Source organism: Lacerta agilis, chromosome 5 (assembly GCF_009819535.1).
Source record: "Lacerta agilis isolate rLacAgi1 chromosome 5, rLacAgi1.pri, whole genome shotgun sequence".
Taxonomy (NCBI): Eukaryota; Metazoa; Chordata; class Lepidosauria; order Squamata; family Lacertidae; genus Lacerta; species Lacerta agilis.
This window is the reverse complement of record NC_046316.1, coordinates 245,633-533,990: the sequence shown is the minus strand read 5'-3', so window position 1 is coordinate 533,990 and position 288,358 is coordinate 245,633. Positions and strand designations below refer to the sequence as shown.

At 42.9% G+C, this 288,358-nt stretch overlaps 1 protein-coding gene and 1 non-coding gene across 2 annotated transcripts; one reads left to right on the top strand and one right to left on the bottom strand.

Annotated features, from left to right (window-relative positions):
- The first annotated feature begins 64,491 nt into the window (after window positions 1-64,491).
- On the top strand, window positions 64,492-181,077 carry CCDC91 (coiled-coil domain containing 91). Its single transcript, XM_033148222.1, is given in 15 exon segments — window positions 64,492-64,635; window positions 65,699-65,839; window positions 68,481-68,514; window positions 75,848-75,891; window positions 76,392-76,470; window positions 86,713-86,814; window positions 88,319-88,510; window positions 89,015-89,119; window positions 109,084-109,161; window positions 128,448-128,555; window positions 134,103-134,195; window positions 136,623-136,691; window positions 137,677-137,857; window positions 156,420-156,529; window positions 180,757-181,077. Coding segments are annotated over 15 exon segments (1,611 nt in total). The 5' UTR covers window position 64,492; the 3' UTR covers window positions 180,889-181,077.
- LOC117047638 lies at window positions 104,387-104,492 on the bottom strand. The gene has a single exon (XR_004426708.1). It is a non-coding gene; the product is annotated as a U6 spliceosomal RNA (small nuclear RNA).
- Window positions 181,078-288,358: the final 107,281 nt, after the last annotated feature.

Genomic DNA, 288,358 nt, shown 5'->3' with positions numbered 1-288,358 from the left:
ATCTTCCTTGTTTCACCAGCTTGGCTGGGAAATTCCACTACTAATTACCATAGTTAACACACAGCATCTAGGCATTCCTAAATTCTCAGAACCTGAGACAATTCTACAGAAGTTAGCACTGAACTGACTTATGAAGTTCCACACTAAGGATTATTAGAAAGAACAATTCCAGTATCATGATGGCCTTATACAAATCTATGGGGTAGCCACAACTCAGATACGGTAGACAGTTTTGGTTGCCTCACCTCAAAAATCATACTATAGAGCTGGAAAAGGTGCAGCCAATGGAAAACAAAATGATCAGTGGGCTGGAGCTGCGAGGAAAGGCTAAATATGTCAAATACATTGTTGAGATGCTGAGCTTTCTGCCTGTTTTAAGGTTTTGAGACTGTGCAGTACTTGGTGATAAATGCATGTTTATGGTTTTGCTGATTCAGTATGGAAGGCACAACATCTGGTGCTCTTCAAGCTTTGAACACTCTATTTAAGGAGTTCAAATATGACTCAGCAGCAAAATCAGATATTGCTACATTGGACCACATGCTAATTCTTTGAGGCAACATTTACTATTTTATTATGCGTTGGGAAGCCAAACTCTGAGAAACATGGACAAATATATAATTCTCAGGGTATATAGCAGCAAAGCAATATGTGGCTTTTGCTGCAAATGGCAGGGCAAAATGTAGCTGTCACTTGGAAATTATGGGCAAAACTATCCCACTATGAACAGAACCTGTGTTGATGACTGAGCTAAGATGAGAGTTTCTAAAACCACAGAATGCTTTATTGCAAGTACATCTCTATAATGGCTGTTTTTGTTTCAACCCTAATGGAGCTTAAATACTTTTGAAATATTTGTACTGTATGTCTATAGCCGAAGCCTGGGATTTGCTTAACACCCACTGTCAGCATCTAACAATTAGATACTAATGAGTTTGATTTATGTCCTGCTAGCCAGAGCTAGGACAGATCCTGAAGTTGAGGCTCCAGTAGTTTGGCCACCTCATGAGAAGAAAAGACTCCCTAGAAAAGACCCTGGTGTTGGGAAAGATGGAGGGCACAAGGAGAAGGGGACAGCAGAGGATGAGATGGTTGGACAGTGTTCTTGAAGTGACTGGCATGAGTTTGGCCAAACTGCGGGAGGCAGTGAAAGATAGGCGTGCCTGGCGTGCTCTGGTCTATGGGGTCACAAAGAGTCGGACATGACTGAACGACTGAACAACAACAACAACAACAGCAACAACAAGCCAGAGCACTGTCAAAATGACATACAGAAAAATATTAAGGAAACTTGAAATTTCAGCAGCAGGAACCAGGCACTTGATTGTTGCTGCCACCATGGCAAGTTGCTGGAGGAGTGATCAGCCTACTGGGCTCTCTGCTGAGCTGCATCGGCATCAGTGTGGGTTGCCAAAGGGTGATTTTGCTGCTATCCACTCAGCAGTACTCATGTGACACAAGAATCCCTTAGTGCTCCCACAGGGTCTTATAGAGTTGTCAATTCTGGCTTGGATATGCATTCTGTAGCAAAAACTGAGCTGTTCTGGGACTACCCATCCCTAAGGCCTGCTTGCAGCCTGCTTGCCTCTCGTCCACAGGGAAATAGGAAACTGCCTTGAATCAAGCCAGACCATGGAGGCAACCAGTATTAAAAAGGAATGCATCATTCTGGAGTGGCTGGTGGGGACTGGATCTTGTGGGTCTGTTTGGTCAAGCTGTTCTGGTATTCTCTACATCTCAGTCTCCATCTCGCTTCCTTGCAAAGATACTGTGAAGACTTTAGCATTGCTGTTGTACAGATACTTCAAGGTAAAGGTAAAGGGACCCCTGACCGCTAGGTCCAGTCGCGGATGACTCTGGGGTTGCAGCGCTCATCTCCAGGGACCTACCCAGGATCAAAACTAGGGGGGGGGGAAGCCATGGTCACACCCAGGGCTGTCTTAAGCCTACCTGGCGCCGTGGTTCAATGATCCCTCCAGCGCCCCCCACACGCATGCAGCAGCGCCCCATGGCACAAAGATCCCCCCTCCCCCTCCCCTCCCCTCTCCCCCTGGCAGGTCCCCTCCCCCTTTTAAGTCCTTGGCTCATTTCTCTCTCTTTTTCTTCAGACTCATTTATTTCTCTTTTAAAGCTTGGGAATCTGACTTGAAGAAATAAAATAAAATGCACCAACACCCCACTTTTTTAAAAAAAATATTATTATTCCTTTTGGATGCAGGAAAAGAGGAACACTGCCCTTCTCCTGTTTGCAAATTCTGACTTGTTTGCTCGTGGATTGTTTCTCTCTTCACTGCAGATTCTGCTTTTTCTAGAATTCAGATTGCTGGAATAGAGACGTGATTGCCGTGTGTGTGTGTGTGTGTGTGTGTGTGTGTGAGAGAGAGAGAGAGAGAGAGAGAGAGAGAGAGAGAGAAGCCACAACAAGAGTGGACAGACCCCCTCCCCCATCCGGTTGCAATCCCACCCAGAACTTTTCTCATGTGCAGTTCTCACCAGGAACGTTTCCTCGGGTGTACGCCGGCCCAGTCCACCCACAAGTGGCACAGGTCAGCCGCGCAGGCTGCGCGCCCACATGGTTCTCAAGCCCTTTTCCTGAACGTGTTTCCTCGGAAGTAAAAGACCCCCCCCCTTCGATCTCCAGAGTTCAGCAGAGCCTCCTGTGGTGGAATAATGCCTGGTTCATCATGGGTTAACCTATCACTCCCATGTTAGGTGGGTGTTCCCTGGGAGGCGGAGCTAGTTGGCATTCTAAAAGGAGGGGGAACAACCTGGAAAGGCAGTTGGGGGTTTGGCAGTTGGGTGTGGAGGTTTAGAAAGAGAAACTGCGAGGTTAGGCTTTGGGGAATGGGAGGAAAGGTCATTACCATTGCTAACGGGATGCAGGAAAGATTATAACTGAGCTGAATTATATAAGAAGATTTGTACCAGTAATAACTCAAGACATCCATGTTTTCAAGTTACCTAATAAAGTTAAAAGTGTTTCAACGTTCGTGGACTCTGGCAGTGCGTCAGTGCCTCAAGAGGTGTGGCTGAGGGGAAAAGCACTAAGGGTTTCCTGTGATAGAGGGAACGGGTGGCTTATTTTCCTGGCATACAGAGGGCTGGGCAGGGAAGCCAAAGGTGCCACGCAGTTGCCAAAAAGGGAAGGCAAGCTGCAGTAGTTTGGGAACCCAGGGCGGGAGATCCCAAAGGTGGCAAGAGTTGTTTCGAACGTGAAGCACTGAGGTACCCCAGAGACAACTCCCATATAACCACTGAAGGATTCATCCTAGTGGTCAGTGAAACTTAGGGAGAGTCACGGTTGGGGAAGTATCTACTGGGGAGGGAATAGGATCCCTCATACCTCCTTCCCAGGAAAAGGCTCCTGCACCCTCCACTCTCACCTCGCCACCAGCCGGCGGGCGGCGGCACTGTCCCAGCTACATCCCCGGCGCCCCTCCCCGCCTTCAAGACGGCTTTGTCGGAGGTGCAGCAATCTGCGCCCTGAGGAGCGCACGGGGTCGGGCAGCTGGGCTGGCTGAGCGGGTAGTGTCCTCCCCTCCCTGGCTCACGTGCTCAGCCCTCAGAGCGCAACAGGGTCCTAGCGCCTCCAGAGGGGCGCTGGAGGCGCGAAGGCACCAAGCCCATGCTCCGCCTCACTTACCTCCCCGCTCTCCCCTCCCCGGACTCTGCCTCTAGGGGGGGGCAGCTGCCCCCCTGCCCCCACCTGGGTACGCCCATGCTCATCTCGCTCTATAAGCCGAGGGATCCGGAATTTGTCGCAGACAGCTTCCAGGTCATGTGGTGGCCAGCATGACTAAGCCACTTCTAGCAAACCAGAGCAGCGAACAGAAACGCAATTTACCTTCCCGCCGGAGCGGTACCTATTTATCTACTTGCACTTTGACGTGCTTTCAAAGTGCTAGCTCACCCTGTTGCTCACCCTGTCGCAGGGATTCAAATCGCCAACCTTCTGATTGGCAAGCCATAGACTCTGTGGTTTAGACCACAGCGCCACCCACGTCCCATACAGATACTTAGTACCTAACTAAAATGAAGTGTGTTTTACCATTGTTCCCTGCTGTCACAGAAAATACAGAAATCAAATGCATATTCCCAGCAAGATATAACCACCCCCCAAAAATTTCCATCATACCTGTACATGTGTATCAACAAATTGCCAGACTCACTGCATTCTTTGAGAATTACATTCTCGAAGCACTTTTGATTCCATCATGAGTAAATTGCTGCAGAAATGGCAAACATATTTTAAAGTAATACTTTAAAGTTTTCCCAATTCCCCCATGTTTGATTGTGCAGCCCATCAACAAGGCCTTGCACAATACACATTAAAAGGTTACTTTAGTGAAAATTGTGCGGGTTTGAAAGGCAGTGTGGCAAAGAAGCTGCTGTAGTTCTTGCCAATGTCATAGTGCAAAATAATGTGCCCTAAACTCCTGTGGTGTTTTGATTGTTTACATGGCAACTAAGAGCCTTCTTGGGTGGCTGGATAGGTGAAGTTCTCAAACAACTTTTAACAACTGCATTTGGATTGGAATCCCAGCTAATGTGTTAACCTCTGTCCTTTTGAACCCTAGTTAGCGGTACTCTAAACTCCTTTCTCTGCCCCCAAATAATAAAGGTGACTTAGGCCCTTGCTCCCTTTAATCCTGCGTTCAGTTTAAGTAGTTACTTTACCAGAAGGGGTTACTGCAGCTTATCTTGCTTTCAGTAGTTAAAGCCATTAAGGAGTTTATGGGATTTAAAAGCTTATAGTTTATTTAAGAGTAGAGGTGAGTCAACCTTTTATTCCAGTGGTGATTTTTCTATCTCTTATCTTTTACAAACTTAACTATGGAAGGAGATCAGTAATAGAATATTAGTCAAATCAGAGAAAGGCAAAATGCAGGTAGTAATAACCACAATTGTGATTCATTGCTAAATTGTCCATCTCGAGTGCTTTCTCAGCTTTTGCTCTCAATAAAATAACCACTTTTGGACCACTTAATGCTTGGTAACATGATGCTGGTTCAGAATATTCAAGAGGCGTAGGGCTTTCTTAGCTTTGCACCACCTCTATTTGAGATACCTTCCTTGGATATGTCACAGAACATGAACATTATGAGGAACTGAGCAATAAGAATAATAGAATTGTAGAGTTAGAAGGGACTCTGAGGGTCATCTAGTCCAGCCCCCAGCAATGCAGGAATCTCAACTAAAGCATCAATGACAGACGGCCAAACTTTGCTTTAAAACCTCCAATGAAGGAGAGTCCACAACTTTCTGAGGTTCCAATGCTGAACAGCTCTTACTATTAGAATGTTTTTCCTTATGTTTAGTTGGAATCTCCTTTCTTGTAACTTGAAGCCATTGGTTCAATTCTTACCCTCTGGAGCAGGAGAAAAGAAGGGCTGTTCCATCTTCCATGTGACAGCCTTTAAGATATTTGGGGTTGGATATCTTCTCGCAGTCTTCTCTTTTAAAGGCTAAACATACCCAGCTTCCTTCAACCATTCCTCATAAGGCCTGGTGTCCAGACCCTTGATCAACTTGGTTGTCGTCCTCTGCACACCTTCCAGTTTGTCAATATTCTTCTTAAATTGTGGCACCCAGAACTGGACACAGGACTCCAGGTGTGCTCTGACCAAGCAGATGATCTGGTTCTTTCTCATTTCCTCTGAGTGAGCAGCAATTATTACCTGATATAAGCATTACTTTTCTCATGTTATGGTGACAGGGAAGCACTTGCTCATGCTGATGCTGCACACGGATGGAAACACATTGAAACATCTCCTTGCCCAACATGTGCAGCAACTGGGTTCAGTGCAGGGGCGTACCCAGGATCAAAACTAGGGGGGGGGGCAAGCCATGGTTGTTCAGGTTGTGACATTTCAGCACGGAAAAGGTGAATGAAACCAAAATTTTAAGAAAGTTATATATAATTATAGCAGTGCTTTATTACGGTAGTTATTACAATGATTTGCTTGAAAAAAATTTTTTATTCTAGTTACATGTCTCATACTAATATCATTTTTCTTGGTTTGAAGAAAACTTGCTCAAAACTTTCGTTTCAATCCAGATCCCAACCACATCCATTATTAAAAAAAATAAAGGAAAAACGCACAGATTACCTGAAACAGCTGGCAGCAGGCTAGGGCATGGTTGGCTGCTGCAAATGGCGCTGAGCCAGCTCAGCCTAGCCCTCTTCCTGCTCTCAGCCATGCAGAGCTGCCCGCCCATTGGCCTGTGCCTCAGCGATATTAGCCAATGGCTGCACCGGGAGGAGGGAGGGAGGAGGGAGTATGCAGTGAGGGAGAGGGGGGGGGAAATGGTGCTGAGATGGGGGGGGGAATGCTTCTGGAAAAAAATTAGGGGGGGAAATGCTTTGATAGCCCTGCTGTGTATAGCGTGGGTCCTGTTTGTTCCTATGAATGGGGTCATGGACTTCTGCCCCCAAAGTCCTGCCCTGATGGCACCCCATCCCCCGTTTCCAACAGAGCTGGCCAGATGCCCCGCTTTCCCTCTGTCCCCAGCAGTACCTGAAACTGCCCCTTTCCAAAGAGGCTTCATACATATCCAAACTGCCTTTAGCTACCCCGTGAACCTTGACACGTGCAGGAGAGATGCTGACCCCCCCCCCCCGAAAAAAACATGGGCCGCGTTTCTGCTCGGTCGGTAGAGTGGACATCTCCTCGTCATTCTGAGGCCCTGCCCATGAGGTTTACATTCACACCACCACCACCACCACCACCACCATTTGGGTCTTGCTGTGAACTTACTGCCCAGCGGGAACAGAAATGCACTCTGCACGTGCTCAGAGGTGCCCTGGTTTCTCTTCTTGACTCCCAACGGAGAAGCAGGCAACAGACGGGGACCCAGCCAACGTCTAAGAATATTCCCCCGCCGCCCCGCCGATCCCAGAAGGTTTTGCTGTGGGGGTTGCTGGCGGTTGGGAGGAAGAGGCGCTGGAGCCTCGGTTTCCGTCGCCTCCTGTGGCACACAGAAGCAGTGCTCTACTTACAGACTTTTCGGGGTGCAAACAGCACCCCGGAATGGATTGCATCCGTAAGTAGAGGTACCACTGTATTTAAAATATTTATGCACCTGCCCTTACATTCAAAATTCCCAAGACAGTTTATAAGAACTAATACAAATTACTTTAAAAACAGTAATAGGCAGTACTGAAAATGATGTATGTGCAGGGGGTTAGGCAGAGGTTAATAAAGCCTGGGGAGATAAAAAGGTCTTTAGAAGGAAAAGGATGAATGAGTAAAAGCTTATTTATTTGGCACAGAGAGCATTGCCATATTCAACTGTGAAATAAGCAGTGGTGCTCCTTCCCTGCCTGCTCCACAGAGCTGTGAGTGCCATGCAGCCTGCCCTGTGCCCACTAGGCCAACCTGTTGCAGCGATGGACTCTGTTTTGTTGGCAGTGAAGTTTCATCTGCCAGTCTGGTGGGCCTCTGTAGTGTGGTCTAGTGGTTAGAGGATCAAGATGAGCAGTGTACAAAGCCACTCATAGACCCAGTCTCTTAGCCTAACCCAGGGGTCAGCAAACCTTTTCAGCAGCAAACTGTCCCTCAGACCTTGTGGGGGGCCAGACTATATTTTGAAAATAAAAAAATCAACTAATTCCTATGCCCCACAAATAACCCGGAGATGCATTTTAAATAAAAGCACACATTCTACTTATGTAAAAACAACAGGCAGACCCCCCAAATAACATAGAGATGCATTTTAAATAAAAGGACACATTCTACTCATGTAAAAAAACGCTGATTCTTGGACCGTCCGTGGGCCAGATTTAGAAGGCGATTGGGCCAGATCCAGCCCCTGGGCCTTAGTTTGCCTACCCATGGCCAACCTCTTCTATAGGCCTGTTGCACAGATAATGGGGGAAAGAGAATGAATGGGGAGGGAAAGATGAGATAGAAACCTAACAAATTACTAAATGCATAGGATGGGAAGGGTGAACTCTCATCCTTGGCCTCAGGCAGCAAAATGTCCTGCACTAGCCCTCAGGGGAACAGCTCAGCTGTTAGAGTAGGAGACTTTCAATCTCAGGCTTGTGGGTTTGAGCCCCATGCTGGATAAAAGATTTCTTCGTTGCAGGGGGGTACTTGGACCAACTCTACAATTCCATGAAATGCACAAGCCCCATTGATTGTCACCACCACCCCAGTTTTCGCCAAAGAAAGCTTCCTTACTGCTTTCAGAAAGCAGTAGCCAAGGGAAGTGTCATTGACTGGGTCCCCTCTCTGGGTCTCTGCCTGGGGGCCAAGGGGAAGGGAAAAGGGAATGAAGGGGCAGCAGACGACAGGCTGAAGACAATAAAAGGCGAGAAAGCGAGGAAGGAATGAGGGGAGGGGAGAAAAGAAAAGTTGAGTGAGGAAAATGGCAATGGCACAAGAAAGGAGGTAAAGTATGAAGGGTGGAGTGAAGAAGGCTGAAGGAAATATATCTGGGGCTGGCGTGGGAAAAAATGGAAAGGACGCAAAGAGGAGCAGGAAAGGAGGAAGGGAAAGGGACAGAAAGCGAACGAGAATCAGGAGGAGGCTGAAGGAGACCGGCAGCGCAAAAGGAAGGGAATATGAGGAGTGAGGGGAGAGAAAAAGGGCGAGAAGGGGAAGGGGCAGAGGCACGCAGGCACCTGATGGAGGGGCAACGGGAAGAGAGAGAGAGAGAGAGAGAGAGAGAGAGAGAGAGAGAGAGAGAGAGACGGCCGGGAGAGGAGGGAGGCACGAGAGGGAAGAGTGAAGCCTGATGCAGCAGCGGCAGCACAGTGACCAGAGCCGTCCCCACCGCAGCCCGCCGCTGTGAACGCACAACAGGCGCTCCTCCTTTGCCTCCGGGACAGGAGCTGCCTTGGGCAAGGGGGAGGGCAAAGGGAGAAACTCGGGCGGCGGGGACAGCAGCCTCCTCCTCCTCCACTGCCTCCCCTTTTTCTCCGCTCCTCTCCTCCCGCCCCACTTCTTCCTCAGCATGACGCTGATCATTTTTGCTTCGGGGGGGGGCAGCTGGCTTCTAGGGGGGCAGCTGCCCCCTGCTGCCCCCCTTGGGTACGCCCATGGTTCAGTGCTTTATACACTGGTGCAATATGTGGGCAAAAGGCACTTTTAAATTATATGCAATAGCAGCATGAACAAGGGCCTGAATAGTGCAAGCTGTGTTGCACATAGGGATGTGGGAGTTTGGCTGCATCAGGGGTTGCCAACCGAAAATTCAAGTAATTTGGCACGTCCTGGGATAGAGTCCCCAGGTTCAAGGGGCAGAGCCTTGACTTGGGTCCATAGGTGAACCCAGAATCAAAGCCCTGGCTGGGTCTATGTGTGGAGCTGGGGTGCACAGCCCAATGGTTTTCAGCTGCTTTGGGGGCTAGGGACTATCTCCAAAAGCTGTTTGCCTAAAGCTGCAGTGCACGGCTAGAAAACCTCACCAACCAAAACCAAAGAGGGCTAGCAAAATGGTCGTGGTTTCTCTGGCAACCCACCAGAATATTTAAAGCAAGCAAGCAAACATTAAGAAGATCCGAAGAGCCTGCTGGATCAGGCCAATGACCCACCTAGTCCAGCATTCTGTTCTCACAGCGGCCAAGGAGTGGTCTTTGGGAAACCAGTAAGCAGAACATGAGCCCCAGAGCCCTGTCCCCATCCATGATTTCCTGCAGCTGCTGTTCAAAAGCATTGCTGCATCCAACTGTGGAGGGAGAGCACAGCCACCATGGCAGTAGCCACTGATAGCTCTCCTCTCCTCCATGAATTGAGTGTCTCGTCTTCTTTGAAAGGGATCTAAGTTGATGGCCATCACTGCTTCCTGGAGGAGGGAGTTCCATAATTTGACTATGTGCTGCACAAAGAAGTACTTCTTTTGCCATGCTGGGTGTTTTTCTACTTGGTTGGGAACTCTGGTCTGAAGTTGGGCTGCATTTGAGAGAGAGGAACTTCCGGAAGCTGTCAGGAACAAATATTTATATGTGAAACCTGCCCAACTGAATGTTATAAATAAATATGCCTCCATTTTGAATTAGGATAGAATTACTAAAGTCCATGTATGTTACATTCTTAACATTTACCTACGTTGAGTTGTCTCCTGCATAATAACTGAAGCTTCAGATTGAGAAAAGAGCACAGACGTGGGAAGCGAGTTCAATGTTGTTCTTGCGAGGAAATGTATATGGAAATGTGCTCTCTTACCAAAGTCTCGCCCATCCTAATTGCTTCCTTACACAAGTCTGTTCTTGTCCCATGTAAACAAAGCTTCATCATATGAATAAATGTGTGGGAAAGCCAACTAGCAACCCAGCGGAAGGAATCCAGGAGTGTGATGAAAGGCCCTTTACTGATATCTAATTTATGCTTTTTAACATGAAAGGGAGAAACAAATTACTGTGTAATTTTTTTGGGAACTTGAATGCTGTATTTTCTTTACTATGGAAATTGCAATAATGCCCCTGTTCAACTACTTTATTTCAAGTCAGGAAAAACTCAGGGTTAATTCAGCTAATTATTATGGGGGCATGTGTTCTTTATCAGATGACATGTCCCCATCAGCGTTGAGTTTTCCTGTGAATGGGTGATGATAGGTGGCCTTTTATCTAAACTACAAGTGTTCCCAACATTCAGAGCAATTGATTTGATTTTCTACATAGTGAAACTATATGTGTATCTAGACCCAGTGGTACCTCTTGCTCATGCCAGTGAGTAGTTCAACATGCAGTGCTGACACTTGAACACTCAAGGTTTGGGAGAAATTCTTGCCACAAGAATGTCTAAGTCTAACTGCACACAGGCTTAGACAGCATGGATTATAAATATGCATTATCTGAATGTGTAACTCTGCAACTTTTAAAGGACAGAATTACATATTATGAATGGAATGGGGCTGCTACTGAAAATGGCATCCTTGTTTCAAGTTTCCCGCTTCCATATTATGTAGGAGCACCTATCCCATGTCAACAAGAAGACATTGTGGAATTTTCTGACTCCATCTGTGGTGCCCAATTATGTGGAATAAGGGCAGAGAAATGCATAGCACAGGTAAGGGTGCTACTTATTACCAGTGGAGTGGAAGAAATCAAGAGCATGATGCCATTTTTAAAAATGGCCTTCCCATAATGAGTGAGACTTCTCAACAGTAGTTTGTAGTAGGATAGCAATCAAATAATTTAATACAAAATATAATGAGCATTTAATAGATCAGTTTACTCCTTCAAAATGCTTCTCTACTTGCCATGGATACACTCACTTGTGACCGGGAAACACACAAAAGTTTCACGCAACCTGAAACAAACTAAGCCCTGGGGGTGGCCCATGGTAGCTGCTCAGCATTCATCACTCAGCTGTGGTAAATCAGAAGTATGTTACTCCCGTATTTAAGTCTCTTTTTGATCTTGCTGTTGATGTGATGAACATGCACTTGTGAACTAACCCCAACAGTGTATGTGGCTTAAAGGTAAAGGTAAAGGGACCCCTGACCATCAGGTCCAGTCGTGTCCGACTCTGGGATTGCGGCGCTCATCTCGCTCTATAGGTCGAGGGAGCCGCCGTTTGTCCACAGACAGCTTCCGGGTCATGTGGTCAGCATGACAAAGCCGCTTCTGGCGAATCAGAGCAGCGCACGGAAACGCCGTTTACCTTCCCGCCGGAGCAGTCCCTATTTATCTACTTGCACTTTGACGTGCTTTCAAACTGCTAGGTGGGCAGGAGCTGGGACCGAGCAACGGGAGCTCACCCCGTGGCAGGGATTCGAACCGCCGACTTTCTGATCAGCAAGCCCTAGACTCTGTGGTTTAACCCACAATGCCACCTGGGTCCCTTATGTGGCTTAGATATGCATAAAAGGGGCTTCAACATCTCACCTGTGCTGAATGAGTATTAAAAGCAGAAAATGCAGGAACAAAGAACACTTGAGCTGTGTTTTTTACATCCCTCTGCAAATGAATTATGAACAGGTTCAAAGGTACAAATAATCTTCTGACTAGCTGTGGAGTAAGACTGGAAGTTCCGGTAGATGAGGTGTCCAAATTCATAGAGAAAATTTGTAGACCAAAAAAACGGGTAAATGTAATCCTGGTGAGCTGGCAGTTGTGGCCCAGCACAGCCTGGCCACTCTGGGCCCTTGTTCAGCTCCGCATGGCAGTTGTCAGATATCATCCTCTGCTGGCAGCTGTGTGGGCCCCTGGGACTCTGCCTGTTTGAATTGGCTAATCATAGGCAGTCTAGGGGGTGTGGCCTGGTTGGTGGACCTGGGTTGACTAGTCTTCACTCAGGTCCACTGGCTACCCATATAAAGGGGCTGCGGCTTTGCAGATCAGCTCAGTCGGAACTGGATTCCCTTACCGCCCCTTTTTTTCAGTGTTCACTGGTCTAGTCCAAAAGTGTTCAATGCCTTTCTACTGGGCCAGTCCAGATATTTTGCCTGTCTCACAGCAGGTATCATAGCTTTTGTTGTTTGTGAATAAAGCACTGAGATAGATCCCTAGTCAAATGAGTGGTTGGGGTCTGGGTCCCACCCCCCTGATGGAAAAGGGCTACATTGCTAAAAAGATCTAGGAGTGGGTGCCTGTCCAGAAGCTCAGATGGGTGATTATGGGTCATAGGCACCTCCCCAGAATGGTGATTGTGGATGATTGCCCTGATTTGATGTACATCATAGGATGGCCCTTCAACCAGGGTCGACCGACCAGAATAATCAACCAGCAGCCAGGCTGAGTGATTCAAGATACATATCCAATGCCTACACAAAAACCTACTTACCTCTGTAATCAATAATGCTGCGACATATTTGAACCCAACCTCATTGTCCCATTTACTTGCTTCACTGAGGGCTTCAAGGGCTGCAGGCTCCCTGCCCCTGGGCCTGCAACTAATATTATGGAATACATTCACTTAGTCCCCCTTCAGACATCCTTTTTATTGTGGATTTATGATTATTTGTGCTCATGGTGGTATTGGGGTGATTATAGATGACCCCACCTTCAGTATTGTTTGTACCTGCAGCTTTGGGATAGATACCCTACTTAATTTCCTTTTAATATTACACAACTTCCTGCTGAAATCCTATACATTTTTATACTACAAATGCAGACCCTCCAAGTGTCCCTATTTTCCAGGGATGTCCCTGGTTTAGAGAAGCCATCCCGGTTTTTGATTTGATTACAGAATGTGCCACTTTTTCTTAGGATGTCCCTATTTTCTGTGGGATGTAAACACAGAGCAGCCAAACACAACACTCCTAGAGAGGACATGAAAGGTAACTCAGTCCTCCAGGCTTAACTTCCTGTTTACCTGGACTGAGTTACAGGAACCAGAAGTAGGTGTGGTCTTACCTGGGAACCACATCCCAAAGATCACTGTCCATTTTGCCTCGTCCTTTGAAGAAGCAGCATGCTATCTCTCAGCCTGCAGCTGAGAGAAGCAGGGGTGAAGGCTGTTCCCCTATGGAAGCAGCTTCACTGCATGTAAATACATTTACCTAAGTTTGTCTGCCTCCTTGTAGCCTGTACTGTGACTCTTGGATGTCCGTGAGTAAACTCTATTATATCTAATAATCAGTACTGTATTGTGTCTTTTTGCTTTTAAGAGGGAACAAGGGGAAATATACCAGGAATATAGCTGGCTTAAGCAAGCCTATGCAAACGTTTTCTGCTGTGTTTTAAAAGGGAATGTAAACTGCTAAGTTTGGAGCTTGCTCACACAAGCTGGGATTGAGATATATAAATAATATATACTCATCCACATTCCTAAACATTCCCACAAAGGGTTATGGGCCCAGTATTGCATATTTTTGTGTATTTTTGAAGGATTGCATTGTATTGTGTTTTTGAGTTGAGTTAGATTTTTTTTGAAAGTACTTCCTGGTGACCACATGTTTCTTTGTCTTTGTTCTTTGTGCTGAAAAGGGATTAACCCCCCTCCCCTCCCTCAGAGTTTACAGTACTCAGAGGCAGTGAAGATTTATTTGAGGTTTTTGTATTTTTGAGCATTTTTGAGTTTTTGTTTTTGGAATTTTTGACAAATTTTTGGATTTTTGAATTTTTTTTGAACTTTTTGAATTTTAAGATGGCTAGTGTAGCTTTTGTTAGTGAAGCAAGGCCAAACTATATGCTGCTGAACGACCATAATTTTGTGCACTGGAAGCAACGCTTAATGGTATATCTGAGTGCAAGGAACGTTCTGCAGGCTATAAAAGAGCAAAAGCCTACAGGAGATAAAGAAGAAGATTTAGCCAAAATTGAAGCCTGGGAAAGGAAGAATAGCGAAGCCAAGCACATAATTTTAAGTGCACTTCGCGATGAGCATCTATCCTTAATAAACATTGAGGATGATGCATCCCAGATTTTAAAAGACATTGAGCGGATTTATGGAGCATCTACACAGAACTCCTACAGGCATTTGCTAGATAAATTGCTCAAGTTAAAGATGAACTCCAGAGAGCAGTTCACAGAGCATGTTAAGAGTTTTTCAGAGATTGTGCAAAGAATTGCTCTCACTCCTGAAGCTCTTAATGAAGTGACTAAGGTGACTTTCTTGCTAGCATCGCTAGGACCAGCATTTTCTTCATTTAGAAGCCTAATGGATCACACAAAAGATCTGACTTTTAATGAATTAATCAGCCACTTAAGAGAGGAATGCAGAGAAAGCTTGGATTCTCAAGAACGCAACTCTAGGAGAAGTGACTGTAATTATGCTTCAAAGCAATTTAAAAAGGCCAAAGAAATAACTTGTTTTAACTGCCAGAGGAGAGGTCACATAGCAAAGGACTGTAAATCTCCTAAAGTGAACAAACCCCGCCCCTTTAAGCCAGAAGGGGACAAAAGGGGGAAGCATGAGTGCAACATGCTGCTGCAAGAAAGGAGCTTAGCTGTCCAGAATTATGAAAATGTGCATAATAAGTGGTATTTAGATTCTGGAGCGAGCTCCCATTTTTGTTTTAATGAAAAGTACTTTGATGAACTAAATGATGAAGAATCTGAAATTCAGATACCAGATGGCCGCATTTTGAAGTCGAAAGGTGCAGGTTCTGTGCATTTGGAATTCAATGTAGACAATGAACCATTTAGAACCAGAGTGTCTAATGTTCTGTTTGTACCAGAATTGAACTGCAACTTACTTAGTGTATCCACATTTGAAAAGAAAGGTTTCAAGGTCACATTTGAAAATGGACAATGCAATGTAACCAAGCATGGTGAAGTGTATATCCAAGGAAAGCTAATCAATAATGTTTATGAGGTTGATCTTTCAGAAAGCCAGTCTGCAAAGGTTGACACAAGGAAAACTGTCATTGGCTGTTCCAAGGAGTCAGAATGGACTCAAGAACTTATACACTTTCCTTCTGTAACCCCACAAAGTACTAATCTGCCTTCTAGTGTCATAGCGCCCCCTACAGGTGATGCACCAGAAGACGCAGAGGACCAGAATCCTGGCGGCTCCAGAGACGAAGAGGATCCAGAAGGGGACATGCCAGCGTTGGAGGATGATGAAGAAGCTGATGCGGTTCAGGAACCAGAACCAGAGGTCAGACGCTCATCCAGAACAAACAGAGGTGTTCCACCGGTAAGGTTGTCCTACCTTGCAGGGTCGGCGTCACCACAGGAACCTTCCACATGGGAAGAGATTCAGCGGATGCCAACTGCAGAAGCCAGTCTCTGGAAGAAGGCCGCGCAGGAGGAGATGGATGCACTGCATCAAAATAAGACTTGGACCCTCACAGAACTACCTCCGGGTAAGAAAGCCATTGGCTGCAAGTGGGTTTTCAAGGTTAAGAAGGGGTCAGAAGGGGAAGTGCAACGCTACAAAGCAAGACTAGTAGCACAAGGCTTTTCACAGAAATATGGTGAAGATTATGATGAAACGTTTGCACCAACTGTAAGATACAGTAGCGTGAGAATGCTTTTGAGCATAGCAGCCTCTAAGCAAATGGACGTACGTCACATCGATGTTTCGACTGCGTTTTTGCATGGGGAGATTACAGAACAGATTTATATGAAACAGCCTAAGGGTTTTATAAAACCGAATGAGGCTCATCTAGTCTGCAAATTAGAAAAAGGACTTTATGGATTAAGGCAGGCTGCTAGAGCTTGGAATCAGAAATTGCACAGTATGCTGGTGCAACTTGGATACAAGCAAGGAAACGCTGACAAGTGCTTGTACAGTAAGTCAAATGATGGACAATTTTCTTATATATTGGCTTTCGTTGATGACTTGATTATTGCAACATCTAATAACAGAGACTATGTGCAAAACTGTGGGCACGCGCGCAGTCTCTGTGGGCACGCGCGCAGTCGCCCCAGCAGCTCCTGGCCACTTCTGCGTGGGGGAGGAAGGAGTAGAGGAAGACTCTGCCGCTCTGTCAAACCTGCAGCTCTGCCTCCCTGCGACCAGCTGCTCCGGGGGTGTGAGGGTGGGGGGAGAAGGAGGAGGAGGAGGGCTTGCACTGCCCTCCGTCCAAAGGCTGTGGCACCACAACTAAACCTGACAGCCGCTTCTGGACTGGCTCCGCCTCCCCGCCATCATGTCTGGGTGTGCCCAACCCGCCTTCCTGCTCTGCCCTTGGGCGCGCTTAGAGCCGCATGACACTGGTCTGCGAGCGAGGTGCTGAGCGGGTGTGACTTTTAATGCTCCATGGTTTCTCTTCAGTCTGCTGCTACTTGGGAGTAAGCCACCTGGAGTTCAACAGGACTTACCGTTAACTCCCATGTCAGTCAGTAAGCATATAAAGTTAGCAGCCTAAGAAGGGACTGCTAGGTTTACATGTTCGCTGGGCTTTCCCACTGAAGACAACAAAGAAATTTATTCCATGGAGGCTGCGAATGAACGGCAGCTGAAGAAGCAGTGAAAATAATAATAATAATAATAATAATAATAATAATAATAATAATAATATTTTTTAACCTGCCAATCTGGCTGAGCTTCCCCAGCCACTCTGGGCTGCTTCCAACAGGACATTAAAAACAGGGAGGGGGGACTTCAAACATTAAAAACCTCCCTTCAGATGTCTTCTAAAAGTCTAAACTAAAACCTCAGTATTCAGGTTAAATTGCCATGTCACCGTGTCACATTTATTGTTCAAAAGCCTGCCAAATACAAACTTTTACCTTTCAGTGAAAAGTTGTTTGCATCATTGAAAGCTCTGTTATTGTGATTTTCTTTTAAGATAAAAGGTTACAGGTAGGTAGCCGTGTTGGTCTGCCATAGTCAAAACAAAATAAAATAAAAAATTCCTTCCAGTAGCACAAGAACAAACTTAGTTGGCCTCTAAGGTGCTACTGGAAGGAATTTTTATGTTATTATGTTTTGAAGATAAAAGGTGTTAATCTAGGAGTTGTTTTTCCCAAACTAAAACCTCAGTATTCAGTTAATTGCCGTGTTGGCACTTTGCGATTAATAAGTGGGTTTTGGGTTGCAGTTTGGGCACTTGGTCTCTAAAAGGTTCGCCACCACTGCTATATAGGGAAGTTTTTAATGTTTTTAATGTTTTTATATATGTTGGAAGCTGCCTAGAGTGACCCAGTAAGATGTGTTGGGTATAAATAGTAAAATTATCATTATGGAATGGGATGTCCCTATTTTCATCGGATAAATGTTGGAGGGTATGCAAATGTTCTGGGGTGTTGTTGTTGTCTACTTTTGCTGCACTATAGAAGGCAAGAAGGCAAATATAGTGTGGAATCATTGCAGAACAACTAGCAAAGAGGAATGTGGGCAGTCTAGTATAAATCCAGCACTGATACATTATTGTTGCATCACTGGCATGTTGCAGAATACACCCACAAAAAAACACCAATCTGGAGATGGCCTTAATGATTTGCCAGACTTATCTATAGGACTGGAATGGCAGGCTGTGAAGATGGTCATTAGAGGGATTAAAGAAGCGCCTAAACAAAAGGACAACAGAAAAAGGTGAAGAATCGCTTAACTACAAAAACCCAACAATTATAAGGGCAATGTAACACTAAGAGGGTGAAAAAAAATGTTTAGGCAGGTGCAGGAAGCTCACAAACAACTTGAATTGTTGAGCTTAATAAGGCTCAGAAATCTTTGTAATCTTTAGATAAATCACTGTATGAACTTAGTAATAAGATATTTTGGGTTTGCAAAACAGCTTAAGGTGAAAACTGATTTGAAACAGAATCTTGCAAGTTTACAATGAAGATCATATTCCCTATAAAACTGAAGCTTGTAATCGATTATTTGTACTATATTATAAAAATATACATCAAATAATCCTGAATTTCAAATATGTATCCTATTTAGACGAGTATTACATTCCTTTGTGTATTGCAAAGTATAGGGAACTAGGAAAGGAAATAAACACATGAGACTAAGTCTGTGATCCAAGACTGAAGGTGAATAAAACAACAGGGCTTGGAATAGTGCTGTAAATTACTGAAATATGTTTTAATTGTTAAATAAAAACATTCTCAAAAGAAGTCTTATTTCTGCTAAGTCTTCTCTTTTAAAGGACATACCCAACTCCTTCAATTGTTCTTCATAAGGCTTGGTTTCCAGACCCTTGATCATCTTGGTTGCCTTCCTCTGCACACCTTCCAACTTGACAATATCCTTCTTAAATTGTGGCACCCAGGTCATATTTCCATACTGTATTAAAAGCTCCATATCATCTTGCTTGTTTCCCAAACTGTGCATTTGTGTAGAAACAACTGAAACCACGAGCCATTCCCTCCAGCTACTTCCTTCTTGAAGTTTCTTGCCCTTTAACAGGTTTCTGGAGCGGAGCACCATCTCCTTTCCTGAGCAGCAATGAAGTTATTGTCCCCAGTACCAGGTGTTCTCCTGTCGTCGTCTGTAATGTTGTCTCCCTCCCCCTCAGGATCTAGTTTTACGCTCTCATGATCAGGTTTGCAAGACTTTTAGCAAACACATTCTTGTCAACTGCTGTGAGGTGCAGCCCATGTCTTGCCAGAAGTCCTTCCTCAAGAAAGCAGAGACTGTGGTCAAAGAAACCAAACTTTTCCTGATGACACCACCTTCTGGTATTTTCCTCTTTCTTCCTGGATCACAACCTTCAACACCTCAGTGAGCATGCTGCTGATAATGCCAAGGTTGCAAGTTCTATCCCTGTAAGGGACAGCTGCATATTCCTGTACTGCAGGGGGTTGGACTAGATGATCCTCAGGGTACCTTCCAACTCTACAATTCTATGATTCTATGGTTCTAGGAAGGAGTGATGAAAAGACCATGTGCCCCAAAACCCTTCAGCTTCCTGCCCAGAGTCTCATAGTCCCTTGCTATGGCATTTGGTTTCAATTTTGTAAGGTTATCAAGTGATTGTACCCTTGATTTAAATTGTGCATTTCTGTAATTCTGATTTTGTCTCCTAGAGTTGTGTTGCTGCTTTGCATTTTGTATTAATGTTACGGAAATTACCGGGGGGGGGGGGTCACCCAAGCAAAGTCTCCTCCCGAGTAAAGTCATTGGGGTACGAAGTGCTGCCCTTAAGGGAACCCATCTCTCTGCCATGATCCAGTAGGGTACACAGGGAAATGCCTCAGCAGGTAATCTCTGGGTGCTTCAGGAAACCACTGGGCTAATATCCCTCAACTGGAATCCCATTGTTCTCTCCCAGATAAGTGCTCTAGATATCCTTGCCAATACTTAACACCCATTCACATTGGCCCAGGGCTATCTCCCTGATATTGCTCTGTTTCCCCCAAATGTTAATCTTGTTTTTCCTATATGTTAATCATGTATAACCCTCCCCTTTCGTGATGTAGTGATGATGTTTTAGTGATGTAGTAATGATGTTTCCAAACTGTATTCTGGGATATGGTAGGAGTTTTTAAAAGTTCTTGTAACGCTGCTCTCGGTGTGCAGTTTGACTGTAACCTTATTGTGCAATTAACCCTGTTTTGTCCTTTGCTCCAGTGGCTGGACTTCTTTTATTTAACTCCGCAGAAACCAGTGGGCTTATCCCCAAGGGCCAGGTGCCTGGGCAGTTCCACACCTGGGATTTTCCATTGCAATTAAAGAATAAAATGAGAGCACAGTGCACTTGCTCCATGGGCAGCACAATGAGGATTGGGATTCTCCTATATGCAAATTGTTTCCGCCCAGTGTAAGTTATTTGTGTTTGGAGGAATAGAAACTTGAATGGTTATGTGCGGGGGTGGGGTGGGGTGGGGGGGTGGACACATGATCGGAAAGCAGCTCTCAGTAGGACAGGCAAAATGTAAAGACCCGAGAGACAAAAGAAGGATCAGCACTTTGTGGATATTACATAACTTACTACTGAGCATTGCATTGCATTGGCATAATTTAATTATTTGTTCACACTTTAAAACTTAAGCAGTAGGTATTTGTTTTCCCCACCGATCTCACCCACTGCCCATAATACATGAATTATTTGACACATAACTCAACAGCTCTTCTGGGAACTGGAAGGTCTTTGGTTTTGGTTGTTTAAAGCTTTTCCACACTTGTATAAACCAAGGAGTATCCAGTTAAAAGGCAAGTGTTTCTTGGTGGTCAGGGAAAATCAAAACAGATGCTAGTTCCACTTGCCTATGATAAAATTAACACAGCCTGTCACATTTTCTTAACATCTGCTAAACAAAGGAAATGCCTTCTAATCCACATTGCCCTTAGTTTGTAGGTATAATGAGTCTAGTGGGCACATTATATCTGCTTTTAAAAACTAAAAAAATAGAGAACCGAAGCCATGATTATTAGTGTTACCACAGAAGCAGCTATTGTACCCCAGCTGGTCCAATTCAGTTCTTTATCAGCAGTCCAGTTTCTGGCAATGCGGTGCATGGGGTACTGGGGGCAGGAGTAACATGCTTAGGAGGACAGATATCATACAACCTGCTTTGCCCCACTGCTGCCCAAGAGCCTTCTTTGCGGAACTGACTCGCTGTCCTGTGGCTGCTGCTGCTGCTGCTGCCTTTGGCCAGACATTGGTGGGGCATGCCATGAAAATTCATTCTAGGGCATATTTCTCCTGAGGCACACGTTTCTGCCACAATTTCCCCTAATACAACATGTTTTGCATGTATTTTTCTTTAGTGTACATGTTTCTGCACTCTGTCCTCTAATACATGTTTAGTTTGAAAAACTGCATCACAAAATTTGGTGAAATACATATGTCCAATGAGAGATGTGTTTTGGTTTGCATATTCTTTTAGGAATTAGGTACATTTGCATTATATTGTGAACCAAACCAAATTTCTCCTCTATCTCTAGTTTGAGACCTGACATGTTGAAACAAATGGACTAAATAGCAGCTGGAGTGGGCTCAGTGTGTGAAATATAGATTAATATTAATATATTGCTGTAATTTAAAGGATCTTCAAATAAAGTAATTTCCCCCAGAAAAGCAACACCCACTGGCACCAATGGGAGATTCCCTTCTATGCCAACCAGCAACCTTCTGAGGTTGGTTTTTCTTGAAACTTCTCCCTCCAGACACAGCATGATCCCAGTCCTGCTCCCACCTACCCTGGGTTGATTTTATAAAGACCACTTACTGTTTGCAGCTGAAGCAACAGTTGCAGACGACTGGCATGGCTCTGCGAAAGCCACTCCCCCCCCCCAAAGAAACCCCCTCACGCTCCTGCATGAACAGCTGACCACATCATCAGCCTCAGTTGATCGCAGGCGGAGTCAAGACTTGGCGGCAATTTTAAAATTGAATTGCATTCTTCAAAGATGGACTAGTTGGGTAAAGGAGCCACACTTTATCTGATGACACCTGCCTGCTGACAACTCTGTCTGGTAGCAGATGCCAGGAAATTATTGAAGGTGAGGCTGGCTGGGAGATGGCCTTCAAAAAGGCCATCTGCACATGTGGGGCCAACCCCTTGGAGTTTGCTGCATATTACTTCCACATAGAAGCAGCCACCATGGCCTTATGTTGGGGACTCCCCTCTGCCCACATAAAATCCTTGGGCCGCTGGCATTCATCAGCATACAGGCATTATGTTCGTGGTCTCTTGCTGATTGTTTTTTTCCCAGGTGCAAGCTGCAGGCAGGTGCGGATCTGTGACTGCAGTATTGTGTGCTGGGCTCACGCATATGCAAAAACAAAGGGTTAGTTATATGGTTCATCTAGGTTGTGTGTGCGTAAGCAGAACCCTGCTGTTGATCCAGGCCAAAATCACACCAAGTCCAACAGTTTTCTACAGTGGCCATTTCTGGTGACTTAGCAAGGGACACCCATCCATGCTGGTGCCTTTAGCTTGCATCCATCCAAGTTCTAACAATGCACAGCACTACTTCTTACCAAAGAGCAACATCAACAGAGTATTCTAAGGGCTTCTGTCTTACCAAGAGGCTGCTATATTGTTCTAATCCAGAAATGGACTACTAGAGGATTATGAAAAAATAAATCTTCAGGGGCCTCCTCCATCAATTTGGCATGCATGTGAAACCCATAAAAGTTCTTGACAATTAATACTGCTAGAGGGTTAACTGCTGTTATTTCTGTGCTTGGCAGGAATCCTTCCAGCATTGCACATTATTTAACTCCCAGGATGTGTAAACTGTAAGCTATTGTCAACTGCTAAATCAATTACAACCACACCAGTTAGTTCATGTTAGATCATGAAATCACCTGAGCATGATATCAGATTTAATGTACAACATAAAAATACAATGTGCATAAAAGCTGTCCATCACAATGAGTCATAAGACCAAAGAGAAAAACGCTTGAGAGAAGCTGAAATGGAGTCAAAAGCATGACTACAAGAGGTGTAATTAAAGCTATTGGAGTAAGATAGATGGCTTTGTGGATAAAAGAACTTCAGCCAGATGCTCAACCCTGGTCAAGTCACATTTCTGATATATTCTACTTGAGCCCAACATCTTTTTTAACCAGGCATAATTTGAGTGAAATATTTCTGGCATTAAAAAAATATGCATTTATTTTCTTGTGCTTATTTTAAATGTTCTCAGCCAGGCAAACACCAGCATTTTTGTGTGGATCATCTGCATCTGCACTCACAATGAATATTATGAGGTAGCCTAAGGGCCATTTTCAAATACATTTTTCCTTTTGAAGGAAACAGGTAAGAGCTATGTAGAGTGGCTAGGAAGTGTAGTTCATACCTATAATTTATTTATATGCTTATAGTGAACTACAAAGTGTACTCCCCCCCTTTGTCTGTCTTAGTAGCCAATCAGAGAGAGGCTCCAGCCCTCTGGTGGAAATCTGAGGCACTACATCACCAGACTCTGGTCTGACTCTGCTGTCTGTCACAGGTACGTTATAAATGAACTAAATAAATAAACAAACACTAGAAAGGAAGACAACAGGCACTGGTCGTGGCGGATGTTCTCCTGGAGTCACCTAGTTTGGTCGTCCTAGGGGATTTTAACATCCATGCCGACACGACCTTACAAGGGGCCGCTCGGGACTTCGTGGAAAGCATGGCCTCCATGGGGCTGACCCTGAATAAGTCTGGTCCAACTCATAGCCGAGGACATGCCTTAGACCTGGTATTCACCTCTATGGATGTTGGTGATCTGACATTAAAAAAAAGTGAAACTAAAGAAGTGCCATGGTCAGATCACTTCCTGGTGCAACTGGACTTCTCCGCAACCCTTCCCCTCTGCAGGGAGGTGGGACCAATTCGGATGGTCCGCCCCCGCCACTTAATGGATCCAAATGGTTTCCAGAGAGTGGTAGGGGATACTTTATCCCATGTTGATGGCCTTTCAGCCGATTCCCTGGTGGCCCGCTGGAATGTGGAGCTAACCAGGGCTATTGACTGTTTGGCTCCGAAGCGCCCTCTCCGGTTGCATGGAGCCCGGACAGCCCCGTGGTTTTCCCCAGAGCTGAGGGCGATGAAACAATCGTTGAGACGGCTAGAGCGCCGGTGGCAGAAAACCCATTCTGAATCCGACCGAACACAGGTTAGAGCTCAACGTCGAGCCTACCAAGTGGCGATAGCGATGGCAAAGAAGACTTTCTTCACCGCCTCTATTGCATCTGCGGAAAATAGCAGCAGGAGACTCTTTCAGGTGGTTCGGAATCTATCGGAGCCACCTTCGTCATCGGGGCCTGGTAGGGACCCCAAGATCTCCTGCAATGCGTTTGCAAAGTTTTTAAAATCGCTCAGATTCGGAAAGAGATAGACTCCACCGTGGGAGCAGGGCCAGGGCGGGAGAGTGCCAGAGTCCTGTCTAGTCCAGTTGCGTGGGATCAATTTCAGTCTGTTACCTCCGAGGATGTGGACAGGCTGCTTGGACGAGTGAAACCAACCACCTGTCTCCTTGATCCTTGCCCATCCTGGCTTATAAAAGCTAGCCGGGAGGGGCTGGGCGATGGGCTGCGCGGGGTGGTGAATGCTTCTCTCTGTGAGGGAGCCTTCCCAGCCCCGCTGAAAGAGGCGGTCATTAAACCGCTTCTTAAAAAAACATCTTTAGACCCGGCCAATATGGCCAACTATCGCCCAGTCTCAAATCTACCATTCTTGGGCAAGGTGATTGAGCGAGTGGTTGCTGAACAACTCCAGGCACGCCTGGAAGAAGCGGACCATTTGGATCCCTTCCAATCGGGATTCAGGCCTCACCATGGGACTGAAACCGCCTTGGTCGCGCTGGTCGATGATCTCCGGCGGGCTAGGGACAAAGGTGAGAGCTGTTTCCTAGTTCTACTGGATCTCTCAGCGGCCTTTGACACCATCGACCATAACATCCTTCTAGACCGGCTAGAGGGGTTGGGAGCTGGAGGCACTGTTATACAGTGGTTCCGCTCCTTCCTCCTGGGCCATGTTCAGAAAGTGGTGGTGGGGGATGAGTGTTCAGACCCCTGGGCTCTCACTTGTGGGGTGCCTCAGGGTTCTGTCCTCTCCCCCATGCTTTTTAATATCCAATCAATCAATAACAATTTATTCGACCGTCAGTCAGAACACAATCATCCATACAAATTTTAAAAACCTGAGACAACTCAGAGGGGTTTACACTAAAACATACAGTAAAAGTAAATTATACATAAAAACCCATATCGATACCATCGATTTTGACCTTACGCTGTTTAAGGGCCAAAAAAAGAAATTTGGCCACCTCAAAAGTTGTGGTGCCAGTAAAATTATTCAGCAAAAACGAAACCTGACATTCTCCATCTACCAGGCTAAGGTGGCCTAAGAGTGGAGCTATCAGTTTCTGTCTAAGAGCAACATAAAATGGGCAGGGCAGGAGAATGTGTTCGGTTGATTCAACCTTTCCCGAGGCACAGGGACAGACCCTCAGAGCATATGGGACTCCCTTATATCTTCCCAACAGGACCTCTGTTTCCAGGACGTTTAATCTTGCTGCTGTGAGGAGTCTGCGATATTCTACATATTGGATTTCCACCAGGTAAGGGGCTGGTGAATTCCGGAAGATCTGCTCCCCCAAAAACATCCCTGGTTTCACACAAGCAATGTCCTCTTGTCTTGCAATGTCCCTCAGTCTTTGAGAGATCACAGCTTTGGCATGAGAGAATGTCATGGACTCCAGAAAGAGCTGTGACAGTCCGCAAGTCTGCACTTCGTTTAAAATCTCTTTTTCCCACATAGATTGGAAATCATCCCTTAGTATCAGGGGTGCCATGCCTACCGGGTTAAAACAAAGTTTAAGCCATAACCAAAGCTTGGTCTTTAGGGCCACATATCGAAAGGCTTGCCAACCCACTTCTAATCTCATGACTGCACCCGCTACAGACGGGGGAATCCTGAGAATAGCTCTGAGAAATCGAGTTTGGACAGCTTCCAATCTAAGAAAGTCCCTGCGTGTTCCCAAAGATATGCCCGCCAACATAAGAGGGAGAACTTTCATTTGAAAGAGCCTCAAGGCAACTTTCACAGATTGGGCCTGGTTCTTAGCATATAAAGATCTGATCATCATGGCTGCTTTAGAGGCATTAGCAAATATATACTCTTTATGAGCTACAAAGGACCTATTTGATCGGATCACTTGGCCCAAATATTTAAAGCTGTTAACCTGTTCCAGTGTAACACCATTCATCGACCACGAGAGCAATTTTGGTCGAGCAGAGCAAACCATAACCTTAGTCTTAGCATAATTTAGTTGCAGCTCATGTTGTGCACAGTATTCATGAAGTGCTACTAACATTCTCCTCAACCCAATCGGGGATCTAGCCAAAAGTGCGGCATCATCTGCGTACAGGAGGACATTTAGAGGCCGGCCAGCTAATTTGGGAGGATGGTAAGCATTGTTGGCCATATGGGCCACCAATGAATTAAGATAAAAGTTGAACAGAGCAGGGGCCAAAAGGCAGCCCTGTCTTACTCCCCTGGAGGTGGCAATAGGGTTAGAAACTAAACCCTTGTTATCTATCCTGACTCTCAGGAAGGTGTTCGAGTGGAGATTAATTATCAGAAGGAGAAGACGACGATCAATTGTTGTAGCAGCCAGTTTTGTCCATAGCTTTTTCCTGGAAATCCGATCAAAGGCCTGTTTAAAGTCAATAAAGGCCACATGCAGGGTTTTAGGAGTTTTGTCTGCGTACTTTTCAGCTAGGTGGTTCAATATTAATATCTGGTCAGTTGTGGATCTTCCAGGGCGAAAACCTGCCTGTTCATCAGCAATAATATTGTTACTCTCCATCCAGTTTAAAAGCTTGGTTAGCAGGTATCTAGCATAGATCTTCCCGATGACATTTAACAGGCTAATCGGTCTAAAATTGCTTGGCTCTGTACGTGGTCCTTTCTTATGGATTAATACAATCAAGGCAGAGTTCCAGCTTGGAGGGAATTTTGTTGTGGTGTTTATATATGTAAAGAGGGCCGCTAAGGGTGGAACCCACCAATCTTTGTTAGCTTTAATGGCATCGATAGATATAAGATCGTCTCCAGGAGCCTTGCCCGTTTTAAATTGATCTATGAGGGTTTCAACTTCGGGGCAGGTGACTGGCTCCCAGTCCGGCAAAGGTTCCTGATTCACCATTTCATCACCTTCAGTATGGTCTGCGTATAGATCAAAGAAGTATTTTTCCCAGGTATCTGCAGGGATTTGTGGTTCAATCCTGGCTAATGGCCTGCCCAGGTAACCAGCAATTAGGTGCCAAAAAGCAGATTGGTTTTTATTTTCCGCTGCTACCAACAGTTTACTCCAATTATTCCTTTCAGCTGCGTGTTTCTTTTCTTTTAATAGGTTTTTATATTTCTTCCTAAGGATCAGGAGGTGGTTGTTAGGTACAGGGTCGTTTGATGCTCTATAAGCCAGGTATTCACTGTACAGGTTTTTAATATCTATATGAAGCCGCTGGGAGAGATCATCAGGGGGTTTGGGCTGGGTGTTCATCAGTATGCAGATGATACCCAGCTCTACCTCTCTTTCAAATCAGAACCAGTGAAGGCCGTGAAGGTCCTGTGTGAGTGCCTGGAGGCGGTTGGAGGATGGATGGCGGCTAAAAGATTGAGGTTGAATCCTGACAAGACAGAAGTACTGTTTTTGGGGGACAGGAGGAGGGCAGGTGTGGAGGATTCCCTGGTCCTGAATGGGGTAACTGTGCCCCTGAAGGACCAGGTGCGCAGCCTGGGAGTCATTTTGGACTCACAGCTGTCCATGGAAGCGCAGGTTAATTCTGTATCCAGGGCAGCTGTCTACCAGCTCCACCTGGTACGCAGGCTGAGACCCTACCTGCCCGCGGACTGTCTCACCAAGGTGATGCATGCTCTGGTTATCTCCCACTTGGACTACTGCAATGCGCTCTATGTGGGGCTACCTTTGAAGGTGACCCGGAAACTGCAATTAATCCAAAATGCGGCAGCTAGACTGGTGACTGGGAGTGGCCGCCGGGACCACATAACACCGGTCCTGAGAGATCTGCATTGGCTCCCAGTACGTTTCCGAGCACAATTCAAAGTGTTGGTGCTGACCTTTAAAGCCCTAAACGGCCTCGGTCCTGTATACCTGAAGGAGCGTCTCCACCCCCATCATTCAGCCCGGACACTGAGATCCAGCGCCGAGGGCCTTCTGTCGGTTCCCTCACTGCGAGAAGCAAAACTACAGGGAACCAGGCAGAGGGCCTTCTCGGTAGTGGCGCCCGCCCTGTGGAACGCCCTCCCATCACAGGTCAGGGAAATAAACAACTACCTGACATTCAGAAAAAACCTGAAGGCAGCCCTTTTTAGGGAAGTTTTTAATGTTTGATATTTTTGTATTTGATTTCTGTTGGAAGCCGCCCAGAGTGGCTGGGGAAATCCAGCCAGATGGGCGGGGTACAAATAATAAATATTATTATTATTATTATTACTAGCTAGTGCAGGGACTATGTTCTTTTTTATGATTCACCTGTACCATTTTTAAAAAAGTATGATTGCATCCTTCCGTCTGCTGGCAGTAACCAGCAGAAGACCCCCAAATGTGGCACTCTGGAGGTGGGGAGGAGCTCAGCAGTCTCATGGACACTGTGCAACATTATTGGCCCAATGTGGGCCTGATTGATATGCTAGTTCCAGACTACACAGAAATCTTACTGCCAGCTCCAACCTTCTGCCTGGCTGCCATGAACAGCAGGAGGGAGAGGTGGGGTGGCCCCACTGCTCCATAAAGCCCCACCAGTGGGAAGCGGTTGAGGTATCTAAATTTAGTGCACCATGCAAGGACAATAGTTCGATTACATTGATTGCATTGTGTATGTGCATGCGATTACACTTCTGAGTTTGTTGTAGACGGCTTTGCTATGTCAGAGCAAGACACGCCTGGGGCTACTTCAAATTTCCACTTCATCTATGACTAATATGGGCCAATATGCAGCTGTTCACAATGGTTTCATGTGTTCCATGGATTGGAGCAGAACAGATCCGTTTGTCTCAGGTTTGTTCCATGATGAAATAGCTCTCAATGATTTTAAGCACACGACAAGTAAGGAACTGTAGGAAGGCTTATACTTTGGATTGCACTTAGTACTATGAACAGAACTGTAACACATCAGCATTGATATATTATCCTTTGTCTTAGTCATCAGATTTCCTATATTCTACTGTCATAGCAAAATGGAAACAATGAGACAGCCCTGGTAATAGCGAAGGATGGGCAGGGATACACTCATTATTGCATGGAGAGAATGAATAACTGTCCTTATTTGTTCAACTTTACTAGCCTTTGGCCATGCATTATAAAACTTTCCTGATGCTCTTATGAGAATTAAGGGAGTGCCTGCAAGGAATGTATAGTGCTTTCTTTCTACTGTCTCAGCTGAGAAATATTTCTCCAACAGATTATTTCCAATTAAGATCAGTTTGGGGCTCCCCTCCACCTGGAACTTCTTCATATGCAAGTCTTCTGTTTGCAGCTGTGATGGCAACAAGGGTCTGCATAGTCTTCTCCTCATAAAACATAAGGAATCTAGAAAACATTAGCTGGGTGCCATGGCAGGCAATTATTTCTTACTTGCAATTTGAAAAATTACTTTAATTTTTTTCATTCTTATTATTTAGGTTGCTTTTTTCTTTAGAAATAATTAATTGCTTAAAACCTGATAGAATGTGAAATTTGGTGGGGTTTGAAAACAAAAACATGTTGAGTAGACGGGGGAAAGCAAACCTTGAACCTTGAAATAAGCAATCTCATTCTCAGTCATGCACAATTTTTCTGGTAACAACCTTCAGCTACAGGGAGGATTTCCCCCAGAAGACACCATGTTCCAAAATTTGACAAAGTCCATGCTTGTGCCCTGCTCAAGCTTCCTAGCACTGAGCTCACTTCTCCACATACCTGGGACATAGCCACTGAGACACACATGGAAGTTCCATACTTTTGGCCTCAATTATTTGGTGAAATGAGGGAAGGAATCCAGGTTCTAAGCCATTCAAGCAATAAATTCAGGTTCTTCATGCCTTCATCACAAATTGACATAATGGGTTGCAGCCAGTGGTCATCCCATTCACACAAGGACTTCTGCCTTTGCAACAGAGTTTTCCCTCCCTTTCCCTGCATGCCCCAATCCTCCAGAGCAGATTTGGGGGATGACGTGTGAGAAGAATGGTGGCAGCAGAAGTTCTGTTGTGCCAATAGACACAGATGGGGGGGGGGGACTTCCTTTGATACAATGAAAACAGGCATAGGGTGTGCAAAGTACTGTCTTACTGTATGTTGATTATATTTAGCACATCTGTAGGACTAATGGGCAACCCTGAATGTGTAAATATCCTCTTTAGGTTAGACAATCCTTCTGCAAGGTTAAAAAGAAGTCTAGAAACTAGATCATAATGACAATGTAAGACCATTTGGGTTACGCTCATGCTGTCAAGTGTGGGCATCAACAGAGGGGTGGAGACTGCAACCATGAGGAAAATACAGAATGTGAGCCTCATGTACCAGTAATATAAATAGAATTTTGCCTTTTCTGGGGGGGGGGGGCTTTGAAACTCTAGGACATGTTTCAACTTATAAGTAGTTACATAAGGAATCATCAACATTTCCACATACAGTATGGGATGGTGAAATCAAAATTAATCATCTCTCTTAATACAGTGTTTTGTTAAAGTATTATTCATAAAGTTCTGGAGCATTTGGAAACTCTGATATAACCTAATGACCATTTTGCTTTCAAGCTGAAAAGTGGTTCAATGCAGCTTGGCTTTGTTTCTTAATGACGTGGGTGTCCAGTTGATAAGCAATTTCAATACTGAACAAGCAACATAGGAAAGTATAATTGTAATATATTATTTATTCTATGGGATGTACGGGGTGTTAGGGAAGGGCTAGTACCTCTAGTGATGGACACATCATGGCTCCTCTTCATCCTGGAGAGAAGTGACTAGTGGGGTGCTACAGGGTTCCGTCTTGGGCCCAGTCTTATTCAACATCTTCATCAATGACTTGGATGACAGGCTTGAGGGCATCCTGATCAAGTTTGCAGATGACACCAAATTGGGAGGGGTGGCTAATACCCCAGAGGACAGGATCACACTTCAAAAAGACCTTAATAGATTAGAGAACTGGGCCAAAGCAAACAAGATGAATTTTAACAAGGAGAAATGTAAAGTACTACACTTGGGCAAAAAAGAAAGAAAGCCACAAATACAGGATGGGTGACACCTGGCTTGAGAGCAGTACATGTGAAAAGGATCTAGGAGTCTTGGTAGACCACAAACTTGACATGAGTCAACAGTGTGATGCAGCAGCTAAAAAAGCCAATGCAATTCTGGGCTGCATCAATAGGAGTATAGCATCTAGATCAAGGGAAGTAATAGTACCACTGTATTCTGCTCTGGTCAGACCTCACCTGGAATACTGTGTCTAGTTCTGGACACCACAGTTCAAGAAGGATACTGACAAGCTGGAACGTGTCCAGAAGAGGGCAACCAAAATGGTCAAAGGCCTGGAAACGATGCCTTATGAGGAATGGCTTAGGGAGCTGGGTATGTTTAGCCTGGAGAAGAGAAGGTAAAGGGGTCATATGATAGCCATGTTCAAATATATAAAAGGATGTCATATAGAGGAGGGTGAAAGGTTGTTTTCTGCTGCTCCAGAGAAGCGGACACAGGGCAATGGATTCAAACTACAAGAAAGAAGATTCCACCTAAACATTAGGAAGAACTTCCTGACAGTAAGAGCTGTTCGACAGTGGAATTTGCTGCCAAGGAGTGTGGTGGAGTCCACTACACTGTATTCAGAAGGACTATGTAGGATATAGGCAGGAATCCACCAAGTATCTAGTATCTAATCAAACCCAACCTTAGCAAGTATTTGTTAGTCTTTTTCTGTGCTTGTAAACTCTATTTTCTGATATCTGTGGAAAAATTATCCAGCAACCAAAAGTCTGCACTTAATTAGATTCACACACAAAAACAAGGCAGACAGGAAATCCATTGCCTCAGAATTGCCATGGTTTATGGATTCTGCCCTTAATACTGATTTTCAGCTTTAGCACAAATATTACTGCTTCAAAAACATGAAATTCTTCGTGAGGCAATTCCAGTCAATCACATTTAAGTATGTGGTATTATCATTAACAGGTGAATAGTACCCCAAAGGAGTATGTGTTTTACATGGGGCAAAGTTCTGTTAAAAGTGTTTAAAGTATACCTCCACCTATTTAAAACCTATATATCTGTGTATACATTCCAATACTATAAAACATCTTAAGCTGCCATTGACCTATTTCCAAAAAAGCAAAATGAAACAAAGTTAAGTGCCTGAACCTCTCACCAGTCCAAGTAGTAGGGTAGCATAACTGATGGAAAAAATAATATGGAAAGAAAATATGTAAAGAAATAAAAAGAAATTTAGAAATTTGGGGAGTAATGAATCTATCATTATTAGGAATGATATCAATAATCAAGAAAAACGTACTGCCAAAAATGTTATTTCTGTTTCAATCAATCCCAGTGATAAGCAATGTAAGTTGCTTCAAAGATAGGCAAAATGATATTTCAAGATTTATTTGGTGAGGAAAGAAGCCAGGAATAAAATATAAATTACTAACAGATCTTAAAGACAGAGGGGCTTCTCCTTACCAGATATAAAACTATATTATGGAGCTTCTTGCATATGCTGGATCCAGGATTGGATAGTATTAAAAGTACAGATTTATTAGATTTAGGACATGACAATAGATTTGGTTGGCATGCATACTTGTGGTACTAGAAGGCAAAAGTACATAAAGGCTTCCAGAATCATATAATAAGAAATGTGATTTTTAAAGTTTGGGGAAAATATAAGCATTTATTAGGGGAAAAAACACTATGGTGGCTATCTGTGCTGGAAGCAATATCTGTGAAAAAATTAAATATGAAAACTAATTGAGCAACATATACCTGTTAACGGAAATTGATAATCAAAATTGAAGGAATTTCAAGAAATAAAAGGGAAGGTAATGAGCGTTCCCCACATCAAATGGGGTGCGCATGTTGCGAGGTCGCGAGTAGACCGATTGGATCACGGTGGCAGCTCCTGGCAGTTGGTCTGGCTTCGCCTTCCCCAGGTTGGGATAGCAGTGGACTCCACTTACTCTAGCAGCCACCCAATCCCGGCTGGGGAGGTGTTACCAGGGGGATTGACCAGGTAGAAGGAGGGATTATACAGTATACACAATAGAGCTTGAGTCATACCTGGGAAGCGGCCGTTGGATTCAGAGCTTCCCTGCCCTCCACTCCCTCAATTGACGCTTACTTTGCAGGTTTAACCACCTTTTCCCCCACAGCCACACAGGCACGCAGGCGCTGCTATGACAAGGTTGCTGTTAAAGGGCCAGAAAGGAATTTACCTGCATTGGCAGGGGCGGAATCCTTTAGTCATTTACAGGATTAACAAGGTTGCTGTTAAAGGGCCGGAAAGGAATTTACCTGCATTGGCAGGGGCGGAATCCTTTAGTCATTTACAGGATTGACAAGGTTGCTGTTAAAGGGCCGGAAAGGAATTTACCTGCATTGGCAGGGGCAGAATCCTTTAGTCATTTACAGGATTGGTGGGGGGCGTGGGGCGGTGACCCCCCCCCCCGCCCCATTGCGGTGGCAATAACAGGGTTCCCGTTAAAGGGGTCTCAGGGGGAGGCATTGACCAAACGCCCAGGGTCGTCAGTGACCTCCACTTCCAGCGGCAGCGAACCAAAGGGGGGCGGGCTATCTGCTTGAACATATGTTCTCCAGACTAGCCCATTTCCTGATCATGCTGGATAACCCTGAAGTTACCCAGAACCCCGGCTGGGGGGCTGAGAAGGATAAACGCCCAATGCCTGAGCCAAGGTCTTTCTACATCTGAATATTAATAAAGTTGTGGCCAATTTAATCCCATAGAACGTTGTCATGAGTCGTTATTTCCCTCAGGGGCTGCCCCGGGGTACGGGGGGACTTCGCCTGGCCGCGCAACAGATTGGTTACAATATTTTCAGTTAAATGAAGTATTTAAAAATGATAAAAAGAAAGGATTCACCTATGAAATTTGAAATTTCCAGAGAGAAATTATAGAAAGTGATATTAAATTATTATTAAAAATGTACAATATATTGTTGGAATGGGAAACTAAGGATGAGGAGATCAAGTGTGTTATGATAAAGTGGGCAAAAGACTGTGGGACATAATATTCAGATGACAGATTGGGAAAGTCTATGGAAGAATGATATGAAAGTTAAGGCATGTACCTTACTTAACGAGAACTATATGAAAATGATGTATAGGTGGTATTTAACACCGGTTAAATTGGCAAATATGTATAAAACAAGGGAAAAATAAGTGTTGGAAAGTGGAAGATATGTTTTATCATATGTGGTGGCAATGTAAGGTTATTTTAAAAATGTTAGAAATAACCTTTGTTAGAAAACCAGAAGCTTTCTTACTAGGTATGGATCTACCTAAAGAATACAAGAATTTGTTCATGTATGCAACAACGGCCGCTCGGATATTGCTAGCCCAACACTGGAAAGAAGAAAAAAACCCCACTTAGGAAGATTGGCAAATTTAAGTTAATGGAATATCCCGGCACTAAAAGCTTTTGTTGGAAGAGTGATTCCTCAGATGTTATATGGGGTAGAACTCTGGGGGTGGAATCAGAAGCTGCTAGAATGGCTCGAAATCTTACAAAAATTTTATCTTAAAAGAATCCTAGGCCTCCCTCAAGGAACTCCAGCAGCTTTCCTAAGAGTGGAAGTAGGATTACCTTCTGTGTCTGCCAGGGCCCACTTAAGATTTTTGCGTTTCTTCATCAATCTCACAAATGCCTCGAACACCTTATTGGCTAAACAAGCCTATGCACTTCTTCAATATAACCCTACTTGGCGTCAAAACCTCTTAGATATCCTATCCAGATATACTCTACCCGAGTTTAATATTCTTAAAATGTGGAGCCCTGATAAAGTTCGAGAATGGATCCTTGATAGAGACACCTCTTTAGACATCACAAAGATAAAAAAAATTCTGGGTTGTCCTACTGGTTTCCCCGAGTAAAAGCAGTCAAAATTTGTGCCAACTACCTGGCGGATATCACTGATCCCACCCTTCGGAGAGCTTTTACTATGGCCCGGTTGAAAACATTACCTACTGCATACCTGACTGGCAGATTTGCAAGAACCCCAGTAGAGCACCGCTTGTTCCCTTGCCTCATGAGAACTAAAGAGGATCTCATACATTATCTTTTTCATTGTCCTATTTACTCGGGCTTTAGAGGTGTGATTTTGCAAATCATACCCAATTCAATAAATAACCCTGAAGATCAAGTAAAATTTTGTTAGTTGATGCTAACCCATGGATTTCACACATGGTAGCGGTCTTTGTGATGAAGGCCATGAAAGCCAGAGAAAGATTTCTGGATGACAAAGAAAAGACCTCTTCATCGTCTGCTTAACTCGTTCTTCTTGTACTTTCCTTTCTGTTTTGTGGGATGAGGGTTTTGCTAGGACAGTATGCAATTAATTTTAATATTGTTGTGTAGATATTTGTGTAAAGGCATGGTCCTCACAATAAACTGATATGTTGTTGTTGTTGTTAATGGAATATGCAGAAATGGCTAAACTAACTTGGAAACTTAGATCCAGTTACAGGTGGGTAGCCGTGTTGGTCTGCCATAGTCAAAACAAAATCGAAAATTCTTTCTAGTAGCACCTTAGAGACCAACTGAGTTTGTTCCTGGTATGAGCTTTCGTGTGCATGCACACTTCTTCAGATACACTGAAACAGAAGTCACCAGATCCTTAAATATAGTGGGGGAGTGGGGAGGGGTGTTACTTAGAAACTTAGAAATCAAGATGATAACAAATATAAAAAAGAATGGGAAATGTTTATTGCATATTTGCAAAAATGTAAGCAAGTTAATACATTACCAGGATTTTAAAAATAATGTTATGGATAATGTTTAAATTTGGAGGTAATTAGAGATAAAGACGTTATTGACATGCATGAATGAAGATAATACAAGGGAACCAGGGGAGGGAAGTTCATGTAATCCCACAGTGTGGATTTAATATTGATTGTGTAAAATATACAGTTGTTTTAAATGTATTCTTTTATTTTTTAAATTTTTCTTTAATGTAATGATTTTGTTTATTGTGAAAATTAATAAAATGTTATAAATAATAATAACAATAACAATAATAATAATAACTGTTATTGCTTTAATGATTGCATTTTATTTTTGGCCTATGGCCAAGCTAAACTAGAAAGACCTGTGTCTATCTACTTTTTTACAGTGTAGAACGAGTTGCTTTTAGGTACTATATGTAATGGATGTTTGTTCCAGAACACTGGAAGGAATATACTGTTAGAATGCATGAAACGCTGTCATACCCTCCAACATTTCTCCAATGAAAATAGGGACGTCCCATTCCATAATGATAATTTTACTATTTATACCCAACACATCATACTGGGTTGCCCCATAGCTTCCAACATATATAAAAATGTAATAAAACATTAAACTTTTTTTTTTAAAAAACACTTCACTATACAGGATTGCCTTCAGATGGCTTGGGGGTCGGATAACTCCATACCCTTCAACATTTCTTCAATGAAAATAGGGACATCCTAAGGAAAAGTGGGACATTCTGCAATCAAATCAGAAATCGGGATGAGCTCTAAATCAGGGTTGCCACTGGAACCCTGGAGGATCTGTGCTGTATGAATGAAAAAAGAACCAGCTAGACATAGCAATTGCAATTAATCCTGAATTTATAGAATCATAAAATGGTAAGCGTTGGAACGTACCCTAAGGATCATCTAGTCCAACCGCCTGCAATGCAGGAATCTCAACACACAGCCCTCCCCATCCAATTAGAAACCATACTGGACTCTGCATTGTAACAGTCCATTATTTCCAGTGTTCTGGAATGAACATTTATTGCATACAGTACCCCAAAACAACTTGTCATCTATCTGATCAACTGAAAAATGAATTTTAAACATACACTGTTTTACAAGATAAATATCTATCAGATGTAACCTGGTTGGACACAGAGGAGTGGGAGGTGGAACCAGCTGGGGAACTACCAAGGGAAGAAGGTTCAGAACCTGGGGATTGATGATTGGACAATGATAAGTGGTCAGAAGGAGAAGACTGGGAAGCTGAAGAGGTAACAGCGCTTACTGAGTGGGGGGAGTCTGGGGCAGAGAGAAGTCCAGAATCAGAGGCAAAAGGGGAGGGAGGCCAAGAGGCAGAGATGAGTCCAGCTGGTGAAGACTCATGCTGTGACAAACTCCCCTCCTGGCTGACTTCCAGAACCTGGAGAGGGATGAAATGGGTGGAGCAAAGACAGGCTGGAGACTCTGCATCTTTTTCTCTTGGGTTTCTGTGAGTGATACCTCCAGTCTTGGAACCCCTTTTACATTTCTCCAACAAAGTAAAGTGTACTTGGTCAAATAAACATGACGAAAATTATAAAATATAATCATACATTTGCACAAAATCATAGAGTAAACCCTATCCTTGAGGGATATACACAGGGATTACTCCTAAACCCTCATGCAAGCAGAGCACCTCTCTATGCTTGCAGAAGAAAAATTGCACCAAGGAATACCCTTGGTTCTGTGAGAGACCACCCACAAGGCATTGCTTATCCTTACAGGATTGTACAACTAGAAGAGGGAAACACTAGCTGCAACCAAGATTTGTCTGAGAGAGACAAGCCATGAGTCCAGGTTTGGACATCATGCCAAGTCAAATCCTATCTCAACATTGGGCAGTGTGGCACCAGGAGGACTGAGGGATGAGTATCCTGGTGGTGATCCCCCCCCCCCCGTTAATGCCCCTATGTTCACTCATTCACCTCAGCCATGGTTTCGCTTAGTGATACAGTGTGAAGTGGGCCATTAAGTCTTCGAAGATTCTCCCAAATATTTGTTTTTGGTAGAAAATTGGGATAAAATAGGGCCTACACAGGAAGAACTAAGCATATGGGGATATTTAAATGCAGTGTGAGTGTTTTGGAATATTCCTACTAAACATTTGGATTTTCCAGGCTACCTGTCCAGGACTATCACAGCAGGCTTTTGTTGTTGTTTAGTCGTTTAGTCATGTCCGACTCTTCGTGATCCCATGCACCAGAGCACACCAGGCACTCCTGTCTTCCACTGCCTCCCGCAGTTTGGTCAGATTCATGGTGGTAGCTTCGAGAACACTGTCCAACCATCTCATCCTCTGTTGTCCCCTTCTCCTTGTGCCCTCAATCTTTCCCAACATCAGGGTCTTTTCCAGGGAGTCTTCTCTTCTCATGAGGTGGCCAAAGTACTGGAGCCTCAGCTTCAGGATTTGTCCTTCCAGTGAGCACTTGGGGCTGATTTCCTTAAGAATGGACAGGTTTGATCTTCTTGCAGTCCATGGGATTCTCAAGAGTCTCCTCCAGCACCATAATTCAAAAGCACCAATTCTTCGGCAATCAGCCTTCTTTATGGTCCAGCTCTCACTTCCATACATCACTACTGGGAAAACCATAGCTTGAACTATACAGACCTTTGTCGGCAAGGTGATGTCTCTGCTTTTTAAGATGCTGTCTAGGTTTGTCATTGCTTTTCTCCCAAGAAGCAGGCGTCTTCTAATTTCGTGACTGCTGTCACCATCTGCAGTGATCATGGAACCCAAGAAAGTGAAATCTCTCACTGCCTCCATTTCTTCCCCTTCTATTTGCCAGGAGGTGATGGGACCAGTGGCCATTATCTTAGTTTTTTTGGACGTTGAGCTTCAGACTACCGTATATTCCGGCGTATAAGACAACTGGGCGTATAAGACGACCCCCAACTTTTCCAGTTAAAATGTAGAGTTAGTGATATACAACGCACACCAAATAAAAATTTGAAAAACATCAGATTTGATTTGATCCTCAGACTGCACGTGAAATCCCCCTCTTCAGCGGGCCTTAAGCCTAGGGAAGCTCCAAGATTCCTGTATGAAGCACGTGCAGGCAGTGGAAGGGCTTCAGAGTGGACCAGTGGGTCTCCCTCCTCCTCCCTCCCTCCCTGTGTGTTGTTGTGAGTTGCGTTTCCCCCCCTCCCCTCCCTGTGTGTTGTTGTTTTTTTCCCTCCCCTCCTCCTCCCTCCCTCCCTGTGTGTTGTTGTGAGTTGCGTTTTTTCCCTTCCCCTCCCTCCTCCTCCCTCCCTGTGTGTTGGTGTGAGTTGCGCTCCCCCCCCTCCCCTCAGCCTTTTTTGTAGATCAGCAGGAGCACGTTTGTGGGTCTTTGCTGCTGTTCTTTCCCTTCCCCACCGGCCGAGCACCCAAGCGGCTCAGCCTTTTTTGGAAGACCAGCAGGAGCACGCAAAGAGGAGGACTGGCCGGGTGAGAGCCGTGGGGGCGCCGAAGCGGCTGCCGTTCTGACGGGAGGCTCTCCAACGGCCTCCCCTGTGTCAGAAGCCCCAGAAGAGCTGGGTGAGAGTGGCGCTGCAGATGGGTGAGAGTACCCCGGTTTTAGTATCTGTGATGTTAAAAGGTCTGCCTTGGATTCGTATCGTGATCATTCTATCATTTTTGAGATTGCATCCCAGTACAGCTTTCACCACTCTTTTGTTGACTATGAGGGCCACTCCATTTCTTTTACGAGATTCTTGCCCACAGTAGTAGATATGATGGTCATCTGAACTGAATTCGCCCATTCCTGTCCATTTTAGTTCACTGATGCCCAGTATGTCAATATTTATTCTTGCCATCTCATTTTTGACCACATCCAGCTTACCAAGGTTCATGGTTCTTACATTCCAGGTTCCTATGCAATATTTTTCTTTACAGCATTGGACTTTCCTTTCGCTTCTAGGCATAGCTGCAACTGAGCGACCTTTCAGCTTTGGCCCAGCTGTTTCATCAGCTCTGAATCTACTTGTACTTGTCCTCCGCTCTTCCTCAGTAGCATGTTGGACGCATTCTGACCTGAGGGGCTCATCTTCCAGCGTCATAACTTTTATATGCCTGTTGTCTTTGTCCATTGAGTTTTCTTGGCAGGGATACTGGAGTGGCTTGCCGCTTCCTCCTCCAGGTGAATCACATTTAGTCTAAACTCTCCACTATGACGTGTCCATCTTGACCTGTCCATAGCTTCCCTGAGTAATTCAAGCCCCTTCACCACGACAAGGCAGTGATCCATGAAGCAGACTTACTGTTACATAAACTGACAGAGGCTGGGGTGGGGTGGTGGGCTAACAAAACAGACAAAGAAATAAAAGTGGCCTGTGCTTATCACCTTATTCTCAGACTCTTCTGCAATATTATTGCAGGCTGTTCCAAATTAAATGAATAAGAACAACCCACCCTAATAGTTCTGGGAAAAATGAGAAACACAGAAATATAATCAGTGCAGCTGTGGAAACAAAGCTATTGTTAGAGGATAGTGAAATATACAGCAAGTAAGAAAACTAAGAAGGAAATAGGTGGAGGAGAAACAGTTGCTAAAACATGAAAGCAGTTCCCTTTCCCACACCTCTTGGGGGGAAGCTTCTTCTTGCAAGGGAAGAAGGTCAGGCAGTGGGTGGTGTGCTGCTCAAGGGTATGACATCAGGAAATTTTCTTTGAGCTACTGGATATTTTTTCCCCTTGGCAAGGGATAAGAAAGGAAAAATAACCAGGCAGTCCATTTTGGCAAAGTGGATGTACATTCAGGTGCTGTATCAATCATCTGTCCCATGCTAACAAACAAACAAAGAAGATCAACACTGAGAAATGGATGGTTTAGCGGGTGCCAGTATTTTAAAAAATCCTTTAAGATTTGTGCTTGATGGTTCTTTCCTTTTCATTTAGCTATTTAATATTAATACTCAGCATTCAGAAAAGCCGATTTCAAGTGTCCTTCTCCTCTCTACATAATTTCAGTATTCCTTACAAGAACACCCCATAGGGACGAATATCATTATTTTTGTAGTGAAGATGTAGAGCAACACCTGAGAGTATGGTGACTTGCCTGGGGCCCTTTAAGTCAGTTGGTGGTGTAAATGAGATTTCAGTTGGGAACTTTTTGGCTTATACTTAGCCTGTGCACACGTCAGTTTAAATTAGATCCCATGTAGGCAATACACATGTATTTTTTTTTATAAAATGTTTTATGTAAGTCTGGTCCATTGGAAAGCCTCTCTTTCTCTTTTTAAATGCCAACCACACAGGTAAACACACACCTGTGTTCATGCCCAAGATGTACCTCCAGGTTTTTGGAACACAGGGAGGCTGAACTACTGGTGGGGCCACACACACACACACACACCCCTTAACCCACCATTCTGTGCAAGCCTGGTATATCAGAACATTTGTATCGCATTAAAAAAAAAAAGGCTGCACACACGGCCAAATAAATACCTGTGTACATCTCCACAAAGGATCTCAGGTTTTCAGAACTCAGAGAAGGTGGGGAAGTACTAACTGAGGGGAGGGGACAACACACAGTGCAAATACATGCCCACTAGTGTGGACAGGAAACACTAGAGTTTAATTAAAAGCACTCGTGTGGGTAAATGTGCACAAAACTGCACATGGAAATTGTGGATCTGTGCAACCCACAGGTGCATTAACACAGATATGTGCACAGTTTAGCCATTGCACTGCACAAACTCCCACTTGAGAAATGTTTTTGATATCCCTGTGCTGGTTTGATAGTTCATCTTCCATACTGAATAGTTTACACTCAGAGGCCTGACTGAGGTAGACATCAAGTCCATACCATGGTGTAAGATAAAATCCTCTGAGCATTAATTCACAGAAGCCAAAGTGAACATGGTATGCAAAACATGTGCACTGCAATTCAAAAAGGAATTCAACACAGTGAGTTAACCCACAAAATACAAGAATGTTTTAATTGAAATATGCTCTTGTGTGAAAAATTTTGAAGTGTAGGTGGGTTCCTATGAGGCAAGACACAGTGATAACAGCAATAACCTTTATTGAATTACATAACTGGGAAACAGGAGCAAAGCAACTGCTTATATACATTTCTGAAACCCACTCCCAATGTGATTGGCTGTCTAAACTTTCAAACTGTGAAACAGTAAGAGCTGTTCGACAGTGGAATTTGCTGCCAAGGAGTGTGGTGGAGTCTCCTTCTTTGGAGGTCTTTAAGCGGAGGATTGACAGCCATCTGTCAGGAATGCTATGGTGGTGTTTCCTGCTTGGCAGGGGGTTGGACTGGATGGCCCTTGTGGTCTCTTCCAACTTTATGATTCTAGGATTCTATGACTCAGAGTTCAAGGGCCAATGGCAGAGGCCAAATTCTGAAATGTTCTGTGATCATGTATTGAATCAGAACACAGGAGCTCAGAATCCTTAGTCCAGACTCAAGCTCAGGCAAACACAGACCACTGAATACATAACAAATTTCTCCATTGCTGAAGGTGTGTGGCCACATGTCCTACTTTAAAAAGCACAGTCCTGTATTGTAAGGAGTGCCTTCTCTAAGACTGGTTAATGATATAGAACCATAAGAATGCAGAGTAGGACCCCATCAACTAGATAGCAGACTGAGCAGGTACATAGGTCACCTGGTCTCACTGCAATAATAAAAATTACTACATTTCTATTTAAATTAGAATAATTATTTCAAAATTTGTGTATGCTTATCTGGGTCCTCTCTTTTGGTGTTGCTGGAAGTGGTGACACTATGCTAAGGGGATAACGCAAAACTTATGGCAGCATGGCCTGGAGATGTGGCCTGTGCAGAGCAACCAGCCACAGCATTTTTTCTAAGTCTTTTCCCTACCAGAGGCATCACACCAACAGTCTGGCAGAACTTAAGACTACTGGAGGCTGTTCTCCTTCAGTACACCATTGGACTTTCAAAGGGGAGCTATACACACGCCACCTCCAACACCTAGCAAGTGGCGACTCAAGTGGTGGTGAACACTTCACAGGCCTAGTGACACTCTGAAACTTGGGGTTATATGAAACTAGATGGGTGGGTAGGGTAGCAAGGAGTGGGCTTTCTACACACACACAGCTGTGCTGTTTCTTAGTTGCCAAAGAGTTGTGTCTTTTTGCTTGTCATCACTTTGATTACCTCTGAAAGCAAAGTTTCCAGACAGAGCAGGTAGACAACACAGGTTCTTCATGTGCATCAGACACACCAGAGCTGCAAGTTATTCAGTGTTCAAAGGAATATGAGGGCAACACTTAAAAACCAGTTCATTTTATTGACATGAACATGACTGGCTAAAGGCCAGGCAAAGCATCAGTCCAGTTACTGCCAAACCACTAAAAACAAATAAATCAAATATAGTTTATTAGTGTTCTTGATATTTCTCTGAATTAGATTAAAGTTAATTTTGGAAGTGAGAATTTAGCTGTACTGTAGAAGGCAAGCCAGCTGACATAATTTATTTGGGCTTACATAAGGCCTCTGACAAAGACTCTCACAGGGGTTGTTAAAGAAGTTGAAAAGTCACAGTGAGAAAATTAAATCTCTATCCTGGATCACAAGCTCTTAGAGAAACAGTAGCAATAAAGCAATTTCCTTAAATGCATCTGAAGGATTCACAGTGACCATATTGAAAAAATCTGTAGAATATTTGTTTATTCTTTAAAACCCTCTGTCAATTGCTTGGGAATATTAAAGCAGCAAGATACACTGATATAAAATATTGAGAGAGGAAATTGGTAAAGGTGGGATGTGACATCATTAGTCCTTATGTAGCCATGCCCTGGTCCATCCCAGTAGCCTACTTAGCTTCTTCCTAAGGGGGAACAGGATGACACAGTGGGAGGGGCTGTATGCTCGGTTTGCCCTGTGTAGTAGCATGCCCTGCCCTACCGTAGCAAACTGTCCTCTTGATATAAGCATGCTGTCTTTTGAATACAAAGATTACCACCAGATAGAATAGAAAACATGAAGCTGTCAGTCCATCTATAAATTTAGTCCAGCATCAGGTACACAGCATCAAGAGTAAATGTTATTTGTCAAATATTGACTGAGTGGCTTCTTATACAGGTGAAACTTGAAAAATTAGAATCTCATGGAAAAGTCCATTTATGTAAGCAATTGTTTTCATTAGCTACTGGACTTTAATATGAGATAGACTCATGACATGCAAAGCGAGGTATGCCAAGCCTTTGTTTGTTATAATTGTGATGATTATGGTGTACAGCTGATGAAAACCCCCAAGTTGAAATTGTTAATTTGGGGTTCTCATCAGCTGTATGTCATAATCATCACAATAACAAATAAAGGCTTGACATATCTCGCTTTGCATGTCATGAGTCTATCTCATATATTAGTTTCACCTTTTAAGTTGAATTACTGAAAGAAATTACCAGTAACCTTTCCACGATATTCTAATTTTTCGAGTTTCACCTGTATACAGACATGGCAGAGAGTGCACCACATTTTGGACACTCCAGCTACCACTGGTGTTGTAATTAAAAGCTGCACAGTGAGATCCTCTTAGAAAAGATTAAATCCAAGACAGATCTTGGAGACCATTTTTTTGCCTCCTTTCTTGACACAAAATAGAATGCATTTGGCACTGGCAAGACTCCCAGGGAGCAGTGAGTAGCCATTTATTTTTATTTCATGGAATTTGTAAACAGTTCAATTACAAATAAAATCTCTAAGCAGTTTTAGTGACTCCTCCTGACATGAATAAAGGCTGATTATGAGTCGATATATATTATTAAGAGAAGCAAAGAAGGGAGGTGCTGGGTGTGAATAGAGAGAAATCAAGAAAAAAAGAGAAATCATAGAAATGCAGTTGGAAGGGGCCCTGAAAAATCATCCAGCCCAACCCTCTGCATTGCAAGAATATTCAGCTGCCCCATACAGGATCAAACCTCCAACCTTGGCATTATCAGCACCATGCTCTATCTAATTGAGCTATTCAGGAGGAGGAACCTGAGAGGGGAGAGTGAGGGTAGATTGCTGTTGCAGGCTCTCTCCCTCCTTCCCCAGGCTGCATCCTTGGGTAGTAACTGGGGATACGGACTGCATGTGCATCTGGAATAATTTCAGACCTGCAGGTCAGCAAGATGTCATTCCTGTTATGTTGGAGCCTCTTGGGAAAGGCAGATAAGGAAATGGTGCTCTTGGGCAGTCAGAAGGCAGAACAGAGAATAGGGATTCTGCCTGTGCTGGATGGGTCACACTTCCCCTGAGAACACAGGTTCGCATGCTCCTGGATTCAGCTCTGAGCCTGGTCGCATAGGTCTCTGCATTGGCCAGGGGTACATTTGCACACTTACAGCTAATGTGCCAGCTGCGTCCATTCCTTGAAATGACTGATTTGGCTGCAGTAACCAATGCCTCAACTGGATGAATCCCAAGCCGGAATGAAGATTAAGACACAACCTTGATGGCAAAAAGTGAGGAGAAATTAAAGAACCTTTTAATGAGGGTGAAAGAGGAGAGCGCAAAATATGGTCTGAAGCTCAACATCAAAAAAACTAAGATCATGGCCACTGGTCCCATCACCTCCTGGCAAATAGAAGGGGAAGAAATGGAGGCAGTGAGACACCTGCTTCTTGGGAGGAAAGCAATGACAAACCTAGACAGCATCTTAAAAAGCAGAGAAATCACCTTGCCGATAAAGGTCCGTATAGTTAAAGCTATGGTTTTCCCAGTAGTAATGTATGGAAGTGAGAGCTGAACCATAAAGAAGACTGATCGCCGAAGAATTGATGCTTCTGAATTATGGTGCTGGAGGAGACTCTTGAGTCTCATGGACTGCAAAAAGATCAAACTTATCCATCCTTAAAGAAATCAGCCCTGGGTGCTCACTGGAAGGACAGATCGTTGAGGCTCCAGTACTTTGGCCACCTCATGAGAAGAGAAGACTCCCTAGAAAAGACCTTGATGTTGGGAAAGATGAAGGGCACAAGGAGAAGGGGACGACAGAGGACAAGATGGTTGGACAGTGTTCTCGAAGCGACTAGCATGAGTTTGGCCAAACTGCAGGAGGCAGTGGATAGGGGTGCCTGGCGTGCTCTGGTCCATGGGGTCACAAAGAGTCAGACACGACTGAATGACTGAACAACAACAACCACCAACGTCTCAGTTACATCCCGTTTGGATTAAATACTCTACATGGGGCTGCCTTTGGAAAGGGCTCAGAAACTTCAACTGCCTCAAAGAGCTGCAGCCAGATTGCTGACCGGGGCTGGTTATAGGGAGCAGACAACTCCCTTGTTAGACCACCGCCACTGGCAACCAGTCTATTTGCAGCCACTATTCAAAGTGCAGCTTACCACCTATAAAGCCCCACAAGGCTTAGCTCCAAGCTATCTGCAAGACCATATTCCCTCATATGAACCTGCCTGCATTCTGATAATACTTTATTATATAAATAAAACAAAATAAAACTAATACTTACAGGTGATACTCAAAAAATTAGAATATCGTGGAAAAGTTCATTCATTTCAGGAATTCACCTTAAAAGGTGAAACTAACATATGAGATAGACTCATGACATGCACAGCGAGATGTCAAGCCTTTATTTGTCATAATTGTGATGATTGTGGCATACAGCTGATGAAAATCCCAAATTCACAATCTCAGAAAAATAGAATATTGTGAAAAGGTGCAGTAGCTACTCAATCCATAACACCTGCAAAGGGTTCCTGAGCCTATAAATGATCTCCCAGTCTGGGTCAGTAGGAATCACAATCATGGGGAAGGCTGCTGACCTGAAAGCTGTGCAGAAAACCATCATTGAAACCCTCCATAAGGAGGGAAAGCCTCAAAAGGTAATTGCGGAAGAAGTTGGATGTTCCCAAAGTGCTGTATCAAAGCACATTAATGGAACATTATGCGGAAGGGGGAAATGTGGAAGAAAAAGGTGCACAAGCAGCAGGGATGACCGCAGCCTGGAGAGGATTGTCAGGAAAGGAGCATTCAAACATGTCGGGGACTTTCACAAGGTGTGGACTGAGGCTGGAGCCACCACACACAGACGGATCCTGGAGATGGGCTTCAGATGTCGTATTCCTCGTCAAGCCACTCCTGAACAAGAAACAACGTCAGAAGCGTCTTACCTGGGCTACAGAAAAAAGAACTGGTCTGTTGCTCAGTGGTTTCAAGTCCTCTTTTCTGATGAGAGCAACTTTTGCATCTCATTTGGAAACCAAGGACAGAGTCTGGAGGAAGAATGGGGAGGCACACAATGACAGATGCTTGAAGTCCAGTGTGACGTTTCCACAGTCTGTGTTGATTTGGGGAGCCATGTCATCTGCTGGTGCTGGTCCACTGTGCTTTATTAAGTCCAGGGTCAACGCAGCCATCTACCAGGAGATTTTGGAGCATTTCATGCTTCCTTCCGCAAATGAACTTTATGGGGATGCTGACTTCATTTTCCAGCAGGACTTGGCACCCGCCCACACTGCCAAAAGTACCAAAACCTGGTTCAGTGCCCATGGGATTACTGTGCTTGATTGGCCAGCAAACTCGCCTGACCTGAACCCCATAGAGAATCTATGGGGCATTGTCAAGAAAAAGATGAGAGATATGAGACTGAGCAATGCAGAGCTGAAGGCCGCTATTGAAGCATCCTGGTCTTCCATAACACCTCAGCAGTGCCACAGCCTGATAGTATCCATGCCACGACGCATTGCGGCAGTAATTGATGGGAAAGGGGCCCAAACCAAGTACTGAGTACATACGCATGCTTCTACTTTTCAGAGGTCCACTATTGTTCTATTTGCAATCCTTGATGATTTCATTTATTATTCTAATTTTCTGAAATGGTGAATTTGGGGTTTTCATCAGCTGTACGCCACAATCATCACAATTATGACAAATAAAGGCTTGACATCTCGCTTTGCATGTCACGAGTCTATCTCATATATTAGTTTCACCTTTTAAGTTGAATTCCTGAAACAAATGAACTTTTCCACGATATTCTAATTTGAGTATCACCTGTATAAGTCTGGTATGAGTACTACTGCCTGCCCCTTTCTGACTCTTGTTTCTATGTACTTATTTCTCTGCTCTTGCATCTCCTATGGAAAAGAATGACGAGAATAACAATAAGTTTGGAGAACAGCAGTTTCTTAGGAGTGTGTGTGAGAGAGAGGGGGGAGGGGGAGAGAGATCTATTCCTTCTGTTAGTGGGGAACCTTCAGAACTCTTCATTGTCACAGCTGCCAGAAGTAGGGGCAACAGCAAAGTCTAAGTCTTCAATGCTATACCAACTTACTTAGCAGCAGTAAGTATCATTGAACTCATTGGACTTCTTTTTTTAACAAACATGCATAGGCTTGTACTGTATGTCTAGCAAAAAGTATCAGAACAGGTTCTTCATATTACTATGTTGCTACTGGGGTTGATCCAAATCAGTTTTTAAAAAAGTATTATTGTTTCTTGGCTCCTTACAATGCATATGACACCCACTGCTACTTGTATTGATACTGCTACTTCTGACCCTTGTGTGATTTATTGGACTGACTTTATACAAACTTTGAGATACTATGTTTTGCAAGGGCTGCCATATGTTTGGATTTTCCTGGAGAAAGGCGGAGTTGATGTCCAGGGGGGTGGAGTATATCCAAAAGGCAGTGCTTTGTCCTGGATCTTAGGCAAGTTAATTTTTTTTAAAAAAGGTTTTCTAAAACAACTTTTGGGGTGTCCTGGTTTTTACTTTGTGAAATATGGCAATATGTTTTGCTGCTGTTCTTCATCTTCTGTGTTTGGATGGGGAGTGTCTTTGCTCCTGCAAAACTGGTTTGAAACACTGTTTCTCACTTTTCACATCCCATCTTTGACCTTACAGTGGATCAATGGAAAAGTTTAATCTTCCATTTTATTATCACTGGCTGAGAATTAGTATTAAGTACTGTCAGACTTAAACAAAATATTAATACACTACTTCTCAGGGTTTATAACATGGTATTCCATACAATATGCCAAATGAGCAGCAATTGCATTTGTAAAATAATAATCTAATGCTGCCTACAAAAACAAAAGGCTACAATGTGGATCAAGCCTGGGTTTGTCCTCAAATGAAATTCAAGTTCTGAAGGTTCCTCCACAGGCAAAATTTCTTAGAAATTTTAATAAAATAAATAAATGAAATACATTCATAGAATCATAAAACCTCCAAGGAATAATAGTCCACCACCTTCCAAGGGAGTCTGTTTCACTGTCGAAGAGCTCTTACCATCAGAAAGTTCTACCTGACGTTTAGTCAGAATCTCCTTTCTTGTAACTTGAAGCCATTTGAATGAATCTTTATTTGTGTCGGCCATTGGCCATAGCAACAAAAGAGCAATGCAATATACAAAGAATAGAAATAAAAAGCTGATTATATAAAACACACATTAGGGTCCTGAATCAGCAGTCAAATAGCCATTGGTTTGGGTCCTAGCCTCTTTGGCTACTGGAAGAAGGCTATCATATCTCCTCTGCTCTTATCCAGGCTAACTATACCCAACTCCCTCAAAAGTTCTTCATAAGGCTTCGTTTCCAGTCCCTTTAGTTAAACTATCAGCACTTACTAACTTCTATTATGGGACATGGGTGGCGCTGTGGTCTAAACCACAGAGCCTAGGGCTTGCCGATTGGAAGGTTGGCGGTTCAAATCCCCACAACAGGGTGAGCTCCCGTTTCTCAGTCCCTGTTCCTGCCAACCTAGCAGTTTGAAAGCATGTCAAAGTGCAAGTAGATAAATAGGTACTTCTCTGGCGGGAAGGTAAATGGCGTTTCCGTGTACTGCTCTGGTTTGCCAGAAGCGGCTTGGTCATGCTGGCCACATGATCCGGAAGCTGTCTGCAGACAAATGCCGGCTCCCTTGGCCTATAGAGTGAGATGAGCGCTGCAACCCCAATCGTCCAAGACTGGACCTAATGGTCAGGTGTCCCTTTACCTTTACCTTCTATTAAGTGTATTCATACACTTTCTGTGATAAGATGCAAGACAAAGATCAAAGGTTAAAAAAGTTACCGTCCCATATCCCGAGGCACTGATCCATTTAATAGACTTGTGTGTGTCTCATTGCCTCAACAAGATGCATTACAATGCACATATATTCTTAATACTTTTCTCTTCTTTTTTTTAGACAAACTATCTGCACTTTTGAAAACAAGATTAATTTATGGACATATCCCAATACCTATTTATTGTGACATGTTCATCTGAAATATCTTAATTGAAATGCTAATAATTTCATTGGGACGTGGGTGGCGCTGTGGTCTAAACCACAGAGCCTAGGGCTTGCCGATCATAAGGTTCGAATCCCTGCGACAGGGTGAGCTCCTGTTGCTTGGTCCCTGCTCCTGGCAGCCTAGCAGTTTGAAAGCACGTCAATGTGCAAGTAGATAAATAGTTACCGCTCCAGCGGGAAGGTAAACGGCGTTTCCGTGTGCTGCTCTGGTTCGCCAGAAGCGGCTTAGTCATGCTGGCCACATGATCTGGAAGCTGTCTGCGGACAAACACCGGCTCCCTCGGCAAGTAAAGTGAGATGAGCACTGCAACCCCAGAGTCGTCTGTGACTAGACTTAACGGTCAGGGGTCCCTTTACCTTTAATCATTTTATTAAAAAAAAATTCTTGACAATGGGGCTGTTATTCACTTTTCCTGTTTTCCGAACACTTTTGCATACGGAATACTATTCTGAATGTTACACAACTGTTTGACATTCAGCATTCAGCTTCATGTTACAAGATGAGTGTACAAAATGACATGTTACAAGAGATACGGATCTCAGAATTATGCCTTCTCAAACAGCTGTGCTGACTACCACTACTTGTCTTGTGGACATTGAAAGATGGAATAGTCTTTCAAGGACTACTAAATAACAGCTGACCTTTTAATCTGGCCCGATAGCTGTAGAGTTTTAATTTTCTATGGGAGTTGTAAGGCATGCTTAAATTAAACCTCTTCCATTGAAATCAATGGGGCTTAAAAGCATTTCATTTTTGCTGAATCAGGATTAGATGAGCCTTGTGGTCCTTTCCAATTCTACAAAATCTGAATAAATTAATTTAAAATAAGAGAGGAAAGTTATTCTGCACCTAAAAGATGGTCAGATTTCATAGATCACTGAATCCTTGGTTGTAGCCTTCTGTTAAGTCTCTCTCAGGAGGGTATACTGCCATAGCAATGCTACAAGAGCTAAACTCTTGGCTGTACAACCTGCTAAAAAGTAAACATCCAGAGCAGGGCACCTCCAGAAGTATTTAGGCTATGGGAAATACTAGGGAGAATTTTTATGTGCCTGGTGCATTCCCACCAGAATACACACCCAAATTTATGTTTCCTTACAATCTTAAGTACAAAACATTACTGAAGAGCACCTGCATGTTACTGGAACCATGCCACCTGGTGGCCACTGAACCTGGCTGGGCTGTTTGGCACTTAATGAGGTTACAGAGGTGTGGTCAAGCAGATCAGTGACGTGGCTGTTTTTCTGGTTTTCTCCCTATCTTCCTCCCTAGCAAAGATACTGTGAACACCTAAGCATTGCAGTTGTACAGATACCTGGCACCTAACGGAAGGGTTACAAAGGGCTCCCTGCTGCCACCATATCTAGCATTCAGGAGTACGCCCCAGTGAATTCCATGGGGATTGCACCCTGAACTGGTTGGTCTTAAAGGCAGTGAGAGATTTTACTTTCTTGGGTTCCATGATCACTGCAGATGGTGACAGCAGTCACGAAATTAAGACACCTGCTTCTTGGGAGAAAAGCAGTGACAAACCTAGACAGCATCTTAAAAAGCAGATACAGGTAGGTAGCCGTGTTGGTCTGCCATAGTAAAATAAAAAATAAAAAAAATTCCTTCCAGTAGCACCTTAGAGACCAACTGAAACAGTGTATCTGAAGAAGTGTGCATGCACATGAAAGCTCATACCAAGAACAAACTTAGTTGGTCTCTAAGGTGCTACTGGAATGAATCTTAAAAAAAAAAAAAGCAGACATCATCTTGCCGAGAAAGGTCTGTACAGCTCAAGCTATGGCTTTCCCAGTAGTGATGTATGGAAGTGAGAGCTGGACCATAAAGAAGGCTGATTGCCAAAGAATTGATGCTTTTGAATTATGGTGCTGGAGGAGACCCTTGAGAGTCCCATGGTCTGCAAGATCAAACCTATCCATTCTGAAGGAAATCAGCCCTGGGTGCTCACTGGAAGGACAGATCCTGAAGTTGAGGCTCCAGTACTGTGGCCACCTCATGAGAAGAGAAGACTCCCTAGAAAAGACCCTGATGTTGGGAAAGATGGAGGGCACAAGGAGAAGGGGACGACAGAGGATAAGATGGTTGGACAGTGTTCTCGAAGCTACCACCATGAGTTTGACCAAACTGCGGGAGGCATGGGAAGACAGGAGTGCCTGGCGTGCTCTGGTCCATGAGGTCACGAAGAGTCGGACATGACTAAACGACTGAACAAGAAAGGTGACACAAAGGAGTGTTAACAAGAAACAAGTGGGGAATAAAGATCTACATCAGGATCTGCTGCCGCCGTGGATCCCGCCATCTGAGATGCTCGCCTCAGGATCCCCATCCATGAACCGGCTCTGTTCCCGCAGCCGCGACCCCGCCACTGGCACGCGCCCCCCTCTCTCTACGAGGCACCCAGGCAGGGAGAGGCAGGAGGCCTCCGGCCCGGGTGCCACCAGCTCTGCCGCGCTCGGCCCAACGGAGCTCCCCTCGCCGAGGCTATGGGCAGCGGACAACCCCGCGAGATTCAGCCCACGCGCCGCTTTTGTCGCTCAGGCAGACGCTCACGGCGTGAACGCGTATTGAAGGAAAGCCCCCACAAAGGCCCAACCATATTGGCGCCCCTTTTGGGGACCCCGCTTCCTTCCTTCCTTCCTCCCTTCCCCACCGCCCGCTTCCCGCCTCTTTCCCTCCCCCTCCCGGGCCCCGACAGGCCGCGCGGCGGGAGGCGCCACGGAGCATGCGCGCGCCGGCCAGTGGGCGGGCCGAAGAGGCGGTGTCGGCGACGTCGCGCGGGCAGGTGAGGGGAGCGGCGGTTTCGGCGAGGAGGGGAAGGAGGTCTCTGTTTCTCTTTGCCGGAGGGGGGGGGGGCTGGCTGGCTGTTTGCGTCTCCACTCAGCTTCCGAGCCTTAGCGTGATCTGTTTGGATCCCCGTTTGCTACCCTTGAGGCGGCGAGGCCAGACTTATGCTCCTCTTCTCCTCCCCCCCCCGCCACGTGGGTTCCCTCAGGGTCCCCCCCCCGGCTCTCTTTCCCGCCCCCGAGGTTAAGTGTCTCTCCTCGGCCCCCTCTCAAAGGCTGCCTTCCTCTACGCCCAAGACTCAAACGCCATTCATTTCCTATACATGGGAGAATATCCAGGTGGGATGGACAATTGCGCAGTGACGACCATAAGGCCATAACCCTTAGAGCATGTGCAAGATGAAAGTCACATGCTATAAATATAGAGCAGGTGGAAATGGACATGTAGAAATGTGGGTTGTAAACAAACGAGGCTTACATAATAAGTCCACGCCTGGTTATCACTTGCACAAATTAGAGTGTAAGAAAATGGTTAGCAACATGATGGAAAACATCCATGGCATCACAGCTGCAGGCGATAGTACATTTTAAACCAGTGTTTTTCAACCTTTTTTGGGCAAAGGCACACTTGTTTCATGAAAAAAATCACGAGGCACACCACCATTAGAAAATGTTTTTAAAAAGTAACTCTGTGCCTATATTGACTATATATAAAGTAATTTTTCAATTTTTCCCACGGCACACCAGGCAACATCTTGCGGCACACTAGTGTGCCGCGGAACAGTGGTTGAAAAACACTGTTTTAAACAATCATTGAAACAGGTGCACCTTGCTGTATTGCATTTTGTTTTGTGGCCATGTGTTTTGGGCAGGGAATGGACACAGGAGGGAACCTTGTCTTGATGTCGCTTCTCTTTCAGGCAGAGGTATGTGGAGGAATGGAGGGACACGGGTGGCGCTGTGGTTTAAACCACACAGCCTAGAGCTTGCCAATCAGAAGGTTGGCGGTTCGAATTCGACGGGGTGAGCTCCCGTTGCTGGGTCCCTGCTCCTGCCAACCTAGCAGTTTGAAAGCACGTTAAAGTGCAAGTAGATAAATAGATACCACTCCGGCGGGAAGGTAAACGGCATTTTCGTGTGCTGCTCTGGTTCGCCAGAAGCAGCTTAGTCATGCTGGCCACATGACCCGGAAGCTGTATGCTGGCTCCCTCGGCTTACAGAGCGAGATGAGCGCAGTAACCCCAGAGTCATCTGCAACTAGAGCTAATGGTCAGGAGTCCCTTTACCTTTATGTACAGGAATAACACCATGGTTTATTTGTATTCTGCCTTTCCATGTCAATGGGCATTTGATTTGCTTGTACCTGGATCTTTGCCTGCTGATTAGAATGTGCAACAGGAAGCTGAACACCATATAATTGTGGAGTTGGAAGGTACCCCAAGGGCCATCTAGTCCAGTGTTTTTCAACCTTTTTTGGGCAAAGGCACACTTGTTTCATGAAAAAAATCACGAGGCACACCACCATTAGAAAATGTTAAAAAATTTAACTCTGTGCCTATATTGACTATATATAAAGTAATTTTCCAATTTTTCCCACGGCACACCAGGCAACATCTCTAGTGTGCTGCGGAACAGTGGTTGAAAAACACTGATCTAGTCTAACCCCCTGCAATGCAGGATCGTTTGTTGGAGGCCACATATGCACATTCTTCTTGCTTTTGGTAAATATTTGTAGCGTGGCATTCTTCTTCTTTGGGGAACTGTATATGTGACCCACTATGTCTTGGGGACTGAGTAACACCCATCCCCTCCAGTACCACTGACAAGGTAGGGCTGTTTCAAAAATATCTTCCAGCAGAACTTTTCTATGGCCATTGAGAATTGCATCTTGTTAACAAGCAAGTTGTTGTTTACAGAGCAATGACAGAGACCATCCATGTTTCAGTTGCTTTTGTGGTCAGGGACTGCAGCAACAGAAACATAATATCTTTGTTTGTGGAGATGACTACAACTAGTTCATAACCTCTTTCAGCCACCTCACAAGGATGAAAGTGTGCTGGCTTCCTCAAGACTTCCCTGAAAACTGGAGAAGTCTCTTCTTAATTGCCACCAGCAGACACCAACTCATCTTGCACCTTTATCCCTCTTGTCCTAATGACACCAGAGAGAAAGCATGGCAATGAAATGACTGCACATCAGGCCCAAAAGTGAAAGTTTGTTTCTGTTCAGCAGCAATGCTCAAATATGACAGTAAAAAAATGGATTTGGCACTGCAGAGTAGAAAATATATCAGTATTATGGCCAACATTTCTGAGGTTCTGCATAACTTGATAGTCATTCATAGATAAGTATTTTCAAATCTAAATATGGGACTTCATGTAGACTAGAGCATCCACATCATTACTATTGGAGTGGATAAAGTGTTCATCTGTCCTCCAGCTTTTGTAAGCATCTGAGCCATAGGACATTCAACATCTATATCACTGGGCTAGCACCTGTGGCATTAAGCACTTGTAAAATTAAGCAGTCTCTAGATGTGCTTACCATCACCTTGATCATTTTCTTTATGTTCTGCTGATGTGGCAATGTTTGAATTTTATGATGCAGCAAATTTTCAAGTTTTTTTCAGTGGATCATGAAATTGGAGTTGCATTGTTTAATCTTTACTTTAATCTTATTACTCACTGCAATTTGTATTCCTCTGTCATTAGCAACCAGCAAATCTTTGGTCACATCATCCATAGCTATATCACTTGTCAGGGAGATGAAAGTTACATTGTTATTATCAGGCTCTGATTTCTATAGGTACTATATTGAACACATCAAATTTCAGCAGATCAGCTGCATCATATGTTTGTCATACAAATGCAACTTTCTCACCATCATATTCTAGGCTGAATAGGTGTTTCAGATCCAATGAGGTGCATCATCAGTTAGACCTTGTCCTAGAAAATGTATTCCTGATGTTTTGTTGTTGTTTTAGTCGTGTCCACCTCTTTGTGACCCCATTGACCAGAGCACGCCAAACTGCCTCCCGCAGTTTGGCCACACTCATGTTGGTAGCTTCAAGAACACTGTTCCTGATGTTTAGTCGGAATGTATTCCTTGCTTTGCCATTCTGTGTGATGCTAATGTCTTATGCATCTTGCTGCTCTTGTTTATCCAGTCTCTAGGACAGTTTTTCACTTTTGTGTAGAGCTCATGGTGATTGGTTGTCAGCTAATCCAAGCCACTGTACCATCACTATTCTGCGTATGTCATATGTGGAGGGCAAAACAGCACAATAACATGTTTTGTCCTCCATCCTACGTATTTAAGACCCTTGATTGATTATTTACTGAATTTATATTCTGTTGATTTATTCAATTTATAACCTGTCCTTCCGCCTGAAGGATCCCAGGATAGCAGTGGTCTATCTAGACTATGACTAACATTGTATAACGGCCTATGATTTTTTAAACAATTAAACAGGAAATTAAATAATTTTTAAAATTATTTTTATACTTTTGCTGTATAATAGTATTCAATGGTTTTTTGTGCATTGCTTAAAAAGCAATTTGTGGGTGCATTGTGTGAAGCATTCCATCCAGTAGGCACCACTACAGAGAAAGTTGTGATTTTTGTAGGTGCCTACTGGGCCTCACTACTATGTGAAGGGGTAGGAAAAATTGGGAGGGTATCCATAGCAATTTCTTGCTCTCCACAAGAATCGAGTAACAGGTCGTACCTCATAGCAACCCTTCATGCAAACAGTGTTGACCTGATGCCCAGGGCTCACAGCTCCTGAATCACCAGATCTGCCACAAATGGGAGACTAGTTGTTTGATACTCTGTGTATGTACTTTCCCCCCTGCCCAGCCCCCTACGATTCTTGCCTATGACCACTCCTTTCCTACTTGTTGGCAACCTCAGAGAACTCCCAAAAGGTTGATAATGCAGGACTTACCTTTGCAGGACCCATGCTAATTCTTCCCTAGCCCGACTTGTTCTTTTGTTCTTTATAATTCTTTTTTAACAGTTTTTATTTCACCTAGAATAACTTGTCCATAACTTTCAATAATTACAATGGGGTGTAATGGTAACTGGCAGATGGAGACATTCTTAATAACACAGAACCTTTAACGATAGTTCTTTACTCTTTACTCAGTTTCACCAAATGTGAAGGAAGTCTGCTTTATCGTACCAACACCTTCAGTGTTTTGCACTATAGATGTAAAATTTCCAGAAATTTTGAATCTCAGAAAACCCCCCGGTTTTTTTCCGGGGGGAAAATGGAAATTTTCGAAAAAATTCAAAAAGAAGTGCTACATTAGCACTTCTTTTTTCTTTAACAGATTGAAAGTTGTTCTGTTACTTTAGAAACATAAAATATAACTATGGACAATTTTAATGGGCATAAAATTATCACAACTATCATATTAAAAATACAGTGTATCCAAACAATTATTACAAACAGAACTTTTAAAATAATATTTGTTTGTATTTGTAACAAATGGAGCAAGAATCTCCTGAACGGTTTACTAGTTTATGTGGAAAAAAACTCCACAAAACAATTTTTAAAAATACAGAAGTAACAATTATTCCTATTTCCTCTCCACAGTATTAAAAAAAAATTCTCATAAAAAGAAGGAAGTGGGATTAAGTTTCAATGAATGGGCATGAAATTTAATCAGAATCATTTTCTGAGCTGTAATGATCAGATCAGTTTCAGTCTCTGCTTCTGCATCTACTCTGTTGTGTCTGCCATTATCACAGTTATTATGGACTTTTAAAAACAAGGTTTTCTCGGATTGAAACAAGCTTCTCTACCCTTTCACATGTCAGCTTATTTCTTGATTTAGTGTGAGTGTTTCCAAATGGAGACCAGATTCTTTCACATGCTGCAGAAGATGGAGGAATCTGAAGAAGGCGAGAAGCAAGAAGAGTCAGAGGCTGTGGTGCCACCATGTTGCAGGAGGAATATGTTTGACAAAATCCCAGATTGCATTCCTGGATCAAATCCCTGAAGATGTTCTATATTCTGCAACATTTGAAAGTACCTTCCCAACATCAAGTCCTCCTCAATGTGATGCTTGTTTTGTAATCCAGTCAAACGCTATCATCACTTATATTGTCACCTTTGAATCTTGGATCCAGCAGATTTGCAGCAGCATGAATTGGATGGCAACAAAATTCTTCCCTTTTTAAAATAAAATCTTTCACTTTACTTTCTTCTATAGCTGTAAGTGGAGATATTACTGAGATGTTCAAAAACAGTTGTTTTTATCTTTGTCATTAGATAAGGAATTTCTGACAAAAGTGCACTATTTGATTCAGATGCAGTGATTGCTGCAGCAATTGGCTTTAGAATCTTCAGGGAATTTTGCAGCTGAAACCAGAAGACTACCTGATCAAGAACAGTGTTTCTTACACTCCTGCGTACTTTAAGATCTTCAACTATTACTGTTCCTTGAAGAGCTGCTTTGTTTTTTTTAGTAAACTTTCAAAGGAGATCACCACTCCAGCCCACTGAGTTTTACTACAGAGCTTCAGTGTCACTATTTCATTCTTCACATTTTTTTCTACTTGTTTCTTCTTAAAAACTGAAGCTACAATATGAGTACCTTTTACATGTTTTATAACTTCTTTTGTTTGTCTACACAGGTGATACTCAAAAAATTAGAATATCGTGGAAAAGTTCATTTATTTCAGGAATTCAACTTAAAAGGTGAAACTAACATATGAGATAGACTCATGACATGCAAAGTGAGAGATGTCAAGCCTTTATTTGTGAAGATTGTGGCGTACAGCTGATGAAAACCCCAAATTCACCATCTCAGAAAATTAAGACTATTAAATGAAATCATCAAGGATTGCAAATAGAACAATAGTGGACCTCTGAAAAGTAGAAGCATGTGTATGTACTCAGTACTTGGTTTGGGCCCCTTTTCCATCAATTACTGCCGCAATGCGGCGTGGCATGGATGCTATCAGGCTGTGGCACTGCTGAGGTGTTATGGACGAACCGGAATCCTTCAGTAGCGGCCTTCAGCTCTTCTGCATTGCTCGGTCTCATATCTCTCATCTTTCTCTTGACCAGTGTTTTTCAACCTTTTTTGGGCAAAGGCACACTTGTTTCATGAAAAAAATCACGAGGCACACCACCATTAGAAAATGTTAAAAAATTTAACTCTGTGCCTATATTGACTATATATAAAGTAATTTTATATATATTGACTATATATAAAGTAATTTTTCAATTTTACCCACGGCACACCAGGCAACATCTCGCGGCACACTAGTGTGCCGCGGAACAGTGGTTGAAAAACACTGCTCTTGACAATGCCCCATAGATTCTCTATGGGGTTCAGGTCAGGCGAGTTTGCTGGCCAATCAAGCACAGTAATCCCATGGGCACTGAACCAGGTTTTGGTACTTTTGGCAGTGTGGGCGGGTGCCAAGTCCTGCTGTAAAATGAAGTCAGCATCCCCATAAAGTTCATCTGCAGAAGGAAGCATGAAATGCTCCAAAATCTCCTGGTAGACGGCTGCGTTGACCCTGGACTTAATAAAGCACAGTGGACCAGCACCAGCAGATGACATGGCTCCCCAAATCAACACAGACTGTGGAAACTTCACACTGGACTTCAAGCATCTGTCATTGTGTGCCTCCCCATTCTTCCTCCAGACTCTGTCCTTCGTTTCCAAATGAGATGCAAAAGTTGCTCTCATCAGAAAAGAGGACTTGAGACCACTGAGCAACAGACCAGTTCTTTTTTTCTGTAGCCCAGGTAAGACGCTTCTGACGTTGTTTCTTGTTCAGGAGTGGCTTGACGAGGAATACGACATCTGAAGCCCATCTCCAGGATTGCAGGTGTTATGGATTGAGTAGCTACTGCACCTTTTCACAATATTCTATTTTTCTGAGATTGTGAATTTGGGGTTTTCATCAGTTGTACGCCACAATCATCACAATTATGACAAATAAAGGCTTGACATCTCTCGCTTTGCATGTCATGAGTCTATCTCATATGTTAGTTTCACCTTTTAAGTTGAAATAAATGAATTTTTCCATGATATTCTAATTTTTTGAGTATCACCTGTAGATCCTTTGAAGGGTGTCCAGTTTCATAATATCATTAAGAAGCAAGTTTAGCCCATGAGATGCACATTCTGTTGCAGTAATATGTGGATACTTATCCATTATGATCTTCCGTGCTGCTTTCATATTGCTGGCATTGTCAGTCAGCAAAGCAAATACTTTACCATTCCCAATTTTCTGTAGGACTTCACATATTTTACAGCTGATATACTCTGCAGTATGTCTATTCTCTCCTGTTTCAATGCTTGTGTAAAAAACTGGTTGAGGTGTTGTTATAACAAAATTTATAATTCCTTGTCTAACATTTGTCCATCCATCTGTAAGTAGTGCAAGACAAGTGCTTCATTAATTTTTCCTTGCACAGATTCCATTACACGTTCATATTCTGACTCCAAAAGAGGCTTGCTCAAAGGATGTCTGCTGGGCAAATGGTATGATGGTCTTAGTAATTTTAAAGCTTCCTGCCAGTATGTATTTTCAGTTATTGAAAATGGTGTTCCAGAAGAATATATTGCTCTTGCAAGAACTTGATGATTTTTTCCCCCTGATCTTCAGGTGTCATCTTGTCTACAAATGAATTAATTGAATAATTTTTGAATGCAGCTGTCTTCAGTATCTGTTCACTTGAAGATGCTGCTGATGGGACAACATTTTGTGTTGTTGCTGATATTACAGATGGAGTAGAAAGAGGACTTCTTGAACAAGAACGTTGAAAAAAACTATGTGCATTTTCATCATTGTGGTCCTTTTCACTTAGATCCATGAAGAATTTTTTAATATCTACAGGACACTTGTTACATACAAAAATGTGTTTTGTCATCCTGATAGCATTTGGAAATGCATATTTCATCTGACAATATTTGCAAATCACATTTTTCTTCTCGGAGGAACTTGCACAGTAATGTGAAAATGCTTTCCATATGCTAGATGTTGGTCTCACCATTTTCCTGAGCGGAGTAGGAAGAAAGAAAAATAATTTAATGGTTAGTTTGCAAGAAGACACTAATCTATGGTAGTGGGTGGAGGGGAAGTAAAGGACCAGATTGTTGTTGCTGTTCAGTCGTTCAGTCGTGTCCGACTCTTCGTGACCCCATGGACCAGAGCACGCCAGGCACGCCTATCCTTCACTGCCTCTCGTAGTTTGGCCAAACTCATGTTAGTAGCTTCGAGAACACTGTCCAACCATCTTATCCTCTGTCGTCCCCTTCTCCTTGTGCCCTCCATCTTTCCCAACATCAGGGCCTTTTCTAGGGAGTCTTCTCTTCTCATGAGGTGGCCGAAGTTCTGGAGTCTCAACTTCAGGATCTGTCCTTCCAGTGAGCACTCAAGGCTGATTTCTTTGAGAATGGATAGGTTTGATCTTCTTGCAGTCCATGGGACTCTCAAGAGTCTCCTCCAGCACCATAATTCAAAAGCATCAATTCTTCGGCGATCAGCCTTCTTGATGGTCCAGCTCTCACTTCCGTACATTACTACTGGGAAAACCATAGCTTTAACTATACGGACCTTTGTCGGCAAGTTGATGTCTTTGCTTTTTAAGATGCTGTCTAGGTTTGTCATTGCTTTTCTCCCAAGAAGCAGGCGTCTTCTAATTTCGTGACTGCTGTCACCATCTGCAGTGATCATGGAACCCAAGAAGGTGAACTCTCTCACTGCCTCCATTTCTTCCCCTTCTATTTGCCAGGAGGTGATGGGACCAGTGGCCATGATCTTAGTTTTTTTGATGTTGATTTTCAGACCATATTTTGCGCTCTCCTCTTTCACCCTCATTAAAAGGTTCTTTAATTCCTCCTCACTTTCTGCCATCAAGGTAGTATCATCAGCATATCTGAGGTTGTTGATATTTTTTCCGGCAATCTTAATTCCGGTTTGGGATTCATCCAATCCAGCCTTTCGCATGATGAATTCTGCATATAAGTTAAATAAGCAGGGAGACAATATACAGCCTTGTCGTACTCCTTTCCCAATTTTGAACCAATCAGTTGTTCCATATCCAGTTCTAACTGTAGCTTCTTGTCCCACATAGAGATTTCTCAGGAGACAAATGAGGTGATCCGGCACTCCCATTTCTTTAAGAACTTGCCATAGTTTGCTGTGGTCGACACAGTCAAATGCTTTTGCGTAGTCAATGAAGCAGAAGTAGATGTTTTTCTGGAACTCTCTAGCTTTCTCCATAATCCAGCGCATGTTTGCAATTTTGTCTCTGGTTCCTCTGCCCCTTCGAAATCCAGCTTGCACTTCTGGGAGTTCTCGGTCCACATACTGCTTAAGCCTGCCTTGTAGAATTTTAAGCATAACCTTGCTAGCGTGTGAAATGAGTGCAATTGTGCGGTAGTTGGAGTATTCTTTGGCACTGCCCTTCTTTGGGATTGGGATGTAGACTGATCTTCTCCAATCCTCTGGCCACTGCTGAGTTTTCCAAACTTGCTGGCAAATTGAGTGTAGCACCTTAACAGCATCATCTTTTAAAAATTTAAATAGTTCAGCTGGAATATCATCACTTCCACTGGCCTTGTTGTTAGCGAGGCTTTCTAAGGCCCATTTGACTTCACTCTCCAGGATGTCTGGCTCAAGGTCAGCAACCACACTACCTGGGGTGTATGAGACCTCCATATCTTTCTGGTATAATTCCTCTGTGTATTCTTGCCGCCTCTTCTTGATGTCTTCTGCTTCTGTTAGGTCCTTTCCACTTTTGTCCTTAATTGTGGTAATCTTTGTACGAAATGTTCCTTTCATATCTCCAATTTTCTTGAACAAATCTCTGGTTTTTCCCATTCTGTTATTTTCCTCTATTTCTTTGCATTGCTCGTTTAGAAATGCCCTCTTGTCTCTCCTTGCTATTCTTTGGAATTCTGCATTCAATTTTCTGTATCTTTCACGATCTCCCTCGCATTTTGCTTGCCTTCTCTGCCCCGCTATTTGTAAGGCCTCATAGGACAGCCACTTTGCTTTCTTGCATTTCTTTTTCATTGGGATGGTTTTCATTGCTGTCTCCTGTATAATGTTACGAGCCTCCATCCACAGTTCTTCAGGCACTCTATCCACCAAATCTAAATCCTTAAACCTGTTCTTCACTTCAACTGTGTATCCATAAGGAATTTGATTTAGATTGTATCTTACTGGCCCAGTGGTTTTTCCTACTTTCTTCAGTTTAAGCTGGAATTTTGCTATAAGAAGCTGATGATCTGAGCCACATTCAGCTCTAGGTCTTGTTTTTGCTGAGTGTATAGAGCTTCTCCATCTTTGGCTGCAGAGAATATAATCAATCTGATTCCGATGTTGCCCATCTGGTGATGTCCATGTGTAGAGTCATCTCTTGTGTTGTTGGAAAAGAGTGTTTGTGATGACCAGCTTGTTCTCTTGACAGAACTCTATTAGCCTTTGCCCTGCTTCATTTTGAACTCCAAGGCCAAACTTGCCAGTTGTTCCTTTTATCTCTTGACTCCCTACTTTAGCATTCCAATCCCCTATAATGAGAAGAACATCCTTCTTTGGTGTCATTTCTATAAGGTGTTGTAAGTCTTCATAGAATTGGTCAATTTCAGTTTCTTCAGCACTGGTAGTTGGTGCATAAACTTGGATTACTGTGATGTTAAAAGGTCTGCCTTGGATTCGTATCGAGATCATTCTATCATTTTAGAAATTGCATCCCAGTACAGCTTTCGCCACTCTTTTGTTGACTATGAGGGCCACTCCATTTCTTTTACGGGATTCCTGCCCACAGTAGTAGATATGATAGTCATCCGAACTGAATTCGCCCATTCCTGTCCATTTTAGTTCACTGATGCCTAGGATGTCAATGTTTATTCTTGCCATCTCATTTTTTACCACATTAAAAGGACCAGATTAGTAGTAATTAAATTATTATTTATACAAAGGTTATAAACTAATGTAGTTAAATGATTCAGTTTTCTGGAATCAGATAAATGAAAACTTATATTTTTTAAATTAAATATATACTTTCAGGCCCTTTTTGTTGCTCTATATTTTCTTCCAGTGCTTTGAGGCCTAGTGAAGAGGAACAGAACCAATGCATACCACATGCATGCAAAACCAAAACTGAAACCTTTTTCTTTTCTGGTGACAACAGCACCTCCTAAAGGAAGAAATGTATCTTGTTCTTGCATTGGAGAGTTTAGTTTGTAACCTATGACTTGCTTGTCCTCACAGAAATTAGAATAATCTAATACCATACATATTTTTTAGAAATGATTTATAAAATATTTGAACCCCCTATCTTAAAATATTTTATTCATCATGTTAAAATAAAACATTCCATAATCTATTTTTTATTTTTTCAATTTTTCCAATTTTTTGGGAAAAAACTAAAAAGGCTTCAGGAAAAACCCGGGAAAAAACCGGTTCCCCCCCAAAATTTTCCGGTTTCCCCCCTGGGTTTTCACATCTCTATTTTGCACTCATGTTTTACCAATGCTTTCTGAATTGAGGTGCCATTAATATAATATTTTCTCAAGTGAGGTATCATTAATGTAATAGTTTTTTTTAAAAAAATTCGCATTAATTCATGTACCAAGGCTTCTTACTGTGAATATGCACTAATTTCACTATTCCTTACCCAGCATTGCAGCCATCTTTTAAAAGTTACGCAGTTATGTAATCACAGCATCCTTTTCTAAGTGTTCACAGACTGACTGTTTATCTGTTCAAGGACCTTTCCTGGTCCCCCCCCCCCCTTTGAAGATGGTGACAACATTTGCCCACCTCCAGTCCTTTTGTACCTTTTGGTGCAGCTCATCAGGCCCTGGTGATTTGAATTCATTTAAAGTAGCTGGGTGTACACTTACCACATATTTTTTGAATTACATTTCACACAGATTTCTAAGGTATTTTCATATATTTTTTTAAAAGTTTCCTTCCCAGTTACAGATTTCAAGATAATATCAAGTTGATGTCTATGTACTAGATTTTAACTTTTTATGATACTTAAAATCCTTACATTTAAACTTTTTATAGTTATATGTTGTCGTTGCTTTGATGGTATAACAATAGCTTAAGATTGGGTCAATTTTAAGGGTTTAGTGTGGAGGCACCTGGAATTGGAAATTATTACTTGAAATTTTGGGAAGTCTCTCCCCCCCCCCCCATTTCCTTTCCTTTCCTTTCCTTTCCAGGTTCTGTTTACAATTTCATTTAAGATCTTTCTTTTGGACTAAAGGTAGAAAGGCTTTTTTTTGGCTTTATGGTCTAAATCCAGACATTAATATCAAATAATGTAACATTTTTAGTTCTGGCATTGTGACACTTGGAAATATATTAACTATATATTTACTGTACCTGTGTGCTTTGTTGTTCAGTCGTGTCCGACTCTTCGTGACCCCATGGACCAGAGCACGCCAGGCACACCACAGTTTGGCCAAGCTCATGCTAGTTGCTTCGAGAACACTGTCCAACCATCTCATCCTCTGTCGTCCCCTTCTCCTTGTGCCCTCCATCTTTCCCAACATCAGGGTCTTTTCTAGGGAGTCTTCTCATGAGGTGGCCAAAGTACTGTGCTAGGATGATTATTTTAGAGACGGATAACTTGCATGCTACATTTGAACTGGATTAGTTCCTGGTGACATTTAAGATTCCCCAGATAATCAAAATATGCTATAAAATAATTGGCCACCATTCTTGGGGCCTTTTTCAAAGGAACAAAACTATAATCCTGACTACTACACATTCCTCCAAGAAAGAAACCCAGTGAAACCTAAACCCATATTAGGTGAGAAGAATTTGATTGGCTCATCAGTTTTGAGAGTTCACAATTCTACATTATTCCATGACCTAAAAAGGCAACTCTTCAATGTGAAAGGAAACATCCTCATTCTGAATGACCAGTAAATAATAATATTCTGTTGGTGGTTCCACCACTTTCTGAAGATTCCTTCTTTTGCAACTCTATAGGGTCTGCACACACCAGTCTCCAAGTGAGCTTGTATGTCCACAAGATGGTGCCCTTGTGCTGGGAAAAGTCCCATTCCAGGTTGATTCTGGACAAAGCTTGGGAAGATGGAACATCAACTGTTGTTCTGAAACTTCAGGAGGGTATTCCAATGCCTGGACAGATTATGTCCGTGGTAATCCCAACTTCTTTTAAAGATGGAATGGTGACAACTGGAATAGTGGGTAGACATATTGGATAACTGCATTGAAAACCTCCAGACAATGTAGTAATTAATTGCTTTTTGTAGAGTGGGTGTAATTTCTTCTGTGAAAGAAGTGAATTTCAAGATAAGTCCCGAGTAGTATATGACATGCTTCATTCATGAAATGGCGGGCTGATGGTGGTCGTTTGTGCCTTACTAGAATGACGGTTCTGCTTTGTGGAGATTGAAATGGAAACACTTTTTTCAATATTGTGATGATTCTAGTTTATGCTAGGCAAGAAAAGTTAATTGAATAATTTTTGTTCAAGGCTTGTTCTATTTCTGAAATATTTGATACTGATAACTAGAAATGGTGAGTTCATTCATATCCCAGAAGAGGAAAGGGCTGTCTGTTTAGAACTGTGCAACATTGTTATAATTAACTCTGTTATAAATAACTATGGATGAAAATTAGTAACTATGAGTGTCTTGAAGACTGATTAGAGCACATAAGGGGAGTCTCTGACTGCCAACCCACATCAGTCCCAGTTGGCATTAATGATGAGAGTTGTTGTCCAATAACATTTGGAGGGCTGCATGTGCCCTGTTCTTAGGTTGGAGTAAGATACAATGGAACAATAAATATAGTTTCAGCATTGTTAATTTTATCTACAATTATTGTGATATGTAAAGTTTGTTCCTATAAATGTTTACTTAGAAGCCTGTCTCACTGAGTTCAGTGGGGTTATTGCCAATTAAAGTGTGCATCAGTACACCTTTTACTAAAAATAGGAGTTTCTTTTGTTTCTGCATAATTTCTAAGATCTATATACTTTTTAAGTATAGTGTTTAATGGTTTTGTTAGTGGCTTCAACTTTCAACTTCTGCTTAGTTTTTCCTGTTTTTCAAACTGGAAAGTATGTATTAATACTTAACTTTGAGTAAACTCCATTGAGCCCACTAGTTTCCCTCTTAGTAGACACGTGTATATGTACCATAGTTAGGTGCTTCAGTATAAAGCATCTTGCACTGTTCTATCTACCTCTTATATGTGTATACAGGCGACTCTCAACTTACATGAGGGTTATGTTCTGGAGATAGCACCCAAATCCCTTTTTTAATTCTTTTTTTTTTTGCCAAGTGCTTAAAACTGAATGCAACCAAGTTGAATGTACATGAGTTGCGAGTTACCTGTATTTGTAATTTGTAATTATTGTTGGTCCTGAGAGTGTTACTTGTTTAGAACTCCAGAACATGGGCCACTAATAATATTTCTATGGGATCTTGTAGTTTTGTAGCAGTTTGATTAAATTATTTTAAAACACTACTTCAACCATTATTTCACTTATTCTGAAAGAGAAAACATTCATCAGAGGTTTTAATTCCCCCTCTCAGAATTGCCACTTCTTCACTGGGAAAATTTTTATCCCTTTTTTGCCCCATCAATATGATACTGAGAGTACATGTTCATTTAGCCATAGCACTCTACTGCTCTGTGTACACTGAGTTGAGTAGCTTTTAATTTATGTACTGGGAAACTAGAATTCCTTAATGAGAAATCAGTAGTAGCTGGCAGTTTATTCACCATTGCTTAGGAACAAATAAAAAGCAAAACTGGATCAGACTAAAACATCTTCCCTTGAAATGCAGAAATGCAACAGACTGTTGGGGATATTATAAAAGCATATTATAATCATGCAGTATTAAAACCCCAAATACCTCTAAATTCTGTCATGCACTTAATCTGATGCAACTAAAAAAATATCTGGTGAGATATGGCATATTGATGCTGAAGGATAGGACAATTCCATGTCTAGGCTCTGCACCCCCCACCTTCCCTGAGTCTTTGCCTTTTGTTGTCATCGGAGGAGGAAAACTTCTCATATTGTACTGAGTAGCGGCACTCTCAAGAGGGCTAGGGACACCTGTGGAGGTCTGGCCCTAACTCTGCATATGCAAATGTGAGGTGCCATTGGATCATTCATTGTAGGTGGTATTTCTGCTGGATGTGGGCAGTGCTACATAGGATTAAGTGGGGTTTGTTGCTGAAATGTGGCTGTGAGCAGCATCTGCAGTGTAGTCATGCAGGCTTGAAAGTGGGTGGTGCCATGCCTGCCAGTGTAGTTGTACAAGCTGATAGCAGAAAGCTGCCCCAGTTTATCGGATGTGTAGTGCAGATGGCACTATAGTAATGTATTACTGTGCCACAACTTTAGACCCCACACAATTTTTTCTCAAGCTACCTCTGAGATCCTTTATTTACCTGAATGTGGGAAAAATTATGACTTCTTTTCAAGCGAGTACAGTTTTCTTCCTCTTGTTGAATAGTGATTGAAAAATCTTTTTGTTTTTTAAAGGAAAGTGAAATGACTGGTTAATTGAATGTTCATGTTTGAGTAAGGCTCCTGCATGGATATAAGTTTCTTAATAATGTTTAGCTTTTACCATCATTGGAAAATTCTACAGGTATCCTATTCAGCAGTTGCACCTTATCTAAATTCATTAGTAAGGTGAATGCAAAAGTACCATATTTCTTCTTACTAGAAGAGTTTGGATTCTGTCTCCGGAAATAATTAGCTTAATTTCCTACCCTACAGTAGGTCATGTGTTGGCGTAAGTTCAGAAGTTATTAATGGGAGTTTTGTGTAAATTTTCTTAAACTTGGCCTTTCCCAAATATATGTACCATGTACAGAATCCTCATTTTTCCTCTGTCAACTGGTTTTGTGAAGCTGACCTTTTGGAACTCAATACATGTGCTCCAAAATGTAAATGTTAAACAGGATCATGTAATTTTGAACTGCAGAAAGGCTGACGAGTGCCTCTGAAAACTGTTAGAGTGAAGGGCTTATCCACACTTTCCTTTCCTTTGCTCTTTCCAAGCATGGTCTGTGTTTTAAAGCTCCATGTCCAAGAGTGCCATTTTTTTGCTTTGCATATTTCACTGTAAAAATCCACTCTTTAAAGCTCAGTTGGAGTAAACCATAATCATCTGCTCTGATTGAACACTAAAGTAGGTTTTCATGAGGAGAGCTTCAGGACAATAAATAAATAAAAATAATGCAGACACAGCTTTTCAACACTGACCTGTACCTGGAAAGAGCAGGGCAAAGATTCAGTGTGAATAAGCCCTATGTGTCCATCAGTGTAAGAAACTCAGCTAATTGCCAAATGAAACCTTAAGCCTAGATAATGGTTGCCACAACAGAATGTCTAGACACCATTCTGAGTCTGATTCATTTCATTTCTATACTGCTTTATATTTTAAAGAAAAAATCTCAAAGTGGTTTACAACACATTTATACATCAAGTAAAACAAACCAGAATAAAACAAATCATAGAATCATAGAGTTGGAAGAGACCCCAAGGGCCATCCAGTCCAACCCCCTGCCAAGCAGGAAACACCATCAAAGCATTCCTGACAGATGGCTGTCAAGCCTCTGCTTAAAGACCTCCAAAGAAGGAGACTCCACCACACTCCTTGGCAGCAAATTCCACTGCTGAACAGCTCTCACTGTCAGGAAGTTCTTCCTAATGTTTAGGTGGAATCTTCTTTCTTGTAGTTTGAATCCATTGCCCCGTGTCCGCTTCTCTGGAGCAGCAGAAAACAACCTTTCACCCTCCTCTATATGACATCCTTTTATATATTTGAACATGGCTATCATATCCCCCCTTAACCTTCTCTTCTCCAGGCTAAACATACCCAGCTCCCTAAGCCGTTCCTCATAAGGCATCGTTTCCAGGCCTTTGACCATTTTGGTTGCCCTCTTCTGGACACATTCCATCTTGTCAGTATCCTTCTTGAACTGTGGTGCCCAGAACTGGACACAGTATTCCAGGTGAGGTCTGACCAGAGCAGAATATAGTGGTACTATTACCTCCCTTGATCTAGACGCTATACTTGTATTGATGCAACCCAGAATTGCATTGGCTTTTTTTTTTTAGAAGAATTTTATTGGTTTTTTACAAAACAAAGAACAACAAAACACATACATCAACACAAACACAACAATCAAAACATAATAAAAACAAATGCAAATCCCCATTAATACACCAATAATTCTTTTTCTTGTTTAACACACACACACAAAAACTTTTCTTGTTCGAGTCTATACTGGGTGACTTCCCCCGTTTTCTCTCCTTTGGTTCCAATTCTACTTTACTTTAATAACTTCTCATCTCTAAAGTTTAAATCATCCAAAAAATAAACTAAACATACTTCTTAATATTTAATTTTTACTTCAAAATAACCTATCACTTCTTAACTCAAATCATACATCTTATTTCACTTAAACTGCTGCTAATAAAAAGACTTAACATATCTCTTCAATAATTCCAAATCTTAAATTCTTAACACACTGACTTCAGGGTACCATAATAAACCATCCTAATTATATTTTATATATTCTCACCCTATCCCTTTTCTGACCATTTTCCTTCGCCATCTCGGGGTCTCCCCCCAAACATTTCTCCATCTCCCTCCAACACCATTGTCCAGAATGTCTTCTTTTTCTATAAATCCACAGGTCCAGACGCAGTCCATAAATGTCCTTGCAGGGGGCTTCAGGATACACAAATCATCTTCTTCCAGCATCTCCGTTTCAAAGTTCCAATCATCTTCCAGTTGTAGATTCACAAATCTTCCCATCATTTCTGGGCTCTCACCCCAGAAATTGGATATAAATGCATTGGCTTTTTTAGCTGCTGCATCACACTGTTGACTCATGTCAAGTTTGTGGTCTACCAAGACTCCTAGATCCTTTTCACATGTACTGCTCTCAAGCCAGGTGTCACCCATCCTGTATTTATGCCTTTTATTTTTTTTGCCCAAGTGTAGTACTTTGCATTTCTCCCTGTTAAAATTCATCTTGTTTGCTCTGGCCCAGTTCTCTAATCTGTTAAGGTCATTTTGAAGTGTGATCCTGTCCTCTGGGGTATTAGCCACCCCTCCTAATTTGGTGTCATCTGCAAACTTGATCAGGATGCCCTCAAGCCCATCATCCAAGTCATTGATGAAGATGTTGAATAAGACTTCAAGCTTCAAGGAAAATATTTTAGACCCTTCTCTAAGTGAGATTTTTTACCTATTTATATAGCTGCCCCATAGCAGAAGTACTCTAGGAAGACTGTGTAGGTTAAGAGTGTTGGACTAAAACCTGGGAGGTCAGGGTTCAAATTCCCACTTTCCGCGGGTAATATTCACAGCTGAGTGGAAATTGTTGGATGCTCTGCCCACCTTCTCTTCTGTGTCAGCAAGCATTAGGAAACAAAAGAGCAACCTAAAGCAATTGATGAATCACGGTAATCCTCTCAGTTTACTTTTGTCAGCTGCAGGTTAATCAAAATTAATGCCGAGTCTCTTCTAAAAAGGAAGGTAGCTGGTTACCTTCCAGTTTAGTAAAAATCTCACTCACTTGAAAGATTTGTGGAGGGGGCTACTAATTGAAAATTACCTTTAGCTAGCAAGCGCTGTTGTTCTGCATGGTGTGTGTTAAGGTTGTGTGACTGTGTGTTTGGTCCTGCCTACTTCTGGAATTCCCCTTCTCTCCCACTTTCCATGGGAAGATGCAGCCCATCAAAAAAACTTCCCATCCCTGCTTTAGGAAGGATTATTTTTGGTTCAAATACAACTTAACTTTTTAAGGCACTAGTTGAATAGCTTGATCTTATTTATTTTGACTAGATACCAGGGAAGCAGGGAGCCCATGTATGTAATCCACCAACCCCCCACCCCTCTGTGTAATTTTCCATGGTCAACTCATGGCTGAATTTATCTTCATTAGCAGAGTTCATAACTTAGAATTTTTCCAAAGAAGCAAGAGTACTTTAGTTAAAAATATATCTGGCAATAGCCACAAAAGTCATGAGTGTACCAATCAGCTTCCAAAATGTAAATGAACCCTTTTAATGAAACTTAGGGAAGAACGTCTGTGGGGGCAGAAACTCACCACAGTCATGTGTAAAGCTGTAGTTTGTGCTGAACCCACCGGGAAAGCTAAGAGCCAGTGCGAAAAGCAGGAAACATTATTGCAACAAGCTGCTGTGCCAATTTGGAACAGCAACAGAGAATGTAAAAATATTTCCATCCCTGGTGCACAAAACTTAAGATTTCAGAGTAAATATAAATATGAAAATGGACTTTTACTAACATATTTACTACTACTATGCCACAAAATTATTATTTGTTGTTGTTTAGTCATTTAGTCGTGTCCAACTCTTCGTGACCCCATTGACCAGAGCACGCCAGGCACTCCTGTCTTCCGCTGCCTCCTGCAGTTTGGTCAGATTAATGTTGGTAGCTTCGAGAACACTGTCCAACCATCTTGTCATCTGTCATCCCCTTCTCCTTGTGCCCTCCATCTTTCCTACCATCAGGGTCTTTTCTGTTAGAGATTTCAAAGTGCCTACGTGCAGAAAGCCAGCTATCTACCTCTGTCAATTAACTGTTGGCTGAAGGCCAAGATCTATTCTCTCTCCAGATCCTTAGCAACAACCTATGATTGGTTAAGGAGTTCCTAAAGAGATGAGCTCTGTGTGGGAGTTCTCTGTGGTGTTGTGTAGTTTGGTTAATGAAGGTTGAGAGAGAGAGAGAGAGAGAGAGAGAGAGAGAGAGAGAGAGGGGAGAGGTTTTACTTTTTGTTTCCTTTTATTTCCAAAGTCTGTACATAGTAACTTATTTATACTAGTTGCTTCAATAAATACTGTATATAGTTATCCAAGTGAGTTGCTGAGTTCCTGCGTTGTGCTGTCTAGTCAATGCTCTACAGCCAGAAGCTTCCAGAAAACCTGCGTTCACTCTGCTGTGTCCAGGACTGCGTTATTCCTGACACTACATCTTAATATTTCCCAGGGAGTCTTCTCTTCTCATGAGGCAGCCAAAGTTTTGGAGCCTCAGCTTCAGGATCTGTCCTTCCATTGAGCGCACTCAGGGCTGATTTCCTTGAGAATGGATATGTTTGATCTTCTTGCAGTCCATGGGACTCTCAAAGAGTCTCCTCCATCACCATAATTCAAAAGCATCCATTCTTTGGCGATCAGCCTTCTTTATGGTCCAGCTCTCACTTCCATACATCACTACTGGGAAAACCATAGCTTTAACTATATGGACCTTTGTCAGCAAGGTGATGTCTCAGCTTTTTAAGAGACTGTCTAGGTTTGTCATTGCTTTTCTCCCAAGAAGCAGGCGTCTTCTAATTTTGTGACTGCTGTCACCATCTGCAGTGATCATGGAGCCCAAGAAAGTAAAATCTCTCACTGCCTCCATTTCTTCCCCTTCTATTTGCCAGGAGGTTATGGGACCAGTGGCTATGATCTTAGTTTTTTTGATGTTGAGCGTCAGACCATATTTTGCGCTCTCCTCTTTCACCCTCATTAAAAGGTTCTTTACTTTTTCCTCACTTTCTGCTATCAAGGTTGTGTCATCAGCATATTTGAGAGGGTGTTGATATTTCTTCCGGCAATCTTAATTCCAGCTTGGGATTCATCCAGTCCACCCTTTCGCGTGATGAATTCTGTATATAAGTTAAATAAGCAGGGAGACAATATACAGCCTTGTCGTACTCCTTTCCCAATTTTGAACCAATTAGTTATTCCATATCCAGTTCTAACTGTAGCTTCTTGTCCCACATAGAGATTTCTCAGGAGACGGATGAGGTGATTATTATACTTGAGTTTATTTATTAAACAATTCATATATTATACATAGATAAACATGTGTACACATGTGATAATAGTGATATCATGATAGTACAGTCTAATACTTAAATTATTAAGTACTTAACAAGGAAAAACTCCAGTAAGAAATAAATGGTACCCGATATTTAATTTATAAACTTATTATAATTTTTGATATTTGGTTTAACCAATTTATAACAGTCTCTCTATTTTTCAATGAATTGATCACTGAGTCTGCTCTCTCTTCTCTTGACTAAATTCACCAATTTTATCATTTGAACACTCCACCTTCCACCAATACTCTAGATATCCAATCACCCAGTGCGGGAAAACTAGATTTCCCCCCCCAGTTATAAGTGATTACTATACATGAAGGTAAAGGGACCCCTGACCATTAGGTCCAGTCATGTCCGACTTTGGGGTTGCGGCGCTCATCTCGCGTTACTGGCCGAGGGAGCCAGCGTACAGCTTCCGGGTCATGTGGCCAGCATGATTAAGCTGCTTCTGGCGAACCAGAGCAGCACACGGAAACGCCATTTACCTTCCCGCTGAAGCGGTACCTATTTATCTACTTGCACTTTGACATGCTTTCGAACTGCTAGGTTGGCAGGAGCTGGGACTGAGCAACGGGAGCTTACCCTGTCGCGGGGATTCGAACCACCGACCTTCTGATCAGCAAGCCCTAGGCTCTGTGGTTTAACCCACAGCGCCACCTGTGTCCCAGCACCATACATGAAGCTTTTAATAAATGTGTTATCAGTTATCTATCTTTGGCATAACCAGGTTGGATAGCAAGTGAGCTCACTGGCAGGACATCTCCTCTGATTACCTCCATTTCTTTAATTACCGCCATCTAAAAGGTTCTGGTTTTCAGACATGTCCTACATACACCCTTATGCAAATTAATTGAAACAAACAATGTAGTTTATTGTACAAAACTCACATATACATGTACAAAACTCACATATACGTACATTAGTAATGGATATGACCTCCGCTATTTTTAAGCAGCATTTGAACACAGTTTGGCATAGAGTCTACTAGTTTCGAACAGTCACTGTTGATTTTCTGATGCCTGTACCACACTTGAATCAGCGCCTGAATGAGCTCCATAGTCGTATAGTCTACAGCACGGAGGCAACTTTTGCATATAGCCCACAAATTCTCAATGGGATTTACATCCGGGGAATTCCCTGGCCAATCAAGTACCTGTATTTGCTGCTCTGTCAAGAATTTCTTCACCACTTTTGATGTGTGACAGGGGACTAGGTCCTGCTGCAATATCCCAGCACTGTCAGGATACATTTTTTCCAGCTCTGGAATAACTCTCTTTTGTAGTACTTCAATATATTGTGGCGAGCGCAACATTCCTTCTGTTGGCTACAGGCTTCTGACATCATAATGATCAACTGGCTTTTCGTGTTTTGTTTTGAGTACAGGATTACGAATAAGATAGAAAACTTGCTTTGTTTCAATTAATTTGCACAAGGGTGTACCTGAACTTCTGGTGTTCCATCTTCAACATAGATTGTTTGAACTTCTCTGAATAGAGTTGAGTTCTAGGAAGGTTAAATACCAGCAAAGAATTAATCAGTTAACAAAAAACAACTAATGCTGATTGTTTGGTGTGGAACATTTCCCCATAACCGTTTCCAAGTGTGCAGACTTGGTGCATTGATTGTAGTTGTCACCCTCTCACCAGTAGCAGTCCAGCTCAGCTCAGATGCTGGGGTCACCTGCTGGAAGTGCTCCACTGGAGATCTTATTGAGTCCATGAGGTAGACTCCATGAGGCAGCTGCCTTGGGTGGTGGAATTGCATGGGGTGGTGTTCTTCCAGCCCCCGCTGCCATTGCTGGATAACAGAACTGGCAGTGGCTTCCAGCGAGATCAATCCCAGTAAGTGAGGCTTTGCTGGGGGGGGGGGTGGTGGAGGTGAGTGACACCTTCCCGTTTGGCTTCAGACAGCAAAATGGGATTGGCTCCCCTGTGTTTGACTACATGCAAGCAGAGTTGCATACATGCAAGTGGGTGATGTTCTTCTCTATATTTTAACACCTGGGCACATACCAAACCTACCTGTGGATCTTTAGTAAAGTCTGGATCAAAAATACTGGTGTTTGTGAGAGCTCTATACGCCATTCATTGTGGTTTTTTTTATTGTCATTTAGATGTAGACTCAGGAGGGAATTTCAAGGACATTTTTACCACTTAAGTTATTTCAGAGATTAAAGAGAAAGAGGATTATTAATGACCGGTAAGGATTTGTAAATGAACATTTTATATTGTTCTTTAGGTATTTCCAGGAAAATGGATGACGATGACTTTGGAGGTTTTGAGGTATGGAGCTAAGAAATTGTCTGTAAGCATTCAGTTAATGCACTGTTAAACTAACTTATTTATGTTCAATCTTAAATAATTAACTTAAAAGTCTCTTCTTAAATAACTGTTGCTTTCAAGGGCAACCCAGCATAGAATGCACTGCCATAGTCCCAAGGAGCATGGCTACCATGGCACCCATGTAACATTTGTGGACTACAGATCTGAAAGAGGAATCATGTGGAGGTTGCAGCAATAGAGATGTGATATCACAAAGAGCACAGAGTGGGAAATGTCTTCTGTTGTTGCCCATGTGACTGGATTAACATAATGGAACCTCTCATTTGCAGTCCCTTCACATTGAGCCGAGGCGGTGGGGGGATTTCATATCCTCAAGCATATGGCAAAAACATGTTTAAACTAATATGGTATGCAACACTGTACTGTACAAGAAATGTATTCAGGGCATGGTGCTGGAAAGTCCACGTCTTAAACACTAATAATATGCCTTGTATTTTCAGGCAGCAGAAAACTTTAAGGATGGAAATGGTGAACCCCCAGTTACTTCTCCAGCTATTCCTTGGGCAGCATTTCCCACAGGTAGAGAGAACTAGCAAAATCAGCTTTTACTTTACCAGTTTAAATTAGGGCATCTGGAATATGTCCATGAACTCTGAACCCTTTTGCTGTTTTCCATGGCTACTATTGAAGTGACCTTGGAGGCTATTTATAGTGTAATTACTGTAATTTTAAAGCATACTCCTTGATAAATGTACATTTGTAACTTCTCTATTTAGTGCCAGTGTGCAGTTTTGTTACTGAAAAGCAACAGCTGTCATAAGTATTTTTGTGTGGGTCTGGTGCTACTGTGAAAGTCTAAAGTTGAACATAATGTATTCTGTAGCTTAATGCTTCTGAAGTTGATTGTCATTTCATCTTAAATGGATAAAACTTTAAGGAATGGTTTTTTTTAATGTAAACATATACCTACTTGACTTGGTCTTTAGTTTTTAACCATAACCTACAAGAAGAGGCAGTGTTAGCATTTGTACAGGTTTTATGCTGATTTATCATATTTGATACCTTAAGAATCTTTTGCTTTTACTATTGGCATGATTTATGTAATTGGATTTATGTAATTCATTCTAGTATTTCCACTATATATTTCTAATTAATAGGACTATGTTTTCTGGTCCTAGCAATAGTTTAAAACTTCAATTTTATTTGATTTATTGTATTTCTGTGCCACTTTTCATTCAAAGCAGCTTACAAACAATAAGTAACAATAGCATAATAAAACAGAAAATAAATGTAACAATTACAACATAAGTAATATGATTAACAAATCAATATAAAACAATAGTTACAAAATAGCAACTAAAAGCTAAATAAGCTAAGCTAATGCCTATTGTTAAGCTTGTTCAGCCAGATGCTGTGTTGGCTGGGGTCCTCAGGTAGTGGGCCATGGGGGAGACAGTGGGGCTATTGTGCCTACTGCCAGTGATAAGGTGAATGTTGATGCCCAGGTTCTGTTGATGAGGAACTTACCCACATCACTCTCAATAATCAGGAGGTCCGTTCCCACTTGGGGAAGTCCGAGCATGAAGCCTCCACTTCTGAGAGATCCCCACCCTGCTCCTGCTTGCTTGAGCAGGCAGCTCAGCTGAGGAGCGCCTGGCTGCCTTCAGGTGGTGCAGGGGCTTTGATGCAGAGGTGTGGGCTCCTTTAAACTTCTTCCTTGAGCGGAGTGCAGCTGCAAACCCCTCAACGGAAAGTGTGACGGAGCCTGCACCTCCCCAGCTGAGCAGCCCGGATCCAGCTCCTGTTCCCGTGCAAGCAGGAACAGATTGGGGCTCTCTAAACTGGGAAGCAGGAGCTTCGCACTGCCTAACGGAGCAGCCCAATCCCACTCCTACTTGCCTGCAAGCAGGAGCAGGCTGGGGGCACTGTGGTGACATCCCTTGCCTGCTTGCTTGCCGCCCCGGCCCAGCCTTCCCTCACTCAGCGTCAGGGCTGCAGGGCTGCATTCAAAATTAAAACTGAAACTTCCCAGAAAACAACAAAGCTAACAAACTTGCAACTCGTGAAAAAGCACAAACGCAACAAATTGAAAAAAGCAAACCAACCGCAAATGAATCAAAACAACACTGACCCTAACCCAGTCCTAAAATTAGCCCTAACCCTAACCCAGAAGTGGTCTGGTTAGATAGTAAAATTCATGTTAAATTGCTGTTTTAGGGGTTGTTTTTAAAGTCTGGAATGGATTAATCTGTTTTGCATTACTTTCTATGGGAAATTGTCCCTTGGTTTTGGAATGCTCTGGTTTTGGAACAGGCTTCTGGAACCGATTAAGTTTGCGAACCAAGGTACCTCTGTATATCTTTGTTGTCTCTCTTCGTGAAGTATTCTAAGCCAAGATAAAACAGTCCAGTCTCAATTTAATGTGTCTGCTGAGAACTGCACATTTAGTTTAGGCTTCCTCCTGGGAAAGCCACTGCTTTTTAAAAAGGTTATAACTTTTCGTACAATATCCTTGCACTGACAAAGATTGCAAAAAGACACTGTCTTTTCTTTGTTTCAGACAGCATATGTACCTATGTAAGTGAATTTACTTGTGAATAGGAGCAGCAATCATTCTCCCAATTTAAGTATTTTAAAATCTAACTATCTAACAGGACTTTGTATTTCATGCCTAGCTCAACACATTCCTCCTCTTAAAACTATCCTCTCTTCTTCTTTGTCTACCTAAGGAGGCCAGTTTATTAAAACAGCGACCAGTATTTACAATGCTGAACTCACAGCTTGGTTCTTTATAGGTTTGTAATCTGTATCAAGGATCTTTTGATATTCCTTATGATGTTTCCAACTTGCTGATTATCTTAATATCTGTGCTATAAGCAGTGGTGTGGGATGATCCCCCCTCCAAGTTTCCCACAAGTTTTCTCACTGCTTCATTTTCCGTATGGAATATTTTCCATTTCATAATTTAATTAGGATGTGAATGGATATCAACTGAAAATAAATATTGGTTAAGTGTGCCAGTTTCTAAGGTTTTAGCTTTGTTTACCTGCTCAATTAGATCACAGTCTAGGGCATCTGAAAATTAGTCTGTGCACATTACCTTATCGGAAACTCCATAATGCAGCCAATCGCTGTGCAGCTTGCTGTAAGTTCTGGCCAGCTGATTGGTGCTCACCGAAGGCTTTGCTTGCCAAGGAACACTTGGGAGTGCACTTTAAGGCTTCTGCTTGTTCCTTTGCAGCCTTTATTGCAAAGGACTTATTGGATTATCTTTGGGAAGTACGGAAACCAGATGGGCAAAGGCAGGGCTTTCCATGTTGAGCATTAGCATACTCCATGGTTTCCTGTGCCTCATTTGTGGTGTTGCTTCCTGTCACCTTAACAGCATTCTAACCCCCTTGAGCCAGTGTGGTGTAGCGGTTAAGAGCGGTAGACTTATTATCTGGGGAACCGGGTTCGCGTCTCCACTCCTCCACATGCAGCTGCTGGGTGACCTTGGGCTAGTCACACTTCTCTGAAGTCTCTCAGCCCCACTCACCTCACAGAGTGTTTGTTGTGGGGGAGGAAGGGAAAGGAGAATGTTAGCCGCTTTGAGACTCCTTCGGGTAGTGAAAAGCGGGATATCAAATCCAAACTCTTCTTCTTCTTCTTGATCCCTTTTCACTCCTTCCATTCTCATGTCATGCCAGTAGTGGCTGTAAAATATCAAACAGTCTTTGGAATACAGTTCAGAAACAGTACATCTGCGCATATAACCATTAAGAAATAGGATTCCACTGGTGTAGGCTTTGTGGTTTTTGGCATGCAGTGTCTTGCTTGTGCATAATGAGAACCTAAGAGAATAAGACACACCTGTGTCTATTATCCAAATATTGCAACAGACGGGGAGGAGATTCATGCATGTGCTTTGGGGTGCTTTTTGGGTCTGGGAAAAAGCAGCTCAACCATACATTGTGATGAAAAATGTGGGAGGCCAGGTTTTTCTCCATTTCATATATGTGTATAGTAATGAGATATGCTTTAGAATTAATCTAAAAATGAAACCTGTGGTACTTGAAACCTGCTGTTATCAGGGCACAGGTCAAACTCTAATACAGTCATAAGTTGTGTGCAGAGCAGAAGCTTGCTTGATTTATAGAGCCCTGATATCCCTGCTGGTACTTAGACTACAGCTGTCACCCATTTAAAATTTAAACAAGACTTTTAGCAGACTTAAAATCTGCATAAACTATGCTTCTGAAGAGGAAAAAGAGGTAAACTGTGCAGATCTATTGTGGTAATGGGGATAGAATTAGATAATTCTGTGACCATACAAAAGCAGGTATAAGAAACGCACAAGCATAGGAGGAGGTAGGGGTGAGTAACTGGAGGAGTAGGTGTGTATCTCACATATTAGCAGAATAGGGTGGGACCCCACCATGACAGGATTTTCTTATGTGGAGGCCAGTAGCAGTGTTTGCTCTTTAGTTAACATGAATAGATTGAATAGATTTTAGTCTCTTGAGTTAGAGCTCCCAAGGGAAACCTTTTTGCAATGTTGGCTTGGTGGGATTGCATTGCCCAAAGCTATGCACAAGACTTGTGAAATCAAGGGGGCTGGACTGGAAGACCATTGGAGTCCCTTCCAACTCTGTAATTCTGTGGTCACCATCATTGAGATGATCCATGTAACTTTCTTTTTTTGAAATATTTTTTATTGAAATTTTTTAAAAATAAATACAATTTATCAGTACTACAACCTATTACTTTTTACCCCCCTCCTCTCCCTCCCCACCTGTCAGGGACGAGCCAGAGGTTTCTAGTGCGTTGGGAAGCCTCCAAACCTTCCTGCAGATTTTAGATACAATCTTCCTAGACCCAGCACATGAGACCGTCACAACCAGACGGTTGTTACAGCTCAAGCAAGGGAAAGATACGGTTTTCGTTTACTGGTCGAAATTTAGTTTGCTGGTGAAGAAGTTGAAGTGGGATCTTGATTTCCCACCTGTCGCTGCCCTGTTCAGGGAGGGGCTGAATAATGAGATTTTGGACCAACTGGCCCAGATTCCAGAACCAGAGTCACTGGATGCTTTGGTGAAAGTCTGCCTGCAGTTGAGTTTACGTGCGGAGCGCAAGGCCGGGTGCGGAGCGCAAGGCCGGACATTCCTGAGCAGAGAGCTGACAGCCTGCCCTGATGAGAGGGGCCAGAGCCCATGGAGATAGGAGCAGCTAGACACCTCCCAGTCGCTGCAGTTTCCCAGGGGAAGGGGGTAAAGGATGTGGGAGAGACATGAGACGCTGCTTCGTCTGTGGGAAGCCAGATCATCTGGCATGCCAGTGCCACAGCCACAAGGGGTGGGAGTCCCTGTCGGGGACAGATATGGGAGGAGAGGCGACACCCCAGGAGGCACTGCAGGGAAACAAGGGCCCCCGGCTGGAAATGGGAGCCTGCAGCCGGGTGGAGAAGCAATGAACAGCTCTCACGCTGATGCGCCAATCCCAGGACTGATGGTCAAGATGAAGCTGCAACTCCCCAATGGCCGTTGGGTGGAAATCAACGCCCTGTTGGACTCGGGGGTGTCAGCAAATTTTCTAGGCCGGGACCTGGTGCAGGAGCACAGAATAGCATTGTTGCCCTTGAGTTTCCCTTTGATGGTGATGATGATTGATGGCAGACCACTATTGGCAGGAGAAGTGACTCTCGAGATGCTGCCCATGAGGGTGAACATAGCCCACCATTCTGAGACCAGGGCCTTTCATGTGATTAAATTGGCTGGGCACCCCATGGTACTGGGCATGAGTTGGCTGAATTGCCATGACCCGGTGATAGCATGGGGTCAAAGGTCCTTGGTGTTTGGTTCATCCTACTGTATGAAGCACTGTTTGGGAAAAGGTGGAGGGGATCCGGTGGTAGTGATGGGGCAGAGGCATTTTTTGGAGGGAACGTTGCACCAAGTGGTGGTACAAACTGATCATAAGAATTGTGGTGAACTACGGTTTGCACCCCAGGGCATTCCCTGGGCAAGAGGAGCACTTGTCGGTACCAGCAGCTGAACTGATGGTGGAGGAACTGAATTGCCTTCATGAGCTGTTGTGGGAGGACTTGGAAGCATCTAAGGCGTCATACCAAAGGGATGCAGACAAGCATCGACAGGTGGGAGAGGAGATCAAGGTAGGGAGCAAGGTGTGGTTGTCTGCGAAGGGGCTACCACTCAAGGGGAGGTGCCGCAAGTTATTGCCGAGGCATTTGGGGCCGTTCCAAGTAACAGTCCAAATTAATCTGGTCACCTTCAGACTCCAGCTGCTGGAAACCATGAAGATACACCCTGTGTTTCATAGGTCACTACTGTCAGTGTTTATACCGGCTTATAGGTACCAGACCGCGAGAGAGCCACCTCCTTCCCCTGTAATGGAGGATGAGGAGGAAGGGGAGGTGCAGGAGATATTAGATTTGAGGGTGAGCAGGAGGAAGCTGCAATATCTAGTTGCCTGGAAAGGATTGGACGAATCTGAAAATTCTTGGGAACCGGCGGAAAGTATCCGCTTTGCAAAGGGAATTCCACGAACGCTACCCGCATAAGCCCAAACCTTCTGATTGGTGTCTGAGGGAAATAATTGGGCAAAGTAACAGCGAGGATGGGGAATTTTGCCAGTTCTGCATAGTTCTTTCGTTGGAATTTCCTCCTTCCAGCCTTGTGCTAGCAAAACTCTTGTTGCAGTTGTAGCATACATAAGTAAATTCTTTATTTTCTTTGGCAAATCTTTACCTAAAATCCCTAATAAAAATGCTTCTGGCTTTTTAACAAATGTCATGTTAAACATTTTTTTCAGTTCATTATGCTGTATTTTTCGCTCCATAAGATGCACCCGACCATAAGATGCACTTAGTTTTTAGAGGAGGAAAACAAGAAAAAAATATACTGAATCAAATATTGTACTAAACTGGTATTTAATAAACAACCAGTATATAACAACTGGTATTTAATAAACAACCAGTATATTTCAACCATGTAAAGTGAACAGCAGTCAACAGTGGTATTAAGAACCATCATCACTGTCATTAACAAATGAAGAGAGACTTTAAGGCTTGAGTACTCTTCTAGTCTTCTGTGAACCCCAAGAACTCATCAGTGCTAGAGTCAGAATTTAGGAAGCTCAGCTGCTCACAATCACCGTCATCACTTTCCTCACTATCTTCAAATAAGATACCATCTTCGTTTCCATCCAAAGCATTGCTAATGCCACATTTTTTGAATGACTGGACAACGATTTCCTCCTTCCGAGTGCCATGATGTTTTCACCCATTCACAAACTTGAGTGATAGTGGGCCTCTTCATTCGTCCAGTAGGTGTCAGATCATGATTACCAGCAGCCATCCATGTGTTCCACTCCTCTCGCATAAAGACCTTAAATGGCTTGTTGATGGAAATGTCGAGAGGTTGCAACTGGCTGGTAAGACCTCCAGGAATTACAGCTAGATGAGTCTTCAGTTCTTTAAAGCACTTTTTTTGTAGTTTCGCTGATATGTGCTCTAAACTGGTCAAGCACTAATAAGGCAGGTTTTTCCAAAAGTCCTCCAGGACGTTTGGACCACACTTTTTCAACCCATACTCTCATTCCATTTTCGTCCATCTATTCTTCCTCATGAACATGTACAACAACTCCTCTTGGAATCTCTTCTTTTGGAAATGTTTTCCTTTTGAAAATTAACATGGGTGGCAATTTGGTGCCGTCTGCACAGCAAGACAACACAACCGTGTAATGTGTTTTCTCATGTCCAGAAGTTTTCACGGTGATAGTTTTGGCACCTTTCAGATCAACAGTCCTATTAGATGGCACATCAAAGGTTAGCGGGACTTCATCCATATTCCCAATCTGGCCAATTTCAAACCCATTTCTCCTCCTAACATCAGTTACAAATTTATGAAAAGACAGAATCTTAGATTCATATTCTTCTGGTATTTTTGTGCAATTTTGTGCATTGCAAGGCCACATCGCTTCATAAATCTGTAGCACCATGATGGTGAGCCAGTAAAGCTTTAGATTTGGAAAGTCATGTTAACAGATATGGATGGCACGCATATCTTTGGTATAGGAAAGGAAAGGTACATAAAGGATTTTATAATCTTATAATTAGGTGATCATTAACGAGAGTGTGGGAAAGATACAGAGATTTAATAGAGCAAAAAACACCTTGGTGGTTATCACCAATTGAGGCTTCGTTACTCAAACCGCTTGGCAAAAAGGGAAAGTGGCCTACATATAGAGACTTATTGAGAGATCAAGAAGGCAAACGGAAACTTAAAGATTATGAAGAAATAAAAGAGTATGTCCAGAGTTGGTTTACATTATAGACAATTAAATGAGATGTATAAGGAAGACAACAAAAAAGGGTTTAGCTATACATTCTCTAGATTTCAAAAAGAGGTTGTGATAACGGGCATCCTTGCCTGGTTCCTTTTTTATTTTACATTCACTCGATATCACCTGGTTTACAATTAGCTTCACACTTTGTTCTGAATATATTGCTTGTATTCCTCTTAAGAATTTATATCCACAATTAATTTCTTCAAAAACTGATCCATGTAAATATTTTGGCAGCTTTCTCATGATGCTACTGGTCTCCTTGCCTTGAAAAGGAAACCACACTGAAGCCATTTTTAAAAATCATACAGGCAACACTGAAGTAGAGTGTCTCCCAAGCTCTTGTTACTAATGTCCTGCCTATGGTAGGAGCCATCTGTCTGGAAACAGCACTGAGTTTTGTCCCATTATTTGTGACCACCTGTCATGGATGCTGTGGTTGAGATTACTGCATTGCAGGGGTTTGGACCCTTGGGATCCCTTCCAACTCTATAATTCTACGATTCTTTGATTCTGTGTATCTTTCCTAGGTCTGTTTTCTTGTAGACAAATGAATTGACTATGCTTTCAGCAATGTCTAGACTCTGCTTAGCATCCATCTTTCAGGCCAACAGTGTCCTTAACTATTCTCCAGACAGTGGTTCTTTGGTAGCCCTCTCAAAGCTGGCACTTTCAAAGGAAGGAATAGAGAGTGGCTGACATGTCAGCCCCTGGAAGGGAAATGAATGAAACAAATAATAAAATAATTTACATATTTTATTATTCATTTTATTACCTCTTCATAAACAGTATTTTCTTGAGACCTAAGCCTAAGGGCAGAAGATCTTAGTGGTGTGCTAGCAAGAAGGTTGCTATCTCCTGGCATCTTTCTCAATACATTCCTCAGTGGGGCAGAGGCTTTAATCCTTGCCAGCGTGGAAGTGCTGGAGCCTGCAGCAAAGGATTATACAGTCAAGTACTTGAGCTATCTGAGAGATTATTTCACTCCCTTTCCAGATCAAGTAACCCAGGAAAATATTAATGCCTGTCTTGGCAATTTGGCATCTTTTAGAGATGCAGGGCACTTAGGGGCTGGTGTAGACAAGCAGTACCTCTGCAAATGACTTCAACTGATTGCTCACACATAATGGTATGAGTATTGCAGGCATTTTCTAGCCTTCTCATTTTTGAAAGTGCTCTTGGAGGTGTCCTTCATTTGCTTACCATTGGAAGAAATATGTGGACACAAAACCATTCTACATCTCAGGAACCCATGTATGCATAAAAATCAACCACAGTGTACATTAACCTAATGACATTTAGAATGTGAACAAATGAATTTGGCTTTGTATATTGCCAAATCAGTGTTCATCACAATGCCAAGGAAAATGCAGAGCATCCAACATTAATATTACTTTGTAAGTATGCATATTATAAAAACATTAAAAGGCAGGTATTCTCCAGTTGAGAGTCCTTGCTCTTTATGTAATTCATCATCCAATGCTGAACTGGAGCTGTCCATATTGACTAAAACAGTGTCCATAATTTTTGATATGTAGACATTTGTCTTTGATGTCTGGTGACTGGTGAATAGCAGCTGTTTTTCTTTAATTCACATTCTCCGTCTCATATTGAGCTCAACATGTTGTCAGGCTTCGGAGAAACGGCTCCCTCACCTGCTTTGGCCGTGCACCAGCAGAACAAAGCAATTAGAGTCCCTTACCAGTTTAAGAGTGTTTAATGATCAGAGCAAAAGAACAACACAGCCATTCTCGGAATAAAGGTGCTCCCAGTTAAGCTTCCCTCCAAGTTATCTTCATCACTTCCCCCTTCTTGCAACCTGATTTCGCAACCACTCAGCCTTCTGCAAAGCAACCTTATCAGCTCTCCTTGCCCTTGGATATATAGGCTGGACACTTTCTAGCAAAGGAGAGTCAGTTATCTCTCTTCCTGTTCTGCTTCTCCTTGCTGTTCTCCACTCAGCTCTGCCCAGCTGTTTTCCAAACTATGTTCCTCTGCAAACCAATTCTCTAAATCTATGGTATATGCTGCTCCATTGTCCCTGGGCAGCTTCAGAATCCTGGTCAGGAACAGGACGAGGGGGAGGTTTCCACCATTCCTCATCAGAGCTGTAATCCTCAGTCTGGTCTCCGACACATAGTATGACAAATGTGATTTTATGAGTGAAAAGCAACATTTGAAATTCACTGTGTAGTTTCTACCTGGTATCATGTTGTTCTGTCTTGGCAAAATAGTCAAATTTGAAATTGTTTTTTAAGTGTAAAGATAAATAATTGGGGGGGGGGGGAATCATGGTAATACATGTTGTGCGAAGCAGTCTAGCCATACATTTTCTCCACAACATTACCTATTTTTCCATTGGCAACTTGTAAAATTCCTTTCAATAATTACCAAGTTCCTATTTTTGTCATCTCTGTTAGAAGTTGACTTTCAGAAATAAGTGTATATTGAGCTTGCTTTTTCATGTTTCCTATGTAGCACCTGAAATCCATGTACCTCCAACACTTTCTGCTGAGGTTCTTCAGGAGTCATCTTCCACTAATGCCAGCTTTGTCTCTTCTGATCCATTAATTCCTTCAGGTGATGATATGGTGACAGACTGTCAGCCATCAACCAGCAATTTAAATTTAGCTGATCTTAAACAACAGGTAAAACATACGTATTTTTATCCTTTATGCACAAAATTGATATTAATCCACATTTAACTCAATGGGACTTAATTGTAAGTAGAAATGTATAAGGTTGCCATGTAAATCTCTTTGTTATGTGCATAATATTGCCACGAGTAGAGTGGAGAGCTGAATTTTTGTAGGTAAAAGATTTATTTTTACACTAAAATCTTGGCTGCAGTCCACCTGACCAAAATCTCTTTAGCGGCCTATTGAACAGATACATGAACTGCTGGCCTGTGAACTGGTTCTGGTTCTGGCTCTTCAAGCAACTTTATTTGTGCTGTCCATGCAAAATTGATATTATATTAGGTACTTTCCAGTATCGTGATACATCACCAGCTAAGCATTGCGACTCACCAATATATCACGATATCTGAAATAAGGATGGAGCTATGTCAAGGCACTGGCTGACTTCATAGTTTTTCTTGCATTGTGATTTTTTTGCCTGCACCTGCTCTTTTGATTTGCTGCCACCTGCGTGAGGCCAGAGAAAGCTGAGCCGGCAGAGTTAGTTAACAGGAGTTGCAGGAATCGAGAGAAGTATTTGCTGGCTTCACAGATTTCCTCACATTATTTTTGCATAGCACACACAGACAAACACACACTCATAATGATTTGTGATATATTGCCAGGTCAAAAATTATGAAACTTATATAATGATATGGACTTCAGACTGGTTTTGGACGATATATCAGCCAACCCTACTTTCCGATCAATCACATACCTGAGGATCTGAGGGGCAATTGAAATCACTGCTAAAAAGGAGGGGGAAATTTTTTTTAGCAGGGGTTTCAATGTAAACCTCTTCCTGGGCTGAGAGCCACGATGACGAAAAAAGCCCCTGCTTCTCTGCTGATACGGTGAGGGAAATCTTTTTTTGATTGCCTGCAGAGTAAAGAGTTTTTACAGTGAGAGAAAGAAGTATTTGATCCCCTGCTAAATTTGCCTGTTTGCCCTCTGACGAAGAAATGACCAGTCCATAATTTTAATGGTATGTTTATTGTAGCCGTGAGAGACAGAATAATTGTATTTTTTCTTATAGTTATGTAATCCATTAGAATAATTAAAAGAAACCCAGTGGGATTTTTGGCACTTTCCCCCTTCAGCAGCAGACTTCCTGTGCCATGCTGATTTTGAGACTCTTCTCAGTTTCAAAAATGTCTTGCTACGGGGATTGCATTGGGTAAGTTCTGCTGTTTGGGAAACCAAGGTCCAAAGTCACCTTGGACACACACAATTAGTAGCATTGGCTCATAGCGAAAATGCCTCTTATTCAGACAGCCTGAAACTATATATATTTTCATATACCTTTATTAGCTGCATCTCAGGAAGGTATTGCTATGGAAATGGTGTCTCATTGTAATTTTTATCTCTTGTCATTTCTATGCATTTTTGTATCTTCAATGAAATAGGTTCCATTATCAGTTGATCCTTCTTTGAATGTACCAGTTTCCTGTTTGAGTATAACTGAAGATGTTGAAACAGCAAGTGAAAATGATAGGAAACTAGAATTGGATGAAGCAAATAAAACACTTCAGCAAACACTTTCAAGTCTAGAAGTTAAACTTAAAGCGGCTGATGAAGAAAAATGTAGAATAAAAAAGGTATAACTAAAACTCCTCAGCATCTATGGGTAATTTCATTATGGTTGTAGCTGGCAGCATCACCTCTAGTTAGGCTTGTCTAACACTTTCCAGTCCAAGATCCTGTCCTCAGTTGCTGTTTGCTTTGCCCAGATCTAACCCTTTTGGTTTCCTTTCCATGCTGGGTGTCTGACTCAGTTTGACTTATTTGGAAAGTTTCAGGAAAAAAGATGAAGATCCTTCGGAGAACAAGGTGGAAAAATGTTATTTTGCTGATAGTCTAGGAATATGTTGTAGGGACTCTCTCTCTCTCTCTATATATATATAACTTTCTGGTGACTGTCATATTAATAGTGTTAATTCTGCTGAGCTTAAAAAAAAACTTAAATTCAGTGGCTTATCAGTTCCTCTCTTTGCCCAGAAGTTGACTAATATTTAATAGTTTAATATTTTTTGTGGAAAGCCTGGCTTAGAATTTAAAAATAGGTTCAATACTTCTTCATGTTAATCTTAAATCTTTTTTAGGAGTTAGAAGATTTGTTGGAAAAATACAGGATTCTGGAAACAGATTTCCTGAAACACAAGGAGGATAAATTGATTTCTCATGAAGATCAGTACAACAAGCTTCAGGTAACTTGTTTTTCTCTCCCCACTTCCCTGATGCTAAATATGTGGTCCAACGCACACTTTTCTTTTTCAGCGACTAGCATAGTTGCCTGAAAGTTTTAAAAACTTTTTTTTTTCAGAACAGGACTTCAAAAAAGTAGTCAGAAGCTCTCTTGCCACTGAATTTTATAACATAAAGCTATAGGTCCCGTCTTCCCAAGTTTAACTCCCCGCTCAAAACAAAAAAATCCATCCCATCAGCTGTTTCGCATTTTCATAGGCAGTTTTTCAGTGCTTTGGAGAACTTGTAAAAATGACTTCAAAATTTTAATCTTTTTCTTTACTTTGAAAGTATCACATGGTATTTCCCCTTGACGGTGTTTGTCTGGAATGAACGTATACTGTAATTATTTTGCCAAAGGCTGCTCTCCATTATTTGGTGGTAACAAATTCAAAAGAAGCCCAGAGAGGTTGTTTGGTATCTCTGTGTTACGTGCAACTAAATCGTTCCTCGAGTATGCCCATGAATTTAATGGATGAATTGGTTAAGTCCATTGATTTCAGTGGGATTACTTTGAGTATGACTTAGAAGAAGAAGAAGAAGAGTTTGGATTTGATATCCCGCTTTTCACTACCCGAAGGAGTCTCAAAGCGGCTAACATTCTCCTTTCCCTTCCTCCCCCACAACAAACACTCTGTGAGGTGAGTGGGGCTGAGAGACTTCAGAGAAGTGTGACTAGCCCAAGGTCACCCAGCAGCTGCATGTGGAGGAGTGCAGACACGAACCCGGTTCCCCAGATTAAGAGTCTGCCGCTCCTAACCACTACACCAAACTGGGCACATAACTCAAAATTACTGTTTTCACATTTGCTCCATACTAGGCATTAATTTACCCATAAAGGTTGAGTATATAATGTCTTCATTCAGTAAATAAATTGAAAATATTATTTGTGTGGAAGTGATGTCTCAGGTGTTTCAGAGCCACGTGTTACCAGCTTTGACACCTGATGCCCTATGTAAAAAAAGGTAAAGGTAAATGACCCCATAAAGTAATGCTATAAACTTGTGTTTTTTTTAACGGCCTCTGCAGCATTTGTTTGGGGGAATGTTTAATGACTCACAATCAGCCCATGGAGCGATAGGCCACTTGTGAGTGCTCCAGCATGGTAGCCAAGACAACAAAGCAGAGCTGGCAATGGAGGAAACCAATAGAGGTGAAGGTTGCCTTTCATTGTATCTACCTATTATTTCAACCAAATACCTCTCTAAATAGGCACAAGTTATTTAGGCTGAAAGCAATTTGTTGTTGTTCAGTAGTTCAGTCATGTCCGACTCTTCGTGACCCCATTGACCAGAGCACGCCAGGCACGCCTGTCTTTCACTGCCTCCCGTAGTTTGGTCAGACTCATGTTGGTAGCCTCAAGAACACCGTCCAACCATTTGGTGTTCTGTTGTCCCCTTCTCCTTGTGCCTTCAATCTTTCCCAGCATCAGGGTCTTTTCCAGGGAGTCTTCTCTTCTCATGAGATGGCCAAAGTCTTGGAGCCTCAGCTTCAGGATCTGTCCTTCCAGTGAGCACTCAGGGCTGATTTCCTTCAGAATGGATAGGTTTGATCTTCTTGCAGTCCATGGGACTCTCAAGAGTCTCCTCCAGCACCATAATTCAAAAGCATAAATTCTTTGGCCTTCTTTATGGTCCAGCTCTCACTTCCATACATCACTGGAGTGGTGCCCTGGGTTACATACTTAATCCGTTCCGGGTTACAGTACGTAAACCGAAAAGGACGTAACCCGAACAATTTGTTCTGCGCGTGTGCAGACCCATAAAACTGAAAAAACCTGCGAAAAACACACTGTTCTTGCACAAATCACGTGCGCGTCGGGTTGTGTTCGTAACCCGAAAAGTACACAACCCGGAGCGTATGTAACCTGAGGTACAACTGTACTGGGAAAACCATGGTTTTAACTATATGGACTTTTATCGGCGAGGGGATGTCTCTGCTTTTTAAGATGCTGTCTAGGTTTGTCATTGCTTTTCTCCCAAGAAGCAGGCGTCTTCTAATTTTGTGACTGCTGTCACCATCTGCAGTGATCATGGAACCCAAGAAAGTGAAATCTCTCACTGCCTTCATTTCTTCCCCTTCTATTTGCCAGGAGGTGATGGGACCAGTGGCCATGATCTTAGTTTTTTTGATGTTGAGCTTCAGACCATATTTTGCGCTCTCCTCTTTCACCCTCATTAAAAGGTTCTTTAATTCCTCCTCACTTTCTGCCATCAAGGTTGTGTCATCAGCATATCTGAGGTTGTTGATATTTCTTCCGGCAATCTTAATTCCGGTTTGGGATTCATCCAGTCCAGCCATTTGATTTAGATTGTATCTTATTGGCCCAGTGGTTTTTCCTACTTTCTTCAGTTTAAGCTGGAATTTTGCTATAAGAAGCTGATGATCAGAGCCACAGTCAGCTCCAGGTCTTTTTTTTTTTTTTTGCTGACTGTATAGAGCTTCTCCATTTGTGGCCGCAGAGAATGTAATCAATCTGATTTTGATGCTGCCCATCTGGTGATGTCCATGTGTAGAGTCGTCTCTTGTGTTGTTGGAAAAGAGTGTTTGTGATGACCAGCTTGTTCTCTTGACAGAACTCTATTAGCCTTTGCCCTGCTTCGTTTTGAACTCCAAGGCCAAACTTGCCAGTTGTTCCTTTTATCTCTTGACTCCCTACTTTAGCATTCCAATTCCCTATAATGAGAAGAACATCCTTCTTTGGTGTCATTTCTATAAGGTGTTGTAAGTCTTCATAGAATTGGTCAATTTCAGTTTCTTCCGCACCGGTAGTTGGTGCATAAACTTGGATTACTGTGATGTTAAAAGGTCTGCCTTGGATTCGTATTGAGATCATTCTATCATTTTTGAGATTGCATCCCAGTACAGCTTTCGTCACTCTTTTGATTACTATGAGGGCCACTCCATTTCTTTTACGAGATTCTTGCCCACAGTAGTAGATATGATGGTCATCTGAACTGAATTCGCCCATTCCCATCCATTTTTGTTCACTGATGCCCAGGATGTCAATATTTATTCTTGCCATCTCATTTTTGACCATATCCAGCTTACCAAGGTTCATGGTTCTTACATTCCAGGTTCCTATGCAATATTTTTCTTTACAGCATTGGACTTTCCTTTAGCTTCCAGGCATATCCGCAACTGAGCGACCTTTCTGCTTTGGCCTAGCTGCTTCATCAGCTCTGAATCTACTTGTACTTGTCCTCCGCTCTTCTTCAGTAGCATGTTCGACGCCTTCCGACCTGAGGGGCTCATCTTCCAGCATCATAACTTTTATATGCCTGTTGTCTTTGTCTATGGAGTTTTCTTGGCAGGAATACTAGAGTGGCTTGCCAGTTCCTTCTCCAGGTGGATCATGTTTAGTCAAAACTCTCAACTATGACCTGTCCATCTTGGGTGGCTCTGCATGGCATAGCTCATAGCTTCCCTGAGTTATTCAAGCCCCTTCGCCACGACAAGGCAGTGATCCATGAAGGAGTGAAAGCAATTAAGTTGTATTAAAGCTGAAGCTTGGGAAACCCCAAGAATTTCATGTACAAAAAAGTTACAAGCCAGTCTATTTATAAGTCAGTTTATTTTTCAGTCTAAGATTATTAAATGTTATTTGCCATTTAGCAATCAGAGATCTAGGAATAGGGATAGGTAAAAATTGAAACAAGAACAACTTTTATGTAGATAGGCCTATGTGACTGTTAACATTTTTTGATCAGCCAATCATTTTAATGATAACCTTTTTTCTGTTTCTATTGTTGTACATCACAGTGTTCTATTGTATGTATTGGTGGCATATGAATACTTTTATAAGTAACTTAATTTACGCAATTCCGTCATTTTTAGGAATTCAGTTCTTCCTTCAAAATACAGGTTGGATTTAGCTCATCAGGCTATGTCCCTATTAATCTTATTGTTAACCAGGCTATAATTTAAGGCAAATCATTTAGGTTCCCAGGTAAATAAACAACTACATATTGAAGAGAGAGGGAAATCTTAATTCCAGTTAAATGATATGTCACAAGTTGTATGTTGGAGTCAATTTTAAGAAATAAGGATTTAGTTTTATTATAATTTATCCTGTAGCCAGCCAAAATACTAAAGTCTTGGAGGTTAACGATAGCTTTTGGGAGGGAGGTTAACAGATTATATGATAAAACTGCCATATCGCCTGCAAATCAACATAGATGGGGCTTGGTTCCCATTTACAACCCCTTATATATGCATCTATGTAAAGAAACAAAGTGATGGCTGATCTTCCATTTTGGTCATCTTACACCCAGCTGGGATTAGCACCACCTAGTTCTTGAGGCAGGAACTTTAGTCATTTCACAGGATCTTTTTTCTGGTGGTGTTCCTGGAAATGACAGATTCAGTCTTATCTGAATCAGGGCGGGTTGAGGGCAGGTTTTATGAGCAAAATTGGTGTTCAGATGAAAAATGAGAGAGGAATTGCTGAGGTGAGGTCTAAATAGTACTTCAACCAACTTGTGTTTCCCTTTTTGCTCTTCAAATCAGACCTCTCTGCCTTAACCTGCATGTTAATAGGACAGACCTGCTTCCATCACACCTAGTTTGGTCATCAATCAGCCCATGTATTCAGTTCCACCCTTAGTTGAAAACCATGAATTTTTGAAATCAAACTTTAAAATGTAGAACAATGTTGTTTTGTTTAGTGCACATGAATATGAACAGCATGGAAATATATCTTGGAGGTAGGTACGTTCTGTGGCTAAGACTACTAGAAAATGTATGTTTTCTTTTAAAACTAATATGACTTACATCCTGTTAAATACCATCTTCTAACAAAATATTTAGGTTGGTTTTAGGTGCAGACATAGAGGAGACAGAACACTAATAATGAAAAATGGGTGTTTAAAAAGTTACCTATTATACCTGCCACTAAATTTATAGATGAAATTACAGGAACTTTTGCAGGTCATAGAAGAGCTTGAAAATATGGTGCATTGAGGAAAGTAGCAGGAAAAGGGTACTTTATTAGTTTCTAGCCTTGTTTTTGCTAGTTGATTAAACACATTTATGCATATGCCCACTCCTTTTCAGTTTTTCTGCCTGGGCATTGCAATTTATTTTTGGCATGTCTTTGTGCTTTTGAATTCCTTTCCATGTTTTATTCAGTGACATTTCCCCCCAAACCTCTCAGAGCCACAAACTCAATTTATGCAGCCAACTGTGTATTGAACAACGTAGATTAATAAAGAAGCACATAGAAAACAATAGATAAATATAGCACTACCTAATGCTAGAATGTATCTGGAATGACTTTAAATCCTAAAGGGCACAATAACTGGTAGAAAATGTGCTTTTGTTTTTCCAATTTGTGCACTTTCTAATACTACCTGGGCTCCTTTTAGCTAGCATCTTTCAATCCCAGCTATATCCAGCAATGAGTGTGTCAAGCCATCAGATCCATTTCTAGTGATTGCCTCAGAAATGCCAAGCACACATTGCTTTTCCTCCTCTTTTAGGTTTCATTTAAATATAAAGATCTCCTACTAAATATGAAAAAACCCAGAATTATGTTAGGACAAGAGCAATTATTTGATCAACATGATCCATTATGAAAATGCTCACAGAATTCCTGCCTTTAGAGTGGTCAGTTTGTATATTCCGTAGTACTTGAAGTTCTTCATCTTGGAGTATTACTCTTGCTATGTAGAAACCCCTTTTAGGAACATGCAGATAACTTTAGCTCACTTCAGGTGATTTTATAAATCAGGGGTAGCCAATGTAGTGCCCTCCAGGTGTTTGGGAAGTGAAAAAAGCTTTTGCTCCCCCTTCTCAAATGTGTATGGCAGTGATTTTCAATCAGTGTGCCATGGCACCCTGGGGTGCCACGAATAATGGCCACGGGTGCTGTGGGCAACACTGGCCCATGTCCCTTTTCCCTTCCCTCTGTCCTCTCACATCTCTGCCTCCCAAAGGCTTGCACAGCCTCAGAGTAAGCAAGCAAGCAGGCAGGCAGGCAGGCAGGCAAGAGAACCCAGCCATTCAGTCCATGAGCCCTTGCTGTTGGGAATGGACAGACAAGTCCCATGCCCCTGTGGGTCTGTGTGAGGAGGCACCTCTCTTTGGGGCAGGAGTTGGCAGCTCAGAGACCAGGGCAGCAGCAGCGGCTGCCCAGAGGACAGGGGTGCCGCAGAAAGAATGTAGTTGGTTAAGGGAGCCATGAACTCAAAAAGGTTGAAAAGCTGTAGTGTAAGAATAGGAGAGAGGGAGCACGTGAATCTCAGGGCTGCTTGCTGTTCATTAGCATTTCCTGCTCACCCCTTCCCAACAGGTGGGCAGAGTTTGCGGCCCAGAGCAGGGCCACCTGGCTGGGTGCCACCCCCAGGTAACTGTGGGCTTGGCCCACCCCTGGCCTGGCGGGCCAATGGACTGTCGGCGGGGTGGTGGTGCCTGGGAGTAGGTTTATGGGCCGGTTCCTCGTCTTTTTCTCTTCCAGGATCATGTACATCATGGGTTTTTTTAGATCATGCTCTCAAGCCAGGTCATTGCAATTTGCTATCTGTAAACAAACTATGGAGCAGCAGCAATAATATCTAAAGCCAGTGGTGTAGAAATCTATATTGCCACTTCTCAGAATTCGTTATCACTGCCTTAAAGAACAAATGGAATAAACCTTAATGTTTGTTTTCATGTTGTGTAACCTTAAAAAAGTAATGCCTGACTTGTTTTTCTGTTATCTCAATCCCCTTTTTATGTTGTATTGTGTATACTGATAACTTGCATTTTGGCCGGGGTGTGTGTGTTGTTTTTGTTTGTTACTATGTTATATATTTTTTGTGATTTTATATTGTAAACCATGCTGTGATCCTCAGATGAAGGACAGTATAGAAATAAAATAATGTAGGGGTTACATTCTGGGGATTGCACTTATACACAAAAACACTTATTCCCAAACTACCCCCTTGAACCCATTTGGAAACGCCCCCAATCTTATATTCCAAAGCCATCATGCCAAAACAGTCTTGCCCACCAAGCAAAGCAGAGAACTCTTAAGCTTTCTCCCTTGCTCACTGGGCTTTGGGAGGTCCTTGTGAGATCCAAGTTCCATCGAGATTTCATGAGAGCCTCCCAGAACGTAGTAGGGAAGTCTGAGAACTTACAGTGAGGGGAAAAAAGTATTTGATCCCCTGCTAAATTTGCCTGTTTGCCCTCTGACGAAGAAATGACCAGTCCATAATTTTAATGGTAGGTTTATTGTAGCTGTGAGAGACAGAATAACAACAGGAAAACCCCCAGAAACCCAGGAGACAAAAGTCAGAGATTGATGTGCATTATAATGAGTGAAATAAGTATTTGATCCCTTTGCAAAAGATGACTTAGTACTTGGTGGCAAAACCCTTGTTGGCAAGTACAGGGGTCAGACGTTTCTTGTAGGTGGCCACCAGGTTTGCACACATATCAGGAGGTATTTTGTCCCACTCCTCTTTGCAGATCCTCTCCAAGTCAGTAAGATTTCAAGGCTGATGTGTAGGTACTTCAACCTTTATCTCCCTCCACAGATTTTTGGTGGGATTAAGGTTTGGAGACTGGCTAGGGCACTCCAGGACCTTAATGTGCTTCTTCTTGAGCTACTCCTTCGTTGCCTTGGCCGTGTGTTTTGTGTCATTGTCATACTGGAATACCCATCCTCAACCCATTTTCAATGCCCTGGCTGAGGGAAGGAGGTGTTCACCCAAGATTTGACGATGCATGGTCCCGTCCATCGTCCCTTCGATGCGGTGAAGGTGTCCTGTCCCATTAGCAGAAAAACACCCCCACGGTGGGGATGTGTTCTTGGGGTCGTAGGCAGCATTCCTCCTTCTCCAAACATGGCGAGTTGAGTTGATGCCAAAGAGCTCAATTTTGGTCTCATCTGACCACAACACTTTCACCCAGTTCTCCTCTGGGTCATTCAGATGTGCATTGTCACCTTCTCACCAAGCTGCTTGGCAATAATCTTGTAGCCCAGTCCAACCTTGTGCGGGTCTACAATATTGACCCTGACATCCTTGGACAGCTCTTTGGTCTTGGTCATGGTGGCTACTTTGGAATCTGCTGGATTGATTGCTTCTGTCGACAGGTGTCTTTTGTACAAGTACTGTAACAAGCTGGGATTACAGGTAAGACCTCTCCCTTACAGCAGGTGCTTCTAATCTCAGTTTGTTACATACAGTGAAGATACCAGGTAGCCTGACATCTGGCTGGTTGATAGGGGATCAAATACTTATTTCACTCATTATAATGCACATCAATCTCTAACTTTTGTCTTCTGGGTTTCTTGGGGTTTTCCTGTTGTTATTCTGTCTCTCACGGCTACAATAAACATACCATTAAAATTATGGACTGGTCATTTCTTCGTCAGAGGGCAAATGGGCAAATCTGGCAGGGGATCAAATATTTCTTTCTCTCACTGTAAAAACTCTTTACTCTGCAGGAAAGCCCTGCACAAAAAGAGCTTTTAAGCTCTCAGACTTCTGTGCCTTTAATTGGTGTGATTTCAGGTGTCTTGCCTTCAGCTGCATAAAACTGAAATTGTACATGTTAAACGTGCATAAGTTGTGAGTTACTTGTATTAGATTGTAGACTTGTTTGTGGGGGCAATGATATGCAACACCTAGAAAACTTAATGTGAAACTTTGTTAAGCACCTAGAAAACCTTACTTGTGATGATTATGACAGTGAGTATTAGGACTATCTTTTATTTATTCCCTAAAGTGCAATGTGAAATGCCTTTCTTAGTTTAATACTCTAAACTGGTGTAATAATGTACCGTATTTTTCGCTCCATAAGACGCACTTTTTCCTTCCTAAAATGGAAGGGAAAATGTTAGTGTGTCTTATGGAGTGAAGGCTTAGCTCCCGCTGCCTCTCCCCAGCCCCGCCGCGTTTGGCGTGAGGTGGGGGGCGGCAGTGGAGATGTTGCTGGATTCTCCTCGCACCTCTGTTCTGCGAGTGGAGGCTGCGGGAGGATCCAGCAACATCCGCTTCGCTCCCCGCTGCCTCCCCCCACCCCCCACCGAGTTTGGCGGGAGGTGGGGTGGCAGCGGAGATGTTGCTGTATCCTCTGCGCCACCCGCCGATCCCAAAAGAAGGCTTTTGGGATCTGTGGCGGGGTGTGGAGTGGTGGAGAAAGCAGCATCCCCGCTACTTTCTCCACCCCCTCTCCGCCACAGATTGGTGCCGGGCGCGCGATGGAGGAGAAAGTAGCAGGGATGCTGCTGCTTTTGGGATCAGCGGCAGGGTGGAGAAAGCAGCACCCCCACTGCTTTCTCCACCACCCCACGCCCTGTGTGCCGATCCCAAAAGCAGGCTTTTGGGATCGGAGGCAGGGCGTGGGGTGGAGAAAGCAGCATCCCCGCTGCTTTCACCACCCCTCACCCTTTGTGGCGATCCCAGGCTTTTGGGATCGGCGGTGGGGCACGGGGTGGTGGAGAAAGCAGCGGGGAAGCTGCTGCTTTCTCCACCACCCCACGCCCTGTGCTCATCCCGCTTGCTTTGAAGGGAGCTGGGGACAGGGGTGAACGCTCACCCCTCGTCCCCAGCTCCCTTCAAAGCAAGTGGGGATGAGCCCTATGAAGGGATGCGTGGCGCCCCTTCAGAGTGGCTAATCCCCGCTTTTTTAAAAGGGAGAAGGGGTGAGCGTTCACCCCTCGTCCCTAGCTCCTTTCAAAGCAAACAGGGGTGAACCCTCTGAAGGGGTGCGTGGCGCCCCTTCCGTGTGGCTCATCCCCACTTTTTTTTAAGGGAGCCCGGGAGTAGGGATGAGCCTCCTTTGCTCCCCCTCCCAGTCTTTTAGAGTAGGAAAACCAGAAAAAAATATTTTTTTCTGGTTTTCCCCCTTTAAAAATGGTCCGGAGCGTCTTATGGACCGAAAAATACGGTAAATAGCTACCTTTCTACAGTAGGGCATGGGTGTAGCCAGAATTTTTCTTAAGGGGACTGATTTTTATTCCATTTGTTGTTCAGTCGTTCAGTCGTGTCCGACTCTTCGTGACCCCATGGACCAGAGCACGCCAGGCACCCCTATCTTTCACTGCCTCCCGCAGTTTGACCAAACTCATGCTAGTCGCTTCGAGAACACTGTCCAACCATCTCATCCTCTGTCGTCCCCTTCTCCTTGTGCCCTCCATCTTTCCCGATATCATGGTCTTTTCCAGGGAGTCTTCTCTTCTCATGAGGTGGCCAAAGTACTGCAGCCAAAGTATTCCATATCCAGTTCTAACTGTAGCTTCTTGTCCCACATAGAGATTTCTCAGGAGACGGATGAGGTGATCAGGCACTCCCATTTCTTTAAGAACTTGCCATAGTTTGCTGTGGTCAACACAGTCAAATGCTTTTGCATAGTCAATGAAGCGGATGTAGATGTTTTTCTGGAACTCGCTAGCTTTCTCCATAATCCAGCGCATGCTTGCAATTTAGTCTCTGGTTCCTCTGTATTTATGCCTTTCATTTTTTTTGCCCAAGTGTAGTACTTTACATTTCTCCTTGTTAAAATCCATCTTGTTTGCTCTGGCCCAGTTCTCTAATCTGTTAAGGTCATTTTGAAGTGTGATCCTGTCCTCTGGGGTATTAGCCACCCCTCCCAATTTGGTGTCATCTGCAAACTTGATCAGGATGCCCTCAAGCCCATCACCCAAGTCATTGATGAAGCTGTTGAATAAGACTGGGCCCAAGACAGAACCCTGTGGCACCCCACTAGTCACTTCTCTCCAGGATGAAGAGGAGCCATTGATGAGCACCCTTTGGGTTTCGGTCCGTCAGCCAGTTACAAATCCACTGAATGGTAGCATTGTCTAGCCCACATTTTACCAGCTTCTTTACAAGCCTGTGAGCATTTAGAAAAGGATGCTGTGATTACTAAGACCCAGCATGGGTTTCTCAAAAATAAGTTATGCTAGAACAATCTATTTTCTTTTTTTGATGGAATTACAAACTTGGTGGATCAGGGAAATGCTGTGGACATAGTGTATCTTGATTTCAGTAAGGCTTTTGACCAATTCCTCCATGATATTCTCATGAGGAAGCTGGTAAAATGTGGATTGAGGTAACTATTAGTTGGAATTGTAACTGGTTGACTGACCAAACCCAAAGAGTACTCATCAATGGTTCCTTGTCATCCTGGGAAAAAATGACAAGGGGGGTGCTGCACGGTTCTGTCCTGAGAGGTTGCTTATCAAATTTGCAGATGAAAACAAACTGTGAGGGGTAGCTAATGCTGCAGAAGACAAAATCAGATTTATTTATTTATTTATTTACCTGCCGCCCTATACCCGCGGGGGTCTCAGGGTAGTTCACAGAATAAAATCAAGATATAAAACTACAAAATACCTAATAAAAATAAAAACAACAATGCAGTAGCGCCCCCCCCATTTTAAAAGGGCCTAGGAAGTAAATCGTATCAACAAAAGGCCTGGTTAAAAAGGATTTTTTTTGCCTGGCACCTAAAGGTGTATAATGAAGGTGCCAGGCAAACTTTCCTAAGGAGAGCATTGCCACCCTCTGGACCTCTCGAGGAGGGGGCACACAAAGGAGGGCCTCTGAAGATGATCTCAGGGTCTGGGTAGGTGCATATGGAAAGTGGCGGTCCTTGAAGTATTGCAGCCCTGAGCCTTTAGAGGCCCTGAGGCTTTATAGGTCAAAACCAGCATTTTGAATTGGGCCTGAAAACTAATTAGTAGCCAGTGCAATCAGACCAGGATTGCTGTAATATGCTCAAACTGTCTTGCTCCGGTGAGCAACCTGGCCGCTGAATTCTGCACTAGCTGAAGTTTCTGAACTGTCTTCAAAGGCAGCCCTCCGTATATTACACATTGCAGTAATCTAACCTTGAGGTTACCAGAGCAGAGACAACAGTAGTTAGTCAATCCCTGTCAAGATAGGGGCGTAACTGGGCTACCAGCTGAAGCTGATGGAAGGCACTCTGGGCCACTGAGGCAAAGGATCCAGGAGTACCCGCAAGCTACAAACCTCCTTCAGGGCAAGTGTAACCCCATCAAGAGTAGGCGACCTCCCAGCCATCTGGTCTAGGGAACCACCCACTAACAGTGCCTCGGTGTTATCTAGATTGAGCTTCAGACTGTTGGCTCTCATCCAGTCCTTTACCGAGGCAGGACACTGGTCCAGCACTTCCACTGCCTTACTGCAGATGTAAAGGAGAAACAGAGCTGAGTGTCATCAGCATACTGATGACAACGTACTCTGAACCTCCGGATAACCCCACTCAGCAGTTTCATGTAGATGTTAAACAACATGGGGGATAGGATTGAGCCCTGCGGAACCCCACATTGAAGTTTCCATAGGGCTGAATAGCATTCCCCAAGTAATAGAACCACCACAAAGCGGTGCCACCCACCCCTACTTCGGAGAGTCACTCCAGAAGGATACCGTGGTTGATGGTATCAAAGGCCGCTGAGAAGTCGAGAACAATTAACAGGGACATGTTTCCCTTGTGTCTCTCTTGACACAGGGACCAAAGCTGTTTCTGTGCCAAAACCAGACCTAAACCCCAATTGAAAAGGATCCAGAAAATCAGTTTTTTCCAAAATTGTCTAGATCTGGTCTGCGATCACTTGCTCCAGAACCTTGCCTAGGAAAGGGAGATTAGCAACTGGCCAGTAGTTAGGTTTTCTGAATCCAGGAAATGTTTCTTAAGGAGTGGTTTTACCACTGCGTCCTTCAAACAGGCATTCAAAATGACCTTAACAGATTGGAGAACTGGGCCCAAACTAACAAAATGAATTTCATTAGGAACAAATGTAAGGTTCTGCACTTAGGCAGGAAGAAACCGATGCACAAATATAGGATGGGGGACACCTGGCTTACTAGCAGTTTATGTGAAAAGGATCTAGGGGTCTGGGTGGACCACAAGCTTAACATGAGTCAACAGTGTGATGCAGCAGCAAAAAAGGCTAATGCTATTCTAGGCTCTGTAAACAGATCAAGGGAAGTAATAGTACTACTCTATTCTGTATTGGTCAGACCACACTGTGTCCAATTCTGGGCACCAAAATTTAAGATGAATGTTGACAAACTGGAACGTGTGCAGAGGAGGGCAACCAAGATGATCAAGGATCTGGAAACTAAGCCTTAGGAGGAGTGCTTGAAGGAGCTGGGTATGTTTAGCCTGGAAAAGAGGAGACTGAGAGGAGATATGATAGCCATCTTCAAATACCTTGAGGGCTGTCACATGGAGGAGGGAGCATGCTCCGGAGGTTAGGACCTGAACCAATGGCTTCAAGTTGCAAGAAAGAAGATTCCGACTAAACATTCTGACAGTAAGAGCTGTTCAGCAGTGGAACAGACTCCCACGAAAGGGGAGTTTTAAAACAGGTTGGATGGCCATCTGCCATGGATGCTTTAGCTGAGATTCCTGCATTGCAGGACTAGATGACCATTGGGTCCCTTCCAGCTCTAAGATTCTATGATTCTATAATTTCAGGTAAAATTCAGTTTGATATAACTCCCATGTAAGCCATTTTGAGTTCAGTAGAGAGTGTGGAGCTATTTTTGTGGGAAGCATACCGTCTCCAGGTGCTTTGCCATCTGAAGGATGTAATAATCCTCAAATAGTAACGGGGGACCAAAAAGGCAATCATGTGGCTTCCAAGGATAATCTTGGCATGTGATCTAAAGATAGATCCCCAAAGATCTTGCTATAATGCAGAAGCCAGTTACTGGCAGATATCTCTGCATTCATTAGGGGTCTAACTATATGAAACAATATACCTAGAAACAGGATCCAAAAGTTAGATTATTTCCTTTTGGCTGCAGCTTGTCCCAGTTGAGTCAATTTTTGCCCAGCATACTCCCTCTTTCCTCTCTTCAAAAGTGAACTTGACTGTGGGAAGGAGTTAGTAGGTCTGTTTTTGCAGGACTGTTGAGATGGATAATTATGGACTAACAGTAGGTCAGAGGTGCTGAAATATATTTTGTTAGGCTTGCAAAATGTCATAGTTCATTGCCAAGGCTTCCTGACAACGTGTCCAAAGAGTACAGCTTTTGAGTAACCCAACCATAGAAGAGTGTAGGTGTCTTGTCCATGGAATTTGTCTTTCACAAAACTGAGCGGAGTGATTAAGGGATGAATGTCATAGTATTAAATTGGCAGAACCAATGGATAATTATTACTTTTAACCATGTTGCCAACCTCAAAGCTATGAATATCAAATAAAGGAGGAAGAAACAAAAGTATGATTATTTATTATTTATTTATTAGATTTTTACACGCCTTTAATCATGAGATCTTAGGGCGGCTCACATAATAAAATACAGGATAAAATAATAATAAAACTTTATTGCAGCTATAAGCTCATACATAAATAGACACGCAAATCATACCTGCCTTACAATCCATGGAAAATCAGCTAAAATAATTATATTAAAATAGAAATAATAACATAAAATATTTACAATCAGGAGAAATAAATATAAATTCAACCTATGATACTATCAGGAGTTATAGGCCCAAAAGGGGTGGAAAAGAACCATTAGGATTCCTGTAATAGGCCATTTCGCCTCTTATGGTTCAGAACCGAAGTCAGATACCTTGCCACTTGCAAGTTTACCGTTGGGTTAGAATCCTGGAGTAAAAGAGTAAGCTGGATCTCAACTGGAAGTCTAGAGAATTTTTGGACCAATGGGCTCAACAAATTTTTCCTGACATCACTATATAAAGGGCAGATAAAAACAATATGCAGGACGGATTCCCTCGACAAGTCATCACACGAACATAAATCTGATACATGGCCCCTGGAGAGTCTATGTGACATGACCCCGGAAGGAAAGGCATTAAACCTTGCCTTAATAAACGCAAAATGATATTTTGCAGTGGTAAGGGATGAGAAGTAAGATGGGAGATACTGCGTAGATGTAATACCCAAATGCCGAGGGGAACATACTCCCCCACGCAACATATGATTATGCTGCAGTTCGATATCGTCTAGTCTCAAATTGATAAGTTTTTTTTGCAGAAATCAATTCTAAATTCAGGACTTCAGAAGGAGAAATTCCAATATGCAGAAGTTTGGCATGGATCTTGCTGGCCCAAGGACTAACAAATTCATCCCGCCATAGGCATTGGGCTAGATAGTGATCAGGAAGTCTATGCCAGAGTGTTAACCAAAAATTTAGAGTTCGTTTCCATATCAGTGCTTCTATTAAAGAGATTTTCAATTCTAGACGGATCGCCGCGTTACTCACGTAAGGGGGGAGTTTCAGAAGACAGCGCAAAAAATAGTTCTGGAGCGTCTCGATGGGTGTAAATTTGGCCATAGCAGGGGCCATGCTAATCTTCTCTGTATCATTCCAATTTTAGTATATGTGCTGCCGAAGCGAGCACGAGGATAAAATACCATATTTTACGCTCCATAAGACGCACTTTTCCCCTCCTAAAAAGGAAGGGAAAATCCCTGTGCGCCTTATGAAGCGAAGGCTTTGCTCCCACTGCCGCCCCCCATCCTCCGCCGTGTTCGGGGCCTGGAAGCTTCTTTCGACAAACGGAGGTGCTGGCACGATCCAGCAACATCTCCACTGCCTTCCCCCACTTCCCGCCGAACGCGGCGGGGGGGGGAGGCAGCAGGAAGCGAAGGGGATGTTGCTGGATCGTGCCAGCACCTCCGTTCGCCGAAAGAAGTGTTTGGCGGGAGGTGGGGGGAGGCAGCTGTGATGCCTGCTTTTGGGATCGGTGGGCAGCAAGGAGGTTGGTGGAGGATTTCCTCCACCACCCCATGCGCTGCCCGCCAATCCCAAAAGCAGGCTTTTGGGATCGGTGCAAGGCACAGGGTGGTGGAGAAAACAGCGGGGATGCTGCTGCTTTCTCCACCACCCTGTGTCCCGCGCGCCGATGCCAAAAGCAGGCTCATCCCCTCTTGCTTTAAAGGGACATGGGGACGAGGGGAGAAATGGAGCCGCTGTGAAGGGAGAAGGGGCTCCCCCTCCAGCGCCTCCCTCCCTGCCTTTTAGAGGAGGAAAACCAGGAGCGTCTTGTGGTCCGGAGTGCCTTATGGACCGAAAAATACAGTAATCAATGTTACTGGTTCCTTGATAAGAAGAGTAGGTATAGGCTTCTGAAAGTCATATTTACTGCTGTGAAGATGATAAAAGTTGATGAAAGACTTAAAAATTCAAGAAATGTGGAGAATCCAGAGGAAATTAGATGGTGTTTTCAAGGATTTTATAAACAATTGTACAAGGAGGAGAAGATAGACGAATCAGAGATAGACCGATTCTGGAAAAAAATGGATTGCAAAAAGTCCCAGAGGATAAAATAACAATGCTCAACCACCCGATATCGACTCAAGAGATAGAGGAGGCAATTAACAACATGCAGGTAGGGAAGGCCCCAGGACCAGATGGATTGACTGCAAAGTACTATAAGACTTTGAAAGATTGGCTATCACAGCCCCTGAAAGAAGTTTGCAATAAAATACTAGAAGGAGATAGGGCACCAGAGACATGGAAAGAAGCCTTTATCACACTGATACCAAAACCAGAGACAGATAAGACTTTAATGAAAAATTATCGTCCAATTTCACTTCTAAATGTGGATTATAAAATTTTTGCGAACATCATGGCTACAAGATTAAAAAGAGTGCTGAAAGATTATATCCATAAAGACCAAGCTGGTTTTTTACCAGGAAGACAAATAAATAACAATACAAGAATTATTGTGGATATTTTAGAAAAACTGGAAAAAAACATAAATACAGATGCAGCACTAATATACAGATGCAGCACTAATAGATGCGGAAAAAGCCTTTGACAATATCTCTTGGACATTTATGAAGAAGAATTTGGAAAAGATGGCAGTTGGACAAAGATTTTTAAACGGCATTAATGCCATTTATACAGAACAAAAAGCAAAAATTATAATAAACAGTGTGATATCGGAGGAAATTAAAGTTGAGAAAGGAACAAGACAAGGGTGCCCTATCTCCCCTTTATTATTTATAACGGTCCTGGAGGTTCTTCTAAATATGATACGAGCAGAGAGGCAGATCAAAGGAATAAGGGTGGGGGAGAAGGAGTACAAATTATGCGCCTTCGCAGACGATCTGATGTTATCCCTACAAGAACCTGAAAGCAGTGTCCCCAAAGCATTAGAATTAATTGAATCGTTTGGACATGTAGCCGGCTTCAAATTGAATAAACAGAAGACCAAAGTATTGACTAAAAATATGAAACCAGAGCAAATACAAAAACTACAAGAGGGCACTGGCCTCAACTTTGTTAAGAAAGTAAAATATCTAGGGATTAATCTCACAGCAAAAAATCTGAACCTATACAAGGATAATTATGAAAAATTGTGGATGGAGATAAAGAAAGACTTGGAAATATGGACAAGACTGAAACTTTCATTGATGGGCAGAATAGCCGCCATCAAGATGAATGTCTTACCAAGGATGTTGTTTTTATTCCAAGCCATTCCAATTTTGGAGAAACTGGACTGTTTTAAGATATGGCAAAAGGATCTCTCGAAATTTATATGGCAGGGGAAAAAGCCGAGAATTAAATTTAAGATTCTAACAGACTCTAAAGAGAGAGGAGGCTTTTCCCTGCCAGACTTAAAGATTTACTTTGAAGCAGCGGCCTTTTGCTGGTTAAAAGATTGGTTTAAATTAGAAAATACCGATGTATTGGATTTGGAAGGCTTTGACAATATGTTTGGGTGGCATGCTTATCTTTGGTATGACAAGGTGAAAGTCCACAAGACTTTTAAGAATCATATAGTGAGAAAAGCCTTGTATCAGGTTTGGATGAGGTACAAAGACTTGTTAGAGAGAAAGACTCCTAGATGGATTTCACCAGTGGAGGCCAAGGCCTATAAGAGACCAAATATGCCTACAAGATGGTTAAGATATGCTGATATATTGCAGCAAGAAGGCGAATTGTTTAAGTTGAAAAGCTATGACCAAGTGAAAGGCGAAGTCGCCGACTGGCTGCAATATCATCAAATTTATGAGATTTTTAAAGCAGATAAGAAGATTGGTTTTCAAATGGATAAATCAAAACTGGAAACAGAATTGATTGAAGTGAACTCTAAAAACCTTTCCAGGATGTATAACTTGTTGCTAGAGTGGCATACTAAAGATGAACTGGTTAAATCGACAATGATAGATTGGGCGAAAGATGTGGGTTATAATATTATGTTGGATGACTGGGAGAGACTGTGGAAAGAAGGTATCAATGTTACGGCATGCAATAGTTTAAGAGAAAACATTATGAAAATGATTTATAGATGGTATCTGACACCAGTTAAGATAGCTAAAATGAATCCTAAAATGACAAATGTGTGTTGGAAATGTAAATCTATGGAAGGTACCTTTTATCATATGTGGTGGTCATGTCCAGGGGTAAATGCTTTCTGGGACAAGATTTATAATGAACTTAAGAAGGTAATGAAAATTACCTTTAGCAAGAAACCAGAGGCATTTCTTTTGAGCATGACCAATGAAGAGATACCCAGGCAGGATAGAGTGTTTTTTATGTATGCCACACAGCTGCCAGAATACTACTTGCAAGAAACTGGAAAGGTGAAGAGAATCCGTCAGTGGAAGAGTGGCAGACGAAGTTAATGGAATATATGGAACTCGCCGAGCTGACCGTGAGAATCCGAGACCAGAGGGAGGAGAAGGTGTCACAGGATTGGAAGAAATTTAAGGATTATCTAGTAAATAATGTAAAATTGAATATTTGAGCAGAATTAGTTAACAGAATTGGCTTTAGCTTGTTAATGTTAGATAAAATTGTTTAGAAGAAGTTTTGTTGTGAATGATTTAACTGTTTAAGAACATCTTAAGATCTTGAGTTTAAGTGATGATTTATATTTGATTAAGCAAATTAAAGAGTATTAAGAGATACGGTAAATGTTAATGGAAAAAGATATAAAGTTACCCAAAATATACATGATTTTGAATGCAGTGGAGGGAACGGGGGAAGTCCCCAAATAGAGAAGATAGAAACAAGAAAGGTACAAAGATAAGTGTATGTTAAGGTATGTATATGTTTTTTCTGATGTTTATTGTTATTGTCATTATTGTTGATTTTGTTCATTGTTTATTATGTATTGTGTTTTTATTGTGTTTATGTAGTGTTTTTTCTTTGTCTTATTGGAAAATAATAAAAAACTTTATAAAAAAAAAAAGTTCAAGAAATTTCAGACCAGATTTATTTATTATTTTATCCTGCAATCAGGGATGATGGCAGCTTACTCCAGCAAGAGTTAATTTAAATTTTAGAAGATTCTAGAGATGCTCTGTGCAGGTGTAGAACTCAGTTGTATGGTTGCAGGTAGCCTCTTGAACACCAGTTACTGGTAAACAACCTGCTTGTTTTCATTTTAGTATAGGTATTAAGGTCAATATTTAAGACAAGTTGTGTTCACTTCCAGACTAAGAAGAAATAAGGATGTTTGCACGAACCATTGGAGAAGGGTGCATATGTAATAAAAACCCTGGCCTTCATGGTTCAAATGATCTCTGTCCTGCATGCACTACATATGCACGGATCATAGGGTCAACATGGATGGTTGACAGTTAGCTTGACCAAAGGCGTAGTCACAAAGGCGTCGTTCTTTTCTTTCTGTTTCTACATGTGATATTTCTTGGGGCTTCTTTAAGCACTGAGGTTCACACATGGCAATCTTAGAAATACCCTTTCCTACAGCTGATCTTCATTTAAAAGTACCTTACCCTCATGCTCAGTTGTTTTGTGCTGTTAAATGTTCTGCTCTCTGCACCATATGGAAATGGCAGTTTCACCTAAAGTCTAAATTGACTTTTGTATTCCTGCCTTAATAGTAAAACAGTGAAACTTAGAAACGCATAAATGTTATATGTCTCTGATGTCTGTGACACTTTTATGTGTGTGGTGGACTGGATAAAGGGTTGACTAGATGTTGTCATGACTGTATGATTATATATTTCTTACAGGAGAAGCATAAACTTGAGTTGGAAGACTTGAGAAGAGCTGGCCATGAGGCCTTGGCTATTATTGTGGAAGAATTTAAGGTAAATAAATATCTTTATAAAAATGCTACAGTGAGTTGACCCAATCTGCTCTGATTGCTATGGGACTTTCCTGTGGATTTGGTGTAGGAAGCAGAAATGCTCACAGGATGTCTTGAGTTTGTTGTCAAGCCTATTGTCAATGTCTGCTTCAGGGATTTTTGGATGAAGCCAGTTATTTGGATCCATTACTGTCTGGTTTCTGTCCTAGTTTTGAAATGGAAAATGCTTTGGACACCCTGGTGCTGGGAGAGGGAAAGGGGTGCCATTCTGCTGATTCCTGTGAACTTTTCCATTCAGTACCATTGAGTGTGGCTCTGCTTCCTGGAAATTATTGCTCTCTGGAAGCTATACTTCATTGGGAGAAGTTATCTGCAGGTTTGGACTAAGGTGTCATCAGTAATGGAATATATATTTCTCTGTCTCTCATTTCCATCATCAGTCCAGGAAGGCAGTAACTGATGGTCAGAACACATAACTCCATTTGTTTTTCTGTCACACTTTAAAGTGTTGCCCCCACCCATGTTAACCCAAAGACCTTCAATAAAGACCTGACCAAGCCACAGATTCACTAAGATGCCTTCTTCTTGGACCGTGAATAGCACAAGAAACAGGGCCTTTACAGTGATGCTACCACAGCTTGAGATTACATTGTTTTTAATTTAAATTGGTTTGATGCAGGCTAAGTACTATAAATTCCTACTGTAATCTGGGACAATGTAAGCCATGGGTACTTCACCCATTAAACATGGGTCACATTGAATCAACTAACTTGTATTCATCCCAGCGTCAGCATTCATCGCAGTGTTTTTAATATGTTGTTTTTCTGGCTATTATATTGCATTTTATTTGCCATAAGTGCTCTATGAGCAGAATAGTGGAGGCAAGATGGTGCCGTGAAAGGAAGTGCCGCTTTGAGCTCCGCATCAGATGTGCGCCTTTATCAGTTTTAGTATTTTATCTTCAAAATTTTAAGTTCAAAGTTTTAGAGAAAGTTTTAATAATTACCGGTCGGACTCAACTTCCGACTACTTATCAGTAGAAGTTGCTGTTAAACATTCAAATCTTGGAAGGACGTTGAGTTCTCTGACTCACAGCAGCAATTAGCAGTGGCTGCTTCTCCAGGAGTAAGACTTACTTTCCAAAATGTCCAGGGAAAAGAAGAGATTGGCCTCATCTCCACAAGTGAGCCCACAGCCCAAGAGCAAGCAGAGCAAACTGGATGATTTCACAAGAGGTCAGAATTTAGAACCTTCTGCATCAAACAGCTCACTCCCAGGTAGGTGAGGACGCTCTAATGGGAGGAGGCCACCCAAGGGAGAACTCATTGCTGAGCACCCATGAACTATCATCCGAGGGTGCGCCACTTTATGCAGAAATACTCGCGGACCACTGTTTGTTAACAGCAAGAACAGTGGAGAAAATTAACACCAAATTAGAAAAGGTAATGTCTCTCCTGGCCGAGTTGGTGCTGCTGGTGGCTAGAAACAGCCCTCCTGATACTCAAGAGGCTGGCCACAGCATTGCCCCCCCCCAACCCCTGTGTATAGGGGTGTAATCGTCCTGGTGCTGGCATCTGAGAGACTACCAATAGCAAAAACAACGAACGCGAAAGCAGCAAACTGATCCTGCAAAGCACAGAAATAGTTCTTGACATATGTCCTTTTAACGGGCTGCTGCCTTATTGGAAATCAATCACTAGTGTAAAGCGAAATCTCAAGCTAATCACGATAAACTAATCACGATAAACTTGCTTTTGACGGACTCCTAGCACAGTAGACTCATGTTGACATCCGACTCAGCTACCCCTAAATTATTCCTGAAATATAGGGTCCACCTACAGAACTATAATATTGAACGCGAAAGCAGCAAACTGATCCTGCAAAGCACAGAAATAGTTCTTGACATATGTCCTTTTAACGGGCTGCTGCCTTATTGGAAATCAATCACTAGTGTAAAGCGAAATCTCAAGCTAATCACGATAAACTAATCACGATAAACTTGCTTTTGACGGACTCCTAGCACAGTAGACTCATGTTGACATCCGACTCAGCTACCCCTAAATTATTCCTGAAATATAGGGTCCACCTACAGAACTATAATATTGACTTGAGGCGTGTTTTAAAGATAAAGAATGAAAACCTTTACTGTCGAATCTGTTGTACAGCCAGACTGACTCCTGTCAATCAATGCACTTCCAGTCGGCGGGCACTCGTCATAGATTCGAGGTACAATCTCCAGGGCCAATAAGGAGGGCTTTGGGTGGTGCATTTGGCCGAAACATCCCCCTGGATAGGAAATCTTGGGTTCAACGACCGATTACATAAAGAAACCCTGCCCAACCCATCTATGTCAAAGATAGGCTCCTCTGTTAGGCCTGCGGCAGACCCCGAAACTCCACTGGAAACAGATCAGTCATCGCCAGGGAAGTGCAATATTTAGACTGCCAGAGATAGATCTAATCGACTCTGACCCCCTGAATGCCACAACAAACTGGATAACCACCGACGACTGGTAATCTGGACAATTCTGTAACTCAACCCCAGGAAGAACAACACCTTATACATCCTAAGAATGGGTGTATAAGCAGCCTCAATATTATCTCATGGAACATAGCAGGTTGGGCCAACAAACTAGAGGACGAGACATTTTGTGAGTACCAAAGCCAGATTAAATGTATTTCCATCAGAAGTGCTAAATGGCAGGCTGAGAGGCATCCCTTATCTGAATAGGCTCTGTGTATGCTCTCTCGGGGGTTGTCTGTATGAATCTAAATTTTATTCTGAATCTATGTTATGGGTCTTTGGACCGCAGTAGAGATTATATATATAGTGGAATATAAATACATTTAAAAAAACAACAACAACATGTTATTAGTCAAGCTCCCTGCTTTGGATTTTTGTCTACCACATTTTTTGTCTGAAAACCACCAGTTATAGATGTTTGTCAGCGACTGTACTGAAGGGGACGAGATGGAGGAGGAATGGAGATCACCCCCTCTCCCCGCTGTTCTCCTGACGCTGTAGGAGAAGAGGAATGCAGCACTGATTAACAACAGGGGTTTGAGGAAGGTCACAGCTCAGAGACAGATGAACAGAAGAGTTGGGAAGTGTTAGGAGAAGGGGAAGGTGAGGCAGAGCCAGGAGAGACAGAGCAGCCCGCTGACACATCACTGGAGAGTATTTCTGACCCCCCTTCTCCCAGAACTCGGCGTTTGTTAAGAGTGCAGGAACAGAGGACTTGGAGACAGTTGGCCACGAGTGGACACCGTAAAGGGAAATGCTGTTGCTAGGAAGGAGGGGGGAGGAGCTCAGTTGGAGCAACACCATTGTTGAGGCATATGGCATTCTTCTGTCTCTCACTACAGTGGTACCTCGGGTGAAGAACTTAATTCATTCCGGAGGTCCGTCGTTCTTAACCTGAAACTGTTCTTAACCTGAAGCACCACTTTAGCTAATTGGGCCTCCTGCTGCCGCTGCGCCGCCAGAGCACGGTTTCTGTTCTTATCCTGAAGCAAAGTTCTTAAGCTGAAGCGTTATTTCTGGGTTAGCGGAGTTTGTAACCTGAAGCGTATTATGAATGAATGAACTCAATAAAAGGACGCTCAATAAAAGGACGCTTCTTGCTGCCACCGGGGGAGGGATAGAATTCCTGAGCCTGACAATGTACCTGTACCTGATGATCTGTTAATTTTTAATTTCATTAAGTATGAGAATTTCATCCCTTGCCACTTCTACTTGCCACTTTCTTGAGCTCTCCTTGAAAATGTGTTTATCTGTTCTACATGTAGTAATAACATGTACAGAGACTTCGTTCAACTTTTCTGCATCTCCCTATCCCTTTAGCATCCCTTCCACTCCTTTATGTTATCATCTAATGATATTAAATGTCTCTGTGGCCAGATTTCTGCTTCCAATCTACTTAAAGAAATGTTTTATTGTTGGTCTTATTGTGTGTTTTATTCTGTTTTGGTTTGCTTTCTTTATTGTCAACATACAGTTATTTTCTCATGTTTTCTTTCCCTTTTTGTTCTAATTTGGGAAAGACTTCATTTCTCTGAAGGAACTCGTCTTGTTTTTCATAGCAACATTGTTAACCGCACTAGCAGCCTCTTGGACTTGATGGTGCCTTTTCTAATCTGTGGTATCTGTAGCTGGGCTTCTATTATTGTGGTTTTAAATAATCTCCAGCTATTTTGGAGAGAATTGATCCACAACTTCCTCTTTCAACTTCAGTTTAACTCATCCTCTCATTTCCTCTTTTGAAGTCAAATGTGATTGTGTTTAACATTTTGGCAATATATGTATGTTTAATTGACAGCACTGTGGTAGCTGTTCCCAGTTGGTTCAACGGCAGATCTCACGCTTAGTTCTAAGAGTCATTTAGGATTAAGTCCAGGGTCACTTTGCATCTGATTGGTTCCATGACCAACCAATTACTAAAGGACCAATCATTTAGTAATACATCTTTGTTTTGACCCAAACACAGATTTGCCCCATCTTTGCAAATGTAATTGAAGTGGTACAGTACTTTCTCCTTTGGATATCACCCTGATTTCTTTCTCTGTTTCATCGCCCTCCACATTTTGTTCAGGGTGGTGCTAACATGTCTCCTGTTGGGCCTGTTATTGTAGCCATAGTGATTTGTTGGAGGAGTCTGCTCATGTTTACTCATTCATTGGACTCAGTCCTGCCTTTTGCACACAGAGCTACGCCACTCCCAATATGCCCCTCCCTGGCCTTTCTATAATGTTTACATCCAGGGATTGTTTTATATTTATTAAATGTATATCCCACTCTTCCTTCCACTTTGGAGCATAGCTGTCAACTTTTCCCTTTTTTAAAGGGAAATTCCCTTATTCCGAATAGGATTCCCCGCAACAAAAGGAAAACGTTGACAGCTATGGTTTGGAGAGTCTTGGGCAGGCTGCCTCAGGGCACCCCCAGCGCTTGCCAGTGGTTGGTCCCCTGGAAGCAGTCAGCTTCAGCTCCCAGCTGTTCCCTGTTCTCAGGCTTGCTTATCAAGTGGTGGCAGTGGTGCTAACTAACTGCCAACAGCCCAAGTCCATTTTGGTTCAAGTGGAGCATGTTCTTTTCCAGAGTGTCTCATGATGCACAGTAAATTTTTACCCCTCCTCCAGGAGCACTGGTGTTGTGTTGGTTGTTGGCACCTGGGGTGTGCATGTGTGTGCCGGGTGGGGTGGGGGGACAGCACCTGGTGGAGAGGTGTCAACCCTCGCCGCTGCCACAGTAACCCCACCCCCTACTGGAGCAAAGTGGGACTGCACTGAGTTGCCTGCACAGGGTGGACCCCAGCTGGCCAACACGGCCCTTGACTGGCAGAGAGGAGCACCATGTGGTGTGCTGGGGGCGCCTGCGTGGGGGGAGTCTGGTTCATACCCACTCAAAAATTTTGCACCTGGGGCAATGACACCCCTGGCGCGCGTGCACACACATACACACCATGTTAGACACTTCCTCCAGAGACCACTGACTCACCCACACATTGAAGTCTGACTGTCTAGGTGGGCCATGTCTGTGGAATGGGTAGCATTTCTGAGATTTTTTCTTCGGAGGTCCAATATTTTAACATGCAATCCAAAGCCCTACCCCCCCCCCCCTTGACCACATCACTGCATTTTAGTGGTGTCAGCATGCACCAGCACCACTGAATACCCCCCCTTCACACACACACACACAATTTTTTTACCTTCAGCATTTGCACCAAGCAGGCAACATGATGAACACAAACCCATATATATTCCTAATGGCTTCCACTCCTGGGAGCCCACTATTCCTCACCAGCTCAGGTGTAGCCTCAATGTCAGTGTGTATCTATTTGATATAAATGAATACAAATCAGGTTCTGCCCCTCCCAACAAAAATCAGTTCCCTTAACAAACATTCTGGCTACACCCATGCCCTACTGTAGAAAGGTAGCTATTTACCGTATTTTTCGGCCCACAAGGTGCTCCGGACTATAAGACGCACCTCATTTTAAAGAGGGAAAACCAGGGGAATTTTTCTTCTTCTGGTTTTCCTACTCTAAAAGGCTGGGAGGGGGAGCAAAGGAGGCTCGCCCCTTCTCCCGGGCTGCCTTAAAAAAAAAGTGGGGATGAGCCACACGGAGGGAGCGCCACGCACCCCTTCAGAGGGTTCATCCCCGTTTGCTTTGAAGGGAGCTAGGGATGAGGGGTGAACGCTCACCCCTTCTCTCCGGCTCCCTTTTAAAAAAGCGGGGATAAGCCGCTCTGAAGGGGCGCCACGCACCCCTTCAGAGGGCTCATCCCCACTTGCTTTGAAGGGAGCTGGGGACGAGGGGTGAGCGTTCACCCGTCCCCAGTTCCCTTCAAAGCAAGCGGAATGAGCACAGGGCGTGGGGTGGTGGAGAAAGCACCCTGTGCCCTGCCGCCAACCCCAAAAGACACTTAGTTATTTACTAGAGCAGGTCAGCATTACCAGACGACCCCCGCTCGGCTAGGCGCTGGGGTGGATTGCACTCTGCACTGTGAAGAGTCAGACCCATTGTCACCCCACCACCACACTTACCTAACCTGGGGGTTCTGGATAGCAGGCTCTACTGGTCAAAGGGGGAGCCTCAGCAATTGCCCTCTCCCGCCAGAAACAAACCAGAATTGCTCTAAGAAAACACACATGGCAAGAAGAAGTGCTAGGCCCTGGTGGGCTACCCCCTTATCTGCTTGTGATTGGCCAAGCAGATAGCCAGCCAATCAGGATTTTTTTAAAAAAATAGCTATTATTTTCTTCACTTCTCACTTCTGTCTGTGGCCCCTAGCCTCGTGTTGTGGCCCCCCATTTATGTGATTTTCACATGTGGTCCCCTTGAAATATCCTGGGCCCCCCCAAGGTGCCATATGGCCCCCGGTTGGGAAACACTGATCTAGTCCAACCCCCTGCAATGCAAGAATCTCAATTAAAGCATCCAAGATGGATGACCATCCAATCTCTACTTTAAAACTTCCACGGAAGGCTAGTTTACCTCTTCTCGGGGAAGCCTGTTCAATGTCAAACAGCTCTTACCCACTGTATTGAAGCATTGCAGAACATCTCAGTTAATATTTTGTATTAAGAAAGAGCTTGGGGCTTACTCCTTCTCTACTTCCAGCTTTTGATAGTCCTCTCAGATTCAAAGGAGGCTTGCTGTGTGAGATGGGTTGGGGCTGGTGGGCCAAGAAGCATGTGTCCAAAGCCCCCCTTGAGCGCATATAGAAAACGGTGCAGGGTGGGGTTTTTATTTATTAAAAAAAAACTATTTTCACACAAGGCTTTTGTTTCCACCATTAATAATTTTTGAAAAGAATTTTCCAAAGGAAATTCTAGCTGGGCTAATATTTAAAAGTTCAAAGTAACATGACTAAAAGTTTTAAGTCACATGTCAAAGTAAGAGTGGAAAACTTTCTGAAAATTTAAGTGAACATCTTGTTTTTATTTATCTCACAGCCCACTTTACTAAAAATGTCAGCTTGCCTGAACTATTTTGTTCTTTTTAAAAAATATATGCATAACCCTGATGTTTGCTTTCATGTAAGAATCATCTCATTTCCTTCATCAGCAAGAGATGTGGGCCATTTGCTCAGTCTTGCACGCAGAAGTTTTTAGATTCAGTCCCCACCCTCACCAGTTAAAGAATGTCAGGTTATAGGACAGAGAAAGACACGGGCCCTGCCCCACATTGACCAACAAGGGCTTTCCTTGATCAGAGTGATCATCACAGGAATAGGTGGATCAGTCTAATTCAGTGTAAGGCAGATGTTTTCCTGTGTGCCAGAAAAATGTGTCAGAAATTTGGTGAATGTTGCCACTGACAAATAATTCTTAACGTTTAGGAAGTCCTGAAAGAAGTATCAGAAATGTTTCTGGCTGTTGACATTTAAATTTACCAGTAGTATGGTGAATGTTCTTCACTAGGAGATGATGAAAATTAGATTAACAATAATGTTCAGTGGAGGCTTCAGGCTTTACTAGGCGGTATCAGATTTTTTTTGACATTTGCCTGTGCGCCTCTTAAAATGCAAGGAAAAGTCCCTATCAATAAATGTAGATTCTGACATGTATGATATGACTTTAACCAATACTTTGCAGTTTGACCAATTAATGGTTTGCTTGAACTTGATGGTTTGCTAAGAATTTTTATTTGCTCTTCATTTTAAGTATTCAAAACTGAAAGGTAGTGCATATTAATCTATGGTGCATTCTAGACTGGTATAAACATTAATATATTCCAAACCTGACTGCTCAGCTCATACGTTTTGGTATGGTTTTTGTAGCCTTTTTAAAAAAGTAAAAACAAAAGAACAGACTGCTTAGAATCATTTAGTTGTAGAATGTTTAAACAAAATAAAAGAATTAGGCATATTAATTATTTTTAGACATATTACATTCTTTTTATTTTTATTTTTTAGCTTCTTAAAAGCATTGTGGTTTGTGGATAAGCACTTCATGTTCAATCAAATTCAATGGAAAGGATTTAAGCTTAACTCTACTATTGGAATCAAAAAGTACTTGGCACTGGATGGATCATATCCTATATGAAATGTATATTCTGTTCCTCACTTCTTACTGTTTCATATGAACCCCCAAGTACCCCCCCCCCAAGTTTAGGATTGCTCTTGGAATATTGCTTTCAGCAGGGGAGTGGGGGCATAGTAACACAACCCTTAAAAAAAACATTTCCCCCCTGACTCTAAATTAGTACATTCCTTTTAAAAAAGGAGCTTGTGAAATTTCACAATATTGTCATGTTTAAATTCCTCATTTTTTGTTTGTTGTTGTGGCGGCTGAGAGCTTATGTTTCTTGAATCCTTCAAATCTTTAGGAAGCTCACCTGAATGTGGTGTTTCTTGTAATTCTCATGTCTGCCAGGAAGGGAGGGGAATACTTGGACTCTTAAGACAAGAACTTGGTATTATCCACATCAACCCATCTGTGCATCGACCCATAGTTTACACCTAAGAATTGTGGCTATCACCTACACCGATGCCATTTTGACATTGGCTGAACTCTCATTTACTTTCTGAGCCCTAGCTGGCAACTAACACCAGATGGTTTATTTTAAACCTAATGGTCAATGTTCCAGGAGCTGTTGTTTCGTTCGTTTTTTTGTACACCACTTTGCTATTGCACATGAAAGGTGGTGCAACGAACCTCCCTGTCACACTCCCCTCCCCTGTTTCTAAGTTTTTTTATTTTTTGTTTTTTTATTGCTCAGGTGTTCCGGGTCAGACTAATTAGCCACCCCACCTGTCCCTCGGAGGTCTGTCAATGAAGTTGACTCCCTGGTAGTTACAAAACGGGAGTATCTTAGTAACCGGAGTGTCTTTGTCCAGCTGCCGCGGCCGTTTATAGTCCTTGCTCTGGGCTTCAGGGGTTAAACACCTTTTTGCCTACAGCCCCAGGGTCTCTCTCTCTAGATCCCTCACTGTAGCAGTCTGCTAAACCCTTTTAGCAACTCAGTGGCATACACAATGTTTCAGCCCGCTAGCTCCTCCTGAGTGAAACCCCTAAGACACAAACTAACACCCCGCAGGACAGTTTGGACTCTTCCCTGGGTTCACCTCTTCATGAGCAGTTATGACCCGCTGGACCCAAGAATCGACGACGTCTGACTTATAGCAACAAAACTAGTCTTTATTTTTTTAAGAGCATAACGGTTTCAGTGAATCAAATGTTTAAACGTAGTTTCATAACAGCATAAAAGGTTTTCTATTCAGTATAACATACTCAACCTTCGACCTAGCCTAACCTACCCAGCACTATCCTGGTCTCTAACCCTCTCTCCCTCAGTCACCACTCACTCCCTCTTTCTCCCTCCTGACCAACTGCCGTTCCCAAGTCCCACCTCCTGCAAGCGAACTGCCACTCAAACAGACGGAATCTTAACTCTTCACATGCTGGGGTTTCTGACCATACCCTGCCTAAAGGCAGATCCGTTACAGGTGGCATAGATAAATGTTCATAAAATAAATAAAGTCAAATCCATCTTTGCCTTGTATTGCATCGGAAAGTATGAATCTGTGATGTGAGCTTGGATTACCTGTGGAGGTCTTATGAGTTCAAATCCTCAGATAATCCATGTGTGTTGCCAAGATTGGACCCGAGAGTTCACTATCAGCAGATCCGTGGCAGAGCTAATTACTTCAGCATATAAATCTTTGGGTCAACCACCACTCACAGGGGTTATGGCAACCTTTGTACCAACAGCAGCTGCCATGAACATCAACAACTTCTTGGAAAACATGGATGCAGTTCTTTGATGTAGTAGTAGGCTGGATGAGGGCAAATTGGCTGAAACTGAATCCTTAGAGACTTTGTGGGGGTGTGTGTGGGTGTGGATGGGGTTTGTGGGCCTGGGATTTGGACCTGGGATTTTGGCATGTTGCCTTTTCTGGGCAGGGTCACATTCCTCTGAAGGAACAGATACTTTGCCCAGATGTGCTGCTCGATTTATCATGATTGCTGGAGGCACTGGACACAGTGCAGTTTGTAATGGCTCCACTAACCTGTGCCTCCAAATGTAATATTTGCAGGACTGTTGAGTTCATGTGTACAGCTCTGACAAAGGCAGACTATGAGGAAAGAAATAAAATTCATCTCTGATAGTTGTTGGGCTTTTACTTAATATTTTTTTATTAAACATAACTGCATTTTCTCCTTCACTCATAATATTGGCACATTGATCAGAGGGAGACCTTTTTTATTTAACTTGAGCAACAAATCAAACTATCAGTTTCTTTTCCTGATCTATAAACCAGCATGTAGCTATAGATTAAAGTGTGAGATTTAAAACTTGGCAAAATTTTATCTTTGATTAGCCAGCAAAGCTACTGAAGGCTATGCCAAGTTGGAAATTTAAGAGCCTTTTCTAGGGCCAAGTTAAGTCAACCACCATCAGTTTGAACATTAAATCTTCATTTTTCTCAGTCCCCTTCTTGTCCTGCTTATTATGATAAAATGGAGATTAAGTGAATTGGAAGAAGGAAGCATTGGATACAAAACAGGATATAATTCAAACCATTACTCTGGATTATCTACTATTCTGAATTGCAATAATGTTCACAAACATTCTCAAATACTTTATTTAATACTGATTAGTCAGATATTAAGAGTGTATGCTCTAGAGAATTGTCCTATTGTGTATGGAATCATTGGGAATGAGTTAAGAGATTGGTCCATAATTATCTGCTCTATTTTTGGAATCAGAATTGAAGTTGCCATGAAATTAGGATTACACGTCAGAAGGGTGTAACCTAACACACTTGAAATGGAGCCATGTTCCTTAAAAATGGACGCCAACTGTCAGACCCCTGTTATGAACAGAAATACAGGATTTGGCATTACTATTAAACGAAATGGGCACCACTTAGATCTACAGAAATTTTGCTTGATGGGCAGTTGTTTTGTGGCTTAAAATATTACATATATATATTAAAAGCACATGTCTTGAAGTCCTATGGTCTTTTTTTTTTACATTGAAGAATTCTTTACTTTCCCTTGCCGAATTTGTGCTCCTCTGATTTCCTTTTACAGCACCATATTTCCTGAACCACAAGAGAAGCCAATGCATTTCACAGAAATGTTTCTAGAGAATGAAAAATTTAAAATAGCCATGATATGCTGTACAGTAAATTCCAAAAAAAATTGAACCAGGACAATCACTAGAGATGAGAAAACAACACTTTTGAATGCTCAAATTTTATTTTAATAGTGCAGCAACTACAAACCCTGGGTATTCAGCCTTCTAAGTCCCATGTAGAACTTCCACACCTAGAACAGGCTTCCTTCTTCAGAAGTTATGGCCCATCAATACAGTGTCAGGAGGAGATACATGACCTGGGGACGTGGAGAGAGCTGTACATACCACCCTGCTGCCCCTTTCACCACACCTGCATTTTCACACAAGTAAATACTAAAAAAAAATGTAGTTTGCTTCAAAAATAATTTTAGTTGTGTATATTCTTTATACAAATAGAAGGGGGGGGAATGGAAGCAGTGAGAGATTTTACTTTCTTGGGTTCCATGATCACTGCAGATGTTGACAGCAGTCACAAAATTAAAAGATGCCTGCTTCTTGGGAGAAAAGCGATGACAAACCTAGACAGCATCTTAAAAAGCAGAGACATCACCTTGCCGACAAAGGTCCGTATAGTTAAAGCTATGGTTTTCCCAGTAGTGATGTATGGAAGTGAGAGCTGGACTGTAAAGAAGGCTGATTGCCAAAGAATTGATGCTTTTGAATTCTGGTGCTGGAGGAGACTCTTGAGAGTCCCATGGACTGCAAGAAGATCAAACCTTTCCATTCTGAAGGAAATCAGCCCTGAGTGCTCACTGGAAGGACAGATCCTGAAGCTGAGGCTCCAATACTTTGGCCACCTCATGAGAAGAGAAGACTTCCTGGAAAAGAGCCTGATGTTGGGAAAGATTGAGGACACAAGGAGAAGGGGATGACAGGACGAGATGGTTGGACAGTGTTCTTGAAGCTACCAACATGAGTCTGACCAAACTGCGGTAGGCAGTGGAAGACGGGAGTGCCTGGCGTGCTCTGGTCAATGGGGTCACGAAGAATCGGACACGACTAAACGACTAAACAACAACAACAACAGTTTTTTTTCCATGAAATCCCAAGACATATTGTCAAAAGCCTTTTCAACATATATAAACATCATTGCTGCTCCCCCCCATTTTTTACCCCCAGGTATTCTATCACATTTAAAATATTTCTTATATTATCTTTCATTTGTCTACCTGGTAGGAATCCTGCCTGATCTTGATATATATATTCGCCTAAAATTTTCTTCAGTCTGTTTGCTAAAATGTTTGCAAATAACTTAGAATCGTTGTTTAGTAGTGAAATAGGCCTGTGATTTTTAATTTGCATCAAATCAGAATCCTGTTTTGGGATAACTTATATAAGCTTCTTTCCATGTTCCTGGGATTCCACCTGTTTTTAAAATCTCATTCATTACATCCTTCAGCGGATGTACTAATTGTTCACTAAGCTTTTTATAATTTGCTGTTAATCCATCCGGTCCTGGCGACTTGCCATTTTTAGTCCAGCTAATTGCATCTAAAATTTCCTGACATGTTATTTGGTATGCTCACTTTTCTTTGGCCACCTCATGAGAAGAGAAGACTCCCTAGAAAAGACCCGGATGGTGGGAAAGATGGAAGGCACAAGGAGAAGGGGACGACAGAGGATGAGATGGTTGGACAGTGTTTTTGAAGACATGGGACAAGCGGGTGCGCCAGCTGCTGCTGCTGGTGGTCCGGCTGGTGGACCAGTCTCAGGAGGTGGGGGTGCTGTCGCTCCAGACCCTGTTGGTGGTCCGGGCCGAGCTCCCGGCCATGACCAGGGTGCACCACAACAGGGAGCTACTCCGAAGCAAGAGCCGAGGAGCGCACCCATTTCCCCAGTGGCTAGGACTGGGAGACAGTTCAAGCGCAGTAGAACGTCTCCAGAAACTGTCCCAGAGGGAAAGTTCAAGCGCAGCAAGTCCCTAGGAGAGTCTCCTGACGCCAGGGACTCACAGGCGGAATCCAGTACATCTGGGTCAGAGGGGGAATCCGAGACAGAGCTGAGGCGGTCCAAGAGGACCACAATAGGGAAACCTCCTGACAGGTACACAGCCACTAGTGTGTGGGCTTGTATGGCTCAGTGTGAGCCAGAGAGTGAGGAAGTGCAGCAATTGCCTGAAACAGTCAGCCAGGAACTTGAACTAGTGCCTCCATGAAGCTTTGGAAAGCATGGATTTCCAAAGGAGTCTTGCTGACAGTTGTCTTTACCTAGTGCTCTGTTACGTTGCTGATATAATTTGCCTTGCAAAAACAGAGGAACAAGTGCAAAAGTTTGCAGAGGAGCTTAGTAAGCATTTCAAGCTCAAAGAACTAGGTCCAGTAAAGGTTTACCTAGATGTCAAGATTTACAGGACAGAAGATGGAAGTTTCTTGCTGAGTCAGGAAGGCAAGATTGAGCAATTGCTTGAGAAGTTCAGGATGTCTGACTGTGCTAGTGTCAGAACACCCATGGAGACTTGTTTCGTAAAGGACAGTCAGTCCAGGGAACAATCTGAGTTCCAGAGTCCCGAGGTGTTCCAGTCAGCTCTAGGAAGTCTGTTGTATCTCTCCCAGTGGAGCAGACCAGATATAGCCTTTGCTGTAAATCTGCTCAAAAGGGAAGCTGCAAAACCCAGTGTGCATGCCTGGAATGGCATCAAGACAGTGCTTAAGTACTTGCAAGGTTCCAGAGATTGGCGTCTCAAACTGTCAGCAGAAGGCGTGCTGGTCTGACAGAAGCTGGGCCAATCTGCATGACAGGAAGTCAGTGTCTGGACTTGTTGTTAAGTATGGAGAGGCTCTAGTTTGGTGGAGATCCACAAAGCAGAGTCTCCTTGCTCTCTCCTCTACAGAAGCTGAATTAAGTGCGTTGTCAGAAGTCTGTAGAGAGGTGGAGTTTTACAAATGTTTGGTCAAGGAGGTCAATGGAGAGTGTTGCCTACCCATCACTGTTTGGGAGGCGTGCCTGGCGTGCTCTGGTCCATGGGGTCATGAAGAGTCGGACACAGCGGAATGACTGAACAATTCCTGTCACATCTTTGTCAGCTCTAATATTCCTTGCTAAAACCTCCAGGACCAGAATGAACAAGAGCGGTGATAACAGACACCCTTGTCTGGTTCCTTTTTGTATTTTACATTGATTTGTTATTACCAGATTAATAATTAATTTTGCATTCTGTTCTGAATATATAGCTTGGATTCCCGTATTAAATTTTTCTCCAAATTCCATTTCTTCAAGGCCTTTTTTCATAAAGTCCCAAGAAACATTATCAAATGCTTTTTCTGCATCTATAAACATCAATGCAGCTTGCTTTTCATTTCAAACTTCCAGGTATTCTGCTATGTTTAAAACATTCCTAATATTATCTTTCATTTGTCTACCTGGGAGAAATCCTGCTTGATCTTGATGTATATATTCTTCCAAAAAAAAAAATCATTCTCATATATATATATGCAAACAGTTTGTAATCATTATTTAATAATGCCTTGGGCCTATAATTTTTAACTAAAATTATATCTGAATCTTGTTTTAGGATTAATGTTATATACGCCTCTTTCCATGTTTCTGGGACTTCCCCATTTTTTAAAATTCATTCAGCATGTCCTTTAAGGGAACCACAAGCTGTTCACTTAATTTTTTATAATACTTCGCTGAGATTCCATCTGGTCCTGGATATTTACCTGTCTTTGCTTGATCAGTGCTTCTAATGATTCCTGCACTGTTATTTCAGCATTTAATAATGTCAGTTTTTCTTCTTTTATTTTTGGAAGGTTACTACTTTTTATGTATTCTTCCACCAACATCTTCATTTCAGTTCCTTTTTTATATAGACCAGTAAAATATTTAATGAAGGCTTCCCTTATTTCCTTTGGTTTATCTGTGACTTTGCCATTGGATTTTATCTTAGTTTCCCTGGCTTGTTGGCATGTTCAAAGTACTTTTGTTTCATCCTTTTAATTTTCCACCCTATTTCCTCATTAATTGGCATTAAATATTGTGTTTGTAATAATTTAATTGCTCGCTTAACTCTCTCCTTTTTCTTTCTCTACTATTTCATCCAAGATTTCCTCCCCCCCCCCTTTCCCCTTAATTTCTTCTTGGTTGAGTTTTGTTGGATAAACAGTCCCCTCATAACTGCTTTACTGACATCCCATACTGTTTGCAGCTTGGTTCCATTATCAAGATTTAATTCAAAATAATCTCCCAGTGCCTTTTTGCGATTTCAAAAAAATTATTGTTATCTAATAAACCGTTCAATAAACTGTGTATTTTAAAAAGTTGTCCTTTTGTTTGCTATACATTTGGATACCTTAAGACACCTGATCACCTTATAGGTTCTATTCTAGGCGTGTGCTGCTGTTTTGTTTTTTTTTAATTGTACTTGTCTTACTCTGTCCTTCCTTTAATTGGTTCTTGATAGCTACTTTGGAAATTTTAAATCAGAAGATGGGATAAAATGTTTCAATAAATAATAACCGAAATAAAAATAAAATTTTGAGTATCAGCTGCTAAATGTCATGGCAGTTCCCATCATTCCGCTCTTTTTTATTGGTTAGGGTATATACATGTGATAATTTTAATAAAATTCTTGTTGGATAGCACTACCCATGTTTGACTTGGTTTGAAATATATACTGTATAGCTCTGAATTGGCAAAATGAAACACCTCTTAAGAGGTTTACCCTAAGCATGCTCGCTCTGAGAATGCTGATGTTTGAAAAACTAAGTTTAATTTTTACTGAGGAAAAGATGTGCTGCAAGTACCTAGAATTACAGTTGGGCTTTGTAGCCAAGCCTTGGTTTCTACTAGCCAACTATGAAGCCCAGTCCTATCATGATAATGCTACAAAATTATATGCATTTTAATTGTGGATATTGACTGCATGTACATATCATGGCTTTTTGTAAGCACACAGATTGCTCCTGCTTCGTTCCTTTCCACTTCAAACCAGGGATTGTGGTTTACTTAACCACAAAACAAAACAAAACAAAATGGGGGAAAAAACAACCCGCTGTTGGTAAACCAACAACCAACTTTGGCTTTAGATCACAGTTTGTTTAAATCACAAATTGCCATAGTTAAGGACTACCTGGATAGCAAATTGTGGAAGGCTGAGGCTGTGAATGCACTATACCTTTAAAGCACTTTTTTTCTTCTTAACCAACTACAATGCCCAGAATTCTTTCAAGGAGATACATTATATAAATTATAAATTATATTTTATTACATAAAATGTGCTTTAAATGTTCTTTAAAGGTATAGTGGGTAAACAGGCTTACACAATGATGGTTTACAAGCTATAAGGAACACCATTTCAGATAAAACCACAGCGGACTTTGCTAATAAACTCTGTCATTTTGTCCTTACCCACAATAGCTTCAAATTTGGTGAGGATCTGTTCCTCCAGATCAGTGGCACAGCAATGGGCACCTGCATGGCCCCACAGTATGCCAACATCTTCATGGCAGATTTAGAACGTTTCCTAAACTACCCATTCAAACCTCTCTGGTACCTGCAATACATTGACAATATTTTTATTATCTGGACACATGGTCAACAGACCCTGGACACCTTCCACCAGACATTCAATGACTTTCACCCCACCATCAACCTAACAATGAACCAATCTATGCAAGAAATACATTTTTTGGACACTACTATAAAAATACAGGACGGACACATAGACACCACCTTATACCGTAAAACAAGTGACCGACAAACATATCTACATGCTTCCAGCTACCATCCCAAACTTACCAAACAATCCATTGTATATAGCCAGGCCCTATGTTACAGCCGCATCTGTTCCAACTCTACAGGCAGAGACTCTCACCTAAGAGATCTACAGCAAACCTTTTTACAACTAAAATATCCGCCTGATGAAGTTAAACAACAGATCAACAGAGCCAGACTGATACCAAGAGAGAACTTGCTGCAAGACATACCCAAAAAAGAAAATAGCAGAACACCACTAGTAATCACATACAGCTCCCAAGTTAAAACAGTACAACACATCATCAGAGATCTCCAACCTCTCCCAGACAATGACAGTTCTATTTCTCAAGCTCCGGGAGGAAGACCTTTTATCACCTACAGACAGCCACCCAATCTTAAACAACTCCTCACCCACAATAATACAGCAACTAGACTTAACATGGACACTGGCACCAGAGCCTGCAATAAACCCAGATGCCAACTTTGCTGCCACGTACACCTGGACATCACCATTACTGGCCACAACAAATAATAATAATAATAACAACAACAACAACAACAACAACAACAACAATTTATTCTTTATACCCCACCCATCTGGCTGGGTCTCCCATCAAACATACCAATTCAGGACTATTTACAAAGACATTGGATTCTTATCTCATTATACATGACAAAGCTATCTTTAGCCATCTCACCCCTTTGTTTTTTCCTGTAAGACCAATTGCAGTCGTTAACAGTCGTCATCAGGTTTACCACACCTATCAGCCAATCCCCCATTCCCACCACCCTTCTGAGTAATACCCCTCCCCACCCTCTCACTATATATATAAGGGTCTGGTGACTTCTGTTTCAGTGTATCTGAAGAAGTGTGCATGCACACGAAAGCTCATACCAAGAACAAACTTAGTTGGTCTCTAAGGTGCTACTGGAAGGAATTTTTTATTTTTAGTGTGGTTTTTGTTGTTCTAGGCTGTTTGCATATATGCATCAGCTTGCTTAATGCTTTCCACCAAATACATATTTTATTTTTCAAAACCAAAAATCTATTTTAGATTTGGAATGCTGTGCTTGCTTGCCTGGCTGGCTGTGCATGCCAAGTATCTGCTTTGTATAAAATAAGCCTCTTTTAGCAAACAGTTCAGTCAAACTTATTTAAACATTATGTTGCCTATTTAACCATAGTGTTAAAACATCCGTTTTAAAGGAATAATGTAAATAGCATATGGTATTAGAATTTGAATTAGACGGTGCCACTGCAGGAAGGATGAGACAGAGCTAAGACTAGCAATCAACTAAAGGAAATGGGTGGGCATAATATGAGCTTGCTTCTCTTATAACCCTTTTCAAAGGCTGATTCCTTCCCCCTCCCAATAGGAATGCTTTAAAGCTCTGCTTACCTGAGCCAGGTATGGCTCAGATTCTACTTGCATCATGGTGCTGTTTTGGCATGTTGTTGAGGTTTGTTGGAGGGGAACGCTTTCTTACTATTCACAGTTCTGATTTCTGATCTCTTCAAGTTGGAGCGTGAACTATTTTGGGGGCATTGCTTCTATGTTTTCAAATAACTCATAATTTCCATCTGTTTTTACTTGTGGTTGTGAAGATCATGCTTGGCCCATGGGATCTAACAGTGTGTGCTGAGAGGATGTGGAGTTTTGTCAGCCAGGGAAATATGTCTGCCCCCCCCCCCGCCTCGATGGCTCGAATAAGCGTTTCATCTTGTGTGGTCCCACTGAATTGGATCTGTTTAGCAGCACTACTCACCTTCCCTATCTATTACCAGTCTTTTGAATGTAAGATTCTAATAAGGAATATGAGAAGCAAGAATGTAATTCTGTTAGCAGAAATATAAAACTTGCATTAGACTAATATTAACATTTGCCTTAGAAATTCTAGATATCTGTGAGTGTACTTTGATACTGAATTCTATTTGCATGAATTTATAGTCACAGGCTGACTGTCTTCTCCATTTATACCAATCTGCTGTATCTTTGTTTCAGGCCTTACTGCAGTCTACGGTTCAGCAACGCAAAGAAACCATTGAAAAACAGTATGCGTCTGTGATTGAAAAACAGGCACAAAAGTGTGAAGAACTGCTTATTGCTCAAGTAATTGCAGTGTCTCTTTGCAAATGTTTATATAAAAATATATATGTATATCTTGGACAGAATTCAAAGAGCTACTTAGACACATAAGGGCATATTAAATGTCCAGTGGATTTTCTTGCATTTTAAGTATCCATATTGTATCCCAGATATGTTACGAGATTTCAAATATTTCTTCCTGTGCAGTCTAAGTTGCTGCTGTTGGAGAAACTCAAGTCCAAAGCTTCCTTTGGTGTATTGAAATGATGGTGTAATTCTGCACTCTGTTCCTTTGATTATCATAATAATTCTATTATGAACCACCATAGCATATAGTATGGCTATGTTTAGATAAATTGGGTGCAACGATCGCTGCAGTCTTAAAACGCGGCACCGTGGAGCTCCAATGCCGGTCGGGAGGGGGCCGTGGGATCGTGCCCGATGGCGGGCATGATCCCACGGCCCCCTCCCTCCCTCCCGGAGCCGCGGCGCCGTGTTTTAAGACTGAAGCGAGTGAACAGCAGCGCAGCTGTTCGCTCACTGCAGTCTTAAAACGCGGCTTGGCTTGGCTCCGGTGCCGGTTGGTAGGGGCCCCCAGACTTTTTCCCCATAGGAACACATTAATTAAATTTTAATGCATTCCTATGGGAAAAGGTGCCTCGCAAGACGAAATTTTCGCAAGACTGTAGTTTGTGAATGTATGTGTTAAAACTTAAAGAGGAGTTAATGAATGCATAGAATGCCCTTCCTTATATAACTCTTTGTGGCAGGAGATTGAGCAGCTCAGTGAAGCCATGTAATGAATGGTATGTGATGGATTAATTAATGTGGTCAAAGAAAAGCGTTACTTACACATTTTTCCAGAGAAATTGACTTTTCTACATAGTTTTTCTCTGTAATATCAATATTTTTTAGCAACTGTTACTGACTTAGGCATACAGTATGTGGCCTGCTCATTTACACCTTCATGTTTGTAACATTGATTTTAGCAGTTTCTGTACTGCATTTCAGTTCATCTTGTTTTTGATAGATGGGTGTTTTGAAGTAGCTGCGACTATATGCAACTGTTTACCTGCTGTGATTCCTCAGACACAAGCTTAATATAAAAAAGTAACTGCTTATGAACATGATAAAATGACTCACATTCCAGGAAAGAGATTTTTTCCTTTGCCTGGATTTTTTTTTTACCAGGAATCATGAAAAACCACAAGACTGTATTTATATTTGACTCTACATCAAACAGTTTTCATCTGTAGCTGTTGCTTGAAAAACTACTTGCAGAAGAAATGTAGCCTATTTCTGAACTTTTGTTTTGAGCTTCATTTTTACAAAGGTGCAGACAAAAGTTATGTGATCCAAATACAGTTTTGCCTCCCTTTAAGATGAGGTTGAGGAACCTTTACCAGCTTGAGGGTAACATTCTGGGGGCTACATGCCAATGGTGGGTGGTGCCAGAGCCAAAAGTGGGTGGTGCCAAAGCCACCTCTGTTCCACCCCATTAATATATATGCACCATCCTTCCAAATTTTCATTCCAAACATCTGCACATCATCCACACAATCATTTAAACCTTATCTCCCTTTCTCCATCAATTCTTCCCCCACTCCCTGCAGCAAAAAAGGGTTTGCAAAAAGTCCCCATTCACAGGAATGGTACTCCCCCCCCCCCCAAAAAGCATATGCTCCTGTGCAAAAGGATATTTTGGGGGGGGGACAGCAGGAAGAATGTCAAGGGGCCTAGGGAATTGCAACACAGGTAAGCGTCCCCCAACACTAGACTGAGGATGGAGTACATGACATGGAACACTTTTCAGCAACAGTCTCATATTAAGTGTAATTTACAGGGGAATTTTTCAGTTCAGTGGTGGTGTCATCTGGCAAAATGTTCATTTACACTCTGATTATTGAGACATCAAAGTAGCACAGTCCTGCGTTCAGGCATTTTATCCTGGAAGTGACTAATACTTGTCCTGATCCTAAGGCTAACCACTGGTGGTGGTGGTGGTGGTGGTTAAATTTATATGCCACCCATCTGGCTGGGTTGCCTCAGCCACTCTGGGCAGCTTACAACATATATAAAATCCCAACAAAACATCAAACATTAAAAAAAAATCCTATACTAGCAAGAAACAATCAATCAATAGAAACTAATAATAACAATAACAATAATAATCACAACAATAATAAACAGTTTACAGTTATACCCAAATTAAAATAACCACCAACCTCAACTAAACATTTGGCCAACACCATCCTGACAAAAACAAAACAGAGGGACCAAAATTAGAACCGTTTAAAACATTTTAGCTAGTTGCGCCAACCCAAGAGTCTCTCTGGCCTCCCAGGAGCCTCTTAGCGGTTCAGCATAGTGGTAGGATACTGTGTTTGCTTGTGATACTTGAGAAGGAAGCCTTGCTTGTAGCTTCTAGATCACTGGTGAGAATCGCTAGAAATATACAGAATAAGGAGGGTTGTGCAGTCTCGAAACAGCAATGTGGTTTTTTTTAAAAAAATGGAGTGCTTTCTCATTTTTATGAGGGGGGAATTAAAGAACATGAGAGTTAGCAAGCTGAGAGCTCAGCTTCTGAATTAAAGTTCATAAAACGATAGAGGCATGGGGTCGTGACGTTTGTTGATATACTAATGAGTAGATTGAGCAACTTCCCTATGTAGAAAGGTGGCAACGTTCAGGACTTTTGAGTTTAGAGAAAAGGTGAGCAAGAGACGACACATTAGACATTTATAAAATCATGCAAGACATAGAATTATAGAAGATGTTTATAAGATTATTAGTTACAGGTAGGTAGCCGTGTTGGTCTGCCATAGTCAAAACAAACAAACAAATTCCTTCCAGTAGCACCTTAGAGACCAATTAAATTTGTTATTGGTATAACAAATATATTGGTATATATAACAAATATATTGATATAAGATTATTAGACATTTATAAAAGTTTTTCTCCCTCTAACAATAAAACTCATGACCATCCAATGAAGTTGAGCATTGGAAGATTTAGGACGGATAAAATAAAGTCCTTCTTTGTGCAGTTGGATTTTCTGTGAGCTATGACTACCCCTGCTCCCTGCAGATTTCCCTTAATTGCTTCTTTGCTCAGTGACTGGCCTGTTGAAAGAGACCAAACCATTACTCTTAGTTGTGATTCCTTCATTGCGGAAGGTTGGACTAAATGACCCTTGGGGCACCTTCCAAATCTACAGTTCTGAGGCTCTACTATCCCCAGCTATGCCTTGTAATGCACATCACTTCAGCCATTCATCTGTAGATGACGGATGTCTTTAAGTACTTACTTTTATTTAATGCATACATAGGTTTGGTGGTTGATGGTTCTGGATTCCTAGGTAGTAGAGGCCTGGAGAAAGCATGTACGTCTCCTGGACCCTTTTCCTAATAAGGGCCAATTACACAGCCAAATAACTGGCACAACATAAGGTATAATTGTCCTGTCTCCGTTTCTCATTATTAGTTTGGCAGGAAAACCATTGACGTGTAAGCATTGTTAGGTTCCTGAACAAAATAACCACATTTTTAGGATTGAAACTTCACAAACTGCTGTGTCAGAGATACTGTCTTTGTTAATATCTTACTGAGAACAAAGAGAAACTCCTAAATAAAATATTCACGGATGTAAATGAACTGCATTTCCCAAACTCAGTGTAGCAAAATAACAGAAATACAGCAACTGTTTTGCAGTTGACACTAAGCTGAGCTCTTCATTCAGATAGGTATTGATAAGTTTCAAGAAATACTTTTCTAAATCTGTTTTCCAAACCCAGTTGAGCTTACGTGTCTAATTCCTTCCCATTCCGCCCACCACACAAATGTTCTGTAGGAACTGACTGAAATTATTTTAACAAATGTTTCCTGTCTGTACATACCAAACCATTTCCCAAAATATTTTACCTAAACTCCTTAATTTCTCCCTATAGATGCTGAGGTTTTTTTAAGTGTGTTGGTAAAGAATCCTGCTTTTACAGATCAAGGCCAGGGAAGACATCTTGGGAAAGCCAGAGGGGCAAACGCATTGCAGACAGTTACGGTGGTTTATTCAGGCCTTTATCCAAATTTCTGAGCAAAACTTGTTCTTGAATATGATCTCTAAATCTCTTCAGTTAATTTTACATACTTTATACTCAAAACAAAATAAAATATTCCTTCCAGTAGCACCTTAGAGACCAACTAAGTTTGCTCTTGGTATGAGCTTTCTGAAGAAGTGTGCATGCACAAGAAAGCTCATCCCAAGAACAAACTTAGTTGGTCTCTAAGGTGCTACTGGAAGGAATTTTTTATTTTGTTTTGACTATGGCAGACCAACACAGCTACCTACCTGTAACTGATACTTTATACTGAACAACATAGCCAATAATATTTAAAACTTCTTGGGTCACCCTTCTTGTTTAATGGGAAAGGGACACACTTGTGTGCATTTTAGAACTAACTGTTCTTTGTCATCTTTGATATCCATATTCAGAGCCATTGCAGATATTACTTTGAAAAACATCCCCCTTTGCTTTTGTCTTTGTAAATTTACACTTGAAAGCATGGCCACATGGAAGATTGCAGCAGCTACATCAGTGATTAGAAAAAAACTTCAAGTTTTATTATTTTTATATTAATAGATTGTGCAATTTTTCTTAGCACAGTAGCAGCTGCTCTCATATCACATGTGAACCTAAAACAGATGTTGCTCTGGCAACATCTGCTCTGGCTCTCTAGGGACGAGCTAAGGAGGCACAAATGTATGTTCTTGTATCCACTGTTTGCAGATTGGGGGGGTGTTTTATTTTTATTGTAGAAGGGGCATATGGATGAGGGGAGCTGAAAAATGCCCATCTTGTCTTTATCTCCCCGTGCCCTTGCACTTTTGCTTTAGCTCACGTGGTATCAGAGCCAGGCTGGGAGAAAGTGATAAGCATGCACAGTGAAAGTTAGGGGAAGAGACCCCCCTTCCCCATTCCTCAACATTTATCATGAAAATTAGGCACACACACTGCACTTTTCCTCAGGGAAAGCCATTTGGCCCCTTTATTGGCCACCAAACAGTAAATACTTTTTAGTTCCGGTGTGCTTTTAATTACATTTACAATCTTTTATAAAAAGCAGCTCCATATATCATTTATGCTAGCTTCATTTATCATTTTTAAAATTGTGAATGGAAAAGTATAATTTCTGATAATAGGTGGGATATAAATTATTGGAATAAACAATGGTAAAAATCACAGACTAAATCGAAATGTCTTTTTTAAATCCCTATTTTAAATACTTACTAACATCACAAGTGAATTGTCACCATTTTTACTGCATATGCTAGTGGAGTCACTGATCTTGTTTCTATGTACTACAAAAAAATGAAGCTGTGCGCACACAGCAGATGACAAGGTATCAGTATAATTTCATATAACCTGCAATTTCCCTTTACTGCTGCTCTGTACATGCACAGAACCTGTGTCTACATGTGTTATATATTATCTGTAACAACCTGTTCCTTTTACCAGCTCTCATTTGCCACTAATGCAGTTGCAGAGTTGTAGCATATGATCCTCTTGTTTTATAGCATCAAAGGTTGCTTGATATGTTGGACAAAGAGCACAAAGTTTTAGAAGAAAAAACAGAAGAATCTTTGCTGCAGCAATCACAAGAATATAAGGTACATTGTATATACAAACTTTAAAGCTTTTAAAACCCAGGGGTCATCAACATGACTTCCTGCAAATGCCCATAGAAAACTTCCCTGGTGCCCACATCCCCCCCCCAATGAAATTGGCCTGAAGAGAAGCACCCTGTGGCAGGCAATAGAATAGGTTCTGATGTGTGCTTGATTGTGGTGTTTCAGTGCTTTTTGCCCACAATAATTTCTCCAATTTGCAAATGCACACACAAGTCCAAAAATATTGGCAACCCCTGCTTGGTGGTAGTAGAGTGTCATTTGAGGTACATAGAGCTACTGTATTTGCTGAGAACAAATAACATTTATTCAGTGGTTTTGGGGTGCAGGCAATCTTTAGTTTGGGGTGGAAGACTCCTCTTCTTGGCAGCAGGTACAATCTGCATAAAATGAGCTGCGGGAATGCATTTTTCTCAAAAGGGTTTTTTAAGCAATGCTCCTGTATGAGCTAGCATTTTACACTTAAAAGGGACCCCTGACCATCAGGTCCAGTCGTGTCCGACTCTGGGGTTGCGGCGCTCATCTCGCTCTATAGGCCGAGGGAGCCGGTGTTTGTCCGCAGACAGCTTCCGGGTCATGTGGCCAGCATGACTAAGCTGCTTCTGGCGAACCAGGGCAGCGCACGGAAACACCGTTTACCTTCCCGCTGGAGCGGTCCCTATTTATCTACTTGCACTTTGACGTGCTTTCGAACTGCTAGGTGGGCAGGAGCTGGGACCGAGCAACGGGAGCTCACCCCGTGGCAGGGATTCGAACCGCTGACCTTCTGATCAGCAAGCCCTAGGCTCTGTGGTTTAACCCACAGCGCCACCTGGGTCCCCAATTTTTTTTTTTTTTTTTTTTTTTACACTTACTGTCCACTATTTTATCTCTTATTTCAAGTCCTCTCTCTCCTCCCTCCAGTTCTTCTTTCCTTCACTCCATTCTAAGACCCCTTCAGGAATGGAAAATCTCCCCATAAGCTAGGCTATGCCATCCTACGCTTTTGTTTTGTATTTTCTGTTGAGTGAGAGAGAAGGAGGCAGAGGGTTTAAAAGATTATATTTATTTAGCTGATCTTACTGGGGGTGGCGCCGTGGGTTAAGCCACAGAGCCTAGGGCTTGCTGATCAGAAGGTCGGCGGTTCGAATCCCCACGACGGGGCGAACTCCCGTTGCTCGGTCCCTGCTCCTGCCCACCTAGCAGTTTAAAAGCACATCAAAGTGCAAGTAGATAAATAGGTACCACTCCAGCGTTTCCATGCGCTGCTCTGGTTCACCAGAAGCGGCTTAGTCATGCTGGCTGCATGACCCGGAAGCTGTATGCTGGCTCCCTCGGCCAATAAAGCGAGATGAGCGCCACAACCCCAGAGTCGTACGCAACTGGACCTAATGGTCAGGGGTCCCTTTACCTTACTGGGGGGATCCTTTGGGTTTGTTTGTTTTTTAAAATAACTTCTTTCCTGAAATAAAATAAAAATACAAAACAAAAGCCATAGGCTAGGCTTTCCCCCTTAGGCATTTCCCCCTTGCCAACATTTACTGTGCTCCCCAGTCCTCTTTGGGACTGAAAATTGTGCTCTGTGGCCACATCAAAGCTGTAGGAAATTGGAGCTTAGAGGGTAGGGTTATTTCATTTAGTTGTTTATTTAGTAAAAATTATACAACTCTTGATTGTAAAAAACAACAACAACCTCAGAGCAGCTTACAAAAAGATAAGACAATAAAATCACAAAAATAACAACACTACTTTAAAACATACAAAAGTTAAAATACTAAAACAGAATTAAATTATCTCAACCTTCTAAGCATCTGGGTAGGCTTGTCTGAGCAAGAATGTTTTTAGCAGGCACAGGAAAGAGCAGAGCAAAGGCGCCTGCTCTTCTCAGCTCCTGCTTAATCTTGATAGGCAGGGAGTTCCGTATGGCAGGTGCTGCCACACTAAATGATCAAGTTCTTAGAAATGTGGAACCGGTATTATGTGGCACCTGTAGTAATGCCAATTCCGCCAATCGAAGCGGTCTCGTAGGTAAGGTGGTCCCAAGTTGTTGCTTTATATACCAATAGTAACACCTTGAACTTGGCCCGGTAGCAAATAGGCAACCAGTGCAGATCTCTGAGCACAGGTGTTATATGTTGACAGGCTCTCGTTCCTGTCAGCAGTCGTGCTGCAGCATTCTTCACTAACTCCAGCTTCCAGGTCAAATGCGAAAGAAACCCCACACAGTAATGCAGTAATGCAGTCTTAATCCAGTCTAGGTTTATGCTCCTTCAGAACTTGGTGAATATGTATAATAAGTTTTAAAAGTCAACATAAAGTTTACAAAGGAAATGCTCAGTTATTATAAAACAATGAATTTAATAACAAACTAAGCACTTGAAAATACATTTTTTACACTTTAACGTGCTTTACTTTATATTGTGTTTGCAGAACATGCTGGGGAAATGCATGGAGAGCGAGAGGGAAAGCAATAAGGAAGCTTTGGCAGCCTCTGCAAAGGTACCTCAGCTTGCAGAAAGACTTGATGAAATCACCTTTTAAACTGTTTTATGGTTATTCTGTATGGAATATTGTTGGCATGAGAATAAAGTAATTCAAAAGATTTTTTTAAAAAAAGAAACTACACAGTCCTGTGCATATCTACGCAGAAGTGAGAACCATTGAGTATAGGATTGTAGCAGGTGAACAATGTCTGAAATTTGGAATTGCTAGTTATTTTTTCCTCCTGGCCCAGCCCAAAAACCGAATCAGTGACTTGATTAAATTGAGAGTTGTGTCCAAATTTTGAGAGTTAATCTTCTAAAAACAAGAAAGTTACAGTTGTTTTGGTTTCTCAATGCAAGTCAATGCAGTTTCTTAAAAATTGCATTTCCAGATCACAATCCGAATCCTGGGATCCAGTTGGGTTCAGATCATCCTGGGGCTGATCTAAATTGCTAAATAAAGCCACAAATTGGATTTAGGGGTCCATGCACAGCCCAAGGTGTGCATCCTAAAATTTGGGACACCCTGCCATTGAAGGGTGAGAGCCATTGAAGGCTGAGTGTCATAGCCTTATTCTGTAAATTCCGGCATTCCTTATGCTCTGGGCATGTATTTCTCTCTCTCTTCAGAAGGGCTGGTTGAGCCAGTATGTCTACTGGGATTGTATCAGCCTGTTTCTTGGCATGGGGTGCTGTGGCCAGTGCTCCCAGCCTCTGTAGAGGAGGAACAACAGTCTGGCTGAGTGAGAGTGATGCTGACTGTGGTTAGCTGGTGGGCGGACAAGCTTTGTTGGAGTCAGATGGGCAGTTCTACCTCCAACAGTCTTCAAGCTTCGCCACCAGTGGAGATTCCCACCTTTCCTTCTGGCTAGAAGAAAGGTTGGGAGAATATTTATTGTTGGTGCCTAGACTTAGGAATCCTATGCAACATTCTTTATCTGTGTGTGTGTGCTGAATAAATGGTTAAAACTATTTTTAATTTCCCTTTATATGATTTGAAGATTGAGAAAGAAGAGTTGGAAGCTGCCATTATAACAGCAGTAAAAGCAGAAAGAGAAAACATGAAAAAACTCCATGTAGAAGAAAAGGAACTATGGCAAGCAGAGAGAAACAAAGATCAGGAAAGGATTGCTCAAGCAATTGCAGATGCAGTTGAAGAACAGAGACAAAGCAGTCAGGTTAGTTAATTTTACATGCACTTACCTGTTACTGGACTCCAGTGCTATTACTGTGAAAGCAAGAGCACCCTGTTGTAAGCAGTAAAGCACTGGCCAATACATTTTGGTCACATTTTTATTTTTTATCACTATTATTATTACTTATATACTACTACACAGTTGCACCACTATTGTTAACAATCTTAAGTTCGATCATGCCTTTGCTCCTGGGAGAGGCTTTTTATAACTCGTGTTACTTGTCCTTCCCCTGTGTTTTTGTGTGAGTCCTTATGGTTGGATTTGTTGCAGAATTAGGGGGAGCCACTCCTTGCCTGCTGCTGCTGAATCATTGGCTCTTCACACCTGTAGCTTGGAGGAGGCAGCTCCAAGAGCTGCGTGGGCAGTCCTGGCTAGACCAAGGACTTTATAAGACCAGCTGCAGAAGTGCAGCAGGTTAACTGAAGGGATGGCATCAGAGGGCTGAGACAAGGACAAAGACGCTATTTGACTTGTTTTTACTCCAAGAATGGTGCTGTTATGTGGTTGACTATATTATTTTACACCTAAACAGATTTGCTGGTTGTCAGGGCATGAGACTGTTGCAGTCCTGTGGACTTAGTACCTTTGCATGGGGTAATTTGGTTACTTCCCAGATGTGGATTCAGAAGTGAGAACTTAAGATAGAATATAGGGGCAAGAGGCATTGCTACCACCTGCATTTTCTGCAGCTCATATGGACCACAGAGCCCCTGGGCTATGCGAAAACCTGAGACCAGCAGGCACAAGATACTGGTTAGGCCACAAGATCAGTGTGGCCATTTCCATGATTTGGAGGAATAAATGCAAAAAGCAAAACACTGCCTACCACCCAATGATGCAGGGACACATATCAGCCTCCCTGTCATTTCAGAACCACCACTAAAATATAAAAAGGGGAGTGGGTGGCGTTGTAGTCTATGCACCTTGGAACAGAGATTTTTGGAGTAGATGGTTGTCAGGGAACTGCCCGCAGCCCAGGGGGAAGTGTCTTTGATGTATAGAAAGCCCCGACACCTCCTCAGCAGCGAGACCTCTCCAAGCGGCCAGAGCGAGGACTCCTCCGGCGGGGAGGGGCAGAGAACAAGCAGTCTGGAGAGGCAGAGGCTTGGGGATGTTACTGGGAGATGTTCGGTCCCACTGATGACAAGGGGAAGTTCTGGGGTTTCCCACCCACAACGGAGGAGGAAGGGGGGCACAGCTGGACTCGTCAGGGGAAGAGGATGTTTCCTGGCACTTCCCACCTCCCCCGGATGCCCCTGGAGCCTGGGAGGCCGTTTTCTCCCACTGATGAGGACAACACAGACTTTTGGGGGGTTTCTCCTCGTCGGAGACCACTGGTGGTGGGGCAGAGGATGGTGTGCGCACGGTTGGGGATGAAGGGGCAGCACAGCATGACCTGCAGGCTTCTCGCCCTCTTTCCGAGATGGGGACCGGGGTGTGTGTCTTTTTTTTGGGGGGGGGTAATGTCAGGGAACTGCCCTCAGCCCAGTGGGAAGTGTCTTTGATGTATAGAGAGCCCCGACACCTCCTCAGCAGCGAGACCTCTCCAGGCCTCTTGGAATAGGCCCAGATTTCCCATTAGAGGTTCTAACTTCCCAGCCACCAATCCTTCTACTTCCCATTCCTGGCAAGGGAAGCAACAACAATTCTGAATCCAGCCCCCTTTGGTTGCCAGATGCCTACAAGTGTGATGGCCTGGGAGTCAGACTCTGATGCTGAACCTGAGGGATCCCAGCCTGCACAGGATTCCCCGCCTCCAGAACCAGCTGAGCCGGGGCCAGGGCTTGAGCCTGAAGGATCCCCACCTGTGCTGGATCCCCAGGTGCAGGCATCAGCAGAGTCTGCTCTGGCTCCTGATGGGAGGGAGGTCCCATTGCCTGCAGGTGCTCCACTCCCAGCCTCTTCAGAGGAAGCTGAGGCAGCCCCTGGGTCCAGTAACCCACCAGCCTCTCCTGAGCTACAGAGGCTCATGGCAGAGAGGCGAAGGGAGTTAAGTACCTACAGGAGGAGTGCTCGCCTCCAGGCCGGGAGGAGAGGTGAGTCGCTGGAGGATCGGGGCCGCCCTAAGCATAGGGCCAGATAAAAGCCAGCCAGACCCAGCCCAAGTTGTGTGAGCAACTTAGTTGCAAGCGTGTGCTCAACCTGCAACCTTGTGCCTGAACCTGCCTTGGACCTCGACCTGCTCCCTGCCTTGCTCCCCGCCGGACTGACCTCCTTTGGACCCCTAGACCCAGGACTGGACTTGGACCTCGCTTCACGGACAAACCCTTGGGGCCAGCACAACAAGACTTCCTCCCAACATAGTAAACACTAATTGCTGGGCAAACTTGGCCATTCAGCATGGTCACAGGATGGAGCCACACAAAAGGGTCCAACCTCTGGTGTCCTCCTCGGTCACCAAATACTCAATATTCCAAATAGACCACATGCTCAGCTTTAAAGCAATTGAGCCTAGAGCTTTTTAAAATCAGTACATATTGTGGTAAACCATTTTGTGAGGTCCGCCTGAGAAGTGGCATATGAAAACCTGAAATAAATATATAAAGTAATTTTTGATCAAATCAAAAGGGAGCAAAATCATTTAAAATGAAGTATTTAATCTTCATTTTAAATGATTAAGCACTTTTATGTAAATATGTTTATTTGTTTTAATTTATTCATTTAAATAAAAGTATTTCGTTAAATAAATAAATGTCATGAAATGTGTATTTTTATAGTAAATGATTGTAAGTTAAAGGAACCTCCTATATATATTATTACACTGAAATTAATAGTCTTGTAGCCCAACTAAAATCAGGGAAAGCCCCAGGTGAGGATTTAATCCCACCAGAAGCTATTAAAAGCAATTTGGACTTCTAGGCTCCTATACTGGCCTCTCTCTTTACTTGCATCAGTTGATATGGACAGGCTTCCTTGGGTTGGGGGTTGGCAGTCATAGTTCCCATTTTCAAAAAAGGGTTAAATAAACAATCCGGCAAACTACAGACCAATTTGTCTATTTAACACCATTAGCAAGCTCTATGCAAGACACATAGGAAACTCTTGGATTGACTGGAACAAGAGAACATTCTAGCAGACAAAAAAGCTGGTTTTAGGGAAAGGCAATCTACCATTGATTAATGTTTCATATTACATCATTTGATTAAGAAATATTCCTCTAGTAATACAACCTCTCTATATGCCACATTTATAGACTTTGACTCCATATCCCTACCCACCTTGTGGGCGAAAATTGAAGGCATCTTCAACTGATAGAAGGTTACTCTATCTCAGGCGTGTCCAACTTCCAAGAGACTGCGATCTACTCCCACCTTAAAACTGGCAGTTGATCATTTTTGGGGGGAGGATGAGCCAACATTGTTGAGCTTTTTTTAGGGGAGCATCAACTGAAGTTGTTGAGCTTTCGGGGGGGGATCGGGGTCCCAGGATCGACTACAGACACCCCGCAATCGACCGGTAGATCACAATTGACTTGCTCTATCTTAATACAAACGTTATACGAAGGGACTTCTCTTAAAGTACGATATGCTCCCCAGGGTCATCTTACAGCAATATATTCTTACAAAATCGTGTTCAACATAAATCTCCTGTGTCTGGCTGAATGTGTGCCCACAAACAAAGCCACAGGGAAGAAAGTGAATTCCTTTTGGTTCTTCTACCCCCAGAACAACTTTAAGACACCTTGTACAAAAATCATTTGACCTGTTTGTTGAAATTTGGCAGGTTTCTTACTGGGGGCACCTCTCTCCTGTCTGCTGTTTTCAGACCTATTTCCTATAAAACACTGGGAAGATTGCACAATTTTTTCCCCAACCCAACCCAAACTAAAGACGGCTCTTGTGGGCAAACCACTACAACCACCCTTCAGAAATCTTGCAGGATTCCTCCCCTCAGAATTTCACCCGACTGTCAAAAAAGAGGGTTTTTTAAAGAAGAAGAAAAACTTTAAAGATGGCCAACATAAAAAAAAAAACCTGGACAAATTTACCTGTAAGTTTCAGGCCTTATCCACTGGGGGGGCTACTATGCCTGTATATTTCATCCATTTTTGTTAAAATAGTGTGTGTGTCACGGGGCTGCCTGAAGGGAGGCTAGAGCCGAGGGAGAGGGTTGAGCAAGGAGAGGCTGAGCTCTTAGAGAACTGCAGGCAGGAAGGAGGAGAGGCAGGAGACAAAGAGTTAACGGAAGAGAGGTCCCAGATGCTAGCTCTGAGCCTCAACACCACTTGCCTAGTTCCGGCACGGACAGAGAAGGAAGGCCAGTTCCGTCTGCGATGGAAAGGTGGGGATGGAAGCGACGAGAACAGAGAAGGAGGGGGGCTTTTCCCAGGTTACTTGCCTGGAGGAAGAACCGGAAGGGGGCACTCCCAGTATCTGCCAGTGATGAGTCAGACATGTAATGAATTGCTCTGAAATGTACATATGTATATATAATAAATACTGCAAAATCTCGGATGAGCAGCAGTGTTTCTTGCGGGGAGCATCCTAACCCCATCACAGCATACTGGGAGACTTTGAAGCTCTCTGTGAGGAAGCAATAAAGCCCAGACATGCAGAAGACAGGAGCTGTTGTGAAGGCCCCAGTGGACAAGTCGCAAGGAGCGACGGGGGGGGGGGAGCCAACAGAAACAGCCAGAGGCATGTCCATGGAACAGTTGTGGCAGCACAACCTGGTGTTGAACTGACTGGCAGATTGGAAGAACAGAGACTGCTTTTGGAAGCAGGAGGGGGGAGGGCTGGCAAGAGGATACCCATACCTCTCCACAAGTTCAATGGGAACAGCCAGACGTATCGTGGTTTCAAAACTGAGCTAATGTATGCTTTGGGACAGGGACCCAGGTGGCGCTGTGGGTTAAACCACAGAGTCTAGGGCTAGCTGATCAGAAGGTCGGCGGTTCGAATCCCTGCCACGGGGTGAGCTCCCGTTGCTCGGTCCCAGCTCCTGCCCACCTAGCAGTTCGAAAGCACGTCAAAGTGCAAGTAGATAAATAGGGACCGCTCCGGCGGGAAGGTAAACGGCATTTCCGTGCGCTGCTCTGGTTCACCAGAAGCGGCTTTGTCATGCTGGCCACATGACCCGGAAGCTGTCTGCGGACAAACGCCGGCTCCCTCGGCCTATAGAGCGAGATGAGCGCCGCAACCCCAGAGTCGGACACGACTGGACCTGATGGTCAGGGGTCCCTTTACCTTTTATGCTTTGGGACTGCAAAAGAATGACTTCAGGTCTGATTAGGAAAGGGTAGCGTTTATCATTGCGCACTTAGAGGAGTGCATGAGAGTGGGTCCTGCCGCTGATGGGAAAGGAACATGTCGCCCTAAAAGACTTGAAGCAGTTCCTACAAATGATGGACACTGTGTTCCAGAGTTCAGTGCATGTGAAGGTGACGTCCCAAGAGCTGTTGCACCTGAGGCAGGGAGACAAGACGATGAGGCAATACTGGTCGGAGTTTGCCCTGCTAGTGCACAGGCTGGGTTGGGACATGAACTCAGGATCCGTTGAAGTCCTATTTCATCAGGGCTTAAATGCAGGAGTCAAAGACGAACTGGCTAGGGCAGATGAGCCCAACTCCTTTGAGGGCCTGAGCCATACATGTTTGAAAATCGGCTTACGATTGGAGGGAAGGGTGGTCGAAAACAAGGAGCCTTTTGGAAGGCGCAGAGGGGGGAGCAGCATTCCAGAGATTCCTGTGAGCCGAGTTGGCAGAATGCCCAGAAAAAAAGGTGAGGAGCCAATGGAAATCGGATCGGTTGACCCCAAAAGGGTTTTAAACACGGGCGCGCAAAAAAGAGGAGAGGACAAAGGCTGGAAGGAGGCCAGAAAGTGTTTTTTATGCAATAAGCCAGAACACTTTGCCAGGCAGTGCCCGCGTTGGAAAGACTGGGAGTCTTTGGTTGTCCAGAGGAGGGCAACCAAAATGGTCAAAGGCCTGGAAACGATGCCTTATGAGGAACGGCTTAGGGAGCTGGGTATGTTTAGCCTGGGGAAAAGAAGGTTAAGGGGTGATCTGATAGCCATGTTCAAATATATAAAAGGATGTCATATAGAGGAGGGTGAAAGGTTGTTTTCTGCTGCTCGAGAGAAGCGGACACGGAGCAATGGATTCAAACTACAAGAAAGAAGATTCCACCTAAACATTAGGAAGAACTTCCTGACAGTAAGAGCTGTTGGACAGTGGAATTTGCTGCCAAGGAGTGTGGTGGAGTCTCCTTCTTTGGAGGTCTTTAAGCGGAGGCTTGACAGCCATCTGTCAGGAATGCTTTGATGGTGTTTCCTGCTTGGCAGGGGGTTGGACTGGATGGCCCTTGTGGTCTCTTCCAACTCTAGGATTCTATGAACTGCAGTCAAGGAGGCTGAGAATGAGAAGGGACCAGTGCAGGGAAACGAGGGAACCTGGTTGCAGGTGAGGGGCAGCGACCAGGATAGAGATGAAGTGAAGGGGCCCCAGCAGATGCGCCGATACCCGGAATCATATTAACAGTGGAACTACAACTCCCAAATGGATACCCAGTGGAAGTGCCTGCATTAATTGACAGTGGAGCTCTGAGAGATTTCCTTGACCTTGAATTTGCCCTCGAACATCAGCTGGACCTCCGGCCTCTAGATTTTCCTTTGCAGATTAAAACCATCGATGGGAGACCGCTGGTGGGAGGAGAGGTATCGCAGCAGACCCTGCCCATGAGGATGAGAGTGTCGCGGCATGCAGATATGTTAGCCTTCCATGTAACCATGCTTTCGGGCCACCCCATAGTGCTTGGCATGAGTTGGTTGGTGAAACATGACCCTTGATAGCCTGGCACCAGAGGTCGCTTGCCTTCGCCTCAGCACACTGTGTGGAACATTGTCTGGGTGGCAAAAGGGACAAGGAGGTGGGAGCCAAGCGGGCGGAGGTGGTTAAAGGGGAGGGGGCCGAGACAGCAGCAAGGATTCCTCTGCAGTATGCCGCCTATAAGGTTTTCAGCGTGCGGGAGGCTGATAAGCTGCCACCCCATAGACCGTATGACAGTAAGAAAGACCTGATTTTGGGGGCCCAATTACCTCCAGGGAAGCTTTATTCCATGTCTGAGGCAGAGATGCAGGCCCTGAAGGAATTCATAGACAAAAACCTGGAAAGGGGCTTTATCCGAGAAAGTACTGCAGCAGGGGGTTCCCCAGGTTTTTTTGTCGGTAAAAAGAACACAGACCAGCTTAGGCTGGTGGTGGACTACCGATTCCTAAATTCCCTTACCAAACTAGTATCCTACCCCTTGCCACGCATTGATGATTTGTTAAAGTAAAGAAGGACAAAATCTTCACCAAACTGGATTTAAGGGGGGGGCCTATAATTTGATCAGGATTCGGGAGGGGGGGGTGAAACAACCATGTTCATGCTGTTAGGAAGTTATGAATTCAAGGTCATGCCCTTCAGTCTTCAATTGGGCACCGCCCATTTCCAAGCCTTCATGCATCACGTGTTGGGGCCACTGTTGTACAAGAACTGTGTATGTTTTTTGGATGATATTCTTAATTATTCAGAGAAGGAAACAGAGCATATTAGGCATGTACAACAGTTCTTGGAGAAGCTGAAGGAACACAGACTGTATGCCAAATTAGAGAAATGTCACTTTCATGCTAGAAAGGTGGAGTTCTTGGGTTACTGCCTATCAGCACAAGGCATCTCCATGGACAAAAAGAAAGTCCAGAGCATGCTAGATTGGCAGACACCCAAAACTAAGAAGGATGGCTAGAAGTTCATCAGTTTCATTAATTTCTACGGGAACTTCATAAAAAAAATTCAGAGATAACTGGCCCATAACAGATGGTTAAGGGGAAAGAAGGGATTCTGCTGGACCGCAGAAGCGCAAAAGGCATTCGAAAAATTAAAAGAAGCATTTGCCTCTGAAAAACACCTGCTGCACATAGACCCACAGAAACCCACGAGAGTAGAAACAGATGCGTCTGACAGGGTGATAGGAGCTGTTTTGTTACAACAGTGTACAGGGGGAGACTGGGGGCCTTGTGTGTTTTTTTCCAGGAAGCTCAACAAGTCTGAGCAGAACTACACGGTTTTTGACAAGGAGCTCTTAGCAATTTTTGCTGCATTCAAGGCGTGGAAGCATTTTCTAGTAGTAGCTCAACAACAGATCCAGGTGTGTACTGATCATAAAAATTTAGAATATTGGAGGACAGCGAGGCAGTTGAATCAAAGACAGATTATGTGGACAGAATTCTTTGCAGGGTTTAATTTCAAGATATAATAATAATAATAATAATAATAATAATAATAATAATATTTTATTTATACCCCGCCCTTCCCCACCAAACCTGGCTCAGGGTGGCTAATACCAATAAAATCACAACAAAAACATAAAACAATTCATTAAAATACAGATTAAAATACAATTTAAAATTTAATCTAAACTGCAGCCTAATTTTTAAGTAGCCCACCAACCACACCAAAAGAATGAAACATCAGGGTTAAACTGAAACCAACCCAAAGGCTAGGTGGAACAGCTCTGTCTTGCAGGCCCTGCGGAAATATGCCAAATCCCGCAGGGCCCTGGTCTCTTGTGACAGACTGTTCCACCAAGTCGGGGCCAGTACTGAGAAGGCCCTGGCCCTAGTTGAAGCCAACCTCGTATCCTTGTGGCTCAGGACCTCCAAAAAGTTATTATTTGAGGACCTTAAGGTCCTACCCGGGACATACCAGGAGTGCAAAACGTAAATAATATATTCCAGGAGTGCAAAATGTAAGGGCAGATGCATTGTCCACAAAGCCAGAGTACTTGGATGGACAGGGACCCCCAGCAGCAAGGGAAGTGTTCAGACCTGAACAATGGGCTTGCACTGCCATGCTAGTGAGTGACACTGAACTGCGAACTCTGACTGCTACTGTTGAGTTTGTGCTCATAAAGCTGTCAGAGTTAAGACAAAGCAGGAACTAGGAAGGAGGCTTTGAAGAAAAGGGGGCTTTGCTGTATCACAAGGGGGCACTATATGTGTCAGGGGAGGATCTGCGAGCCAAGATTCTTAAGCAGCATCATGATAATCCCACTGCAGGGCACTTTGGAAGGAACAAAACCATGTATCTGGTAACCCAAGAATTTTGGTGGCCTAAGGTTAAAGAAGAAGTAGCAGAGTACGTAAGGGGGTGTGGGGTTTGCCAAAGAGCAAAGGGAGAAAGGAGAGCCCCAGCAAGACTGTTAGAGCCTTTGCCCACACCCAGCAAGCCGTGGGAGGCTATTTCTAGACTTCATCACTGACCTGCCCATGTCACAGAAGAAAACAGCGGTGTTAGTGGTAGTAGATATGCTGACCAAGATGGCACATTTTATAGTGTGTGCCAAGGTACCCTCAGCGGAGGAAACAGCCAGGCTGTTTATGGACCACGTCTTTAAACTGCATGGCATGCCCTTGAGGGTCGTGAGTGATAGAGGTGGTCAGTTTACCTCTCATTTCTGGAGGAAGTTAATGGAATTGCTGCAAGTAGAGGTTAACTTTACCTCAGCCAGGCACCTGCAAACGAATGGGCAAGCTGAGAGGGCAAATGCCATCCTGCAGCAATACTTGAGGTGCTACGTTAACCACCAACAGAATGATTGGGTGCAGAAATTATGCTTGGCAGACTTTGCTTACAATAATTCCAGACACGACTCAACCGGGGTGTCTCCCTTTATGGCCAATTATGGGAGACATCCGAGAGCTTTCCCAGACAGGGAGGAAGTACTGTCTGTACCTGCAGCTGAAGAGTTCGTGGAAGAAATGGAATTTATGCATCGGATGTTGAAGGAGAATTTGGAAAGGGCTAAGGCCACCTACAAGAGGACCACAGATGCGCATAGGCAGCAGGGGAAAGGATCCTGATAGGAGACAAAGTGTGGCTGTACTCTAAAGGACTACCTCTCAGAGATAAATGTAGGAAGCTAGAGCCTCAGAGACTGGGGCCGTTTGAGGTAATACAGCAGATCAACCCGGTCTCTTTTAAGATCAAGCTGCCAGAGAACATGAAAATACACCCGGTGTTTCATAGGTCCTTATTGTCGCCCTATCAGGCAGCACACAGTTATCAGACACCGAGGAAGGTCCCCCACCACCCACACTGGTAGAAAAGGAGCAACAGAATGAGGTAATGGAGATCCTGGGCTCTAGGTGGTGGGAGAATAGGCTGCAGTATGTAATGGCCTGGGAAGACGCCCCTGGAACAGAAAGTTCCTGGGTAGACACTGAGAGAGTACAAGAAACGTATTTAATGGAGGAATTTCACGAGCTGTTTCCCCAAAAGCAAACCCCTCTACTGGGACTTTAAAGAGACTTTCGCACCCATGGACGATTAGGAAGAGTTTGTAGGTTTTCCATCGTCAGAGGAGGGCGAGAGTAACTTCAGGGGGTTGTTTGAATCCACCAATGACGAAGAGGAATACTTCGTAGGTTTCCATTTCTCACCAAACAGCAGGGACGCTTCCGGAGAGGAGAGGGCCTTAGAGAGGGGGGTGGATGTCACAGGGCTGCCCGAAGGGAGGCTAGAGCCGAGGGAGGGGGTTGAGCAAGGAGAGGCTGAGCTTTTAGAGGACTACAGGCAGGAAGGGGGAGAGGCAGGAGACAAAGAGAAAGACCTTTCATCACCTACAGACAGCCACCCAGTCTTAAACAACAACTCACCCACAATAATACAACAACAGGACTCAACATGGACACTGGTATCAGAGCCTGCAATAAAGCCAGATGCCAACTTTGCTGCCACATAAACCCGGACAACACCATTACTGGCCCCAACAACATCGAACATACCATCTCAGGACTATTAATTGCTCATCTTCTAACATTATGTATGCCATCAAATGCCAACAGTGCCCTTGAGCTCTCTATATTGGACAAACAGGCCAAACCCTCCGCCAAAGGATAAATGGACATAAATCTGATATCAGGAATCACAAGACAGAGAAACTACTAGGAGAACACTTCAATCTCCCAGGACATTCTATACAAGATCTCAAAGTAGCGGTCTTACTGCAAAGGAATTTCAGAAATAGACTGGAAAGAGAAGTTGCTGAATTGCAACTAATTGCCAAACTCAAAACCATGGAGAGACCTGGTCTGAACAAAGACATTGGATTCTTATCTCATTATACATGACAAAGCTATCTTTAGCCATATCACCCCTTGCTTTTTCCTTTAGGACTAATTGCAGTCGTTAACAGTCATCAGCAGGTTTTCCACACCCATCAGCCAGTCACCCATTCCCACCACCCTTCTGAGTAATACCCCTCCTCACTCTTTCACCATATATAAGGGTCTGGTGACTTCTATTTCAGTGTATCTGAAGAAGTGTGCATGCACACGAAAGCTCATACCAAGAACAAACTTAGTTGGTCTCTAAGGTGCTACTGAAGGATTTTTTTATTTTTTATTTTGTTTTGACTATGGCAGACCAACACAGCTACCTACCTGTAAGGAGACAAAGAGTTAACAGAAGAGAGGTCTGGGATGCAAGGGATCTGAGCCTCAACACCACTTGCCTAGTTCCAGCATGGACAGAGAAGGAATGCCAGTTCCGTCTGCGATGGAAAGGCAGGAATGGAAGCAACAAGAACAGAGGAGGAGGGGTTTTTTCCCCCCAGGTTACTTTGCTGGAGGAAGAACCGGAAGGGGGCACTCCCAGTATCTGCCAGCGATGAGTCAGACATGTAATGAATTACTCTGAACTGTACATATGTATATATAATAAATACTGCAAAATAAATCTCGGATGAGCAGCAGTTTTTCTTGTGGGGAGCATCCTAACCCCATCACATGTGGGTAGGGGAAAGCAAAATATGAAGTTGGTATAGTAAAAGAAAATATATTTAAGTTACCTTGTTACTTCCAGGATTTGTGAGCACCCTGTCTCTTCAAAATGCCAAACGCATAGAAATCTGGAAAAAATAGAATACCATAGCTTTTTTTAGTGCCTAGAAAAAATCTGGGTCATCACTGTGTAATAGTGATAAACAGTGCTGCTGTCAAGGAGCTATCAATGAGCCAGGACATCCTCAGGGCAGGGCACACAAACAGAAGATATGGAATGCAATTAGCTTTTTATTAGCAAAGAAACAACAATACAACAATGTCCATGGTTCATCTTAATGAAGGTGTTGCTGAAACTAAGCTATAGGCCCACCCTTCCCCTCTAACCACTCATCCTACCAAGCAGACAAAGGCTGCATCAAGGGGGTGAGCTCCTCCTCTGTGACGGTCTGGCGCGTTGCTTATCTACATGCAGAACCCTCCTCAAGCGGAGCCGGGGTGAAGGACAGTCAGCAGAACTGGGACTGTCTGACTCTCAGCTTCTAATCCTGTCCTGGAAGGCCCTTCCTCTCCTGATCCCCTTGATCACTCAGGTCTCCTGCTTCTATCAGCTGCCAGCTCGTCTCTTCTGCTGAGTGCTCCTCAGTGTCTCACCACCAGGCTCTGGTCTCTAAGGTGTCATCTTCAGAGTCCTCCTTTGGGGGGCTCTTGGGCTGGTGGCTCCCACCACTCTTCTTTATCCAGCCAGTCCCTGACAGCTCCTCTCCCCTCCCCTTCTGTGGCACAGCCATGAGGAGGTACAGAGAAGCTTAATCACAGTTTAGCATAGCATCTGATCCCTAAACTATGGTTAATCTAAACAAAGGTTAGATGAAACATGCCACTTTATAAACAATGGTTTGAAAAGTGAACATAGTTCAGATCAATTAAAAATTCTGAATTAAAAAACTGAAGCAAGAGCTTCAGCCATTTCAGGGTGGGGATAGGACAAGCAGGAGAAACCAAAGCTCACTGCACCTCAGTCTTGTAACAGTAAACCATTGTTTATCATTATCTGTACAAGGCCAATGTGTATAAAGCCCCTCCATTAAAGTTCCGAAAATGTTTCAGTTTTCTAACTTTTCCCTATAAAAACAACTTATTTTCTCTACAAACATCTTGAATGTTACCTAAATCCAAGTTTTCCAAGTAACTTAATAAATTGGAAATATTGTTCCTTGTGGAGACATAAATATGACAGTGATAAATGATATTATGTCACCAGGGGAATGCTGAACGTTTTTTACAGTGGTATCTGCAGCAGATGTACAGTATAAGCGAGTCCAAAATATTATTTGTTTCCTTTGAGCAGGGTATGTTGGGATTTCCATTTCAGACATATGCTATCCAGGTGGATAAATGCAAATTATAAAGGAGACTTATTATATTCAAAGAAAGGCTTTGCATAAAACTTCTTAGTTTTTTTTTGGAATGTAATATGCGTGAAAAACATGACTTCCTAAAATAAGTAAAGTTCTGATTACAGTACTGCACTTGGCCTTTCCTCTGCAGCTTTGTGTTCTTTGTAATATCATTGGTGTGGATTTTGCATGGTGTGGTGTGCTGGCAATGTTCCACTGTTTTTGTTCTATCTTTAGCATCTTGCTTATATTTGACATGGTCCTTTTAAAGACCAATTCATATATGGTAACTGTCAGAATAAATCACTGGAGGATTCTTCAGTCAGGTGGGTTTGGGGGGGGGGGCTCTCAACCGTTGGCGTGCCACCAACTGAAAAGGATAAAATTGTACACAAGCTGCAAAATCCACAGTTTTATTTCTGTGAAAATGTTTCTCTCATCTATTGGATGAAAGCAATGGAAATTCAGTGGAGTTTACTCCTTAGTAAATATACTTCAGATTGAAGTGTTGGTCATATATTTATTAAAATAGTTAACATCTTCAGTTTGAAAAATAACAATCTCCAAGGTATAAAAATCTGTATTAAAAAATGATGACCAAAATGAATGAATAAAGTAAAACAAATAATTAAATGATTAAGTAATCAATAGAAAGAAACTGCAGGAGGGGAGAGTGTTCTTGTGCTCTGGTCCTGCTTGTGGGCACTGTGAGAACAGGAGGCTGGACTAGATGGGCCACTGACCTCATCCTGCAGATGCTCTTCTTTCGTTATTGTAGAGCTATGTCTGCCGACAATTCACTACATGTGTCTTTTAATGAATCCTTCATCCAGGTTTGTTCCCAACAAAATAATAATCAGTGATAGTGCAACATTGCTACAAACTGGCTGTTGTGCCTTACACACACACGTCTCTCTCTCTCTCTCTCTCTCTCTCTCTCTCTCTCTCACACACACACACACACACACACGGAGGGAGAGAGAGATAGAGAGAGAGATGTGAGTTTGCTAAAAATAGAATGCAGTGCCTTTCTCTGGGTAACTGATGTGTTGCAGTGAATGTTCATTCTTTTGGTAGTTCTTGATTATTGTAACTCACTCTGAGACTGACCCAGAAACTCCAGCAGGTGCAGAATGCCGCAGCGAGACTCCTTACGGGTTCCTCTCTGCGGGATCACATTCACCCAGTGCTATACCAGCTGCACTGGCTCCCAGTGGAATACAGCAGGCATGTCCAACAGGTAGATCATGATCTACCGGTAGATCACCGGATGTCGCAGTAGATCACTGGTAGATCATTGGCTCTCCCCAAAGAAGCTGAACAATTGTGGCTCCCCTAAAAAAAAGCTCAACATTTTACCTCCTCCCTGGAAAAAAACTCAACAACTTTGGACTGGAACCTCACCAAAATAGGCCTTCCTTCTTCCTAAGAAAAGCTCAACAACTTTGACCTGAACCCCAAAAAGGGGGTAGATCACCGTGAGTTTTTAACTCTGTGGGTAGATCACAGTCTCTTAGGAATTGGCCACCCCTGGAGTACAGGATCAGGTTTAAGGTGCTGGTTTAAACCTTTAAAGCCCTATATGGCCTAGGACCCTCGTACCTATGGGACCACCTCTCCTGGTATGTCCCACGGAGGACCTTACGGTCTTCAAATAAAAACATCTTGGAGATCCCGGGCCACAGGGAGGTTAGGCTGGCCTCAACCAGAGCCAGGGCTTTTTTGGCCGTGGCCCGATCTGGTGGAACGCTCTGTCACAAGAGACTGGGGCCCTGCGGGACTTGACATCTTTCCGCAGGGCCTGCAAGACAGAGCTGTTCCGCCAGGCCTTTGGCCAAGGCAGTGTGACCCCCTCTCTCCTTCTGTAATCCTCATAGAACTCTAGCCCAATGGTTGCCATTAATTTGATTCTGAATTGATTTTAGAATGTATTTTAATTAATTGACTGTGTGATTTTATGTACACTGCTATTTTTACTTGTTAGCTGTTCTGAGCCCAGCTTTGGCTGGGGAGGGCAGGATATAATAAATAAAAAATTATTATTTATTATTAATGTCTCCTCCTGTATTTATGCTCTTCTGTATATTTGTAAATAAGGAACTATTTATAAGAAAGGAGATTCCAACTAAACATCAGGAAGAACTTTCTGATGGTAAGAGCTGTTTGACAGTGGAACAGGCTTCCTTGAGAGGTGGTGGAGGTTCCTTGGAGGTTTTTAAGCAGAGGTTGGATGGCCATCTGTCAGTGATGCTTTAGTTGAGATTCCTGCATTGCAGGCAGGGCTGTAGCTAGGTGATCTTGCACCCCTGGCAGAACCGTCCAGGGACAAATTAGCCCCCTAGCCACAGACAAATTAGCTCTTCTTTCCGCCTCTCCTCCACCCCCCACCCCATTCAATTCCTCCCGCACTTCACCTTGTATTGAATTCTTTCACAAAATCCACTATTTAATTTATTATTTCTTAATAAAAGGTTTCAGCAAAGAAAATGACATTTTGATGTGAGTTGACAGTTTTTTAAAATGTAATCAGTTGTAAAACAATACACAGATAGACCTAAATGAAACGTACAAACAATGCCATACTGATTTGTTCCACAATGATAACTTTACTTTTTTTAAAAAGAATTTATTATTTTCCAAAACAAACATAAACAAGTATACCACCTCATAAAAAGAACAACAAATACAAAGCAGAAGCAAAACAAAAATAAAAGAAAGAAAATACAAACCTACATACCTAACACCTACACCGGAACACAACTTCTTTAATTTAATTATATTCTTGTTTCAATCTAATTAGGGGGACTTCCCCCGTTCTCTCCACTACTTTCAATTCCAAACTACTTTAGTAACTTTCTATCATCTTATTCCTCACTTAAATTCATAATTTCCATCAAATCTTATTTCATTTAACATTAAAATTACAAAGTTATTTACTTCTTAATACAGAACTTTTTACTTCATAATACAAACTTAACTTCTTATAATCTTAACTAACTTTATTCATCATCAATATATCAAAATAATTACAAAATACAACTTCTTAATACCCTAAGGCTGCTGCTAATATTTCTAAATACATCTTATATAATATAAAACTATCCTTCTTTAAAAACAATTCCGACATCTCTTCTCTATAGCAATCAAATTTCCTTTTAACACTCTGATTTCGGGGTCCATGGAGGGCCTTCCTGATTATACATCTAAAATCTTTCACCCCACCCCTCTTCTTACCCTTTTTCTCCCCACTTCGGCCTCTTTCCATCCCTTTCAAACCATGTCCAGAATATCCTCTTTTTCATTGTATCCAAAAACCAGAGCACTGTCCAATAATCTCCTTGCCGAGCTCTTCAGGAAATATGATAAGTCAGCATCCAGCATCTCCAGTTCGAATTTCCAGTTATCTTCTGATTGTGGTTCCCAAAGTTGTTTTTCCCATCATTTCTGGGCTCTCACCCAGAAATCGGATATAATACTTTACATATAATCACCTGCAATGCTCCCACTGCTCACTTCCTACTAATGGTGCTTATATTGCTCCACTGGTGGCCGGCAGCGCAGAGTGGCTGGCAGGCAGGCAGGCAGGCAACAAGGGCAGCGGCTGCGCGGCAGCCAAGCCCTGACGGCTGCCAGCCACTGCCTTCGTGGGTTGCGATGGCAGTAGCTGCGGCGGCAGCAGCAACCCCTCATGCGACGAAAGGAACCTCTGAAGCCTGGCACTGGGCTGTCTCCCTCCATCATCCACCCACTTGGCACACACTCCCCCCCTCCAGAGAGAGAGACGTGTGCCCTCTCGCCTTCCCTCATGTTACGTGCTGCGCCCAACCTCAACTGCCCTCCTTGTCAGGCTGCCGAGAGGGGGGGAGCGTTGGCTTCTCTTTGGGGCAACGCCTCCCTCCACTCTCTCTCTGGGCCGCGTGTGTGCTCCTCCCGCAGCCTCCTCCAGCTCCTCTTCCCACTCAAGTGGCTCTGCTGCTGCTGCTGCTGCTGCTGTGACCGCCTCAAAGTTCGTCCGGCAGCTCTGGCAATAATCAATATTTTAATTTATGGACATATTTTTAGTTGATTTTGCGCTGCCCCCACACCTGTGCCCCTATCGTAACTGGCAAGGCGGCGATGGCAGCGCTTGGTCCTCCTCCCTCAGCGGGGACTGTGGCCGTGGGGGCTCCCAACTCCAGCTCTTTCTCCCCCCCCATGGCAGTTCACCCCCCCTCACAAGGTCTGAGGGACAGTGAACCAGCCCCCTGCTGAAAAGGTTTGAGGACCCCTGGCCTAAACAATCAAATACACTAATAGTGTGTCTCAGGGAGCTGGTTCATATGGGGGGGGAAAGATATTTGTAGCTCTTGGTTGTATATTTGGATAATCCTTAAATTACTTACTGTTATGGTTAATTGTGGATTATGCCAGTAAAGAAAGTGCTACTTTCTAATGTTATTGTAAAGCAACAAGGAACCCTTAAGGCTAGTAATGAAGTAATAACCATGTGTTGCAAAGTAGAGATATTTGTTTATTTTTTCAAAGAGTTTATAACCCACAAGTGACTTAGCTTCAGGCCTTCTTATAAACACTTTGGCAACAGCATTTCTGCTTTACATTGTAGGGGGGGGTTGCAGTGGGATAACAACTGTGGCATAACTAGGTAAAGGGCATGCGTCAAGAGGTTTGGGGCGGTTCACGGGGAGACCTGCCCTGGATGAAAGGCGGGCCTGGATCCTTTATTTGTATCACAGAGTTGTGGGGTCAGTGGAGGCTGCTCCATCTGGGCAAATGGGGCTCTCCTCCAGCCCTCACTGCCTGCCTTTTTACAATCCTAGAGGGGTGCACTGCTTCTTGGTCTCAGTATTGCCCTTGTGGAACACGGCAGAGAGGAAGAAGGGGAGAACATTTGCTCTGCCTGTCCTGGGATCTACACCACTCATTGTTAGCCCCCCTCTTTCCATCCGTCCGACCAGTCAGAATGGGCACTAGCAACCACTGTGGGACCCATCCTGTACAGGTTTCAGTCACCTTTTTGGTGGCACATAAGAAGAGCCTGCTGGATCAGGCCAATGACTCGTCTAGTCCAGCATCCTATTCTCACTGTTGCCAGCCAGGTGCCAGAGTTTCTGGATAGTAACAAAACCCTCTCCTACTGTTAAAAGGGCTTCTAGGGTCCTAGAGGTGCAGGTGCCAGTACCGGATGTGTCCCTGTTGCTCTGCCCACTTACATGCCTCTGCTTCCTGCATCCCTTTTGCAAGAATCGTCAGAGGCTGATGTCCAAAGCATATATGTGCTGAGGCAGGTGTGTGAGAGGAGGGAAATCTCTTTATCTCACTATATGTATATGAGGGTGAATATCTGAAGTAAACTGTATACACACTGTAACACTTATTATTTTATTGTAGTCAATTGTAAAGCAGCCATTTTAGAAGAGCAAGAAAAAGTGAAAAGCTATTGAAAAGCTGTGAAGCAAACAAGAGAAGAGCTGATGGAATATATCAAGGAGCAGAAAAGGGTAAGCAGCAGTCTTAAACAACAGTTGGCATTGATGCTAGAGAGAAATTATTAGCTCTGTGTAATCTTTTGAGAAGATGTACAGTAAATGTTCTGGGAGCTTTGCTGAATGGCATGAATCTGTCTGGAATCATAGAGTGTACTGTGTATCCCTGCCATATGCTATTGATTAGGATTTTTTTTTTTAAAGACTTCTTGTGCAAATGTGACATATCATACTGGTGTAATTACCAAGTTTAAGCAAAGACCACTAGTTCCAACACAAACAATACTAGGATACTACCAGTTGCCTAGTTATGTCATGGATTATTCTCTTCTCAACACACTGACAAATGGAAGTTTATTAATTTCCAACCTTTTCAGTCATATGTTTAGAAAGTGATGTACCAACAATTTTTTTAATAATGTGTTACTAGATTCCATAAACTAGTGGTCACAAACAAGAAGCCATGTTCTTGAAATGTTGTGGAGTGTGCAAGAATGTTTAAAAACATCGGTATTTTTTCTGCTGTCTAGGGAGTGAGCAATTTTACGTGGATTCTTTGTTAATATAGAAATTGGAAGTTAACCTTGACAATAGGAGGATGGTATAGTTATAATTACAGACAAGGGGAGAATGGTGGTTCTAAGAACTGGAAGGGCTTTGTTGTCCAATCACTATAGATCTGAGTTCTTCATAAGAAACAAAGGGAGCCTCCATCATTAAGGTTTAAATTATGGATATACTAGTGGTTTAAGCCCATTAAAATAATGGGCGCTAGAACATATGTGTAGACCCGCGTTGCTTGGGGGGGGGGGCGAGCGAAGAGAAAGGCTGCCGTGTCGAGAGGGTCTGTGAGCCCGCCCTCAGCCCATGCCTGCCTGAGGGGAAGCGGTGTGACGGAGGAGAGACTGGTGGCAAGGCGGCTGGGCCAAAGAGGCCTGCACCGCAGTGTCTCGCAGCCCCAATGGCGTCCGCGCTGGCGGGCGCAAACAGCGGCAGCAGCAGCGTCGGCAGCGTCTCGCGCAGCCTCCTCAAAATGGCCGCCTCTCCTGAGCGACCTGCGGAGGCAGGTCGGTTGCTGTGGGCTTGGCGCTACGGAGGCACCGCTGAGGAGGGTGGCAGCCGGCTGGCGCCCGTTCCCCCTGCGGCGGCGGCCCCGGGCAGACGTTGCGAGCTGCAACACCATGCAACCCAACTCCGCAGCCCTAGCAACAGAAGGTTGCTCCCCCCACGGCCCGGCCCCTTCCTACCCCTGCAGCCCAGTGCGCAGACTGACCGCGCTCAGCTTCTGCCTCCGCCACCCTTCCTTCCTCCCTCCCTCCCACCTTCTCCTCGCGCACCCCCGGATCCACTCCTTTCCTCCCAAGGTAACCCATGGGAGCCCTCTTCCTCCCAACCCCAGCCTGCGCATCCAGCACCGCGTTCAAGTGGGAAGCAGCTCCGAAGATGCGCAGTCCCATCCACGGGAGCTCGTGCTGTAATAAAAGCATCACGCTTTTCAAGATGCCCCCGGTGCGAAGGCTAGTGAGGGTTGGTTTCGGTTCTTTTTTCCCCTTGCTGCAATGAATTAGCTGGGCGAGGAGGACCGGCCTGGCAAGGCCACCCTTCCCTTTCTCAGGAACCGCCCTGGACGCTGCCTGCAGTCGCATTAGCAACCAGGGCCGCTGCTTCCAGCAGCCATGGATCCTTCCTTGCTGCAGGTTTGTCAGAGGCACTTCGGCTCGTCCCTTCCCTCCTATCCCGCGAGCGAGATTTTCCGTTCTTTCCTCCCGCGCCCGCGCCCCTCCCCTTTGGGAAATGCGCCACTCTCAGCGGCTTCTGCGCTCCTCCTTTTCTCCCCCCGACGTTTTGGAAAGCTACCGGAACTCTCTCAAGGGAGCCTTACAGCCCGATCCCCTGCGTGCATCGCCTTTCCTCGAAAATAAATCCAATTTAAGTCCAACGGGACTCCTTTTTAGCCAAGGCAGCCATAAGGAAAGAACTCCGCCCTGCTTTTGGAAAAGCGGAGGAAGCGAAGACTTTTGTCAGGGTCGGGGCACATTAGCTGCGACGCGAAGCTGAGCGCGTTGATGGGGAGGATGAGAAGGGATGCCACGCTACCGCTCCCGGGCCGCTAGTTTCAGCGGTGAGAGCAGCAGCGTAACCTGCCTTCTCACGCCTCCCCTCGTCCTCTGGGGTGCCGACGTTCGGATTCAACTGCCCCGCTTGAACTGCCGATGCTGCTCGCACCCGATCTCTCTCCATCCAATCCCTGTGTCCCTGGGGCACATGCGCAGTAGCGCAACCCAGAGACACACAGACTGGACGCAGAGACACTTGCATTTATATATATAGATTAGTGCACGCTTAATGGACCAGTGCCTGGCGTGCTCTGGTCCATGGGGTCACAAAGAGTCAGACATGACTAAACGACCCTAAACAACAACAAATGGGTGTAAAAGGTAAAGGGACCCTGACCATTAGGTCCAGTCGCGGACGACTCTGGGGTTGTGACGCTCAACTCGCTCAGTAGGCCGAGGAGCCGGCGTTTGTCCGCAGACAGCTTCCAGGTCATGTGGCCAGCATAACTAAGCCGCTTCTGGCGAACCAGAGCAGAGCACCGAAACGCCGTTTACCTTCCCGCCGGAGCGGTACCTATTTATCTACTTCCACTTTGACGTTGCTTTCGAACTGCTAAGTGGGCAGGAGCAAGGACCGAGCAACGGTAGCTCACCCCTTCGCGGGGATTCGAACCGCCAACCTTCTGATCGGCAAGCCCTAGGCTCTGTGGTTTAGACCACAGCGCCACCCCACGTCCCCTTATGGTTGTACACATTTTCTAAAATAAATTCATTTTCTGGTCAACCTGCCATCCCTATCACCAGTTGCTTGATTTGTAAGCAGCTGGAATGACTGTAAATGCATGAGGCACAAACACACAGGAAGCTCTGCTTCCCACTGAAATCAATGGATTGTGATGTTTGTAGAATTATTGTAATAATATTGAATTATTAAAAGTAATTAATTATGTTTCAACAGCGAGTTAATGGCATATCACAGAATACAGTGGTACCTCGGGTTACAAACACCTCGGGTTACAAACACTCAGGTTACAGACTCCGCTAACCCTGAAGTAGTACCTCCGGTTAAGAAACTTTACCTCAGGATGAGAACAGAAATCGCGTGCTGGTAGTGCGGCTGGCAGCAGGAGGCTCCATTAGCTAAAGTGGTACCTCAGGTTAAGAATGGTTTCAGGTTAAGAACGGACCTCCGGAAACAAATTAAGTTCTTAACCAGAGGTACCAGTGTAATGCATACAATATTTTTTTTTCTATGGGTTGTTGCCTGCCCTATCTCGGCATACAAATAAACAACTACTATCCAGATTCTGAAAAGGACATGAATAAAATTCATACTGAAGCACCATATAAAATTAACAATTACTTCATGCTTGCTTAGCAAAGAATCAAATAAAATGCTTTATAGTGCTTCTGGAAAATGTTCAGGCTTTGATTTTGCAAATACTCAGTGTAAGGGAATTTTGTGTTGTTAGGCAGCCACCAATGGTGTTTTTCATCCTGTAGTGACAATATAGGGAATGAGAATCTATTTACCTACATGAAATATTTTCATTTTAAACTATGGTCCTTACCTGCCATGCATCGTAAAAAGTTACAACAGCTAGGCGTTTCTGTGCATTTGTAAGTGTATTGCTTTGCAACTGACCTAGCTGAATATGATTAGTCTTTTTCTGAGTCAGACCATTGGTCAAACCAGCCCATTGTTGCCTGCTTCAGGCTTCCCGTCTACCCTTGCAGAGTTGCACTTGTGATTCTGTGGTGCAGTGTGAATCATTATGAACTAATATAAAACCTTAGAGAACGCATTGTAGAGCATAGTTTTAACTGAAAAGTGTCCACATTTTGCTGGTCCTTGGGGAAGATTCAGCTCCAGCATCAGAAAGGAATTACACTTCCTTGCATAATTTGTTTGTTTTGTTTAGTGGAAGGGTATTATGTTGGTTAGCAGTAACAATTAATCCCTAATTATTGAATTTCTAGAGTAACTTAATAAAAGACATTGGCTTGGATCCTAAGATAACTTAAGTTCAAGGAAGGGAAGCTCCCCCTCCTCCCTCTCCCCCCCCTTGCAGCCATCTGCAACCCTGAAGAGTTTCTCCAGGTGGTCGTGGGGGGAGGCAGGCTCCTGAGCAATGTGGCATGTGGTGCAGGAGGCTGCTGAGGAAGCAGGGGGGAATAAACTTCCTCAAATTAGCATCTCAGGATCCAACTCACTGTTTTGTTTGCAACAATTTAAAGCAAAAAGATGATTTTAGTAATAATGTGTTTGCATTGTCATATTAAAGGACAAGGTACATGTTTGTGGCACATGGCACGCAGCTATAAATATTCTAAGGTATCCAGGCATGAGAAATTTTGGGAACACCTACATTGGTTACAATGAGGATATTCTTTCAACAGCTGGAATGAGCTGTAGAGCTCCATTTCATACAGAACACACGCCTGCAATTCTGATGATTTTGCACATTGATGTGAAGGCATGGGGCATGGGCTCAGATGAATAGCATGAGCAGGAAATTTCATGTGCTCAGTCAATATACATAGGCCAACTCATACAAATACTTAGGTTGCAGATCTTTCGCATGATGGAGAAAGCATGTGTCAGTATCTGATTTGGGACTATTCATAGGACCATCCCACATGTGAAGCATGATGCCTGTGTCCTGCCCCTTCTTAGGTGATGCTGCCAGATATTCAGTGTACTTCACTGGTGACAGGTCTCCTTCCTGTAAGCAACCCTGTCACCTTAGTGTCCCTTCTCCTTGGCCACCTCTACTCTTATATGGCAAGGGGAGGGTAGGGGACTGTCAGGCAGCATGGGGTGGGGCGTGCTGTACCCTGCTTTCTACAATACCATTTTCCTCTTGATTCTGTTCTTGTAAGTTGTCAAGAAATTGACTCAGTAAATGTCAAAACATTGCCTAATCTCAAGGAATATCCCCTTATCTCTCTAGCAATTGGCTATTTAATGCTTCCATTTAAAAATTTTTTCCATATTTAATTTATTTTTTCATTCAAACCCATTTTGTTCTTCGCTTCTAGTTCTCATAGCATAGCTTAAACTCTTTTATGTCAGCATAGATTTTCTTGTTGACTAAGAAGAAATCAGTTTGTCTGTTCTCCACACATTATGGCTTAAGGTCATATCGTAGCCTGGTTTCACCCACTTTATTTGTCATCTGACTGGTGGATGATTAACCAAAATATATAAATTGGGTATTTCCTGACGTAAGTGAAGTCCTGCACTAAACATTATTCTTGAAATATTCTCTAATTTTAATAAATGTGTGTGTAGCCATGCACTTTCTTACCGTCTTTATAGTCCAAAGTGGGCACACCAAAGTTAAAGCAGAACTATTACCAGAGCTGCAGTATCACTACTGAACAGGCCAGTTAAGCAGATTCTTTAAAATGATGAAATGTTCAGAGTAATGGTTGTTTTTTATGATTTCAAAGTTCAAGACCACCCACAGCTAGTCAAGGGTTAAGTTTTCCCTATTGACTGTGAAACCCAGCTTTCTCTAATAAAATTCTTTCTGTTTCCTGACAACTAAATGAATGGATAAACACGAACTGCTCTGATTAATACATGAGCAATTTCTAACAACTTCAGAGAGCTTGGTTTGGCTCTCATATTGAAACAAAATCCACACTTTGTAAAAAATTCCCATATTATTACTTCTTTATATGCACACCCTTGTCACTTAGCTATCCCTCTGCAATTTAATGGCCAAAGCTTGGCTGAAAGATATATCAGTTGTAATCAAGGTTACTGTGTTCATTTGTATTGCATTGTGAATTCCACTTCAGTGTCTCATAGCCTCTACAGGAGAATAAGACTAAACACACCAGATGACCAAACATATAAAATATCACACTGCCTGATTAATATTAGGAAATAACATTGCTACTTTGCTGGTTCGCTATCTCAATATTCATCAATATAAATCAAATTAATCAGTCATGTCTGCATAGTATTTGTTCTTAAACTAAGTTCCAAGCTAATTACAACCAACCTTTAAAAATACTAGTATTTTTTAAGGCTAATAATTTGATATTACCATACCTGCCTTTTGTGTTGTAGCAGCATCTTACAAGATAGAAAACAAATGTGATTTCCTTAATAATTTGGTGTTCAACTTCTGCCAGCCATCACTCATCAGTAGTTTGGGGTTATGCCCATTTTGGCTTTTAGTGCTTAACTGATACAAATCTTGTTGGTAGGTTAAAGATGAAGGACTCCTTGACTGTTAAGTCCAGTCATAGAATTGGAAGAGGCCACAAGGGCCATCCAGTCCAACCCCCTGCCAAGGCAGGAAACACCATCAAAGCATTCCTGACAGATGGCTGTCAAGCCTCCGCTTAAAGACCTCCAACAAGGAGACTCACCACACTCCTTGGCAGCAATTCCACTGTTGAACAGCTCTTACTGTCAGGAAGTTCCTATCTAATGTTTTAGGTGGAATCTTCTTTCTTGTAGTTTGAATCCATTGCCCCATGTTCGCTTCTCTGGAGCAGCAGAAAACACCTTTCTCCCTCCTCTATTGACATCCTTTTATATATTTGAACATGGCTATCAATTACCCCTTAACCTTCTCTTCTCCAGGCTAAACCTACCCAGCTCCCTAGCCGTTCCTCATAAGGCATTGTTTCCAGGCCTTTGACCATTTTGTTGCCCTCTTCTGGACACGTTCCAGCTTGGCAAGTATCCTTGAACTGTGGTGCCCAGAACTGGACACAGTACTCCGGTGAGTCTGACCACAGCGGAATACAGTGGACTATTACTTCCCTTGATCTAGACGCTATACTCCTATTGATGCAGCCCAGAATTGCATTGGCTTTTTTAGCTGCTGCATCACACTGTTGACTCATGTCAAGTTTATGGTCTACCAAGACTCCTAGATCCTTTTCACATGTACTGCTCGCAAGCCAGGTGTCACCCCTCCTGTATTTGTGCCTTTCATATTTTTTTTTGCCCAAGTGTAGTACTTTACATCTCTCCCTGTTAAAATTCATCATGTTTGCTTTGGCCCAGTTCTCTAATCTGTTAAGGTCATTTTGAAGTGTGATCCAGTGTTGTGTAGTGGTTAAGAGTGGTAGACTCGTAATCTGGGGAACCGGGTTCGTGTCTCCACTCCTCCACATGCAGCTGCTGGGTGACCTTGGGCTAGTCACACTTCTTTGAAGTCTCTCAGCCCCACTCACCTCACAGAGTGTTTGTTGTGGGGAGGAAGGGAAAGGAGAATGTTAACCGCTTTGAGACTCCTTCGAGTAGTGAAAAGCGGGATATCAAATCCAAACTCTTCTTCTTCTTCTTCTCTGGGGTCTTAGCCACCCCTCTCAATTTGGTGTCATCTGCAAACTTGATCAGGATGCCCTCAAGCCCATCATCCAAGTCATTGATAAAGATGTTGAATAAGACTGGTCCCAAGACAGAACCCTGTGGCACCCCACTAGTCTTCTCCCCAGGATGAAGATGAGCCATTGATGAGCACCCTTTGGGTTCGGTCAGTCAGCCGGTTACAAATCCACTGAATAGTAGCATTGTCTAGCCCGCATTTTACCAGCTTCTTTACAAGAATATCATGGGGCACCTTGTCAAAGGCCTTGCTGAAATCAAGATAGGCTACATCACAGCGTTCCTTCATCTACAAGGCTTGAAAGTCTGTCAAAAAATGAGATCAGGTTAGTCTGACATGACTTATTTTTCAGAAACCCATGCTGACTTTTAGTGATTACAGTGGTGCCCTGCTAGACGAATGCCTCGCTAGACAAAAAACTCGCTAGACGAAGGCATTCGTCTAGCGGAAGGCTGCCCCGCTAGACGAAAAAGTCTATGGGGCTGCCTTGCAAGACGAAAAATTTTCGTCTTTTTTTTTTTTCATTTTGCGGAGCGCGGCTGTCATTGCCGATCCGCAAAACGAAAAACCCGCTAGACGAAAATTTTCGCAGAATGAATTATTTTCGTCTAGCGGGGCACCACTGTACAGTGTTCCTCTCTAGGTGCTCACAGACCGTTTGCTTAATGATCTGCTCTAGAATCTTTCTTGGTATTGATGTCAGGCTGACTGGGCAGTAATTGTTTGGGTCCTCTCTTTCCCCCTTTTTGAAAATAGGGACAACATTTGCCCTCCTCCAGTCTGTTGGGATTTCATCTGTTCTCCAGGAATTCTCAAAGATTACTGCCAGTGGTTCTGAAATCACCTCTGCCAGTTCTTTTAATACTCTTGGATGTAGTTCATCTGGCCCTGGAGACTTGAATACATCTAAACTAGCCAAGAATTCTTTTACTACCTCCTTACTTATTCTGGGCTGTGTTTCCCCTGCTGAATCATCTGCTCCATATTCTTCAGGTTTTCTTTTTTGGAGAAGACTGAGGCAAAGAAGGCATTGAGGAGTTCTGCCCTTTCTCTGTCCCCTGTTTGCATTTCACCATCTTCTCCTCTAAGTGACCCCACCATTTCCTTGTTCTTCCTTTTGCTACGGACATACCCATAAAAGCCCTTTTTATTGCTTTTAACATCTCTAGCAAGCCTGAGTTCATAGTCAAAGGTGACTATGGGGTTGCAGCGCTCATTTCGTTTTCAGGCCGAGGGAGCTGGCGTTTGTCCGCAGACAGCTTTTCTGGTTCATGTGGCCAGCATGACTAAACCGCTTCTGGCGCAACAGAGCACCATGACAGAAACCAGAGTGCACAAAAATGCTGTTTACCTTCCCACTGCAGCAGTACCTACCTGGTATTTATCTACTTGCACTGGCGTGCTTTCGAACTGCTAAGTTGGCAGAAACTGAGACAGCAATGGGAGCTCACCCTGTCATGCGGATTTGAACCTACCCGGGGCATACCAGGAGAGGCGGTCCCTTGGGTACGAGGGTCCTAAGCTGCATAGGGCTTTAAAGGTCAAAACCAGCACCAAAATAATGGTGGTTTTCTGAAAAACATTGCCATCCAGTGTCATGAAGTGCCTACAAAATAACTCTCATGTAATGACCTATGTTGTTAGGAGTCCTAAAAATTGAGTCCATGATTTAGCAGATTGCAAACTAGTTTTGAAGAGGATAATAGATGAAATAAAAGAATTAGAGACTTCCGGCGAGGACGCCATCACGGGCGGTCGTGGGTTGCTTCGGCAGCGAGGCGACCCAGGCCGGCCCGGGGGTTGGAGCCCGCTACTGCAAAGCGGGCTCCGGTAAACCGCGGGTCGAGCGTCCCGCAGCTAGGGCTCTCTGGCTAGCCCGCTATAGCTCCGAACCTTCCCTCGTTCCCCTGTAAAGGGGAGTGGGGGTGAAGGGACTACGGAGCTGGGCTGAGGAGACATGCCCCAACCGGACCGGCGAAGCGGCGGCCGCCGCTCGTGGTGAGCAATATCGTTCTACCTGGCAAAGTAAGACAGAAGAAGCCCGTTGGCCGTGAGTACTTTAATATCGGATCTATCTTGACATTTGGCGCTCCGGAGAAATGTCGGAAAGGAAGCCTGTTCTTTTTTTTTTAACAGAATTTATTGACATTTTCACAAAATAACACAAACCCAACCCCACACCTACAAATATCAAAACAAATACAAATACACATATGTCAGGATTCTTCTTCTTATCTGTATACCTTACTAAAAAAAAAAATTCCTAATTCCAAATCTTGACGTTTGACTTCCCCCGCCTATACACCTTCGGTTTTAAAACAGTCACTATTTCCTTAACAACTTTTCTCTATAAAGATTAACTTTACTTAAAAAAGAAAAAACACCTTTGTCTTAATCTTTGCATTATAACCTAAACTTAACCAAATATTCTTACAGCTAAACTTGTTTCTTCTATCATTTATCATGCTGCTTTTAACTTAAATTCAATATCTCCTTACTTATTTAAAATAGACTTGTAATTAACAGACTTCACACTCCGATTTCGGATACCATGGCAGACCATCTATATTATACATTAATGGGTTCAACCCACTCCCCTTCTGTCCATTATCTTCTCCTGTCTTTCACCAGAACCGGATCTCCTATTATATTCTTCTGAATGTCCACAGATCCAAGTTGCACCACACCCAACAAACCCACACCACCCTGCATCGAGCTCCAAGATGTCATCCTCTCCATTCTGAGTTTCTCCGTGCCTTTGTACCATACTCTTCTTCTTGTAGAAATCTTAATTCTGTGTCCCTCGACCCCGAACTGCCACCTCGGAGTCTGGATATTAAAAATCTTTTCCGTTCCAGGGCTACTGCCACCCCCCTGAAATCGGCCCCTGTTCCATCGATTTGCTCATCCATCTCAAACCTCCTTCCCACCATCTTCCAGCTCTTTGCAAAGTTCTGTTTCCATTGAATAAAACTTCGAAAAGCCTCCTCTGTGGAAACAAATTCTTTCCATTTATAATCCCACTCAAGGCTCTAATTTTCGATCAAGCAGTTCCAATTGAAAGACAGTAAGCTTTTCCTCATCCTCCCAGTCCTTCATGCCAACATAATCGCAAAGTCCAACATCTTCGGGGGGAGGTGTGGGTATCAAGTTACGTGTCTGTCTTTTCCTTCCTTTGTCCTCAATTTTTTCCTACGCAGTCCCAAGTCGCCGCCCCATTTCTTCCGATGCCGACAAAAGAGAGGAAGCAGGGAGAAAGAGTATACAGACCAAAACTCAAATGGAGATATTTTTTCCTCAGTTAACCCCCAAAAGGAGATCTCAACAGACTCAACTTTCAAATTCCAAATACTTTCAATTGATTGTTGTAGCAGCAGTCACTTAAAGAGTTAATTTCTTTCACCACCCGAAGGGAGAGAGGCGGGCTGCCTTTCTTCTTAATCCCAGAGCTTTCCCGGAATACAAAGAGTCAGTCAATTACTCACAGCTTCTGGTTTCTTAGCAACTCCTTAATGACAGGTAGAACAGAGACGCTCATCACGGACTTTGCCGCCGCATGTAAACATCCCGGTTGGGGCATGTCCCCTAAAGCCCGGCTCCGTAGTCCCTTCACCCCCACTCCCCCTTTACAGGGGGCGCGGGGGAAGGGTTCGGAGCACAACGGGCACAGCCGGGGAGCCCAGGGCACGGGACGCTCTTCCCGCGCCCCAACCGGAGCCCCGCTATGCGGCTGCAGGGCTCCTAACCCCCGGGATGAACTGGGTGCTTCGCAGCCGAAGCAGCCCACGACCATCCATAATGGCGCCAGCCGCCGGAAGTCCCGAAAGGAAGCCTGTTCTGACTCCCTTTGGTGAAAGAGTAAGTAACTGTATCGATGGTGACTGCTGTTACAGCGGTGGATACAAATGTTTCGAACTTTACAAGCTAGATCGGTTAGACCCCTTTTGGGGATCAAAGTTGGTGGAAATATTTCTTTTTAAAATGGATGGAATGTAATCTTTTCGCCCTGACTCCAGGGAAAATGGCTGCGGAGAATTGTGACAGAGATGGAAAAGTACTGTGACTAAGATGGCAAATATTGAAATTTGATACCCTGTGCCTATTCTACCATGTTGGGCTTTGTTTTTAGCCTGGTTTCAGACTCTGGATTGACTCATGAACAAAGGATCATTTTACTGAAACTAGAATTGCTGAACCAGAAATTAACTTTGTTGAATCAGGATGACAACTTATATCTCACAGGAAAGACTATTCAGAACATTGTTAATATGGAAGAGACCCTTGGCAGGGAGCTAAAGGGAATTATCGAAGTACAAAGCATAATGTTTCTGCAACTCCGAAGAGATGAAAAGTCCTGCTGGAGTGAGAGTCCCAGGATCAGAAGACAATTTACCGGTATATCCAATTTCTGGGTGAGAGCCCAGGAATGATGGGGAAAAGATTTATTTGTCTACAATCAAAAGATGAATGGAATTTTGAAGCGGAGATGCTGGAAAATGAAGATCTGTGTACCCTGATGCTCCCTGCAAGGACTGTAATAGACTATGTCTGGATCTGTGGACTTACAAGAAAAGAGGACATTCTGGAAAATGGATGGGGTGTAAGATGGAGGAATATCTGGGGGGAAGCCCCGAGATGGTGTAAGAAAATGGTTAGAAAAGGGATAGGGTGAAATTTATTAAGGATAAAATTAGGATGGTTTATTATGGTACCCTGAAGCCGGCGTGTTAAGATTTTAAGCTTTTGAACTAGAGAAGAGATATTTGAATTTTTATTTGATTAGCAGCAGTCTAAGTGAAAGAAGATGTTGATTTGATTTGATATAAGAAGTAATATGTTATGTTATAAAGTTGTAGTATTAGTTATTACGAAGTAATATTTGGAATAGATTTGATGTAAAATAAGAAGTGATAGATTATTTTGGAGTAAAAATAAGATCTTAAGAAGTATGTTTAGCTTAGATTTTTAAATGATTTAATTTTAGAGATGAGAAGTTACTAAAGTAAATTAGATTCGGAACCAAAGGGGAGAAAACGGGGGAAGTCACTAAGTAGTGATGTGAACAAGAAAAGTTTTTTTTGTGTGTAAACAAGAATAAGAATTTCTGGTGTATTTTGTTTTGTTGTGGTTTGATTGTGGGGTTTGTGTTTGGGTGTGATGTGTATGGGTATGTGTTATATGGTTCTTTGTTTTGAAAAAACCAATAAATTCTTCTTTTAAAAAAAAAGAAATAAAAGAATTAAAGAAGATTAGCTGTCATTTAAACATTAGGAAGTATATAATAAATTATTTACTAAGCATATGAATTAAAACCAAAAACTTTTCTAGCTCGGATCAAGAGTTACTTTGAGTGCCTCTATATGTGCAGACCGGATTTTAATAGCATTGGCGCAGAATTTTGCCACCATGGCGGTGACATTTGGGTTGGAGTCTGAAAGGAGCCATTTTGTATTGAATTCTTCAACTCATCCAGGGAGTCAAGTATCTTTGAAATAAGTTCATTTCGTAGGTCCCCGTAAAAGTGGCAACGGAAGAATATTTTATCAGTAGTCTCAACTTCTCCAGAGTTGCACGGGCATAGTCTGTCATCTAAGAGGACCCGTCTGAACCTCCCATATAATACAGCTGATGGCAAAATGTGGTACCAGGCCAGGGTGAACACCCTTCTGTAGGATGGTGTCTCAAGTTGAATTCGATACTCGGCTGGATGCGACACGACAGGTATCTCCACTCTTCTGAGGTCGGAAAAAGGGAAACCTTATTTACCGGTAGGTCGTTTTGCCTCTCAGTGTCAACTATCCTCTGCTTGACTATGTTCCTAGCAGTATTATAACCGTGGAAAATGAGATAAGTTGGATGGAGGCCTATACCCAACATCTTATTTTCAATGGCCCTGCTCCAAGAGGATTGAAAATTGTATTTCAGTATCATCAGGACTTTTGAATTATGGTGCTGGAGGAGCTTTTGAATTATGGTGCTGGAGGGGACTCTTGAGAGTCCCATGGACTGCAAGAAGATCAAACCTATCCATTCTGAAGGAAATCAGCCCTGAGTGCTCACTGGAAGGACAGATCCTGAAGTTGAGGCTCCAGTACTTTGGCCACCTCATGAGAAGAGAAGACTCCCTAGAAAAGACCCTGATGTTGGGAAAGATGGAGGGCACAAGGAGAAGGGGACGACAGAGGATGAGATGGTTGGACAGTGTTCTTGAAGCTACTAACATGAGTTTGGCCAAACTGCGAGAGGCAGTGAAGGATAGGTGTGCCTGGCGTGCTCTGGTCCATGGGGTCACAAAGAGTCGGACACGACTGAACAACAACAACAATCATCAGGACTAGGCCCTGTGGGTTAAGATGTAATTTCAGCCAAAGGTTACAAGCTTGTATCCAGACTCTGGCCTCCACATGGATCATTCCTGTTTCTAACCACAGAGCGGCATTTCACAAGCAGGGAGGCATCTGGAGAGCTGCTCTGATGAACTTGGTCTGGACCCTTTCAAGTGGGGTTAGATTTGGTGGAGGGGCACAGAGTTGAGCCCCATGGAGCAGTTGAGCCAGTGCCTTCGCCTCATAGAGCTTTAAGGCCGCAGTTATATAGTGGGCACCTTTGGATCTTAAAACGCTTAGAATTGCTGTAGAGGACTTATGGGCTTCAGCCGCTACATGAGTTATATGGGCTTTCCTTAGCCCTTTGTCGTGGAAAACTATACCTAAATATTTGAAACAATGAAGTTGTTCAATTCTTCGTCTGTTTATAATCCATAATCAAATCTTGGGAAGTTTAGCAAAAGACATTACTTTAGTCTTTGGGTACTCTTGGCAGTATTCACCAGCGCCCGAAGCGCCCGTCGTAACCCAACTGGAGTCCTCATATAGAAGTATGGATATTGTCCTATCTGCCAGTGGGTGGAAGTCTGTGGGTGTGGGTGGAAGTCTGATTTCGATAGTTTTGATATAACATCATTGATAAAATAATTGAATACTGAAGGGGCTAATACACATCCTTGCTTGACTCCCCGCTGGGTGGGCACCGAACACGTCAGATGGCCCTGCTGGGAACAACACACCATGAGATTTGTGTTCGTATATAACATTTGTATAAGCTGGAGTAGGTGGGGATCAGTTGATGAGGATACCAACTTTTCCCAGAGCTTAATTCGCGAGATGGAATCAAAAGCAGTTTTTGGGTCTATAAAGGCCGCGAACAGGGAAGATTTATTGGCTGTGTATTTCTCAATTAGATGTTGTAGAACTAGGCAGTGGTCTGTGGTCGCTCTTCCTTTTCAGAATCCTGCCTGTTCATCAGCAATTTGGGACTCCACCTCAAGCCATTCCTGTAATTTATCTTTAAGGTGAAAAGCATACAGTTTACTCACTGTATTAAGTAGGCTTATTGGCCTACTTAATCATCATCTTACTGTTCTCATTGTCTGAAATGATTCCATGATCTAGTTTTAAATTATGAAAGTTCCCAATCTCCTAAATCCATCGGATTTAGGGAAGACTATACAGCTAAAACTATGGGGAAAACTTTGGAAAGAGTGGTGGAGATTTACAGCCTCAGAGGGGATAAAAGAAAATATGATTAAAATGTTTTATAAATGGTATCTTACACCGGTTAAAATACATAAGATGTATAAAACAAAAGATAATTTATGCTGGAAATGTGGAAAAGAAATAGGGATGTTTATATATGTGGTGGCACTGTGGTAAAATTAAAAAAAATGGACTCAAATTTTTGAAGAAATTAAGAAGATATAGAATATAATATTTAAAAAAATCCAGAAGCTTTTTAAAAAGGTATATTAGATGAAGGAATAAGAAAAGAGGATGAAAAATTATTTCTCTGTGGTAGCGGCAGCAAGGATACTGATTGCATCATACCTCAAGACACAAGAACTGCCAAATATACAGGAATGGCAAGAGAAATTATATAGCTACCTGGATCTCGCAAAACTAACAGAATTAGTAAGAGGCGGAAGTAATCAAAAATTTAATCAAAGTTGGGAGAAATTCGGGGTTTATATGAAAAAACAGTTCCCTAATATAAAAACTTGGATCCATTTTTAATTTTCTGTGTCGGTAATAAGGGGGAGGAAAGACAAGAGGTTAATAAATCTACAAGAAGCTTGGTTAAGTGGTTAAGGAAAGCAGCATCGAATAACTTAGTTAAATAACTTGAGAGGAAGGCAAGCAGAAGCCTAAGAAGTTGGCAAAATTGAAAGTCTACAACAGGTATTATGATTTATGATTAATTATGATTTATTTAATGGAAGTAGCGGATATTGATTTGTTACTAATAGAATGAACGAATATGCATGATTTGTTTTTGTTATAATTTATTTAGGATTTATTTGGTGTATTTTGTTATGTTTGCTATTATTAGGTTTAGGTTTTTTCTGTGTTGTCTGTTTTGTTTTGTTTTGCTTTTATTGTATGAATGTTATAATTTTCAATAAAGAATTTATATTAAAGAAAGAAAGTTCCCAATCTCCTGCTCCGTGCTGTTTGTTACTTTAGGAATGCTAAGCTTGGGGCTAATATCTCTTACTTCAACATGCATTATATATATTTTTGATCTCCATGTTTCGTTTGTAAGGTCTGCTGTAAACACTGACAGCATGCAACATGGATTTGGCTATGCCTGTTCAGCAATCCTTTTTATCAGATGCAGATTTGGCAGCAGATATTTTGTACCTCTGTAATCTCAAGACTGTCCATATGGGACTGATCTGGAGAAACTGTTTCTGCTGCTGTCAAAGGTGAGAACGCATCTCCTTTGGGCCCCAGTTATAGTATACAACCAAAGAATGTCATTGCCTCCTATTATCCCCCCCTGCACAGTTCAAGATGCCATTCTTTAAAAAGTTCCACATGGCGTGGGCTCCCAGAATACCTAAAATTCTCATTCTAGACTCTAGGATAGACCAAGGGCAATAACGATATATCCTTTGTCAGATTTAGGCAATAAGGGGAGCCAAGTATGAATTCTCAGCAGAATATTCTGCAGCTGTGAAACTCTCCTTATGGAAACTCACCCAAGGCCAAGCCTGAGCATATTACAGAAACACTACAATTCTTCTTCATTGGGGTTGGCTGTTGTCACTGTGATAAAATGGATTTGTGCATCCTGTTCTACCTGGTGAGAGAATTTCCAGTTAGTTGAAATCTCAAATTACTTGATGTTAGCTAGGAGGGACGACTTCTTTCTTTCTTTTATGCTATCCCATTTACTCATACTGGCAAAGGCTGGTATTTTGCCACCACCCTCCAGAAAGAATATAATGAGCATATTTCAGGAAACACTTCTGCATGTTTCATCACTTCATTAAGAGGCTATGAAGTCTTGTTTTTGGTGAGTTTCTGCTAGCCACTTGGGGCATGATGTATGGAAAATCAGGATAAAAATGGTATAATAATAGTAGAATCATGTAGTTTGAAGGCACCTCAAAGTCCATCTAGTCCAACCCCCGTTGTGACCCATTGCTCTAGCTTCCTCATCTTCAAGTGAAGAGGCTGTGGATACAGAGGACATCCTCAGGACAAATCGTCAAAGCTTCCAGGACTGGAGGAGCATGTGATGCCAGTACTTCTCCAGCCAGAAGCAGTTAAGTTGCCTTCTTCAGGCTCCAGTTCATTGTGGCCCACAGTCTCTCCAACACCTAGAAGAGATGGAGTCCCTTTAAGAGTAAGAACTCCGCCATTAGTGGGGTGGAACCAGCTGCTCAGAGTCTGGGTTTGCTGGCTGTTGAAGCAACATTGATTTGTCTTGCCTGATATCCAGCTTTGGTCATGCGTAGATCTATCCAAGATGCTGTCCACCTTGTGGTTTGCTTTTCTTTTCTTTTCTTTTTCAACCTTCACCTCTGCTTTGCCTGACCTTGCCTTGATGGAACCTGAGTTTTGCTTGACTTACAAGATGCTGAACTGGGGGCTAACAGTATGTGGAACTTGTATCCTTGAAATCAGGGTCCAGGACACTTATCCTAAATCTGGGCCCCCAGTTGGGGGGGCACTGCTTGAGACAGAACACTGTACTGATGCAGAAAATCTGCTGCTCAAGCAATCTCCGATAGGAGGTCATTTTACTGTGGCCAAAACTCTGGCTCCTGGGAGCCCTGCTGAGCGTAAACTAATTACAGCAAGGAAGATGGGATTCCTTCCCCCTCCCATTTAGTCCGTTTTAGTAGTATAACACAACAGGTGTGTTTGGAAATCAAAAATACCACATGCAAGCTGGATTTTTCTTTTTATAGGGTAAAGTAATTTTCTTCTTAAGTCATGTCCATGGATTTGGTTCTGTGAAATTTAGACATCAGTATAGTTCCCCTCTGTGTCTGAGGTCCAAGGGTGTATGGACCTTCCAAAATGTTGCTCTCTGAAACCCCTTCTCCTGACACTTAACTTACATCCAGTTATTTTCCTTGGGAACTCTAGACTCGTGTCTGTTATTCCTTGCTATTGTACATTTGAAAATACATCTATTGTATTCAGGGTTGTATTCAGTGTTAATTCTTCTTAGAGTTGACCCATTGAAATCATGGTCCATTAATTTCAGTTAGCCTACTCTGAGTTGGACTTCATTAGATAGAACCCTGTATGTACTCCTAACTGAAATGATGATCATCTAAATCTAAACAGGGAGATCAGTGCTTACATAGAGTGCAGACAGGAATTGAGGGAACATGCTTAGCATGGAGAAGGTCCCTGATGGCATCTCCAAGTCAGATGATCTGAGGAGCAGTTGACTGGGAACAACCTCTGCTGAGACCCTGGAGGAATACTGTGCTAGAGGAACAATGGTCTGGGGGTGAGTCAGCTTCCTGTGTTACCAAAAACATGAGGAAACGTTCCCACTTACCTGTGGGCAAAATACATTTTGTCACAATTGCCAGTGACCTTGTGCAAAACCATGAGTCATTCAGGTTCTTTAATAATTGTGAAAGTTCATGTTTCAGACAGTCAGAGTTTTGGTTTGTGTTTTTTGGAGAACTGGACTGCTTGTGAATTGTACCCAAGTTATAAAGATGCAAGCCAATAATTGTTGACCTGAGCCCTTTCGTACTTTTGCCAATAAAACAGTTGTGGGAACTAGGCTGCATTCCACACTGACCATGAAACCATATTTATTGCAAAACTTATTGTGTTGAGGTCAGTAATAAAAAGCAGAGAGATTCTCCTCTTCACCCACTCTGTGTGCATTGTTGTTGAGGAAAAGGGTGGAAAGGGTTCATGGTTTTTTTCTTTATCCCTTTCTTCTACAAACATGAAAAAAGAAGTTTCTAAGCAGACAGTTTGGACAATGTGAAAAATAATCCTGTGCGCATGTGTTTGAGTTTAAAATTTGAGTGTTGCTATCTCTTTTCCCATTTCTGTGATTTAATATTACTGAACAACAAAAAGGATCCTTGCTCTTCTTGTTCCTTAGTAGTTGCATTGGCACTGGATGGAGGCCTCAGCTACAGGCTAACATGCCAGCAACTGACTGCGGTGGGCAAACTTGAAGATTTAATTTCAGAAAGTGTGTTTGTATTTCCCAGAGGCACCACGTTAATGATAGTCCTCCAAGCCCTGCATTTACCACCAACACATGTTAACAGACCTGGTTCTTGGTGCTTTTAGAGAGAGTGGTGACACATAGAGTGTTTTTAAATAATTTTTTCACTCATTTGTTTGTTTGAACTTTCTGCATTGTTCTGTTTCTTTCCCACCCTCCCAAATACTTTAAAACCAAAAGCAATAAATAATAATAACACATTGGACTGATGTCACATCCAAATTTGAGAATAGAATTCTATAATCTATCTGCAGTTGGAGAAATGTGTAATCAAAACCCTAGAGCTCAAAGCATTGTAAACACCAGACACCACAGAACACAGATTGGCCCAGCTGATACATACAGAGGAGGTCTACAAGTGAGACGGGGTCGCTCTACTCGTCCTCAGCATGACCTTGTGGCCACCATGCTAGTGCCAAGAGCGACAGTGCAGACAAGGTCACAGAGAGTTCCTGAGCTCAGTTTCCTGCTCATTCAGCTAGGCCTGTTTTGTGGCTTTCATAGGATTAAAGCAACATTACATGGAGCATTTTCATGCTGCTGGCTTACCCTAGCTCAAAAGCAATGTTAACCCAGAAGATTAAATAAGGGATTTGTGAGAGGTTGTAGTGTAAGACGAGTCTGTGCACCTGGCTGTCCTTGAAGAAGTCCAAATGAATCTAAAGAGAAGAGAGAATTGGATTTTTCATACTCAAAAAGTTGAATAGGCATTAGAAATGTCACCTCTGTGGATTGTAATATTAGTGACATGGCCCTTATTGCATACACATGTAGTTCACCCACAGATACACACCATGCCATTTCCCCCAGCTCATTGCTCCTCAAGCAGCACACTTCTTCCCACTCAATAAGGAGGCAGGGTAAAGGCCCTCCCCTCTTTTACATACTAAATATCTTTTCGAAGCAGTAATATTAAGGAAGTTAAATCTCTAGTCTTCTTCTAGTCTACCATCCTGCCTCCTTATTGAGTGGAAAGAAGTTTTGCTGGTCCCATGCCATGGAATACTCTTCCAGCAGAGATGTGGCTGGTTTCCTTGCTTTGACTTTTAGATGGCTCTTGAAGATTTTTTTTTAAATTCCAACAGGCCTAAGTGGTTGTTCAGAATTTCCTTCAGTGGCTAGTCATTTCAATTATTGTTTTGTACTCCTTTTAATGGGTTTTATATTGCGGTACACCACCTTATATTTTATGAGATGGTGGATATATAAATACTAGTATGAATAATTAATGCATTCACTGGATGCCTTGTTCTTTCACTGAAATTATGGGACTACAGGTCATTTCACATGTTACCCTCATGATGAGAGATCAGATATAATAGTCTCCCTTCCCCCTTAACAGCAGCCATCACCCCATACTCTATCAAAACTGCTTTTGAAGCTCCATCCATATTTAAAAATCCATTTGCCTCCCTCTTTTAATGTGTTTTCATTTAAATAAAATAAGGAAGGAATACAATAATGCGGCTTCCAACAGGAGATTAAAAATACATCAAAACATCAGTCATTAAAAAAAAAACTTCCCTAAACAGGGCTGCCTTCAGATGTCTTCTAAACATCAGGTAGTTGTTTATTCCTTTGACATCTGATGGGAGGGCATTCCACAGGTCGGGAGCCACTACCGAGAAGGCCCTCTGCCTGGTTCCCTGTAACTTTACTTCTCACAGTGAGGGAACCGCCAGAAGTGATGAAAGCCATGTTAAAAAAAATGACAGGTAAGACCATCATAAAAACCATCATTTCTGCCCCACCACCATTACACAGCCCCATACAACATTCCTGTTTTGACTGGGACATCCGATTATCAGAAGCTGTCCCAGCTTCTGATCCCAGTCCTGAATATCCTATTTTGGCTCCCTCTGCTGCAAACCACTGACATGCTTCTGGAAGCTGCAGCCACACTTCCAGAAGCTCTGAAAGCGCAGCACCTGCTTCCAGAAGTATGTTGGTGGCAGAAATGGGGTGGGTGGCAGTGGTGGCAGCATGATTGGGCAGGCAGCAGAGGGTGGGCAGTGGCAGGATGGTGGTGACCCAATGGTTGTGTGTGTGTGTGTGTGTGTGTGTGTGTTTGTGTGTGTCCCAATTTGTCCTTCCAAGATGTTGGAGTATATGCAGCCCTAGACAGGTGCAGGGACCCTCAATGTATGGGGGTCTACTGCCCCACCTGAGCAGAGTGGGTGGGTATATTTCATAGAATTGTAGAGTTGGAAGGGGATCTTGAGGGGCATCCAGTCCAACCACTTGCAATGCTGGAATCTCAACTAATGCACCCATGATAGATGGATGAAGCTGCTTCTCTTCCTTTATTCACACTGTCTTCCAGCCATGTAATGACCAGTCAAAAAGGGAACCCCTGTGTTGCAACTCGAACGAGAATAAAAAAACAGAGCAACACGAGACCAAACATGTAACATGAACTCAAAGAGCTTTAGTGATGTCAATGATCAATATAAGCATTCAAAGGGAAATTCATCCTGATAATATGACAAAATATATGCGTGTAAATAGTCTCTGTATGTGGCAACATAAATGTAGTATTCCAGCAAAGCCGAAACGGTGAAGAAAATTAGTGAATGATCTTCCAACGGACAGCGTTTCCGGATAAAGTTCACTGTTTCGATGTTACTTCTTCAGCAGACGTATGATAAATTTAAAGCCCATCTTGTGCATAGAAAGCATGCTAAGGGACAGTGCTCATAATATATGTAGACACTGCTTGTGTTCTTCTTGCTGCCGCATGGGACAATGCATGAATTAGACGTTTGGGTTTAGTAAGTAAATATTTTAAACTTACTTAAGTATGTGATCTGTTCATTGCTGGAGAGGTAAAGAGACCAAACAGGATATGCCAAAGGACACAACAACCATGCTATGCTGCTAGAGGCTCTCTCCTACTGGCATGTGTGCAAAGCCCCATGTTCCGAATCCAGGCACCCAGCTGACTCTTTTGTCAATTACCCACAAGTGGGTCAGATCTAGTTTTCACCTTCCATAGTTATGAGGATAAATAGAAAAGAAGATTCTTGAATGCCACCTTGGAGGAAAATGGAAGGGATATATATGTAATACTACTGTAGAATATTAAGAATAAATAGTCTATATCCAGCTTGCCTATCTCTGATTTGAATTGGGTGTGAAGTCCTGGCGGGGGGGAGGGGGGACTTAAAAAATTAAACAAAAAAGATTATGGGATACAACCAGAATATTGAGGCTTACAAAATGGACTTTGACTGTGGGTCCTTCGAAATCCGTATGTGGTTGCTTGATGGGACAGGCTAGCCTGGGTGGAGTGTTGACGGAGTTCTCTGCAACATCCTACTTTTTCGCAGCCGTTTGGAATCCCACTGATCCATCAGCCTCCGAGGGCGGACCTTCCTAATAGGTCCTCTGCCTCTGTGGGTGGGAAAAGGTGCTGACATCCTAAATCTCAACAGGAAGTGATCTGACCATGACCAGGGACTGATGTCAATGTCCCCCACCTTCAAATGTCCCCCACCTTCTCTTCCTGCCCAGTCGAGAAAACAAGATCCAGAGTGTGGCCTGCCATGTGTATTGGCTATATATGCTCACCATGACTTTGTAACAACTAAAGCCAAACATTCTTCCCCATAATTCATGCAGTATTGCATATGCAAAAAGAGGCACTCCTGGGTATCGGTTGAGGGGTGGGAATTTCCTGTTCAGCCAGAAGAAGCATTAGCTTGTCCCATGATGATCTGGAGGGGGGTGGGTGGGACAGGACAGCTGCTCCAGAGAAAACTATGGGGAAAGGAGGTGGCACCTGACATTAAGGCAGGCCCTATATGCCTCTCCTGTTGTCTTGCCTTTCCTGTGGAACACCACCATCTCATCCTTCCTTCGCAGAAGGAGGTGCATATGAACAGTTTTTCTGACCACCTTGCTTTCAGTAAAACATAATAAGAATTATATTACAGGAACAAGATAAAAAAATTGTGATAGTGTTCTTGTTCCATGAGCAACTTGATCCTTGATCCTGCATGTGCCCGGAGCTGCAGGCAGGCGTTCTCGTGATCCAGCTTGGCCACTTGCTGCTCAGTCTTCTCCTGCAGCTCCTGCTGCATCTTGACAATTTTGTTGAGTTCCTTGAGGTACTCCGCTGCTTTGCTTGGGTTCTCTGCTGGGGTCTTCATGGTCCCAGCCAAAGCACTGAGAAGGCTGGTGACGGCCTTACGCTGAGCTTGACTGCAAGTGCTAAAAAGGGACAGTGCCAAGCTATGCCAAGGCACCAGTCCAACTACACCTTTCCCCCCTTTTCTTCTGCACAGTTGCAAGTCAGCTTCTTTACTAGGGAGCACCGACACAACTGCTCTTACTTTGAGCCACCCTTGCTACAGCTCTCAGCTGGGCTCACTGTGACTGCGCTACACCCAGAGGGTCCAGCTGTTCTGCAGAGCCTCTTAACCTCTTAAGGTTTTGTGAATTGATTCAGTACTTTGTTAAGTTTTGTTTGCTACATTTGGGAAAAAATGAATGTTTCAATAGAGTACCAATCTAGCAGCCTGGTATTAATGGAATATTTGGAGCTACTCCAATGTTGTTACTCATCTTTCTGCTTGCTACACATAACAAGCAACTTAATTTTATAAAACAAAAGCAGAAAACAAATACAATTCCCTGGGAATCACTTAAATTTGATTTATATGCGGTAAAGGGAACAAAAGTGTCATATTTATTCAGAGATCATATTAAAGGAATTCAGTAGCTAAGGAGAATGAAGGAGTGAACCACATGTATTCTAAAATGTCATTTAAAACATATTATTAAAAAATACATAGCTTGCTTCCTAGTTAAGAAATTTGACAACACCATTAGATAAGTGGAAATCCTGTTGATGGTTACTTATCTTCTGACTCAATTTGCAGGAACAGCTAAGATGATCTAAATCAACTGCTTGCCTTGTAATGATGAAATATCTACGTAGGCTCACAGATTTAGGTTTTTTTCTCTCTTGCATATTTGAAGCTGGAAGGAAATCAGCCATTGGTCATGCTTTCTAATATGCAACATACTGAATTCCCACAAACGTCCAGTGGGTTGTATCTAACTAAGTCCTCCATAGAGTGGACCTATAATGGGCCTGAGTTGGTTAAAGCCATTAATTTTATTGGATTTACTCTAAGTAGAACTAGCACTGAGTGTAGAACAGCTGAGTGTCATTTAATAAGGCAAAGTGTTCACTGATTATAGTTGCAATTTTTTTCTTAATACAGATTACTTTTCTAAGTATATTTTTCTTTTGTCCTGACAGATTGATCAAGTTATCCGTCAACGTAGCCTATCAAGTCTGGAACTGTTCCTCTCTTGTGCACAGAAACAACTGAGTTCTTTATTACATGAAGAATCTACATCCGATGCAGAACAAAATAAACTGTCCCTCTAAAATCACAGAAAATTATGTAGTTACTAAACTAAATGCTGCAGATGATCATTCTAAGACACTGAGAATTGAGTTACTGATTCAAGATTAATCAGACGGCCTTATTTGTTTTAGTCTTTGATTTTCACTTTCATGGCCATATGAAATCTAGTCAAAGGATGTCTCCAGCGATAAAGAGTTTTACAATGGCAACTTGTTTTCACAAGAGTTTCATTAATGGCTGAAGAATGCAGTAACTGACAAGTCCCCGTTGAATAACTTTAGTATCACATTCTTTGAGAAAAAGCTCATATGGTTGCTCATTTAGAACTCTATACATGTTATTTATCGCTCTGTTAAATGGATGTAGAATCTTATTTCTCATTCCAAATCCATTTGACTTGAAGCAGGAGGTGGGAAACAGTACCGTTTTCTTCTGGAAACACAAGGGGTCATATCCGAATTAAGTCATACAGAGAGCAGACTCACTGAACCAGTGGACTTGACTAACCTAATTTTATTGATTTCACTGGATGTGCTCTGGTTATGGATTAGTCAGATAGCACCCATTGGATCTTCAGGTCAACGAAATAGTAGAAAATGATCTTAGATGTCTCCCTCATTCTTCAAAGATAGTGCCTAGGATCCAAAGAGCTTGTTTATTATTTATTCCCAAGTTTGGCAGACCTAGTAGGATTTTTTTTTTACACAGAAGAGAGCTTCCTCTGTTTCCAAAGCAGGTGTGGCTTACTCCCTAGTTAAGGTAGTTAGGATTGCTGCCTTAGTGTATTTAGCTAACTATTTTGAAAGTGAAAGAACACATCTAAAGGGTTCTAGATTCTCAAATCAAGTCAAATGAGAAGGTATTGAAGATATCTGTTTGTTTTCACATATGTATAATGTAATAATTCATGAGAAATCATTGCACAGATAATGTTATGTCACTTGTGTATTTTAAACTCTCTTAACTTCATTGCATTTAGTAATAAATAAAGTTTCCAAAAATAAGATAATAATAACTTACATGCTGAAATATTTAATTCCTAGTTTTTCTATGCTTTTTATATTAGAAGTTATTCTCACTTTTCTTTATCATTTTTATAAGTTTTTTCAGAAAAATACTGTTACAAAATTTGTGTCCCTGCCCCTCTCTGCCAAGCAGTGGCAAGAGCCCATGGGGTCCCAGGCACCCGCACAGGATCTGTGTCCCTTTAGAGAATGGAAGACTCAGTGGAGACTGTTGTGCTTTAAGAAATATGGTTTACCTCACCTATTTATACCTTCAGTCTGCATGGAGGGAATCTGTATCTTATGGCATACACATTTCGAGAGGCAGCAGTGCAGGCAACCTTCGGCTGCTTTCCTCAAAGATGGATCTCCGCTCGCTCTCTCCTCCTTCCCAGAAAACCCCTTGCTTGAAAACTCCATTTTCCTGTCCCTTCAAATGTACACCCCATCACTCACACACACACACACACACACACACACACACACACCCCAAGCTAAAGGATTCCTCTCCTCAATGGCCCATCGACACCTTTTGCCATGTTAGGTTTGCTTTTCACTAAGCCAGCCGGGCTGGTTTGCATAAACCAGCCTAGAAATTCCTTTGCCGCTTGCATTCTCCTTTCATATCACAAATAACCAAAACCCAACCTAGCAGTTCAAAAGCATGAAGTGCAAGTAGATAAATAGGTACTGCTCCGGTGGGAAGGTAAACAGCATTTCTGGGCAATGCTCTGGTTTGTCAGAAGCTGCTTAGTCATGCTGGCCTAAGCACATAAAGCACATGACTACAGGTGGGAAGGGGAGAGAGGAGAAAAGGTGCTTTCAACCCACACAGTGTTTGTGCTTGCACCAGTTAAAGCCACCTTCTCCCCATCCCAGTCTTGTCTTCCAGACTGAACTGGCATCTTTGGGGTGGGGAGAGGAGTCACCTGTATCTTCCCTGCTTTCAAGCAGGACAAGGAAAGCGCACCTCCTCGAATGCCACAGTAGGGGAAATGTCCATCAATATGGAGCAGGCCACCCAGTATTACGGTACTATTCATCAATCTTACAGCAAATAAAGAAGCAGGAATCTGGAGTTAATCCTGATAGCTCCCCAATGGTCTGATTTTCAGACTCCACACATCATAGAATAGCAAGGTTGGAAGGGGCCACAAGGGTCATGTAACCCCTTGCAATGCAGTAATCACAGGTAAGTGTCCTGCTAGCAATGTGCTCACACTGGAAACTACCAAGATGAATGGTTCTTACCATTCAGCAGCAGTATTTCAACAGACAGATTTTCCAAACTGTAGTACTTAGATTTTGAACAGGAATGGTTTGAAGGGCTTTGGATACCCTGTAGATATATTTACTGGGTACTTTTCTGGCCTCTTGGTGCCTGGCACTTAGGAAGCCTTCCTGATATAGTTCAAGGATGGCAAAATCTCAGGTAGGTTGCTCAAAAAAATGTTCTGGAAATTTCACAAGAAAGGGTGTTTAACGGCTTTAGTACCAGCACACCCAAGTGTGAGGTGGATGCCTTGAATAGCAATTTGTCACAGATTGGTGGGGATCTTCCTGTTCCCAAAGGGGGCAGCCTTATCCTTCCCACATACACCTACCTATTCACTTAGGTACAGCAGTGGGTTTTTTGTTATTTTGTTTTTTGTCTGGGGGGACGCATACCCCTAAACATTTTGTGAATCTTTGCACTTTGTCTATTTAGTGAATTTATTTTTCCAATTTGAACTATAAATGGTGGTTTTCTTGAGTCAAAATTAGAGTACCCCTAAACAATTTTTTTAGAAAAAAGCACTGGGTACAACCATCCACCTGGTGGAGGATGGGTACCAATGAATCCAGATAAAGCTTACTATCCAACAGAAACACAAGTCATAGAAGAGATAGTAAAAACTGAAACAAGAAAAATGCAAAGAATATGACACAAAATGACAAATAAACCAATTTTCCCCAGTACCAGTATACTTAAACGGGTGGAGTTGGGCAACATTCTGCAGCTATTAATTAGTGGGTTTAATAAGGGGCAAAAGCTGAAGAATTCTTTAGAAGACCTAGAATGGACTGCATACTTACAAAGAAGGAAAGATAGTATGGGATCCAACACAGAGAAAGAACAAAAAAATGAGTTGGGGAAAACAGGTAAGAGGTTTGGAAGGTCATGATTAAGATACTGTGTGCACAAGAAATAAAAAGAGAAGATAATTTTATACTCATCAGTATAAAATTATATTAATGTTAGTTAAATGGATTATAGCTGCCAGAGAGAGAAGATAAATTGAGAAAATGATCCCAAGCCTTAAAATCTGGGGATTAACCACAGCTGAGGGGCAAAAGGGAAAAGAATCCAAACAGAAAAACACCAGCTAAATAAGAACTCTTAAGACACAAGAGTTAAATGTGTTGCCCATAAGGAATGTCCTTACAAGCTATACCAAAATAGCAATCCTGTTTCACTGATTCAATCCATGCTTTTCTGGCAGTACAAAACATCCCACAAATCAATTATAATTTAGGAACCTCTCTCGTTTATGCTCTGCTAACACCAGCCCTAAAGGGGCCATTCCTCTACTGAAGATGACCATAACATCCACACCCACTTCCTCCACCACCAGACTTACAAGTGGAAAAAGAGCACAGATTTTAAGGCAATAGTTTTACGATAAAGATAACTCTTCTGCTGCAGTTACCTTTGCTGTTGGATTTTCATCAAACATATTAATATTCTTCCAATTTTATAAATAGAATGGCTCAATATCACCATTCCAAGTTGGCAAATCTCTGTGTTTTCCGCAAAACAAGCACCCTTGGATCACAGTCTTGAAGCTCCTCAAGCACTGGATCACCCGGGATATGTCAGTAGTTCTCACGGGGCCATGGTCATTCCCCCTCTGGTTTCCTCAGACATACAAGAAGAATATCAGAAGACCCTGGTGGAACAGGCCAAAGGCTGATGGCCCATTACTGTTCTCACAAGGGAAGCCCACAAGCAGAGCTAAGAGGCTAAGCCAGAATCCTTGGGATGGGTGCAACTAAAAATTGCTCAGGAAATTAAAGCTCATGGCAGTGGCATGATTACAGAGTGGCTTCATTATAAAATCATCCTCAAAATATCAGAAGAAATTATACTGAAAATTATTGGTGACTCTGTTGACAAATCTACTCCAGAGAGTGGTACTCTCTACACAGCACTTGTGTTATGAGCAACACAGGACTCCTACTTTCCCCTTCTGCTTTTTAACATTTACACAAAACTGTTGCAGATCTGCTGTGATGTGCCAGCAATATGGCGATTCCAAAATGCATATTAGGGCAATATTTTTGATTAGGCCAATCAAAATACCACAAAATAGTGTAAAAACTTTGTGGCATTTTGGTGGGCATAATAAGATATTTCCCTAATTTGAATTTAATATATTTGCATTAATGTGAAGACACTCAGCTCTCTTTCACTTTTTACCGCACAGTCCAGGTCCTCTTCAGCAGGAATAAGGATCTTGCATTATGTAGGTAGCCTCAGTCATCCATAATGATGCAGTATCTAAAAATGCCCTGGTGGTTTCCTTCGTACAAGGAACAAATTTCCAAGCTTGACATTTTCCACTTACCAGTAACTTATTTGTACACAATTGCTATGGATAAAAGAGCCTTACTTTATAAGGAACTACACCTGAGGGTGCTCATCCATGTGGAAGCAGTCAATGTCATGGGCTTTAGAAAACCTAAATTTGTGTGTTTGCCTGACCTGTGATCATATCTATTCTACAGAGAGCAGTTTACATTCATGGCATCATTTTAAGATGAATCATTTTTAGCAATAAATGGCACTTCCATATTTTTACTGTCTCTCTCTCTCTTTTTTAAAAAGACATTTTAATATGTTCCAATTTCACATTTGTTTACTTAATCTATAATTCTTCAAGTTTCCGACTTCCTTATAAAACCAACATTTTTTACGTTCTTTCCATTGTCCTTCATGACTAATGTGGCACAAGAATTTTGTAAGAATAAACAATTGCGCTAATCCATTTTTCTCTTTCAGTGGTATTTTAAACAGTTTGACAGTTGGCTCTAGTAAAGGTAAAAAGTTGTTCTTAAAACCGGTTCTTAGCAGAGAGTTGTTGATGAATTGCTACATGCCTGAAGTTTGGCCTGTGATCTTAGTGTGAAAGACAAGCAACTAGAGTGTGATCCACTTTCTCTGATGTTTATAGGTAACGCTTTTCACAGTATACTATTTTATCGTTAAGTGGTGTTGTTTGCCCTCCCTCCTCCCTCCCCGGGCTTATGCTAGTTTCATTTAATCAAAAACACTTCAGTGTCTTCAGTTGCCAGCAAACAGCAGAGTTGGTTTCCTTTGGGCCATATGTAGCTGCTGGCACATGCAAGTGGGCGGAAAATTCTGATCAGTGTCTCCTGAGTTACAATGTGGGGTTTCTACTAGTGAAATACACTGAATCCTCATCTTTGTAGACACTTGGGTCACTCAACAGGTGAATAACATTTTGTGTCTCTGGTTCAAAGAAAGATATTTATAAATGCTTCCTCGGTGATCCAAACAAGTACCAGAAGGCCCAGACTGCAACTTCCATCAGCACTACCAACCCCCTCCTAGATTCTGATTGCCGAGTATGGATCATTTGTACTGGAACCACAACCAGTGAGATCCACGTCTATGCATTTTTTTGCTGCTTCAGCAGGTTGTCTTACTCGTTTTTGTTACATTGTTTTTGTTTTATTACAGGTAGGTAGCCGTGTTGGTCTGCCGTAGTCGGAAAAAAAAATCCTTCCAGTAGCACCTTAGAGACCAACTAAGTTTGTTCTTGGTATGAGCTTTCGTGGGCATGCACACTTCTTCAGATACACCTTATGTGACCTCATGTGAAGGAATAAAAGTATCGGAGCAAAGTTGTTGTTGTTGTTGTTGTTATTATTATTATTATTATTATTTTCACTTTCCTCACAAAAGTGACCCAAAGTAACTCAGAAAAACAGTATAAACACTAAAACCAATTATAACAAACATAACCTATAAAAGCCTAAATATCTATACAAACAAAACATAGTTTGCAGATCCCACCCAACTAAAAGAAGCCACAAATAACTATCTACACAACCAAAAATTATTGTTAATACCACTAGCCAAAATGGCTGCATGAACAATGCCTTCCTAATGTTATTCATCTAGGAACCATCCAGCAAGTCACATGCTGAAAAGTCTCTGCTATGTTATTAATTGTAGACTAGAAAAGAACTTAACTAAATCTGACAGATTTTTTTTAATGTACAATTAGTTTCCAAGTCATATTCTAAATTTCTGTTAGAGAGTAAATTGCAAATTTTGCTAGCCATCTTTAAAATTATGAAACATAATAAAATTATGCACACAACTAGATTATTTAGAAGTGTTATTTAATTAAGAAGAAGAAGTCTATGAGGCCTTAAGCTTCAGTACAGACAGAGACTGGCCATGAGTCTTTATTTCTGAAAGTTAAAATAGACAGAATTGCAGAAAACCCAAATAATTATTATTTTGTGTCTGGACATCAGACACAATAACATCAGTTATTTGATACAGAATTATATTAAATATTGATAACTTATTGAGACATAGAAGAAGTCAAGATGGCTGTCCTCATGTGATGACTGCCTTCAAGTTTATAATTTACTTTTGAGTAAATGATTAAAGACTTTTGGTCTTGTTGCCTAATTTGTAATATTTGCAATCAATTTCTGGGGACCAAATGACAACTGCAGGTGGTTGTATGCATGAATTATTACAGTAATTGTGCTTACAGCCAACTACACAGTGTCTGCAGATCAATCTATTAAACCCAAGCAGAATTAGGTCACCCCAAAGCTTAGGCATGATTGTATAGGCCTACTACACTAGGTTTAAATTACTAGAATGACCGTTCCCCACATCAAATGGGGTGCACATTTTGCATGGTCGTGTGTAGCCTCCTGGAATCACAAGGCAGCTCCTGGCAGTTGGGTCTAGCACCACCTTCCCAGGCTGGATACCTGTGGACTCCACCTACTCCAGCAGCCGCCCAATCCTGCCTGGGGAGGTGTTGCCAGGGGGATTGGCCAGGTAGAAGGAGGGAATACACAGTGCACACAATAGAAGTGGGGGGGGCGACGCCCGCCCCCATTGCGGTGGCGATACCAGGGCTCCCGCTAAAGGGGTCTTAGGGGGAGGCATTGGCCATACACCCAGAGGTCGTCATTGCCCTCCCCCTCCAGCGGCGGCAAACAGGGGGGCGGGCTATCTGCTTGAACATATGTTCTCCAGAGCTAGCCCAATCCCCACACATGCTGGATAACCCTGAAATTACCCAGAACCCCAGCTGGGGGGCTGGGAAGGATAAATGCCCAATGCCTGTGCCAAGGTCTCCCTACATCTGAATATTAATAAAGTTGTGGCCAATTTAATCCCATAGAACGTTGTCACGTGTCGTTATTTCCCCCAGGGGCTGCCTGGGGTTCGGGGGACTCCGCCTGGCCACACAAAAGCTCTATCCAGTTTGTAGGACTTAGAAGACAAAGAAAATATGTATTTGTTATATACTGAAGTTCTCACCCTAGGCCACTAGTTGTGTATATAGTTTCACTCTGCCCACCGTGACTGCAGTTCTCACTCAGGTCCACATGCAAATGAAGGATTGAGAGTGCCGTTCACGGATTGGGTAGCTAGAGAGAGTTGTTATTGTTGCATGTTACTGAGTACTATATAAGCAGGCTGGCTGAGCCCTTCAGTCCAGTTCTGTTCCAGCCTGAGAATAAAGAGAGCTGCTTGGAGAATCACTGTGTCATCTGCTATGTCCACCCACTACTTAATACTGGCGACGAAGGTGGGATCTGATGGAAATCAGAGCACAGCCAGACTCGGGCACTCACTGAGCAGAATCACTGAACTGAAACACCACTGAGCTGAAACACTGAGCGAAATCACCGAACAGAACCAATTCAGAGCTGACCGTTCTGGCTAGAGCGCTGTGTTCCATCCATCACCCACCACGTCGGCATCGGAACCATGGCTTCATTCGTGCCTCTAGCGCCATTTGCCCCAGCCTCTGCATCATGGGACTCATACCTCACTCAGTTTGCCTGCTACCTCCAAGCAAACGAGCTGACGGGAGGGTCAGAGGAGTGAAAGCGAGGCGCACGCCATGCATTTTGCCACCGGAACCAGGCAAAGGGGGAGTTGATCAACAGCTACATCGCCATCCTCCGAAAGGCTGCACTGCACTGCAAGTTCCGAGACTTAGACGATGCTCTGATGGATCGAATCGTCTGTGGAGTCCGGGACAACCGCCTGCAACGGCGTCTCCTCGCCTAGTCAGACCTCATGCTGCAGAAGGCCATCGAGGAGGCCGTGGCCTCAGAAGCTGCTGAACCAGGAGATCTGCAAGGCCAGCAGTCCGCATCCTACTTAGAAACCAATTGCAGTACACCACGAGGAGGCTAGCAGTGACGAGGTGTCCTCCAGCAAAGACGATGGTGTGCACCAGACGAAGCGGGAGCGCAGGAAGTTCAAACAGAGGTCCAAGGACCAATCAGAATGTGCTGGCTGTGGAGGCAACCACCCCCATGTCAAGTGTCGTTTCAGAGACATAATCTGCCAGCGATGCTCCAGAAAGGGCCACATCGCTAAGGTCTGCCATCAAAAGACTCGTGCCCAAGCTATCTTAAAAAAAAAAAGTTTAAAATAATCTTTATTAAACATTCAAATTATAACATCAAAGATTAAAATCATTGCATACATACAATAAAAAGAAAAAGTTGACTTCATATTGTTCTTACATTGACTATCTTAAGATATACAGCTTTCTGTGCTTCGTTTCCTTTTACTTATTCCCTTGTACCTTGAGTATTCAGTTAAAGCAGCTCACCAAATCTATTAATATCTTTTCTTTTTTCAAATATATCTCTACATACTTAAATTCTTCCTTCAGCCTCTACTTGGATGTATTTCTGATTGCTCCTGTCATTTTTGCCAAATTTAAAAACTCCACTAATTTAATGTGCCAATCCTTAATTTGGGGTATCTTTTCTCTTTTCCAATTCTGCGCTATAAGAATCCTTGCAGCTGCACAGGCATATAGGAAAATGTTTCTCCTATCGTCTGGCATATTTTTAGGGATTACACTCAACATTAATATCTCCGGTTTTTCCTCAAATGTTTTTTTTAATATCCTTTTCAAACTCTCATATACTGTATTTTTCGCTCCATAGGGTGCACCGGACCATAAGGCACACCTCATTTTTAGAGGAGGAAACAAGAGAAAAAAAATATTTTTCTGGTTTTCCTCCTTTGAAAGCCCTGTTTTTTGAGGATCAGCTAAAAGTTTTGCAGCTTTTTTTGCAAAGGGAAAAGCCCTGTTTTTTTGAGGATCAGCTAAAAGTTTTGCAGCTTTTTTGCAAAGGGGGAAAAGCAAAGCTCCTTTTGCAAAGGGGGAAAAGCAAAGAGGAAAAGCCCCGTTTTTATGGGGTTCAACTCACATTTCTGCAGCTTCTAAAGGAAAAGGAGCCTTTTCTACAGTTTCCAGACAGATAATCTAATCAGCCAGTCACATGTCGCTGGGGAAACAAACACATTCAACAAAAGAGGGCGGGGCTGAAAGGAAGCCGGGACTCTTATCTCTCTCCCGATCTCTTGCTGATCAGCTGCTGAGCAGGTCCTTTCAACACCCCCTTTTCTCTTTGTAAAATAAAAAGCATGATGCTCTTTTGGCCCCTGGGCAATTCAGCTCCAGGGACCACCATTCGCTCCATAAGATGCACAGATATTTCCCCTTACTTTTTAGGAGGAAAAAAGTGTGTCTTATGGAGCGAAAAATACGGTATATCATTCCAGAACTTCTGTATTTTCTTACATCTCCACCAACAATGAAGGTAGGTACCAATTTCTTCTTTGCACTTCCAGCATCTATTATTGTTATTTTTATATATCCTAGCTAATTTATCCGGAGATAAATGCCACCTAAATACCATTTTCATCTTATTTTCTTTAATTTTTGTACATGCTGTGAATTTCATGGTAGATTTCCATAATTTATCCCATTCCTCTCTGTAAATTGGGCATCCTAATTCCTGTGTCCACTTTATCTGGACACTTTTTACCTCCTAATCTTTCAATTCCCATTCCAGTAGGAATTTATATAATTTTGCCAATGGTTTTTTTATATTATCTATTAATAATTCCTGAAGTTTAGATTTATTATCTACAAATCCTATTTCTTTATGCTTTTTAAATAAACTTTGAATTTGGCAATATTGATACCAACTTGTACAATATTGTTCTATTTGTTGGTAAGTTCTTAATAACATTTCCCCTTCCTCCTTTACTATTAGATCTTGGTATGTCAACAATTATTCTCTTTTAGGTTGGGTGTTCATCTCTAGTGGAGACGCCCACCATGGGACCTTAGGCTCAAATAATGCTTTGTAGTGTTCCCAAACTTTAAATAAAGATTTTTTAACAATGTGTTCTGTGAATTCTTTTTTACTTCGTTTTGTTCTCATAATAAATATGAGTGCCATCGTATTTGATTTCTAAACCCTTCCAGATTCAATAATTCTTTATTTTCCAATACTATCCATTCTCTGATCCAACACAGGCATGTTGAGACATAATATAGTTTTAAATCTGGGACTCCCCAGCCCCCTCTTTCTTTACTATCTGTTAAGATTTTATATTGTATTCTAGGTTTTCCCCCCTCCCCAAATAAATTTACTTAAATCCCTCCTCCACGTATTAAATATTTCTTCTGAACCCACAATTGGAAGCATCTGAAATAAAAATAGCATTTTAGGTAATATGGACATTTTAGTTGCTGAGATTCTCCCTGACATGGTTAGATTCTTTCTTAACCTCTTTCCAAAATTTTTTTATAGTTATTATCAAATAGATTAAATTTTTTAGCCATAACTTCTATCCCTAAATATTTAACTTTATTTACTATTTCCCATTCTACCTTCTTTTTTAGCTCTTCCAATTCTCTTTCCCTTATATTTTTAGTAATTATCTTAGTCTTCTTTACATTAATTCTAAACCCTGCTACCTCACCAAAGTGTTTCAAACTCTTTTTAAATTCCATTAGTTTGTCTAAGGGATCGCCCAAGCTATCTAAGAGGGAACTCGACCCACACCGCATACACCTGAGAGACTACCAGGGAAACGACATTCCCACGGTAGGCGTCGGCCAGTTCCGGGTCGCATTCAAGAATTTTTTGGGCCTGCTCCGACTGCTGGTGGTCGAAGGCTTGCACCCTAGCCTCCTAGGGCTAGAATGCTTTGGTGCCCTCGGCCTGGAAGTCACTGGCATCAACTGCATCTGCAACGAAGAGGTTGAGGTCCTAATCAAAGACTTTGCCGAGGTTTTTGATGGCACATTGGGCCAATATACAGGCACACCCATCTCCTTTAGCCTCAATCCGCAAGTCGCCCCTATCAAGCTAAAGCCGCGCCAGGTCCCGTTCGCCCTCAAGGCTAAGGTGGATGAACAACTTGACAAACTAATTGTGCAAGACGTTTTGGAGCCGGTTGACCACGCCGTCGGAAAAACCTGTCAATAATTATAATAATAATAAATTTTTATTTATACCCTGCCCTTCCCAGCCAAAAACCGGGCTCAGGGCGGCTAACACTAATTAAAATCACAGCATAAACATAAAAACAATCAATTTAAAATACAGATTAAAATACAAATTTAAAAATTAGCGGAGCAGATGCTAATGGAAGGCGAGGCTCCACCTACATCAACCTCACAAACTGCGGACATGGAGCTGAGCTGAGCCACTGCAGTGGTTCTGCCTGACTCCCCTGAGACACAGACCACTGCCGTGTCTGACCTTCCACCAAATCCGCTCGTGGCAGTTCCTTCAACAGCAGTGGAGCCAGGGAACTCGGGCTCAACGCCACCATTGGTCGCACCGCAGTTGCAGCAGGACTCGGGCAGCCAACCGGACTCTGATACTGGCCCTTGGCGGTCAGGTAGGGTTTCCAAGCGCCCAGTTTATTTAAAAGACTATGTTACCGACAAATTGCACACGTAATGCTGCATTGTAAACAGAATTAGTTATGCTTGCGAACTGAGAAAATTGAAACTGATATGCTATGTGCCTTACTGAACCAATAAGTGTATTGCTGTATTTAAGGGAACCACTAGGATTGTAACCTAATGCCTTATCTCGGTAGGGAGGGGTGTTATGTATTGAAGTTCTCAGCCTAGGCCACTAGGGGTGTGTGTACATAGTTTCACTCTGCCCACTGTTACTGCAGTTCTCACTCAGGTCCATATACAAATGAAGGATTGAGAGTGCCATTCACAGATTGGGTAGCTAGAGAGAGTTGTTACTGTTGCATGTTACTGAGTACTATATAAGCAGGCTGGCTCAGCCTTTCAGTTGAGTTCTGTTCCAGCCTGAGAATAAAGAGAGCTGCTTGGAGAATCACTGTGTCGTCTAGTATGTGTCCACCCACCACTTAATAGTATTAAAGCAACTTCTTTAAATGTTACTTCTATTGACGATTAACCATTATTACATTATGTTGGAATTTGGTTTACAGTCTTTCATTTGGCTCCTAAACTGTTTGTGTCATAAATGACTTCATTACAGCTGCTTTCAGCATGAGGCTCAGAAATGCTAATTAAAAGAACTTTAAAATAGATTTCTGACATCATCTGCGGTAAAGAGTGGATTCTTAACTAGTAGAGAACTCTTTCCAGTAGCACCTTAGAGACCAACTGAGTTTGTTCTTGGTATGAGCTTTCGTGAAGATACCTGGTATCTGAAGATACCTGGTATCTGAAGAAGTGTGCATGCACACGAAAGCTCATACCAAGAACAAAGTCAGTTGGTCTCTAAGGTGCTACTGGAAAGAATTTCCTATTTTGTTTTGACTATGGCAGACCAACACGGCTACCCACCTGTAGTAGAGAACTGTTCCATATCAGACTGCATAAAATGAAATGGGTTTCCCACAGCACACACATGCACACTGCCATTGAAACAGCCTTTGCAACAGTCTAAATCAATCTCTTGATTTTGTCTTTGGGAAATACTTTGGAAAAGAGTTGATGTGAATTACTAAAATTGTTTGCAGGGTTCAACTCTCTCCCCAGGCTCTTCAGAAGTCTGCTGTCTGAAGAGGCATGGGAGAGGGAATGCTCCTCATCTCTAGCATCCACCTCTGTAAATGTATGCACATGAACACTAAAGCATGAGGGGGGGGGGGCAGCCTGCCATTTCACAGGTCAGTAAAACTCACTTTTTGTTTGTTTTTAATAATTTTAAATTAGATTTTCACATTTTATACACTTTATCTCTAACCAATTCAAACATTGAATCACAAGGACTTCCTTCCCTCCCTCCCATGGGTTCTTATATAAAAAGTTTAAGTTTTTGGCATCTTTTACTGGATCCAACTATTGTATATCCCTAATTATCATAATCAATTTCACATTACAAATGTCATTACAACGCTACCAATGATTTTAACTGTTTACAGTGGTTTTTTAAGTAAACTACAATTTTACTCCAGTCTCTAAATACTTGATCCTCTTGGTTTTTCTCTCACTTTGAACTTTTACCAGCATATTTTTCCCAGAAGTGGAAAAATCATTTTCCCAGATGTTGTTGAACCCCAGCTCCCATAATTGGCCATATTCAGTAATAACTGGAGAGCACAGGCTCCCTAAACCTGCTTCAACCTAAGTGTCAAACATCTTGTAAGCTTTTAAAAGAGCAGGACAAGCTATAAGAGCTACAAGCTATAAACAAATATCGGGTACATCTAGCATACAAATGATGGGCATAGGACCCCTCAGCAATATATGCAGAGGAAAACTGTAAGATAATGGGGAAAATATGGATTATTCCCTATTATTATTTGCAAGAATTTGGAGGGTATCACTTCTTAAAAACAGGTCTATCACAGTTGCCCAAAGTACAGAATAGTACAGTACTAACTGAAAGAAATCAGTCCTATTTTACCTCAGCAGTTCTGCTTTGGGAGCCCCAGCTATTCACTACCAAAGAAGATCATTCCTAGTAATAGTGTCTTAAAATCATTTATCTATCTACAACTTAAGGCAAATTCATGCATTATCTGCTTTGACATGGGAACTGCTCTTTCTACTGTCACAGTAACGGTTGAGGCAGTAAGATGGTGGTAAGCCACAGCCATCCATCCACCAAAATGGTGGCTGACCCACATAGGAGTTTAATATGGATTTGCTCTTCCACATGTCCCATTTCTTTTCACCCTTGTCCACATGACACCTGCACTTTTTCCACAATAAATTCGGGTTTACTCAATCTGAGGGAAATCCAATAAGAGGAGTTAATTCAACATAAAACCAGTTGCTATGTGACTGTGGATGCACTGCAGCACACTTTCTGGGTTTTGGCAGGGGGAAAACAGGTCTCTAAAAATACTCATGAATTTAAGGTTACCAGTTGATGAGTTGGGTCACAGGTTCACAAAGGAGACAAGCAATCCATTTGCCCCATTATATAATCTCATCAGTTGCTATGCCACACACTTTCCATCCCCTTTTGTCTTGGGGGTGTCTGGTATTGCTCAACACCATTAGGCTGTTGATTCTGGACCACAGACTACTACTGGCTAGCAAACCTGGTTTCAGGATGACTTGACTAAGTCAGATCGATGGAATTGTTTCCAATGTACACCTAAGGAGGCCCTCAGCAAAGCAAACATTGATTTTGGAGGCACCTTTTTTAATTTCTCTGTGCCAGAAGGCTGTAAATAGGATCCCTATATTCTCTCATTAATATCAGTCCATTTTGGAGGTCAGAGGTAAGCTGCAAATTAGTGGAACTAGTTAGGAATCTGCCCACATTAGTTAATGCCAGGACAGGCCTAAACTGCTGGTGGCTGTGTACCACTTAGAGTGAGGGAAGGCACCAGAGGCAACACAGACCTCGATGGGTGGCCTGTGACAGCTGACTCACTGGGTTCATTCTCTGCTCAGCAGACCTACTCACTATCATAAATCATATAGCTGTGATTTTCTTCCTGAAGTAACTTGTTTGCTTTATTTATTTGGAAAAATTCAGTAACTACCCTCTCCAGTTGGAGAGGAGGCTTACTCAAAGAATGTTTAGTCTTAACAGCATGCGGTTTCTTCCAGTGACTTATGAACCACACTCTGAAGAGAGACGTGCTGGCACTGAAGGGTGGCAAATGCTAAACATACGCTTTTAGATAACCCATCTCTACCTCAAAAACAGCCCTTTTCATTCATCGAGAAAGTCATGGTCACAGGGGGTCAGGTCCCTTTACTTCCCTCTCGTTCATATTCCCCACTCTTTCTTTCTCAGCCCCAAATGTTAAGCATCTGGGTGCTGGCAAGCTTAGAACAAAAAATAAACTATTTTTAGTGTATCTTACAATTTATTGACAGCTTCACAGCCTTTCCTTTTTTAAAAAAATATTTTTATTCAAAGAAATGCAAACATAATACAACAAACACAAATACAAATACAGACACATAACAAAAAATTTACTTCTCTATTTTTAACATAAGTCCTCTCTCATTTTAAAGGTGACTTCCCTCAATCTCCTCCCTCTGGATTTCATTCTCCTTTTTACTTGGCATTTCCATACAATCTATCACCTCTGTCAGGGATCTTCCCAGGTGCTGCTCATGAGTAACTACTAAGCCTCCTTTGAAGAACTGAAGTTATTTATTAAGCATACAGTGGTGCCTCGCAAGACGAAATTAATTCATTCCGCAAGACTTTTCGTCTTGCGGAAATTTCATCTTGCGAGGCACCGTTTCCCATAGGAACGCATTAAAATTTAATTAATGCGTTCCTATGGGGGGGAAAGTCCGGGGGCCCCTTCCGACCGGCACCGGAGCCACGCGGCGCCGCGTTTTAAGGCTGCAGCGAGCAAACAGCAGCGCTGCTGTTCGCTCGCTGCAGCTTTAAAACGCGGCGCCGCGCGGTCCGGTGCCGGCTTACACTGGTACCTCGCCAGACGAATTCGTCTTGCGAAAAACAGCCATAGACGAATAGTCTCGCGAGTCAACTAAAAACTTGCAAAACCCTTTCATTTTGCGAGTTTTTCGTTGTGCGAGGCATTCGTCTTGCGGGGTACCACTGTAGCTATTTACAAGCGGAGCTAGTAAAAAACATGACCGTTCAGTCACTATCAGAATCCGGAAGTACATTCTTTCTCCTCCCTGTATGTTATAGCATACAGAAAGAAAGTAGCATCCCTTTTGGGGATTTCCCCCCTATAATTCCCAATAGAAAGACTTCTGGTTTCTTAGTAAAAGTGTTTTTCAACACTTTTTTCATTTCATTATAAATCTTTTCCCAGAAGTCCTTTATTTTGAGACACGTCCACCACATATGAAAAAAGGTTCCCTCTTTCTCTCTGCGTTTCCAACATTTGTTATCTGATGTATGATACATTTTAGCAAGTTTCACCAGTGTTAAATACCATCTGTACATCATTTTCATCATATTCTCTCTCAATGCTGTACATGCAAGTAAACTTATAACCATTTTTCCACAACCTTTCCCAGTCTTCCATCATAATATTGATTTAGCCCAATCAATCATCACCGATTTCACTTGTTCATCTTTTGTATGCCATTCTAGCAATAAATTATACATTCTAGAAAGATTTTTGAACTTTGTATCCAACAATTCCATTTCCAATCTGGATTTTTCAAATTGAAAACCAATCTTATTATCCATTTTAAACATTTCATTAATCTGGTGATACTGTAACCAATCATTTAATTAATCTTTAAGTTGATCATAAGGCTTTAACCTTATTTCCTTCTTGCAACAGCAAATCATCATATTTCAACCACTTAGTCTCCATATTTAACTTTTTACGTGCCTTGGCATCTAATGGTGAGAGCCATCTTGGTGTTTTCCTTGCTAGCAAATCCTTATAAACTTTTTTAATTACATGATTTTTAAAACATTTGTGTGACTTTATCTTATCATACTATAAGTAAGTATGCCAACCAAACAAATTATCAAAACCTTCCAGATCCAGCAAATAGGTATTTTCCAGCATGAACCAATCTTCAAACCAGCAAAATACTGCTGCCTCAAAATATAACTTTAGATCCGGCAGGGAGAAGCCACCTCTTTCTTTACTATCTGTCAATAATTTAAATTTAATTCTTGGTTTCTCCCCCCCCCCCCGCCTGATAAATTTGGACAATACCTTTTGCCATTCCTTAAAGCATGTTACATTATCAGTAATAGGCAACACTTGAAATAAAAACAGCATTTTTGGCAATAAATTCATTTTCACAGCAGAAATTCAGCCTAGCAAGGATAGTTTAAGATTTGACAAAATCTCAAGATCTCTCTTAATTTCATTCTATAACTTTTCATAATTGTCTTTATATAAATTTAAATTGCCATAGATAAGTTTCCTTCAGCCTCCCTAATTATTGGCGGTGATTTTAATGCAAGATTAGGCCACTCTGACGAACAGCTGATTAACGAATATGGAATAGGTGGCCAAAATGCAAATGATGAATTCTGGCCTATTTTTAGGCGGTGATCACTAGATCCAGTTGCTAATTTTGCTGGTGCATGCCTTTTTCAAATGGCACTTAAGCTAAACCTCGTCATCTTAAACGGCCTCTCACTGGGAGATTGCCCAGGCCAATTTACTTTTGGTCAGGTTTTAAGCACTCCACCACTGATTATATTCTCATTTCACAAGACCTTTATAACGAACATATTGATGTTATGATAGATATTAGAACGGAAAGTGACCATTTGCCTTTAAACCTTAAAAAGGTTGAACTATCAAGATCCCCCAGATGCTGGCTCAGTCCGCAAATAGCCAAATTCAATGATCCAAAACAAAGAGGTAGATCTAGAATTAAATGGTCCTCTCATGTTAATGATAATTTTAGCCTTTGGACACAAGCAGCAGATGGTCAGCTTCTTCTAGACAACTTGACTTCTAATAATATTAAAATGAATTCCCCAATCGATCAGTATAATCTATTAATTTTAAAGCTTCAGCCTCTGCTTTCGAGACCCAGAACCCCCAATCATGATGGGAGCCCTATTAATAAAAAATGTATGTATCCAAGCATATCCATGAATGTATCCAAGCAAATTTTACTCTCAGAGAATGTTTTAGGGTCTAACCCAACTACTAAATTTGAATTACAACTAAAAAAAAGAGAAAAGAAATATAAAGAGTTGCTAAAAACTAAAAAAAGAGCTGCAGATTCTCTTATATGGCAAGCCCTTATTAAAGTGACTAAAGAAAAAGATAATGTTAATTTTTGGAAGATTATCTCTAACCAAACCAAAGCACACAACACACCTATTACAATTCCTGCAGACATATGGGAAGAGCACTATAGTATATTGTTTAGGGATAAGTGGCAGCCTGCGTCTCTTGTTATCTCATTAGATAACTGCACTGTGGCCCCCAATTTCTGATTCTGAAGTCTCTTCGTTAATATTACAAATGAAATCTGGTAAAGCTCCAGGAAGGGATTTCATTGTTATCAAACTCTTGAAATCGCATATAAATTGGTGGGCTCCGGTCCTTGCAAATCTGTTTTCATATATAGATGCTTCAGCTCAAATCCCTAAGGATTGGGGGCTGGACATAATTGTTCCCATATTTAAAAAGGGCAACCCCTCAGACCCATCTAATTATAGACCAATCAGCCTCTTGAATGTGATCTGTAAATTATATACAAAACATCTGTGCTTGAAATTGTGTGAATGGTTAGACCAAAATGATTTACTTGAGATTGAACAAGCCGGTTTTACACCTGGGCGTTCCACTATTGATCATTGCCTAGTGCTAGACTATTTTATCTACAAATATGTGAAACACTGGAAAAAGACACTGTATGCGGCCTTTGTGGACCTAAAGGCAGCATTTGATTCTGTGTCTAGGGGAAGGCTTTGGACTAAATTGGCCAGCATGGGTATTAACAGAAGGTTATTACTTCTGTTAATTAAACTACATGAAAATAATGTGGGAATGTTTAGGAGTGTGGATGAGTATATATTATTTATATATCTCAATCCCAGCTTGTGTGAGCAAGCTCCAAACTTAGCAGAGTTTACATTCCCTTTTAAAACACAGCGGGAAAACGTTTGCATAGGCTTGCTTAAGCCAGCTATATTCCTGGTATATTCCCCTTGTTCCCTCTTAAAAGTAAAAAGACACAATACAGTACTGATTATTAGATACAAAAGTGTTTACTCACGTACATCCAAGAGTCACAGTACAGGCTACAAGGAGGCAGACAAACTTAGATAAATGTATTTACATGCAGTGAAGCTGCTTCCATAAGGAAAGAAGCTTCACTTCTGCTTCTCTCAGCTGCAGGCTGAGAGAGCATCCTGCTTCTTCAAGAGATGAGGCAAAATGGACAGTCTTCTTTGGGATCTTCCTCCCAGGTAAGACCACACCTACTTCTGGTTCCTGTAACTCAGTCCAGGTAAACAGGAAGTTAAGCCTGGAGGACTGAGTTACCTTCATGTCCTCTCTAGGAGTGTTGTGTTTGGCTGCTCTGTGTTTACATCCCACAAACCCCTTCTCAGACGAACACAACATACAAAAATATACAACTTTATTCAACCACCCAGAGTCCCAGCTTGACACGTAGATTCTGGAAACTCTCTCTTGGGAGGGGCTTCGTCAGGATGTCCGCAGCCATCTCATTGGTGCAGCAGTACGACAGTTCCACAAGTCCATCCTGGACTGCCTGACGTATATAATGGTACCTCACACCTATGTGTTTTGTCCTGGCAAGGAACTTTTCACTCTGTGTCAGTTTTATGCAACTCTGATTGTCCTCCAGCAAACTGACAGGTTCCTTTCTCACCAAACCAAAGTCCTTGATGAGTTCATCGAGCCAGGCAATCTCTCGGCACGCTTCCGATGCAGAAATATATTCAGCTTCTGTGGAAGATAATGCTACACAGTTCTGTTTATAACTGCCCCACACAACAGGTCCATCCCCAAACATAAAAACATGACCACTTGTTGATTTATAGTCAGCATTATCCCCAGCCCAATCTGCATCAGTGTACCCCACCAACTTAGGGTCACTGACAGCTGGCAACCTTAATTTACAGTTCACTGTACCCTTCAGATAACGCACCACCCTCTTCACGCCAGTCCAATCATGCTCAGTGGGAGAACTCACTTTCCTGCTAAGAATCCCCACTGCATTGGCTATGTCAGGTCTACATGTGGTAACTAAATACAAAAGTTTACCAATTACCGACCTATATTCACTGTTATCTGGCAACAGCTTCGAATCCTGCTGATTCTTCAGGAAGTCTGTGGCCATGGGCGTTGCAACTGTGTTTGCATCTTGCAACTGCATGCATTCAATCAGTTCATTTATTTTCTGTCGCTGGCTGAGAAGAAACGATCCGTCTTCTTCTCTTTCCACTTGGATTCCTAGGTAGTACTTGACATCTCCTAGTTCTTTGACTCCCACCTCTTTGCTGAGGTGTTTCACAATTTGCACATAGTCTCTGTTATTAGATGTTGCGATAATCAAGTCATCAACGAAAGCCAATATATAAGAAAATTGTCCATTACTTGACTTACTGTACAAGCACTTGTCAGCGTTTCCTTGCTTGTATCCAAGTTGCACCAGCATACTGTGCAATTTCTGATTCCAAGCTCTAGCAGCCTGCCTTAATCCATAAAGTCCTTTTTCTAATTTGCAGACTAGATGAGCCTCATTCGGTTTTATAAAACCCTTAGGCTGTTTCATATAAATCTGTTCTGTAATCTCCCCATGCAAAAACGCAGTCGAAACATCGATGTGACGTACGTCCATTTGCTTAGAGGCTGCTATGCTCAAAAGCATTCTTACGCTACTGTATCTTACAGTTGGTGCAAACGTTTCATCATAATCTTCACCATATTTCTGTGAAAAGCCTTGTGCTACTAGTCTTGCTTTGTAGCGTTGCACTTCCCCTTCTGACCCCTTCTTAACCTTGAAAACCCACTTGCAGCCAATGGCTTTCTTACCCGGAGGTAGTTCTGTGAGGGTCCAAGTCTTATTTTGATGCAGTGCATCCATCTCCTCCTGCGCGGCCTTCTTCCAGAGACTGGCTTCTGCAGTTGGCATCCGCTGAATCTCTTCCCATGTGGAAGGTTCCTGTGGTGACGCCGACCCTGCAAGGTAGGACAACCTTACCGGTGGAACACCTCTGTTGGTTCTGGATGAGCGTCTGACCTCTGGTTCTGGTTCCTGAACCGCATCAGCTTCTTCATCATCCTCCAACACTGGCATGTCCCCTTCTGGATCCTCTTCGTCTCTGGAGCCGCCAGGATTCTGGTCCTCTGCGTCTTCTGGTGCATCACCTGTAGGGGGCGCTATGACACTAGAAGGCAGATTAGTACTTTGTGGGGTTACAGAAGGAAAGTGTATAAGTTCTTGAGTCCATTCTGACTCCTTGGAACAGTCAATGACAGTTTTCCTTGTGTCAACCTTTGCAGACTGGCTTTCTGAAAGATCAACCTCATAAACATTATTGATTAGCTTTCCTTGGATATACACTTCACCATGCTTGGTTACATTGCATTGTCCATTTTCAAATGTGACCTTGAAACCTTTCTTTTCAAATGTGGATACACTAAGTAAGTTGCAGTTCAATTCTGGTACAAACAGAACATTAGACACTCTGGTTCTAAATGGTTCATTGTCTACATTGAATTCCAAATGCACAGAACCTGCACCTTTTGACTTCAAAATGCGGCCATCTGGTATCTGAATTTCAGATTCTTCATCATTTAGTTCATCAAAGTACTTTTCATTAAAACAAAAATGGGAGCTCGCTCCAGAATCTAAATACCACTTATTATGCACATTTTCATAATTCTGGACAGCTAAGCTCCTTTCTTGCAGCAGCATGTTGCACTCATGCTTCCCCCTTTTGTCCCCTTCTGGCTTAAAGGGGCGGGGTTTGTTCACTTTAGGAGATTTACAGTCCTTTGCCATGTGACCTCTCCTCTGGCAGTTAAAACAAGTTATTTCTTTGGCCTTTTTAAATTGCTTTGAAGCATAATTACAGTCACTTCTCCTAGAGTTGCGTTCTTGAGAATCCAAGCTTTCTCTGCATTCCTCTCTTAAGTGGCTGATTAATTCATTAAAAGTCAGATCTTTTGTGTGATCCATTAGGCTTCTAAATGAAGAAAATGCTGGTCCTAGTGATGCTAGCAAGAAAGTCACCTTAGTCACTTCATTAAGAGCTTCAGGAGTGAGAGCAATTCTTTGCACAATCTCTGAAAAACTCTTAACATGCTCTGTGAACTGCTCTCTGGAGTTCATCTTTAACTTGAGCAATTTATCTAGCAAATGCCTGTAGGAGTTCTGTGTAGATGCTCCATAAATCCGCTCAATGTCTTTTAAAATCTGGGATGCATCATCCTCAATGTTTATTAAGGATAGATGCTCATCGCGAAGTGCACTTAAAATTATGTGCTTGGCTTCGCTATTCTTCCTTTCCCAGGCTTCAATTTTGGCTAAATCTTCTTCTTTATCTCCTGTAGGCTTTTGCTCTTTTATAGCCTGCAGAACGTTCCTTGCACTCAGATATACCATTAAGCGTTGCTTCCAGTGCACAAAATTATGGTCGTTCAGCAGCATATAGTTTGGCCTTGCTTCACTAACAAAAGCTACACTAACCATCTTAAAATTCAAAAAGTTCAAAAAAATATTCAAAAATCCAAAAATTTGTCAAAATTCCAAAAAGCAAAATCTCAAAAATGTTCAAAAATACAAAAAACTCAAATAAATCTTCACTGCCTCTGAGTACTGTAAACTCTGAGGGAGGGGAGGGGGGTTAATCCCTTTTCAGCACAGTAACAAAAGAACAAAGACAAAGAAAACATGTGCTCACCAGGAAGTACTTAAAAAAAAAATCTAACTCAACTCAAAAACACAATCCAATGCAATCCTTCAAAAATACACAAAAATATGCAATACTGGGCCCAATAACCCTTTGTGGGAATGTTTAGGAGTGTGGATGAGTATATATTATTTATATATCTCAATCCCAGCTTGTGTGAGCAAGCTCCAAACTTAGCAGAGTTTACATTCCCTTTTAAAACACAGCGGGAAAACGTTTGCATAGGCTTGCTTAAGCCAGCTATATTCCTGGTATATTCCCCTTGTTCCCTCTTAAAAGTAAAAAGACACAATACAGTACTGATTATTAGATACAAAAGTGTTTACTCACGTACATCCAAGAGTCACAGTACAGGCTACAAGGAGGCAGACAAACTTAGATAAATGTATTTACATGCAGTGAAGCTGCTTCCATAAGGAAAGAAGCTTCACTTCTGCTTCTCTCAGCTGCAGGCTGAGAGAGCATCCTGCTTCTTCAAGAGATGAGGCAAAATGGACAGTCTTCTTTGGGATCTTCCTCCCAGGTAAGACCACACCTACTTCTGGTTCCTGTAACTCAGTCCAGGTAAACAGGAAGTTAAGCCTGGAGGACTGAGTTACCTTCATGTCCTCTCTAGGAGTGTTGTGTTTGGCTGCTCTGTGTTTACATCCCACAAATAATACCCTTCAGATAAGACTTGCACAGGATGGCAGACTTTCCAAAGAAATCCCAGTTCAAAAAGGGGTCAGACAAGGATGTTTATTGGCTCCATTTTTATTTAACATTTATGTCAATTCTCTGATTACAAGCTTCCATGTAATTGATACTCATGTCCCTGTGTTCTCTAGTGGAAGAAAAGTTCCAATTCTAATGTATGCTGAAGATGCTGTACTTCTTTCTCAAACTAAAGTTGGCTTGAAACGAGCTTTAGCGAAATTTAATAACCAATGTAACACCGAATTGTTAACAACTAATTTTTCTAAAACTAAAATTGTTTGTTTTGGTTGTTCTTTCAGGAAATACAATTGGAATATGCAGGGAAATGTCATAGATCAAATTAAGAACTTCCAATATTTAGGCATAACCTTCTCTTACAATGCCAAATTTTCAGCACATCTGACTGCTTCAGCCAATTCAGCAGAGAGAAGCACAAATGGCATCCTTAGATTATTTAGAAGGAAAGGTGCTGGCTTCCTTCCTTTGGCTTTAAAATCAGGCAAAATCTCTGGCCCAACTTTTATATGGCTCACAAATCGGTCTCTCTGCCAATCTTAAGATTCTTGAAACAGTTCAATCAAAATTTCTTAGAGCCTTATTTGGCACTCCTAAGAGTACTTCTAATGTAATATTAAGACAAGAGGCAGGCCTCCCCAGAGTTGAACTAAAAGTCTGGGAACAGGCAATATCCCTCTGGTTGAAAATTCATTATAACCCAAAGGGAATGTTATCTCCTTTCCTGGCTGCAGCCCCTTATCCACCTTGGCTTTCACAAATTGCTAACAAGATCAAACAAATTGGTCTAAACCCTGAAGACCTCTTTAATGGCACCCTGAATAAGGCAAAAACAACAATCACTCAGAGGCTCCTTGACATCGAATTGCAAAAAGAAGATGCTTTACTCCCTGAGAACTACAGGTGTCTAAAATCTTGGCCCAGCTTTTCAGATGCCCCTTATTTATCTAATATTACTTATGAATCTTATAGATGGGCATTCTCCAGAGCCCATTTGAGGCACTACCTTCAGCTGCACTATACGGTAAAATCCTGCGGGTTCTAATTCACAAGAGCTTATGTCCATGCCTGACCAATAAGGTGGAATCTGTTACTCACATTCTCCTATTTTGTGAATTTTACAGTGAAGAACGGTTTGGACTCATATTACCCATTTTATCAAAATTTATACCTCTGCAATATTATTTGGAATTCAGCCCCGAAATTTTACGCAAATTCCTTTTGGAAGACTCTCTGAGCTCAGTATCTTACGCTGTGGCCAAATTTCGCACCTTAGCTATTAAAAAAACGTAAATCTCTTTTAATGAAAAATACATTATAAACTTCTTTTGCGCCATTGATCTTTTGTCCCGGCTCTTGGGATTTTGATTTCTTGTGGGGGTGTTGCTGTTTTTTGTTTTTGTTTTTTTAACTTATGTTGTTTTGTATTGCTGGCTCTTGCTGTAATAAAATTAATTGATTGATATAAATTTAAATTTTTTGATGACAAATTCACGCCAAGGTACTTCACCTGTGGTAGTCTCTAATCTAGACCTGTGGTAGTCTCTAATCTAGAAATCTCTTTTATTGAAAGGTTTTTTAGACAAAACTTTGGTTTTATTCTTATTTAGTTTCAGACCTGCAAACTGACCAAACTCTTGTATCATCTCCAGTGCACTGGTTCCTGGTTCCTGAAGTGTCAGCACTAAATCATCCGCAAAGGCTTTTTAACATACTGTTCCACCCTACTGCAATACCTTTGACCTATTCGTTCTTCCGTAACATATTGAGGAGCACCTCCAGGACCGAAATGAAGAGTAGGGGGGAAAGTGGGCACCCTTGCCTGGTATCTTTTTCAATTTTGAATTCATCTGAAACCACATTATTAACAGTTACAGGTGGGTAGCCGTGTTGGTCTGCCATAGTCGAAACAAAATAGGAAATTCTTTCCAGTAGCACCTTAGAGACCAACTGAGTTTGTTCTTGGTATGAGCTTTCGTGTGCATGCACACTTCTTCAGATACACTGAAACAGAAGTCACCAGATCCTTAAATATAGTGAGGGAGTGGGGAGAGTCGTCAACAGGTTTTCCACACCTATCAGCTGATCACCCATTCCCACCACCCTTCTGAGTAATACCCCTCCCCACTCCCTCACTATATTTAAGGATCTGGTGACTTCTGTTTCAGTGTATCTGAAGAATTGTGCATGCACACGAAAGCTCATACCAAGAACAAACTCAGTTGGTCTCTAAGGTGCTACTGGAAAGAATTTCCTATTTTGTTTCCACATTATTAACAATAATCTTAGCTTTTTGATTAGAATAGATCGCTTCAATACCATTTAAGAAATTTTGGCCAACTTCCATATTTCTCAAGTTCATCTTCATAAAACTCCAAGAGACATTATCAAATGCTTTTTCAGCGTCAATAAACATTAAAACAGCTTTACAGCTCTTTTTAGATACTAGCATTTCTAAAATATCAATAATATTCCTGACATTGTCTTTCATATGTCTTCCAGGTAGAAAACCTGCCTGATCTTTATTTATTAGATCTGCCAAAACTGATTTCAACCTTCTTGCTAGAATATTTGCAAATATTTTGTAATCCACATTTAATAAAGAGATTGGTCAATAATTCTTCACTTGCGATCTATCCATGTCCGGTTTAGGAAACAGAGTAATAAAGGCTACTTTCCAGGTTTCTGGTACCTGGCCCCCCTTTAAAATCTTGTTACAAACCTCCATCAAGGGGTAAATCAACCATTCTTTCAATGTCTTATAGTATTTAGCTGTTAAGCCATCTGGTCCTGGGGCTTTCCCAATTTCCATCTGACTAATGGTCATCTCTACTTCCTGTCTTGTAATCAAATCATTGAGTAAGGTCTTTTTTTCTATAGGAATCTTCTGCAATCCATTAAAATTCAGAAAATGCTGTAATTTAATTTTGTCTTCCTTATCCTTCATATATAACTGCTTATAATATCTTTAAAAGTTTTTCCTAATCTCTACAGGGTTCTCAATGGGTTTCCCTTCCACAGTTATATGTGTAACTGTATTCTCCTGTCTTTTCTTCAGTTGCCATGCTAGCAATTTGCCACATTTGTTTGCAGATTCAAAAGTCATTTGTTTCATTAAAATCTTCCACTCAATCTCTTGATTGATAATTTCTGAATACTGTACTTGCAAATCTTTGATCTATTTTTGAACCTGTTGATTTTTAGGGTTGGCTCTAAGCATTTTCTCTTTCTCCTTCAATTGCGACAGAATAATTTCTTTTTTCTCATTCTGAGCCTTCTTCCAAATTGAATTTTGCTGAATTAGGAAACCTCTCATAACAGCTTTACTTGCGTCCCAAACGACTCTCATATCAGTTGCTGTATTCATATTTAAATCAAAATAGTCCATTAGAGTCTTTTGGGCTTTCTTCACTGTCTGTTCATTCCTAAACAACATGTCACTCATTCTCCATCTGAAGGATCCCTGTAGGATTAGTTTCAATTCCATAGAAACAGCATTGTGGTCTGAACAAGTCTTTGGAAGTATCTCTGCTTTTATCACTTTTGGAGCAAGATTTTTCATAATCCAGATGTAGTCGAGGCAGCTTAACGATTGGCTTGGCTCAGAAAAATATGTAAAGTCTTTTTCTGTTGGATATTTCAGTCTCCAAATATCAACAAGATCCAAATTGTCCGCTAATTCAAAAAAAGTTTTAGGTAATCTTCCATCATTTGAGATCTTTTGTCTCTGAGTTCTGTCCATTAACGTGGAGATGACTCCATTTAAGTCGCCCAACAAAATAATTTTGTAATCCAAATAATCAAAAAGTCTTGTTGAATCCTGATTCTGTCTTGCCGCAGAAGACAGAATCAGGATTCAATATGACCTTAACAGATTGGAGAACTGGATCCAAGCTAACAAAATGATCTTCAGTTGAGACAAATGTCAGGTTCTGCACCAGCTGCAGAAATACAAGACAGGAGACATCTGGTTGACTAGTTGTTCATGTGAAAAGGATCTGGGATCTTAGTGGACCACAAGATTAACATGAGTCAACAATGTGATGCATCAACAAAACAGCTAATGCTATTCTAGGCTGCATCAACAGAAGCATAGTGTCCAAATCAAGGGAAGTCACAGTACCACTGTATTCTGCCTTAGTCAGACCACACCTGGAATTCTGTGTCCAGTTCTGGGTGCTGCAATTTAAGAAGGATATTGACAAGTTGGAACATGTGCAGTGGAGGGCAGTCAAGATGATCAAGGGCCTGGAAACAGTTGAAGGAGCTGGATATGTTTAGCTTAGAAAAGAAGAGATTGAGATAGGCATCTTCAAGTATCTAAAGCACTGCCACATGGAAGATGGAGCAAGTTTGTTTTCTCCTGTTCTGTAGGATAGTACCGGATGGGTGGCCATCTGTCATGAATGCTTTAATTGAGATAGTTGACCCCCATATTCTATGATTCTATGATCATGCAAGGCATGATGGGGCACGGAAGTAGAGGACACTCACTTTCAAGTTCTCCAATTAATTTCCCATTTTTGCCACATCTTTAATAATTAATACAGAAAGTTTGCAAATAGGCCAAGTTAGGCAAAAATATAACATCCTTTGATGTAAATTCTGCTTTTGAAAGCTTTGAACTGTTAGCAGTCAGAAAGGAAAATAAAGTCTGTGGGAATACGTTTTAGTTTCTCCCGCATGCGATAGCTGCTGCACTGATCTTTCTGCGCAGCCGCGCAGAAGGAAAAGAAGATCCGGCCGGAGTTAGAGCCGGGATCCTTCCGCGCTCCCAAAAACGCACCAGGAAGCCTCCTGCTAATGGCTGCAAGGCTGGTTTCCCGTCCGGAAAAGCTCGTTATTGCTAAGTTGTGATTGGTTGATGCTGAGTTGGTGACGCTGTATGATTTATCAATAAATAGCCCCTGCCTCAGTTTGAGGCGACGGAGAGCTTGCTCGCATTCAGTGAGTGCACTTCACGTTGAGACTACAGTCTGATTTATTTTGGCCTCCTTCTGCTTCTTCGGCCGCTCCTTTTGCTATCCTTGCTGCCTATCGCTATCCTCTTCAGACCTTCTGCAACTCCTAAAACTCCTCACGACCTTCAAGAACCCTCATAACCAGTGGGAGCAGGCTTCTCCAGCAACTGGTTATCCCGACAAAGTCTGTGTGGTTTTTAAAAACCGATTTTCACTATGAAGGAATCTAGAACTTTTGACAAGTTTGCATCTTTTAATAAAATTATTAGATGGGAAGTGAAGTCATTTCCCCCTTTAAAGGCTGCTATTTTGGTTTACATACTGAGATGACATTTAGCATTTTTCCACACATCTCTTCCTTTCCAAAAACTCCCCCCCCCTCACCTTTGGTTTGGTTACATTCCATTTTAAATTTAATAGCACATCTAAAGCAACAATTTGTCCCTTTTGTCTAGAGATTTAGAGACCATGCATTTACATTTCTTTAAATAGCTTCTGAAACTTCCAAGAATATAAATGAAACAGCTATTTCCCCCATGTTGTGTCTTGGAAACACTGTGAAGATTTTGTGCAGGTCTGCATCTCCTAGGGTGCTATTCTTCACAGGAAATTAGGATCCAATTTAAAAAGGTAATAGCATTCTCAAAATGTCCCCATAAGCAGCAAAGAAGTCCAGGGCATTTTTTAAAGCATAACACTTCTGGTTGTTTGAACTCTTGGAAGATATGTTGCTGATATATCTCATGGATGCCAATACATTACATAGGTTCCCCATCCATGTTGCAAAAAAATATTCCTTCTTGACTTGCATCAGTGGGATATTCCAAATGTATTGCGCTGTTATTTCTCACATTGCTGAAAAACTCCTGTATGTCTCCTACCTTACAAAAGACATCATGGATGCATCAGTTAAATTCCTTAGAGATGCTCCCTTCAAATTATTGTCCTGGAGGTACTATTGAACATGCTAAGAAGAAATGAGGAAGTGAAAGGTATTGTTGTAGGGTCAAAACAGTATAAGTTAAAGGCCTTTGCTGATGACCTGGTGCTGTCACTGTAGGAGCCAGAATCCAGTGCTAGTAAAGCAATGGATTTGATACAAGAATTTGGACAAATCGCAGGATTTTAATTGAATAAGAGTAAAACTAAAGTTTTGTGTAAAATCTTTCAATGGAGGAGACCAAGATTTTGGAGGAAACCACTGGTTTTAATTTTGTTAAAATGGTGAAGTATCTGGGTGTGAATTTGACTGTTAAAAATTTGAACCTATATAAAGATAACTATGATAAGTTGTGGAATGAAATCAAGAGAGATTTGGATATATGGTCAAACTTAAAATTACCTCTGTTAGGCCGAATTTCTGCTGAAAAAATGAATGTATTGCCAAAGATGTTGTTTTTGTTCCAAGTGATACCGATTATTGATAATATGAAATGCTTCAAAGAGTGGCAAAAAGTACTGTCTAAGTTTATCTGGCAGGGAAAGAAACCCAGAATTAAGTTTAAATTATTGACAGATGTGAAAGAAAGAGGCTGTGGGGTGGACCCAGAACCTCCTCCGCGCTGCAGGCTTTTGGGATCGGCGTGCGGCGCATGGGGTAGTGGAGGAAGTGGCAGCATCCCAGCTGCTTTGCTTCCTCCACCAACCTCCGTGCAGCCCACCGGCGCAGGGAGCTGGGCGGTGGGGAAAGCAGCCGGGATCCCAGTTGCTTCCTCCACCACCCAGCGCCCGAAATCAGGTCTTTTGGATTGGCGCGAGGCACTGGCTGGTGGGGAAAGCAGCCGGGATCCCAGCTGCTTCCTCCACCACCCAGCGTCCCGCACCGATGTAGAAAGCAGGCTTTTTGGATCAGCACTGGGTGCTGGGTGATGGAGGAAGCAGCTGCTTTCGCCACCACCCTACGCCCTGTGCTCATCCCGGGGATGAGCCATTTTGAAGGGGTGCATGGTGCCCCTTCAGAGAGGCTCATCCCTGATTTTTTTAAAGGGAGCCGGGGAGAAGGGGTGAGCGTTCACCCCTCATCCCCAGCTCCCTTCAAAGCAAGTGGGGATGAGCCCTCTGAAGGGGTGAGTGGGGCCCCTTCATGTTGTGATATCAGTACAAGCCGAGCTGCGAAGACGCTGAAGCAGCAAGGTCACTTGACTTGACTAAGAGTCATATTTCACTCTGTGAGAAACACACTGGCCATAGTAGCCCACTCACATGTGATGTCATTGTATTTTACTATTGTACTCTTTACTTTCTGTTTTGCATCGGAGATGCAAGATGCTTTAAGACACAGCTCTGAATTATGAGCTGCTACGCAGAGACATTCTGCTCTTTATCTACAATAAAGTAGATCTTAGCCAAATGGCTATTTTGTGTGTTGTTTTCAAGCTGGGAACAACCGCATATTACAATTGTGCCCCTGGACTCTAGAAGCCAGAGGGCACAGAAGCTTCGTCCGCCTTGGGGGTCAGTCTCTCAACTTGCCCCCGCGGGAAGTTTTCATAACATTGGTAGCAGAGGATGGTTTCCGAACATCAGACCTCTGATGACTTCTGCCTGATGTTTATCTGCCGGCAAAGAAAGCAGCCTCAAACTGCGTGCTTCATTCCGGGGGAGTTTTTCGTGCTGAAGACGGCCGTTTCCCACTGTGAGAAGACGCGTTAATTGACTGTGAGTACCGGACTGATTTACGACGCAATAAACCCCAGAAGGCTAGGTTTGTTTGCTTAATTTGCTTTCTGAAGACAGAGAGTGAAAAGCCTGTTTTTTCGCCACTATGGCAAAGGATAGCAAGCAGAGCAACAGCTCCCTGTGCCCAATGCTCACTGATGAAAATTATCAAACATGGTGTATAAAAATGGAAGCTGTCCTGACCAGGCAGAATTTGCTTGATGTTGTCACTAATGCCCCTCCACTGCTCCCTGGTGCTCGATGGCTAAACAGGGATAATCAGGCGAAGGCAACAATAGTTTTGCATCTTGACCAATCTCAGCTACTTCACGTGAGGGGTTTGGCTCACGCTAATGATTTTTGGAATGTTTTGCAAGAGCAAGATCGTTGTGCTGCTCAATATGAGGCTAATGGAAGGGGGAGTGAAGCGTCCTCTACCCCACCTAGTGGTCCAATAGAGCATGTGCAAGCTCTTAAAGTCATACGCTGCACAAACTGTGGAATGAGAGGACACAGTTTCCAGACCTGCAGAAAGCCCAAGAAAGGATCTACCCAACAAGCAGGTGGATCTACAGGCAAGGCGCAAGCCAAAGTCTACAAAGGGCGCACAGTTGCATTGCTTACACAAGGCATGCAGGAGCAGGACACTGACATTGACATTAACCTAGCGTTTGTTATTGACTCAGCTGCCAGCCACCACATGACCGCTAACAAGCGTTTGTTTAAGACTTTTAAGAAGCTGGAATCCACCGTGTCGCAGGTGAGTGGAACACACCTGAAATCGACTGGAGTTGGAACTGTTTATCTTCAGAGTCTCCAGCTATCTATTAGCAACGTGCTATACGTCCCAGAAATTGCCTACAATCTGCTAAGTGCATCGCAGCTTACCGAGAAGGACTGCGAGCTCAGACTACGCAAAGGACTGTGCACAATTTATAAGGATGGAGAAGTTATCCTTACAGCTCAGAAGAACAAAGATGGACTATTATTACTATCTTTTGATTCTACTGACTGTTGTTATGATGTTGTTGACTCTTATTTTGCAGGTGCTGCTAAGTCCAAGGAGACTACCAAACAGCCACGCAGAGAAAAGGTCACAAGATGTTTCCAGCAGGTCTCTGCTGATGTAATAGGACTTCTGCCACAATCTAGAGGCGGAGCTACCTGTTATTTATTGCTGTCTGATCATTTCTCTAAATTTTCTTGGATTTACACTATGAAAAGTCCACAGCAAGTCTTGGCCAAGTTCACTGAATTTTGTGCTAAGATAGATTTCATGCATGATGGCAAAACTGAATGTTTGTATACTAATCAATTACCAGTGTTTGATTCACAGGAGTTCCAAGAGTTCCTAAGTCAACATTGCATTCGGCACAAAGTTGCCGTCAGCCAATCATCATGGAACAAAGATTTGTGTGTTAAAATTAACACAATACTACGTGAGGGTATGCAGGCGCAATTGCTAAGTGCAAAGCTGTCTGAACAGAATTGGGCTGAAAGCCTATCTGCCTTCACATATGCATGGGTCAGGAGTATTCCAAAAGGAATGGAATGCTCACCTTATGAGATACTGTTTAACAGAAAGCCTTCTGTTAAGCATCTTAAGGTTTTTGGTTCTCAGATGTGGGTGGAATCACTTGAAGGTGCAACCATCCAAGGCATTTTTATGGGCTATGAGAAAGGTCAATACAGAATTCTATTGCCTTCCTCTAACACAGTAATTCTTACTCAGGAGGTAGAACCTACTGTAAAGCCGGAGACACAGGTTCTCCAAAGCTTTCCCATTGATGTCAATACATATGAGGATACTGACACCAGCAGTAGCAGTGCAAGCTCGACCACGGCTAGTTCCGACACAGGTGAAACTGTCATTGAGAGACCTCATGATAGTACCAGGCCATCAACAGATGATGATGTGCTAGGATCTTTAGAGCCACTGTTTACAATTGGTAAAGTTTCTCCAAAAAGTCCTGTTCAGGAGAAACTCAGCAAAGCAGATCTACATCTTGTGCGTAGATCTGAGAGAGTGACAAAGGGTCAGGCGCCCAAACGCTACTCCAAAGAGTTTGCAATCTCAGCTTTTGCAAATGTAGCTGTAGTTTGCACTCAAAACAGAGACACTCAGGCTCATTTCACAGATGTGAAAAGGCCACAGCAACAGGTTGCAAAGTTCAACACTGTTCCTACCAACACAAACAGAGCAAGTGCTCTGGTCCCCTGGAGAGTTGGTTATCAAAGGCTCCAACTGGTTGAACCAGTCTCAGAGAGTTCCAAGGATGGAACAAAGACAACAGATACATACTGTGTATATGATAACTGTTTGTTTGCTTCTCTTAATGATGCCTTACTTTTCGCCGCTCTTTCATTGTCTAATATCGGGGGAGGATGTTGTGATATCAGTACAAGCCGAGCTGCGAAGACGCTGAAGCAGCAAGGTCACTTGACTTGACTAAGAGTCATATTTCACTCTGTGAGAAACACACTGGCCATAGTAGCCCACTCACATGTGATGTCATTGTATTTTACTATTGTACTCTTTACTTTCTGTTTTGCATCGGAGATGCAAGATGCTTTAAGACACAGCTCTGAATTATGAGCTGCTACGCAGAGACATTCTGCTCTTTATCTACAATAAAGTAGATCTTAGCCAAATGGCTGTTTTGTGTGTTGTTTTCAAGCTGGGAACAACCGCATATTACAATTGTGCCCCTGGACTCCAGAAGCCAGAGGGCACAGAAGCTTCGTCCGCCTTGGGGGTCAGTCTCTCAACTTGCCCCCGCGGGAAGTTTTCATAACACTTCCAAGCGGCTCATCTCCGCTTTTTTTTAAAGGGAGCCAGGGAGAAGGGTGAGCGTTCACCCCTTCTCCCCAGCTGTCTTTAAATCTTTAAACCTCCCCAACACCAGCGAAAGTGTATGTGGGGGAAGACAGGAAGCCCTACAGCATCGCTACTGGGCTTCCACTTTCTCCACCCCACTTTTGCTGGTGTCGGCAGGGTGGGAGAGGCAGGGGAGGCCTGTAGCATGTTCCTCTCCCAGTCCCTCCACCGCTGCTGCCTCCTTCGCTCCCCCTTCCAGCCTTTTAGAGGAGGAAAACCAGAAAAATATTTTTCCCTGGTTTTCCCCCTTTAAAAAATAGGTGTGTCTTACGGTCCAGAGCATCTTATGGACCGAAAAATATGGTATATTCTCTGCAGCCAAAGATGGAAAAGCTCTATACAGTCAGCAAAAACAAGACCTGGAGCTGACTGTGGCTCAGACCATCAGCTTCTTATAGCAAAATTCCAGCTTAAACTGAAGAAAGTAGGAAAAACCAATGGGCCAGTAAGATACAATCTAAACCAAATCCCTTATGAATACACAGTGGAAGTGAGGAACAGGTTTAAGGATTTAGATTTGGTGGATAGAGTGCCTGAAGAACTATGGATGGAGGCTCGTAACATCATACAGGAGGCAGCAACAAAAACCATCCCAATGAAAATGAAATGCAAGAAAGCAAAGTGCCTGTCCCATGAGGCCTTACAAATAGCAGTGGAGAGAAGGCAGGCAAAATGCGAGGGAGATCGTGAAAGATACAGGAAACTGAATGCAGATTTCCAAAAGATAGCAAGGAGAGACAAGAAGGCCTTCTTAAATGAGCAATGCAAAGAAATAGAGGAAAACAACAGATTGGGAAAAACCAGAGATCTGTTCAAGAAAATTGGAGATATGAAAGGAGCATTTCATCCAAAGATTACCATAATAAAGGACAAGAGTGGGAAGGACCTAACAGAAGCAGAAGACATCAAGAAGAGGTGGCAAGAATACACAGAGGAATTATACCAGAAAGATATGGAGGTCTCGTACACCCCAGGTAGTGTGGTTGCTGACCTTGAGCCAGACATCCTGGAGAGTGAAGTCAAATGGGCCTTAGAAAGCACTGCTAATATGAAGACCAGTGGAAGTGATGATATCCCAGCTGAATTATTTAAAATTTTAAAGGATGATGCTGTTAAGGTGCTACACTCAATATGCCAGCAAGTTTGGAAAACGCAGTAGTGGCCAGAGGACTGGAGAAGATCAGTCTACATCCCAATCCCAAATAAGGGCAGTGCCAAAGAATGCTCCAACTACCGCACAATTGCGCTCATTTCACACGCTAGCAAGGTTATGTTTAAAATTCTACAAGGCAAGCTTCAGCCTTGACTATGGAAAAGCATTTGACTGTGTCGACCACAGCAAACTATGGCAAGTTCTTAAAGAAATGGGAGTACCAGATCACCTCATCTGTCTCCTGAGAAATCTCTATGTGAGACAAGAAGCTACAGTTAGAACTGGAAATGGAACAACTGATTGGTTCAAAATTGGAAAAGGAGTACGACAAGGCTGTATATTGTCTCCCTGCTTATTTAGCTTATATGCAGAATTCATCATGCGAAAGGGTGGACTGGATGAATCCCAAGCCGGAATTAAGATTGCCGGAAGAAATATCAACAACCTCAGATATGCTGATGACACAACCTTGATGGCAGAAAGTGAGGAAGAATTAAAGAACCTTTTAATGAGGGTGAAAGAGGAGAGCGCAAAATATGGTCTGAAGCTCAACATCAAAAAAACTAAGATCATGGCCACTGTTCCCATCACCTCCTGGCAAATAGAAGGGGAAGAAATGGAGGCAGTGCGAGATTTTACTTTCTTGGGCTCCATGATCACTGCAGATGGTGACAGCAGTCACGAAATTAAAAGACGCCTGCTTCTTGCAAGGAAAGCAATGACAAACCTAGACAGCATCTTAAAAAGCAAATACATCACCTTGCCGACAAAGGTCCATATAGTTAAAGCTATGGTTTTCCCAGTAGTAATGTATGGAAGTGAGAGCTGGACCATAAAGAAGACTGATCGCCGAAGAATTGATGCTTTTGAATTCTGGTGCTGGAGGAGACTCTTGAGAATCCCATGGACTGCAAAAAGATCAAACTTATCCATCCTTAAAGAAATCAGCCCTGAGTGCTCACTGGAAGGGCAGATCATGAAGTTGAGGCTCCAGTACTTTCATGAGAAGAGAAGACTCCCTGGAAAAGACCCTGATGTTGGGAAAGATGGAGGGCACAAGGAGAAGGGGAAGATAGAGGATGAGATGGTTGGACAGTGTTCTCGAAGCGACTGGCATGAGTTTGGCCAAACTGTGGGAGGCAGTAGAGGATAGGGGTGCCTGGCGTGCTCTGGTCCATGGAGTCAAGAAGAGTCGGACACGACTGAACAACAACAACAACAAATGTATAATATATTGTGAGCACTTCCTTGTACAGAACGTTCCATGTCTGTGTTCAGGGAAGGAAGCCAGCCAAAGGAATTGGTTGTTTATTTTTGAGGTAATGTAAAAGTAGACCATAAGCAGACACCACCTGCTGCAAGTGAGACCTGACAAAGATGTCATCTTTGTTGCACATGGCTAAAAAGTTGTCTCCCCCTGCCGATTGGTACTGCTTTTAAAAATAGACTGGGAAATCTGCTATACTCAAAGTATGTTCATTTCCATTTGAAGAATGAAACCACATAGTGAAGGAAGAGAGAAATCAAGAAGGCAGGAAGGTTGACACAAGCTGTGTGTCTGTGTAAAGAAACATGATGACATGGCTGTCTCAGGTGCTGACAACCTTATTCTGGCACCACAAATATACTAACAGATATAGATTGGGAAAAGGCCCTGGTCCACAAGTGGTCTATAATGGTGTTGCCAGTGTTACTTAGGTATATAAGATTACAGAAAATTGCACACAATTCCACTAGATTGTCATGTACAGAATTTATAGATCAAGATATATTTGGTAAATGGAACTTTGCAACAAACACACTTTGTCTCCACAGGTGCACAGAGGCTCATCCTGGGATCATGCTAAAACAACAACAACAACAACAACAACAACAACAATTTTGCCAAGTTCTGTCACATATTTGATTACTCCACAAATTATGTTCAGAGTGTTGGTGCAAAAAAAACAAAAAAGGTATTAAAAATGAGAATTCCCTGGATGATAGGATTCAAGTTTAGGGCAAGTACTGTTTTGTGAGAGAATCCCAGCAGAGATTTAAAATAACAAAATATGCAGCAAAGTAAAGTGTGGAAATATAGGCTTTTAGATTTTTAAACTATGCCCTTGTGAGGTTCCAAAAACTTCCCTCTTCCCATATCCTCCTCCTGACTTTTATAAGCTCTTCCTTGCACACGGGTCATCCATATTCCCATGCCTTTATTATATCATAATAAAGGACAAAAGTCTCCCCTATACACGCAGCACTATCACGTTCCACTGGTTTTTCCTAACTCCTCATTTTCTCAGCTTCCTATTGCACACAGACTAGCCTCATTTCCATGCTTCCTCCCATTCTGAAGCCCCCTTTGTGCACATGCTCCACGCTGATACATTAACATGTATCTTTAAGATGAGCAAGACTTGTTCAGTGGAAGGGTGTTGTACATATATGGGTGTTGAGTTGTTAATAAAATATATCTTCCAAATCACTACACTGAATCTGGAACTTCATGTTGCGACAACACATGGTACCAGGAGTGAAATACATCGTGGGAAGGTACTATAGAGTAGGTATATGAGGGCTCTGCATCATTGGTCTCTCTCACACGAGAAAGCTGGGAAATGGAAGGAAAACTACTGTGATAATAGAATCATAGAATCATAGAGTTGGAAGAGACCCCAAGGGCCATCCAGTCCAACCCCATGCCAAGCAGGAAACACCATCAAAGCATTCCTGACAGATGGCTGTCAAGCCTCTGCTTAAAGACCTCCAAAGAAGGAGACTCCACCACACTCCTTGGTAGCAAATTCCACTGCCAAACAGCTCTCACTGTCAGGAAGTTCTTCCTAATGTTTAGGTGGAATCTTCTTTCTTGTAGTTTGAATCCATTGCTCCGTGTCCGCTTCTCTGGAGCAGCAGAAAACAACCTTTCTCCCTCCTCTAGATGACATCCTTTTATATATTTGAACATGGCTATCATATCACCCCTTAACCTTCTCTTCTCCAGGCTAAACATACCCAGCTCCCTAAGCCATTCCCCATAAGGCATTGTTTCCAGGCCTTTGACCATTTTGGTTGCCCTCTTCTGGACACGTTCCAGCTTGTCAGTATCCTTCTTGAACTGTGGTGCCCAGAACTGGACACAGTATTCCAGGTGAGGTCTGACCAGAGCAGAATATAGTGGTACTATTACTTCCCTTGATCTAGACGCTATACTCCTATTGATGCAGCCCAGAATTGCATTGGCTTTTTATAGCTGCTGCATCACACTGTTGACTCATGTCAAGTTTGTGTTCTACCAAGACTCCTAGATCCTTTTCACATGTACTGCTCTCAAGCCAGGTGTCACCCATCCTGTATTTGTGCCTTTCATTTTTTTTTTGCCCAAGTGTATTACTTTGCATTTCTCCTTGTTAAAATTCATCTTGTTTGCTTTGGCCCAGTTGTCAATCTGTTGAAGTCATTTTGAAGTGTGATCCTGTCCTCTGGGGTATTAGCCACCCCTCCCAATTTGGTGTCATATGCAAACTTGATCATGATGCCCTCAAGCCCATCATCTAAGTCAGTGTTTTTCAACCACTGTTCCGTGGCACACTAGTGTGCCGCGAGAGGTTGCCTGGTGTGCCGTGGGAAAAATTGAAAAATTACTTTATATATAGTCAATATAGGCACAGAGTTAAATTTTTTAACATTTTCTAATGGTGGTGTGCCTCGTGATTTTTTTCATGAAACAAGTGTGCCTTTGCCCAAAAAAGGTTGAAAAACACTGATCTAAGTCATTGATGAAGATGTTGAATAAGACTGGGCCCAAGACAGAACCCTGTGGCACTCCACTAGTCACATCTCTCCAGGATTAAGAGGAGCCATTGATGAGCACCCTTTGGGTTCGGTCAGTCAGCCAGTTACAAATCTACTGAATGGTAGCATTGTCTAGCCCACATTTTACCAGCTTCTTTACAAGAATATCATGGGGCACCCTGTCAAAGGCCTATGTTGCCTGGTTTCAGCCACACCCAGAGAGGGGAAATGTGTTTTTTATTACAGACTAGGCATGTCTCTTAAAGACACAGAAAATACCCACTACAGTATTATTATTATTATTTTTTAAAAAAAATTCATTCCAGTAGCACCTTAGAGACCAACAACGTGCTACTGGAAGGATTTTTTTTTTTGGGGGGGGGACTATGGAGACCAACATGGCTACCTACCTGTAACTGGCACTACAGTATAGTCTGTTATAGAATTCTCCTTTAAATTAGATTATGGACACAAATGAAGAACTGCATGCAAGTCCATCAGATCTCTCTCCTCTTTCAAATCAGATCCATCTTAAGACACCCTTCCATTTTTGCATTCCCACAAACCATTGTGACAGGAAACATATTTTTTTTGTCACATGGTATCAAGTGCCTTGTTCACTCATCAGCTGGCGTTCAGGAGTTGGGCGGAAAGCTAAAGTAAACTGAGGAGCTTTGTAAGTGGGGAAGTCCTGTGAAGTCCTTCTGTGAATGTAGGAGGGCGGGGGGAACACTGGTTGAAATGAAATCCTCTTGGTATGGTTCAGCATTTCTATATAATAGTTAGAAGTTTGGGGAAAGAGCCTTTCTCCTCTGGGTTGTCAGGTCTGTTTTGAAAAGGTGTTAAAAAGGTATCATTATAAATTACTTGGCAGCTGTCAAAAGTATTCTCGAATAATTTGGGTTGGCATCTAAAAGGGAGCGTTTCATTCTGTGTAGGTAAGCATGGAAAAATAAATGAAAAACTTAACCGTGATACCACAGAGTCTATCTCTGAGCCCACATCAGAGTGCTGAGAGAACTGCTAAGGTGGGAGGGGGGAAATCCACCATGGATGTTGCTGACTGTGATTTTTTTGTAATGTGTTTGAATGGCTTAGAGGATATAGAACAAGGCTGCAGTTGTCAGAGTATGAGGTCCTGCTGTTTCAGAGGTGTCAAATTATTGCTCCTCAGCGGGATGAAGCAGGGCTCCCGTGCCAGGAGCCTGTAGCCTTTGGCACATTTCTTATCCACTCCTGGCAGACAGGGCCTGCCTGGTTAGGGGGAGTCTTGTTGTTCTTCTTAAACTTTAAAAAGAGGCAACGTAGTTTTGGTTTCCATAAGAGTATCTTCTCGGTATTCTTATCAAAATGGATAGCTTGATAGCTGTGGAAGGGAGTATCACATAGAGGTATGGTGCCCATAGATCAAGCATCACATAAGCAAAAATCCAAAATGGTGCAAGTCAATATTTATTCCAATTGCTTGGCGTGTTTTGAAACACAACTCTTCACCATAAGCGTAGTTTACAAAAAAGAAATAAATGCTTACTTTAAGATGACTAGTTGGCACTTATACAAATAATATGAACCATTCAATTTGACACAAACTCTAATGATGTGTAGTATTGTCTGCATAAGTTATCTTCTCATTCGTGATAATACTATCCATGTACTTTAATAACACCTTGGCTTAATTAACTTAATTAACAAGCACTTTGTTCCTCTCACCCATTTTTCTCTGTTCATTAAAAATAAGCTTACCGGTAATTCCATTCCTTTAAGAAAACCCAGAGGGTGGGATTCAGTGTCACACTCTTCCAATCCTTCCATCTGTGCAAGCATTGCAGCTGGCCAGGCTGCATATGTACGAGATGATTATACCATGTTGTTGGCAGAGAGCACCATTTTAGTTCCCACATGGTCACAATGACTCAAGACTCCCATTTTGTCTGTAAAGTGACAGTTTCCAGCAAGGTCTAATCAGTTAACATAAACTATATTTGCAGTTCCCACTGTAAAAATGGGAAAGGAAGCACTTCAGTTCTGCATGCTGAAACTTGAACCCCCAAATGTCTTTATTCAAGAAACAACCCAATGTCTGGCTGTACCACCACCTGTGCATTGGGGCTGAAGTTCTGAAGTGGGGGGCCTGCTGTACACACATAGGATACCTGTGTAATCTAGAACCCAGATCATGCAGGGTTCTAGATTGCCCCAAGGGCCCACATGCATACAGTGGGATGCTCATTTTATCCTCACCATGTGGGTGGCATTGAGCTAGTCAATGTAAAACTTCTGTCTAACAATGAGGAATGTGTTAACAACCTGGACAAATGTATTTTACATCCTCCCTTATTCATGCAACAGAACTGTTCTGCAAAACAAGCTAAAACCTGGAACATAAAACCGTGTTGTAAATACCTTTCGTTACAGTTCTTAGAAATAGTCTGGGGGTTTTAACTGGAAAATTACAAGATCCAGAGATACCAAAGCAATGTTTTATTCCTCAAGTTGCTTCAGAGTGCTGCTTTTAAAAAGTGAATGCAGTCAAAGTTACAGAGAGAAGCTTATTAAACTTATGTTTAGACAGTGGAAGATGTAATTTTTTTAATGGAATAAAAGGTGTTTTCACAGCTTGGTTCAGCCCTTGACCATGGTGGTGGTCCATAAAGCAAAAGATATAAATAATCAACATGTCCCTTTAGGTTGCAAAAAATAAGGCCTGCTTTGTGTTATGGCTGTGGGTTTGTGGCCAAGGAGAGAGAGACCCAAACACGGCAGGCCAGTAGCAAGAGCATCTCGGAATGCAGCATCGTCTGCCTGCAAGGGGACTGCCTTTGTTTGCCCTGCCAATCTAGACGAGTTGACTAGTTGAGGGAGAGAAAAGCCTTCCGCAAAGTTTTATGCAGACAGTTTACAACCCATAAACTTTAGCTAGTGAATCGTTTGCACACACAAAAAGGTAATGCTTTCCATGCTCTCAGTAATTCGGTTTTGGAGCATTTTTTACTTTTAATATTTCTCTCTTTGCCAATCTGAATTAGATAGGAGAGATACAAAGCAATAGGTTCTATTATTTAAAGAGTTGTTTCTCTAGAATGATAAAGTCTGCAATTGATACAGCAGCAGCATCAGTGTCTGTGATGCTAGAGCAGAAGGAGACCAGACCCTGCCACTAAAATTGCTCTGACAATGGGGACAAGACAGAATAATGGGAAAGGCAAGGAAAACAAGTGATTTATACAACGTTATGTTGTATAAATTGCATTCAAGAGACAAATTGCTTGTTCATTACTCTGGTGCATGGATGAGTCATGTGGATAAGCCTTCACAAGCTATGTCACAGATGAGATTTTTGGAGAAGGAGCCATAACTCACTGGTGGAGGATGCCAAAGGAGCCAGGTTCACAACTGGCACCATGAGGCAAGGTGTTTCAAATAATGACAACAGATTTTACAACAAACAATAATAAATAGCCATTTTGTTATTTTTCTTAGTCTAATTGGAGTACTGTACTGAGCCTAGGGCTTGCCAATCAGAAGGTCGGCGGTTCAAATCCCTGCAACGGGGTGAGCTCCCATTGCCCAGTCCCTGCTCCTGCCAACCTAGCAGTTCAAAAGCATGTCAAAGCACATGCAGGTAGATAAATCGGTACCGCTCCGGCGGGAAGGTGAATGGTGTTTCCGTGCGCTGTTCTGGTTTGCCAAAAGCGGCTTAGTCATGCTGGCCACATGACCCGGCAGCTGCATGCCAGCTCCCTCGGCCAGTAAAGCGAGATGAGCTCTTTTCTCACAACAGAATCTTTAAAAATGTCATGCCATTCCGAATTTAAATCACACCAGTGAGTCTGTCATGCAGTGTGAAAGGAAGTTTAGAAATTTGAATCTTGCCTTGTTTAGTGTTGCAGCACAAACACCTGCCTATTGAGATTCAGAAGGTTCCTTCACTGAACTCTTTTTGGTGCCTTTTAAAGTAGAGTTGTGTTTTTATTTCATTTTACTGTTTTATCTTTTTAAAACTGCTTTGAGGTTTTTTATCAATCAAGCAGTGTGGAAATTTTATAAAATAAATTAATGCTGTATTTCTAATATATTTCCAATAGTATATAAAATAATGCCAAGACCACAAACATTTCCTATTTCTGAGGTGAGGCTTTTGCTGTGGAGAAAGGGAGCAATAGCACAGGATTATGAAGAAACTTATGGAAGAAACGTAGACATAGCCGGGATTCTTCAAAAATGGTGTCCAGGTGGAATCTTTGAAAAGAGGCTAAAATGTCTGGGAAGACCTGGGTGTATGGCAGTCCATATTGGAAGTGTTGCGGGGGGGGGGGTAGTTCAACAACATGGTCAAGTCACAGTTCATGGAAAGAGTTAAAGGACCAGTTATGCTCTTACAAGAGGTGCTTCAATGATTATCATTGAAAGAAAAGCTGGAGTAGCAAGAGTGAGAGCTGGGCAACTGAAAACATGCAACTGCTCTTCATCATCAATATGCTATGAGATTTGATCATCATGAATCTAGTCATCTACTTATGACAAATGTCCTGTGAGTGGCAGGTGCAGAGTTCAGAAGGACACTCTCTTGCCTGAAGATCCAATACTTGCTGTTGCACTTGCAAAGAACACACTGCCATATTAGGGTATTATACAGCAGGTGCCATATGATTACTTGTGTGTAAGATATCACAGCTCAGCACAGCCCCAGGTTTACCATCAGTACTTGGACACGACCAAGATTCCAAGTAGGAGCATTGATGCTTACTGGAGGATTGGTCGGAAAGATAGATAGGGGTGGAAAGGGTGAAAAATCCAGGCTCACACTTGGATATCAAATCCAAACTCTTCTTCTTCTTCTTCTTCTTCTTCTTCTTCTTCTTCTTCTTCTTCTTCTTCTTCTTCTTCTTCTTCTTCTGTATAATGCTGTTGTTCAAAATCCTGACACAATAAATAAAAATCATTCTGGTGAGCACCATTGTGGTTGAACCACATGATACACAAACTATCAAATACTGGCTGGGAATGTGGATCTGTGATGGTGCAAAACAGCTTAAGGAGAGTGTTATGGACATATCACCATGTCATCATGCATCCAGACATCCACACAATTTCTGTCCCTGTCAGGGTACCTGAAGGAGTGTGCTAAGATTCTGAATGAAAGCCCCACCCCCCAGGCCACCATGGATTCGCCAAATTTCAAAATCGGATCAGGTGGGAACCCAAAATGCTCTGTGGCAGCTGGAGAGGAAGTAAACAGTTGCAGGCATAATGGCCCTGCTTCAGGGAGTAGCAGAGCCGCTGCAACAGGTTGCAACCACCACCCATCCCGAACTGGGTAAGTGGCCATTGTCAATGGCTGTTCCCAGTAAACACACTATCTTCCTGGATACTCAGTTTTACAATACAGTACAATTTCTAAATGGTGTCTCCATCTTACAGCTTTTAAAACATGGAATCTGTGGGCATAAAGCTCATAATTCCTCAGCCTATTCTACTTCCATCCACTCCTCACAAATTATGCTTCCTGAGCTTCGTCTCACTCAGCCATGGGGTTCAAGGGTAGGAGGAATACTTTCCTACTGCTGTATGAACTTTTCAATGTCTTTGAGAAACGTCTGCTCCACTGAAAATAAAGTTGTCCAAATTTTTGTGTAAACACAATATGGCCTAATTCCAGATCAGAGTACACTCTTCTTGAAAGAAAATCTAAACATCAATGCAAAGCTTAAATAAAAATTCTACATAAAGAACAAGCACCTCATTGTCCAGTTTGGCAAATTTATCTAAAGCTGTTTTTATCCTTAATTGAAAAATTGAACATCCAGCAGCCAATATACACAATGAAATGCTAAAGACATTCTGAGCGCTGGCATGTGGGGGCCCAGCATTGTGGCTGAAGCGAGGAGCCTTTTTGCTGTGAAAGTCAAGCTGAGATTTAGTTCGGTCACAGCAGAAATTCATTTGCAATCATGATGTTCTGGTGCAATCATGATGTTCTGGGACCTGCCTTTGCAAATCACCGTGAGAGAACTTGCTAACAAAATGAACGCGGCATTTTTCTGATCCTGCTTACAGGTCATGTGAAAAAGAGGAGTGGAAATAACCATCTCCAAAAAAACAGAACCATGTTGGCTTAACCCTTGTTTCTTTGTCTTTACATACAGAAGAAATGGAAGGGAAATCCCTCTTGTCCTGAAGAAGGGACACACCCAAGTGCCATGTTTGATTGCCTCCCAAAGCAGTAGCTAGTTTGAAGGGGCAAGTGGAAGTCTGGGGCCATATTGCTTGCAAAGAAGGATGACATCACTAAGATCTGGAGAGCAAAAATGGGACTTTTTGGACTAAAGAGATGCAACATTTTGTGCTAATTAGTTGGAGGTGCTTCTATATGCATTAATAGTTAGCATGAAGGTTACTAAACTCTACTATGTAAACATTTGGCTATGATATTTAAAAAGTTTGATGCCCACATATTATATACAAGTATAGACATGGATTAGCCATTTTCGTTTCTGAAACATTTTTAGGGCTAGTCTTAAACTGGATAATTGAGATCACTGTGGTCACTGATTATGTTTTTTTATGGGAAGTCTATGTACCACAGTTTAACAATGAACTGATAGAGCTTTTTTCGCCATAATAACCAGTGCTTGCTTGCTTGATTTATTTATTTATTGAATTTATATGCCGCCCTATACCCGCAGGTCTCAAGGCGGTTTACAGGATAAAATCAGAATATAAAACCACAAAATACATAATTAAATAAAAACAACCACAACCCAATAAGCCCCTCCCCCTTGGCGGTACTCAATGGTACGCAGTAGTGGCACCTTTTTTTTACCCCAAATCATGCGACAAGGTACATGCGATAAGGTGGGGAGAGCAAGCAAAGCAACCCTGGCTAAAAGGGGAAAAGTGAAAAGCAGGAGGCTGAGACAGCGGTGGCAAGGAAATGGAGGCCCTTGTTTGACGCTGTAGTTGCCGCTCTCAGTCCACAGCTTGCCCCGTTCCCCCTTGGCTGCCCTGCCCTGTGCTCTCTCTCTCTCTGAATGTGCTGTGTGCAGTTGTGCAAGTGTTGCTTCCCTTTAGTCCCTGCAGGGTGTGCAAGCGGAGGCAGCCAGAAGGGGAGGAGGCAGCAGCCTCTGCTGTGAGTGCCACCATCCTCCATTCTGTGGCTGGGAGGAGGAGAAGGAGGGTGGGTGTGAAGAGCAGACAGGGCAAAGGGGGGGGAGAGATTGAAGAAGAGGAAGGGGCCATATAACAACTATTGAGTGCTGCTTATTGCAAAGTTCTTTACATGTTTCTCGGATATTTTCAAAATGTAGTGCATTGATGCTGCAGCTGTGAACAATGCCTTGGGGGTCTTTGAGTTCCAGCATCATATTTTGAAACTCAGCTAAATCTTTTGTCAGAAGTTTTCCTGAAAGCATGAAAGACCTTGTTTAGACAGTCTAAAGCCTGACTGATCCTTGCTCTCACTAAGATTACAGTTCAAATTAAGTTAGTCATTCTTGTTCTAAAAGTTCTAATTGATGGTGATTTTAGGCATGGAAAAGAAGTGAGCATTACTGTCACTAATCCACCAGGAGAGATGGGGAAAATGCGCACAAAATTCAATCTAGTATAGATAAACAATAACAAGATTCCAAGGTGCATGTTTTTCAATATGGTGTAAGAAGTCATGTTTTAAAAATTCATAGCTAGGTAAAGAAAACAACACACCTCCTACACCAGAAGTCTCTAGTTCTAAATATCTGGCTGCACAATCCGAAAGAGAAAATAAGATTCCTTTTTCTAGCCAGAAAATGCTCCATAAGGTAGAAGGAACAGTCAAACAAAGTCATCATTTTTTTACTATGGGCAATGAAGCCAGCAATGGGTTGTTTTCAGCATAACACTAAGGCACAAATATTTTTCTGTGTGCAGGGGACGTTCTTCACCATTCATCCCCCAGTGCATCCCCTAAACCTGTTCTAGGGATTCCCCCAACCCTCTGGAGACAGCAAGGAGAGTACACTGGGGAGGAAAGGGGTGAAATCCTGCAGCACTTCTGCTAATCCTTGCATTAGTGCAAGGTTTCAGTTGAATTCCACCCAATGTTTATAAAATGTTTACCCTTACTAAAGAGGCAAAGGGTGAGCAAGTGCTTTGGCTAAGTCTGGTGTCCTTTTCGCCCTCAAGGAGAATGTGATTCATGAGAGAGAGGCCCGCTTGCAGGAGCAGCCAGTGCAACGCTGTGCAGCCAGTGGGGTCTGCCAGCTTCCCACATAATGCAGACCTCAGCACCCTGCCCTGGCCCATCCCAGGAAGTGGCTGAAAGCCAGGAGGGTGGCTCTGCACTACCACCTCACTGTGACTGTTGCTCCTACCAGATCAAAATCAAGAGCTCAGAAAAGCCGCCGAGTCACTATTAATTGCCTGATGTGAACAAGCTAAATATGGTGACTTGGCTTATTTACAGAAGATGAACACAAGACAGATTGGGATTTGGAATTCTGACCCACTATTTCATAATGATTCTCCTTTATATTTAGGCAGCAAACTAGAGCTGGGTGTTAATTAAATACAAGTTTCCAGATGACAGAAAATGCTTCCCATTTATTTCTAAAACTGCCTATTTAGACATTCATTTGCTTGCTCATTAACACTGTCCTCTGGGTGGCTCATGCAACATTCAAACAATAAAAAATATAGCAGTCAAAAAAAGTTAATTTGCTAAAATCAGCACAAGCAAAATACAGTGGTACCTCGCAAGACGAATGCCTCGCACAACGAAAAACTCGCTAGACGAAAGGCATTCGCTAATGAAAGGGTGACTCGCAAGACGAATTTTTCTATGGTCATGCTTCGCAAGACGAAAATTTCAATGCATTCCTATGGGAATTAAATTCCTATGCATTCCTATGCATTCCTATGGTTGTGCTTCGCAAGATGAATTTTTCGCAATACGAAACGACTCGCAGAATGAATTAATTTCGTCTTGCGAGGCACCACTGTAAAATAAATCTACAACAGGACGCGGATGGTGCTGTGGTTTAAATCACTGTGCTGCTTGGACTTGCTGATCAGAAGGTCAGCGGTTTGAGGCCCCACGACGGGGTGAGCTCCCGTTGCTTGGTCCCTGCTCCTGCCAGCCTAGCAGTTCGAAAGCACGCCAGTGCAAGTAGATAAATAGGTACCGCTCCGGAGGGAAGGTAAATGGCATTTCCGTACAGTGCTCTGCTGGCCACATGAAAAACCCAGAAAAACTGTCTGTGGAAGAGGACAAACGCCGGCTCCCTTGGCCTGTAAAGCGAGATGAGTGCCTCAACCCCAGAGTCGTTCGCAACTGGACTTAACCGTCAGGGGTCCCTTTACCTTAACCTTTACCTTTACCTTTAAAACAGCTAAAATTATTTGCTCCAAGAACTAAAAGATGATTTTAAAAGGGCTGGGAGAATAAATAGGTCTTCACCTGATGCCAAAGAGGTATTGATGTTGGTTGCAGGGCAAGCCTCACCATGGCAGAGGGCATCCCATAACCAGGGTGCCGGAACAAGAAGGGCCCTTTTCCTAGTGGCCATCCTCCTTGACTCTTTATGCAGAAGAACCTGTGGAAGGGCCTCTGGCATCATTCTGAAGGTCCAAGCAAGGATATATAGGAGCAAGTACATACAGGAACCTTCAGGTAGCCTGGTCCTAAGGCATTTAGAACTTTAAAGCACTTTGAAGTGGGTTGGAAATGAACTGGAATGTAGAACAGATGATGAAGCATTATGAAGCTTATATTTGCTAATCCTCATTAATAAGGTTGCTGCCATTTGGGGGGTCTACTGGAGTTTCCAGATCAGTTTTAAAGGCTGCCTCATTGCAATGACCAAACTGGGAGGTGGCAGTTCATAAACCATCTATAAGTAATAATGCCATCAACACCACCTGTGGATCTTGGAGCACCCTGAAAAAGGGATTGGTAAATCTGCCACCTTTATTCATTTCATTCATTCATTCATTTATACCCTGATAGAACTGAAGGTGCCTTACAGATAAAAATAAGATAACCAAGTTTAAAAAACATTAATAGAATTAAAACTATAAACATATGTAAAATCCATTAAAATCATACCAGTAATTACGATAAAAGCAGCACATCAGCCCTTTCATTACATGCAGTCAGTTCCCCAAAGTCTGGTGGAACAAGGTCTTCACCTGCTAATGGAAAGGCAATGGGGTCTTACCTCTCTCAAGCTCAGTTTTGCAATTTCTCATTAAGTTTTGATGAACATTATAGGCAGGTTTGTCTAATGTGTACAACTTTGCAAGCAATTTCCCCATATACCTGCATACGCATTTTAGACACACATACACACATTGTTATGAGTTTGTGGGTGCCAGACATCTTTAATAATCTTTGCAAGTGTTAAAAGCTAATCAAGCCAGGCTAGCTTCCTGGGGTAATGGGTCAGATGGTTAGAAGGACAGAGTTTGCTGTGATGTGACCTATAGAAAAAAGTTGCACACTGGTCTCTGGGTCTGAACACGCAACACCAGGAATACTGGGAAGTGTAAGCCTCACATGTTACTCACCTAGAGTGCACTCATGTGCTGAATAAGAATGATGATCACCTGTGGACTTTTGAAGCCTACATGGATCTCTGATAGATGAGCACCTGCTAATGCATAAGGGTTTCTCTTCAAACATACTGTACGCTAGGGGTGTTGTTGTTGTTGCTGCTGCTGCTGCAGAACTTGTTGCCTGTCCTTCCCCAGCAGGTCCCAGGATGTACTACAACAACATAACATTCACTATTAAAAAGTTAAAATAAATTAGAGTCACAGGAATTAATCACAGTACCATTGGGTGCAGCTCATCATGCCCTGGAGATCTGAATTCATTTCAAGTAGCTAGGTGTTCCCTGCCCCCCTCTTTTCCTATCTTGGGCTGCAGTTCATCCCTTGCATCATTTGTTATGATATTTCCAGGTAGGACATTGCTTTCCTTTAGTGCAGGCACGTCCAACTTCTAAGAGACTGCGATCTACTCCCAGTATAAAAAACTGGCCGTGATCTACCCATTGTCATTGGAGGGATGAGGAGCATGCGTAGGGTGCGTGTGTGGAAGGAGGTGGCTAACGGGATGCAGGAGGGGGCAGTTTAAGTGGGGGGGGGGAAGGAAAGAGAGGCAAAAGTTCTCTCTCTGAGGAGCCAGTTGACTTCTCTCCCCTCCCCAAGCCAGCCCTTTCTCTCCCCCCCCCATCAAAGGGAGCTGCACAGCTGATGCGGATCCCAATCACGCCTGCCCCCCTCCTTCCCTTCCCCATTGTCAAAGGGACCCAGCACCGGGGCCACTGCTGCAGCAGTGAAGGCCAGGCCGAGCAACATTCTTTACACTTGCCAGCCTGACCTTCCTGCTCGTGGTGGCGGCAGAGGGACCCAGCACCGGGGGTGGGGGGGCCGTGACATTCCTTGCCTGCTTTATTTAATCCTGCGACCGACCAGGATCACTCCGGCGATCTACTGGTCAATCGCAATCAACGGGTTGGACACGTCTGCTTTAGGGTGAAGACAGAGGCCAAGTAGGTGTTTGTGGTTTCCCCTTTCTTCCATTTCTTACACATTCCCTTCTTAAATCTCAGCTCATCTGTAAGCTCCTTATGCAGCCCACCTTTCTTTCTTGTTGGAATGTCTTCATTTGGGCCTTCTGGTTGTCAGAGTTTCTATGAAGATATTCTGACCTGGTGGATAGGAGTGGGGCTTTGCTGGGAGAGAGATTATATCTTGGCAAAAACATCTCTAAACAAAACTTAACCACTTCTCCTGACCCCTTTGGGGTGAGATATTAGGAGCTGAAGTGTTAGGTTTAGCACTCTGTTGCTTGCTTGAGGTGGAATCAGGCTACAATCAATTTTGGATCAACACTTCTAAAGCAATATATTTTGCTATCAAACCACACAACCCAATGGAAGCACATTTGTTAAGTCAAAATATTTTTGGTGAGTGGTAGGCCTATGTCAAGGCAATTAAGGTAAATTACCCACAGCTACAGAGCTCTGCTTATTGGCAGCATGATTTGCTTCCATGATGATCTGAAAAGTGTTTTTGATCTTTTGGTATTTAGAAAGCATGGCAAATTTAACTTTTATTATGCTTTGACCCAGTGGAACAAAGCTTTCATGGGTTTTAGAGTGTGCACACGTATGTATATCTTGTGACTTAAATTCGGAAACTTTGTGTAGATTACTGCTGTTCCAAAACTTCCGCAGGTGGTAAATTTCATCTTCATCATTGTGAAAAATTCTGTGGGTTTCCTGTTATTCTGCAGAATGAGTAATTAGCTGCTCTCCACTTAAGGAAGGAATAACTCTGGGTCTTTAGGACTTACGCCAAACATTCAGAGGGAGGCTGGTATCCAACCAGGTGCAGAAGCCAGCAGTGGGATGGAGGAGTTTCAGGTGTCTAGCTTGGCTTGGAATATATTTAAGCTGAAGACAAAATGAAGCTGGCTCCCCCTAGCATAAGAAGAGAGGGAAAGCCATGAAGAATATTTTATGGGGGGGGGAAGCATTTAGTGTACACTACAGAGAAGCCAAAATATAGTATACTAATTTATGAAAAGTGAACTTGCTTAGTCTAGCCTTTGTTTGCTTTTACTTTCCATTGGGCCCTTAATTCCTATGCTATGTGCCAGGACATCTCATCAGAGGGTATTTCATGTTGTGTCTCTGCATGAATCTCTGGTCTTGGCTTGTTTCCAGTAAGAAGGCAAGCCCAGGATAGTGATTCATGTAAAAAAAAAAATACATAGGTTAGACACTTGTGAGGAAAGGTAATTCTTACTCTTGCATACTTTCAACATAAACCCTTTCTCTTGTAATTTCAGTGCCTTTTTCTGGGGGGATGCAGGGGGTACGCACACCCCTAAACATTTTGTGAATCTCACGGGAGAAGAAACTAAAAAATTCTAGTATGGTGAATCATCAGTTCCGCTGCTACCCCCGATGGCAGCCTCATTTCCTGTCACGGTGTTTCCCGAGTCTCAGACGGAAGCGAGTGTATAATGTTTGAAGCAGTGTGGAATGTGAGTGCCCCTAAGCATTTTTTTAAAAGAAAAAAGCACTGTGTGAGATTAGCCTAATATATTTTCTAATTTTAATTCTGAAAAAGTGCCTCTGATATCAGAAGTTTAGGAAATGTGGCCTTAGGCTACAGAAATATCCACTGGCAGCACTCTCTCATGCTGTGTTTCCAATGAAGTTGCGCTCTAGTGCTTCAAAACTGATTTAGGACTCACATGATGCACTGTTTCTCCCTATAAAACCATTCCACATAGACAACCATATACTGTATTGGTATTATTTCTAGCTTAGTTTCTTTCATGAGAAACTGTCAGTTGCCGGAGTCAGGAGTAGGTCAGAATTAAAACACTTTGTGTCAGTGAAGAAACCCAAACATCACAGGCCTGGTGACCACAGCAATTCTTCTGAGTAGGTCTTGCCCCAGTGAGGCAGCTGCAAGGACTTAAGCCCCCCCCCCTTGCCACTGCTCCCTAGTTTCCTCTTCCCCTGGATTCTTCCCAAGTAATCTGAGGCTTCAACACCTTGTCTATCTCTGCTTCAACCTCTTCATACCTCTGTAGTTTCTGGGAGACCAGTGGGAGTGGAGCTGGTTGCAGCAGGATGACTAGACTCCCTGGATTCTTCAGCAGCCTGGTTCATCTCTGTCTCCTGCCCTCTCCTGCTTCTGAGTCTGGACTGCTCTCTGCCCTAGCCTCTTCCTGCTCACTAAACTATGTCACCTCTTCTGCTTCTGGCACCTCCTCCTCCTAGCTCCTTTTCTTCCTTGGACTATTCATTGTCATCCCACCACCAATCCCTGGCTCTAAGCCTTCTCCCCTTGGGGGTTTCCCAGTTGGTGCCTCTGCATCCAATCAGTCCTCGACAGATACTCACAAATAAGTGAGTAATAAAAATGTCTCTTGTGGAGGAACATTAAATCAGTGACACACTCCATCCCTAATATCAAAAACAGTACTGTTGAAACATAGATCTACCACTTCAGTGAATATTAGAAACAACAGCTCATATCAACTCTCTGAGAAGGAAGTATCTGCACAGAGCAGTACTACACAAAATAGTGTAAGACCTTGTGGGAAGGATATGCAAAATCAAGACTCATTGGTATAAAATTATTCATTATTGGAGCCAAACAAATAATTATCAGAATATTGAAAAATAAGCATGAACGAACAATATGTGCAAACCCCACCTCCCACAGATGTTAATAACAGTATGTTAAAATACTCAAACAAATGTTGTAATTTAGGCATCAAGATGTAGAAGATATATATTGCTATGAGTTTGGGGAATTTGATTGTTGAAATAGCCAGGCAAGACAGTTTCTTGGTGAGTTAATACCCCTTAGTTTGTTCACAGGCTGCAAAAGTAAGATTGTCAAAAGTAAGATTCCGTTCTTGTTGCTGTTGCCAGTTCCTTCTTTCCCAATAGTCCCAGGCCACAGATCAAAATCTCGCCCAACTTGCATTCAAATCACCCAGGAGGATAATTTTATCTTCCTTAGGTGTGTCTGATAGGATGGTATCCAGCTGAGAGTAACATTTTTCTTTAATGTCTTCATGGGCATCCAGTGTTGGTGCATAAGCGCTTAGAATAGTAGTACCCAAGGTTCTGGTAAGAGGTCATTTGGATATATAAACAAACAAAAATGCATCATTTGCTCACAAGGCTTTGCTCACAAGGGTCATAGGAACATGCAAGCCCACTCACCATGACACAAGGTGATGATCCAGCGAGTGAGAAGGGAAAAGCACACTGAGATGGGAGGAAGGGTGTGTGCCCCTGCATGTGGCCCTTGCTATCAGAGATGATGCCTAGTCCCACCAGCACCTAATTCATTCCTACATAGCCCAAGATGTCCCTGAGTGTTATCCAAATTTCACTCAGTCTGCTAAAGAAAGTCTGATGGATTCTGAGATCTAGTGGCTTTGTACACAATTGGATTCAATCAGTGCTATTTTTCTGGAAAAAGAGGTGCTGGAATTCACCATGAATGCCTCCCTTGTTCTCTTATAATGGCAATAGTGTCTACCTGAGAGGTGCCGGAACTGAGTTTCGCTGAGTTTTGTATAAAAAAAGCCCTGGGTTCAATGCAGAATTAGATCTATTATCTCTGCTAAGTATTATTCAGTTGATTGTAAATAGTTCAAAGGCAGCCCCACATATAACACATATTTGCCATGGGTAATGCAAAGGTGGCAATGGGGAACAGCTTTCTACATGGTTCTGTAATTACTTATTGGCCAACTAAAAACTCTTGGGGTAGCCTGAGCTTCTTAAATAATACTTCCATTGTATTTTTTATATGCATGAAAGGCCAAATGCCTAGTGGGCATGATTAAAATGGTTCATCTGAATATAGTGTTTCAGCAAAGAATCTGCCTATCAGAGAAGATTGAGCCACACACCAGTGCAGATAATTTTGTGTAATTTTTAGAGTTTCTAAATACTTTGCAATCAGAAATACAACTTCCTTTGTTATTGCTTAGCAAACACCAGAGATATTGAAATTTCGTGAACCCAGAACTAGGAACATGAATAGCATATCTTCAGGATCTCACCAATGATCTCTATACCTCTTGATTTGTGCCAATATAATATGAGGCAGAGAGTTGAGGGTTTTTCCAAGTTTCAGTCACATGCCCAGTTGAGGATAAGCAACTATTGTTAATGCATCTAGTCTGAACATGCAGCTTGTGCAACCAAAGCCAAAGTATACTTGTTGAGAAAAGATTAGGGAAAATCTGGTACAATGTTTTGCACAACAGCAACTGAGAAGCCTACATTCTCACATGTTGAAATAGGGTTGACACACATGTGTATTAGGGAATCCCTTATGTGTGAAACACCCACCCACCTGATTCCTAAAACACTCTGCTCCAATGGGACTTTTAGGCAGAGTTGAACCAAGCCCCACCCCTTGCATGCATCAGAACCCTCTTCAATCTAGAAAAGGTGTCCCACACAGAGATAATAGAAAAGGAAGTGATTTATTATTACATATTAAAGGTAAAGTGGTACCTCGGGTTAAGAACTTAATTTGTTCTGGAGGTCCGTTCTTAACCTGAAACTGTTCTTAACCTGTGGTACCACTTTAGCTAATGGGGCCTCCCGCTGCCGCCATGTGATTTCTGTTCTCATCCTGAAGCAAAGTTCTTAACCCGAGGTACTATTTCTGGGTTAGCTGAGTCTGTAACCTGAAGCATTGTAACCTGAGGTACCACTGTAATTTTAACAATAAAATGCAGCATAGTACTGGGCACACACAAACAATATTCTAACACAGGAGTTCTGAACTAAAAAGGGGCAATTGACAATGAAGGCAGAGATTACCTCTGATTTAAAACACTCTGGAAACGGTGTGTGTGGTGGAAGAGCATGAACTCAGGCACTGATCTCAGGAGTCTATGCCAGGTGATTTCAGAAAGCAGGATTCGTGCCACAGACCCATTGCCAAGTCTTAGGTTTGAAGTCCAGCAGCAAGTTAAATATGTCCCGGGGTGCAAACAGAGGTTACTCAGAGGTCATCTCCACAGAGATGGTAGACTGAGATGGCACCCTCAGATATCACACAGAGATGACATGCTGAGCAAGCCAAAAGTCTGGTCTTAAATAGATTTGTAGGGGATCCAAAAGTGTGTCTGGGTGAGTTGGCATCATGACTAATGAGAGAAGATCAAAATGAGAGAATGTAAAGGTGTTGCATTGGGCAAATGGCCCTTCTTCTGAGCTACGCCAATAAAACTCAGAGACTAGAGGAGCTAGGAGTCCATTTTGTTTTCTTTATTGCAAAGCAATAAGGGTTACAGTCGAATCATTTCCGCAAGCCTGCAACCCCGCCCAAAGGTCTGGGCAGGGGTATTTATAACATTTCAGACAAAGCAATTCAATTTAACCAATCATATTTCATTACCTCATTTTAGTTTAGTACGCATGTACATTACCTAATCTAATACGCATGCACAATAATCATTTCTAACTAAACCTTGGTTCTCACCGATCTGTTACATTTTCGTTAGTTTGTAATGCATGGGAACCAGTGTTACGTGTAGCCATTTTCATGTATCAACTTATGTTCTAGCTTATGAATGGCATCTTTGTGTGATTGACGTATTCGCTGTACTACTCTCATGCCAAATCATCTGTTTCTTAAAGTAGCAGGTTACCATAATTCTCTATAGAAGCATATAAAATGATTTATAGGGGTTCACATTTTAATATTCATTGTGGCCCCTCTGGGCCACTGCTACAAAGAGATTGTGTTAAATTCATGTAGATGTGTTTGGGGATCGGGGAAGGGTTACAGGAGAGAAGACCCCTGAAAGATAATGGGGAAGGTTCTGGCAAGAGGTCATTTGGATGTATAAACAAACAAAAATGCATCATTTGGAATGTTTATATTGTGGAAGATCCTTCTGAAAAGGATTTACCTGACAATAAGAGTTGCTTTTCACAGTGGAACAGACTCCCACAAGGCCTGGTGGACTCTGTCATGTGACAAAGACGCATGAGAGCAGGAACAGCTGTTGGAGTCTAACTGCTATAACTGTCGTTCTAAGATGTAACTGTCATTCTAGTCTGTAACTGTCAGTGCTGTGTGAGTTACTTACCTTGACTGTGGTAACTAGTTTCTCTCAGAGTGTGTGCCTGTATAGAGAAGAGCCTGTATTCTATATGTGATCTATTTTAAAGAAGAAGTTTATTTTAAACTTAATAAAAGTTTTTATTTGTTTCAATGAAAACTCTGCTTAAATAATTCCTGCTGCACTTCAGGTTATGGTGCCCAGAGTTTTATGGATGGCAAATTGCTAAAGCTGGAGAATCAGGGTGCTGTCGGTGAGGACCTCGAGGGGACTGAAAGTCCAGTGGTGAGGCCACGTACCAAAGAAGCAGACCTGGTGCAGCAAGGAACAGAAGCCATGTCAGCTCAGCAACCTGCGCAGTTTATTAATCTTGGCAACACTGCCCAGATGGAGCATCTGAATGATAAAAACTATTTGACTTGGGCTCTCAAGCATGAGTTAGTTTTAAAACATGATAAACTTTGGCACTGTGTGGAAACTGGTTTGAATCCACAACCCTCTGAGAAAGAACGTGATGAAGATGATAGAGCCAGAGCACAAATTTTGTTGGCTCTAGAGGAACCACAGGTTCTGCACATTGCAGATTTGGATTCTGCAAAACAATATTGGGATCATCTATGTCAGATACACTTGTCTGACAGCACTGGTTCAATAATTGGACTAACTAGGAGGCTGTACAGAACTGTGCTACCTGAAGGTGGATGTTTAACCACACACCTCCAGACTTTGTGCATGTTATTCCTCCAGTTGCAAAGGAGAGGTAAACATTTTCCAGACCTGGATCAAGTTTATATCCTGCTATCCAGTCTTCCACCAAGTTTTGATATTGTGATAGCTTCTCTTGAAAGCATGAGGCAAGAAGATTTATCGATGACGTATGTAACAACCCATCTACAGGAGGAAGCTGAAAAACGCGTGGAAAAGCTGACTGAGAAGGCCGACCAGGGGAGTTCCAGTCACACTGCCAGCCAGAGACCCAGATTCTCAGGAGGAGATGGGATCAAAGAGCGCTCCACGGATCATGCCATGTTGGCGAAGAAATGTTTTCGGTGTAACAAGTTTGAACACATGAAGAAAGATTGCCATGTGAAAATCCCAGCAAGAGCAAGTGGTTCACATGAGACAGAAAAGCGGACACATTTCGTCTCAGCCGCCGCAAGAAAAGAAAAGAACATTTTCCCACAAAGCTACATTTTGGACTCTGGTTCTGCCAGAATCATAATGAACAGCCCTGTTTTACAACACTCGGAAAATTACCAAAAGGCAAGGACAACATTTGTCTTGCTGATGGGCAGCATTCTCCAGTTTCTGGTACAGATACGGTATATCTACCATGTCTAGATACAGAATTGAGCGATGTGTTGTTTGTTGAAAAATTAGAATTTTCTTTATTGTCAATTTCATGCCTTACAAAGGTTGGTTTTGCATTCATTTTTGAGGGTGATGAGTGTTTTATTAAGAAGCAGGGCAAGGTAATTACTTCTACAAAAATGGTGGGTGCCTTGTACTATTTACAGCATTCTCCACCCAGTGATGGGGTCACAAAGAGACCTAAAGCTGGGGGAAATGATGTGTTGATAACTGAATTGCCCACATAAAAACTGCATCCATGCTCTACACAGAAAAATGGGGCATGCATGTTTCAAATATCTGGTGAACATGCAAAAAATATGTAAAGGTTTAAAAGTTAACCAGTACAGCACATACCTTGATTGTGCTATTTGCAAACAAGCAAAATCAAAGTTGCAACCAGTACCAGGTAGAAGTGATAGAATTTCTACACATGTTATGCAACTTGTTCATTCTGATTTAATTGGTCCTTTTGAAGATTGTGAGAGAGGATCTCGATATGGTCTAATTATTGTGGATGATATTCATGGCTATATATATTAAGAAACAAATCAGAATGTGCTGATGTTTTTAAGTCCTGGGAGGTATGGGCAGAAAAACGTTTTCAAAGGCCTTATTCAACTCCAAAGTGACCAAGGAGGCAAATATTTAAGTAATTATTTCCAGGCATGGCTTAAACGTCATGGAATAATGCATCGTCTCACATGCCCAAATAGTCCCTGGTCAAATGGAATTGCCGAGAGACGCGTGGGTATCATACAAATTGTTAAGGACAGCTTGCAGGGGCGTCGCTAGCCACTGGGCTGCTGGGGGCGGCAAGCGCAGTGGCACCCATGGGGGCGGGGCGTCGGTCCGTGCGCATGACGTCATGACGCATGCGCACGGAACAACGCCTCTGCGCGGGCCAGTTGGCCCGCCCCTCTCCCGCTGCGCTCCCACGGTGACGGAGCGAGCGGCGGTGCATGGGGGTGACTTGCGGCGGCCCCTCCCACCACTCCCCACCGGTCACCCCGGGAGGAGCAGCGCTGCAGGAACGGGGTGCTCGCTCGGCCGAACGAGCACCCCGTCCGTGCAGCGCTGCTGCTCCTGGGGTGACGGAGGGAGCGGCGGCGCGTGGGAGTGGTGGGAGGGGCCGCTGCAAGTCACCCCCACGCGCCAAAATGTTACGCCCACCTAGGGGCGGCACGAGGGGCGGCCCGCCCCCCGCCCCCCCCCACGACGCCCCTGACAGCTTGTTAACAGGTGCTGGATTGCAAAAGGATGCAAAACTTTGGGGAGAAGCTCTCCTGGCTGCAATTTTTTTAGTGAATCGTACTTTCACTACTGCCACGGGTGATATTCCCTACAGAATGCTTTTTTGGAAGGAACCAGATTATGCAGGTTTACATATGTGGGGGAGTTGGGCTTTTGTTCATATCCCCAAGTCTCTAAGACGTACCGTAAATGTGAGCCTAAAACTAGAAAGCTACGTTCCATCAGCTATCAGGGTTATTCCAGCAGACATTATTGTTTTGCTTTAGGACATGGCTGAGTACTTAGTTTACGAAATGCTGAATTTGCTGAACAGGATAGGTGGGAACAGGTTCATGCCAACCCTAGTATTTTAGTTCCTCTATCAGTACAACCACAGGAGCCTCTCAGGCAGCCAGCTGCTGAGGAAAGGCTAGAAAGTGACATTTTGCAAAGTGCCACAAGCATTGAATCAGAGGAATAACAAAATGATGAGCTGGAGGAGCAACAAGAGGAGGAAAGTCCAGTGGTTATCCCTAGGAGGTCCACAAGGACTACCAAAGGAATTCCCCCTAATAAATTGACTTTTGGTGCAACAAAAGTGTGTCATGTTAATTGTTCAGAGCCACAGGATTTTGCTCAAGTTCTGAAACTACCGGTACCTTCTAAGGAACAAACCCAATGGTTTGATGCCATGAAGGAAGAGTTAGAATCATTCAAAGAAAATAAGGTTTACACACTAGCCAAATTGCCACCACATGAAAAGTTAATTTCTAGCATGTGTGTCTTTAAAAGGAAGACTCGGGTATCAGGTGATACACATGTTAAAGCTAGACTGGTAGCAAAAGGTTTTGCACAAAAGCCAGGAATTCACTATGATGAGCTTTTTGCGCCCACTGCCAAGGCAGAATCAGTGAGGCTTGTTTTGTCTGTTGCAGCTGACAAGAAATTGAAAGTGAATCAGTATGATATTACTTCTGCATATCTAAATGCTCCTCTGGACCAGGTGATATACATGCGACAACCTCCAGAGTTTGAGGAAGGGAATGATTTAGTGTGGAAATTAGACAAAGCTGTCTATGGTCTTAAGCAAAGTGCTAAATGCTGGAATGATTGTATAAACACACAACTCTTAAATCTTGGATTTAAAAGAAGTGTTGCTGATCCTTGCTTGTATACAAAAGGATCAGGTGATGATTACATATTGGTTTTGATCTTTGTAGATGATTTAATGGTGGCAGGTAGTTCCACAGGCAAAATTCAAAAGATAGCAAATCAGTTGGGGAAACATTTCAGAGTGAAAGATCTAGGACCAATAAGTCACTATTTAGGGGTTCAAATATGCAGAGAAGCAGATGGAAGTTTTTAAATATGCCAAGAACAAAAGAATAAAGTGTATAAATAAGTTTGTTTTTATGTTTATATTACTGCTCTCTAGGTCTTTGGGGGAGTGTCATGTGACAAAGACGCATGAGAGCAGGAACAGCTGTTGGAGTCTAACTGCTATAACTGTCGTTCTAAGATGTAACTGCCATTCTAGTCTGTAACTGTCTGTCAGTGCTGTGTGAGTTACTTACCTTGACTGTAGTAACTAGTTTCTCTCAGAGTGTGTGCCTGCATAGAGAAGAGCCTGTATTCTATATGTGATCTATTTTTAAGAAGAAGTTTATTTTAAACTTAATAAAAGCTTAATGAAAACTCTGTTTAAATAATTCCCGCTGTGCGTCAGACTCTCCTTCCTTTGAGGTTTTTAAGCACAGATTGGGTGGCCATCATGTATGATCCAGTTGAGATGCCTGTATTGCAGAAGGTTGGACTAGATGACCCTCAGGATCCCTCCCAACTCTACAGTTCTATGAGTCTATACCTGGTGAGCCATGCTCTGACTTGCCTACAGGTGCTATTGTTCTATCTGATTTGCATATACATTTCTATAAAATTTTTGGTTGATGGAGGAAGCTTGTCTGTTGAGCTCAATGCAAGAGCTTTTAGATGCAAAAACCTGCATCTGGTGACATTTTGTTTGTTAATTTTACCTTATTACCATTATTGCAACTGGAAGGAACAGCTGGTGCCTAGGATTTCTTATTTATGCATATCCCAAGGAATATGTGGACATTTCAGCTCAACTGAGCATTTCCTACCAGGAGAAGGGCAAGTGCCACCCCCACTTCACCAAGGGGACACTGCACACACAACCTCCACCGCCCTAAGAAAACCCCTTAATCCCAATTTTATTTTATTCTTTGGTAGATTTATGAAATATACTCGGAGTCAAGTGTGAATTTCATGCTCTTTATTCAGCTCATAGTAGTGAGGAATGCAATTTCCCCAAAACGTTTGCTTTATATGCACTATTTACACAATGGGCCCCACGTGATTGGCTAATTCCAGGATACTCCTGTATGCCAATCAAGTTGCGGAGTCACTTCCACCTGGAGCTGGATTGGGTGGCTCCTGCGGAACAATCAGACTGAGGCAATCTCAATCCTATTGTTCTAGGACCAATCAGGCTGCTGCATTTTGGATCCTATTCAACTCAGTACATAACAATTTACAAAAAGAAAAAAACACCCCAATAAATAAATCTTAGAAAGGGGCGCTCTCCTCTGCTCCCCCTTTCTCCCTGCCCTCTGCCTGCCCCTCAGAATCACCTTGGGGGTGCAGCCTCTCCTCCTCCTCCTCCTCCTCCTCCGCTCTCCAGCAGCTGCTAAGAACTGCCCAAGGGAGGCCAGCAGCCGCAGCCATGGAGAGGCAACCGGATAGTCCCTTGTCAGCACTGTCCTTTGGGACAAGCGCCGGCTCATCTGCCTCCCTGAACTCGGTGGCAGCAGGGAAAATAGGGACATTCCAGGATCAAATCAGAAACCAGGATTTCGTTCGAAATTCCAGAAACTGTCCCTGGAAAATTGGGACACTTGGTGAGTATGCATGCATGGTAATAGTGCTATTTAAAGAATTCCTGCAAATGTAAGGTAGGATTTCTACCCACCCTGCACCATGTTTTCTTGGTTTCTCAGGCAGATTTTCATCCACTCATTTTGCAAATTCTCCCTTTTTTCATTCATTCCCAGATTTCAGATGACCTGAGCCCAAAATACGTTGGAGTCTCCAATTTAAAACTCAGGCCTCTGCATGGGTTTCAAATGTGTGTGGTTTTTTTTTTTTAAAAAAAACCATCTTGTCTTGGGGAGCAGAACAAACCCATGCATGCAGTCCCCAGCTACTTTAATCTCACCTCAGAGGGTAGCATGCTGCCTCAAAAGCTGTCATTTATTTCTGTAAAGGATTTTCCCAATATGAAAATATTACCAGAGGTAAAGATAAAGGGACCCCTGACCATTATGTCCAGTCTCGGACGACTCTGGGGTTGCAGTGCTCATCTCGCTTTACTGGCTGAGGGAGCTGGCATACAGCCTCCGGGTCATGTGGCCAGCATGACTAAGCCGCTTCTGGCGAACCAGAGCAGTGCACGGAAACGCCATTTACCGTCCCGTTGAAGCGGTACCTATTTATCTACTTGCACTTTGACTTGCTTTCAAACTGCTAGGTTGGCAGGAGCAGGGACCAAGCAATAGGAGCTCACCCCTTTGCGGGGATAGATAGATATTTATTATTACGGCCATTGGCCCATCACGCACGATTTTTCAAACAACATATGTATACTTAGCCTTTCTACTTAGAACTTCGAAAGGACTTTAAAGTAACAGACTAAGAAGTAAATTTACAACATAAAACATCACCCCTATTTATAAAATTATAAAAACATCAATTAAGGTAACACATAATTACATCCTGAGTCATGATTTAAAAGAAATGTCCAATCCGCCCAGAAGTCCGTTTTTCTTCTTTTGGGATAGGACGGTGATCAGAAATCTGGCAACCGTAAGTGATCTTGGAGGGTCTTCATCATTCAGTAGGTATCTCAGTTTGGCTTCGTTCGAGTCATCGGCAATTCCCTTTAAATATGGAGCAAGAAACTTACTCCTGGACGATGAGTGAAGAGCACATTCAAAGATTATGTGATACAACGATTCTGGTGCTCTGCAATTACAGTCACATAAGAGCGATATTTGTCCATTGGAGAATCTATTTCCCAACACGTTGGATGGGAAGGTGTTAAATCTTGCCTTTATAAAGGCATATCTATGAGCTGAGGAAGTTAAGGAATTCAAATAATTTGGGAGTTTTAGGGGGGGTAGTAAACCAAGGTTTAGAGGTGAACAGGTACCATTACCCAACACCATTTTCTGCTGCAAGTACATCTCCTCTAATCTACCCATTACTGTTCTTTTAGCAGGAACTATATCCTGCTCCAGTAGTTTAAAAGGGGAGATTCCCATTGCCATGATTTTCAGTTGTAATGCGGGGATTCGAACCGTTGACCTTCTGATCAGCAAGCCCTAGGCTTTGTGGTTTAACCCATAGCGCCACCCGCATCCCAATGAAAATATTTAAATGCATTACATTCAACTTTCTAATTGCTCAGCCAGCAAGTCCACTCCCCTTCTCTGGGGGACAGTGTTGTGGGAGGGCATCTGGGACCTCCCAGTGACCCGGGTGGAGGGTGGAGGGATGCCACCCGCGTCATCGGGATTCCTGGCTGCGTCACGCCCCTGGCTGACCAATTGGCACAGCCGGGTGCATGGCTGCTTGCCATTTAAACTGTGGTGTAGCCCGGGGGCATCCTTTTGCCTCCTAGCCAGATCAACATGATGCAGGGAGTATTGGTCTCCATGGCTTCATCCACACTTAGATTGTATAAGGAGGCGTGGTCCGATTTCATGGTTTTCCGCACAAAAGCAAACGTGACCGGGACCTCCCAGCCTCTTACTGAGGACCAAGTGTTACAATACCTAGGGTATGCTGCTAAGACATTATCCATTCAAACCACTGCTATTGCCTTCTTTAGTGAAGGGGACAATGACAATAAACTTCTATTCTATTCTATTCTATTCTATTCTATTCTATTCTATTCTATTCTATTTTATTCTAAATGTATCTATTCTGTTGACCCCTGCACAGCATTCGTGGTATGCAGGGCGACTGAAGGCTGGCATAGATTTCAGCCACCAAGCACAGAAGGAAGAAAGCCAATCACTTTTGACATTTGCTGCATACATAGGGTTTTAAGAGACATTTGCTGGTCGAAATACAGTGCGAATGTTGCTTGTTCTCAATGGCATGCGCCATTTGGGGCCCTCAGAGTGGGCGGAATTGTCAATGAGGGTGAGCCAGGTGTCTCCTCCAGGGGGGTTACTGTTAGAGGACAGAAATTTGTCTCCCTCAGAATTGGTAATACGCACCTGACAATCTAAAACCGACCAATCAGGTAAAGGCACCCTTATCAGACTCTCAGCATCAGAGCACAAGGACCCGTGTCCCGTAAAGGATGCCAGGAGATACCTCTGCCTCGGGCCTCCTGGTCTAGGCCCCTTCTGCCTTGTTCGGCATCAGTTTACCCACATGATGTGTAAAGCCATTCAGGCCTGTAGTCTCCCAGCCATGGAGTTCGCAGCACATTCCTTCAGGATCGGTGCCGCCATGATGGCCGCCCATTGGGGTCTGCCAACCGACAGAATCAAGAATATGGGATGGTGGAGATCTGATGCATACAGAAGGCATATCCGCAATAACCAACAGTAATCACACTCTGTTACTCCTTTATTTTCAGGTTACCCCGTGATTAACATATGGATAGTGGGACACAGTATTGCCTAGTGGGTCGGTGTGCATGCCATCGATACCGGCTTGGGTAGCTGTCTGGGACTTCCTGAAAACATCTGTCTCCTGGGTCACAAGGCGTGGCAAGAAATGGGAGGAGTTTATGCCAATGGTGATGGCCAGAGCTGCCTTACATGCCCCCCCCCTCCCAGCGCTCTGATTGTTCAACTGGGATAGAAGGATCTGGTTCTAGGAAGGGCGTTGACCTAACCTGGAACATCAAAGAGGAATTTGATAAGCTGGCTGTTTTGTACCCAGACTTGACTTTAATCTGGTCCCAACTCTTGAGGAGGGGTTGTTGGTGTGATTGCCATCACCCGTCGGCAATCAACAGAGCCAGGAAAATGGCTAATCATGCAGTGGCCCAGATGGTGCAACTCTTGAATGGTTGAGTCATACAGCACCCCACCATTACTTTTGACCAGGAGGCCTTGTTTCACAACGATGGCGTTCACCTTGCCGATATGATGTTTGGCTGGCTGACATTGTGGAGAGCATTAGAGATCAGTTGCAGGTGTTGGTGGTGAGTCCTTTGGCTTGAGTGGTGATTAGGCATTGGGTAAGCCTTTGTGACAAGGACGTAGGTGGCGCTGTGGGTTAAACCATAGAGCCTAGGGCTTGCCGATCAGAAGGTTGGTGGTTTGAATCCCCGCAATGGGGTGAGCTCCTGTTGCTCGGTCCCTGCTCCTGCCAACCTAGCAGTTTGAAAGCACGTCAAAGTGCAAGTAGATAAATAGGTGCCGCTCAGGCGGGGAGGTAAACAGCGTTTCCGTGCACTGCTCTGACCCGGAAGCTGTACGCCGGCTCCCTCAGCCAGTAAAGCAAGATGAGCGCCACAACCCCAGAGTCTTCTGCGACTGGACCTAATGGTCAGGGGCCCCTTTACCTTTTAAGCCTTTGTTTGTGGGAGCGGAGGTTGTAGCCCTATACCTGCCCCTATTCAATAAGGGTATCCTGTTAAAGGGATGCAGGGGTGTGGATCCTGTCCAAAGCTTGGTCGTGGACTAGGGCCATGTCATGACCCATCAGGGACCCCGGGTGCCCCAATTTGAAGTATGTCATAGGTCTCCCCCTACTGGTGGTTTACCCTTAGTGGTACTCCCTACAGATGGGTAAGAGTCGTGATATAGTTGGATTACACCCAATGCCTAAACTAAACTGCTCACATCTGTAACCAATAAAGGTCCATGTGCTTATTATCTAAGGGAACTGTGGGGCTTGGGGCCATGCAAGCAACAGACGGACTCTCACATTTCCTTCTTTGTGATGGCAGCAGAGACTTAAAAATAGCCCAGCCCTGGGACTTGTTCCACAAAGGTTAGGGGAATGCAGTGGTACTCCGGGTTGTGTACGTAATTGGTTCTGGATTACAATTCGTAACCCGAAAAGTACGCAACCCAAACAAGTGCACGAAAACCTGGAAGTAGCTGTTTGCGCATGCGTGAATGCGTCTGCTCATGCGCGAACTGCGCAGAACGCTTCTGCGCATCCGTGCGTTGTGTGCGATCCGGCGTGGGCTTCTGGGTTACCAGAGTTCATAACCCGAAAAGTACGTAACCTGGAGCGTAAGTAACCCGAGGTATGACTGTATGGGAATATGGGCATGGGAACAGTTGAGAATAACTAGGAACAAATCTTTCGTTATTTTAATATATTGAAAAGAATTTCTGTTTTTGTTTAAACTTTATATTGGCACTGCTACAGGTGCCACATAATACCCGTTCTGCATTTATAAGAACATGGTCATTTAGTGTGGCAGCGTAAGACAATTGTTTAGTGTGATCAGTGACACTTTGTTTGTTTGTTTTTTGTTTGTTTTTAAATAAACTTTATTATTTTAAAAAAACACTCAGACATCTAACAAGCACCACAGCATTGAGAATTAAATACAATGAGACATAACAAAAAAGGAGAAGAAGGAAAGAAAGAAAGAAAGAAGGAAAGAAAGAAAGAAAGAAAAAAGTGGTAAAGAAAAAGAAATAAAGATATTTACAATATTACTAAGAAAATAATCCAATACAAACATCACAAACAAAATTTGTAACATAATTTCCACAAATTAAAACATTGTGATGTTAAATAAAAAAGACTTCCAATTAAACTTGCTGTTTCTGCTATTCTTTGTCAATGTTTATCGCACAATTATAAGTTTTTCTTTTTATTCCTTTTTATCTCTTTATTAACTCTTACTTAGTTTATCATCTGGTTCAGTCTATTTCTGCTATGAGGAAACTTCCTATACCATTATTCTCCATGTATTCCTTAAATAACTTCCATTCAATGTGGACTTTTTGCTTTGACTGCTCTCTTACCCTTCCCGTATTTATTGCTAACTGAATACTCTAACATCAAATTTTGCCAATCAGTCATATTTGGTAAAGTCTTGTTCTTCCAATTCCTGGCTACTAATATTCTAGCCGCTGTCATTCCATACAGTACTAATGTTCTTTTTGGTTTTTTTAAACTCATCTGGCACTATGCTTAGTAGAAATAATTCTGGTTTTTTCTTGAATGTACATTTCAATAATTTCTTCAATTCTTCATAAACATTGTTCCAGAATATGCTGATCAGTGACTTTGGAACTCCCTGCATATTGAGATCAAGCAGACGTCTCTTTTCAGTGCCTGCTAATAATATTATTGTTTAGACAAGCCTACCCAGATGCTTAGAAAGTTGAGGCCATTTTAATCTGTTTTAGTATTTTAACATTTCCATGTTTTAAAGTAAAGTTATAATTTTAATGGCTTATCCACACATATCTTTCTTCTGCTCTTTCCAGGCATGGCCCATGGTTTTTTTGCTCCAAAAAGTAAGTGTGGATAAGTCCTGTTGGAGGAGACCTGGGTTCAAATCCCTATCCAGACATGGAGTTCACCTGGGCCTCTTCAGCTGAAATCCTATCCCACATCCATGGAATTGTCGTGTTAGACCAGCCATTTCTCTCTCTCTCAACCCAGCATCTCATGGGGATGCTGGGAGGACATAACAGGAAAACTTCACAATACCCTTGCAGAAAGCTTTACCAATATTCAGACCATACTGTTAAATATCCATTACTTATACTCTCCTGACACTATTCTTAAGAGCAGAAGTTGGAACTACATCTAACACATTGGTTCTTCGTCAGCTTCAGCACCAAGCTAATCTAGAAAAGTGTCCCATTGTCAAGACTTGGCCTTTTGGTTTTCTGATGCAAATGTGAGCAGCCAACACACTTTTGTAAGCCTGCGTCATGACTCTGTTGCTGGAAGAACTGCCGGCCAAGTGAAGTTGGCAAAATTGGCAGGCAACCGACCAGCAAAGCACACCTGTGCTTCAAAGCCTCTACCCTAACAAGCCTGTGACATGTTAACAGCTTGCCCTCCCTGCCTGAGTTTCCAGAGATCCCCCACACAGGGCTGCTGGATCAGGGACTTGTACAAACTAGTTTACCTCACACAGTGTTGGATCCTCAGGCTAGTCTTGTTGCTTAGCAAAGAAGGGGGGAGGGGGGGGGAGAGAGAGAGAGAGAGAGAGAGAGAGAGAGAGAGAGAGACAGAGAGAGAGAGAGAGAGAGAGAGAGCGAGCGAGAGAGAGAGAGAGAGAGAGCACACCAAAACAATACTACACCAGGGGCACCTTCAGGGAAGGCAGAGGGGAACGATGTCATTCCTAGCCTGCACCATTCAGAACACTTGAGATTATTCTTCCAGAGCACTTTTCCTAATACATGCCAAAGGAATAAATCCCTTGCTTTAGAATAAATAATTATGTGTGAATGTTTCATCAGTTTCAACATTGTTGCTGCAGTTATATGAAGTATAAAAAGTAACCAGAATAAATGTTATAATAGCACATTGCTGTTTTGCTTTTGTTTTGCAATTTAATCCTGATTAAATTTCAGTGCCTGCCTTCAAATCTTGCTAAGAATCTTGTCCCTTCCTCATTCCTAACAGAACTGGCACCAGTCTCTCGTCACTGCTGCACCTGTTCCTGGAGAATGCAAACACATGCCTTATTGCATCATATTTGGATTATTATAATGTACAGTGGTACCTCTGGTTACGTACTTAATTCATTCTGGAGGTCTGTTCTTAACCTGAAATCGTTCTTAACCTGAAGCACCACTTTAGCTAATGGGGCCTCCCGCTGCCCCCAGAGCACAATTTCTGTTTTCATCCTGAAGCAAAGTTCTTAACCTGAAGCATTATTTCTGGGTTAGTGGAGTCTGTAACCTGAAGCATCTGTAACCCGAGGTACCACTGTACTGTACTTGAGGGTTGTCTGCCTCTCTCCCCCCTTCTCTTCTGGAAGAACTGTTGGAAACTAGCTGGCCCAGAGCACAGGGGCCAACTTATGAACAGGGGCCAGCCTGCATATAAGAAGCTTGTCACTTCTTGAGTGAAATAGCAGCACTGTCTTCCTATTTCACTCTGGGCACAATTCAGAGTAGATGGCTGTTTTCCTGAATTGTTTAAATCTACTAATTTGGAATAACTTTTACTGCTACCATTCCATTGAATTTTGTTGGTTTCATTTTCAGAGCTTTAAAACACAGACACTGCACTCAGCCCATTGAACAGCTACCACATCTGTGCAGTGCTGAAGCAGCTGCACAGATATTAAATATTGTATATCTCTGATTATCTGATTATGACTTCAGTCTCCTAATAGCTGTTAGTAAGATACTATAATGTTATGATTTGATGGAAGGTTGGCTGTATGCCTGACCCCCCTTCTAATCCAGCACATATTCAATTCCCCGAAAATCCAAACTAGCTTCCTAAAGGTAATTCCCCTCTAAGAATGGGCCATTAAGGTAACAAAGGAAGTGGCTTTGTGCCAGATAAAAATGAGTACCCCACCCTCCACTGGCTGGTGGTTAGAAAGACAAAAGGCCAGAGTTGAGAGATGAGATATGTGTGAGATAGAAGCTAGAAGCAAGGCAGCAGGCTGGGAAGACACGAGAGTCAGAGCCATGCCTGATTTCTGCTGGAATCTGGGCCTACGGCCCAGACCTTCTTGGGGTGTGAATGCTTTGAGCCCACCCATCGTAGGCTCAGGTTGTATATTTCTATATATGTAAATAAACCATATATCATAAAGTTACCACAGTCTCTGCTATCCCTCATTCTGAGGAAACCAAACCTGTGAAGGCACCTGCATGGAGTTTGTAATGGCAGACAACAATATAAATAGAAAGCATATAATGAAACAGTTGAGATAAATTGTTAGGTGTTTTACCCAGGAAGAAAAAATGTTAATGTGAGGCAGACTGAGCATTCATATTTATCCTCTGAAATCACACCTAAGAGATGGACCCAATTTATGGAATATTGTACACCTGATAATGGAAGAACCATCTTATTTATCACTGAATTCCAGAAATGGAAGAACACTGCTCTTATTGTGTTCTGCAACAGTCTTCAAGCTGGAACATCCCACGTTGTCAGGGAAGCATAATGAAAGCAAGAAGGGTGGAATGTTCCAAATAGAAGACTCCTTATATACACCTCCACCCCTCATCAGTTGGAGACTGGATCATCCTCCTTTAGCATTGCAAATGGAATGAGGGCATGTCTCAAAGCATGTAAGAACGAGTTCTGAACGGTCGCCATTGTCACTCATCCTTTCATCTCCTAATAAATTTTGGCTCCTGTCTAATTCATTACATTACCTGATATGAAGTCATGTGCCAGGAAAAGAAAGCCTGCTGTAAGCAATCTAGATGAAAGATTAGCTTCTTTTAGAGATGTGCATTACATAGTTTAGGAAATTGATCTAGTAATTAGCTACTTTAATTATTTCTTTCCTATCTGCAATAGATGAGGCCAAATGTAAACATTTTAATAGCCATATAATTGAACATCCATTGAAATAAAAATTACAGTCTTGATTTATCTTCTGCCCCGTCTATGTAATGCAGTAAATCTTTCTTTGTGGTATATAGAGCAACAATGGATCATTGTTTTAATTGAGTTTGACACCATTCCCCCCAAATGGCAATATGCTGTAACACAATGCAAAGACCAGATTTGATTATCAGAACACTTTGGATGGGGAAGGGTGAATGAAGTAGTGATGCACACATGGGGAATAACCAAAAACACCACTTATTTATGGCTGCCACCTTTTAACCTGGTAAATTTTAGACACTCCTGTTATTAACATTTGCTCACAAGTCCCATTTACAAAGATTTCTAAAAATATTCATTTAAAAAAATGTCCTCCTTGGATTGGAATAACTATTGACCGGTTGTAAATATCCCTTTCTTTGGGAAGGTGGTGGAGAGAGTAGTGGTAGGGCAGCTGGAAACATTATTGGATGGCATGGATCTGTCCCAATCTGGATCCAGGCCTGGCCATGGGACTGAGCTGGACTTGGTTGGCCTTTATGGAGAGAGGGACAAAGGCAGTGTGGCCTGTGTCTGGATCTCTCCATGGCTTTCAATACCACCCTCCTGAACTGGCTTTGTGGAGTGGGGAATTGTGAGGACTCTTGCAATGGTGTCAATCCTACTTCAGCTGAACCTACCTCACAGGTACAGGTAGGTAGCTGTGTTGGTCTGCCACAGTAAAAAAAAAAATCCTTCCAGTAGCACCTTAGAGACCAACTAAGTTTGTTCTTGGTATGAGCTTTTGTGTGCATGCACACTTCTTCAGATACACTGAAACAGAAATCACCAGACCCTTATATATAGTGAGAGAGTGGGGAGGGGTATCAGCCAATCACCCATTCCCACCACCCTTCTGAGTAATACCCCTCCCCACACACTATATATAAGGGTCTGGTGACTTCTGTTTCAGTGTATCTGAAGAAGTGTGCATGCACACAAAAGCTCACACCAAGAATAAACTTAGTTGGTCTGTAAGGTGCTACTGGAAGGAATTTTTTTTTTTTACTACCTCACAGGATATAAAAAAACCAAGATCATGGCCACTGGTGCCATCACCTCCTGGCAAATAGAAGGGGAAGAAATGGAGGCAGTGAGAGATTTCACTTTCTTGGGCTCCATGATCACTGCAGATGGTGACAGCAGTTACGAAATTAAAAGACACCTGCTTCTTGGGAGGAAAGCAATGACAAACCTTGACAGCATCTTAAAAAGCAGAGACATCACCTTGCCGACAAAGGTCCGTATAGTTAAAGCTATGGTTTTCCCAGTAGTAATGTATGGAAGTGAGAGCTGGACCATAAAGAAGACTGATCGCCGAAGAATTGATGCTTTTGAATTCTGGTGCTGGAGGAGACTCTTGAGAGTCCCATGGACTGCAAGAAGATCAAACATATCCATCCTTAAAGAAATCAGCCCTGAGTGCTCACTGGAAGGACAGATCCTGAAGTTGAGGCTCCAGTACTTTGGCCACCTCATGAGAAGAGAAGACTCCCTAGAAAAGACCCTGATGTTACGAAAGATGGAGGGCACAAGGAGAAGGGGACGACAGAGAATGAGATGGTTGGACAGTATTCTCGAAGCGACTAGCATGAGTTTGGCCATGAGTTTGGCAGTAAAATATAGGCGTACTCTGGTCCATGGGGTCACGAAGAGTCGGACACAACTGAACGACTGAACAACAACAACAACCTCACAGGATTATTGTAAAGAAAGGAATGTGTGAGGGAAGGAATTGTGTACTACACATTCCACAGGTAGATGGAATAGGGGGGAAATGCAGCTCTAAGCTGCCTTGGGTCCCTGTCAGGGAAATGGGCATAATGTTAATAACAATAATGATAGAAACTGTGAGAATGATCATGAACATACCAGAGAGTAAATCCTATTGAACTCAATGGGACTTTGTTCTGAGTAAACATGCTTAGGATTGCATTTACCTGGGAGTAAACTCCATTGACAGGACACTGATTGCGCTGTGGTCTAAACCACAGAATCTAGGGCTATCTGATCAGAAGGTCAGTGGTTCGAATCCCTGCAACAGGGTGAGCTCCCATTGTTCGGTCCCTGCTCCTGCCACCCTAGCAGTTTGAAAGCACAAAGTGCAAGTAGATAAATAGGTACCACTCCAGCGGGAAGGTAAACAGCGTTTCTGTGCGCTGTTCTGGTTCACCAGAAGCAGCTTAGTCATGCTGGCCACATGACCTGGAAGCTGAACGCTGGCTCCCTCGGCCAATAAAGCGAGATGAGCACCGCAACCCCAGAGTCGTCCGTGACTGGACGTAATGGTCAGGGGTACCTTTACCTTTAAGATCCATTGAATTCAGTGGCACTTACTTTTGAGTAGACAGTGTAAGGCTCCATTTACAATAAAAGAATGAACACCCCACATGTTACCTTAAAAATTGCTGGTTGCTGAAGCATTGCAATTAAAGAATTTAAAGTGGATTGGTGACATTTTCCTTCAAAATTATAGGAAGGGCTTTGTATTCCAGCTTCACCATTTCCTTCAATTTGATGCAGCTATTTTATTTTCAATACAAACAGGACTCCGTTTTTGCACCTACACACACATCACTTTTAATTGTTCTCCGAGACATGGAAGGGAGGGAAAAAGAAAACCAAGACATTCTGGGATCAAATCAAAAACCAGGATGGCTTCTATAATTCTGGGACTGTCACTGGAAAATCAGAATACTTGGAGGGTGTGAGAGAGCTTTCCAGCTCCCTGCTGGTTATGCTGTTTGGGTTGCCACAATGCACTAATGTATCCCCAGTTGTATTTACCGGTAATATCTATTTGAAGCCGCTGTGAGCAGTCATTAGGTATTGGGGGGCAAGCTGCTATATTCATATGCTTGTGACAGCAGCTCTCATTCTCCTTAACATCTGAATCAGGAGAGATTGTGCAGGCTCTGCACTGATGCCTAGACATAGGTGTGGGGCAGATTAAGGAAAATAAGATGAGCTTTAATTCCAGCAAGACAGAAGCACTGTGGGTGTGTTGTTCCCATGAGAAATTGGTCAGTTGCCTACTCTGAGTGGGGTTGCAGGTAAGCGGTCTTGGGGGGTGGGGGTGGCAAGGCTTCTGACTGGACCAAGGCAGCTTCAGTGATGAGAAGCACCTTTTTCCAGCTGTGTCTGGTATGACAACTTCCACTATTCTTGGACCAGGAGAACTTGGCCACAGTAGTGTATGCAATGGGGACTTCACTGTTGGATTACTGCAATGCACTCTGTGTGGGACTTCCCTTGCACTTGACACAAAAACTGCAGTTAGTGCAGAATGTTGCAGCACGATTTCTGTCAGGAGTGAAACCCTGTGAGAAGATAATGTCTATTTTCCCTAATACTTTGGGTGTTACTGGAAGCAATGAGCTGGATACTTTGCTAATTCAATAGTTATCCATGGCTTGCTCATTACCTAGAGGTAATTACCCTCCAACATTTCTTCTATGAAAATAGGGACGTCCTACAAAAACAACAATTTTACTATTTATGCCCCGCCAGTCTGACTGGATTGCCTCAGCCTCTCTGGGCAGCTTCCAACATATATAAAAACATAATAAAAATGTAAACATTTTTTTAAAAAAATGTCCCTATGCAGGGCTGCCTTCAGATGGCTCAGGAGTTGAGTAACTCCATACCCTCCAACATTTCTCCAATGAAAATAGGGACATCCTACCATACCCGCCAATATTTCTGTTGAAAACAGGGACATCCTAAGGAAAAGTGGATAGGGACACGACTGCTGGTAACAACCGCCCCGCCTTTCCCCATCCCCTAGGCTTTGTGGTTTAACCCACAGCACCACTCGTGTCCCACCACCTCATTACAGCTTCTTTTATTATCTCTTTCTCATCCACTGTGTTGTTTTTCTTGTTACCTCTTTATTACATCATATATCTTATCTATCTGCTCTTTTACTTTGCAAAATTTAGTTTAAACATATCAAGGATTTTATTTGAGGACAACATTCCTCTAGATATTCCTTTACACATTCCCACTCTTTTTGAATTATACTCACACAATTTGACTTGCCATTCCTCCTTTGTTGGTGTCTTTTCCCCTTTCCAATTTTTCGCTATTAGCATTCTTGCTGCTGTTGTTGCATAAAGGAACACCTTTTTATCATTTGTGATGATAACTGTCTGTTGGAATTCGACTTGTTTTGTACCATCCAACTCTGCTTTACCTGGTCATCTAGTCTAAACCCCTGCAATGAAGGAATCTCAACTAAAGCATCCCTGACAGATGGCCATCCAACCTCTGTTTCAAAACCTCCAAGGAAGGGGAGTCCACCACTTCCCAAAGGAGTCAGTTCCACTGTTGAACAGCTCTTGACATCAGAAAGTTATTCCTGATGTTTAGTTGGAATCTCCTTTCTTGTAACTTGAAGCCATTGGTTTGGGTCCTACCCTCCAGAGCGTGCTCCATCTTCCTTGTGACCCCCCCATTGTAGGGGGTTGGACTAGATGACCCTTGGGTCCTTTCCAACTCTATGATTCTATGATTCTACAGTCTGTGTTATTGTGGCCAAGCCCCTCCATGCATTTTCAAAAAGTACCGGTACTTTACAACCAGATTACAGACCTTTTCTATAGTTGAGGTGTTCTCTGATGAGTCAGAGGGAAAGGAAAGAAACCTTTATTTGTGTGTGGGAAGACTTTTGCTTTTATTGGTAGATGGATTGGTGAAAGGTGGTTGGGGGTGGGGGTGACCAGTTAGCAAACATCAGCTGCTTCGTCAGATGTATATTTATGAATCAGAGACCCGTTATGCCCACGCATGACTAAAATCCAATCTAAGTTAAGCCCTTGGAATTGAATGTGTGCAAGGAAAGCTTGTATGAGTCAATGGCAATTTTATAGACCTAGTGTTGTGTGGTCCAAGCTCAGAGAACATGAGGGACAGAGATGCCTTACTGGAATGGGTGTTCTTGCTAGGTGTGATTTACAGGTCTTAAAGCCTGGTGAAAATGAAGTCATATGGTGCATCAGGGTTGCCCTGAAAATAAATCCAATTAAACATTGCCATCTTGTTCTTTTTTAAAGGAACTGGGATGAGGAATGAAGTTCAGGTGCAAAGGCAAGTAAAGCAAAGTAAAGTAAAGCAGAGCAAAGCAAGAGAGAATTTGTACAATGCAAAATGAAGACTCCCAGTACTCCACACACTCACCCCAGGATGTAATTCAACAGGTACAGGGTGTACCTGCTATGCTAACCATTTCTATTTATATTCTGAAGCACAGGAATGTAGATGGGCATAAGTACAAAGTTATTGTATAATTTTTCAAAATTTTACGATTACCCTCCCTGTTTCCTCTGTACATAATGGCCCCTGTGTGCCACTTGGAGGCTGTTCATTATGTCTTTCATATGCTTTTTACCACTTCAGCAGATTCTAATTTATTAGAGACGTTCTAAAAAGTATTAGGTAAACAATCCTACAGAACGAAACCAATTTATAAGACTGTGGAGGACTTTTGGAGATGACTTGGTGAATGCAAACATGCGGGGAATTTTTTTCTAACTTTCTCTCTCTCTGCACACACTTGGCAAGAAGAAAAATTGCCCTGAGGGTGGGATTGGATAGAAGTACAGTAGAACCTCTATTATCCAGATGTCTTGGAATCCATGACATGTATTTGCCCGAGGAAGGGCTTCTGAGATATAGTTGAGACATAAAGCATGCCCAGTACATAGAAGGGCCCAGATTTGGGAGGTCTGGTTAAATGAGTTTTTCTTGTAAAACTGAAAGCCACCCACCAATCTTTGGAATATAAGGTTTATGTGCTATGGGAAGTCAAGGGGGAAGGAAATGAATTTTTTGCTGTTTCCATGGATAAAACCTGGCTTAGAAAAGAGACCAGACCTCATGCAGTCTTTCACTACAGAATGGACTGCTGTGCTCTACAGTATCACCAAGAACTCCCGGTATAAAACTTTTGCTAGGTACTAGATTGGTATTCTCTAACCATTGGGTTCATTCATAAAGGATGTCACAGATAAAAGAGATTAGAAGGAATAGCTAGCTGTAACATATTAGAGTTTTTAGTACTGTTTAGAATAGGGACACGAGGCAAGGTCTTGTTTCATTTCTTGCCTTCCCAGTGCAGTCCTATGAATTTCTACCCCTTGAAATCAGTGGGACATACAGCTGAGTGCAAAAATGTGATAGTTTTTACATGGCTCCATTTAATCAGGATGCCCTTTTGGGAGGGCACCATCACACCCCTCAGCCAGTGTAATTATTGAGCAATGTATGCCAAGAGTTTCCCTTTAATATTAACCAGAGAGTTTCTGTTCAATTCTCTGGTTGATACAGAAAGGGAACCAAAACAAATTCCCTTAAAACACATAAAGTGGTGCACACTGGGGCAAAATAATAATACCAATGTTAACTTCATATACTGCACTTGTGGTGACTGCCCAAGATAGAGATATTGGGGTCATGGTAAAAAATTTGACCCAGTGGGAAAAAAGGAAGTTTCGTGTTATGGATCGTTAGTAAAAGGACTAGAAATGGAACTAGCAATATCACAAAGCTGTTAAATAAAGCTGCATTACACTTGTACCGCTGTGGACAGTGCAGCACAGGGCTGGTTGCCAAACCATAGGAAGGATATTGTAGAGGTTCAGAACAGGGCTATCAAAATTATTGTGTGACTAATTCCTGGAGGATATCAATGGCTGGTAGCCATGCTGGTTATGTACAACCTCCAAGTAGCCTCTGAATACCAGTTACTGGAAGGACACATGGGGACAGTGCTGTTATGCTTAAGTCCTACTTGCCGACCTCATGTAGCACACCTACCAAGCATCCTGGAAAAAATGGGTCATCCTATTTTTCGCACAAGAGCACAGCAGCCATTTTGGGTGCTGTGATATCGCATGGTCTCACCCTGAGAAAGTGCATTTTTGGGGAGAGATCATGGTGTAGGTCATGTGATTCACTTGGGAGCATGTCCTGGAAGAAGCACATCCCAGTTTTTGATCTGAAAAAGTTGGATGGTATGCTGTAGGCATCTGGTTGGTGGCTGTGACAAGAGGATGCACTAGATGGGCATTTGGTCTGATTCAGCTGGGCTCCTCTTATAGTCTTAATTTGTGGTGTGTTAAGAAATATTGCATGCATACAAAAGCAAGCCTTTAAGCATTGGTGAGAATCTCTCCTACCAACCCTTTTGTCTTCCTCCTGAAAAGGTGGCCCTATATGTAATTATTTTAATTTTGGTGCTCAATGATTTCCCCCCCTTTTCTGTGCAAATTAGAACAATGGTGTTAGAGCACTTGATACCACCACCACCACTGGACATTAAATTAAAATGTAAATATTTTACACTAAATTCATATGTCGGAGCTAGCCTTGGAAGACAACCTGCGCCTGGGTCTAAAAATGAGGCTGGCAGGGCTTCCTGTTTCCAGTGCCCCAGGATTGGAGCCTCTCCCAACACCGCAGGAGAGAAACAGATGGAGGTAATCAGATAATGATCTTAAGATTTAGTGTCAGGAGTATAAGGTATTCCTGGACACCACAGAGTTAGACGCAGACTTTTCCGGAAGCTTCTGGCTGTTGTGTAATTGACTGGACAGTACAACACAGGAACTCAGCAACTCACTGGATAACTATATACAGTATTTATTGATTGAAGCAACTAGTATCCATAAGTTACTATTTACAGACTTTACAAATAAAAGAAACAAAACATAAAATCTTTTCCTCTCTGTCTCTCTCTCTCTCTACACTGACCACTTTCCACATCAACACCTGACCACACACTAACCACACTCACCACAGAGCTCTCACATGGAGCTGAGTCTTTAGGAACTCAATGACCAATCACAGGCCGTTGCTAAGGGTCTGAGAGAGAGCAGATCTGGGCTTTCTGCCAACTAGCTAATTGCTTAATTGCTTGGAGATAGACAGCTGCATTTCTGCACGTAGGCAATTCTGAAATCTCTAACAAATGATGGGGGAATTTCATTATCTGCGTTCCTCTTCGGTTGGAAGAAGAACCAGGCTCTCACCCACAGTTTTCCTGGCAGTCTGGCAAAGGCACTGGGGCACAGAGCTCTCCAGCTGCCACGACCCCCCCCCCATCCTGTTCCTGGAAGCAAAGGTTATCATGCTAATCGGATTCTAATTGGAGTAAACTACAGGCACATGCCAAAGATGATGAGATAAGAAACTGTGAAAACAAACCAGCTACAAGGATGTAAAAGGTTTGGACTGAGAGCAGATTTCATTCAATGAAAGAGATAATGGGGGGAGGGGAGCCCATGGTTTGCTTACTTTAAGTTTTTCTCTACATTTATGATATGGCAACCCTCCCTGGAATGCAAGTTTTATTTAAAAATATCTGCACAAGTGAGGATGGAAGAAATTGGAATATAATGTGGAATTCAACCAAATTGGAATTGTGGGTGTGAGAGAAAGGAACTGAGGGGGAGGGGGAGTTATGCTATGAAAATATAAAGCAAAATCCTCCCTAACCTCCATTATCCACAAGGGAGATAAGGATAATTGGCCATATATCAGTGACAGGGAGGAAATGAGTCTACCAGCTGTGGGAATACAAGGTTTTGGATTACCGGTAACTATCTGCAGTAATACAAACGTTGGTCTCTAAGGTGCTACTGGAAGGAATTTTTTATTTTGTTTTGGATTCAGACTGTTCTTCCTTGGCTGGAAAAATGGTGAAGACGGCTTGTTTACTGGAAACCAAATCACAGGACAAAGCGATGCAGTGACTTTTGAAAGACATGACAGGAACCATCAACAGTTGCAGGAATGAAGGAAACAACACCATATATGGATAGGAAAGCATCATGGAAAAAAACTGTCACATGCAGGAAAGAATAGGGATTATAGCTAAAGCTCCTCACTTGAAACTATAAATTACCTGTTATACCAACACAAATAGAAATCACAACATTGTAGTTGTTATATAAGTGATTATTACCGGTATATCTGAATGGAATGTAACGGAAATTATTAAAATTTTGGAACACAGAATTTATTTTAGAAGAATGAACTTATCAACTCTGGCATGAGAGGGGGCCAGTTTAATTAAACTGTATAATTTGACATTTGAATAATTGGCATTAACAATTGTATTAATTGGGTAAAATTGGTATTGTTAGAATGAGGCTGCTATTGGACCGAGAACTCCCAGAAGTGCAAGCTGGATTTTGAAGGGGCAGAGGAACCAGAGACCAAATTGTGAACATGCGCTGGATTATGGAGAAAGCTAGAGAATTCCAGAAAAACATCTACTTCTGCTTCATTGACTACGCAAAAGCATTTGACTGTGTCGACCACAGCAAACTATGGCAAGTTCTTAAAGAAATGGGAGTGCCGGATCATTTGTCTCCTGAGAAATCTCTATGTGGGACAAGAAGCTACAGTTAGAACTGGATATCGATCAACTGATTGGTTCAAAATTGGGAAAGGAGTACGACAAGGCTGTATATTGTCTCCTTGCTTATTTAGCTTATATGCAGAATTCATCATGTGAAAGGCTGGACTGGATGTATCCCAAGCCGGAATTAAGATAACTATCGTTATCAATGCCAAACAAACTTAGTTGGTCTCTAAGGTGCTACTGGAAGGAATTTTTTTATTTTTTATTTTGTCTTGTATTGTCTGCACCACAAGTATTGAATCAGTTAAGATGGTTATCTAATAAAGAAAGCATTGTCTTTCAGGAAAAGGCTCACACTCTGAAATTCATGATGCCTGAAGCTGTTTTTTTTTTAAATTATTATTAATAACATAATATGTGAAAACCCCACGTGTTTCATGGTGGGAACAAGCAATCAGCACTAGCTTCAGGGGTTTGGCTGTCTTTGATTTATCTGCACAGCCCAGCCTACTTTCAGGCTAGTGTTGATGAGGAGATTAAATCATTTTTCTACATAAGTTTAAAAGAAAGAGCTACTATCCTAAAGTATTTGAGAGTGGGGAGGGGTTTGTAGAACCTCTGATCATTTGTTCCTTTATTAAATTTCCACATAATTCTGTTTGTGAAAAGAGTCTGGACCTAAATGTGACAGCGGTGATGAGGTCGCTGCAGAAAACAGGAACTCTTGAGTTCCTGCTTCTTCCTGTAACCCACAGTTGTGGAAGCGTAAGCTCTCAGAAAGGGCCCTTGAGGCACAGGGTGCCTTGGAGCTCCCTCTTGAACCTCTGGCCTGCAGTCAAAGCAGGAGACCTGCTACTGGTGGCCTCCTTGGTGTGGTGGCAGCAAGCACTTCTGCTATCACTCTTCTGCTGTAAATGTTTTGTTGGCAACTGGGAATGACAGGGGGCATATTGTGTTGACTGGGGGGAACTTTGAATCTAAAGGATGCCCTTGAACTAGCACTGACTATGCACTAGCTACAATACATGACCAATTTAATAGCAGAAGGAATATTTTAGATCCACAGTAATAATACTGCGGCTTCCAACAAATATTAAAATACATTAAAATATCACAGATTAAAAACTTCCCTAAACAGGGCTGCCTTCAGGTATTTTCTGAATGTCAGGTATTTTTCTGAATGTCAGGTAGTTTCACAGGGCGGGCGCCACTACCGAGAAGGCCCTCTGCCTGGTTCCCTATAGCTTTGCTTCTCACAGTGAGGGAACTGCCAGAAGGCCCTCGGTGCTGTATCTCAGTGTCTGGGCTGAACAATGGGGGTGGAGACACTCCTTCAGGTATACAGGACCGAGGCCGTTTAGGACTTTAAAGGTCAGCACCAACACTTTGAATTGTGCTCAGAAACGTACTGGGAGCCAGTTATGTGGTCCCGGCAGCCACTCCCAGTCACCAGTCTAGTTGCCATATTCTGGAGTAATTGCAGTTTCCGGGTCACCTTCAAAGGTAGCCCCACATAGCGTGCATTGCAGTAGTCCAATCATCATCAAGAGCAGAGAGGGACAGCCAAAGCTATGTTGCTTTTTTCAAATGACAAGCTAATTTTTCTCCATTTAAAATTTCCCCCATCTAAAATTGTATAGCCAGTAGCATGATTTGGATGCTCTTACAAAAATGGATGTCTTCTTCTGACATTAGGGTCACATCCTGTATGACTATTACCAGAATGGAAACCACTTTCCCCCTGACTCTGAGTGAATTGTGAATTCCCCCTGACTCTGAGTGACAATAGAAAACAGTGTCTATCCTCCTCCTTTAGCTTTTCCCTTCCTTGGTATGTGCTTGCCATCTGAAAAGTGCCCAAATGCTTTTGCAAACCCTGCTCCCAACTGTGTTTAACCAGGTAGAGAGAAAAATCTAGATCCATATACAGACAAGAGAAAGGGAAATTTGTTAATGGAGCTACACTGGATGAGGCTACAAGTGGAATCTACCAACATTTTAAGGTCAGCCATAATAACAGTGTACTATACTTGCATTCTGGCCACTAGGAAGTGAAGTGGCTCATTTTCCTAGCCAAGATGCACAGCAGTTTTACCAGAAGAAAACACATCTTATCCCTCAATAACTGCAAGCTTTAGGTTTATCCATTCATACCTCAAGTGATGGTAACAAACCACATGCTTGTGGATTAGCCCACTTTTTCCACATTCTGCACCCTCAAAACCCAGTCTTCAGGGGCTGTGGTTTAACCTCTGTTTCCCTAACTCCTATTTATGAGCTGAGTGGTCACATGCAGTCATCATTTTAAGGGGCAAAGTGAATGTAGGGGATAAATAAGAAGGGGAAAGTGGTTCCATATGGTGAAAGAATTTAGCCTGCCAAAGTACAGTTTGTCAAAAGATTAAGAGTCTAATATGATGAAGTATGGGTGAGCTGATCTAATATGAAGGAATCTATCATCTGGACAGTAAAAGGAAAATATAATTTGTGAAATATGAATAAAGAGGTTGCTATTTGGGGATATGGGGGGTGGATCTAATGGAGTCTCTAAGGTGTTACTGGAAGGAATTTTTTATTTTTTATTTTGTTCTGAATAGGCTGAAAGAGGAGAGACAAAGAACAACAACATCAAAAAGCTTCATTGGCCTCACATCCTGCTTTTAGGCTTCCTGGTGCCTCTCACTGCTCTTGTGGGAAGCAGGATGCTTGACTAGGTGGACTTCTGGCTTCAACCAGCCCGGTTGCTCTCATTTTCTAAGGCGCTGCTGTGCCCTTTAAAACATTATTGTTTATTTCTGGTTGGCTGAGTCCAGGTTTTACTAACCTGTGAGCACAGCTCATCTCTTCAAGAACCCAAGCAAACTCCATTATCCTGAAGCAGCAATAATTTTATTTTGCATACAATACAATTGATAGAAAAATACAGCATTTTTACCACACTCTTCAGTCCATGAAGAGTCCAGGGTGGCTTACAAACATCAGTAATAAGGCAATCATAATAATAAAATTTAAACAGTATGTAAAGTATGTAAAGGCAAGAAGTGGGCAGAGGGAACACCAGCCTGCAATGGCACCCACCTGAGAGGTGCCAGAACTGCGCTCTGGCATGCTCTGGCTGAAAAGAAAGTGCTGCATCTATGGAGTAGGAACTTTTCCTCAGTATTGACAACATCAACAGCAATGTGCAAGTCAAGCAACCACCAACTTTTCCAAAAGTCAAGTGACGAGCTTTTAACATTAACATTTCCGCACTGACTGTGTGCCTGATCATGTCAGAATGTCAATATACTGATGTAAGGATAGTTAAGAAAGTTCTTTGCTATACATGAGCCAGAATGCTTCCAAAACACACTAATTTGCATGGCTATCAGTGGACTTCCTCTTCCTATATCTGCAAGTTACAACAGAGAAGCCCTCTAAGCATTGTTCACCATAACAAAAGTGGGTAGGCTTTAATAAAAGACTGATCATTGCAGGTGTATTTTTCTTGGGAAAGAAGATTGCAAGAGAAACAAAAGTGTTTTGGTTAAATTTTCTTTGGCCAGTAAAAATGCTGTCCTAGGGGAAGACTTTATTTAGAAACGTTATTTTTCCTCTGTTAGCTCAGAGACTTCATGGGAAAAAAAGACCTTTTGAGGTTAAAAGTTCACAATGGTGTGTGTGGAGGGGGAATGAGAGAAGGAGAGTTTAAAACAACTAGTTCATCAATTTCTCAGGTCACCGTAGATCAATCTGATACACTGACATTAACATCAGTTCTTTTTTGAGGGACCTGATACAGTTTGATTGAAATACTTTTCTGCACTCGATTTTTGTGGCCACAATCCTTTTTTTTGCATTTTCTTTCTCAGAAATGATTTCTTACATTATTAAACCCTTCCTCATGGATGAGCTGGCACAAATGGCACCTTCCACAGCATTTGGTGAATTCATAAAACTTTGTGTCCACACCAGCGATTGTCTGGCTGAGCAGATTCAAATGAACCTCAGATGAGGCCTGCTGAATCAGACCACCCTGTTCTGACATTGCCTATGGGAAGCCCATAAGCAGCCTCTCCATTTGTGTTCCACTTCAACTGGTATTCAAGGGTATACTTAGAATTATAGAATTATAGAGTTGGAAGGGACACCCTGCATTGCCGGAATTTCAGCTAAAGCATTCATGGTAGGGGGCCATCCAATCTCTGCTTAAAAACCTCCAAGGAAGGAGACTTCGCCACCTCCTGAGGGAGACTGTTTCACTGTCAAACAGCTCTTACTGCCAGAAAGTTCTTCTTGGTGTTAAGTTGGTTTGCAAATCTTGATTTGGATCTGGATGTTGAATTGGCTCAAAATCAATTTGGTGATTTGAATCAAGCCCCAAATCACCCCTGATCAGGTCTTGGATTGGGGGTGAGGGCTTGTTGTTGCTGTTTAGTCGTTTAGTCATGTCCGACTCTTCGTGACGCTATGGACCAGAGCACGCCAGGCACTCCTGTCTTCCACTGCCTCCCGCAGTTAGGTGAAACTCATGTTAGTAGCCTCGAGAACACCGTCCAACCATCTCACCTTTTGTCATCCCCTTCTCCTTGTGCCCTCAATCATTCCCAACATCAGGGTCTTTTCCAGGGAGTCTTTTCTTCTCACGAGGTGGCCAAAGTATTGGAGCCTCAGCTTCAGGATCTGTCCTTCCAGTGAGCACTCAGGGCTGATTTCCTTCAGAATGGATAGGTTTGATCTTCTTGCAGTCCATGGGACTCTCAAGAGTCTCCTCCACCACCAGAATTCAAAAGCATCAATTCTTTGGCGATCAGCCTTCTTTATAGTCCAGCTCTCACTTCCATACATCACTTCTGGGAAAACCATAGCTTTAACTATATGGACCTTTGTCGGCAAGGTGATGTCTCTGCTTTTTAAGATGAGTGGCAGGAATGAATGTCATTCATTGTGGTGACAGCTGATGACGCAGCAAAGGTTTAGAATGCTTCAAGTAGCTGTAATCAAGATGAGGAGGGAGAGATTGGCCATAACTCATGAATCTAGTGAATATAACTATTTATCTCAAGACATTATAAACTGTTAACACAACCAATTAAGGAGGAAATGCGCAAACTAGAGTGCACCCCACAATGACCCATCTCAGTCAGGCGGCAGGGGTTATTGAAGTGCATAAAATTATGCCCTGGTATGAAGGAAAAGGAATTCCAGCCATTTTGTGCTTGGGTTTTGGTTGCATAGTGGTTGCTTTTTGCTTTAAAGACAGTCCTGCATAAGAGGATCAAAAATTCAAACAAAAGTTAAGTTTCAGGGATATTTTGCTCGAAAGTTAGCAGCAGCTATGGAGTTAACAAGGAAAGGTGATTCTGTCTTTAGTACTCACATTCACTTTCGTTTCCCCGGCTGCTAAGTAAAAACAAAACAAAAAAACAGATGAGGAGCAGGCACTAAGAGCATCTCTTAAGTGCAGAATTGAATTTATACCCTGAAAGGCAGGCAGGCAGGCAGGCAGGCAGGCAAAGCAGCAGCAGGTGGCTGAGTCCTAGGAAGACAATTTTGCCAAGCGGGCACAGCACTCCCCTTAGTAGTTTGTGTGAGGCACAGTGTGCCTCCAGATTTTATAATGGAAGGACTGCACTGAAAGGCAGCAAGGTGGGCAGCCAAGCAGAAGGTTCATGATAGAAGAGTTATCATTGAAGTATCTGGTCAGAGTAAATCTGAGCTGTAATCTCAGGACAGTCAAAACAAGCCATGCCCAAAACAAAAATAGCATTTTTTGGTGGCACTCCACTCCAGGAAAATCCATATATTCAAAACATCCTCTCCAAATGTTACAAAATGTGGGAAGTATAAGGAAACATATTTCCTGCTGGGGTGGGAATGCCCTAAGGCAGCCTGTGTTTGGGAATCTGTTTCAGTGAAATGAATGAAACAGCAGCTCAGGACTTGTTACCAGTGCCCACGTTGGCATCGTGGGCTATCTGGGACAACTGCAACAAAGATGGGAAAAGGAAAACTTTAATAGGATTTGTTTTTATGGATGCAAGACTATTAATCCCTTCTATGCTGAAATAGTTGGAGGGCCTTGTTGCAGAGAGGCGTGGCTTGCAAGCAGGTAGCCAGAGCAGTGGGGTGTCAAGTGGGGTGTTGCTTGCAAGCACTGGCTTGCCAGCAAGAGAGGAGCAGAGAGGTAGGCAGGCAGGCGAGGGCCAATGGGCAGGCAGCCAAACAGCTGCTTGTATGTACAAACTGGCGTACTGTGCTCACAAGACACCCAATTGCCCTTGGGAACATCTGGAACCAGTGCCAGTGGCACTTTGGAAGCTTGCAGAATTGAAGCAGAGTGCCTGGGCCTGTGCCCAGAGGATTCTGGCACCCATTCATTTAGAAATGGGGCAGCTCCAGTGGCGGCAAATATGGGAGCACCACAGGAAGGCATGTGTTGGACTGTAGGCAGGTTTCCTTCTCTGAAAATCTTGACTGAGGACAATAGATTCTTTAGAAATGGTCCTTGACCCTTGTTAGGGCTATAAACGGAACCTAAGGCAGGTGTCATGTGGAGCAAGAATCCCTTCACAAAAATGTTTCTCCTGTTAGGGTCACAGCAGGTATCAGCAAATTTAAAGCCTAGCTTTTCTGTGGTCCATATGGTGACAGTACAGGATTTTGAGGTGGCTTGAGATATATGCCAATTCCTCCCACCCCAGGAGATAAAGGGGGCTGTTGAAAGGAGAGTTGACAATTTTGTTTCTTCTGGTGTGTTTCTCAAATAAACAGTAGGCCTGGGCTATAGCGTTTCACTAATGGTACCATTATAAAAAAGGAGGCTTTTATTGGGATAAAAAGGGTTCAGAGCTCTGGAAAATGTAGTGCAACAGAATGTCAATCCCAAACTAAAATATAAAACAAACACTTTATCCACCCCTTTCCTTCTTCTCCACTCCAAATCCCCTGCTAACACTGAGAAGTACCTGTATTACTAGATTGGTTCACTCCAAGGACAGCAAGTCTGCCTCACAGTTGGAGCACCTGGGGTGGTGGTGAACAGAACAACCACTTTCCCCCACCCTGGGGTAAATGAGTTATAAATGTATAAACCGAAGACCTTACATGAGTCCATGAAAGCAACCAATAAACATTGCTGTTTTCTGGGCACTTGTAAGCATGTTATGCAGAAAAGAATCCATTGCCATTGTCTGTTGGGGACTTCTGCTTAGATTATCACTGGCTCCCCCCAAAGAAGCTCAACAACTTTGGCTCCCATAAAAAGCTAATATCTTTGCCCTGCACCCCCCCCCCCAAACAGGGCTTTCCTCCTCCCTAAAAGAAGCTCAACAACTTTGGCCTGAACTCCTAAAAACGGGGCTTCCCTCCTTAAGCATAAAAAGCTCAACAACTTTGACCTGAACCCAGCAAAAGGGTTCGCTACCAGTTTTGAACTCTGAGTAGATCACAGTCTCTTGAGAGTTGGCCACCCCTGATATATACAATATAACAGAATGGTAGCGAGGACCATCAACTTTCATAGAGACAGAGTTGGAAGAGACCACAAGGGCCATCCAGTCCACCCCCTGCCAAGCAGGAAACACTTGGCTTACTCCTATAATTTGAATATCATTATTCTATTATATATTTTCTACTAATTTGTATTGTATTGTTTGTATTGTTTGTATTGTTGTGACCTGCAATTACTGTGCAAACCTCTATATGGGGCCACCATACATATAGATTTGTGCACAAAGGTGGAATGATTGTGGTTTCAGATCCCGTAGAAGCCTTTGTGTATACAACTATAGGCACAAAGCTCCATCTCTTCACAAGCTTGTGCTATATGCGATGTGCCTACATCAGAAAGGGCTCTGACAGAGCATGAATATCAGGGGAAGGACTACTTGGTGTAGCCCTTCTCCTTGCCATGTTGATATTGTTATGGGGTTCATGAATGCCAGAATTTGTGGGTGCAAGGCACCCATAATTCCTGGATTTAGTGTTTGTTAGCATTTAATCAATGCTTAGAGGTTTAAACTGGAGGTCAGACTCTTAATAGCTGGACTCAGCTTCCAGTATTCAAAAGATTGTGGAAACATGGACCATTAGCAGAGAACAAAGACACAGAGGTGGGCTATCAGCAAACAAAGACTCTATGCTGGCCAGGAAATGGTGGGAGCCCCTCCCTGAACCCTGAGATAGTCAGAAGGCAATGCCAGAGTTTTTGTTAGGAGGAAGTTTTAAGGATTTCAGTTGGCTGTGGTGTGATTGAGGGGAAAGGTGTTAAACACAGCAAGCTGGAGAGGAGGAACCAGAGCACAATATGGGTTGACTGTTTGAATTGGAAGCTGGAGCAATAGGAAAAACTGGATACTCTTGGAGTATAATGCTGGGAACACCTCTATTACAGGCTCAGGTTGTATATATGTGTAAATAAACCATGTATCATAAAGGCACATATGTTGCTGTGCCTCATTTCCAAAGGAAACATGAACCCTGGGTAAACACCTGGACCCCTGGAATCTTGCACTGCCCGGAGATTGGGGTGGTATGTAACAATATAAGTACACTAGCTGGCCCGGCCATGTGTTGCTGTAGCTATGTGTGTGAAATTAGGAAGAAAAGATTAAGGTAGTTGATGTTTCAAAGAAATGCAAGGCGAGTGTAATTGGGTAGTTGAAGAGTAGTTTGTTGTTGAATTAAATCTGTTAGGTTTCTGGTCAACACAGAGTTAACTGTTCACCAGTAGGCGTTCTGATTCTGGGTGTCCAGCCCACAGCATATGGGCATCTTTCCTTTGACTTGAAAAAGGGGAGTGTTTTGTTTTGTGTACTGTGCTGTGTGCAGTTATAGTTTTTTTGCTCCATGCAGCTTGCTTCTCTCAGACATGTGCTACTAAAATAAAGTTTCTGTTAGTAGCAACGGTGTCAAGCTGATTTATTTGTGACACCACTTAAGACGCAGACCAGATGCCATCCAGTCGCTGTGCTGCTCTGCAATGTCCGGCAAGACTACAGCAGCAGTGCAAAGTGAAAGTGTGCCGGGCGGCCATTAACGTTGGACTGGATCGTAAAGCTGATTGATTACAGCTCTGGGCAGCAGCACTACATGGGTCACAAGTTTTATGACCCACATATCCCAATAGGTTATGGAGAGACAAGCTATGCTTTGATGGCAAGGAGTCCTGAGGTGATTAATGGCCAGGATGACAGGTCTGCGGTGTCTGCTGCAGTCTGCAGCAAAAGCCCAGCTCGAGGACTGCTTTCTGCCAAGCCAATTTTATGGTGCCCTTCCCAAAGCTGAATGGGAGGAACTTGGCAGATTGGTCCAAGAAAATGCAGGTTCTATTAACTGCTAAAGATCTTTGGACTTGCACGCAGAACCCTCCTGTTCAAGCACCTGCTGATGCAGCAGCTGCAGCACGCAGAAAAGACCAGAGAGCTACTGCTCACCTAGTTATGGGCATTGATGATGCTCAGATGGTGCACATAGATGCAGCCACCAACGCCCATGAGATTTGGGGGGCCCTTCAACGTGTGTTTCAAAGGGACTCTGCTGGTGCCCGAATTCACGTTACTAGGCAGCTGTTTGAGCTACGTCTGCAACATGGAGCCTGTGTACGTGAACATGTGGCCAAAATGTTGGCAATTTTCAACTGTTTGAGACAGCTGCAAGTTCCTTTTACTGAGGAACAAAAAGTGTACATCCTACTGAGTTCTTTAGACCCCAGTTTTGAGACTCTTGCCCTTACGCTCGAAGCTTTGCCTGCTGTGCAACTAACTTAACATGAATTATGTGGTTGGGATATTGCAGGATGAGGAATATTGCCGGGAGAGAGAGAAGGAAAAGCTGTGAAGGGGGGTTGCTCTGTGCCCAGGAGTGGGAGTGAAGAAGACACTGAGAGCTCTGTAAAAGCTTTTGCAGCAAAGCATTGCTACATCTGTGGCTCTGATAAGCATCTGCAGAGAGACTGCACTTAGGCAGACTTCAAAGCTGGTTCCCATAGCAACCGTGAGAGGAAAGGGAGATCACGTCGTGGAAGAAGAGGCCCTTCGAGAGGGTGCAGATGTGGTGATACTGGAGCTCACTACAAAGCAGCTACATATGCTTTGTTGGAAAGACAATAGCCAACCCCAAGGTACATTGGATCATCAATAGTGGAGCTAGCAGGCATTTAGTTCCCCCTGGCAGTCAGTTGTGGAATTGCAAGCCGATCCAACTTGCCTGATGCAACTACAAGATCTGCTACCAAAGCTGGTGTTGTTTATATGCCTTGCCTAATGATGAAATTGATGTGTTTGTTCTAGATGGCATGAAATATGGCTTACTTTCTGTTTCAGCTCTAGACCTTGCAGGTTATCTGGTCAGTTTTGGCAACCAGGTATGCACCATCTCCAAAGGTGGGGAGCAGTTGGTCCAGGTGAAGGCCGTGATGGGGTATATATACTGGAAACTGACAACAGCACCTCTGAGAGGGTGCAGGGTGCTGAAACAGGTAATGGTATCTCTGAGGAGGCACAAGCTCAGTGTGCCAACATCAGGGGCGTTTCTAGCCCCCTGGCTGCCAGGGGCGGCAAGCCAAGAGGCACCCCTGGGGGCGGGGCATTGCGGCATGTGCATGCGTCATGACGCACGTGCACAGCGCGATGCCACGCCCCTGGGGATGCCCCCGCAGGGGAAAAAAAGGAAAGCAAAGCGGGCGCTTGAACGCGCCCGCTTTGCTTCCTTTTCTCTCCTTTTTGGTGCCCAAAGGGGGCGGCCGAAAGGGGGGGAGAAGCAAACAGGCGCGTTTAAGCGGCCGTTTGCTCCCCCCTTTCCCTTTTGGACGCTTCTTTCGGTGCTGGCTGGGCTGTGCCTCTGCAAGCCCAGCCGGCACCGAAAGAAGCGACCGAAAGGGGAGAAAAGCGCCCGTTTGCTTCCCCCCCTTTTCATTTTCGGACGCTTCTTTCGTCCGAAAGTGAAAAGGGGGGGAAAGCAAACGGGCGCTTTTCTCCCCTTTCGGTCGCTTCTTTCGGTGCCGGCTGGGCTGCAGAGGCGCAGCCCAGCCAGCGCCGAAAGAAGCGTCCGAAATGAAAAGGGGGGGAAGCAAACGGGCGCTTTTCTCCCCTTTCGGCGCTTAAAACGCGCCTGTTTGCTTCTCCCCCCCCTTTCGGCCGCCCCTTTCGGCTCCGCAGCCCAGCCAGCGCTGAAAGGGGCGGCCGAAAGGGGGGGGGAGAAGCAAAGCTGGCGCGTTTAAGCAGCCGAAAGGGGAGAAAAGCGCCCGTTTGCTCCCCCCCTTTCCCTTTTGCCGGCCGTTCGTTCCGTCGCCCCAGGAGCAGCAGCACCGCACACACTGTGCGCTGCTGCTCCCACGGCGACGGAGCGAGCGGCGGTGAGCAGGGTGAGCAGCGGCGGGTGGGGTGTCAAGCGGCGGCCCCTCCCACCACTCCCCACGCACCACACCGGTCACCCCGGGAGGAGCAGCGCTGCTGCTCCCGGGGTGACGGAGGGAGCGGCGGCGCGTGGGAGTGACGGGAGGGGCCGCCGCTTGACACCCCCACCCGCCGCTGCTCACCCTGTCACTGGGGGCGTACCGCCCCTACCGCCCCTCCCATAGCGACGCCCCTGGCCACATACCCACTCATGATCAGTGCGTGCACTTATGAAATAGGATGGTTTTCACACGCAAACTGGAAGATATGTGCGCAAAAAGGTAGAGTGCACTGTAGGCTGTAAAATGAAGGAGTGCTCCAAGTTTCTAGAATGTAGAGCTTGTAAAAGAGCCAAAGTACATTCATGCAGTTACCCAAGGTCTGAAAGAGTGTCCAAACAGGTTTTTGAGCTTGTTCATGTGGATCTTTGTGGTCCGATACCTGTGCCAAGCATGGGTCAGTCTCGTTAACGTTCTTTGTCTCACAGACGATTTTTCTTGCGCTTGGTGATTTTCATGCTCAAGGACAAGGGGCAAGCCGCCAAGGAGATTAAAGAATGGGTGGAAGCAATAGAGCTTGAGTTTGACACCCGGGTAAAAGCTTTTCAGACAGACTGATGCACAGAATTTACTGCATCTAGTTTGCAGAATTTCTTTCGTGCCAAAGGTATTAGGCACAGGAAAACTGCTCCTTATTCTCCTCAGGAGAATGGTGTTTCGGAACGCAGGAATAGAAACATACAGGAGGCAGTAGATGCTCTTTTGTCCGATGCTGGTTTGCCCAAATACTATTGGGCCGAAGCTTGGAGAGCTGTTTGTCTTAACAGGACATTCAATTCTGTTGTAGGGACCATGCCATATTTTCTACTCTATGGAAAGAAGCCCAAGGTGCGCTACTTTTGTGCCTTCGGATCAGAAGCTTGGGTCCTTATCCCCAGACAGTTACGTAGAAAGGGCAGCCCTAGGTCACAAAAAATGGTTTTTTGTGGTTATGAGGCAGGTTCAAAAGCCTGGAGATTTGCCCACCCAGGTGGCAATAATTCACAGGTGGTAATCAGCACAAGCGTTGAATTTTGTGAGCAGGAAGGCTGGAAGAGGATTCATGGAAATCCTGAGGTGCTCACAGACTTGTTTGGCGACCTAGATTTTCAGGATCAACCAGTTACACCTGCTGGTGGTGCAGATGGTGGTCAACCTGCTGGTGTTTCAGGCCGTGCTCCCGAACATGACCAGAGTAGAGTGTCAGAGGGGCAATCCCCAAAAGACAGATGAAGGCAGAACCCAGCAGTGCACCCACATCTCCAGAGCAAGCTAGAGCTAGGAGACACAAACGAAGTAGGTCTCCACGGTCTCCAACAGGCAAGCTCAGTCCAGGAGAGCACAGCAAGCGCAGCAAGTCGCTTAGTGGTTCACCAGATGCCAGGGACTCACAGGATGAGTCCAGCACGTCTGGGTCAGGGGGAGAATCTCCAGTGGTGCCATGGCATTCCAAGCGCACCACGAAGAGCAAACCTCCTGATAGGTTACAAGCCACTAATGTGGGCCGGTTTTTGCCCAGTGCGAACCAGAAAGCTTTGCTGAGGTGCAGAAATTACCTCAGGCAGAGTCCAGGAAGTGGCAGCAGGCCATGGAGAAAGAACTTAGTGCCATGAAATCTCTTGGAGTTTTTACACTTACAACTCTGCCAGCTGACCAGCAGGCAGTGAGTTGTTGCTGGGTCTATCGGTTGAAACCCACCACAAGTGGAGAGCCACAATATAAAGCCAGATTGGTGGCAAGAGGTTTCAGCCAGCATTACTCACAAGTCTATGCACCCACGTCCCGTAGTGAGACCATGAGGATGCTTCTAGCTGTAGCAGCGCAGAGAGACGCTGAGGTCACTCATTTTGATATTGATGTCGCCTACTTAAACACACCGCTGCAGGAGGAAACCTATATGTTACCTCCTCCGGGGTTTGAAGGCGATAGGCCAGGTCTGGTATGGAGACTGCACCGATCCATTTATGGCTTAAAAAATCTGCCAAAAATTGGAATCAGTGTCTCAACCAAGCTTTGGAGAATCTTTGTTCAGTTGTTCAGTTGTGTGTGACTCTTTGTGACCCCATGGACCAGAGCACGCTAGGCACGCCTATCCTCCACTGCCTCCCGCAGTTTGGCCAAACTCATGCCAGTCACTTCGAGAATACAGTCCAAGGGGACGAGGACCTGTTTGTTTGTTTGTTTGTTTGTTTGTTTGTTTCCTCCACGTTCCCAGGTGGGACCCGGAGCCTCACAGAAGGAAAACTGCACTGGGGAAGGAGGCTTGCCTACCAAGAAGGCTCACGACTAGGGGAAGAAGGAAAGAGGCAAGACAAGGGGACGCCCACCGTACTCTTGCTGAGGACAAGGAAATCAGGAGGAAAGAGAGTAGCAGCATGAAGCATGTTTGCGTTTCCATGTCCTGCCAGGGACTCAAGGCTGCTTCTGGGGGGGCCGGGGGCTTCTAGGGGGGCAGCTGCCCCCTGCCCCCGCTGGGTATGCCCATGATGGAATCTAAATAATACAAAATAATGCAAAGCCATAATCTTACACATATTGCATGAAACAATCTTAGAAACGCAATATACCAAAATAAATTATACATACCAAATACGATATTATGACAATGTACATCACAGGTATTCCAAAAGGTTGCAATAAACTTGTGATACAGTAACGAATACTCTCCCTGTTGTGCCCTTCTACTTCTTCAGCATTATGGAATCTGAATGATACAAATGATGAAGGGCCGTAATCTTACCCACATTACATATACATCTTGGAAAATATATCATAATATGTCAATCAGTTATACATACCAAACACAAGCTATGGCAGTATACATCACAGGTATTCCAAAAGGCTGCAATGAGTCTTGTGTTACAAATGGAATTTATAAGAACAAAGTGTGGTTCCAGGTGATAACAATTAGCAAAGACCTAAATTACTCTTAAAGTGATCTCAACCATACAATGCAACAAGTAACTAAAAGAACAATTTTAGTACCACTCATATATTGAGTTAATTAATAATTCATAAGAAACAACCGAGATCTAAATCCGTGTTGAGTCCTGAGGGTTGTAATGACATAAATAAGATATATTTATGATACTCAGCAGGTTACGTTTGTTGTGGTTTGTGCTATCTTGTAAAACTGTACACCGGTTATAAATTGAACCCCTCTCACAGAAAGCCTATGACTACTAATCTTTCTCCTTTTTCTAATCCAAATGAAGCACACAGGGAAAGAGATCAGTGTGCAGTTGGATGGTCATGCTCCTACAGTTTGTCCCTGCACAACAGAATATCTTCCCTCTAATCAGTTACTTCAGACATTTGGTAACATGCCTTTTTGATTTCTCATTAATTAGCCATGACAAAGCATGTTTGTTGTCCTCTAACAAGAAATATGTTTTCTTAAACCAAAAGTGTAAAAATGAGGGTAAAATTAAAACGTGCTTTATTAAACACATGGAGGAGTTACAGGTAGGTAGCCGTGTTGGTCTGCCATAGTCAAAACAAAATTAAAAATTAAAAAAATCCTTCCAGTGCCACCTTAGAGACCAAATGGAGGAGTACTAGTGATGGTTGGTGGGACTTAGGTCATGGATTTTTAAAACACACACACACAAACACACACACTTGGATTCAGATATTCCAAAAAGGCAGAAAGTGAAACATCCTAGAAACTAAAACTCATCTTGTTAACCCCCCTCCAAGCACTTCTTAATTCCTTACTTTTCTTAGCTTAATTTAACTGTGGTGTTAGAAGTTGGTGATTTAAGTTTTTCTGACCACAACACTTGAGTGGGAACAATTCTCTAAGGATGTTGATAGGATTTCATCAGCTATAATAGGGAGGCACATTTCCAGGAGATAAACAAGAGTGAAATCGTTTTCCTGAAAATTGTGGTGGCTGTGGGTTTACTCATGTATTTTTAAAAGATGCAATTGGACACCTTAGCTGACAGGAAGTGGTCCCATGATGCACGTGTGTGTCTGTATGAAGAGACAGACGTTCAGGGCTGTCTTTAGCATATGCATCACGGTGCAAAGATCGCTTTTCTTGAAAAAAGTTGCCAGAGATGTTTACCTTTAAGAAAAGGATGATTGCAGGACAAAGGAGCAGTGACAACAGCAGCGACAAAACCCGGTGTTCAGAGTACAAGCTGCCAGCGGCTAAGTCTGCAAAGGAACCCACCGCTTGGTGCACACGACAGGAGGTGCCATGCCAAAACCACAACGTCATATGGTGCTTGGGATGCATTGCGCACAGGCCAAAACAAGGCGTGACAAGCCACCCTACAGCTGGGGGGAGGCAGCGCGGAGCCTGTACCACCTGCCATTTTGTCACACACACACCGGCTGGCATCCCATCATCAAAGGGTTAACCGGGTTTGCCTAAGCCAGGGGTTGGCAAGGTTTACCTCACCTGGGCCGGTTCACTCCCACAGAGATCGCTATGGGCTGGATCGCCTCCGTGTCTGCGTAGACGTGATTTCTGGCGCCACGGAAGCAAGTCCCCGCTCCACACCAGTTTAGCGCAGCCCCGTTTAAATAATAATCTGGACTTTACAGCATTCTTATGATTGGCTCTATGTCGTAGTGCAGCTTTAAACTATACCTTGGTACTGTATCTTTAAACTGATACTGCATGATTCAGCATCTATAGATGTAGTACTGCCTTTTGAATCACTAAATGGACCAACCTTACTTTTCCTTTAAATACTACAAACAGTGTGAACAAGTTAGGCATACAGAGAATTGGTACACCTTGACCATGAAAATCTAGGTAAGCTGTTCTTGTTAGTTATATACTGTGTAAATTATGGACTGAGTTTGGTATAAACTGTATAACTAATGATCTCATGAAAGGGCATTATGAATATAAGCACTTATAAATATTATAAGATTTATTTCTAACGTAGGATTTCTTAATATTCCAGCTGATGAAGAATTATCGAAACAGGGCCTTGTCCTGGAATTCATTTCAACTGGAATTGTTCCAATACCTTAATAATAAAACTGTTTGAAGACTTTAAAACTGATCTCCCGCCTGGAAAGAGTTCTTGGATTTTTTATATTTGACTTCTGGATATCACCAAGAACTCCAATTTCTACAGCTACTCAATATGCCAGCAAGTTTGGAAAACTCAGCAGTGGCCAGAGGATTGGAGAAGATCAGTCTATATCCCAATCCCAAAGAAGGGCAGTGCCAAAAAATGCTTCAACTACCGCACAATTGTGCTCATTTCACATGCTAGCAAAGTTATGCTTAAAATTCTACAAGGCTGGCTTAAGTAGTATGTGGACCGAGAACTCCCAGAAGTGCAAGCTAGATTTCGAAGGGGCAGAGGAACCAGAGACCAAATTGCAAACATGTGCTGGATTATGGAGAGAAGCTAGAGAATTCCAGAAAAACATCTACTTCTGCTTCATGGACTACACAAAAGCATTGACTGTGTCGACCACAGCAAACTATGGCAAGTTCTTAAAGAAATGGGAGTGCCTGATCTGTCTCCTGAGAAATCTCTATGTGGGATAAGAAGCTACAGTTAGAACTGGATATGGAACAACTGATTGGTTCAAAATGGGAAAGGAGTACGACAAGGCTGTATTTTGTCTCCCTGCTTATTTAACTTATATGCAGAATTCATCATGCGAAAGGGTGGACTGGATGGATTCCAAGTGGAATTAAGATTGCCAGAAGAAATATTAACAACCTCAGATATGCTGATGACACAACCTTGATGGCAGAAAGTGAGGAGGAATTAAAGAACCTCTTAATGAGGGTGGAATTGAATGAATGAAAGAGACAAGAGAAGTGCAAAAATAAAGTTCAACATCAAAAAAACTAAGATCGTGGCCACTGGTTCGATCACCTCCTGGCAAATAGAAGGGGAAGAAATGGAGGCAGCGAGAGATTTTACTTTCTTGGGTTCCATGATCACTGCAGATGGTGACAGCAGTCACGAAATTAAAAGACTCCTGCTTCTTGGGTGAAAAGTGATGACAAACCTTGACAGCATCTTAAAAAGCAGAGACATCACCTTGCTGACAAAGGTCCGTATAGTTAAAGCTATGGTTTTCCCAGTAGTGATGTATGGAAGTGAGAGCTGGTACATAAAGAAGGCTGATTGTGAAAGAGTTGATGCTTTTGAATTATGGTGCTGGAGGAGACTCTTGAGAGTCTCATGGACTGCAAAGAAGATCGAACCTATCCATTCTGAAGGAAATCAGCTCTGAGTGCTCACTGGAAGGACAGATCCTGAAGCTGAGGCTCCAATACTTTTGCCACCTCATGAGAAGAGAAGACTCCCTAGAAAAGACCCTGATGCTGGGAAAAATTGACACAAGGAGAAGTGGACGACAGAGGATGAGATGGTTGGACAGTGTTCTCGAAGCTACCAACATAAGTTTGACCAAACTGCAGGAGGCAATAGATAGAAGTGGCTGGCATGCTCTGGTCCATGGTCACGAAGAGTCGGACACAACTAAATGACTAAACAACAACAACAATTAATAAAGAAATTATTGACCCAAGAAATACAAAGCCTATGCTAAAAATAGATCATCATCAGCATTATTATTAAAATATTCTATCCTGTCCTTTCTCCCAAAATAGCCCAGGCTGACAAACAGCAGAATAATACACTTTCAAAAGTCACATTTATACATAGCATAATATACTTAGGGTGCAAAGTTTCACTAACTTTATTATATATTTGTACAATTGTTCTTATTTTAATGATTTATTATGCAACTGTTTACCACCTTACATATTCAGTTTTGATATTGCAAAAGCTACGCAGGAAATCGAAACCCCACCCCTAACCAGTGGAAATCTGATTTAGTGTTCTCTCTGACCTCTGAGACTTTGGCAGGCATTGTTCATCTACTTTCAAGCATATCTCCCCTCAACCACAATTATTAGAAACTTGCTTTTATAAACCATACACAAAATCTCATTCTCAGGAAGCTGAAATCTGCTCCCATAGCTCCATGGTTTGCAGCCATGGAAACACAGTGTACACTGGAGTTCTGCATGAGCTCTGTGTGACTCCCCTCTGAAAAAACTTATTTATTTGTACTGTCCCCGCTTGCCCTTGGTGATCTCACCATGTAGCTGTATGTGACTGGCAATGTGGATGACTTCGTGATCACAACTTTAACTTTCTGTATGATCCCAAACTGGGTGACATCATCTATGTCACTAACCTAAGAAAAAAGCAACAGGTAGCTAAAACAATGGTGCCAGAGGCGTCTTTCCCATAAGGCTTAGTGGCTCATTGCGCCAGGGCGAGCCTCTCGGGGGCGCCCCAGCGAGTGGGGGAGCTGCGTGGCTTTGCTGGTGGCCTCCCCTTTCCTTGCACTCCGTCAGATGGTTGGTGGGGCGCAACGAGCCACTAAGCCCTATGGCTCTGCCGCCGCCACCTCCTCTCCCTCTCCGATTGGCACGCACCTCTTTCCTTCCTACCCTCCTCGGCTCGCCTCCTCTCTGTGGGTGTGCGCACGTGCTGGGTGCGTTGCTGCAGCAGCTTGTGCTGCTTCTTCTGGGCGGGCCACGAGCTGGGCTTTTGCCTCCTGCCACGCGTGGGGAGCCCCGAGGCGCCATTGTCGTCCTGCCTCCCTGCCCAGTGGCATGGAGGAAAATTCCGCTGCAAGCCCCCGCGTGGGAACCGGCATCCGGCTGGGTGGCTCCCACAAGCGCTCTGTGGTGGCGCGGGCTGTGGTGGACAAGGAGCTGCTGAGGACGAAGACGGGCCGCTGCCACCACTTCCACCTCCTCTGCCTCAGCCACGGGAATGCCCTCAACCGCCACCTGCTGAGCCGCTGTTGTCTGAGAGAGCAGCGGGAGCAGCAGTGGCGGCAATGGCTCCCAAGGGGCCTCTGCATCAGCGGTGCCCACCACCCCACCACCCCACTCCGCGGGGCACAGGCGGCGGCGTGGCAGCTGCCTCCTGCTCCTCAGGCGCGCGGGCAGCAGCGAGAGCACCGGCAACGGACTGTCACTGTCAGGCAGCAGAGGAGGAGGAGGCCCCCGGAGCCTCACAAGCGAGCATGGGGTTCCGGCGGGCTGGCCAGCTGTGCCACGGCCACCACATCAGTGGCGGCTTCTGTGGGCGGTGGCTTCCGGGGCTACGAGGTGGCCCCAAGTTCTAAATACTGAGAAAGGGGGTGCCGGAGGGATTTTTGCGCCACGGCGCAGGGTGTGCTTAAGACGGCCCTGAATGGTGCAAAACAAAAATCAAAAGGTGGGCATATTCACACGATCAAAGAATACAAATGCACAACCATGTTGAATGTACAAGGTGTCAGTATGCTATATTGTAACATGTGCTGTTGTGTGCTGATGTGGCAGGAACTTTTGAGTGAAATCAACTAAATAAACTAAATATTGATGGAGGCGGACTTTTTCTCATGGTTTCTCTTCTTTATTACTATGGAAATAAATCTGAAAGACCAGTTGGGGGTTGTTTTGTGTTTTAGCAATGGCTGTATGAATCTTGAGTTAGTCTGGCAGCTGCAACAAAAGTTGCTGGTCCAAGTTATTGGTTGCAAAGAAAGCTTGTTGGGTATAAAGTTAAAGCACCAAAATGGGGAAATCCATAGTGTTTCATGGCTCAGTGCAGTGTATGAAGGAGTGTTATCAAGTTAGACTATCTGCACTGCAATCTCTATGGTATTGAAGATATGCAGCTGTGAAGGTATTGACCATCTCATATGACCCACTGAACCAATTTATGAGCTTGTTTGCCAGCCTCCAACACACTTTCCCAGCTCAAGCACACATGGAAAAATAATTAAACATGAATTGTGGAAGTTGGAAAACCACAGCGCACATTGTTCAGTAGTGGTCACCATGTGCAAAAGTTGTTCTGTATTTGCACCCTAAATGGTCTGGGGGGGGGTGAGGGTAGTGGGGGATTTCTACTTAGCCAAAATTGTTTGTAGCCCAGCAGCTGCAGACTACTTGAAAATAAATACCAGAGGTTGATAGAATTTAAACCTAGAAATCAGCTATTTCAGTAGTTTTAAAAACTGATCTGTGTTTTCAATTTTCAGCTGAACACTGAGTGGAATTTTATGTTTAACTACGGAGCATATGATACATCCCTAGTTTTCAACCATCCTCTCAAGCTGCTTCAGATGATGTTTGTGCTTTCATGCTTTCTTATGCTTTTGTGCTTTTATTAAATTCACTTAAGTTTATCAATCTGTCAGCTGCTGTGACATAGTAGAGCCAGTGGACTGCTGGCTGCTAAGTCACAGCTAAGTGTAGTTTTTTTTTGTTTTTTTGTTGTTTTTTTTAAAATTAATTTTCAAAATTACAAAAAACAACATACAAAACACAATACACAGGAAAGAAAAGAAACACATAAATACAAACAGAAGAAAAACCCAATTTCCACCTTCACCCCCCCCCACCACCTTGTGTTGACTTCCAGCCTTTTCTATATTGCAGTTTCTATATCCTGGTTGCATGTATACCTAATTATAAGTTTTCTATTCCTTTTGTTTATTTGCTTGAGCCCTTCACCTGTCTGCCAGAAGATTGGATTTTTCTATAAAATTTGCTAAATATTCTTTAAACAATTTCCAATCTTTATCTATTTTTTGGTCCGATAACCCTTTGCTTTCTCCTGTCCCCCCCCCCCCCGCCAAATTCTGATATGTTACCAATTTAATTTGCCAATCTTCTTTGCTTGGAACTATATTGCTTTTCCAGTTCCTCGCAATTAGGAGTCTAGCGGCTGTAGTTGCGTACATCATTATACATCTATCTTTTTCTTTAATTTCCTCACTTAACATTCAGGCATCTTTCCTGAAAGAGTATTTAAGTATCTTTTTCAATTCTTTATAAATTTCTTCTCAGAATTTCTTGATTTCTTTACAATGCCACCAGACTAAGTGTAGTTTTAAAAGCAGTTCTCTACATCATCTTGGGGGAAAGTAATTAGTAAAAGTGATTAGTCCTGAAGGAGAGAAGGAATGAATACCAGAGGGCTCTCTGTTTTGCAATACATTACTGAGTTTATACTGCAATTATTGTAAAAAAAATATTAGATTTGTATTGCTGAAAGTCTCTGGGTTGTTTGGCTGACCTAAAATGCAGCATGCCTGTAGTGTAGATCATCTACCATAGAATCATAGAATCACAGAATCATAGAGTTGGAAGAGACCACAAGGGCCATCCAGTCCAACCCCCTGCCAAGCAGGAAACACCATCAAAGCATTCCTGACAGATGGCTGTCAAGCCTCTGCTTAAAGACCTCCAAAGATGGAGACTCCACCACACTCCTTGGTAGCAAATTCCACTGCCAAACAGCTCTCACTGTCAGGAAGTTCTTCCTAATGTTTAGGTGGAATCTTCTTTCTTGTAGTTTGAATCCATTGCTCCGTGTCCGCTTCTCTGGAGCAGCAGAAAACAACCTTTCACCCTCCTCTATATGACATCCTTTTATATATTTGAACATGGCTATCATATCCCCCTTAACCTTCTCTTCTCCAGGCTAAACATACCCAGCTCCCTAAGCCATTCCTCATAAGGCATCGTTTCCAGACCTTTGACCATTTTGGTTGCCCTCTTCTGGACACGTTCCAGCTTGTCAGTATCCTTCTTGAACTGTGGTGCCCAGAACTGGACACAGTATTCCAGGTGAGGTCTGACCAGAGCAGAATATAGTGGTACTATTACTTCCCTTGATCTAGATGCTATACTCCTATTGATGCAGCCCAGAATTGTATTGGCTTTTTTAGCTGCTGCATCACACTGTTGACTCATGTCAAGTTTGTGGTCTACCAAGACTCCTAGAACCTTTTCACATGTACTGCTCTCAAGCCAGGTGCCACCCATCCTGTATTTGTGGCTTTCATTTTTTTTTGCCCAAGTGTAGTACTTTACATTTCTCCTTGTTAAAATTCATCTTGTTTGCTTTGGCCCAGTTGTCTAATCTGTTAAGGTCATTTTGAAGTGTGATCCTGTCCTCTGGGGTATTAGCCACCCCTCCCAATTTGGTGTCATCTGCAAACTTGATCAGGATGCCCTCAAGCCCATCATCCAAGTCATTGATGAAGATGTTGAATAAGACTGGGCCCAAGACAGAACCTTGTGGCACCCCACTAGTCACATCTCTCCAGGATGAAGAGGAGCCATTGATGAGCACCCTTTGGGTTCGGTCCGTCAGCCAGTTACAAATCCACTGAATGGTAGCATTGTCTAGCCCAGGGGTCAGCAACCTTCGGCTCTCCAGATGTTTCGGACTACAATTCCCATCATCCCTGACCACTGGTCCTGTTAGCTAGGGATCATGGGAGTTGTAGGCCAAAACATCTGGAGAGCCGAAGGTTGCCTATGCCTGGTCTAGCCCACATTTTACCAGCTTCTTTACAAAAATGTATGGGGCACCTTGTCAAAGGCCTTGCTGAAATCAAGATAGGCTATATCCACAGCATTCCCTTCATCTACCAGGCTTGTAATTCTGTCAAAAAATGAGATCAGTTTAGTCTGACATGACTTATTTTTCAGAAACCCATGCTGACTTTTACTTATCACAGCATTCCTTTCTAGGTGCTCACAGACCGTTTGCTTAATGATCTGCTCTAGAATCTTTCCTGGTATTGATGTCAGGCTGACTGGGCAGTAATTGTTTGGGTCCTCTCTTTTCCACTTTTTGAAAATAGGGACAACATTTGCCCTCCTCCAGTCTGCTGGCACTTCGCCTGTTCTCCAGGAATTCTCAAAGATTACTGCCAGTGGTTCTGAAATCACCTCTGCCAGTTCTTTTAATACTCTTGGATGTAGTTCATCTGGCCCTGGAGACTTGAATACATCTAAATTAGCCAAGTATTCCTGTACTACCTCCTTACTTATTCTGGGCTGTGTTTCCCCTGCTGAATCATCTGCTCCATATTCTTCAGGTTGGGCATTGTTTTCTTTCTTGGAGAAGACTGAGGCAAAGAAGGCATTGAGGAGTTGTGCCCTTTCTCTATCTCCTGTTCGCATTTCACCATCTTCTCCTCTAAGTGACCCCACTTTTTCCTTTTTCTTCCTTTTGCTATGGACATACCCATAAAAGCCCTTTTTGTTACTTTTAACCTCTCTAGCAAGCCTGAGTTCATTCTGTGCTTTATCTTTTCTGACTTTGTCTCTACACGTGCTGGCTATTTGTTTGAATTCCTCTCTGGTGGTTTCCCCCTTTTTCCATTTTTTGTACATATCCCTTTTAAATCTTAACTCAATTAAAAGTTCTTTAGATAGCCACCCTGGCTTCTTTCCGTCTCACTGGTATTGCCTGAAGTTGTGATTTTAATATCTCCCTTTTAACAAACTCCCAACCATCATGAACTCCCTGACCTTTTAGTATTTCTGTGCATGGGATTTCACCCAGCATTTCCCTAAGTTTTCTGAAGTCGGCTTTCTAAAAAATATATTTCAGTTTATTTGTGATCAACCAGACACTGTTGAACACAAATAAATATATTATTGAAATATATTATTGTGGAGTTTACATTAGACATCAAATTGCACCAAAGGCCAATTATTCTTCTGGTCACCTGCTTTTTTAAAAAACAATTTTTTTTCCAATATTTCAAATTACATCCAATATAACTTCTACAAACACATACTACTAAATCTTTGCTCTGCCGAGCCACGACTCCCCTCCCTCCCGTCAGCAGGTTTTCTAGTCCATTCCTATCACGTAGATCATTATTTAAATCTATAGAACTATGTCCAAGGTTTATTCCAACCCTACTAGTGTTTTCAAACTTCCTCGGTTCAATCTTAAGTACTCCACAAATTTACTCCATTCTCTTTGGAACCTTGAGTCTTCCTGGTTTCTGACCCTGCCGGTCAGTTCCGCAAGTTCCGCATATTCCACAATCTTCGTCTGCCACTCTTCAATCGTTGGTAACTCCTGCAATTTCCACTTTTGGGCAAGAAGTATCCTCGCTGCAGTTGTTGCATACATGAACAGTCTTTGGTCTCTTTTAGCAATTTCCTCTCCCATCAAGCCCAGCAAAAAAGCCTTGGGCTTTTTGGGGAAAGTATACTTAAACATCTTCTTCAGTTCATTATAAATTGATTCCCAAAATGTCTTAACCTTATCGCATGTCCACCACATATGGTAAAATTCTCCATCTTTTTGTCTACATTTCCAACACATTTTATCATGCGTTCTATACATTTTTGACAACTTAACTGGCGTCAAATACCATCTATACATCATTTTGTATACATTCTCTTTCAAGGTTACACATGCGGTAAATTTCATATTCTCATTCCATAATTTTGTCCATGCATCATATTCAATATTATGCCCAAAAACTTTTGATTTGACTTGAATGTGCCATTTGTTCCATTTCCAACTGCTGCTGCTATGCAGTCAGAATTAGGAAAGTATATGCTTCATACCAGGCATAATTGCAAATTTATTAATTTGCCATTCTTTTATTCTTGATAGGACTTAGCAGACAAGCATATAAACTAGACTTTAAAAAACCAGCGTTATGAGATTCCCAAAAATGAAGTGAAAAATTGGGCCATAGAGTCAGAAGAAAAGCCAAAGAAAGAATTCATTTACAGGATTTGGATAGGTTTAGAATAAAACTGTTAAGGTTAACATAAAATGATGTCCTACTGAGTTCAATAGGAGTAAATGGACATAGGAATATAGCCATGATCTATTAAAAAGCAGATAATTATCATCTAACATCCCAATTCTATAGTAGGGCTCATCCACACTTCCACTAGGGGCGTAGTGGGGGGCAGGGGGGCCATGGCCCTGGGCACACAATTTGTGAGGGTGTGTAAACCAGGTGCTCCCGTGTAGGTAACCCCAACGGGGCCGCTCCTGTCCGCTCAAGGGCTGGGAAAACTGCCCCCTGCAGTGGTGGGCGGGCAGCTCGGCGCTGGCCCACTTATTTCTGATGGGGGTGGAGTCACTCCATCAGTGCATTTGGCATCTTCACTTTGAGAGTGTCAACAAGCATATTGACAGAAATGATCCAATTGACAAAGCAAACTCAAGAAGCTTTTGACAAGGTATCTCACCAAAGTTAAGTGCACTGAAACCCCATGGACAAAATGGAAGATTCAAGACTATGGAATGCAACAGAAATTTGATGTTGATCAGAGCCCTCCAAGTTTGAAGCATGGGAAGCCTAATAAATTTATAATTTGGCAGATTATTTGGACTATTTGATATCTATATGTATAATTTGGAACATTTAATGTGATTATGATTGGCTTGTTAAAGTGGAAAATCTAATAAAAATGATTTATTTTAAAAATGGAAGATTCAAGCATCTACTTACAGGTTAGATGAAGTGGCAACCTTTAACATTTTCACTTGGTAGGGCTGCATTTTTAACCTTACTTTTTGTGGGAATGTTAAGGATAGTAGGAAAGGATATAGAATAAGTAGTGAGTGATGTAGCAGAGCAGATTCCCCTCAATATAGCTGGAAGCTAGTTTGCAGATTCGTTTGAATCTTTCAGCTAAGATTATTTCCTGGGGTCCTGTTTAGATCCTTCTTAAAAGAATAAAAACACAAGAGTCTCATGTCAGCTCATGATATGATCCCTGAAAGGCAGGCTTTACTTAGTGGTTACACAAAGAAACTGTGAATTCATCTCCTAGGGAGACTGAACTCATGTGCTGCTGGCTGAGAGCCACCAGACAGTAAAATTACATTAATACAACAAAATGGGTGCAGGAGCAGCATGGCAGTAAAAGATAGAATAAGAAACACTGGAACAAGACAACTTCAAGACTGAGAAAATGTCTGCGTGACTCGGCTCTTCTATGGAGTCAGTCAGAGCCACGCCCATCTCCCAGGTCACATGCAGGGGGAGGATGCTCCACACCAGTGGAAGAGGAAATTATCAGGCTGTGCCCACTCTAGGAAAATAAGGAATGTGGCATTTGACTATGCCAATGGATTACATCCCACACTTTTGTCAGTGCAAAGAGACTTGAAACTACACATGCATAGTGTACCATTGTCTCCTCTCAACCCCCCTCCTCAGTTATTCTCTGCCCATCTAGGGACAGATTACAGCTTCCATGCTCAGAACCAATATGTGATTCTGGTAGCCTAATGCAGAGGGCTGTTTCTGAAGTAGTCCTGTTTTCTCCCATATCTGCTATAGTGGCGGTGCTGGAGAGGCCTTGTTGTTGTTGTTCAGTCGTTCAGTCGTGTCCAACTCTTCATGACATGGACCAGAGCACACCAGGCACGCCTATCTTTCACTGCCTCCTGCAGTTTGGTCAGACTCATGTTGATAGCTTCGAGAACACTGTCCAACCATCTCATCCTCTGTCGTCCCCTTCTCCTTGTGCCCTCCATCTTTCCCAACACCAGGGTCTTTTCAAGGGAGTCTTCTCTTCTCATGAGGTGGCCAAAGTACTGGAGCCTCAGCTTCAGGATCTGTCCTTCCAGTGAACACTCAGGGCTGATTTCTTTAAGGATAGATAAGTTCGATCTTCATTGCAATCCATGGGACTCTCAAGAGTCTCCTCCAGTGCCATAATTCAAAAGCATCAATTCTTTGGCGATCAGTCTTCTTGATGGTCCAGCTCGCACTTCCATACATTACTACTGGGAAACACCGTTCCCCACATCAAACAGGGTGTGCATTTTGCGTGGTCGTGCGCAGCCCCCTTTGGTCCCAGGGCAGCACATGGTAGTTCGGGTTGGCACCACCTTCCCAGGTCAGATACCTGTGGTCTCCACCTACCCAGCCAGCTGTCCAATCCGGCCTGGGGAGGTGTTGCCAGGGGGATTGGCCAGGTAGGAGGAGGGACCACACAGTGCACACAATAGAAGGTGAGACATACCTGGGAAGCGGCAGTCGGCTCCA